Source organism: Nuphar pumila, chromosome 11 (genome assembly GCF_984573655.1).
Source record: "Nuphar pumila chromosome 11, dmNupPumi1.hap1.1, whole genome shotgun sequence".
NCBI classification, from domain to species: Eukaryota; Viridiplantae; Streptophyta; class Magnoliopsida; order Nymphaeales; family Nymphaeaceae; genus Nuphar; species Nuphar pumila.
This window is the reverse complement of record NC_143259.1, coordinates 1,680,380-1,968,737: the sequence shown is the minus strand read 5'-3', so window position 1 is coordinate 1,968,737 and position 288,358 is coordinate 1,680,380. Positions and strand designations below refer to the sequence as shown.

The window sequence follows — 288,358 nt, the reverse complement described above, 5'->3', positions numbered from 1 at the left end:
TGGTTCGTGGAGGTTATAGTGGTCGCTCATCCAGTAGTAGTCAGGCTCAGCCTTCATCTTCACGGGCTTCTATGATAGGTATATCATATAACTAATTGGATGCTTGATTAGTTCAAATGCGCATTCTGAGAATTTCTAATGTATTTTTTTACAGATGATGTTGCGCCTGTACACGACCCACCTACACCAGTTGATCGCACAAGTCAACAGCCAACACAGGAAACAGGGTCTTCTCAGGCTGGCACAAGAAGACTCATTCGAATAGTGTATATCGATAATCGACCGTAAGTATTTTGTTTTCAATTATTGCATATCTTTTAAATATTTTATATTGATATTTACTGTGTAACAATTCATGTGCAGCACGAGGTTTGAGCCACAAGAAGTAGTACGGGAGATTAGGAATTCACTTCTTCAACATCTACCAGGACCAGTTGCTAAATGGAAAGAGTACCCAAAGGAGGTGTTAGACAGATTGTGGTCCTCATTCATGGTATACAGTTGTTCCTCATAGTTAATGTGTTTTATATTTAATTTATTTAAGCAATGTCTACTAACTTTCTGAAAATATTTGTAGGCTTCGAATCGCTTCGCAACTACGGTGGAAGAAAATGATGCAAGGAAGGTGTGGCAGAAGGTGGCTGCCAATCGATTTGCAGACATGCTGCACACTATGAAGACTGCAGCAAAAAAAGCATCTGGCGTAGTAGATGATCCATTACTGTGGAAGGGCCATGGTCCTATTACTATCAGGAGAGATTACTGGGATGAAATGTGCGATAAGTGGGCGGGAGATGCATTTAGAAATCGCTCTGCGAAGGCTGCACAAAATCAATCGAAGATGCCCGAAGCCCATATACACACAGGTGGATCTAAGACATTTGGGAGTCACCTAAAGAAAATGGTAACTCATCAATATATAATATTAATTTTATAAGTATTGTTGCAAACTTGTGTACTAAATCTTTTGTCATTTAACTTCGCAGGAAGCAGAAAAAGGAGGCAGTGTACCATATAAGGATGTGTTTGTAGAAACACATAAACGGAAGACCAGGGGAGTCTTCGTATCAGAGAAGGCGAGAACGACAACGGTATGTATTAATTCTATTAATAATCATTGCAATATATATGAAAGTTATCATAATATTATCATTAATTATTAATGAATACTTTAAACATTATTTTGTAGGAGGCATATGAGCAACAGATGGTAGAGCGATATGGCGATGACGCTACTCAGCATCCATCATTTGATCCTACAGCATGGGTGACTGCAGCAGGTGAACCCAAAAAAGGTCGCGTGTTCGGGTTTGGGAGTAATATGAACACTTCACCAGTTATTGGTTCTTCCAGTTACGGCTCACCGACTTCTTGCGCCGACATAAGCTCCAAGCAGCCGACTATTCTTTCCGGTGATGATGTACGCCAGATCATTAATGAATCACTGAATAATTACTTTCAATACACCGTCGCCCCCTTTCTCCGAAATGAGATCAAGGCCGTTGTTCAGGATAGGGGATCTTCGATTCCAGGTCCCTCTCAGGTATAATCACATATTCAGTTTTTTGTCTGCCTTAGAACACATATGAGCATAATCGAATCACATATATAACTTTTTGCCTGCCTAAGAACACATATGAGCATGTTATAATCACATATTCAGTTTTTTGACTGCCTTAGAGCACATATGAGCATGCTATAATAACATATAGAGTTTTTTTATTGCATTAGAGCACATATGAGCATGCTATAATCACATATAAAGTTTTTTTGCCTGCCTAAGAACACATATGAGCATTATAGAATCACATATAAAGTTTTTTTGACTGCATTAGAACACATATGAGCATGCTATAATCACATATTCAATTTTTTGACTGCCTAAGAACACATATGAGCATATTATAATCACATATTCAGTTTTTTGACTGCCTTAGCACACATATGAGCATGCTATAATAACATATAGAGTTTTTTTACTGCCTTAGAACACATATGAACATGCTATATATCATTTATGATAGAATCACATATAAATTTTTTTGCTTTGCCTGCCTTAGAGCACATATGAGCATGCTATAATCACATATTCAATTTTTTGACTGCCTTAGCACACATACAAGCATGATCGAATCACATATATAGTTTTTTGCCTGCCTTAAAGCACATCTGAGCATGGTAGAATCACATATAGAGTTTTTCTAGATGCCTTAGAACACATACGAACATGCTATAATCACATATTCAATTTTTTGACTGCCTTAGCACACATATGAGCATGATAGAATCACATATATATATATATATATATATATATATATATATATATATATATATATATATATATAACTTTTTGTCTGCCTTAGAGCACATATGAGTATGATAGAATCACATATAAAGTTTTTTTGACTGCATTAGAACACATATGAGCATGCTATAATCACATATTCAGTTTTTTGACTGCCTAAGAACACATATGAGCATGTTATAATCACATATTCAGTTTTTTGACTGCCTTAGAGCACATATGAGCATGCTATAATAACATATAGAGTTTTTTTATTGCATTAGAGCACATATGAGCATGCTATATTCACATATAAAGTTTTTTTGCCTGCCTAAGAACACATATGAGCATGATAGAATCACATATAAAGTTTTTTTGACTGCATTAGAACACATATAAGCATGCTATAATCACATATTCAGTTTTTTGACTGCCTAAGAACACATATGAGCATATTATAATCACATATTCAGTTTTTTGACTGCCTTAGCACACATATGAGCATGCTATAATAACATATAGAGTTTTTTTACTGCCTTAGAACACATATGAACATGCTATATATCATTTATGATAGAATCACATATAATTTTTTTTGTTTTGCCTGCCTTAGAGCACATATGAGCATGCTATATTCACATATTCAATTTTTTGACTGCCTTAGCACACATACGAGCATGATCGAATCACATATATAGTTTTTTGCCTGCCTTAAAGCACATCTGAGCATGGTAGAATCACATATAGAGTTTTTCTAGATGCCTTAGAACACATATGAACATGCTATAATCACATATTCAATTTTTTGACTGCCTTAGCACACATATGAGAATGATAGAATTATATATATATATATATATATATATATATATATATATATATATATATATATATATATATATATATATATATAACTTTTTGTCTGCCTTAGAGCACATATGAGCATGATAGAATCACATATAGAGTTTTTTTATTGCCTTAGATCACACATGAGCACATGATAGAATCACATATAGTGTGTAATTTATTTCATTATATTTTGTTTATCAATACTGACTGTTCTTTTCTTGTGTAGGCTGCTAGCGATAATCAGCGTAGTGGAGCTGAAGGGACAGATAAAGACAATGAACAAGAAGACGCACAAAATCTTGGCGATGATTAAAGGACTGTGTTGAAGAAGTTCTATTTTTTTTATGTTTTCTAATTGTAATTGTTGAATTGTAAATAATTAAACTTCTTAATTTTAAGGTGGAACGATTAATTGTTGTAGATTCTTGTTATATGAAATTTTTTGTGTGGTTTGTTTTTTATTTACAGGAAATATAAATTGTACAGGAAATAGAAATTGCTCGGTATTTAATTTTTAAATAAATTTTTTTTCGTGTTTGTGACGGAACCATCCGTCGCTATTCATATTAATCTAGCGACGGCATAGCGACGGAAGTAAATCCATCGCCAAGCCGTGGTCGCCGTTTAGTACCGGCGGATTGGCGACGAAAGATAGCACTCGTTATTCCGTCGCAATTAGCGACGGACCTGACGACGAAATAATTCCGTCGCCAGTTAGCGTCGAAATATTCGCGACGTAAGCATACTGTCGCCTCGTTGTCGCTAATCCGTCGCTAACCATGTTAGCGACGAATTAGAGACAGAATGTGGTCGTCGCTAATCTACTGCTTTGTTGTAGTGTTAGGGTTAGGCAGACCACCTACCAGTTATACAACTATATCATTGAGATTCGAACTTGCAACGTCTCAACACAAGGTGACGTAGACTAACTGCTCCTGCCAGACAAGCGGAGCCCCCGTTGGTACAAATAAGTTGATCATGGGACGAAGAGCAATGGGTGAAATTCCATTTTCTTGATCAAGCATAACCCGAACCTGAGGAAAGCAGATCAGGTCATGCTGAAAATGAGCGTTTTTACTCATGCTGACATCGTGGCCATCCGATTTGCATTTTAAAAAGCTCAAAAGTCAACAAAACCACGTGGCATTCATCCAAAATGCAAACAGACGGCCACGATGTCCGCATGAGCAAAAACGCTCATTTTCAGCATGACCTGATCTGCTTCCGAACCTGAGTGCTGTTAATTATTGGAGTGTGTTTGGATGCACTATGTTGGGTCAATACCTGACCCGTTGAGAGATCTTTGTGTGCATTCATCCATAGTTTGCATATATGAATAATGATTTCCGTAGATGTATCTTCTCATATTAGGTGATTGTGGATTTGGACCAACTCCAACCATAATTTATATTGACCCTAATATTTGTAGGGCTTTCCTTCTTTTTAGATTAAACTGAAGGCTTTTACCGTTCGCGGGGATTCTTATGGTTGGAGCTTAGGGAACCAAATCTAACTCAGTCAGACCCGAGTAGCATGAGCTGAAATATGGGTCAGATCCAGATCGAAGATGGCCAGGTCATTTTAGATCAGAGTTGTGGAGACGTGCAAGTATGACGATGCCCGATATCTATTTTTCAGCAGTCATTTCACAAACCATTAAAATAATTAAAAAATATTTGGTGTCAATTAGAACGTGACACGTGTTAAAACCATTAAAATAATATTAAAATATATAAAAATTAAAATTTAAGCATTTTTTACATTTATTAAAAAATAACCGATTCAGGTTAGTATCGTATCAATTTCTCTCTGCCGAATTCAGGCCGATACTGACAACATCCGATAGAATGGACAGCCAAGGAGGAGGCGTACTCTTTGACATCCTTGCATTCCTTTCAGCCCTTTTCTCTTGAGCCGGAACGCCACAAGCAAACATGTTTTGAGACCTAGTCGTGCTGGCTCTGCCTGTTGGACTTATGGTTACTGTCTTGGCAGGATAAAACTCCGTGTATCAATTCACATGAAAATATGATTGGATCCACGTCAACTGAAGTCTAACCTGAACCATTTTATGCATCGAAAGAATAATCGATGTGTTTAACCCGTTTTCCGTCGGATCTAGCGCCATAGAAGCGCGGGTACTATCCGAATTAGGAATTTCACTTTGAGATACAAGTTTAGTTTACATCCAGATTCAGGTCCACTACTTAAAATGGATACAGTTTTGAGTCGTCTAACCCGTTCCATATCCGGCTTGCTGCAATCCAGCCTGTTTGTAGCGGTAGATGTCAAATAGGTCTCAGGTGACATGGCTGTACAACAACAGTTGGAGGATGATTAGGTGAAGTGGCAGATTGGATTTGTGCAATCTGATTGCACCTGATCCGGCCTTGTAGACATCAGTTCGGTTCTTCAAACGGTAGCCAAGTACGTGATCCGAGATAGTGACCTTGTGCAACTTGGGGCGTGTTTGACTGCGCATCCTGCATTGTTGCAGTCAAATGCAGGTCGGGCAGATCTTTTGTTCCGTGCATCCCGCGGAACATTTTTTTTCATTCCGATCCCTCACAGGTAGGGCTGGTAAACGAGCTGAACAAACCGAACAGGGCATGTTCGGGCTCAGCTCGTTTACTATTGGATTGAGCTTGTGGCTCAGCTTGTGTTCGTGTTTAGCTGAGCTCGAGCTTGGGCTCGTCCCTGAATGAGATGAGCCGAACGCAAGCTGGTTTGTCTTAAAAACATTTCATGTTATTTATACATTGTATATACATTTTTATATATTATACTTGAAAATATATATATATATAACTTTTTATAAATTACACTTAATAGTCCATATTTTATGTATATATATATATATATATATTATCTATAAAAATATGTTTATTTTATCTATACATCGAGCCAAGCTGAACACCTTGTGTTAGGGCTCGACTCATTTAAATTAAACAAGCTGCTTTAGGCTCAGCTCGCCAATTGGTTTACCAGCCCTACCCACAGGGGGGGGGGAGAACGGCATTAAAAAAAAATCAGGACAATGTGTCCTGGACAAGAACAATGTCATGTCTATGCTGAACAATGTGTTCTGTCTAAGCTTAGGCAAGCAGTCAAACACCCCCTCAAGGCCGATAAAGAGTCGAGAGCTTTGGGTCTCACCTAGCCCAATTAATAAACGAGCTGGGTCCAAGTAAGAATAAAGCGGTACCTAAATGGATCCTGGCCCAGCCCAGTCCAATAATGAGTCGTGTTGAAAGGTTTCGATCTGAACTTGGCCCGAAACCACAAGAGTCGGGTCAGGCTTTCAGCAGTCGCGGGTTTAGTTCGAGCTTATTGGGTCTGGCCCGATGTCCACGTCGGGACACGTACTTTAGCAGGCTCTGGGTTGGCCTTTGTAATAGGTTAAACGTCAGGCCGGCCATTTCTTAGCACAAAAGAAATCGGCGACGAGCGAAATTCTAAAATCCAGGAGAGAGAGGCCTCGTCTCTGGGGTTCCGAAGTGCATCCTCTCATCTTCCTCTGAATCCGTTGCCAATCATCAATTCACAATCAATCTCCCCGTTGGAATCTAACGGTTGATTTTTCTCACCGACTATTTTGACATCAATTTTATGCCCCACTTCTCTCCGTCTTCAATTCGGTATGGTATGCGTATCTTCTCTTCCAGAATCCCTTTACCCTTCTGATGTTTGGTTTAAAATCTCAACTTTTAATCGGTTTTAGATGTGTTTGGAGGTGGATCCACGGTTACTTGCCCAACAAGTTTCTGCTACAACCATATCGAACTGGATTTACATTATAAGACCACAATAACAGCACCCTATGATTGGACCGGAAGCTCCTCTGCAATTATCGATTCAATCTTAATGTGATTGTTTGTAGAAATAGCTACAACCAATATGCATTCCAATTAGAATTCAACTTGTAATGGGTTTTCTGTGTCTATGAGGAGAATCCATGTTTACTGGCCAACAAGTTTCTGCTCATGTTCCAACTGTCCCTTATAAATCCTATAACTCCGGAGAAAAATCACCTCGCTCGCCGAGTTCATTGGCGTAAACGCGTTTAGATAGTGACGGAAAATCCTCGCTCACCGTGCTCATTGATGCCAAAGAGTAGTCTAAGAATGTTCAATCATGTGAACTGAGTGGACTTCGTTGCTACCTGACACAAGAAATATTCATTTGGATCCCAGGAAACAGTAATTAGCGTGTTGCTGTGTTTTTTGGCATTCGATTTGGGAACCAATGTCCATGGAAACCTGAGTTTGCTATGGTGCATTACATGAGAGTTCATACGCGAGTTGTTCTGTAAGTTCGAATGGGTGTTCCATTTCGTATTTGAATGTTTTACATGTCTAAGGTGGATGAGGCGTTGAAAATTAGTGTGCGTGTACCACAGGTTCTATGAAAATTTTCTGAGTGTTGTATTTGGATGTTCATTTATCTTGCTGTAGTATAAGGAAAGCTGCATTGTGTGATTTCCCCTCTACAAGCTAGAATAGGTTTGTTCTCTTTTTTGTTCTAGAGCGAGACTGATGGACATAAATATCAGTATATGAATTTATTTTTTGTTCGTGTAACATGAGCATGCCAGTCTCCCATTTCTGAGTTCAAATTCAGTTTACTTATTATTCTAAATGGGACATTATTGCATTAAATGGAAGAAAAGACAAGTTTCCTTTCTTCCATGGGAACCAATAGTTAATTTTGTGCCTGTCATTCATGAACGCCATTGTAATGAAGCTGTATCTCGGTTTTATAGGCGGGTGAATGATCACATTGTGCCCCTATAAATAAGATGACTGGAGGAGATATGGAGGAGCAGGAGGAGGAGGAAGATCAACTTCTATTAGACAGTTTGGGCGTGACATCTGCAAATCCTGAAGAGATTGAGCGCCGCATATTGAAAGAGGTTTGAGTAGACTTCATCTTGTATGGGTTCTTTTCACTTGTGCTTCTTGAATGTAGCCTAGGTTTTGAGAATCTCATCTATACCTGCATCAAAAGTATATACTTGCTTAGAAGGCTTATAACTAGTTAGAAGGCAAGAAATTTGTATCTTTGAGACAGTTTGTCACAGAATTCCTTTTTTTTTAGCTTTGTCCATTTGATGGCCTGAATTCTGTATCCTGTAGCTACGTTTTCAGTTAGATCTGGTAAATTACCCATAGTATCATTTCTGCATTTGTGTGTTTGTTTTTACATTTGCAGATGTTGAAATTTAAACATTAGTTGAACTTTGTGTGATCCTTATGATTAGTATTTAAAAATTTAGTTGAAATTTATGTGATATCGTATGAAAAAGAAAGTAAGAGAATGAGGTTAAGATGCATCTATTCAGTTCTATGAGAGCTTAAATCAGTTTGCTTCCACACCAGGAAACCAAAAACTAGAAGTTTTGCATTAATTTCTGCTGCATTGATGATCTGAAATAAGGTAATTGTCAACTCTGAGGAAAATTAAGAAATGAGAAGAAAGGAAAGATGAGAGCCAATCCTATACTAGAACATCTGAAATTCAATTTTTTGGATCTTTAGGATTCCTATTATCCCAACAATTGCTTATGACATATTTCATACAAAATAGATGTACTAATTCAGCTTCTATGGAGTATGGCGCTAAAAACTGTTTGAAAAGTTGGTCGCTTTGCAAAATTGCCATGATGCCAGTTTGAAAAGTTTTTTTTAGCTTGCAGTATTGCAAAGCAGTGTTGTGAGAGGCGTACGCCTCAGTACCTGAAGCGTACGCCTCAGAGGCGAAGCGCATGCTCAAGGTACTGAGGCGTTGCAGTGATGCGCCTAAGGTAAATATAAAAAAAGAAATCTGATTATGAGCATTAAACAAAGGTCGTTCTGAACTTCTGATGCAGTCGAATACGCATTAAATTCAATCCATTAACATCCCTACAAAAATGCCACATATTTTTACGATATTTTAGATATACCACGGATACTTGAGAGTCTCACGTTGTGAGAGGCGTACGCCTCAGTACCTGAGGCGTACGCCTCAGAGGCGAAGCGCAGGCTCAATGCCTCGCTTCGCCTCATCGCATTTAACAACCTTGTTGCAAAGTATTTAAGTTAGAATATGCAAGGATGGTGAAAGAATGAGTTGATTGATGCCATCTTGATTTAGTTCTGCTTCATCTCTTTTTTGTATTTTCTTTTCAACATTAGGACTTTAGGCTGTTTTCTCTTGTCTTGTCACAAACAGCCAGTAACCTTTTCTGGAAATCATTTTAGCTTTGTTTATCTATAGATCTTTTGTTCTTTTCTTTCTCATGCTTTGTAAAACTTAGTTTTTAATTTTTTATATTGATTTAAAATGCGTGGTGCTTTTTCTTTGTGATGGGATAATGGAAAGCTTGTTTGCTGCCTCAATTCACAATCTGTGTGACTTTCTGCCAGGCAACAGCTGATGCAGTAGAAGAGGAAAGTGAAACAGAGGAGAGCATAGAGGGACAGAATAAAGGCAATGTGCAGGCTGTGGAAGCTTCATTTGCCAGCCTAACAAAACTTCGAAACAAACTGAGGGTGGTAGAAATTGAGATAGATGCTGTTGCAGCTAGCCTTAAAAAGGCTAAGAGCATTATAAAAAATGAAGTGGTTAACTCAACTGATATGGAAAATTCTCTGCAAAGAGCGGCAGGCGATGGTAAAGATATTACTGGGGCTAGGGTTTCTGTTAGTGGATTATCTCTCCAAAGGGCTCTAGCATCTGATAGGCTAAGAAGTCTGAGGAAAACAAGAGATCAGCTAAAAAATGAACTTACTGTTTTAGACAATGATATTTCCAATAACTGTCTTGATGATGACAGGATGCTTCATAATCTGGTCAAGGAAAATGAGCATAAAAAAAAACATAGCATTTCTCAATCTCATAACTCAATTAGAGAAACTGGAAAGGGGAAGAAAATAGTTTCATACAATGAAGATGTTGATTTTGATGCAGTACTGGATGCCGTTTCAGCAGGATTTGTTGAAACAGTAAGATGTCTTTCTTAGTCTCTTTTGCATCCAGATGTTTTGAGATTGTGGACAATATCTTTTAAATATATTTAATGTGTAACTTTATCAAAGCTCTGATTTCTAAGTAGTCAACTCTCATTCTGTATAGCATGGTGGATTATTGCGGTTGGTCTCGTATTCCTACAATGTCTTTGTTTCTTTCAGTCCGACCATCAATAATTTGTGTCGCAGGAACGAGACAAGTTGATTCGCAAGGGTGTTCTTACTCCTTTTTCTAAACTTGTGGGTTTTGAGCGCCGTCTTCAACAACCAGGACGATCTGACAGAACTAGTGTTTCGGAGGAGGTTATGGATAATGTTCATGCATCAAGTACTATTGCTAAGTTTGCATCTTCAGTTTCAACAATTGCTCAGGCTCGCCCTGCAACTAAATTGGTTGATGCAGAATGTTTACCAAAACTTGATCCGCCTACTCATCCTTTCCACAGGTTGCAAAAAAGAATCAATCTAAGTGGGAAATCTGATGATGAGAAGCACGAGAAGCCTCTAAAAGATGGGCTAAGGAAAAGAAAGAGACCCTTACCTGATAAGAAGTGGAGAAAAGTTATTTCACGTGAGGAAAGGCCCTCAGAAGCAATTGGTGTGTGTTTAGACTGTTTTTTTAGTTTGAAATTTGAATCACAGTCTTAAATATTGACTCTATTTATGAAAAACTTGTGATTTTATCATGATATTTCTCGGAATTAATAAAATCATGAAATAATCACGATGTTTTCAATTTGTTGCTTATTTTTAAAATATTCTATCACAATATTAATTCTTTCATTTTTACGTGTTGTATCTTTCTTTGCTTTCTATTATATGTTTAGACATCCCAATATATTCCCAGGATTTTTCAAAAAAAAAATTGATTCATCGTGATATTTTCGATCATCAAGAAAATTCCAATATTTGATATTTGTGACATTGGTTCAAATGTTTTTTCTTTTCTTTTTTCTTTAACCTTCACTAATGTTATATCATTAAGACTTCCAAACTGAAAATATTGGAATATGAGTAGAGATATATCCATATAGGCTACCTCTTCTTTTGAGATGTTGGATATGTTTTTCCAGCTCACCATGCAGTTCTCTTGAAACAAGCATATTTGTTGATTGCATGTATTAAAAATCTTATCTGGTAAATATCCAACGTTAACTTTATAAAGTACACTTTCTAAACTGCACACATGGCGTATCTATTGTTACAGCATCATGTTGATACCATATATGAGCTTGCATTCATGCAAGGATGAATGGAGATTCTTGACATGTGCAACAGGGCTAATTGGGTTTGTGCAGTTGATAACATTGAACATCATGACTCTCTTTGTGTGCCTAAACAAGTACGGGCATCTGCACTATGTTTAAACTTTATTGGAGTGCGCCAACTTTATTTTTGCTAAGAAGATACTTCCAAGCTTAGGCTTTGTTATCCAAATTATAAGAGTGAGATATTGGCATATTGCTATGTTCCTACTTCTAGAAAATTTCTGTTTTATTGCTATAGTCCTGATTGAGAACTATCTATTGATCAAGTAATCTGAGGTTCTTTGTGATTTTTCTTCATTGTTGGTGATTTTTATTCTTAGTTGAATGAGAAGTTTTATTTGTCAAAGAAGCAGATTCTGTACTTTTGTACTCACATTGTTATTGCCTTAGATAAAGAAATGAAGGAAAAGGCAACTTCTGGTGACTCTGGTAGTTTGAATAATGAATCTGAGTATCCAGAAGAACTTGAAGATGCAACAGAAACTGAACATGCTGCTGTTGCTCTTGAAGGAGGTCTAAGAATTCCAGAATCAATTTTTAGCAGACTCTTTGACTATCAAAAAGTTGGAGTGCAATGGCTATGGGAATTACATTGTCAAAGAGCAGGTGGCATTATTGGGGATGAAATGGGTTTGGGCAAGACCATTCAAGTAACTGCTTTCTTGGCAGCTTTACACTTCAGTAAGATGTATAAACCCAGTATTGTTATATGCCCATTAACTCTTTTGCGCCAGTGGAGAAGAGAAATAAGAACCTGGTATCCATACTTTGATGTTGAGATACTTCATGATTCTGCTCAAGATTCTGCATGTAGACAAAAGAAGACTTACTCTAGTGAAAGCGATGATGACAATGAGGCTTTGTCTGACAACGACAGCAGAATATCCCCTAAAAATAGCAGGTGGGATCTTCTGATAGATCGAGTTGTGCAATCACAGTCTGGATTGCTGATTACTACATATGAGCAACTGCGACTTCTGGGAGATAAGTTGCTTGACGTAGAGTGGGGCTATGTTGTCTTGGATGAAGGCCACCGAATTAGAAACCCAAATTCTGAAATTACCCTAGTCTGCAAGCAGCTGCAAACTGTGCACCGCATCATAATGACAGGTGCCCCAATTCAGAACAAGCTGACCGAGCTCTGGTCACTGTTTGACTTTGTATTTCCAGGAAAATTGGGAGTATTACCAGTTTTTGAGGCTCAATTTTCTGTTCCAATCTCTATTGGTGGCTATGCAAATGCTACACCCTTACAAGTCTCTACTGCTTACAGGTGTGCAGTGGTTCTTCGTGACCTAATTATGCCGTATCTTCTAAGGCGCATGAAAGCTGATGTTAATGCTCAGCTTCCAAAGAAAACAGAGCATGTTCTATTCTGTAGTCTAACTGCTGATCAGCGAGCAGTATATCGTGCATTTTTGGCTAGCTCAGAAGTAGAGCAAATTTTGGATGGAAGTAGAAATTCACTTTATGGAATAGATGTCATGCGCAAGATATGTAATCATCCTGATCTGCTGGAAAGAGATCACTCTGCTGGTCATCCTGACTATGGAAATCCAGACCGTAGTGGGAAAATGAAAGTGATCTCTCAAGTGCTGAAGGTGTGGAGGGATCAAGGTCATCGTGTTCTCCTTTTTGCACAAACCCAACAAATGTTGGACATTCTTGAGAGTTTCCTGGTTGCAGAAGGTTACGCTTACCGCCGGATGGATGGACTTACTCCTGTGAAGCACAGGATGGCACTGATAGATGAGTTTAATAATTCAACTGATGTATTCATTTTCATCCTCACTACCAAAGTGGGTGGCTTGGGAACAAATTTAACTGGTGCAAACAGAGTCATCATATTTGATCCTGATTGGAATCCTTCTACTGACATGCAGGTATGTTAATTTGGCACGATAAACTTGTTGCAAATGTGTAAAGTCCTGATGACCTGCATTGGGACCTGGCCATCTCAATTTGACTCCAAATTTCAAGTTGTGATGGCTAGGACATTTCAATCTCAAGATGGTCAGGTAATATGGTTCAATATGAGATGGAGCTAAACCAAACCAGTGCTTACTGCTATGAGTGCTATCCATGTATCAGGTGCCGGGTGTTTCAAGTTTGGGACTATTGACTGCTTTTTAATGCTTGCATGCTACACTGCTATCAGTCTTTTTCTGCTTCATCTGTTTGTGCATGATAAGACTGAATGAGTGATTTGATAACTCAGGCAAGAGAGCGTGCTTGGCGAATTGGGCAGACACGGGATGTTACAGTGTATAGATTTATCACTCGTGGAACCATTGAGGAGAAAATTTACCACAGACAAATATATAAACATTTTCTAACCAATAAGATATTGAAGAACCCTCAGCAGCGAAGGTTCTTCAAAGCTAGAGACATGAAAGATCTTTTCACTTTGAAGGATGATGAAGAAAGTGCATGCACTGAAACATCAAATATTTTCAGTCAGTTGTCTGGTAATGTAAATGTGGAAGTCAGAAAAGATAATACAGGTGAACTGGAACCACCAACAGCAATGGGTGATTCTGATCGTGTCACTGGGAAAAGAGAAAATGCAGGTAAGGACAGAAGATCCAAAACTAGAGGAAAATCAAAAGTTTATGCTGAGGATGGCCAACCAGATGAGTCAAACATGTTGAAAAGTCTTTTGGATGTTCATGGCCTTCATGTAAGTCTGTTTTCTGCTGGTGTTTTGAGAAATGGACTTGATTTTATACATGGAATTGCAAGTTTGAATAGAAACATGGGCGTGATCAACCAACTTGTTTGAAAATTGCTACTTGGGAGTTTTCATGATATTGACAATGCGAGTGAGATTTTCATCTTGAATTTTCACGATCTTTTAGATACTGACTTTAATGTTTGTGTTATTGCACTTATAAATATATTTCAAAAAAATCAAGTGATTTATTGTCTATTTCAATGAATTCTCATGATATTTGAACATTTTGTCTGTATTATAAACATCTCTTATTTTCTTGCTCATGCATGTTTATCTTTCCTTAGTTTTCATTTATTTGAGGATTTGTTTTTCGTAAACTGCTTGGGATGAGTTTTTAAGCCCCAACTGCCTAATTGTACCACATACATACCTCTTCCAAGTCCATGATAGAATGGAGCAGCTCAAATTGAGTTCTAGCCTCTAGGTGTTTCTTAATCTTAACTGTTGAAGACGTTTTTGGCAAAGTTGGTAGGCTAATCCAAGTTCTGAAGTTATTGGATCATATTTTCAGGTTGTTTGATGAACCACACTTTTCGTCTACTAATCTAATGTATTTTCCCTCAGAGTGCTGTCAATCATGATGTGATTATGAATGCAAATGACGAAGAGAAGCTGAGGCTTGAAGAAGAAGCATCTCAGGTTGCACAAAGGGCAGCAGAAGCTCTGCGGCAATCACGAATTCTCAGGAGCCAAGACAGTATTTCGGTTCCTACCTGGACTGGAAGATCTGGCACAGCTGGTGCTCCATCTTCAGTCCGAAAGAAGTTTGGATCGACTGTTGACTCTAAACTGGTTAATGCTCCAAAACCCCCACAGGGGTCCTTTGGTGCTAGGGCATCTGTTGGTAAAGCCATGTCCTCGGGTGAATTATTGGCTAGGATTCGGGGTGTACAAGCAAATGCAATTGGTGCTGGGCTTGAACACCAACTAAGATCAATTGATATATCAAGCAACGGTCCAAGTGACGGATGGCAAATTGCATCAAGTAGTGTTGCTTCCCGTTCGTCTCATAATAATGGAATGGTTCAGCCAGAGGTGTTGATTCAGCAATTGTGTGCATTCATTCAGCAGTTGGGAGGAAGCACTAGCTCAGCAACTATTGTGGAACATTTTAAAGACAAGGTCCCTTCTAAAGATCTACCCTTGTTCAAGAACCTTCTCAAGCAAATAGCAACACTAGAAAAGGGATCGGCTGGATCTAAATGGGTTCTGAAACCAGAGTATGAACAGTAGCTATCCCACTTTATGCTCACGGAACACCATCTTATTTATCCTTATTCAGCTTGGCACATCCATGATGGCTATTCAACATTCGGGCATTTTTTTTCCATTCATTTCCTTTTGAGCCTTTTTGTTACAGGAGATTTCTGCTGCTGCTCTTGGTAGTTAAAACCCTGTTATTGAGAGTGACCTGCCAATGCTTTTAGCTCATTCAATTAGGGATACCAGAGGTGTGTAATCCTCGTGGAGCATGCTTTCAGATCCCTGCCATTTTGTTTGGGGTTGAGATATTCTTTCAATGGACAAAGACCGAACTCTTGGGGAAATGGATGTTGAAATACAAATGGTGGCAATGACGAAGCTCTGGTAATGCACAAGAAGAGGAAGTACTGCATATGCAAAAGTTCATCAAGGCCATATGGATATCATCTGTGCTCTCTGTTTGTTGCGACTAAAAGCTTTCTATGAATGTTGCCTGGAAGTCGGCATCCTTTTGACAAAGGGAAATGTGAAGCTTGACCAGGATGGACTTATAGCGGTTGCGGATGCTTATGTAGAGGGGACTAACCTGGCAGAAAGTTCAGCTGAGATTTTCGGCTCTTGCCTATTGAGACTCTTGTGCTGCAATAAAGGAATTTTCACCAACTAATTAAACAGGGAGCCTACCTTTTTTTTTATCCGGCTGCGTTCCGTTTCTCCAATTGGTATAAATCTTCTGCATCACCATAATCTTTAAAGACTAAAGAATGCTAATTTGTTACCTGTAAATACTCAAATATCACCATTTTTTTCTGGTGCAATATTTTCCCGTGCATCTTGTTTTCCATCCTGCATGATTTTTGATGCGGGAACTACATCACATGGGGATCAAATACGATTCTTGAAACGTGCCATTGCGGTCGGGTTTACCCGGACCCAACCCGTACCAAACCCTATAGGGTCCGGGTGTGGTGATAAATAAGAAGACAGGATTAAGACCTGGGTCCGGACTTAAAGGTCCGATTAATACATGGATCTGGGTATAGTTTGTGAAATTTTATAGCAGACCTGGGCCCAACTCGAGTTTCGATTAAGACCTGCAATTTTTCAATGTAAAAATGATAAAAAATATTATTTTACCGGGTATGTCCCGAGCCTGTTTCATGTTAGGGATGTTGACAGGTTGGATTTATCTGGACCCTACCCAAACCAAACCTTATAGGGTCTGGGTATGGTGATAAATAAGAAGGCCCGATTAAGACCTGGGTCCAGACCTGAAAAGGTCTGATTAATACATGGATCCGGGTATAGTTTGTGAAATTTTATACCAGACCCAGATTTGACTTGAGTTCCGATTAAGACTCACAATTTTTCAATGTAAAACTGATAAAAAATATCAGGTCTGGTTCATTTTATTCTTATCGGATCTGGGTATGATTTCTCTTATGGTGGGTCTGATTAGACCTGGGTCTGGACCCTGATACCATACCCAAAAATTGGGGTCAGGTCTAATTCCACTAGGTCCGAAACAAACCAGACACGTTGACACCCCTACATATATCACTTATAGGGACACCAAGCTTGCACCCAATGTGTTGAGCTTACAGTAAGGCAGCTGATGGCATTTTGATGGAATAGTTAAAGAGTGAATGGACACATTTATCTAAGATCTTGGACATCTTTTTGGACAGGAAAGGGACCCTGCCTAAAGAAAGAGATGTGTTGCCTTTTCCATGGCTTATATTGAATGGGTGAATCTAGTGGTGGGCAAAGGGTCGGGCGGCCCGATGGGCCAAGCCGACCAGGCTAGGGGTGTCAACGGGCCTGGTTTACCCAGACCCGACCTGAACCAAACCCTATAGTCCGGGTATGGTGATAAATAAGAAGACCCGATTAAGACCTGGGTCCAAACCTGAAGGTATGAGTAATACATGGACCCGGGTATAGTTTGTGAAATTTTATACTAGACTCAGACCCGAGCTGAGTTCTGATTAAGACTCGCAATTTTTCAATATAAAAATGATAAAAAAATATGGTTTTACATTATATGGTCCAGGTTTGGTTCATGTGGTTCTTATCGGGTCCGGGTATAGTTTTTCTTATAGTGGACCTGATTAGATTTGGGTCTGGACCCGATACTATACCCAAAAATCCAATCCAAGTTTGGTTCCACCTCAGTCCGAACCAAACCCGACCTGTTGACACCCCTAGATCCAGCCCATCATGGTTGGGTATGGGTCATTGTTTTAGGCCCGGGCCTGTTAGCTACCGGGATGAAACCCGTCCTGTTATATACATGGGTTAGGTCTGGGTCGGCCCGATGGGCCTAAGCTATTTATTAATTTTCAATAATATAAAAAATAAAAAATAATTAATTGCATAGTAACTTGGTAACTATTATTATTCACTTAATTAATTGCATTAATTTATGAAAACTAGAAAGATAATTAGTTTGGTACATGAGAACTTGTTAATTATTTATTATTTACCTAATTAATTGGGTTTGGGACAGGCTGAACCCAACCGGCATCACATTGGCCCTTTGGGCCAATGGGCTGGGTCATGGGTTGCTCTTCAAACCTGAGCCTGTTAAGAACCGGGCCATCTCTGAGCCAGGCCGGGATGCCTACACTAGGTGAATCTCTCACTCTGAGAAAAACTAGAACCCTCTGTTTAAGGAAACTGGAACCATGACTCATACCATTATGGGACAGATCACTGACCTAAAAAGAGATACAGACTATGAACTTCCTGATTTGCTTTTTAGATAAGTTATATATTCGCATTCAGAAATGAGGGAGACATGGGACGTAGGCCACTAGACGCTTTGTCTGAGATGCAAGAGTCGTCCTGACTCCTGTTGGACCCCAGTCCGGATTTGGGGTTATATGATTGCACAAAAAATGTGCCGCGACCCCTTAAGAGATGACGTGTAGCTGGGGAGTAACGGATGGAGACGGATGCCTTCTATCCGTTACTTTGAGTCGGACGTGAAAATTTTGTTTTATAGGTTTGTCAAGTCCGAAGACAAATTTGGGACAAGGAGGAGTTGCAAACACAAGACAAGCTGCTCATAGGGATAGTGATGTCCTTGGCAGGTTTTGTCCCGCGTTTCAAACGCCCCTTTATCGTGTGTCCTGCATAGGAAGCTTGCACTATGATATGAACTTCCAAACTAGGGGAGGAGTCAAATTTTCCCCGGTGTGCCCACCCTGATTGTATGTATGGTCGGGTTAGGGTGGACATACCTAGATATGATCCACGCCCCTCCCTCTCTCACGCGGACAGGTTACATGTTTCCCTAGGAACATGCACTGTAGCTACAGTGCATGTTCTGGGTTCTCATTGAGCGCCGTGTGGCGCTCAGTGGTGTGTACGGGAGAGCCATACACCACCGTATATCTTGCAGACTGATGTACGGCTCCCCCCTACACCCTACTGAGCACCACGCGGCGCTCAGTGGGGACCGGGGGTGCACAAGCAACACCCTCTCCTCTCTCACATCTCTCTCTCTCTCTCTCTCAAGCTTTGTCTTCTACTCTGGCAGCTCGATCACCATCTTGCAGCACCAGCAGGCTGACACTCCTTGGGTTTCCAGATTATGTTTGGTTGTTCGTCATCAAGCGGCCTTTTTGGTGCATGAGCCTAGCCTTGATGGCTGAGACGTCTCTTTCTTTCCATTTTTTTTTAAAAGGCTTGATGGAGTTTTGATTTAAGTTTTTTCTTTCATGTATCGTTAGGGTTTAGGTTTTTGATGTAATATTTTTTTTAAATATTATGAATGTTTAGTTAGGGTTTCTTGTGTTTTATTTTTCAATTAGCATTAAGCAATCGTAATTAGCTTAAATCTATGAGTTTTTTTTGTTAGAGTTTTTCAAATGACTTGAATATGTACATAATTAGAGTATTTTTGTGCTATTTGTTTCAATTATCATTAAGAGAAGACTTAGCCTTAATGGCTAGGGCTGGTAAACGAGCTGATCGGACAGAACAAGGTATGTTAAGGCTAGGCTTGTTTTTCAGTGGATTAAGCTCGTGGCTCGATTCATGTTTATTTTTAGCCGGGCAAAGCTTGAGGTCAGCTTATCCCTGAATGAAACGAGCGGAACACAAACTGGCTCGTGTAAAAACATTTCATGTTAATTATACATGCAATATATATTTATATATTATATTTATATATATTATATATTATACTTAATAGTTTGTATTTTATGCATAGATTTTTTATTCACCTTTTTCGTTTTATGTATTTTTATATATTACACTTAAAATATATATTTTGCATAAAAAATATACTTTTTTTTTTATCTATACAAGCTCTCAGTCGTTGAGCCAACACTAAGGCTGCACAACAAAGACCCGAGCTTGGCTCTGTTAAGCTCGATCCATAGTTTCGTTCAAGCTTTTAAATGAGCTGAGCTTGTACATGGCAGGCTCGGACGAGCAAACTAACCGAGCCTGATCAGCTTACTGAGTTCGATGAGCTCGAGGCTTACACGAATTTTGGACCAGCCCCGCCCTCTTCACCACTTCTCGAGTAGGGTTTTTCAGTTTTTCTGATCTCCCCTTCCCATTGCCCCTTCGACCTTCGTCCCCTGTGCCTCACGGCGCCGTCGCCCACCACCACAGTCCCGCCGCACCTTCGGTTCGTTGTGCATAAGTGCATTCGTCTCCTGTGCCTCCCGGCGGTCTCCCACGACCACAGTCCCGGCGGTCTGTCAGCGGTACACTGTGCCTCCCGGCAGTCCCACCACCACCACCTGTGCCTCCCGGCGGTCCCCTGTGCCTCCTGGCAGTCCCACCACCACCACCTGTGACTCCCGGCGGTACAGTTTGTTTTCCCATCAGACACTGTTTGGGCTTTTTCTTCTGTTCCCATTTAAGAAAACAAGTTTGTGAGGTAGATAAGATGCAGCCTTGCAAGTTTCTTTCTATAATTGTGTCTATTTTTGCAAGCATGAATTGAATGTTAAAACATTTGAGGTTTATCATGGATCTGACCAATGTTTAATATGCTGTTTTTCATGTATAAATATTGAAATCCTCTTTCATTATGACAAAGTCTGAAATTGAAGAGTGTATGGCTGAATTACATCTCGAGTCTCCTACACGCCTAGTCACCTACTAGGTTCATTTGCTGTTTCAGTTGATGCACTCATTTTCAACACATCGACTAAAGCTCATGCTTTATTCATTCTTTCATATGGTATTGAAACTCTGCTTTTGGTGCCTGTAATCTCCGCAGGAATTCCTCGTAGGTTTGCGTTGCTCGTCTCTGTTGTGATTTTTCATTGATGTGCATGTATTTTGTCTTGTCTCATCCCGATTTACTTGTATGTTGAATAATTGATTGTTTGTATTGGCTGGAGTTCACTGTGGGGTGGAGAGTGGGGACATGCTGGGGATGGTTTCTCTGTTCCTCATTGAAAAACAATAATTGATTGTTTATGTATGTTTGCATCTCGTGTGATTTCTGTGTATGGTTAGTGGTGTATTGATGTTTGCAAATTGTAATCTGTCTAAGTGCCATAAAAATTTTAGTGTGGTGTTCTTCTTATATATAGTTTTTTGAGTGAGTGCTTAGTGTTTGTTCTTTTATGTGATCAGGATGATACCAGGTTGGTTTTCTAGTTTTTGTTTTTTTTAATGAATGATTTGATGCTTTGTTTCATGGTGGTGGTGTAATAAAGTCTTTTTAGTGTTTGTTCATGGTGGTGTTTGTTTTTTTCTTATGATGCTTTGTTGCATGAATCATTTGTACGTGTTTATGCATCATATTATATGATATGTTATATTTTACAGAAAATTAGAAAATATCATCACAAGAAGAAAGATATGTTGCAAAAGGAAACAACCAATGGGGCAAGAAAAGAATTGTGGCACATCTTCAAGGTAGAATCCTTCAGATGTGCCTATTATTTCAACTCAGATGTCTACATGTGATTATAGGGTCCAACAACCTAGTTTTCCAAAAGATGGGAGAAATGAAAGAGCCCAAGCACAAGTAGAGCAAGACAAGTATTTAGAGATTGAAGATGATGCATAAGTAGAAGCTTCTGCGAAAAGGAAGAGAATAAAAACTTTATCTGTATGGGATCGCTTCATGGAGTTTACAGATATTAAGGGTGTGAGGAAGGTGAAGTGTAAGCATTGCCCTACTGTTTTATTGTTTTTTAAAAATGAGTGTACGACAACTATGCTGAGGCATAATAAGAGGAGATGTAGAGGATGTATTGCCAAGCAAAAACAACAAGTATTAACTTTTGGTGGACACAGATCAGAAATTTCTTGTGATTTGGTTGTTGCAAGTGGAAAGCTTGAGATAAACATAGAAACGAAACTCATAGCATCGATGGTCGTGAAATATGAATATCTTTTTCGAATGGTAGAGCATGATGAGTTCAATACAATATTAAAGTATTACAATCCAAAACATCAACCAATATCGTGTACTACCAATAAAAAGGACATTATAAAATTATTTAAGGAGGAGAAGACAAAGTTGAAAAAAAAATTTAGTGGTATGGATAGAATATGCCTCACTACAGATATGTAGACTTCTTGTCAGATTCTCCTATTTGTGTTTGACAACTCACTTAATTGATAAAGATTGGAGGTTACAAAATCATATAATTTTCAATGAAGTAGAACTTCACTCCAGAAAATCTCTAGCCACCATTATTCTTAAGAGTTTTAATGAGTGAGACATTAAGAATTTATTTTTTTTACAATGATAGTAGACAATGCATCTAATAATGATGTGCTTGTGAGGACAATCAAGGAGAATATGGAGAAAAGTGGTTCAAATTCTTTTTATGGTGGCATGTTATTTAATGTGAGATGTGTGTACATATTGAATTTGATAGCGCATGACGGACTTGAAGAAATGAAGGAGAAAATCTATTTTGTTAGATAGAGCATCAAGTATATGAAGATTTCTCCTTCAAAACTTCATGATTTTTGAATTGTTGCAAATGAATTAGATGCTTTTTTATCAAAAAAGTAATTTTTGGATGCTCCCACTCGATGAAACTCCACATACCTTATGTTGGAATATGCCTTGATATACAAGGATGTCTTTGCCCATTATAAGGCGCATGATCCAAATTTTCGTTAGGTGATTGAAGAAGAAGATTGAAATAAGGTATCAGTCATATGTAGTTTTTTTGAAGTATTCTATAATGTTACTTGCATTTTCTCGAGGGTGCATTACCCAACTTTAAACTTATTTTTTCTTGAGATTGCAAAGGTCAAAGCAATCTTAGATGATCGTGTTAATAATCATTTTGGGGTTTTGAGATCTATGGCAAAAAAATGAAAGATAAGTTTGAAAAGTATTTGCAAAGTTTATAAAAACACTCATGCTGGTGCCAAACTTTAGAGGACAATATCCACATATATGCACACAAGATATATATATATATATATATATATATATACCGAGTCCCCTTGTCCAAAATTTTTAAAATTGCGCTGCACCCGTGTCACACCTGCACCCGCACCCGCACCCATGTGACATAGATATGAACATATATTTGGAAGAAGGATTGGTTAAGCAAAAACCCGAAACTTCTAGACAGTTTGACATTTTGGAAGGACATATAATTGGAAGAGTAGCGTTTACGAGCTATTGCACACGAGCTGGGCTCAAGCCCAAGCTCAGCTCACCCAATAAATTCGATGTACAGGCTCGGCTTGAGCCTAAACCCACTGGTGTTCAGGCTCGGCTCGTGCCGAGTATCATGACTTGGTGGTGAATCTCTGTCAGTCTCTCTGTCTATGACGACCGAAAAAGGGGAGGTGGGTTGGATCTTTGAGAATGAACTCTGGTTCATGTTTAGATGGGGATTATTTTTGGGGTTTTAGTTTTCTAGTGTAGAGGCTATTTGGGGTTATAAAATACGTTTATTTGGGGTTCTGATTTTTAGAGTTCCTATTTTGGGCATGGATGAATGATGGGTAAATTTGTTTAATTTTCTTGTGAATTAATTTGTTTAATTTTCTTGTAAATCAATGTGTTTAATTTGTTCATACTTGTTAGTTGTTGCTTGTTAATGATTAACTGAATGATAATTTAGAATTTAGAATTTTTTGCACTGTTTGTCCTTCATATTTTTTCTGTTCCAACAATTTTTTACTCCACCAATGCCGGTCCCCAACCCGGATGCAAAAGGAGGGGAAAACATTGTTGTACACCACATGATATAATGTTGCCTATGAGTCACCACACAAATTTCCATCCTCTATGTGCAGCATTGAAATAAGTGGAAATGACAGTCAATCTATCTCTCATATGTGCTATGAAGCCAGAATCAATTGTTGATGCTCAAGAAGAATTCAACAATAGAAAATGTGCTGCTTGTAAAAGCAACTCTTACAATGTAACTTGGATCATTAAGTTTTAACTTTCATTCATAATAATGTGAATGATGTGAAATTTTCATGTTTCTGTTAAGCTTAGTTGTTGATATAGCTTCTTTTTATTTGATTTCTTGATGGAATTTAGATATTATGCACAGGTGACAGTTTTGCTTTTGGTATTTTGTAGAAGCCATAAATATATGTATGTTTTTTTTATTTTTTGAATTCTTGAAATATAGATGCTAAAAGAATATGCTTGGGACTTTCATACATGGTTTCTGTTCAGCTTACTTGTTGATATATTTTCTTTTTATTAAGTTGCTGGATGGAATTTAGATGTTATGCAGATGTGAAAATTTTGCTTCTTGTTATTTGGTAGAAGCCATAAATGTATATATGGTTTTTCGTCTTTCTGATTTCTTGAAATGGTGGCTAAAGAATATGCTTGCTTGGGATTTTTATTCATGTCATTGTAACAGATTCTTTTGTTCTGTAGAAGGATTTTTTTTTGGGGTGGGGTGGGGGGGGGTTGTTTGATTTGAGCATGTGAACTGTGAAGATGTGTGATGTTTGTGGTTGGTTGACTAGGGTTTGTGTGTGTGTGTGTGTATTGAATGTTCTGTTATAACTTATGACCTGTCTATAGCATATAAGAAGGTATCGGTTTCAAATTCGGATGATGGTTGTCCATTGCCTGATTCGGATTTGAATTTGAATTCGGGTGATAGTTGTCCATTGTCGGATTTGGATATGACTGAATCCGTGCCTTTATGTGGATTTTTGTTTGAATTTGGGTATGATTATAGTTGTCGGATTTGGTATTAGCCACATCTGATCTGAATCCGATCCGTTTGCATCCCTAAATACACCTCTCTCTATTTCAAGAAAGAAGAAACAATGAAAGAAAAGATGGACAACAAACCCATAGTTTTGATTTCTTCCGTGTGATTGGTTCCATCCCTATCCTTTATTTCTCATTCTTCTCTTAACAAAATTTCCCCACCGGAAAACCATTTTCCAATCTTTCTGCTGCCGAAAAACCATCCTCCAGTTGCCTCTCGGATTGCTCTGGCTCTATTTTGAGATGGTTTTACTCTTGAATGTAGTTTCCCTTCTTATATTAAGTAAATCACCAGTGTTTTTTTTCCTTTCTTGATGGAACAGTTTGGTACCTCAAAAGTATGCACTCTCTCCAGAGAAACTTGTTGGTCGCTGGAAAACGTCTGTGTGGCCGATGCCCGAGAATTTGCAACCCTGCTTCAGATCCCTTGAACCCTTGCGCTTTTCTGTGTAATGATGGGGCTGCCTCAGGTTTTTGTCGATGGATCGCTAGTGCTTCAAACGGTAGTGCATTCCCGTTCAACGATCTTTCAACGAGGATTGGGATTTCGGTATGTTTTATTTCACTTGTATTTTTTGCTTTGTTGTAATACGGTGGTACACTTCTTCAATTGTTTCATTGTTGTTCTGAAGTATTGTTCATGTGGGAAAATCATCATCAGTTGTTCATGTAATTAATCTTTGAATAGTTATGTGTTCTAGCTTCAGTGATACTTGAGAATCATATTTTGTGTGATTTATTGGGTTTTAACTTTTAATAGTTATTGATTTGAAGTATTCTTTTTTCTTGATGCTTTGATTTTTCCTTTTCTATTTTGGGGTTACAAGTGATTTGTTCACCACTTAGTTGTGAACCCTATGATTGATCCTGGATTATTATTGTGTCAGTTCCTAATGGTTTTTCAATCGTCAGTTTCTTGCATAAATGGGGGATGACCACCATACCATAGGCAAACTGGACCTTCTGCCTAAATATGGTTGTGAGTAGCAACCACATGCCCATTATCTTTTTTTCTTTTTCCCATGCTCATGCCAATGCAGTCAACAGGATGCTGAATCTCAGTAGCCAATCCGTTCAGCATCGTGACTGAGTTAGGTACACCATCATTCTTTTTTGCCCATGAAATGTTCATTGATTCATGTATAAGTGCTTTATCCTATCCTCTTTTCCTTAAACTAACTTCCCAAAAGATAGCATTCTTAGATATGGCTTGGAAAAGAGCATATTGTAACAGCTTGGGTTCAGTTTTCACAGCAAACAAACTAAATTGAATAGCTACCAAGCTGAACTTTGGATCCACTACTCATCTGAAGAATCGTCTACCATGAATGTATATTCCCCCACTGGAAATTTTCTCGAATACTCTGCATCATGATGTAAATCAGTAAATGGTGCTTAAGCCCTCCCGCAGCATGTACAGGCATAGTTGCCAGTTTGTGTGACAGAATCTCGTCCATCATGGATTATCCATTTTGTGCTGCCAGACAACATTTAAATATCTGTATATACAAAAACAAAAAGATTCAGAGCTAAGTTACTTGCCTTCTGTTCGATTCGGATTCCATATTTTTAACCTTTATCCTGCCCTAACCAACATGGCAATGATCTCAGCAGAGAAAGTGGGTCGAGGCACCTACTTCTGGTCTGGAGTCTGGAGTCTGGACAGGGTTTTATGTGCAATCCTGCTATAGTGGTGGTGCATGGTTTAGAGTCTTTAGACTTTTTTTCTTTCCAAGTTTCAGCACTTACATTATTGCAGGGGTTAAAGTTTTTCCTTGAATATTCTGATTGCAGTCCATCAACTGGAAATGATGTGCAAATATTGGGTGTCAATAGCCAGTTGTGTTTGCAATAACACTTTACTGTGTGATCATCTTATTGGTTCATAGGGATATTTTTCTAATTAGTGATTGTTGTTATCACCTGGTTTATCCTTGGATCATCTTAGGATATATGACTTCTTGGGTTTCCTGGCCTTGCACTTCGTTTTTCATTTTATTATTTTATTATTTTGCTTTTGACTTCAGTAAAAAAGGTTGATCTTGTTAGAATCTAGATGCATCACGACTGTGCTATAGAACTTAATTAAGTTTAATTGTTTGGGTGAATAGTGAGTATCTGACAACATGGAAATTTAGATGCATGATCAACACATGACTAGTTTCCCAAATTCTGGAGTTATGACACTGAAAGCAGTGATAAACAAAAGAAATGAAATTAAACCTGGTTGTAAACAAAAATACAGCACTGTGAGCTAGACTTTACTTTTGCAGTTCCATGCTTGGTGAAGTTAGGGTGTTTACATTCACAAATATGCTTTAAATCTCCCTAATTATAGAAGGGGCATACTCTATGTTGAGCTTTACCTAACCTTCCCCAGCATCTCAATGTAGGTCATTCTATTTGTGGAATTGAATGATCCATGGCCAACCTCGTGCAGTTGGAAGAGGCTTAATGATGATGTTGGACAGTCCATGTTATTTCTGATTCACTGTAATAGATAGGTACATGTTAGGAGAGGGATGGCTTAATCATCTTAAATAGTAACTTACAAGTATGTAGAAATTGTCAGGAAGCGAGAGCATGAATACTGAAAAAGCAACATAGAAATGCCTAAAAGGTGTGTTAGGAGCTTGCTCTGTTAAGAGTTTGGTATACCTAGTTTATGTCCATTTGCATGTTTAGCTTATGAATCAAGTACTGACCTCTATGGTTGGTAAGGCCTTCTTTAATACTTGGTTGTGCATGGGGAATGTCACTCCTTACGAGTGTCTCATGATCTCATCATTTATTGCATAAGGGTCTAGCTTAACCCTCACTGTCATGTCTTCAAGCTTCATGATGAAGTCATGGGTGCTAGTTCTCCACTATACTATTCGGGTTGCTGCGTAATTCATCTTCAGCGTATTTGCATAAGTTTTCATGAGTCTGTATCATACCCCAAGATCACTTAAGATGTCTAATAGTTAAGAATAATAATAAATAAATATCTATACCTAGTTTCTCATAAGAGAGGGCCTTATTTTCATTCTGGCAACTTGCTAGTTAAAGAAATTTGGTCCTAGACTGGCTTACCTAGTAAGGCATATTCCTTCTCCAAAAAATTACATAGGGCCATAGGGGATGATTTTGATGAAGGCCACAACGATGTTCAAGTCCTGTGACTGAAAACCATGTTCATTTTATTGTTTCCTTTTTAGTGTCCTTCACCTTGATGTATGTTCATTTTGTTCCAAGCACTCTTATTCTAATGTTGTACTTGTTCAGGATATGAGTTTTAGTGCTCACACACAGTCATTGATGCCTCAAGCTGGTAGAAGATTGCTATCTTCCTGTGGGGTTCCACATCTGGAATTATTCAGGTCAGGCATTCTGGGGCTTGCTGAGAACAGTAGATTATTCTCAGCAGCTACACAGCCTGAAGAATCTACTGAGAGTGATGAGCCTACCGTTATCCCAGATTTAGCTCCACGTGTCAAATTTAAGAGGCTTAATAAAACAGCAAAACACATAATGCAGGTATATTTCTGTTGCATATTTAACTCGTCAAGTACCAATGTTTTAGCTCCCTGCATGATAGACAAGGTTGTAATTTCTGTTTCAGATTTTGGATAAGGAGGCAGTGGAAGAAGTGAAAGGGCAAAGAGATATACCTGATATAAGACCTGGCTATATAGTGCAACTTAAAGTGGTAGGAATGTGGTGCTTATAGTGGTGTGAATTTGACATTCTCTTTCTAGTTCTAACCTTTGATATGAACAGGAAGTACCTGAAAACAAGCGCCGTGCTTCAGTGTTAAAAGGCATTGTTATTGCAAGGAGAAATTCAGGATTGAATTCAACTTTCAGAATACGAAGATTGGTAGCTGGTGTTGGTGTGGAATCTGTTTATCCTCTGTAAGTAACAAGTCTTTCATTTTATGTTTGTCTATCAATCAGTTACTACTGAAACTATGCATTGCTGTAAGCTTGTTTTCATTGCAAATCTTTTTTTTCCACTTCTCCATATATTCTGTGTCTGAAGACTTGGTGCCTTGGTATAGGGGCTCTGCTAACCAGCTCTAATTGGCACCAAATTCCAGTTTTGATTGTACTGAATTGGAGATTCGCTGCTTTGGAATGACTTTGATTCCCTCGATGCATTTCAGAACCAATTTGGCAATAAAACTCTATTATCTTGAGTTGTTTACAAATTGAACTGCAAACTTGCTCATAGATTTCATATGCTGGATTATCCAATTTGTTTTTGATGAATCATAGCTCAGCGTGTTGCTATGTGTTAATCTTTGTTTGAATCATTATTTTCATGCAGCTACTCCCCAAATATAAAGGAAATCAAAGTTTTGGACAAGAAGAAAGTAAGAAGAGCTAAGCTGTATTATTTGAGGGACAAAATGAATGCACTCAAGAAATAGAGAATTCTGTAGCAAAGAAACCATCCTGTGAAAGTTTGAATTTTAACATGTTAACAAATGCTAGGCCGCCTGCCTCGGCTCTGTTTTACCAACAGATCTCCTGGAACAGCCTGTCCATGCCAGCTCAGCTCAAGCACATAGTGAGGAAACACCAAGGCTCCAAACCCTCTTTACATTTATGAATCATCAGTTAAGGTGATGTAGAGACCGGATGTGAATAATTATTGTGATTGGAAGAAATTTTGTTTGAGTGTTGTTATTGAACAAGTCTTTATGTGCTCAAACCGAGCAATCTCTTTTCTTGATTTCATGCAAAGGATGTCCTTTTTCTTACGTGTTAAATGGTTTTCCAGCATTGGTGGCACTGTGGGTTCACGTTGGTTGTATCGGAGCATGATTAAGCTTGAACCATCATTTCAATCTTCTAGATCTATTTCATGCATCATGTGAGGAAAATGGTTTGATGGTACTGTTTACAAGTTCGATGTATGGATCTGCGTTGGTAGAATGCTTCTCTTGCATGTTAAGCCTTTCATTCTAGAGCTATTAGCTAAATATGCCATTTTGAGGTTCTGCTCTGGAAAACGATTGCACCTCTGTAAACCATGTACCTTGTTTTTTAGTACCTCCAGGGGTAGTGACATAGGGTATTCATTTTAGCTCAATGAAACAATGCTTGATGTGCTTTGGAATAAGACTTCATTCAAGGAACTGGGATTCTGGAGGCATGTTTGTGTTCCTTTTATAATTTAGTCAGTGTCCCTTTATCTTAAGATCATTTGTTTAATTGCTCAAGTTGCCCTTTGAATTGTTGTAGTTAACAGGCACTGCAAGTAGGCCTAGAGATATCCTCTTTGGAAGCCATAAAACCTGTGTTTCATTACTTCATTTTCTTGAGTAGATTTTATTTTTGTGATTCAGCCCCTATTTTCCAAGAATGACAGCCTGAGTTGGTGATGGTGCGATGCTAGCCTCTTGATGCTCGTGCCACATTTTGATGTAGCCATCAATTGCTTGATTTACTGCAAAGCATTGCTGTTCTTTTACTTCTGTTTTATCATCTTGCTCACTTTATTTATAAGGTGCACCTGCTCTGAGATGAAGATGCATGAGATTTTGAGATGATAAAAGTGAACAACTTTGTAATCTACTGAAGTTTCGTTTTCCCATTGAAGCAAAATTTTATTTTTTCTGTAAAGGCTTTAGAGTTTTTTTTTCACAAGGTAACAGAACCTTACAAGGTGTTTGAGAGCCTCGGATTTCAGATCCAAGGATCTGAGGTGGTGTGGGGCATGCGGTATGCGAAGATCCGAGGTGCCTCAAATGTTTGATCTCATGTCACGGATCTAAGATCTCAGATATAAATGGTGTGAGACTTCTGACCTCAGATCCTTGTAGCCTTCTTCAAGTCTGATGCATTTCATAGCAAATCAGTTCACGAATACAAGTAACCAAGTCATAAATCGTTTGTCCAAGTATGTATATGAAAATAAATCCACGTTCATTGTGTGTGTGTGTGTGTGTGTGCTTTTTTTACTCATGGCTAAGCTGATGTATTTAGAACCCTAAATGAACAGGGAAACCTGCCATTATTTTGTTACTTTTATCTTATAATTTTGCTATAGCAGTGATGGCTAATTTGTAAAGTATCATTTTTTCATATTGATGCATAATTCGCTTCTAATTCTGCTTGGCCTTGAAGGGGTTCAAGTGTAATGATATTGTTGCTATTTTTTTGTTTTCTATTATTTTACTTCTTTTTGCATTTTTTATTGTAATTTATTTTAATTTTAAAAGTCGTGGTCTTTCTGATCCTTTTCAAACTAAAAAACCTGAAGTGAGAATTAGAAACCTTAGTTCTCCATAACTATTACATTCATTTAGTTCCTCTTCAAATTCTATTTTTCAAATAATCCCTTGAAGGAGTGCCACAAAACTCACTATTCAGTTTTTTCTTAGGCTAAAAAAAGAACAACTGTGCAATTCATTTAATATTTCCTCTTCAAATTCTGTTTTTCAATAGTTCCTTTAAGCAGTCTCACAAAACTTGCTGTTCAGTTTTCTCTTGGCCCAAAAAATAAACCCTGTTATTACCAGCTTAGGCATCCAGTGGGTATTTTGATTATCGAAGTTGGGATGGGGGGATATGGGATACACATATTAGGTGAAACCAATAAGACTTGAGGGCATAAATCAAGTTGGGCTGAAACCTTGATTAAAAGAAAGTTCAATATGTCCTGATCTAACCTGACCTGAGCCTATTTAGGTTCAATATGATAGACTCAACCTAACCCTTCAATAAGAAATACCCAAGAGACTGATTGCAAATGTTAATTTTTTGTTTCTTTTAAAGATGCAAATTAGCGCTTATGAGTCGTCATTCATGATTCTGTAACTTCTTAATTGCATACTTATTTTGCAAATGCCTCAGGTACATAACCAGAGTAATATGAAATCTAACTTCACAACTTATACATATTTCTGTTTATGGACGATGCAATCAATTATGATGGATTTAGGTGCTATTTTTGAAAATCACAATACTAAAGTCCAGGTGCCTGTTTATTTTTAAGTTCGGGTGAGTAGGGCCGACCAACCCATCAGGGTATACCTGAACCCACCAAAATATCACATTGCTGGGTTCAGGTTTTGTCGGGTCACAAAAATGTAATCTCAGACCCAGATCTGCAAATTTTTAGAAATTTATTTTTACTGAAAATACATATAAAACACTCAGGTATCCGGTAAAAAAGCTGGGTCAGGTCGACCCATCAAAAATCATATCCCAATCCTGACCCGCATATTGGTTGGGTTGGGGTCGGGCCTACCCAAATATTATTCTGGTTGGCACTTTTCATGCTCATACCTAGGGGTGTCAATGGGTCTGGTTTACCCGAACCCAACCCAAACAAAACCCTATAGGGTCCAGGTATGGTGACAAATAAGAAGACCCGGGTCCGGACCCAAAGGTCTGATTTACATGGACCCGGGTATATATAGTTTGTGAAAATTTATACCAGACCCTGGCCCACCACGAGTTTCGATTAATACCCACAATTTTTTAATTTAAAAATGACTAAATATATCCTTCTCTGGTTCATGTAGCTCTTACTAGGTCCGGGTATGGTTTCTCTTATAGTAGACCTGATTAGACCCTAGTCTGGACCTGATACCATACCCAAAAATCTAGTCTAAGTCTGGTTCCACCTAGGTTCGAACCAAACCCAACCCGTTGACACCCCTACTTAAGGATGGCATGCATTGGCCCGGGGGAGAACGTGGCCCCGTTGTGTCTCACCCCGTTTGGACCAGGGATGGAGGACATGAAACGAGGAATGGACCAGGGATGGATGTTAAAATAAAAACCCGTGCAAGGATGGACTTACTCTTGCCTCCGCCCCATCTCACCCTGTCGTTAAAGAAATTATTATTATACCCTTTTATATATATAACCCTAACATAAAACCCTTTCTCAAATCTCTCATCTCTCCTTCCTCTAACGAGTCATGTGAGCTCCCATTTTTCTCCTCTCTTTCCTCTGACAGAGGAAGGCGGCAACGTCCAAAGGACCGGGGAAATGGGACCCTGTCCTACCCTGTTTGGACTGAAGATGGGGGTCATGAAACGAAGAATGGATCAAGGATGAAGGTTAAAATCAAAACCCGTGTAGAAATGAAGGCAAAGATGGAGGGCAAAATTTTGAGACGGGGGCACGGGTGGAGACGTTGTCCCCCTCTCCTACCCCGGTCCACTGCCATCCCTACCCCTACTCATACGTAGGGGTGCCAAAGGGTTTGGTTTGGTTCTGACCAAAGTGAAACCAAACCCAGGCCTGTTTTGAGATGATGGTACCAGATTTGGATCTGAGTCCAATCAGATCCACCATAAGAGAAACCATACCGGGATCTTATAAGAATTACATGAACCAAACCCGAACCATATTGGATAAAATAGTATTTTTTTATATCTTTTTTACATTGAAAATTTGTGAATCTTAGTCGGGTTGGGCCCGGGTTTGGTATGAAATTTCACAAACCATACCTGTCTCCATACATTAATCAGCCCGGATTCTAATAGGACCTTCTCATTTATTATCAAACCCTGACCTTATAGGGTTTGGTTTGGGCTGGGTTCGGGTCAAAACCCCGCCCATTGACACCCCTACTCATACCCAATAAGGTACCCGGTACAAACTTGACACGTTGACAGCCCTAGGTGTTAGGTGCCAATTGATTGTGACACATCTGTTGCGTTGTTTGCATCCTTAATGGCTTAACAGATTTACATTGGCAAGCCTCTAATAAACAGATTTGAAGCCGTGTGTCCATACCTTTCAGAGGTGGGGCACATACGTAAGACCCCACCTGAGGTTTTCCTCGCTTGGACAAGGGTTCCTCATCATAAAAAACAATAAACAGATTTGAAGCCAGCCTTCCTGAATGCCCATAGGTTGGACATGATAATATGAGTCATCTGGAGGTTATATCCTACTTTGGTGCTTGAGCTAACATGATAGTGAACACGACTGACTCCACTCATCTTCAATTAAACAACTGAGTCAAGTGAATTTGCTTTAGATTGTAAAATAAGTGGTTCCCCTATGAACCTAACCACGAGCTAGTCCCTTAAGAATTTTACATTAGACTCGTATTAGGTAGTTTCTTACGTAGTTGTATCTTGGTTAGACTTTGGCTATGAGTGATAATGCGTATAACAATATGTAAACACAAAAAATTTACAAAATCTTTAAGGATGACAAGCCCTCATGCTAGGGGAATAAAATCCTTTCAAAAAGAATAAAAAAGCCCCATTTTGGTCATGGGATGACAAACCCAATTTGCGATACCGCACCGAATGTCAAATCCAATTTGCGGTCCCGATAGGATGGCAAACCGGCTTTGTCGCTCGGTCTTATTTGACACATGCGCCATTAGGGGCGTAGATAAACCTCCTAGAAAAGGTATAGCCCAATTGGCCTCAACCTTATCATGTGCATTTTGTATGAGATTCTTTATGAATGAGTCTCTTATATCTTCACGAGAATAAGCACATATTCATTTGGGTGGTATTAAAATTTAAAAAACTTTGGATGAGAGAAATCAAGATCTAGAAATCCTTTGTAGTTGTGTTGGCTATAGAGAAAGAGCCTTACTTTGTACTTTGATCTTCTCTTGGCCTGGGCTCTAAACTAACATACTTAGTGAAGGTGTTGCCAAAGTTATTGCAAGAACCCTCAAACCTACCTGTAGGTGCTGCTGAGCCGAGAAGAAAGAGCCTAAAAAAACTAAATAGACCCCAAAGTTCGAAAATTGTATTTTTTAGATCGATTTGTCTATTCTTTTTTATTTAATATCATTTGTCAATCGATGCTCGTACACATTTTCCCCTCAAAATTTGTTTATCAACACAATCAAATATTTATTTGGCCCTTAAAAGTAGGAAATCAATACTAGCATTCACATTACAATTTTGATCATTGTTAGTCTAAGCAAAAAGTCAACCAATTAAAAAACAAATAACTCAATGTAAATTTCTTTTAACAAAAAGTAGAAGACATTTTGGCAGTGATTCTATGATCCTATTTTTGGTGCAGGACGTGGGACCCGCATAGGTCAGGAAGCAATTGTTTTGTTGTGATGGACGATTGTATCCCACTAATCAAACGGGCCTTCAAAGATTTTGTGGATAATCCAAGGGAAAAAACTGGCCTTTGGTTGGTAAAACCCTTGAGCACCTGCCTATCAATGAGTACACCCAGCTTAGACCTTGCAGCAAATCGCCCATACCAGATGAGCAGACACCTTAGAAGTTTTCATTGCCGTCTTTCAATTTTTTAATACAAACCCATCTTTTCCAATCATTTTTTATCATTAGCCTACAAATTATGCAAATCTGGTTCATAAAGACATGGTTTGGTTTCTCAATATCTATATTTGGTTAACCCCAGGGGATTTCTAAATAGGAGTAGACATCAGGCGGGGCCTACTTCGGGTTGGGCCGGGCCCTTTAAGCCCGACCCAATTAATGGGTCAGGCTTGTCCGGCCCTATTTATTTTGCATATTTCCAATGTTTTTTTTTTCAAATCCGACCATGTAGATGCATTCAGCATTTGCTAGGAATCTACTGTTGGATCATGTTCTTTCAATGCAAAAACACAATTTTTGGATGCTTAAATATTTACAAACAAAATCTCAGTCGATTTTCAAGGCTTAATAAAACTTATTTATGCATTGCAAATTGAATAATTCAAGAGCCGGTCCCTTTAAAACTAAGCATGCAGATCACATCCATGCACTGACTTTTACAAAAAAACAACAATAAGTCATCTTTGATGAGACATGTTTTTCATTTCAAAGTCACTCTGAAGCTAATAATAGCTCTCATGTGCTCACAATTTCACCGGTCATGATGATATCGCAGATCAAGACATGATCCAACACATTGACCAGACTATTGAACATATGGTTGATGTATTAGAACCACATGGTTCGCCACTAGGTACGGTTCATGGTAATGCTACTCATGCAGCCAACGGTGCATGATCACTCGTGCTAAACATGGGGCTGTTAAACCTAATCACAAATATTTTTTAGCTAAAATTATTGTCCCAATTAAACCAAAAAACGTTAAAACAACTTTAGCTCACAAAGTTGAGATGTTGGCTTTATCTCAAACTAATACTTGAAAACTTGTCCCAAAGCGGCCTGACATGAATGTCGTGGGTTGTAAGTGGGTCTTCAAAAACAGTTGGAATGACTGAAGGCAAGACTAGTTGTCAAAGGTTTTATTCAATTCTCAGGCGTGGACTTCATAGAAACTTTGTCACCAATCATAAAACCCACTAGTATATGCATTGTTTTGTCTGTTACTTTAGCCATTGATTGACCCATTCGACAGCTTGACATTAAAAATATTTTTTTACATGGCTTCTTAGATGAACCTATTTATATGAATCAACCTCAAGGTTTTTTAGACCTAAATAAACTCGATTACATTTTCAAACTCCAACGTGCGTTCTATGGGCTACAGCAGTCCTCTCGAATTTAGTTGGATCGGTTCAGCATTTTTTTTGCTTGCCATGGGATTTTGTTGGTGGTGGTGTTGATTTCTTTTTATTTATTTGCTGCAACTCTCGTGGGTGTATATTTCTTTTTCTTTGTGTAGATTATATTATTATCACGAGCACGTTCGACCCAAACTCGACATATGAAATCGATAGTAATATCAACTGTACCAAATCCACTGATCCTAGAGGAGTCCCAAGTCCAGCCGATCCAAGAATCTCAAGATGGGAACCTTCCTCGTAACCCTATGGTAACCTATCTAATGTGGGACTTCTTCACTCTGGCAATCCCAAACAAGAAGGCAACTCCTCGTCACACGTCCAGCCTTATGGAGATCTACTTAGCAAGGAAACACAAGAGCCGATCTACAGCTAACTGAGCCCAAAGTGGGCCAGTTGATCACATTCACCCAGACCCTGATCTTCATCGTCTGCATCAGTGATCAGAAGGCTGACTTCAACCGGATCCTAAACTGCTGTCCAGCCACCTTCACTGTGGAGTTTGTGTCTGCAGACACTCGTCTGAGAGGTGCATCCAGCTCACCACTCGCCACCCAGAGCACACGAGCAGGTCTGTTGCAGTCATCACCTGAAATAGGCCAACTAATCACAATCAACCTGACTGTCCTGCCTCCCTGCACCAAGCCAACTGGGTGCAGCCTCCGTAGGTTGAAATTTACCCACTCATCACCCGCAACCCTGTGGGAGTTGAACCTAGGACGATTGTTGAATTCAAAATTAATTTTGTATGATATTACTTGCATAGCACATAAATCATTAACTACATATTAAGCCTATGCCAACAATGGCCTAGCACATGAAAAAATTACAAAGAAAAACCAACGACCTTAGTCTGACTCTGCTATTCAGTGTAACACAAGCTACTGGATATGTAACACTTTGTAATGGTAGTTGTTCAAGATCATGATTGGATCGATCAGATACCACGGCCAAACTTTAGTTTTTAACGTATTGCAGATAGAATTTAGAAAGTTCAAGCAAGATTACCGTTGCTCGCCTATCGGAGGCAGAGCACATCCACTCTTAACATTTAGCCCTTACCAAACCACCGAATAGCTTCATATGAAGCATTTCCATTATGTGCACATTGTTGTAGTAAGTGCTGTCAAGTAGTTTTGATCCATCTTATTTGCTATTCATCCCTAATCTACATATGACTAACCATCATAAAGAGGCGGGTATAAGCCCTTGATCATTGTCTACAAATTGGTAAGCATTTGAAAAACCTATGGATTTAGGATGACAGACTGCCTTTACGCAAGTTGGACCAAAATTAAGCAGTGGCACTTTCTACAGTGCTCACATAGACAACTCCGGCAAAGAGGAAGTGCACGCTAGCACACTCCTGCTTGAGAGCCTCGCTTGGAGCAAGCCTACAACTGCTAGGACGCATACAACATTCAGATCCCATGTTTAAGAGGTGAAATATCAAATCATACCAATCATTCGTACATGCGTGCACACCAAAAATACATAATTAGCAGTAACAAACACAAAAGAAAAGAGAAAACAGTATGGGTAGTACCAGAATTACATGTATACCAACAGTCAAGAGTATTTCTCAACAGAAGAAATAGAGAAATTTGTGTATACTTAGATATTGAAATGGGCACATCGTTGGTGAATAAACTTTTATTGATAAACCACAAAAAAAAGGTTTCACCTATCTGTAAAATGTCGAGCACCAAGTATGTGTTACTGGCCAGAGAGAGGAGGGGAAGAGTGTGTCTCCGCTTCCCTTTTCATGGCCATTTTCTCTGTTCAATTTGATCTTGCATGTGCTAACAATCTTAGAAGGCCGCCCATCCAGATGCAGTGCCCTTGGCTGATCCTGAGCCAGTCACCTGAGGAAGGCTTCTCTGCAATCCCACATAAATCAAAATAAATCATTAGATTATCCCATTGTTAATCTCAAGCACGCACAAAGGTGACCATGTCTGCGTGTATGAGAGAGAGAGAGAGAGAGAGATTTCCCCTTGAGAATGGAAGAACAGACCTCAATCTTGGAGAAATCTAACAAAGGATCAGTACTATGCCTTGCACTTTCATTTGAGACATGGAGATGCCCAGCATCATGGGTCATCCGAGCAGCAAAAGAATCATTGGGTGGTGGTGGAAGAGGTGACCTGATCTTCGGTGCATCACTTGGTGGAGGTGCAAGGCATCCGCTAGCATTCCGTGTGCCGGACGCTCCATGTATTCCAGCAGCTGATAACATGCCAGTTCCAGTGGATGGTTTGTTCTTCACATTGATCCTGATTGTTTCGCCTTCCTGATAAAGCAACAATTGTTAATCCAAATAAAAACAAAGGGACTTGCTTACAACTTGAGGAGACACAAACCAAGATCAATTACCAATAAGGGATTCATAGGCCAACAGAGAATTCAATATGGATTTGCAGGCTCATACTGGCAGGCCAATACAAACTTTAAAAAGTTCCTGTCAGAATGCAAACTGGCTATTTTAAATCAGCAGCTCACAGAAGAGGTGCAGTTCCCTTTCTATGTCCTATATCTCAAGCTGATTCTTCAGCAACAGTAACATGTTTAATTGTCTTCTACAGTTCCCAAAACCTAAAGTTTTTTATCCATACCCATATGGATGAAATCTCGTTTTTTCCCTTTGTTCTGAGATTTTCCACATTGATGCAGTTGAGAGTACGAGAATTTAGTTATAGAAAGATCAGGCTCACTAATGTAAAGTTTAAATGTAGTGTTAGTACAGATATGCTTTTTTAATTTCCATTGGAATGCTACATTGATATGATGCATGAGATATCCCGAACTATAATACACTGAGGCTGTGCTCTCAAGGATGGTTCATGATAAACATGGCATATCCATCCACTTTGACAAGAGAACACCATTTAACACATACAGTCTCCTGGTATTTCCTGATAACTCAAGATTTTCCTGCATAGTTCCAAGTTCTAACACATCAAAGTTCATGCACGATAATTGTAGGACATTCACCCCAAATTACAGTGCTAAGCATCCAAAAGCCGATGTTTGCTAGCAGTAAGGCCACATCAGCAACACCACAGTTTCCAATACCAAGACAAGCACGAGCTCTTGAGCTAGATTCTACCTCTATATAGAGATTATCCGTTGCATGCTTCCAGGTTCCCATGGACACTTTTCTGTTTCCCAGTTAAAAGCTAGACTAGACTGCGGTTACCACTTCACAGGAAGGTCGATAAGGAAAGGTGAACCAGGGAGAAGGTGGTGGTGTTACTCTTCCCCAGATAGGAAGTTGTTCCAGAACTTGCAACAGAATGATCACAATGATTGTTCAGAGAAATTATGAGGTGCAAAACAACCAAATTTATTTAAAGAAGAAATACTTCTGAGTTATTCTGCCAACATATTCACTTTGGATCAATACCAACTCAAATCATTTAACAATGAACTATTTTAGCCACAGTAGCACTAGACACATCATAAATACAATATTGTGATATTATTGCAAAAATATAATTAGTTTATTAGAAATTTCCTTTTATTTTTGAAAAAAAATGCATAAGAAAAGTGGTCACTAAATATCATATTTGGTTGCCAACTTGGGAACTTACTAATGAAGCATCTTGGAATGCCCCTAATCTAGGCATATCAAGGGCAGCTGATGCAGTGGAGATGTTGGCAGCGAGACACCAGTCAACTGATTTCAATGATCAGATTTTGTATGGTCGAATGATGCTCAGAAAAGGAGAGAAATGCCCACTGGAAATCAGTGGGCCTGCTTCTTTTATTTGAAAATAATGGATTCAATAGATAAAAGACATTAGACTGAATGATAAACTACGTGAACAAATGCAATAAAAAAAATAAAACACTGGTAAAGGCAAAGAAAAGGAACTGCTAAAGAATAAGGCTGCTGCCAGAGAAAACTGTGATCTGTCCTTCGTAAAACCCTAAGAGAGGGTTTTAACTATTCAGCTGGCGGATTCGGGTCTCGGGTCCAGTCATGGACCCGAGACAAGATCCAGGTCTTCTTCTCGATGGATCTGGATCCGGGTCACGGGTCTTGGAGTAGGGTCTGGGTCCATCCTGCCCTGCATCATTCTCCCCTGGTGAGAAAGAAGTCGGCTCTGACGACTTGTTGTCTCCACAGTAAGCATATAGATCAGACACCTTAGATGTAGGAGAAAAGTGCCAAGTTTCGGGCAGCCCAAGGAGGGAAGATCGGTCAACTAGGCCTGCTAGCCGGGGCAACCCGGTCTCCTTGGTGGGAAGGAGAACTATCCTATGACCCTGAAAGACAAATGTGTACGTATTCCTACGGCCATCATGGATGGTCTTACGGTCAAACTGCCAGGGACGTCCCAATAGGATGTGACACGCACTCATAGGCGCCACGTCACACCACACTTCATCGTGGTAATGCTCTCCCATAGAGAAACGAACTAGACAACGCAGAGTGATGGGCACCTCGTTGCCTTTCTTGAACCATGCCATTTTATAAGGTTGGGACAATTTTTCTGTTTTTAGGTTCAAGATGGACACGACACTCTCGGACACCATATTCTCGCATGCTCCAATATCAATGATAACATCACATGCACGCCCCTCACAGTTACACCGGGTTCTAAAAATATTAGTTCGTAACCATTTTGTGGGGGTCGACTCTCGGGATGTGGTCAACACATGACGAATGGTTAACAAATTTTCGATGCTGCCATCGAACTCTATGACTTTCACCTCGTCATTACCCTCAACAAGCGACTCACCCTCGCTCTCACTATCGGACGCAGACTCAACAATGCCCTCTGCTAGATGAGTGTTCTTATTCATGGTGGGACACTTGGATGCAATATGACCTAACTCTTGACACCTAAAACAACGAACAATTGACTCATTGGGCTTACCCTTGGATCTGGTGTGGTACGCGGGTCCAGACTGATCGGGTTTGCTATGGTCGACTCCTTGGGTGGACTTTGAATCTTCTTTCCTAGGGGAGCTCGCTCCCCTGATTGGGAAACTCGACTTGGGTTGACTGGCCTGATCACTACGGGATGACATATGTTCCTGCCTCCTTTTCAGTTTCTCCTCTACATTCATAGCATAACTACTTGCCTGATCCAGTGACTCGACTGTGATACAACTGAAGTCGTCAGAAATAGCAGGACAGAGACCAGAAATATACCTCGTGACCTGCTGGCGGGCGGTCTCCTCGATCTGCACTCGTAGGGAAAGGTGATGGAACTCTGCAGTGTAATCTGCCACGGTATTGGTGCCTTGACGCAGGGTCAGGTACACCTTGTAGGCTCTCTCGGCATGATATGACGGCACGAACTTAGACTGCATCAACCGCTGCATCTCTTCCCAAGTTTGTACACGCTCTAATCCCTGTCGCTCCCTTGACCGCTGCATCTCAACCCACCATGTCTGCGCTAGGCCTCTCAATCGAGTAGAGGCTAGGGAGACACGACGGTGCTCGGTGACATCGTGGTAGTCGAAGAAGAATTGGATGGCATATGGCCAATCAAAGAACTGCTCTGCATCGAACCGGCCCGCGAACTCTGGAAGCTCTAACTTCACCCCATACGTGGAGGGGCGCTCTGGTGCTCTCTGCTGACGGGCTTCCACCATGCTTGCAGGGTATTCATCCCAAAAAGTATCATCCCACACTGCTCTATCATCGCGGTTCTGCTCGCCTGGCTGCTGGTGTTGTGCTACTCCAATGACGTGTGGACGACGCTCAGGTCGCGCCGGTCCCTGCTGAATCTGCCTCGGTCTGGCTGGCCCATGGGCGGGAGCCATCTGTGCCCGACGTTGGGGGACCGGTATGACAGGTGGTCCTGCGATAGGTGGAAGGGTTGGTCGGGTCTCGGGCCCTAGGTGGGTAGAAATTGGATAGTATGGGTTTGGGTTATAGGTCGGGTTAGGATAATGGTATTGGGTAGGGTATGGTATTGGGTTTTGGATCTGGGGTGGGTTACCGGGTTGGTTCTGATTCGGGTATCTGGTTGGGTTGGTATTGGACTGAGATGATTCGCCCGACTGGATATGGATCGGGCCTAATCCTAGACTATTCGTCGGACCCAGATTTGGATAGGTTGGATCAGGAATTGAGTTGTGGGGGTAAGAGGCGTGGTTTGAACTCAATCCACGATCCATACGATTATGGGTCTGGTTTTGACCCGACTCAAAATCAAGCTAGAGCTCCGCCCGGGTCCGATACAAGTTTGGGTCGGTATAGGATCCATTTTGGGGTTCAAAAGTAACGGGTTGGGTCGGATTTGTAGGAAACTGCGAACCGAACCCAACTGGGTAGGCTAGATAGGAGGGTGTGAGACCCGGACCCGCTCCCGAGAACCCAAAGGGTGGTCCTCGATAACCGGGTCCGGACCCAATTAACATAGGATCCAGACCGGGCCCTGAGAGGTCAGGCCCAGTCCAAGCAAAATCAGCCCCCCGAACCTGCGGTTGGGTTGCGACATTTCCCCCGCGCACAGGTGCTGGGAAAGTCGACAGACCCTCCCCCGCCCGGGGTACGTCTGGTGCGAAGGCTGCCTGACTGGGTAGCACAGCCGGGCCACGCGGGCCGTGCCCGCCCTGCAACCCCTGCTGCGTGGGTCGGTGCCAGGAAGGCGCACCCAAACTGCGGTTGGGGAGCCCCTCTTCAGTCTGGTCTGGCATCATGCTCGGGCCACGCGTGCCGTGCCCGACCTGCAGCCCCTGCTGCGTGGGTCGGTGCCAGGCAGGCGCACCCAAATGGCCACTGGGACCCCCTTCTCCCCCCAACCAAGTGGTTACCCCACCACAGGGCATCAGCGGTACCTCGGGGTGGGGCGACGTGAGGTCGGCGTACCTGCGCAGCCCCCTTCCTGCATTTTCTGGTGGTGCGGCGGCCTGAACAGTTGGTTGGGTTGGATCGTCAGCCACCGCTTCCACGAGGACAACCGTGCTGCCACCCCTAACCAGATCCATTTGCTGTGTAGAAGGCGTGGGAGTCGCTGCCGGTGATTCGATCCTCGCAACCCTATCTTCGACCCCATCAAGTCGGCGTGATATTCCGGCCACGTCACGGCTGATACGCAACACGTTCTCTTGCATCTTCGTCATCACTTCCATCATCCGCAGCATCGGATCTGCGTTGCCGGCATCTTCCTGCTTGATCGTCGTCGCCGGATCGCCCCTCACCTCCGAAGCCATCTTGCGTATGAGGGGAAAGGTGCTGGCTCTGATACCAACTGATGCAGTGGAGATGTTGGCAGCGAGACACCAGTCGACTGATTTCAATGATCAGATTTTGTATGGTCGAATGATGCTCAGAAAAGGAGAGAAATGCCCACTGGAAATCAGTGGGCCTGCTTCTTTTATTTGAAAATAATGGATTCAATAGATAAAAGACATTAGACTGAATGATAAACTACGTGAACAAATGCAATAAAAAAAAATAAAACACTGGTAAAGGCAAAGAAAAGGAACTGCTAAAGAATAAGGCTGCTGCCAAAGAAAAATGTGATCTGTCCTTCGTAAAACCCTAAGAGAGGGTTTTAACTATTCAGCTGGCGGATCCGGGTCTCGGGTCCAGTCATGGACCCGAGACAAGATCCAGGTCTTCTTCTCGATGGATCTGGATCCGGGTCACGGGTCTTGGAGTAGGGTCTGGGTCCATCCTGCCCTGCATCAGCAGCACACATTGGTTGGCATAGAAGATAGGGTCTACACGAAGCTAAGATCATAGTATGTAAACTACCTTTGGATGGCTGGTCATGTCGTACTCGTTAAACACGTTCTCTCTAGTGTTCCTTCATATGATTAATTCTCTCGTCTCCACAAGATTCCAAAGAAAGTTGCAAGCAGGCTGGAGAAAGCTCTGGCAAGATTCCTTTGGAAAAGTCAAACAGAGCAATGTTTCCATTTGGCCTCATGGGGACTTTTAACTCAGCTTGATATAAGGAGGATGGAATTCATGATTATGTCCTAGCTTTTAAAGTGGCGATAATTGTTAGGGAGAGAGAATGGACAGTAGGGCTGGTAAACGAACAGAGCAGCTCATGACTCGGCTCGGTTTGTCACGAACTCGTTCGTGATCGGTTCATATAGTTGGCAAGCCGAGCCACAAGCAGCTCGTTTAGCTTAAACGAGTCGAGCCCAAACACAAGGTGTTCCGCTCGGCTTGGCTCGATAGTGCTCATATATATATATATATATAAGGAAGAATGCATAAAATATATATAAAAAAGAAGGATGAATGAAAAATATATAGATTAAATATGGACTATTAAGTGTAATTTATAAAAAGTTATATATATTTTCAACTATAATATATAAAATGTATATACTATGTATAAATAACATGGAATGTTTTTACACGAGCAAGCACGTGTTCGGCTCGTCTTATTCAGGGACGAGCCGAGCTCAAACTCAGATCGGCTAAATATGAACACGAGCCGAGCCATGAGCTCAATCCACTAATAAACGAGCCGAGCCCGAACATGCCCTGCTTGTTTGTTCAGCTTGTTTACCAGCCCTAATGGATGGTGTTCATCTCGCATTAGGAACAAATATGGGGCCAAGCATCTGTTCCATCACTAGTCAAAAACACTCATCAAGGTTATATGGCTTTTCAGTCCAAGTTAGGCCTATCTACACAAAGCCTGAAAGTGATAAAACCAGGTTTCTTTTCTCAGAAAGATAGCAGGAAAAATAGAAACTGATGATGAGGAGTATGATTGTCCTTTCAACCTTCCAGGCCCTGCAGACCAGGACTTTCTTCATTTAGATGTTTCAAGTGCCTCCAGCCTTGAACATATGGTGTTTAAGATGTTATTTATAAAAACAACAGCATTCAAAATACTTTTATAAGGTTTGACAACATGCATGATTCGATGGAGAGCCTAATTCTTGGGCTCTTCTATGTTGTTTCAATACAAAGGATGGAGGAATGCTAAACATTAACCAGGAAAGCTGCCAAATTGGACAGAATTTAGTTGTTATTCTTCTTCTGCGGCTTAGATTTTTTCAACAGCAGGATTCTGTTAGATTAACTATTGGCTGGAGAGGAAAAATTATATAATCCAAAATAAAGTGCACACAGTTAACCAACAACAGCAATATAATATATCAAACTAGGGGGTAAGGATGCATCTGATGTTTTAAAAGAGTGTTTCAATCAGTTTATGGACCAGACAGACTCCAAATCCAAGTTTTTGCTTTGCAATTATTTGAATGTATAGATGCACTTTTGGCAAAAATAAGGCTCTGTTTGGGAGCCTTTGTTGGAAAATGGAAGCAGTGATGAAATCAGTGGATTTGGCAATAACATCCTCATGAGGACATTTTTGAAATCCACCCATTTATAACACCATCTCCCCTCCCAATACCGCTCCCCTCCCAAAACGGTGACTCCAATCAATGGAGATGCTTGGGATATCGTGAATCCCCCTTCACCGTTCCCAACTACGGCTCCCAAATAGAACCTAATTGCAGTTAGGCCATTTTCCTATACATATACTCCAGGAATCTGAATCTTCAAGGGAGTGCATGTTTGGCAGAATAGATTAGTTTGACACCTCTTAGTGTCCGCTTAATGAACTTGGTAAGCCATTAGAACCCTAACCTCCTGAAAACTGTAACTAATAGTTTGTTATCTCACCATATAGCAGATCAACAGTATATGGTTGATAATATCTACATATCAACCAAGCACCTCCTTTGGTGTTTGCCATTCATTCCAATGGTTGTTCAGGAAAGCTTGGCCTGACCTTTCTTTTTCCCTAACGACTTCCTCACGCATTCGTTTACTGCTGTTGGGATAGTTCAAGTTACGCCCTAGCAAGAGGTGGAGATTCATATGGAAATGGTGGCTCATATCAGCTAGGTGGTTTACCTGGCTTGAGAGGAATGGGCAGCTGTTCAACAGGAAGATATTTTCACTTTTATCTATTCATCACTCCATTTGGAAGGAAATTCATGCTTCTGATGTTCTCAAATGGCCTGACTGCGTCTTATCATGGATTCGGCATGAAAGTTTTGGGTTCTAACTGTTTTATGTTAAGCTTTCAATGTCTGTCTATCTTGGTGATCGCTCATCACCCAGTTTCTGAAATAAAATTTTACTTTCCCTCCAAAAATATCTACATATGAGCATGGTATTCAACACTAACCTGAAATATCAACTTGATGATAGGAGGTATATCTTGACTGAAATGGAAATTATTCCAGCAAAGTTCTTTAAATTAATACAGCTTGTAGAACAATACATATTATCTATTTTCCAGAAAAAAATTGTATCATATTTAGCATTTGAGTCAATTACATAATTCAGACCTTAAACAGTTACCAAATGGGCACATAAAAGAGAATGTGTCAGTGAAATATTTATTGTACATAAGATCAGGTAGATGTATGCTTAAACACCAACCACAACAAGATATGCCAGATTATCAAGAAGATTGATCTTTTGAGAAAACCAAATGTCCTCAATATCTACCAAAAACAGAACAAATATTACATGACGAATACATATCAAAGTGCAGTGACATCATATGTAGCCACTCTATGGAACAAACTTTCTCACCAGAACCCGCAGGTTATAGGAATCGAAAGTGGAAAAATCCAGACGCACAGAAGCTTTAGGATGAACAGATCAACTTCTTTTCTAGAGCAAACCCAAAAGGTACCAACAAATTGCATGTCCAGACATAATGAAGGCATGCACTTTACAAGATAGAGTTCCTGTATGATTTCTTCCTCGCATTGAGGAACAGAGATTCCAAAAATAATCAATCTATTACACTACATGTGATTACAACAGCTTAACCAGGATATAGTCCAATGAAATCTAATCCCAGTCAAATATAAAATGAAACCAATAAATTAAAGCTGTAGACAACAAAATCAATGAATTAATCAACAACAGGCTCAAGGAAATAAACAATCAAACAACAGGACTGAACTTTGGATGAACCAAAAGAGGGGAAAAGAAAATAAAAAAGGACATTCAACCAGGAAAATAAAACCAGAGAAAAATAAGCATATAACCTGAAGCCTCTTAAAACCTCAAAAGATCGCTAGGGAACCTGAAACTAACATGCTTCTTTCACACTTCTACAGCTTTATGGGAAATTTGCTTAAAATGAAAAGCTTGCTTCTCCCGATGTGAAAATGAACTTCTTTCATATTGGAAATGCCGTTTTTCATAATTCTCAACATTAACGTTCTTATTATAAAACTTACATATATAATGATTTTTTTTTGTAATAAGACTTAAATTTCATTTTAAGTGAAAAAGACTGATTTTAACTTTTAACTAATCCTTGTTTCATTTCCTACGCGTTTCTATTGGTCTTTGTTATACTCTTCTCCTTATCTTCATAAGCGCTTCAAACTTCATGCATCCAGGATTCCAGGCACTTCTTGAACACACACTTCTTGCTTCAAACTTCACGCATCCAGGAACTTCTTGAACATAGGCATCACGCATCACTTCTCACAACCGCTTCTTACTCTGATAACTATGGAGAAGACTGGTAAATTTGTAAGCAATAGAACTTAAATCAATTATCAAACTTAAAGAAGAAACCAAGAAACATGATTCCCATTAAATTCTCTAAACAAGCCTCGAAAGAAATCATAAGGATATCATCAATCATTCCGTTACCCTCAATCTGTGATTCACTGCAGGATGAATGTCAATGTGGCTATCATCGTTCTCTTCCCCTGAATCCCTCTCGTGCTCCCTCTTGACATACTTCTCATGATCCGAGAGGGCGACGTTGAAATCGAACGCCTCGTTCCTCTCGGTGAAGCCCAAGCCGACGAACGCATGCTTGCCGCTACCGTCCTCGATCTTCAGCACAAAGTAGCGCGACGAATCAAGAACAGTTTCCACGGAATTCTCCCGCTGGCCAGGAAGGACGAAGCAGGCGGCGAAGAGCTCGCCGGAGTTCGGATCCTCGAGCCGAATCTCGCACCTTTCTTTGCAAGAGACGACCCTCAATCTCCCCGACCAAATCTTATCCGATTGAAGCCACTCTCCGCATTTGTAGCCACCACTAGAGCTTCTAGGTGGAATTTTGTACACGGAGACTTCCCGGACGACAAGGAGAGTGTTCTCGAATGCTTCTTCTTCCTCAAATGACATTGTTTTCAAAGAATGCAGTGCTTTCCTCGATATGGGTATCGAATAATCGAAGCAAAAGTAGCGGATTTGAGGAGATTTTGATGGTAGAAGTGACCAAATTATCGCAGTTTTTTGTGGGGTTGATGTTATTCGACTAGGTTCGAAGCAGAAATAGGGGGTTCTATTCGGAGATCAAGAAATTGGGGTGTGGGATCGAATTCTAGAAATTCTTTTAAGCTCTTGATGTTCAAGCACAAAGTGTGTCTCGAATCTAGGTAAAGATGGTAACGGATTTTCCCGGAGGAATTAGAAGGAGAATTAGGAAATTCTCCGTGTTTCAACAGGGTGAATGAAGAAGGGATCGAAAATGGATTGATTCAGAAAACGGAGAGAGAGAGAGAGAGAGAGACCTTTGCTTCACCAAATATCATGTTTTTCTTTATTTCTAACTGAACATCAAGATTGCATTTGGAGTTCCGCTTATCTCCTGATCAAGAAACTTTAATTACCAGAATGCCTCCTTAGCCAGGTTTATGTCACTCCTGCCAGTTAAGGGTGTTGCCAAGTTATCTTGGTTTGAGCCGAGCCAAGTCAACTGGCCTCCTTCCAAGACATACTTGTGCAGAGGTAGCATCTATTGGTGGCTTGGATAGAATTTGCATCGCTCGCTAAGGACTTACTTGAGCTCCATGTCCAATCCGTAGAGCAAATTTCACTTTCTTATAGTTCAGTTCCATATCCAGTCCATGCAGCAAATTGCACTTTTACTTGACACTCTAACCCAGTTCAAATTGGTTATAGTTTTAAGATGAAATTAGATAAAGACATACACAGGATTTTTTTTAGTGTTTTTGAATAAAAAAAATGATATTTCGATCCTCAAAAAATTGTAAAGATTTTGGACCATTAATTATTCAAACCTTATAAAAATATATGCATGTGTTACAATTGAACTCTCCAAGACATGATCCTCATAAAATGAAGGATAAAGATTACATTTGTACATTCAACATTTAAGAATAAAACAAAAAAACACATTTGACATGTTTTTATCACTATATACAGAGAGAGAATAATGGGGAGGTGCCTGATGCTTTTTATGCCTATAGCGTGTTTATCGAGCTTTGGAAAGATTGTTTTTATTTTTTTTTAAATTACTCGTACAGAATCTACATTTGATGGGAATTGACTTTTGGATCACCAATTTCGATACCAAGTTAGGTTTTTATAAGATTCAAAAATCAACGTTCTATAATTTAAAAAAATATTTAATGCTTAAATTTTTTTTTTCTCAAAAAACATGATCCAAGTGTGATTTCCTATCTAATCCATGATGTCAGATTTTTGAAAAACAACCTGAATGCTCTTATCCACTGATGGTAAGCACAAAAAGCGTCTGGTCTATATATATATTAAAAATTATGTTATGTAAACTTTCATATGGATGGGTATCACACCGATGTGTTCAACAAAGTTAATATGTTAAGAGTTTGATTGTTTGATTATGCTTATTTATGAGAAAATACGACTTTTTGATACTTGAATGATATTATGAAAATTTGTAAAATGTTGAACTCGAAAAAAATGGTAGAATCTATTTAGTGTTGAATTTTTTTGTAAGAGTAAGGGCAGTTTTGTCCTTTAATTATGTGATATAAATAAATATATTTCTTATATAGAGCAGCACGTATTCCCGATGAAAATGAAAGTCATAAAGAATCCGTACGGCTGATATTTAAATATTAAAATATATTTTCCCTACCATTGGTCAAAAGATATGAGATAAAACTCTCTCTCTCCGAGAAATTATTGTTTATACTGAATTACCATTTTGTCCTTTACATCACTTTTATATCGATAATGGCCCTTTTCTCAACTTGACAAACGACGGTTGCTTTTACTTTTTTTTTTTCAAATCAAAGTGAAAGCCGGAGGAAAAAACAAAAAGAAATTGGATGTTCGGCTTCGTGTTTCTCTAGTTTGACTGCCTACGGGACAATAATAATGAATTTCTACTTTTCTGATAACTGCCAAACAAAACCTTTATCAAATCTATTAAATAAGGTCAAATTATAGGTCAATTTACAATAATAACTTTTATAATTAAATGTTTAATATATTTACTCTTTCTTATGAGGATGGATTTAGATTTTTAAGTTAAAAAAACAATATAGGAACGCCTTTCGAATGATGGATGTTAACCTGAGGTCCATATTTCACAGTTTTTGGGAAGAAATTTAAAAATACGGGGCCCCATTATTGAGATTGGGGGTAAAAGATTGGCCACTTAATGAAAATGGCTCTTTTATTTTTTCCAATAAGCAATTGTAATAGTTGTTGAAATCCTGCCAAATTTGTTTCTTCCATCGGTTTGAGATACGAGAAGGGGTGGGCAAATGGCCGGGCGGCCCAGCGGGATAAGCCGACTCAGCCTACCATGGGCCCAGTTTTGGTCAAGGTTTTAGGCCTTGACTCATGGCTGCTGGGTCTAAATTAGGTCTGATATATACATGGACTGGGCTTGGGTCGGTCCATGGGTTACCGAGTTGACCCAATGAGTCTAAGCTACCTAATTAAATTTTTAGTAATATTAAAAATAAAAAAATTCACTAGTTGCATAGTAGCTTGGTAACTATTACCATTACCTAATTAGTTACATTTATTTTATAAAAACTAAAAACATAATTAGTTGGTTAGATGGGAAGTTATTGATTATTATTATTATTTACTTAATTAGTTTGCATTAATTTTGTAAATTGCAATAGAGGAGCAGTGACGTCCACTCTTTTATTGGATTAGGCCACCAAACTTAAAAGACTTAAAATCGAGCGCTTTGCTCTTTAACTTTAAGTCAGCTTTGCTTGCTCGCTAAGTGCATTACTTTTGTTATCGGTCGCTTTGCTCCTTTTTGGCAAGAAAAAAATACTAACTTGTTAGTCCAAGAAAGAAAATCAACATTCTTTCAATGAAAAATCCTGAGAACCAGGATATGCAAACTAAGGGTGGCAAAATCTAACCCAACCCGTCAACCCGCTTCTTAGTTGGGTTAGGGTTTGGCTTAAATGGGTTCGTGTCATAAACAGGTTGACCCACCTAACCCGTTTATTAAACGAGTCATGTTCGTGTTAGGGGTATGCCAAGCCATTTGACCCATTTAATAAATGGGTTAGGCGGACGGGTCAACACGTTTAATTATTTATGTTTATCTTGATGATTGTAAGACAACGTGGTGGATATGTTTGTAGTATGGTTGTAACTTGTAAGACAATTATGTTGATGTTGTCTTTATGTTGAAGTTTTATGTTAATGTTGGTAGTACAATTCCATATTGAGATTTGGAGAAAAAAAAGTATAATATGTATTTTTTTTTCTAATTGTGTTATTCAGGTTAGACAGGTTATTCGGGTTACTCGGGTCGGTTATCGTGTCTATGTTATCGGGTTGACCCGTTTAATAAACGGGTTGCCGTGTCGTGTCAACCTGACCCATTTATTAAACGGGTTAACTCTGTCGTGTCGGGTTACCCGTTTAATAAATGGGTCATGTTCATGTTTGCCACATCCGACCCGTTTAATAAATGGTTCTTGTTGAGGTATTCTGACCTGCCAATCCGTTAATCCGACCCAATTGCCACCCCTAGTGCAAACTACAAGTATGACTCACTCATGTAACCACAAAGACATACAAAGGTGCATCGAAAGGCAACTGTGCCTGACTTTAGAAAACTGTTGGGATGCCTAGCTCATGAGAAGTATAGTTGGCCTTGTACGGTGGGTGTATCCACTACATGGCCATGCTTTATTAATCGATAAGTGCAACCGACGTCAGCTCCATGCTCTGTCTATGAATTATGGGAGTTTTCATTTGCATTTCATGAGGAAACCCGAAATAATGTAGGGGGAGGAAAACATGAAGAACGGAGGGCTTTTTTGGGGGCATTCCTTTTAAGAATTCCCCCAAAAGTGATGGGTAAGGGCTCTTTTTAAGGAATTCTTGAAATAAAAAGATAATTAGCTGGGTGCGTGAGACTAATGGTTTATTCAAGAATTAGAGTTGCTGACATTAGAAAATAATGTACAAATGAGTTTGGACCGGGCTGAACTGATGTACTGAACATTGGACCATTTGGTCAATGGGCTGGGTCATATGGGCTGCTCTTCAAACCCAAGCCCATTAGGAATCAGGCCATCTCCTAGCCGGGCCACACTTGAAACCCAATGAGTCGAGCTATAAATGGGTTTGGGCCGAGCCCGATGCCCACCCTTACTTGTGACTCATCTCATCTCATTCAAACTTATAATATATATTTGTCCAGCTGAACATGAACAAAGAGTGTTTTGACTAAGATCAACTCCCATTAACTGTAATAAATATATTTTACATGTATTTTATATCATAATATGGTTGAAGTGTTTGGCTTGCTAGGAACAAGTAATTCAAATACTATTTGTTTATGGCATGTTCTCAGTTCAATTGTTTATTATTTTATAATTTATTGCATTTTTTTGTTAATGAACCAGTTGAAACTGAGGTTGCCATTAGCTGAAGCTTGGCTCGGCTCACCACAAGAATGAGTTTAGCTTGACACTTCGGTTAGTTTAGATTGTTTACCAACACTAGTCATCGTCTTGATTCCCCACCTGCCAATTCCCTCTATGAGTAGGGGTGGTAAACGAACCCAGCAACTCGTGACTCGACTCTGTATAAACTAGTTCATGATTTGTTTTTATTATTGGTTGGCCGAGCCATGAGCAAATGTTCAAATACACGAAGACATGTCTCTTGAAAATAAAGGGATTTCTCATAAGGATGTGTTTCAAAACTTGAACTCCTTAAAGTTTATAAATACAGTGAAAGGGTATGAAAAACATACAGATATATAAAACAGTAACAGTTCCAGTTACAAGAAAAGCATTCAAATTGTAAAAGAGTTGAGAGTGTGGACCTTCCAGGCGATTTCGAGCGTAACCGTGTGTTCTTCACCCCACAACAATTTTGCATTCAAGCATCCAAGGACTAACATTGGTATCAGTGTGGGTTCAATAGATCCCTGACAGTTTTGAAAGCAACTTGTGTGTGCGGGTGTATTGATGCATGAATCAAACGCTGATGACGCCATACTGGAATAGCCCTTTCACGACAATGACTCATTCTGGAAAAGAGGCACATAAAAAAATTGAAAAGAGCAAAAACATCAGATTTATTTTCTATTTTAGACAAATCGGTGAACTAAGGGTTTTTGATTTACGAAAACTAAAAAAAAATAGTAAAGGAAGAGGGTTCGACCCTCTTCAGTTTTTGGATAGAAAAGAAGAAATCACCATCGGTGGTGATCGAACATCGGTGGTGTCCCGATTGTTCTCTCTCTCTCTCTCTCTCTCTCTCTCTCTCTCTCTCTCTCTCTCTCTCTCTCTTTGTGTGTGTATGTGTGCGTAGGTCGGCAGGATTCTTCCTGGCCTGGACCGCCTAATTTCATTGCAAGGGTCGCAGTGCCAAGAAAAAAAAAGGGACGAGGAAGAGGGTTTGGTTGTTACTCTCTTCTCTCCTTTTTGGCATCTGCCCTCTCACCGGAGAGCGACTACAACAACAAAGCGAAGGGACTGAAAAAAAAGAGAAAAATCATTGCTCGCAGGGCAAACGATCCCGTCGGAGAACGAAAAAACATGCCTAAAATCCATTTCGCACGAGGTTTTCTGTCAGTTCGACGGTAAAAAACAAACAAACTCGGCTTCTACTTTACCAGACTAATCATCGCCTGCAGCGACACACAAACGAGAAAAAGAAAAAAGAGCGGGGAAAGGGGATTTTACCTTTGTTGGTGCCTGGGCATTACCTGACAGGCCGGAGAAGGTAGCAAAACCTCCTCATCCCTGTCACTGCCATCAGCCATTGAAAGGGGAGGACGATGACTCACCGAAAAATGTCATGTGTCGACGCTCCTCCGAGCAGGTCCTTCTCTCTCAAAAAAAAAGAACAAAGAAAAAAATTGGAAAGGGAACCCTAATCGGGTTTCCCTTCGTTTTTACGTATAAGCCTTTCTTTATAAAAAAAAACAGTTTGAAATAAAATTTTCTTTAAAATTTTGAAAAATGGTCTCTATAAAAGGTTGTTATTTTGGTTTTTCTGAAAAATAAAAAATCAGTATATCAACTTTTTTGAAATTACAAAAAAGTGGTTCTCGTCTTTTCTGTTAAACTTAGGAAATTTCAAATATATATATATATATATATATATATATATATATATATATATAGCTTGCTGGATAATTACAGAAAGGCTACTGATATTTTCTAAAATTATAGAAAGAGTGTTGAATCTATCTGTTTAACTCAGAAAATTTTAAGTTTTAAGTTTCTGTTTTCATTTTTGCTTAGAAAGACTTCTGTTTTCTGAAAATTGTAGAAAGGTGATTTATCTTTTCTGATAAACTCAAAAAATTTAGAAAGTGTTCTGCTTTATTAAATTTTTGTAGGACTTAGCATTTAATCTTTTCTAATATTAGAAAAAGAGGGTTAAAAACTTTTTGAAAGAGGTTTATGTGCTTTTGCTTACATAAAGCCTCTTCTTTTGTTTTTTAAAATTACAGAAAAGTGGTCTTAAGTTTCTGAAAACCACCCAATACTTGTTCTTATTAAAAAGTATTTAGCATTTATGTGCATTTTTTTCACGTTTAAGTATCTTATTATATGTTAACTTTGTTTAGAAAGATCAAAACTAGATATGTATAAATATTAGTTGAAATAAGATTTATTAATTCTAATATTTGTTTATAATTAGAAATATGGCAAATCGAATAGTCATGGCTAAGTTGTCCAAAATTGAAAAACTCAATGAGATAAATTTTATAATATAGAGAAGGAAAATGAAATAACTATTAACACATGACAAGACCCTATATGTATTGAATAATGCAAAATCTTTATTAACTCATAAATCGAGTGAAGAAGAGAATAAACCTCATAATAAGTTTATCGAATACGATTAACTTGCTCGAGCAACTCTTCTAACATTTATGCAAGATGACCTCATCCGAGTATTTGATGACTTTGACACTGCAAAGATAATGATACAAGAAATTAGAAAAAAATATGATATGACTTCAGAAACCCACATTCGTCTTCTTCTGGAGTAATACAATTCATGCGAGATGAAAGAGTTAGACAATGTAGTTGATCATGTGAATCGAATGCTGGTAATGGCTAAAGATTTAGCCATAGCTAGAAATGATATTCTTGAGCGAATGCAAATCTTCGTCATACTGAATAACCTTCCTCCAACTTTAAAGATGGTGTCAATTGCCATGAGATTAAATAAAAAAAACCTTACTCTAATTCAGCTCCCTCTGCAATTAGCTATTAAGCAAGAGCACATGTCAAAAGACATGAAGGGAGAAGTTATGAATACCTATGAATCCTTCTCAACAACCTCTCACAAGGTCAATCCTAAAGGTAGATTCTTTAAGAAATTTAAGAGGAATAATTTCAACAAGAAGCGTTCAGTGCAAACCAATAACTCCAAGACTATAACAAGGGAAACATATTTTTCTTGTGGAAAAGTTGAGCATTTCAAGAATAATTGTGAAAATAGAACCAAGAAAGCAAGTAAATGGAGAACGAGAAATAATATGCACTGTGTCTGAATCATTAGTCGCAGATAATGATCTCTCAGAGTGGTGGATTGATTCAGGAGCGATGCGACAGGTGTCTAAGTCAAATGAAGGACTTATAGAGATTAAGGAGTTGAAGCCTAGATATCATAAGGTGTATATGAGAAATAATACCTATAGTGATGTGGTCGGGATAGGGACCTACAACTTTCAAGTAGAAGGAACCAGTCTCCTACTAACAAATGTACTTTTTATATGTTTCATGAGAAAGAATCTTTTAGCAGTAAGAGATTTTGCTAAAAAGGGATTAAAAATTTGCTTTTGGGGTGATAAGGTCACTATTAAAAAAGATGAAAAAGTGAAGCTTAGGGGTCGCTATGTTGCTGACCATGGTATCTTCCATTTAAATGTAACACCTTATATAAATTATACAATGAATATTTCTGGTTATATTGATTGTGTATTTAATGTTGATGCATATTTATGGCATTTAAGGTTAGGACATGTAAATGTCAATAAAATAAAAAGAACGAGAGATTATTACCTTCTCTTAAAATTATAGAATTAAAAAAATGTGAATCATGCATATCAGGTGAAATGACTAGAAAATATTTTTCTAAGAAAAGTAGATCAAGTGACTTACTAGTTTTAGTACACACAGATATATGTGATCCCTTAAAAATATAAAAACATGAAAAGAAATCATATTTCATCATATTTATAGATGACTACTCAAGGTATAAATATATATACCTAATCTCTAAAAAATCTGAAGCTCTAGAAAAGTTTAAGGCATATAATTATGAAGTTAAATGATTACTAGGAAGAAAAATCTAAGTTATTAGACATAATAGAGGAGGTGAATATAACTCTAATGAATTTAAGACTTTTTGCAATGATAATAATATAACTCCTCATACAACTATGCCTTATACAACACAATAGAATGGTATAGCAGAATGAAAGAATCGAACCTTAATGGATATGACAAGATCCTTGTTGGTACATGCAAAACTTTTAAAAAAAAATTAAGGAGAAGCAATTTGTACTATAATGTATGTCCTAAATAAGGTTGTAGAGCTTACACCCCATGAATTATGGACTAGTAAGAAGCCATATTTGAGTCATTTGCGAAAGTGGTGATCCCATACTCATGTGTTAATTTTTAGTCAAATAAGAGACAAGTTATATAATAAAACCATCAAATGCATCTCCATGAGATACCTAAAAGGATCAAATGGATATCGTCTATATAATCCTTAAAAGAGATTTATAGAGAGTAGAGAGGTAGAATTCCTAAAAATAAAAGAAAGCAATTTTAATCATGAAGATAATGGTGTCTTTATAGATATCATAAATGATCTTGGGGTACCAAATCAAGAGTTAGAGCATAATGATCCAATTGATAATAATGAGCAAAATTTATAACTAGTAATGGGACGAAAAAGAACAAGAACACCTCCATCATATCTTAATGATTATTATACATTCTTGAGTAGGGAATTATGTTATTTTATGAATTTGAATGAAACTCTTGGCAACTTTATTTTTGAATATGCGGTTGCTTTCAATGAGTCTGAACCATGAAAATAAGCAATGAAAGATGAGTTAGACTCCATAAAAAAGAATGGAGTTTGAGAACTAACCACTTTGCCTAATGGATATAGGGCAATTGGTAGTAAGTGGATTCTCAAGAAAAGACTCAAGTCAGATGAATCTATTAATAAATTAAAACCAAGATTAATAGCAGAACGCTATTCTAAACAAGAAGGGATTGATTATGAAAAAACTTATTATCCTGTAGCCAATCTGACATTTATTCATATCATTTTGGCATTGATAGCTTTTTTTTATCTTGACCTATATCAAATGGATATGAAAATGACATTATTAAATGGTGAACTAAATAAAGTTATTTTCATGCAGCAACCATAAGGTTTTAAAATTGAAGGTCAAGAGGATAAAGTATACGAGTTAAATAAATCATTGTATGGACTTAAGCAATCACCAAGACAGTGGTATTTGACTTTTCATAATGCTATAACCAAATTGGGTTATGAGACAAATAGTCTGAACCACTGTGTATATGCCAAGAATAGGTGAAGTAAGTTTACTGTGTTATCCCTCTATGATGATGATATATTAATTGCTAAAAATAACACGGACATGATAAATATGACTAAATCATGGGTAAGTTCTCGATTTGAAATGAAAGATATTGGTGAAGCTTCATATATACTTGGAATTAAGATACAGAAAGATAAAGAATTGAGATTACTATATCTATGTCAAGAAAAATATCTTGACCACATTTCAAAAAAATTTAGAATGAAAAGTAACAAGGCAAAGGGTACTCACGTAGTAAAAGGCCAACAACTAAGTAAGAATGACTGTCCAAAAGTTGTACAAGAAAAGTTAAATGTTCCCTATGCTTAGGCAATTGGAAGCCTGATGTATGCAATGTTTTGTACTAGACCTGATTTAAGTTTTGTTGTAAGTCTAGTAAGTAGATATCAAACTTATTCTGGTCTCTCTCATTGGGAAGCAGTTAAGCAAATTTTTTGATATCTAAGGGAAACTAAGAAACTCAAGCTATGCTATCAGTCAGATAGTTTAAAACTTATAGGTTATTCAGATGCTGACTTTGCTAGTGATAGAGATGAAGCAAAGTCCACCTCTCGTTATGTATTTATGTTAGGTGGTGTGGCAATTGCATGGTCATGCAAGAAACAAGAGTGTGTGGCACAACATACCCAGGAAGCTGAGTATATTGCCTGTAACATGGCAGCTACATTTGGTATGTAGATAAATCATTTCCTTAATTAGTTGAAATTGAACATTCCAAAGGATCCAGTTCAACTTTATTGTGATAATAAAACTGCTACATGAATAACACAAACAAGAGTTGATAGCTCTAAAAGTAAGCATATTGAAGTTGAATATCAATATATTCATGATATGCTTATGAAAAATGAAATAGCAATAAACTATATTCATATGGTAGCAGATCCGTTAACCAAGGCTGTCACTGAGGATGTTTTCACTAGACATGTGAGTCAGATGGGACTCATATATGTCTAAGTGGTGAATGAGTAAATATCACTCAGAAAGTGTGTATGCAAAGTTTTGGTTGAGAACAAACATATAAATACAGAAAATCCCTTATGACCAAGATAGAGATGTAAGGTTATATGGCCATAAGGTGATTGTTGGGGGTTATTCCAACAGTCACAATGTTTAAATACAAAGAGACGTGTCTCTTGGAGATGAAGAGATTTCTCCTAGGGATGTGTCCCAAAACTTGAACTCCTTATAAGTTTATAAATGTGGTGAAAGGGTATGAAAAACATATAGATATACAAAACAGTAACAATTACAATTACAATTACAATTACAAGAAAAATATTCAAATTGTAAAGAGTTGAGAGTGTGGACCTCCCTCACGATTTTGATCATAACCTCGTGTTCTTTACCCCACAGTAATTCTACATTCGAGCATCCAAGGACTAACAGTAAGCCCTTGGAGTTTTATGCTGATAGGATAACGATCGTAAAAATGGGATGAACTAGTGCGGCTAGGTCCTTGCGCCTGTGGTGGTTTCTTCGAGTAAAAATAAAACGCAAGGGAACATTTTGTACCTTGAGCCTCATGAATCCTACTGTTGTGCATGTTTAAACTTGGTTTTTTATTAAAGTCATGATTTTTGTTCTCTAAAAGAGGAAATTGGAGTGAGACAACTTCAAGGAGATGAAATTCGACACATTTTGTGTTACGGGATATGGGTAGATCAACGACTAGGATGTAGGTGAAGCCATGAAAACTAGATAAGCAAAATCACCTCGATAGCTTTGATACCATAAATAAAAAAAAGTAAACAAAAGTGAAAGAACAAGATACGGGAAGTACATGGTTCAGATATGAGAATCCTATGTCCACGGCTAAGAAAAGCACACTTGTTATTCATTAGGTCGGGTACACGATGGCCTTTTCCATTATTTTATCAGTTTTGGTATCTCTTATAGCGCTAAAACAATACCACTCTGCCCCAACAACAAAATGAGCTAAGCTGGTGTTAGAAAAAAATAGAGAAAATCAGCAGGGGTCAATCTAAATCAACAGCTCAACCAAAGATATACTGGGGTTTCATATGGTTTGAGCCTTTCAGGGTGTTTGCTTCACTTCTAAAACTATATATATGGAGAGAGTAACTCGTATCTTCAAACATATAAAGTGTTTGAAGATATGTTGGACGAAGCATTGACTTTTTTTTGCATGAGCTTGGGAGATTTAGAGGCAGTACAAAATTGCAGCTAAATATTGTTTAAAAAAAATGTGTGGTGTTACACTGTGCATTCAAACAAGTTTGAAGGAAAACCCGTTCGAAGATACGGGTTTTTTGAGAGAGAGATACCCCAATTTTAACCAATCATAATTTTATAGATTTTGTTCAAATATTTGTTTTCTTAAAATGCTAATGCCTTTTGTCTAAAACTATTGTATCTATTTCAAATATCTTTTTAGTCTCAAAAAATGATATTTTCAAGCTTTCCATCCAAAAAAAAAGAATTAAAGAGGACATCATAAACTTTCTAACCCCGCCTGTGTATAACTGTTTAGTTATACACTGCCAGTCCCAAGCCCGGATAAAGGAGAAGGATTGTGGTAGGCCAGTGACAGCCAACATAAAAACTTAGTTACACCCTATGAATATGAACCAATATGAGAATTTCGTTGGGGCGTTCCCTACTGAGCGACACGCTGTACTCTATAAACGGGCAAGGGTTGCTAGGTTGTCGCCCAGAAGCGACGCGTTACACCGACGCCCGTGTGTGGTGTCAAATAGGCAAGGGTTCCCTCACTTTGTTGGACGGGTGGGGGTAAAGAAGATAGTTCAAGACCCTAAAATTAGGTTAGCCACTTGGAACATAGGGTCTTTAACTGATAAGTTGGTAGAGTTAGTAGATGTTATGTGTAGGAGAAATATTGATATTTTATGTCTATAAGAGACCGAATGGGTAGGTGAGAAAGCAAAACTGATAAAACCTTGGGGATATAAGATTTGGTGTACAGGAATAAATAAGAATAGGAATGGAGTAGGGATTGTTATGAATCGTGAGTTTATAGATAATGTAGTTGAGGTCCGTAGGAAGGGTGATAGGATTTTACTTATTAAATTAGTAATATGTACATATATTATTAATATTATTAGTATTTATGCACCTCAAGTAGGTTTAGATGATTCCATTAAGCTTCAATTTTGAGAAGATTTAGATGGAGTAGTACAAGGCATATCTTATGGAGAAAGGCTTTTCGTCGGCGGTGACCTTAATGGGCATGTAGGCATTAGTAGGGATGGATTTGAGAGTATTCATGGATGCTATGGTATAGGAGAAAGAAATGAAAGAGGAGAACGGATTTTAGATTCTGGTTTGTCCTATGATATGATCTTAGCAAACACTTGGTTTAGGGCAGTTAGCCCAGATGACATCGTGACTTCATGCGCAAGATTCAAAAGAAATAAATTGCAGATGCTTTGAAGAAAATGAAATCAAGAAGGGCAGTTGGCCCAGATGGCATACCTATCGAGGCTTGGAAATGCTTGGGTGAGAAAGGTTTAGAATGGTTGACAAATCTTTTTAACAAGATTCGGCAGACAAATAAGATGCCTAATGAGTGGAGGAAGAGTACTTTGGTGCCTCTATATAAGAATAAGGGTGATATACAAGATTGCACAAACTATCGTGGTATAAAACTCATGAGTCATACTATAAAACTTTGACAGAGGGTGATTGAATATAGGTTGAGGTAGATTGTCATGATATCGGAAAATCAATTTGGTTTTATGCCTGGAAGATTAACTATGGAAGCTATACATCTTCTTAGACAACTTATTGAGAGATATAGAGAGATGATCAAAGATTTGCATATGGTTTTTATTGATTTGGAGAAGGCATACGATAAAGTACCTAGGGATGTTCTCTGGTGGACAATGATGAAGAAAGATGTTTCTCTCAAGTACATTAGTATAATTAAAGATATGTACGAAAGAGCAGTAACCAATGTCCGCACTTGTGGAGGGGTGACAACCAATTTTCCTACAACGGTTGGGTTACATCAAGGATCTGCTTTAAGCCCTTTTCTATTTGCTATAGTGATGGATGACCTTACAAGGTCAATTTAAGAAAATGTGTCATGGTGTATGTTGTTTGCTGATGATATTGTCTTGATTGATGAGTCTAGAGTTGGGGTTAATGCTAAGTTAGAATTATGGAGACAGACATTGGAAGCAAGGGGTTTTAAGTTGAGTAAGAGTATGACAGAATATATGGAATGTCGGTTTAATAAGCAACGAAGTATTGATAGGAGTGTAGTGAAGCTTGGTGAGCAAGAAATAGCGGTGGATGACTGTTTCAAATATTTGGGATCTATCATTCAAAAGTATGGAGAAATTGATGAATATGTAAATCATAGGATAAAGGTTGGGTAGATGAAATGAAAAAGTGCAACTAGAGTGTTGTGCGATCGTAGAATGTCATGGAGGCTGAAGAGAAAGTTTTATAGGATGACTATTAGGCCCGCTTTACTATATGGTACGGAATGTTGGCCTACCAAAAGAGATCATATTCAAAAAATAAGTGTAGCTGAGATGCGTATGCTTAGATGGATGTGTAGAAATACAATAAAAGATAGGATTCGGAACAAGGAGATACGTAAGAAGGTAGGCGTTGCATCTATTAAAAATAAGATGAGAGAGAATTGTTTACGGTGGTTTGGACATATACGACGAAGGCCTAATGATGCTCCAGTTAGAAAGATGGAGAAATGAGAAAATATATTAGTTAAAAGAGGTCGGGGTAGGCCTAAGAAGACTTGGATGAAGATGATAGGAAAGGATATGAATGCTTTGAACCTCGCGGAAAACATGGCATTGGATAGAAATGATTGAAGGAGAAGGATTCATGTAGAAGACCCATAATGATTTTCTTTTTTTGGTTCATATCGCCGACCCCAATTGTTTTGGGATGAAGGCGTAGTTGTTGTATCATAAACTTTCTAATACACCAAAAACCACCTAAAACGTACATCAAGATCGAAAGTTATGATCAAAACAAGTTTTTTATTCTGTTTGGATAGATTTCTATACTTAAATCCATTTCAGCTTGTCTTCCAAACTTGTTTTTTTATCACGAGGAACCCTTATCGAAGCAAGATAACCCCGGGTGGAGCCCCTCGACCACCCTGCCTTACGTGGCCCACCTCTAAAAGCTATGGACAGACCCATGCACCATTGGGGTTTGATCCAGTGCCTTCATCTCAACACCTTCACAACCACCCCACCAGCGACCCCTGCGGTGGTTTGTCCAAACTCACTTGTTGTTTTTACATTAAGATCAAGTCCCACATGTTGTTCTAACTATTTGGATATGGATCCTACTTGTCATTCTAAGTTTGGATATAAACTCATCCTGTCATTTGAACTGAAAGATTTGCATCAAATTTAGTTCAATTGTCACCCTTACTATTTGGATCTATATTAGGACCAAGCTCACTTGTGGTCCAAGCTGAATTATCACTCTTATTGTTTGGATCTGGATGAAATCCAGTTTAAGTTGGCACTTGTACAAGTTGAGTTAGCATGCCAGAAAATAAATCCAGACTCATTTTGTTCATACGGAAACCTAAGTTGTTACTCAAACAACTGGGGTGGCACCCAAGCTAAAACTTGATATTTTGGGTTTGGTTCACACTTAGGAAGTGTTTTGGACCCTAGACCTTCTAAAACCCTAACATCAGCCCCCTCAACCTATCAAACCAGAAAACTTAACTCTTAAGCTAAAATCTTGTCCAATCAAATTGTACTAAAACCCTAACATCAGCCCCCTCAACCTATCAAATCAGAAAACTTAACTCTTAAGCTAAAATCTTGTCCAATCAAATTGTACTACCTTTGAACTTTGGCCAAACTGAGAAAAGCACCTGCATGGTACCTAAATATGGTTTTTGTAGCCCTGAATCTACTAGACCTAAGTCCATAACCCAATCTTAAACTTATAAGACCTTCTAAAACCCTAACATCAGCCCCCTCAACCTATCAAATCAGAAAACTTAACTCTTAAGCTAAAATCTTGTCCAATCAAATTGTACTACCTTTGAACTTTGGCCAAACTGAGAAAAGCACCTGCATGGTACCTAAATATGGTTTTTGTAGCCCTGAATCTACTAGACCTAAGTCCATAACCCAATCTTAAACTTATAAATAAGAGTCTTGTCCCCCATTTCAAGCCATTTAGATTTATGATCTATGTCTCCTGGTTCCTTCCTTACTAGTGTTCTCAGCAACCCTACATCCAGACTCTACCAAACTCACTCTAGCCTAGTGCACACATACCCATACATGCTAGAGCCCAGACTCTTATAGTCTAGATCTAAATTATTGTCTTACCAGTCTTAGAGCCTCTGTTAAGCCGAAGCTCTATATGTCGTTGTGTTTGTTGTCATCGTCGTATAAATGGCTACGTAAGCCCGAGGTGAAACTTGATTTTTCACATTTCTTCTACTTTTATTTGCTGCTTTTACTTAATTAAGTGTGAATTTGTCTAACAGTTTGCAGACTTTACTGAGCGGTGTTTCTACACCGTCAAACTCATTTTTTATTATATGCTTGTGAGGCAGGTGGTGCTGCACGCTAAAGCTCAAAGGAAGGAGGAGTTGGAACTCCTGGTGAGCGTGATCCATTCTCCGTAAAGAAAGAAAGACACTCAACTTGCAAGCAGGGATCCCACTTCTCCATCAATAAATTTTATATCCATTTCAAAACCAGCTCTTGTCAAAACCTCATCGGATTCACTGTTCGGAATATCATATCTATCTATCTATCTATATATATATTGTTTTTTCTTTAAATATTACAATATCGTTATCTTTCATCATTGGTCTAGGCAAAATTTGTCACAAGAAATATCAAGCACAGTCTGTAAATTATTTGTACCAACCAATTCCCACCCGCAGATGTTTTGAAAATATTTTGAATGTAATGTGATATTTTTATTAGTTATTTTGTTGCAAAAAACATGATGTCTCAAAAAATCTCTTATTTTGAAAACATCATGTTTTAATGCATTAAAACCATGTTAAATAATTTTTTGCATATTTTTTAATATTGTTTGTATGTTTGCTATGTAGTTTTATGTACCAATATTTTTCCTTACAACCCCCCGTTTTGTAAAACATCACAAGGTTTCTCTCACCAACCTGATTGGCAACTATGCTATCGACTGCCTACACTGGGCCCCATGCGGCTGTCACTCTTGTAGAGGCATCTTGACCCTCTTGTTACGCCTCTTTCCATAAAGCAAAAGCTATGCCACAGGGATTCTCGGACTTGCCTTCGTGTCGTGTCCCTTTGTATATTATCCTTAATAGAAAATTGCAAAAAAATGACGTGTCTCGTGTTCTTATGACACACAGCAAAAGTTTTATTGTCCTCTCATTTGTATTTAGGGGTGGCAAAATCTGACACGACCCGCCAACCCGCTTCTTAGCCGGGTTCGGGTTTGGCTTAAATGGGTTCGTGTCGTAAACGGGTCGACCCACTTAACCTGTTTATTAAATGGGTCGGGTTTGTGTTAGGGGTATGCCAACCCGCCAACCTGGCTGACCCGTTTAATAAACGGGTTAGGCGGGCGGGTCAACTTGTTTACTCGAACCCGAACCAACAACCTGCCCACCAACCCGTTTACCCGAACCCGACCCGACCCATTTTATTAAACGGGTTAACCGTGTCGTGTCGGGTTACCTGTTTAATAAACAGGTCAGGTTCGTGTTGAGGTATGCTGATCGGCTAACCCGCCAACCCGACCCAATTGCCACCCCTATTTGTATTGAGAGGCAACTGCCTCCTCAACTCAAACCCATCACAAAAATTAACGGCTTCACCCACACACACACTCTCTCTCTATCTCAAATTCATTTAATAGATAAATAAATGGAAACGTTATCATTCTATCAAGTGCAATCGTGCATTAGAGTAACTTATTTTTGAAAGGACAAAAAGCCTAAAATAGTCAAAGTGTTTGGCTTGCAAGCCATGAGTTTAATGTCCAAATCCTATTGTTTGATTAGGACTACGAAACAATGTTTTTATTTTGTAAATCAGTTTGTTTGATCTTGGTTCACTGGGTTTAGATAGGTGTGTGGTTCGAACACAGTGAAACTAGACTTGGACCAGATTTTTGGGTATGATATCGGGTTTGAACCTAAGTCTAATCGGGTCCACTATAAGAGAAACTATACCTGAACTTGATAAGAACTACACGAACCATACTCAAACCATACCCGGTAAAACCATGTTTTTTATCATTATTACATTGACAAATTGTGGGTCTTAATCAAAACTCAGGTCAGGTCCGGGTCGGGTTAAAATTTCAAAAACTATATCCGAGTCCATGTGCTAATTGGATATTTGGGTTCAGATCCGAATCTTAATTGGGTCTTCTTATTTATCACCATACCCGCACCTAGAGTTTGGTTCGAGTGGGGTCCAAACTAAGCCCATTGACAACCCTAGGTTTAGAGTTTAAGTTTTATTACTTTTAATTAAAAAAATACGTTTTCTTTTATTAGCATGTCTTCTTTTGCTTACCTCGTTTAACTCAAGTTTGCCATAAGCTTGAGATTGGCTCAGATAACTACGAGAATGAGCTGAGCTTGAACACCCTCTGTTGGGTTCGATCACTTGTTTACGAATACTACTTAACTAAGGGTCCTGTTTGGTTAGTTAGACCCTAATATCTAGATGAATGAGATATTGAAAAGAAAATAATTGAGATAATAATTTTTTGCCTAAATATCTAAATTCAAATCTAAATCCGAATCCAAATCCAAATCCAAATCCAAATCCAAATCCAAATTCAATTTTTTTTTTCAAAAACCCTGAAAATAAGTTCTCCCTTTCCTGCTGATTGCTGCGATGGATGGTAATGGACGGTAGTGATGCCTTGTCACTGCACACGTGCACACACATAATGCCATTAATCTCTCTCCGTTAAGGAACTACCGATCCGTCAATTCGACTTTTTCACCCAATCACGTCGCAAGAAACATCATCCGACGGTTAGAATGAGCTGAGGGCGTTGGACACGGATCAAAGCTCCATCCAACGGCCAGAATCTCACTAAACCGGTATAAAAGCGTCTCCGCCCGCCACTTTCTTCGTATCGCGATTTCTCCCCGTTTACCAGCGACGATCTGAGAGAGAGAGAGAGGGTCGTTTGTAGCGGAGATGTCTGGGCGAGGGAAAGGAGGGAAGGGGCTGGGGAAGGGCGGTGCGAAGAGGCATCGGAAGGTGCTGAGGGACAATATCCAGGGGATCACGAAGCCGGCCATTCGCCGGCTAGCCCGCCGTGGGGGCGTGAAGCGCATCAGCGGTCTCATCTACGAGGAGACGAGGGGCGTTCTCAAGATCTTCCTGGAGAACGTCATCCGCGACGCCGTCACCTACACCGAGCACGCCCGCCGAAAGACGGTCACCGCCATGGACGTCGTATACGCCCTCAAGAGGCAGGGCCGTACCCTCTATGGTTTCGGCGGTTGAGTCGATCGTTTCTCTTCCCCCATTCGCTCGTCTTCTTTTTTTGGTGTGGGTCTTGTTGTTCGTTTTGCGTTGGTGCTTGTGTTCGGTGGGGTTTTTGGGGTCCTGGAGGTGTTCCTGTGAATATGATCGTGAAATGGAATGTTGGTGTGTCTAACCCCCTTCTCTGTTCGTATTTGCTCGTGGTGTATACAGTCTCAAATCCTGATTGGTAATTATGGTTTTCTCAAGGAATGAATTGTGCTACTTCTTTTGGGTCTTCATTCTGGTGCTTTTTTTCTTTTTTCTGCAGACATTGATTTAGATACCTCATGGGCTGTTCTTATGAGAAGCAACCTCTTTACTTGACAATTTGCAATTTCCTATCATCTGCTGGAAAAGATTTTATGTTTTTCTGGTTTTTTATTGAATTTGTAACGCTTCTAGTAAAGCGAGCGACTCGGTTCTCTAGTCTGGCTGTGTTTTGTCGGTGGCCGTGATTTTAACCGAATGATTGTAGTAGCAGAAGCAAGTCGAGCGAACGCCGTTTGGATGATCGGATTAGCCTTTGGAATCTATAGTTCCGCCCGATTTTGTGTTGGTTACAATGTGTACTGGGCAACTCCTAAAAATACGCGCCTCATATACTTGGCTCTTATAATCACCTCTAGTTTGAAATTCAATGCCTTTTAATTTCATTTAGTCCTGCAAGATCGAGTGAAACAAAAGTGACTTCAAACGAAAAAAGGTTCATCTTTGCAAGATTGAGTGAAACAAATGTTCCCGAATTTTCATATGAATGCCACGTTTGATTATCCTTTCGTGGTGAGAGTGATTTATTTGACTCAAACATGAGAAACCGAGTCAGTGGGCATTTGGGGCCGATTTATTCGCCACGATTGTTTGGCCCCAAGTAGATTTCGTTGTCCACTTTATGATTTGGAATCCGAATCACATGGATTGCAAGTGAACGGCCCATGCCTTCGTATGTGATCCCTTTATTAACACAGTCAAATAAGCAGTTTTTTTTTTTTTTGCAAGTTCAACAATGTTGTGAAAATCGAACCGAAATCAAATCGATTTGATCTTTGAGTCAGCCCTTTCTACCATCAGATGTCACGTTATTAAAACGATGAAATATGTTAAATTTTGTTGATTTAATTTGCAGTTCCTTTTGAATCGTCTTTGAGCTGGTTCTAAGGCTCAAATCTCATGGGCGTCATTCTTTGTGCCAACTTAAGACAGGGTGTAAGGTCATGAAGTTTTACGATGTCAAGAGGGTGATCATAAATATGTCAGGCGCAGCGAGCGTGGTTGGGTCTCTGATCCAGGTCTCGAGGGAGCGGTTCTTTGTGTAAATATTAAAAAAAATTTTGCATGGGCTGATTCAGGCTGACTTTGACGTTGGGCTTTACTACACTAGCCTTCCTGCCCATCTAAAACAGGCCTTCAGTAAAAATGGAGCTTTGACTGGTACACAAGTCGAATGAGTGGAGCTTGGGCAGCTAAGGCTCAACTCATTAAGGGCATGGCCCTGCTCGGGCTTGGTTCATGAGCTTGTCACAAGGTGAGCTGAGTTCAAGCTTTAACATGTTTTGAATTTTGGACACTATGAGTTCAAATACTTATGTTTTTGGACCACCTGTACCCGACCTGCTCACGTAGTCACAGTCTCACAGGCATGACTCATGAGCGCCACGCTGCTTCAAAAACTTCGATGCTGTGCTCACGTGGTTAGGTTAGCGTCCGGGGAGCCCCAAAACGACCTAAGTAGTCACGCCCTGCGTCGGTTCCATCGCCAAATACCCCCACATGAAACGCCACTCCTCAGCTTCATTCCATTCGTTCCGGCGAGAGGCGGAGGTAGAAGCTATAATCATAGTAGGGAATTTTTAACTCTTGCTTCCTAGCGTTGTTCATTCAGGTGCAGTGACAGAAAAAACGTAGAGCAACAAACTAGTGTATGTTGAGTTTGGTACCACGGTTGGTTTCTGGTTGAGAAACTTCATGTTCTCTGAAGATTCAATGGTGGGTGTTTCCCTTTTATTTGTTTAGAAGCCTTATTAGTTGGAAGGGAACGAGGTGGATGTGGGTTTTCTTTCAGGTTAGTGGGTAGATTTGAATCTGTTGTACGATAAAGAAGAGATGGCGTGCATCCTTTACTCGCAGATATCTGTAGCTTGTGCTCCATTCGATTACCCGAGTCGCAGTTTCGATTCGGAGTCCGGGCGTTCTTGTGGCGGGATTGATGGTGTGACAAAGATGGATGTAGCAGAAAAGGGGAGCAACACTACTTGGGGAAGAAGGGTTTTGTTGTTACGGCATCGTCGAGACCTGCAAAGGAGAGTCTGTCTTGATCGGGTTAATCCCGGTACTGTGAACGTGAACGGTTTTGCTGTTACTGTAACGGGCACCCGGAAAAAATCACGGGAATCGCTTCCCTCATCTTCTGATGGACCTTACATCGAGAACGATCAGGTGTCGAATAGTGAGTTCCTGTGGATGTTGTGCAGGAGTGGGAAAATGGTCGAGGCGGCGAATCTCGTCGATATAATGGCGAGGCTTAGCCAGGTTCCTGATTTCTCGACCTGCATATTGCTCATTCGTGGCTTGATCAAGGGCGATAGGATCGACAAAGCCAAGAGGGTTTTGAATATCATGGTTTTGTCGGGTGGGATTCCTGATGCTATTACTTATAACATGTTGATTGGTGGTCTGTGTCGGAAAGGGCAGTTGAATTATGCAATTGGTGTTCTAGATAGCATGAGCGCTAGTGGGTGCCCTCCAGATCTTAACTCGTATAATGCCATCCTAAGGAGCATGTTTGGTATGGGGAGAATTGATCAGGCTGTCAGGTTTTGGAAGGACCAATTGAGGAAAGGTTGCCCTCCTTATATAATCACATACACAGTGTTCGTAGAGTTAGTGTACAAGCATCGCGGGGTTGAATATGCCGTCGAGATCTTAGAAGACATGGCAACTGAAGGTTGCTATCCTGACACTATGACATACAATTCTTTGATCAATATAGCGTGTAAACAAGGCAAGTATGATGATGTGAACATGATGCTTTCGGACATGTTGGCTCAGGGGCTGGCGCCCAATTCCGTGACATACAATACTTTACTCAATGGTCTTTCCAGAATTGGGAGAAGGACACAGGCAGAGGAGATTCTCTCAATCATGAACCGGAGTTCTAATCCTCCTACTGTTGTTTCTTACAATATCTTGATCAACTGTCTGTGTAAATCTGGATTCTTGGATCAGGCAATTAATTTTTTAGATCAGATGGTTTCTGGGGGTTGTTCTCCTGATATCATCACGTATAATACTCTCCTATATGCAATCTGCAAGGAGGGCATGACAGATGAAGCGTTTGCCATACTTCATTTCTTGGGGGATAATGGTTATACTCTTGTTCAGTCTAGTTATAACACTGTAATTGATGGTTTGTCAAAGAAAGGTGATATGGGCAAAGCAATGGAGTTGCTGAGGGAGATGATCAGCCGAAGGGTTTTTCCCGATGACATCACTTACAATTCATTGATTGCTGGGCTTTGTAGGGCAAACATGGTGGAGTCTGCACTTAAGATGCTGAAGGAAATGAATAGAAAGGTTAAACCGAAGATTGTGACCTTTAATGTTGTTATCCAAGGCTTATGCAGGATAAATAAAGTGGATGTTGCAATTGACATCCTGAATATGATGATTTCGAAACAGTGCAAGCCCAATGAGGACACATATGCCACATTGATCAAGGGAGTGGACGCTGCTGGGAAAAGGAAAGAGGCCATTGAACTGCGTAATAAGTTGATCGAGCACAAGGTTCTTAGAAAACAAGTAGGGGGAAGATTAATACCTGAAAGTTCATCATTATGACAGCTTCTTGTCCCACATATTTTTGGTAAGCCATAAACTGATGGAGCATGAAAGGCCTACTATTGACATATTTGCGATGCAGCATTCGGTTTTAGAAAGATATCCTTTTTTACTAACTAACCTGAAGATTCGGTGAATGCGCATTCAAGGGGGCCAATTGAAGCATCTTTTGTTGCACCTTCTCTGATGGTTTCAATTTGAGAAAATTTAATGAGCGGAATGAATCGAATCTCCATGCGGCAGTATCATTAGCTCCACCTTGTTTTTCTTTTCTGTTTATCCAGGTAAGTCACAATTTTGCAGTCCTAGATCTGAGAGTTTCTTTTGTACATGTTCTTAAAGGGATTGAATGAGAGGTGCTTTCTTCTTTAAAGGCTGAATTTTTTTCTCTTTGATTGAAATGATTTGTACATATGAATCAAATTGGTTTGGGGTGTAGCCTGTTTCAGAATCGTGTTTATCGTAGCTGTTGGTGTTAGTATTGTAATTCCTAAAGAAAGATGTGTGCTATCAATGCATTGCCGGTTGTAAGTAATTTCATCAAAATCTTGCACATGTATGTGCACACATGCTTGCACACACACACACACACACACGAAAGATGCATGCCCACATTCTGATATGGAAATATGCATAGGTGTTGGGCGTACATCTTACAGATGCTTATCTTCATACATGGACAGTCCATGTTATATTGCAAACATGTTCCTTTTGCAGGCTTGATCCTTTGTCACAAGGCAGAATGTATGCATGAACCGTTACTCAGGTTAAGTTTAGAATCTGCATTGTAGAGAAGATTTATCTCAGACTTATTTTAGTATTTGGATGCCATCACTTGTTTTGTTTTATAAAGTAGTGGTGTTTCTTATTCGACTTCACTCAGATTGTATATCTTAAAACAATGACCATGTTATTTGCAATTTCTGGTAAACCAGTATTGCTGACTTCAGGATTTTGAATCATTTCTACCACAAGTTTGTAATTGCAGAAAGCTTCAGTTGGTAAAGTACCTGAGTTGGTTTATATCCTTATAAACCATTTTCCCCAAAACTCCAAATATTTCTCTTATATTTGTTGTTTCTCCTAGGCATTAATTCTGTTTTTCGAATCTACCAATCAAGAGATAATCCTTTGTTGATGAGATGAGTACTCCATTCAAAGTTCAGTGTTTGAGATATTGTTGGTGAAGTGAATACATTTTTAGTTTCTTCAGGGAATTCTACAAGTCCTTAATCTCTTAGATACAGCATAATCAATACCAAAATTAGTTTCACCGATTAAAAGAAGGCTGTGTGTTCTAGAAGTGAAAGATGTAATGTTAGAAAACTAGGATTGGTCCATGTTAAGATAAAGACAAATTACCATTAATGTTAGGAAGCAGGTGTAGGTCCAAGTTAAATTAGAGCCAAATGACTAATCAGTAATCACTACTATCGTTCTAAAAAGCTCTCATAAAACTGGTGTTTGGCAAATTTAGATTCTGTCAAACTATAGAAAAATGAACAAGCTAGTGAAAGCTGTTTATGCAAAAGCTTATTGGACGGATTCATTTTGAGTTGTTTTGTCTTCTGACTTGTTTAGTGTGATAAGATGATGTGCACGAGAATTTATATAAATTTTAGTTTTTTTTGCAAAATAGTCCCCACCCTATTGGCGATTTGCAAAATAGCCCCTGCCTTATCAGTTTTTGCAAATTGGTCCCCGGCTTTTGCACTGTTAGTGCAAAATAGTCATTTCGTTAGGTTGATGTCAAGCTAACCACGGTTAAGCATTGACCATGATTATATATTAATAAAAATGATCATTATGCCCTCTGAAATGTGTTTTCTTTGTTGTTGCAAATCAATGCCTGCTTTATTTATTTTTTGCAAAATGATCCTCAATGGGGGCTGAACAGTTATTTTTACTTACTTTTTGCAAATTAGTCCGTCGTGTTCGTTTTTTTGCAAAATGGTCCTCCCGTGAGAGCATAACTGTCAATTTGCCTATCCTTAAACGGTTGTTAACCTCAAGGTCTAGTTTGTAAGGGTTAATGAAATGGCGGAGACCCATTTGTAAAATCTCATAAGTCACATACTATTTTGCAAATAGTCAATAAGGCACATACTATTTTGCAAAAAACCCTAAATTATGTTTTGTACCCAAAACTTTTGGTTTGGGACTACGGAGAAAGCAAGGGGGTGGTATATTGTATATCTAGCCATATACCTAGAAGGGCTGACCCTCTAAGGGGCCTAAGGGTTAAATCAATTGCAATCTTATTTACATTTGTTTCGGCTCAAGCCCTAGGCAGACCCACCCTGTTCAATTGGTTGGCTGGCTTGGTCTTGGTATATGTTTGCCATACCAAATTGACTTATCTCTTTTGTCTTAAACTAAAACATTGCCTATTAACAGAGATGCTATTGCTTTTTAGTAAAACGATCACAAAATGAACAAATTATGTCTATTTTGACAAGTTTTCAGTCATTTATAGATACAAGTGTCATCATTTTTTGTGTTGGATTCTTTCTTTTTCTTTATATGGTCTTTTTTTTTTAAACCAGATGCCAATTAAAATGCCCACAAGGAATCGGTCTTTCTGGTCAGGGACAGCCATGGTTTATCATCTGACATGGGATGACCACCGTTCGAAACTGATGGGGGCATCCCTTGCCGCAAGATCGGTGGGCAAAGGGACCTCAAGAGTTTTACCAATGCTAGGTCTGCCAAAGCATATTCAGTGATAGAAAGTTTGAAAAATGTATAAACATCAAGGCATTACATTATGGATTAGCCACGTGTATACCCAAAAGAGGACCCACAATTCCCCTATTTAGAGACCTAACTTTTTTTTACCAAAATTTCCAAAAAGGATCCTCCAGCTTTCGGAAATCTGTGATACATTACCCGCCATTTGACCAAAACCATAAACAAGGGTCCTGCCATTATCCTCTTTCCGTCTTTCTGTTTTTTTTATACTTGGCTGTCAATGGATCCGATTTGTTTTGAGTACTCGACCTAAACCGAACCTGAATTGCAGGTATGAGCATAGAAAGTGCAGTCCGACCCGAACTTGACCCTAGCAATATGCAGGCCAGGTAGGGGCCATGATTTTTGCCGAGTATCTGACCTGGTTCGTTTTTTTGTCTTCTTCAAGTACGTGACTGGTGTCGAGTATTTTATATGTAATTTTAATAAAAATAAAAATTTAAAATTATGCAGGTCCAGGTTTGAGATTTTATTTCATGACCCGACAATATGTTATTTTGGCGGATTAGATTAGACCTGATAGGTCGGGTACTCGATTCCCTTGACAGCTCTAACTCAAGGTAAACCGAAGTCAAGTGACACAAGTGCAATGAAAGCTATTTTTGTGCGGGTCCGGGTTTGAGAATGTCTGTTTTCCGATTTTTTTAAAAGAGTTGGGTCCTGAAATAGTAATCTAACTTTACGCGTGTCATCGAGGAGTTGCGGGCTTTTTTTTGAAAGAGATTTAAATTGTCACTCCATATCCTTTTTTTGTTCACCAAAGGCGGTAATCTTTGGGCGGAGCACTTTACAAATCCGAACATCGACTCCAGCTGGCGTACAACATACGCTCCCGTCTTTTCTTTTCTGATATATTTATACTTTATACTCTCTCCTCTACGTCGCCCCTTCTTCTCACTGCCCACTAGGGAGGCGGATTCGTCGTCTCTCGATCCTCTCTTTGGAGAAGTAGTAAGAAGAAGAAGAAGAAGAAGAGGATGCAGGGGCTTCCGGAAGGAGGAGGAGATCTGGCTCACCTCCACGCCACCATGCAAGCCTTCGAGGAAGCTTGCAATTCCATCCAGGTCCGATTTCCCTCTTAAATTTTTCTTTACTCTCTTCTTCCCCCTTTTTGCTCCCAATCCGTCTTCGAATTTCTCCGGATTAAGGTTTGGGATCGAAACTCGATGCATCAAACGCGATTTGCTCTCGCTGTTTGCTTGCATTGTTCCTGATCGTTTTGTCTCTGTTTTCTTAATGTATTTGATGCTGTTTTCGGGTTCTGTTTTTGGTATCATCGTGTGGTTTCTTGTGAGAGTTCGCCTTCTAAACTTTAGGTTTGGAAAGTTTGCGTATCGGCTGATGCCTAAACTACTGAATAACTGCGAGGGAATTTTTTGTTCATGAGGTTTCTTGTAAGAGTTCGTCTTCTAAATTTTAGGTTTGGAAAGTTTGCGCATCGTCTGATGCCCAAACTACTGAATGATTGATTGTATGAAAGAGTTTATTTTTTTGTTTTGTTTTGTTACTATTTCGGAGGAGGATGCAGTTTGTTTCAGTGTCTGAGGATGCATAGCGATTAGGTTCGGTGCCAGTCGCTGGTTTTCTGGGGTGGGCATGGCATTCAGGTACTCAAGGGGTTGCGTCGTTATCGGTTTTTGTGGTGTTCAACTTGCACGTACATAGGCATGTTTTGGCGGGAGAAGAAGTAAGATATAAGATGTAACCAATTGGAACTCGGATATTCATAAGCATTGATTGAACAAATTAACAATGACAAAATTAATCTTAAGGTTTCAGAAATCTTGTAGAGGTAATTCGATTATGGAAAAGAAAGGGACAAACATGTTTGAAATCATGACTTTGAATGCCATTTCTGCTGATTCACATGTTTTAATTTTAATGTGTGGCTGTTTATGGCATGTGCGAAAGCAACTTGCCATGGCTAAAGTGTTGCTTTTTGTGTGAGATAAAGCATCTTGGTTATGATTAGCATAGTGATGGCGTGATTAATGAAAATTTATGCCATCTGCTGGGAGCAGTTGCCTAATCATGGTCATAAATATTGGCAAGAACTTGCAATTGTCATGATCTTATCACAATAAGCTCAAAAAATATCATAATCCCAACAATGTGATATGTTCAATTTATCACATTTTTCAATATATCATGATTATATTATATTTTTATTTTCTATATATTTTAGAATATGATTATTTATGTATGCACCAAAGTTTTTGACATTTATTTGAGAAAAAAATTAATAATCTTGAAGGGTTTTCTTGCTGAGAAAATCCCGAAAATGACACTTGTCACCATGCTTCTAACTAGCACTATTGCTGACCCTTACAACAGAAGCCATGTTGTGCCTGTTTTAAGGATTCTTGCCATTGGGAACTATCACCCCTCCATGCATAGATGTGTACCTGTTACATATATATGACAATATCAAACTTTCACATGGGCAGGGACACGTTATTCTGGCATGGTATCTGTTATTCTTTTTTGTTTAGCCAGCTCTGATCTTCTTCTCTTTCAACTTTGGAGTACAAAATGCAGACTCATTTCCTTTTGTTTTTGTATTATTGGATGGGAATTCTGCCTATGTTTTCTCATAAGTATTTGCTATTTATTGTTTATCCCCAACTTCTTCCTTTTTTCTCTCTATTTGAGCAGATGCATTTGAACCCATCAGCAGCTGAGGCAACTATTTTATCTCTCCGTCAATCTTCCAAGCCATATCAAACATGTCGCTACATCCTTGGTAAATTAAATGATAAAGAATACAAATATTGTTGTAGCTATTCATTGTGTCATTGAAGCATGCATTGCTCTTTTACACCAAATGTCTTCAATTTCATATGATGAGTTTTGTGTTCTTGCATTGCTGATTAAGCATAATCGTGTTACTGAACTAGATGTTGCTTGTGAACTATGTTCCTCTTGTTGCACAAATTGTTTAATGTACCTCAATCTTGATGGTATCGCTCTTAGGATTTTCTTCTTTCATTTTTAATGTGCATTTTCATAAACATGTGGTTTTTAAGCAATAACAAATGTTTGAATTTTTTAGACTTCATTTCTTTTTCTTTTTCTCTTTTGCTTCCCTCTTCTCTGACAAAGAAAGTCTTTTATCTTGTGATATATGTTGTGCACTAGGCATCCAAGAAAACTTAAAAGGAGTCATTTCTTTTAAAAATTTTTCAGGAGATAAAGAAAAGTTTTGTTAGCTGAATTATGAAAGTGAGGAGTCACTAGTATACATCAGTCAGATACAAAAATGGAACCACTTCTTGATTGCCTGGTCCATGATAAATCAGATTGGGGTGGCTTGTCCCTCTCACACAAATATTATATATTGAAATGACAATGAATAGTGTGAAATTGAGAAGTGTGTTAAAAACCTATGGTTTTCTCTAGCCATATGTACCACCAGGCCAATAAAAGTCCTCACTTTCAAATCAACCTACATTTTTTACCCCTAATGAATAACAAAGGGCTCAACAGAAATGGAGATGGATACTGTCATGAAATGGCACAGATCCCAATGCACTCCGAAATGAATACCAAGAACCAAAATATAATGTATTTGAATAAAATACAAATGAAATACAAGTATTATGGATGAATAATTTCATTAAGAATGAAATTCAAAAATACAAAGAACCTCACTACAAAACACTCGTAACACTCACAAAGAATCTCAATCTACCCATCACTTTCTCACTTTCACACATACACACAACCACAATTTATAGAGGAAAAGAAGAGAGAAGAAAGAGTAAAGGAGGAGACCTACCCTCTGTTGGAGAGGGTCCAACGACTATTGGACTAGCCTCCAACAGCTAGTCAAAGTCAACTTAAGTTGCCTTAAGTATATTATATATATAATATATTATATATATACATAAAATGGATACATTAATCTTAACACCCCTCCTCAAACTTACGGTGACTCACCGTAAGTTTGCAATTACAAAGAAAAGAACCCATTACATAAAATGTCTTTATTGACTTCATCAATTCCTTCCATTCGTTGCTTCTTTAAAGGGTGCTCTTGATCTTCAAACATATGCTTTATTATACAAAGAGTCTTTAGGATCTTCAATATCATCAATACTTAGAACCTGTAAATAGAGCTTAACAACATATCCCAACTATGCACATATATATCATAAAACGTAAAAGAAGATTTCAAAAATAAACTATATTAGTTATATATTATGGAGAGAGGATGGCCAAACATACAAAAATCTAATATATAGAAAATATTTAATAAGATAATTTAACATTTTTTAAAATCATTTAGATTTAGAAAGACCGACATTAATTTTGAAAAATCATTAATTTTCAAACACAATAGTCATTAAGAGACTCATCTCAATAAATAATTTTCAAGAAATCATAGTTTTTAATTTATAAGAGAACATAATTGATATTATCAAAGGAGAGATGCATGCATAAAGTATCTCAAATATAAGCTCATGAATCATTAATCACTTTAAACATTCATGAAAACATGCATTGTTCAACGTCAATACACATATATATCTATCACAAAAAATACATTAATGCATAAAAGGCATGAAATCTGGATTTTTAAACAACATCAATACCATGCATAAATAACTCACAAAGGAGTTTAAATCATAAAATCCCACAAAAGAGAGTAAATTACTCAGATAAATTTCCTTTTAAGAACAAATCATTTTTACACATCAAAAAATACAAGAAATGATTCAAATCATTCAATAAAGATTAAAAAAAGATAAATATGACAAACATGGATCAATCAACTATTACATTTTAGAAGCAATATTAACCATACAATTAATGCATATATGAATGAACCATGCAATGATTTGGAATCAATGAAAAAGTCACTTATTGCCAATTACAAGAAAACCTTTCAAGAAAAAACAACTTACAAAAATTATGAAGAGATTTAAAAATTCACAAATATCAAGAAATAATATTTTGCAAACTTCAACAATAGTTCGACCACCACAAGCAATCACCTCACTAAACCTCCAAAACTCAAAATTCAAGTGTATCAATACAAATGTCAACCATTACTAAATCAATGATCATGCACCAACAAACTGGTAATGGAAACTGAATACACCAGCTACAACCATAAGAGTAAAACTGATTGTAAAACTGCAAATAACACCTCACCTCACAAATGATTGTAAAACTGCAAATAACACCAATGGGTGCAAATAACTAACCATATTGAAAAACATTTTTTGTCTACATAAAATGACACTTAAATAAGATGCATAATAAGAGGAAACATACTATGTAAGACAACTTGTAATGAAAACAAACTAATTTCACCAAAAAGAATAGGTAAAGATTTATAAATCAAGGCAGAGATATTAAATTTTACAAAATTTTGAAATGATTTCAAAAAATAGATAGTCATCACAGATAAACTTAATTATAAGCATCCATAATAATAATGACCAAATATACAAATGAGTGATATAACACACTCACGAAACCAGAGATCAAACAACCGTCAGTTAGAGTCAAACTATAAGTCGACAATCTAAACTGACAAAACTGAGGTGCACACAACTCACCCTAACAAAAAACTCTGGTTCAACAAAAGCAACATGGATCCTGAGGCCAATCGACTATCAATCAGATTCAAGATAAGTATCAACACGACACTCATAAACTTTGATAATTACATACTGATAAGATGATTTGAGGTGCACACATAACTCACCTGAACGGCTAACTCTGACCCAACAACAAGTAAAAAAAGAAATGATGCATCATATAAAAATCTGGCCATATTACGACAATGACAAACTCACAAAAAAATTAATTTCAAATAAGGTGGGTTCAAATACATAAATCGATTTGAAAAGCACAATTTCAAATCAAGTTCAATAAAAAATTTAGAAATAAGTGCAATCATATGCAACACAAGATGTCTCATGACAATTTTTACAAACTTGAACAAGAAAATGACCGACAAAGATCATGCCCGATATAAGTAATCTACATAGAGGAGATGAAATCATGAAATTTGAGTATCCTTCAAAAGATAATGAAATCATAAATTCACCAATCAAGGGACAAGTGCACTAAGGTACATCACATACAAAAGATCCAATAAATCTCAATAAAGAGACAAAAATATATGATTTTATTAAAGAATAGCTTCTAAGAAGTTAGATCTAAATCATAAGTCTACTGTGAGACAATTGATGGCAAACATATAGAGATTCACAAAGAGCTATATAGAAGTTCAATAACATACATAACTATCACCAACCATGAACCCACATGTGATACAGATTTTTTTATCACAATGTAACAAATATAAAATCTCTAAGAAGCAAGCGATATTAATGCACAAGAAAGAAAACCACTAAGGGTTACAAAAGTGCACAAGCATTCAAATCAATAAGCCACCAATGGGCAAAAATACATAAAGCTACTAAGTGCTCAACAAAATACATACAAGAGTCTAAAAAAATATAAGTTTTATTCATAAAATGCTCATGAAGAAGTATAAACACAAGTCATTAACCTTGAAAATAATTTTACTTAATATGATATTTTAAATTAGGGCAATGTCACTCAAACATACATGGAATAACACATTCACACGATGATAGAAGGACCTTGTGAGAGCATAGAAAACATTTATGTTATAACCAATGACAATACCATATAATTTTTTTTTAAGATTCTCAATCTTAATAATTGGAGTTTACATAATATATCTTAAAATTCATGTTTGGTCACATAATTAAAAACACCAAAGAAACATAATGATATATTAATTTTTTCAAAGATAATTCATGTATACACATACGTTAAGAGGCATACAAAAAATACAACATGAAATTTAGTATTTTGCAAACACGAAACACGTATAAGACTTTAAGAAACCACATATTTTTGCAAAATATAAATTTTCAATATATATATTCATAATCTAAAACATATATTTCATATATTAAAAGATAACAATTTCTACATATTCTAATTTTAAAACGACATTTATTTTTAATATAACCATTTTAAAACACCTACCATACATATGAAAATAGAAAAGCCAAAGACACATACCGGAATGTGAAATCCTTGAATCCATATCTTTTATTAATACAAATCTTTTCCAAGACCACGATGCCTTGCTCTGATACCATATCATGGGATGACACGGATCTCAATGCACTCTGAAATGAATACCAAGAACCGAAATATAATGGTTTTGAATAAAATAAAAATGGAACACAAGTATTATGAATGAATGATTTCATTAAAAATAAAATTAAAAAATACAAAGAAGAAATTCAAAATACAAAGAACCTCACTATAAAACACTCATAACACTCGCAAAAAATCTAAACCTACCAATCACTCTCTCACTTTCACACATACACAAACCCACAATTTATGGTGAAAAAGAGGAGAAAAGAGAGAGTAAAGGAGGAGACCTATTAGCCGTTGGACAAGCCTCCAATGGCTAGTTAATGTCAACTTAAGTATATTATATAAAATATATATATATATATTATAAATATATATATATATATTATAAATATATATACAACAACAACAACAACAACAACAACAACAACTACGCCTTCATCCCAAAACAATTGGGGTCAGCGATATGAACCAAAAAAGAAATTCATTTTGGGTCTTCCACATGAATCCTTTTCCTCCAATCATTTCTATCCAACGCCATGTCCTCGGTGAGGTTCAAAGCATTCATATCCTTTCCTATCATCTCCATCCAAGTCTTCCTACGCCTACCCCGACCTCTTTTAACTAATATATTTTCCCATTTCTCCAACCTTCTAACTGGAGCATCATTAGGCCTTCGCCGAATATGTCCAAACCACCGTAAACGATTCTCTCGCATCTTATTTTCAATGGGTGCAACACCTATCTTCTTACGTATCTCTTCGTTCCGAATCTTATCTTTTATTGTATTTCTACACATCCATCTAAGCATCCGCATCTCAGCTACACTCATTTTTTGAATATGATGTCTCTTGGCAGCCCAACATTCCGTACCATATAGTAAAGCGGGTCTAATAGTCGTCCTATAAAACTTTCCCTTCAACCGCAATGGCATTCTACGATCGCACAACACTCCAGTAGCACTTTTCCATTTCATCCACCCAACCTTTATCCTATGATTTACATCTCCATCAATTTCTCCATACTTTTGAATGATGGATCCCAAATATTTGAAATAATCATTCACCGGTATATCTTGCTCACCAAGCTTCACTACACTCCCATCACTACTTCGTTGCTTACTAAACCGACATTCCATATATTCAGTCTTACTCTTACTCAACTTAAAACCTCTAGCTTCCAATGTCTGTCTCCATAATTCTAACTTAGCATTAACCCCAGCTCTAGACTCATCAATCAAGACAATATCATCAGCAAACAACATACACCACGGTACATTTTCTTGAATTGATCTCGTAAGCTCATCCATCACTATCGCAAATAGGAAAGGGCTTAAAGCAGATCCTTGATGTAACCCAACCGTTATCGGAAAATTGGTTGTCACCCCTCCACAAGTGCGGACATTGGTTACTACTCCTTCATACATATCTTTAATTATACTAATGTACTTGAGAGAAACACCTTTCTTCATCATTGTCCACCAGAGAACGTCCCTAGGTACTCTATCGTATGCCTTCTCTAAATCAATAAAAACCATATGCAAATCTTTGTTCCTCTCTCTATATCTTTCAATAAGTTGTCTAAGAAGATGTATAGCTTCCATAGTTGATCTTCCAGGCATAAAACCAAATTGATTCTCCGATATCATGACAACCTTCCTCAACCTAGACTCAATCACCCTCTCCCAAAGTTTCATAGTATGACTCATGAGTTTTATACCACGATAGTTTGTGCAATCTTGTATATCACCCTTATTCTTATATAAAGGCACCAAAGTACTCTTCCTCCACTCATTAGGCATCTTATTTGTTCGCCAAATCAAGTTAAAAAGATTTGTCAACCATTCTAAACCTTTCTCTCCCAAGCATTTCCAAGCCTCGATAGGTATACCATCTGGGCCAACTGCCCTTCTTGATTTCATTTTCTTCAAAGCCTCTGCAATTTCTTTCTTTTGAATCTTGCGCATGAAGTCACGATTTATCTCATGAAAAGGAATGGAGAAGTCTCCAAGATTTTGAGCATGACTATCATTAAATAGCTTATCAAAATAATCTTTCCATCTCTCCTTAATCTCCTCATCTTTGACTAAAACCCTTTGCGTTTCATCTTTGATACATCTAACCATACCCAAATCCTTCGATTTCCTATCTCTCATCTTTGCAAGCCTATAAATATCCTTCTCGCCTTCTTTGGTATCCAACTTGTCATAAACCTTCTTATATACCTTAGCCCTCGCGTTTCGAACAACTTTTTTAGCTTTCTTCTTTGCTATCATATACTTCTCCAAATTCTCATTATCACGACTCTTACTTAGATTTCTATAACACTCTCTTTTAACCTTAATAGCTAATTTGACATCCTCGTTCCACCATGATGTATCCTTACCTAGTGGTGCACCGCCTTTAGACTCACCCAATACCTCCTTAGCTACTTTTCTCATACCACCCGCTATCTTATTCCACATTGATTCTGAATTCTCCTCGAGACACCAATCAACTTCCTTAACTACCTGCTCTACAAACATTCCTTGTTTAGCTCCTTTCAGTGCCCACCACTTAATTCTAGGTTCTATCCTATGTCTATCCCTTTTGCGGCATTGTCTAATTCTAAGATCTAAAATTAAGACTCTATGTTGTGTAGCTACACTTTCTCCTGGTATAACCTTACAATCGATGCAACAACCCCTATCTCTCTTTCTAAGTAGGAAAAAATCTATCTGACTCGTATTAACCCCACTTTTAAATGTTACTAGGTGAGACTCTTTCTTCCTAAACCAAGTGTTTGCTAAGATCATATCATAGGACAAACAAAAATCTAAAATCCTTTCTCCACTTTCATTTCTTTCTCCTATACCATAGCCTCCATGGATATTCTCAAATCCATCCCTACTAATGCCTACATGTCCATTAAGGTCACCGCCGATGAAAAGCTTTTCTCCATAAGATGTCTCTTGTACTACTCCATCTAAATCTTCCCAAAATTGATGCTTAATGGAATCATCTAAACCTACTTGAGGCGCATAAACACTAATAATATTAATAATATCCGTACCTAATACTAATTTAATAGGTAAAATTCTATCACCCTTCCTACGGACCTCAACTACATTATCTATAAACTGACGACTCATAACAATCCCTACTCCATTCCTATTCCTATTTATTCCTGTATACCAAATCTTATATCCCCAAGGTTCTATCACTTTAGCTTTCTCACCTACCCATTTGGTCTCTTGAAGACATAAAATATCAATCTTTCTCCTACACATAACATATACTAACTCTACCAACTTACCAGTTAAAGACCCTATGTTCCAAGTGGCTAACCTAATTTTATGGTCTTGGACTAACTTCTTTACCCCCACCCGTCCAACAAAGTGAGGGAACCCTTGCCTATTTGACACCACACCCGGGCGCCGGTGTGACGCGTCGCTTCTGGGCGACGACCTAGCAACCCTTGCACATTTATCACTGCCTCCGGGCCTAGAGAGTACAGCGCGTCGCTCAGTAGGGAACGCCCCAACGAAATTCTCATATTGGTTCATTTTCATAGGATATGACAAAGTTTTTATGCTGGCTGTCACAGGCCTACCGCAACCCTCCTCCTTTATCCGGGCTTGGGACCGGCAGTGTATATACATATATATATATTATATATATAAATATTATATATATACATATTATATATATACATATATATGTACACATATATAATATATTATATATACATGAAAAGGATACATTAATCTTAACTGATACGTCTACCCAATCTAATCCTGATAACTTTTTATAAGTTACAGAATGCCATGATAGGTTCTGGTGGATTTTTCTCCCTGTGGCACATGATGCATCTCTGTAGAACACATACCAAGCGGATCACAAGATGCTTAAAATGTGTCAAGTTACACCAAGTAGATCATAAGATGTTTAAAATGTGTCAAGTTCAGTTTGAAACCCAGTTTACTGTACCGAGATACCTAGTACCACTGTGGGTAGGGCACTGGTCTGGAGGCCTTGTAGAAGTACCCATGTTACATAGCTTTCAATAAATTGTGTGCCAGATTTTTTTTTGTTGATGAATTACTTACATAAAGAATCCCCATTGGTGAAAGACAATAAATCACTAAAATAGTAATGTAAAACTGCGATTAATAAATGCAAGTTCTCTTAGAGATTAATTTTGGACTAATAGTGATAATTCCTTTTCAGAAAATTCTAATGTGCCAAATGCAAAGTTTCAAGCTGCTTCTGCAATTCGAGATGCAGCAATACGGGAATGGGGATTTCTTACTCTTGAGGAGAAGCACAGCCTGATCACGTATGTTTTATTTTCTCTGTACTGGTGAATGACTTGTTTGGCTCGTCTTTGTTTGCTTTGGTCATCATTATGCTAGGATTCATGAGCGTTGTGTATTTCCCCATGGGCTTTATGTTGCTTGCAGGTTGTTAGTTTTCATCATTATGAAAATTACTGACATGAATTAAGTCATCTGATGTGCTGAAAATTCTCGTCTCAGAATGCCTGTCTATTGGACTCATGTTCATGGTTTTCCTCTGTTGCAGTTATTGCCTATGTTATGTTATGAAGAGTGGAGATTCAGCAGAGGCCTATGTCCAAGCAAAGGTTTCTGCTGTTGGGGCTCAATTGGTGAAGCGAGGCTGGTAGGATGTACAGATTAACTTGAGCCCGATGAAGTGAAAATAAAAAATGCAATAGAAAAAATAGAAATTCATAAAATTTAAATGTCACTATGTCCATGTATGTAATTTATTCAGAATTTAGGGCTTTTATAATATTGTGTTAACAAAATATATTAATTCCAGCTATTATGATCGTATGTGTTTTGACTATTTCTTTCGCTTACTAGAGTTAGAAACTCTGTATATTAGATGTCTCTTTTCTTTAATACATCTGTACTTTCTTGCATTCTAAAAAGTGCCTTTCTCATGTAGGCTTGAGTTTGCTGATGCTGATAAAGAGGTATTTTTTGTCGAGGTAAGAGAGCTTACATGGGCCTTTTTCTGCACCTCCATGTGACTTGTATCCAGTATATGCTGTTTCAAAGAAATGATATGTGAGAAGCTTTTGATGTTAATAAAAAAGTGCTCCATGATGGGTCTCTAGGCTAACAATGGGATTTGAAATCTGCAGTTTGCATCTTATAGCGTAAATTAGATAATATGCCTATACTTGGAGATCATAACTAGCTGTCATATTTATGCACATATATTGGAAAATGCTTTTGAAATGAAGTAATCCACTGAAAGAATGTTCAATGATGTCAAACCTCCATTTACTCCGCATCATCACTGCCTCTTCGGCCTCCGCATATGAGAGTAATTGTTCCATGTTGCAAGAAGAAAGAGCTCTGTATGCATGAAGAGCTGTGCTTTTGAGATGAAGTAATCCACTGTGCAGAACTTTAGTTGGATGGACGATAATCATTTATGTTTTGTCACATTAAATGTTTTCTTTCAGTATGGGCCAAAGAATCTAAGTCACTCAAACAAGTTGTTATGCACAATTTTGGTACCATGCTTGGTGAACTTTAGCACATCACACACTTTTCCCTTATTCCGCATCCTCTTTGAACTGGTACCATTATGTACTCACTTGTTCTGCATAGATGTTCTTGGACTATTAATTTTTGTAGAATATGATAGCCTCTCTCTCTCTCTCTCGTGTGTGTGTGTGTGTATCATAGTCACATGTATCGTTAAAGGTAATTTCTTGGCAAGGGTATTTCTCGGATAGATTTTCAAAAGTTGACAAATCTCGGGAATATATAAAAAATTAAATAAAAGTCTAAAAAATAAGTAAAAATACAGAAAATAAAAAAATGAAAGAAACAATCCCTTCTTCCCCTCCCTTCCTTCCTTTCTTCTCTTCCTTCTTTCCTTTCCTTCATCCCGTTCTTCCCTTTCTTCTTTTCCTTTCCCTTCCTTCCTTCCCTTCTTCCTTTTCTTCTTTCTTTCCTTTCCTTTTATTCTTGCCCTTCCTTCCTTTTTTCTCTTCTTTCCTTCCCTTTTTGTAGCGATATTTATTGTGATAATATCATGATATTATCGCAAGAAATATAATTTGCCGATATATTGAAAATACCATGATATATTCCTGGTATTATCAGCTACCTTGAAATAGCCTATGATATCACGGCATTTTCAATATATCGCCGATATCGGTGACTCCGCTGCATACTTGTGTTGTGTCAACAAATATCCACGCTTGGAACACGCAACTTCAAAACCTAGGAAATATTTCAATTTTACCAAATCTTTCATCTCAAAGTTTTGGGCCAGTTGTGTCTTTACCTTGACAATCATTGCCCTGTCATCTCATGTTTGATATATGATCATTATCAACACTAAATTAAATATAGGATTTTTTACCACCAAATGTGTATATTTTACTTAAGACTCATATGAAGCTTGACAGACTGGAACAAAATGATCAAGTTAATATATAACTAAGCTTTAAAAATGCATTTTCACTTTCAACAACTCTTAAATGCCATTTACACATGCAACATTAAGACACTCATGTCACCCTCTCGGGAGAAGATGGGTCACGATGATGTTTTTAAGATATTAAAAGGGAAAAACCATATCCACTAAATCCTTATAAAATGAAAGCCTCCATATCATATATATATATATATATATATATACATACATACATAGAAAAAACCCCAAATATGCACTTACTTGGCAATCCTTCTCAATAAAATGGTAAACTAACTGCCAAATGCACAAATCCAAATAATTGTGCACCACATACCAAAGTGCAAGAAAAAGAAACAGTATTGATTGAGCACAAAAATAACAACTCAAGTGTTTATGTGAAATGCTTACTAGAAAATAAAAAATAAAAAATCCCATGCTTGTATTTATATGCTAAGAAACAAAGCCTAGTATAGATTGACCTAATTACTTGTATTAAAAATAACAGCTTGTAAATGGCTTGTTAAGATGATGAGCATAAATGAGTCGAGCTGAGATGAACATACACTGTTCGTGCTTGTCTCGGTAAGGTATGCCGAGCCAGCTCGTGATCGTCTCGTGAGCTAAATGATCCAAGCACAAACGAGCTTTGGACGAGCCAAACCACGAGTGGCTCTGTTTGTTTACCAGCCCTACTTGCGGTGCACTTCAGAAGCACTGCCTTTTTGCACTGGAAGCACGCTTCTGTATAGGCAACTTTTCAGTAGCCCTGTTATGCAAATATTCTGTCCTCCAGCAATCTTGTAATGTGATTGATGGAGTTTGCTAAGGAATAAATAAGAACGTGGGAGGAGAATGATTTGTGTGGAAACCTGCATGTTGATTTTTTCAATCTGTGTCTGGTGGATACATTACTTGGTGAATCCTAAACACAAGGAAAACATACCCATGTTAGAAACAGTGTTTGCCAAGGACGAACAATCAGAGATATTACACTTTGTTTGAATGGTTTCTTGCCTCTTTTTTTAATCATCCTATGTTTCCTCTGTATAATCTTCCAGCCATGTAGGGCTAAGTGCACTTGCTAAGTACGGTTCATCCAGCAAATTGATGAACAAAAATCATCATTTCTTTTCTGTCATCTTTTCCTTCTGCGTATATCTCATGATATGTTATTGGAAACTAATGACATATGGTATGGAATCTGTGCATATTATAACGAGATTATGTTTGGTTTACTTGTGCAATTGTTTGTAGCATGGAGGATGATAATCTTGATGATATTTATGGTGTCTAGACTGCCAATCTTGTAAAAAGAAGTTTTGTTTCTCTCAAAGTTCTTGTATGACTGGGTCACCAATTTGCTCTGAGCTTTATTTTTCTTGGAAATTTAGTCAGAGATTGTAGACCTTCCAGAAGTTGCTAAAACTAAATTTGTAATGCAGATCAAACAAGCTGTTCTTGGTGTTCATGGTTTAGGTGTCCAGTACGCTGGGATAAATTTTTTGGAATCACTGGTACTTATTTTTATATCCAGTTAATGTGAAAATCCAGTTTGCTTCATATCTTCATCTCCATCTCCCTTCTTGCTTTTAATCAGAAAGTCTGAAGTTGTATTTATAGGTGTCTGAATTTACACCATCAACATCAACAGCCATGCGGCTTCCTGCAGAGTTTCATGTGAAGTGCCGTGGTTCTCTAGAGCTTGGCTATTTGAAGGCTCTCTCTCTCTCTCTCTGTGATTCACAAATAGAGCTCATAGACAAACATGGTGCACACAAATTTTTTTTCTGTTTTCTTATTATGCCTTCTATTTTCTGTTGCAGAATTTTTACAGTTGGGCACAAGATGCTGCATTGAGTGTCGCTAAAACAATAATAGAATGTGTTTCACTTGGATCAGAACTTAAAGTTTGTGCTGCTGCATTTCGCCTCATGTTCCAAATTTTGAACTGGGATTTTCAACCTACTATTAATGGTGAGATAGGAACTGTTCCAAACAGAATGAACGCCTTTACAACTGGAGATGGGCGTCCATTACTTAAGAAGTGTGAACAGGTCATACTGCAGGTATCAGTTATATGTCTTTCTTAATTGTTCAATTACTTGCCTATATGCACTAACATATGATTATCTCCCTTCACCTTCTGATGATGTATAGCCAGGACCTACATGGCATGGAATTCTGTTTTCCCAGGGACACATTGGTTGGCTTTTAGAATTCTATAAGACGATGCAGCAACAATTTTTGCAGGATGGAGGTTGGATTGATTCTCCAGTAGCTGTATCCACTAGGCAACTAATTGTTCAACTCTGCTCATTGAGTGGAACAATATTTCCATCTGGTACTTCATTCTACATGAGTAATTCCAGTTGTATTTTGTTGTATGTTAGGTGTGTGCAGCATTTTAAAGCACAAACAATCATTTTGTGCTAGTATGGGGTAATGTAAAGTCTGAGAGTCCGACTCCATAATTGTCATGTAAATGAAATTGAAATAACTTAAGAAATTTTAGTACCCTGCAGAAATCCTTGGCTCAAAGTGTTATGTTTACGTGATTTGAGTGGCTTAAATAATTCAAAATTGATGAATACAATTAAAATTCAGTGAAAAAAATGGAAATTTATGGAAGAGAAAGAAAGTGTCAATCTCTTTCTAAAGAAACAAGAATCTTCCAAGGACACAAAATGCGTCCTTCAAGGATCTAAGGGAAGAATAAGAACAAGTGTCCACAAAAGAGTACACTGCCAAAACCCACACAAGGGGTATTCACAAGAACACTTACAACAACAACAACAACTATGCCTTCATCCCAAAACAATTGGGGTCAGCGATATGAACCAAAAAAAGAAATTCATTTTGGGTCTTCCACATGAATCCTTTTCCTCCAATCATTTCTATCCAATGCCATGTCCTCGGTGAGGTTCAAAACATTCATATCCTTTCCTATCATCTCCATCCAAGTCTTCCTAGGCCTACCCCGACCTCTTTTAACTAATATATTTTCCCATTTCTCCAACCTTCTAACTGGAGCATCATTAGGCCTTCGCCGAATATGTCCAAACCACCGTAAACGATTCTCTCGCATCTTATTTTCAATGGGTGCAACACCTATCTTCTTACGTATCTTCTCATTCCGAATCTTATCTTTTATTGTATTCCCACACATCCATCTAAGCATCCGCATCTCAGTTACACTCATTTTTTGAATATGATGTCTCTTGGCAGCCCAACATTCCGTACCATATAGTAAAGCGGGTCTAATAGTCGTCCTATAAAACTTTCCCTTCAACCGCAATGCCATTCTACGATCGCACAACACTCCAGTTGCACTTTTCCATTTCATCCACCCAACCTTTATCCTATGATTTACATCTCCATCAATTTCTCCATACTTTTGAATGATGGATCCCAAATATTTGAAATAATCATTCACCGGTATTTCTTGCTCACCAAGCTTCACTACACTCCCATCACTACTTCGTTGCTTACTAAACCGACATTCCATATATTCAGTCTTACTCTTACTCAACTTAAAACCTCTAGCTTCCAATGTCTGTCTCCATAATTCTAACTTAGCATTAACCTCAGCTCTAGACTCATCAATCAAAACAATATCATCAGCAAACAACATACACCACAGTACATTTTCTTGAATTGATCTCGTAAGCTCATCCATCACTATCACAAATAGGAAAGGGCTTAAAGCAGATCCTTGATGTAACCTAACCGTTATCGGAAAATTGGTTGTTACCCCTCCACAAGTTCGGACATTGGTTACTACTCCTTCATACATATCTTTAATTATACTAATGTACTTGAGAGAAACACCTTTCTTCATCATTGTCCACCAGAGAACGTCCCTAGGTACTCTATCGTATGCCTTCTCTAAATCAATAAAAACCATATGCAAATCTTTGTTCCTCTCTCTATATCTTTCAATAAGTTGTCTAAGAAGATGTATAACTTCCATAGTTGATCTTCTAGGCATAAAACCAAATTGATTCTCCGATATCATGACAACCTTCCTCAACCTAGACTCAATCACCCTCTCCCAAAGTTTCATAGTATGACTCATGAGTTTTATACCACGATAGTTTGTGCAATCTTGTATATCACCCTTATTCTTATATAAAGGCACCAAAGTACTCTTCCTCCACTCATTAGGCATCTTATTTGTTCGCTAAATCTTGTTAAAAAGATTTGTCAACCATTCTAAACCTTTCTCTCCCAAGCATTTCCAAGCCTCGATAGGTATACCATCTGGGCCAACTGCCCTTCTTGATTTCATTTTCTTCAAAGCCTCTGCAATTTCTTTCTTTTGGATCTTGCGCATGAAGTCACGATTTATCTCATGAAAAAGAATGAAGAAGTCTCTAAGATCTTGAGCATGACTATCATTAAATAGCTTATCAAAATAATATTTCCATCTCTCCTTAATCTCCTCATCTTTGACTAAAACCCTTTGCGTTTCATCTTTGATACATCTAACCATACCCAAATCCCTCGATTTCCTATCTCTCATCTTTGCAAGCCTATAAATATCCTTCTCGCCTTCTTTGGTATCCAACTTGTCATAAACCTCCTTATATACCTTAGCCCTCGCGTTTCGAACTACTTTTTTAGCTTCCTTCTTTGCTATCATATACTTCTCCAAATTCTCATTATCACGACTCTTACTTAGATTTCTATAACACTCTCTTTTAACCTTAATAGCTAATTTGACATCCTCGTTCCACCATGATGTATCCTTACCTAGTTTTGCACCGCCTTTAGACTCACCCAATACCTCCTTAGCCACTTTTCTCATGTCACCCGCTATCTTATTCCACATTGATTCTGAATCCTTCTCGAGACGCCAATCAGCTTCCTTAACTACCTGCTCTACAAACATTCCTTGTTTAGCTCCTTTCAGTGCCCACCACTTAATTCTAGGATCTATCCTATGTCTATCCCTTTTACGACATTGTCTAATTCTAAGATCTAAAATTAAGACTCTATGTTGTGTAGCTACACTTTCTCCCGGTATCACAAGAACACTTAAAAAAATATTTTATTCATCCACGAAAATACAAGAAGCATACATTTGAAGAGGGGGGTGACCCCTATTTATATACATGAGACGAGGGGGAAAAGGAGACTCAAATATAGTCGTTGGACTATTTGTAGCCATTGGACTAACTCTAACGGCTCCAAGACTAGTCAACTTTTAGTTGACTAGTCGGCCTATCTAGTTCAAACAGAACTATATACAAAAAAAGGAAATGGAGAAATATATATATATATATATTATTATATACATATTTAAATATGTATATTTTAACACTTTCCCTCAAACTTACAGTATAATAACCAAAAGTTTGTCTAAAAGAAAGTGATATCTGGAAGCAACGTGAGGTTTGGTTAAGAAATCTGCTAACTGATATTCAGATGTCACATAAGGTAGATCTATAGTCTCAAGAAGATACTCATCTCGAACATAGTGACAATCCATTTCAATATGTTTAGTTCATTAATGAAATGTGCGATTGCTGGCAATATAGATCACACTTTTGTTGTCATAACACTGTAATGAAATGGTGGTCTTCAACAAATGCACGAATAACTCACAAACAAGTGTCTATTGGAGACACTACAAACATGACCCTTAAAAGGGTATAAATGAAAGAATATTTGAAAAATAAATAATACTTTATTCACTCAAAATGCTTAAGAAGCATTGTTATTTACATTGAAGGGGTTCACCCCTATATATACAAAAAAGTGGAAGAGAGAGGAGAGCTCATTTGAGCTCTCCAAAAGAGACGTTGGACTCTAGTCCAACGACTCTTACAACTGTTGGACTAGAGTCCAACAACTATTTGCACAGTCAAGTTCCAACATCAAATATCTAGTTCCTATTGAACTATATGTTAAAAAAGAAAATAAAGGAAAATAGAAAAAGAAAATAATAAAAGAAAAAATATAATAATAATATTAAATAATATATATATATATATGTATGTATTACAATTCACATTTTAACACTCCTCTTCAAACTTACAGTACATTGAGCGAAAGTTTGTCTAAGAAGTAAAATCTGGGAGCAACGAGAGGCTTGGTGAAGAAGTCTGTTAATTGATATTCGAATGTAACATATGGCAAATCAATGGTTCCATGTAAGTATTCCAGTCTCACATAGTGACAGTCCATCTCAATGTGTTTAGTGCGCTCATGGAATGTGCGATTGCTTGCAATGTAGATCACACTTTTATTGTTACAGTACATCTTTGAAGCTTGCGTTGCTTCAGCTCCTATATCCGCTAGCAATCGTTTGAGTCAAACAACCTCCATAGTCGTGGTTGCCATGACTCTGTATTCAACTTCGGTGGAGGAAAGAGAGACCTTCTGCTGCTTCTTGCACCTCCACGAAATTAAGGCTTTACCTAGGAACACACAAAAACCAACAACTGAGTGCCTATTATTGGGATCACCTCCCCAATCAACATCAATATATGCAATTAAATTTAATGAAGAGTCCTCGTGAAAGAGAGGATTTTAAGTATCTAATAATACGCAAAACAGCTCCTATATGCACAGAGGTGGGAGCATGCTGAAACTGACTGGCTGTATGAACCGCATGAGCTATATCTGGCCTAGTAATAGAAAAATAAGAAAACGCTTCAATAAGTTGTCTGTAAGACGTAGGATCATCAAGAAGTTCTCCATCATCAATTTTCATTTTAACATTGACAATTTCTGGAGTGTCCACTTTCTTATTATCTGTAATTCCAGACCTGGAAACAATATCAAAAGCAAATTTAGATTGAGATATCAAATACCCCCGAGGGGAATAAGCGACTTCAATGCCTAAAAAATATCTTAATAAACCTAAGTCAGTCATTTCAAAGTGAGTTTTAAGAAGAGATTTGATATTTGCAACTCGCTGTTTGTCGCCTTCGGTGATGATCATATCATCCACGTAGAGAAGAAGAATAATGATGCCTTCGTCAGATTTCTTAACAACCAAAGTAGTGTCAGTTAAACAAGGTTGAAAACCAATATCAAGCATAACATGACTAAATCGGTCATACCAGGCTTTTGGAGCATGTTTAAGACCATAAAGAGCTTTTTCTAGACGAAGAGCTTTACCCTTAGGGATACTAATACCAGGCGGGGCTTCCATGTATACTTCTTCAACGAGATTCCCATTCAAGAAAACATTTTTGACATCCAATTGAAAGATAGGCCATTTTCTAATGGAGGCCAAGGCTATTAAAGTTCTAACAGTGTTCATATGGGCCACAGAAGCAAATGTTTCTTCATAATCGATGCCATACTCTTGGGCATATCCTTTTGCCACTAAACGGGCTTATACCTTTCTAGGGTCCCATCACTTTTGGTTTAGACTTTGTATAGCCACCTAACCTATAGGTTTCTTACCTAGAGGGATATCTTGGATCGTGCAAGCGTTGGCCTTTTCTAGTGCATTAAATTCTATTTTCATGACTTCTATCAATTCTATATGATTTTTGGCTCGAGAATAGGACGATGGTTCACCATATGATTGTATTAATGTAATGGCTGCCCTATATTTAGGTGAAAAAGATTTGTAAGACAAATTTTGCACGAGGTCTAGAGATTCTAGACGTTCTTCTGGGTGGAACTTCAGAGTATTTTTGTAATACACATTGAAATATTTTGCTCTCTATGTCTTGAATATTGTAGACTAACATCCCTGTGGATTTGGTCTTCATTATCATTATTTTCAACAACAATGGGATTTTGATCATTGTCAAAAAATCACATTCATTGGATTTTGAAGTTAGATCAATTAAAAATGAGTATTCAGTGACATCCTTGGATTTTTGAAATTCAAAGAAGCTTTCTTTTTCCAAAAAGAATACATTTCTTGACACATATAATTTGTCATTTTGAAAATCGAAACATCTGTAGCCTTTTTGATTATCAACATATCTTAAAAAGGCACATAAGATTGCACGAGGAGAGAGTTTGTCATTTTTGTTGGTGAAAACAAAACATTTGCATCCAAAGACTTAATCTAGAATAATCTGGAGTTAAATTAACAAGTTTTTCTATTGGAGTTGTATTCTTTAATGAGGAAGATGACATCCTATTGATGAGGTAGGTGGCAGTTAGGACCGCCTCAGCCTAAAAACTTTTTGGAACCAGCTTTGCAATTAGCAAGGTCCTAGTAGTTTCCATAATATATGTTTGCGTTCAGCTAGACCATTCTGTTGTGGAGTGTGTGTAGATGATCTTAAAAACTATGTAAATTGAGATAGTCTTTGAATTCTTTGGACATAAACTCTCCTCCTGAATCAGTGTGAAAAATGGAAATATCATTTTGAAACTTATTTTTAACCATTTTATGAAAAATTTGGAAGTTAGCAAAGACTTTAGATTTATGTTTAAGAAAATAAATCCAAGTATGTCTAGAAAAGTCATCAACAAAAATGACATAATATGTATAACCACCTTTGGAAATAACTGGTGCGGGGCCCCAAACATTCAAATGTATTAACTCAAGTGGTCGTGAGGAAAAAAAGTTCTAATAAAAAATGGTAACCTTTTCATTTTGCCAAAAATGCCGTCTTTACAAGAAAAATTTTCAGAATTAAATTTTTTTCTCAAACTTGAAAAATATTAAATTTTAGACATATGAGGATGGCAAAGTCTTTTGTGCCATAAATCCAATTGTAATTTCTGAACATTATAATAAAATGCATTTTTGGGTAATTCCAAAAAGTCTATGTAATAGAGTCCTTCTCTATGCCCTTCCCAATCAGCTTCCCTAACTGATGATTCTGTACACATCAACCATGAGAAGAGAATGAGATAGTACGTCCATAGTCAGATATTTGCGAGACAGATAAGAGATTCAAATTAAGTTTAGGGATATATCTAACTTCCGGGATAATTTGTTTTTAGATTTTTGAAGATTTTCAAAATATCCTATTCCTTTTACTTCAAGAGATGTGCCATCGGCTGTAAAAACCTTTGACACACTTGAGTTATTTTTAAGACATTTGGATAAACTATTAACATTTGGGATCATGTGAAAAGAAGCACATTATAATATTCTCGAATAGTTTTATCTTTTTGAGTCATTGTCCGATCTTTGTCTTGTAAATTGCACACATGTGCAATATCTTTAAGGGAATACATGTTTTTGAGGTATTCTCAAGCCTTGTCGGCATGCTCAAACTTAGCTAGACTAGAGCATTTTTTAATGTCTATGCTATTGATGAACTATGACATAATTTTTGAATGCCCTGTCCTCCACTCTTTCCATTTCTTTTCATAAGTGGCTAATGCCTTACTCTTCTCTTCCTCCGTTAGAGGAACCTCTTTATCACCCTCTTTCTTGGTAAGAAATAGTTTAGGTTTCGAATCGAAACCATCCACTATACCCATAAACCTTTTCCCCAAATGTGGTGCTTCATAATCGAAGCCCACATTACATAGTTAGTATCATTTAGCTTCATAAGAATGATGGTGATCTTATCATTGTCATCCATCTTTTACAAGGGTAAGAGAGGAATAGATAGGAGGAGAGAGAAAAAGAAAAGAAAAGAAAAAGAGTAACAAGGGAATAAGAGAGGATACAAAACCAAATTTTTTGTAGCTCAAGTCTGCCTTTCTTTAAACAAATCTTCTTGAGCCAAGAACAATGTGATGAAACACCTTTTGTAAATGTGGCACAAAAATCGAGGCGAAAACACTTTAAGATCTAAGGATTCCGTAGCTTTGATACCATGTAATAAAATGGTGGTCTTCAACAAATGCACACATAACTCACAAACAAGTGTCTATTGGAGACACTACAAGCATGACCCTTGAAAGGGTATAAAAGGAAGAACACTTGAAAAATAAATAATACTTTATTCATGCACAAAATGCTTAAGAAGCATTGTTATTTACATTGAAGGGGTTCACCCCTATATATACAAAAAAGTGGAAGAGAGAGGAGAGCTCATTTTGAGCTCTCCAAAAGAGACGTTGGACTCTAGTCTAACGACTCTTATTATAGCTGTTGGACTAGAGTCCAACAACTCTTACTATTGCTGTTGGACTAGAGTCCAACAACTATTTGCACAGTCAAGTTCCAATCAAATATAACTAGATGTTAAAAAAGAAAATAAAGGAAAATAGAAAAAGAAATTAATAAAAGAAAAAATATAATAATAATATTAAATAATATATATGTATTACAATTTACATTTTAACAAACACATGCATGAAACATCAATTATTTGAACTCCCATATCAGCCAACAACCTTCTGAGCCATACTACCTTCATTGTTGTAGTTGTCATTGCTCGATATTCAACTTCGGTTGATGAAAGCGAAACCTTCTGTTGCTTCTTATATCGCCACAAAATTAACAATTCACCTAAAAACACATAAGAACCCGTTGTTATTGGGATCACCTCCCCAGTCAGCATCATTATAAGCGATTAAATTTAGTGAAAATGAAGTAGACAGAAAAAGTCCTCGAGTCAGTGAATTTTTAATATATCTAATAATACGCAAAACTGTTCTTATGTGAACATAAGTAGGAGCATGTTGAAATTGACTAAATGTGATTGGATCACCACAAAATCAATGATTCACCTAAAAACACACAAAAACCCATTGTTGAGTGTTTGTTATTGGGGATCACCTCCTCAATCAACATCAATGTAAGCAATTAAATCTAGTAAAAATGAAGCAGACAAAAAAAATTCTCGAGTAAGTGAATTTTGAATATATCTAATAATACGCAGAACTACTCACATGTGAATAGAATTGAGATCGCGTTGAAATTGACTAGCTGTGTGTACAACGTGCACTATATCAGGTCTAGTAATTGAAAGATAATAGAGTGCTCCAAGGAGTTGTCTGTAAAGAGTAGGATCTTCAAGCGGTTCATCATCAATTTACATTTTTGTGTTGGCAATCTCAAGAGTATCAACTTTCTTATCATCTGTGATTTCGGACCTGGAAACAATATAAAAAACAAACTTAGATTGAGATAACTAGTACCCTCTAGGAGAGTAAGCAACTTCAATTTCTAGAAAATATTTCAAGAGTCTTAAATCAGTCATTTCAAAATGCTTTTTGAGAATTCTTTTAATATTTTCAACTCCTTGTTTGTCTTCGGTGATCATTATATCGTCCACATAGCGAAGTAAGATAATAATATCTGCATAAAAATCTTAATAAACAAGTCAATATCAGTCAAACAAGATCTGAATCCAAAATCAATCATAACATGACTAAACCTGTCATACCAAGCTTTTGGTGCTTGCTTAAGGCCATAAAAAGCCGTTTTTAGATGAAGAACTTTACCCTTATGAACATTATTATCATGAGGTGCTTTCATATAGAATTCTTCAACTAAGTTTTCATTAAGAAAAGCATTTTTGACATCCATTTGAAATATAGGCCATTTTCTAACCGAAGCTAAGGCTACTAGAGTCTTAACAATGGTCATTGGCAAATGGTGCAAAAATTTTCTCGTAGTTTATGCCATATTCCTGAGAATAACCTTTAGCAACCAATCTGACTTTATATCTTTCAAGAGTTCCATCACTCTTGGTTTTGATTTTATGTACCCACCTGCAACCTATAGGTTTCTTCTCTTGTGGTACATCTTGGACGATCCAAGTATTAGCGTTTTCTAAAGCTTCTAACTCTATTCTTATAGCCTCGATCCACTCCTAATGTTTGGCTTGAGCATAGGTTGAAGGTTCTACATATGAGTGAATTAATGCAATGAATGCTTTATACTTCAGATTATTTAGCATACTTTTCTAGTGCTCATGGGTGATTAGGATCCTTGCATCTAGAATCTTGCAAATAGTTTTGGTTCCTATGGGAATGCTCTTCGTTAATTATAGAACCATTATCAAGATTACACTCATCCATTATATCAATACAATCATCAAGATCACATTCATAATCATGTTTTTCATAATTCGGAATCAAATCAAATAAAAATGAATATTTAGTTACTTCCTTAACCTTCTTAGAATAAAAAAACTTTCTTTTCTAAAAAGGACATATTTTTTGAAACATACAACTTTCTACTTTTGGGATCAAAGCACCGATAACCTTTTTGGTTATCCGCATAACCTAAAAAGGCGCAAGGAATAGCCCGAGGGGAGAGTTTATCATTTATGTTAGTAAAAACAAAACATTTGCATCCAAGATTTCTCAATCTAAAGTAATCAAAAGTTAATTTATTTTTTTTTCATTTGGTGTTATGTTTTTCAGAGAAGAAGATGACATTCTATTAGTAAGATATGTGGCAGTTAAGGCTTCTTCAGCCCAAAAATCCTTTGGTACTTAATTTGCTATTAATAAAGTTCGTAATGTGTTTGTTTTTGTTCAACCAATCCATTTTGTTGTGGCGTGTGAGGACAAGATTTTTGATATGTGAGGCTATGTAGGTTTAGATAATTTTTAAATTCTTTTGATATGAACTCCCCGCCCCCTTAATTAGTGCAAAAAATAGAAATGTCATTTTGAAACTTATTTTTGACCAAGTTGTGAAATATTTGAAAGTGTAAAAAGACTTCAGATTTATGCTTGAGGAAGTAAATCCAAGTATATCTAGAGAAATCATCAACAAAAATAACATAGTAAGCATATCCACCTTTGGACATCTGAATGTATTAACTCAAGTGGTCTAGAGGAAATAAAAGTTCATTTATAGAATGATAATCTCTTCATTTTACTAGAAATATAGTCTTTACATTTGAAATTTTCAGAGTTATAAAATTTTTTCAAATTTGAAAAGCATTGAATTTTGGATATATTAGGATGGTCAAGTCGTTTGTGCCATAAATCCAAATCAATTTCATTGTAGCAAAAGTTATCCTTAGGTATTTCCAAAAAATTCATGTAGTAGAGGCCTCATTTTCTATGGCCTTCCCCAATCAGCTTCTCTGACCGGCGATTCTGCACCCAACAACCATCAGAAGAGAAAGAGACATTACATCCATGGTCAAATATTTTGGAAACAGACAAAAGATTTAAATTTAATTTAGGAATACACCTTACTTTTGGAATAATAAACCTTTTAAAATCTTGCAAAGTATTTTTAAAATTTTCAATTTCTTTTATTTTAAGAGATATACCATCGGTTGTAAAAATGTTTGATATGCTTGAATTAATATGACATTCGGATAAAATGTTGTGATTGGGGGTCATATGAAAAGAAGCACCAAAGTCAAGAAGCCAAGGAGTGTTATCAAGATCGAAAAAGGAAGAAACTGCAGCTCCGATTGATGCTCCACTTGAAGACGATACACCTTTAAGTAAAGGTTGGAGAATCTCCATAAGTTGTGACATAGATACAGTTGCATAATGAGCTTTGTTAGTTTCATTTGATTCTTGAGCCGAAGCCACCTTCTTTTCTTTCTTCTTTCTAAATATAGGACATTAAGGTTTAGTGTGTCCCGACTCATGACAATTATAACAAATAATCTTTTTCTTGTCATATTCATTGCCTTGTTTCAAATAAAGCTTGTTATCATATTCATTTTCTTGCTTCCAATGAGGTGGCTTGTAAGGGCGCATGTAATTTTCAGGTCTAGAGACAACAAAAATGGAGTCGTCTTTAATTTTTAAAGAATGCCTTTTTTGCCTATTCTCTTCCATACTCAACTCTTCAATAATGTCAGCAATAGAAGGGATTTTTTCTCTATGGAGAAGAGCCGATTTGGTACTGTCAAACTCCCGTCTCAAACCATTTATAAATTGATAGAAGTGTTTCGAATCAAGTGTTTTTGCTGGAATTCTATATCTTCCGAGCAATGCTATTTGGGGTCAAGAATGAATAATTCTTTCCAAAGTTCGGACAATTGATTGTAGTATTCCCTAATACTTTTTTCTTTTTGTGTCATTGTCCGAACTTTGTTTTGTAAGTTGTATACATGTGCAATGTCTTTAAGAGAATACACATTTTTGAGATATTCTCATGCTTTATTGGCATGTTCAAATTTAATGAGACTAGGGCACTTTTTAATATCCACGTTATTGATGAGTCAAGACATAATCTTAGCATGCCTCATTCTCCGCTCTTTCCACTTTTTCTCGTAAGTAGCTAGTGCCTTAGTCTTCTCACCATCCGTAAGAGGCACTTTTTTTTCATTTTCGACTTTTGGTTATGATTAGTTTAGGCTTCAGATCAGAATCATAAACTAAACCCTACAATCCCTTTCCTCATGTGTGGTGCTTCATTATTGATGACCATATTACAAAGTTAGTATCATTGAGTTTCATGGGTATGATGATGACTTTCTCATTGTCATCCATTCTTACAAAAGCAGAGAAAAAAAAGAGAAGAGAGATGAGAAAGAATAGAGAAATATCATCAGCACACCACCACGATCACACAAGCCAACGAGCTATGCTTGCACAATTACACGAACATTTTGAATCACCAAAAGGTTCTTTCTTTCTTCCGTGAGCACGAAAAACGAGGCAGCATGCAATCCTCAAGAGTCAAGAGCAACCTTACTCTGATACCATGTAAAGAAACAAGAATCTTCCAAGCACACAAAATACGTCATTCAAGGATCCAAGAGAAGAAGAAGAACAAGTGTCCACAAAAAGGCACACTACCAAAACCTACACAAGGGGTATTCACAAGAACACTTAAAAAATAAATATTTTATTCATCAACTAAAATGCAAGAAGCATACATTTGAAGAGGGGGTGACCCCTATTTATATATATGAGATGAGGGGGAAAAGGCGACTCAAATAGAGTCGTTGGAGGCTCTATTTGTAGCCGTTGGACTATAGCTCCAACGGCTCCAAGACTAGTCAACTTTTAGTTGACTAGTCAGCGTATCTAGTTCAAATTGAACTAGATACAAAAAATAATAAAATAAAAATAAAAATGGAAAAAAAAAATATATATATATATATATATAAAATATATATATTATATACATATTTACATATGTATTGTTGAAATAGGCGTGATGATCCTGGTCGCTAGACCAGATGACACCCACACACACACGGCAGCAGGAAACCCTAGAAAAGAAAAGAAGAAAACAAAAGGCGAGAGGAGAGAGAAGAAAGAGAAGAGAGAGAAGAGGGAAACTCATTAACTGTCATTAGACCCTAATCCCTCCTTAAAAAGGAATTAGTAAATAATGGGTTACAAAAAGAGTCAATATACTTTTCACTAATTACATATGACTACCACAACTAAAAGCATATTTCATTTTTAACACTCCCCCTCAAGCTGAAGCATATATGTCTATCATGCTCAGCTTGTCACAACATTTGAGAAAGCCTACACTAGCAAGCGGTTTTGTAAACACATCAGCAACTTGATCCTCTGAAGTAACATGACAGGTAGAGATTTGTCCTGCCTGTACTAGATCTCTTATGTAGTGACAATCGACTTCAATGTGTTTCGTCATCTCGTGAAGCACTGGATTATTTGCAATATAGGTGGCTGCTCTGTTGTCACACTTCATTACCATTGGCATTGAGGTCTGTACATGTAGATCTCTTAGAATCGATCTAACCCATATCATTTCGGGTGCAGTTTGAGCCATGACTCTATAGTCTATATTCTGACTCAACACTCGATCGGGCCACTACTGTCTGCTTTTTACTTCTCTAGCTTATTAAATTTCCACTTATAAACACACAAAACCCTGTAGTGGACTTTCTATCACTAATGTCTCCTGCATAATCTGTGTCAGAATAAACCACTATGTCAAGAGATGAGCTTGGTTTGTATAGTAGTCCTTTACCTGGAGAATACTTCATGTATAATATCATCCACGTACACAACCATAACCACAACACCCGTGGGAGTCTTCTTAACAAACAATGAGTGGTCTGATGCTGACCTGTTAAAACCAAAAGCTGACATGCTCTCGAACAACTTCTGAAACCACGCACGTGGACTTTGCTTTAGACCATATATTGCTTTCTTTAACTTGCATACCTTGTAGCACTCCCCCTGAACCTTGAACCCTAGAGGTTGCTGCATATACACCGTCTCAGACAAATCACCATACAAAAATGCGTTCTTCACATCCAACTGACATAAGCTCCATCCATTATGTACAACCACTGATATTACTAGCCGAATAGTACCAAGGTGTGCCACAGGAGAAAACGTTTCGAAGAAGTCTATTCCATACCTCTGGGTGTACCCTTTTGCCACCAACCTGGCCTTGTACCGTTTAATTGAGCCATTTGACTTGTACTTAATGGTATAGACCCACTTACACCCAACAATATCAGCGTCAACTGGAGGAGTGACCAACTCCCAAGTGTTCCGTGTAATTAAGGCCTCAATCTCATCTTGCATAGCAACTTTCCATTTGGGGTCTACGACCTCTTGATGGTGACTAAGAGGTAGAGATTCAACAGATAGAGCTATGATGAACTGCTTCATGTGACTCCCAAGTCTCTCATCTGTAACAAACTTAGAAATGGGATGTAAGGTGCATTGCCTTTTACCTTTCCTGATAGCGATGGGCAAATTATCATCCACAATAGATGATTCAGTCATGGTAGCTGGAGGACTTACTTCTGAGGAAGAAGGTAGTGTAGGTTCTGATTCCGGAGGAGATCTACGAGAGTATACCAGAGGAGGATCATGATACCGTGATTGAGTGTGAGATGTAGGAAAGCTCATAGGAATTGACTCCAAAGAGGGGGGATAGGTAATGGCATAGCATCACCCTGATCACATAGTAATCTGGAGGCAGTACTTGAAAAGAAAGGAATGGACTCAAAGAAAGAGACATCCGCACTGACATACTCTCTACGAGCAATGGGATCATAACACTTGTACCCCTTTTGATTTTTTGGATAGCCCACAAAGATACATTTTATGGCTTGAGCCGATAGTTTGTCTCATTGAGGCCCTAGTTTATGAACAAAACACACACACCCAAACATCTTGGGAGAGATCGAGAAAAGAGGTGCATTGGGATATAGGATTTTCACAGGAATTTGTTCTCCCAACGAGGATGAAGGCATGTGATTGATAAGGTAGCAGGCTATAAGAATGACATCTCCCCAATATGAAGGAGGCATACATGATTGTAGCATAAGGCTGCGAGCAACATCTAGAAGATGTCTATGCTTCCTTTCGGCTACCCCATTTTGTTGGGAGGTATGGGCACAAGTAGTTTGAGGTCGAATGTCACAATTATTATAAAACAGTAGTAACTCATTGGTTTTAAATTCGAGAGCATTGTCAGTGCGAATGATCTTGACAAGAGAATCAAACTGAGTTTTTATTTCAATAATGAGAGACATAAGGATTTAATGAACTTTCGATCTGTCTTTTATTAATACCCATGACAATCTGGAAAAATCATCGACAATGACCAAATAAGAACGACACTGGGACCTACTAGGAACTCTACTAGGTCCCCATACATCAACGTGAAGAAGCTCAAATAATCTTTGGTTCGATGGACTCTGACTTGAAGGAAAAAAACTTCTGTGGTGTTTACCCAACTGACAGGCTTCACATTGGAATGAGGTAGAAGGAGAAATTTGAGGAAGAATTCGACGAAGTTTTGGCAATGGAACATGACCAAGACGAAGGTGCCATTGATAAGAACTGGAGGATGTCTCAGACACGGCATGCACGACTCCTAGTGGTTGATGAAGATAGTAGACTCCTCCTTCATAGCCTCCACCAATCCTCTTCCTCGTCAGTAAATCCTGAAACATACAACACAAAGGATAAAAAATCACTCTACAATTGTGCTCTTTTGCAATACGACTAACCGACAATAAATTTTGAGGAAAGAAAGGTGCATGAAGGACATCTGTCAACTGAAGAGAAGGAGAGATGAAAACATTTCCTTGTCCCACAATGGGAGATGAACTCCCATCGGCAAGGACAACTTTGTGATGTTCACCCATGGGGTCTAGCTTGGAATTTTTTTTTGAAGACCCACACAGGTGTCTAGAGGCCCTGAATCAATAATCCATCTACTACCTTGGTGATTTAATCCTTCACCTGCGGAGCAAGCAATATCAACAATAGGAGTAACTGCGTCCGAACTAGAAGGGCAGTGAGACACAAATTTTTCATACTCTGCACGACTAAGAGTGACTGAGTCATTGGAGGGACTAGAGGGAATCTCTATGTTAAGCTTCACAATTTGGGCCTTGGACACACTTGATGTCTGAGAAGAAGCAGGGAGTCTACCATTTTTATCCCAACACCGGTCCTCAAGATGCCCTAATTTGCCACAGAGGGTACACTGAAATCTATCTCTTCCTCTGCCTCTACCACGTGTATTGAAGAAATTTCCCCTTCCCTGACCTGGGGTGACTACAAGAGCAAATGTTTGTGAGTCAAAATGAGTCTGCGGAAGGGTGATAGCTAGTCTGCTCAGGCGATTGTAGGCTTCAACAAGAGTTGGGACATCTGATCCTGTCAACATCTGAACCTTTGCAACTGCGAAATCAGATGATAGTCCAGTCAGGAATCTTGTAACCATGGTTTGCTCCTGATGGGACTTCTGTATAGTACAACAAAGAGGACTATGTGCATTCAACCTTTCAAACGCAGATTTTACAGATGCATAATATTGGGCTAGCGACTGATCTCCTTGTTGCAGTTGGTAAATTTCTTGCTCGACTTGTAAGATGCGGCTCACATTGGTCTCGTGAGAATACGTATCTCGAAGGTTGTCCCATATTTCTTTCGCAGTGTTGTAGTAAATAAGACCATCTGCGATATGGGGCAATGCGCCTTTCATCATCCACGACATAACGATGTCGTTATCTTCATCCCATGTGCTGTATTTTTCAGTTTTATCGGGTGGTTCCGGTTCTAACATAACATGTTTTTTTCGATGACCAGAAACGGACATCATAAACGTCTGGGACCACCTCTCGTAGTTCGAGTCATCTAGCTTGACAGAGGACCCATACGAGAAGGGGTTCGCAAATGCTTTATACTCTCCAACCAGTTCCCTTTCTTGATCACCATCTTTTGACAACCGAGATGTCATCTTGGCTGAATCACAAACAGTTACCATACCTGACTAATCAAATCTGCAATAGCAAGAAAAAAAACACGTCAGATCGACTTTTAGACTCGTCAGATCTGATATAGGCCTGGCTCCACCAACACCAACACACAGATTCTGACGTCAGATCTGATTCCAGATCAACGTTTGACACACACAGAACAAATCCCTTACGTCCTTCACTGGATCAGATCTCTGCTTGATCTGATTTCACGACTTCTCTGCATCAGATCTTCACTCGATCTGAACTTCTCCACCATCCACACGTCAAAGATCATTTGTTTTGAGGCCCGCAACATCCAATCAATTTACACCGATCAGATTCCCACCAGATCTGATCATCGACAAAGATCAAAATTTTTTATCATGTAAAAATCTGTGCCGACAACACAGAGAATCGAATCAGATCAGCAACATCACACGACCCACGATCTGAGTGCTTCCACGTTTCACGACACTTGCTGCAGTTTTCCACAATCAGTCACAACAACATCACACGACCCACGATCATAAACTGTATCCCAGGAGGGGATGCGGCTCTGATACCATGTTGAAATAGGCGTGACAAGATCTAGCGACCAGATGACACCCCCACACACACGGCATCAGGAAGCCCTAGAAAAGAAAAGAAGAAAACAAAAAGAGAGAGGAGAGAGAAGAGAGAGAAGAGAGAGAAGAGGGAAACTTGTTAACTGTCATTAGACCCTAATCCCTCCTTAAAAAGGAATTAGTAAATAATGGGTTACAAAAAGAGTCCCTCTATTTTTCACTAATTACATATGACTACCACAACTAAAAGCATATTTCCTTTTTAACATGTATATTTTAACATTCTCAAGAGGCATTTTAAGACTAACATAGTTTGGTAGCCTTCTTTTTTCTTTTTTTCTTAGGCATATTGGTTGTCTTGTTCACAATTTCAAAGTATATGGCAGTAAAATGCTAGCAGCGTTTCTTTATCTACAAATTTCACACTTTGTAAGTCTCCCAAAGTATTAGCTACTGAGAATAGCATTGCCATAAGATGGCACTGTGATGTGTCAGCTACCAAGAATGATGTTGAATGGAAAGTAACCTCCTTCGTTGTCAATCTCTCATTCAACAACAGTGTTTTGGATGGAAAATTTTCATGCAATGTGGCATTTTCAATCATAATATGGGCTTGGTATCTAAATATAAGTTCGGTATTTTTTCATGTCAATGGCGAGGTCATTTTAGTAGTTTTTTTGGATTAAAATATATATATTTTTCTTCTGGTTACTTAAGAACTTTTCCTCAAAAGATTTTTTATCCAAAAATTTTGTTATGTTGTTAATGTTGAAGCGTTGTTTTTACCTGTTGATATCAAAAGATTTTCACTAATCCTGTCATGAATATTTTATGTGATTTAGAGCCTGAAACTGAAATTTGCAATGTGTGAAAGTATCTATTTTATAACTAGATACCAATGATCTAATTCCATTGTCATGGTCATGTTCTCTGATAGTAGAGAACACGATATTTAATAAAGCATTGGTTCAACTCATCTATCCATCCTTTATAGCTGTGCTACCGCAAGACCACCCAAGGTTCCATCTTTCTTAATGTATTTTCTGTCTTGGGGAGCACTGAAAAATTACTGTTTTTTTTTTAATTTGTCTCTGACAAATGCACGCACAGCTTGTTTCTTGCTTAAGTGTTGTGAGTTTCCCGCTTTAGTCATGGGAATGATCTGGATATTAGACATTTATAGCTGGAAATGGACCAGGAAAGGATTTTCTTGGACATTGCTATGGGAACATATGTAATGGGGAGATCTAGCTTTTTATATAGCAAATAACCTGTCAAACATTGGAAAGTTTTTTAACAAGAATACAAAATTTCAGTGTTTCACTTTTCTGATGAGAGTAAGATGCATGATAGATGCTTTCCTTTGTGTATAAACGGTTCATGTTAAATCTGTTTACATATTGAAAAGTAAATGGTCTGATACTTTTCATTTGTGATGTTTGTTGCTTGCATTTAATAAGTTGGTATGACTAGCATGCTTCCGTGGCTCCCCCTATTACTTCAATTTTGCAGATTGTTAATTAACCAAACCCTGGAGACAATGTTGATATTACATAGTCCATTTGACGCGAGTTTTATTTCTTGTTACATATCCTAAGAGAATACCTTTAATGTCTATATGAAGGGCTATGTTTGTTTTTAAAGATTAATTTAGGGTGTCATTTCACTTCATCTTTTGGTGACCACTTTAATTGGAAATGAACAACACTGGTACCATCATTATTTTGTTCTTTTCTCTGCATAGAAATTCAAATTTAGAAGTGTTATATTTTTTCAATGGAAAGCATTATTTCATTCATATGGATTATGATGTTCAGCCTTAGCATCATGTGCTTCAGGCTTAACCATTTCTAGAGGTTTTGATAGTTAATGTATTATATTTTTAGCCGAAATCTTGTAAAGCACTTACATTTCACCTTAATATTTTAGATGATGGACAAATGCAAGAAAGGCACATGCTACAAATGCTCTCTGGAATCATCCAGTGGATTGATCCTCCAAACGTCATTGCAGCAGCAGTCAGACATGGAAAAAGTGAAAGGTTTGCTGCTATTTAGTTCTCCATATAAATGAAAGTCATACTATATCCACATAATGGCTTCCATCTGCATGTGTTGATTTTTTATTTCAGTGAACTGCTTGATGGTTGTCGTGCACTACTCTCCTTGGCAACAATTACATCTCGCATGGTGTTTGACAAACTCCTTAAGTCAATTCGGTTAGTAAAATTGCACAATTTATTATTAGTTACTCAGCATGGTATCTTTTCTGGTACTTGTAGTGGTGCAGTGCCAACGAGCACAGGCATCTTGGCCGTGAAGTTCTAATTGTTTATGGATCTGTTCATTTTCAGACCTTATGGCACCCTTGCTCTATTATCTGGATTAACTTGTGAAGCCATTAAAGCACAGGCATCTGCTGGTGATGAGGAGGAGACTTGGAGCATGGAGGCTCTGGATATTTTAATGGACATATGGGCTGTCCTTTTGGAGGTACTTGTAAGAATCAGTTCTGGTTAGAATTTCTTTAATAAATTGTCCATGGGATGAATAGATCATTGATGCTCAGTACCTCTTATAACTGATTCATGTTTGTTATTGTTATTTATTATAATTTTTTTAATGCTCCTATCTCTCTATGCAAAGGAATGTTGATTATGTTTAAGCTTTTTTCTATGTTGTGGAATTACAAGGTATCAATATTTTCTGCTCTTCTGTTCACAGCCTACAGAGCTAAATAAGAACACCCCTTTGCCTATAGGAATAACTGAAGCTGCTGCTGTTTTTGGCACCATTTTGGAATTTGAACTTAAGGGTATTTTCTGATTTGTGACATTTAGATTACTGCTATTCTTCCCTGCAGTTTTTGCTCTATAGGGTCATTATTCTTGTTCATGCTAGAAGGTGTTTGAATAATGTGAGATTGTGTTTATTCTATATTGTAGCTGCCGCTGATTCTGCTTATGAAGAAGACAATGGCCATGAGCAGTTTCAGGCTTATATTTCAGGTATTTGCTTGAACATTCATTTCTTGCTTTATGCATTTAAAATCCTATTTTTTGTGTTATGATCTGCATACCTTGGTGAGTTTTTTTGGAGGACTAACTGTCTAAAAAAGTCATAAAGGAGCTCAACTAGCTTGGATTTGTTTTGTATTTTCAGCAAGAGATGAAACATTATGCTCCTATGCTCTTATTGGACGTGCAGCAGCTGACATCACCATCCCTCTGCTTCTGAAGGCATTTTCTGAGAGGGTTACCTTGCTCAATCAGGTCTGTATAGTGATGTCAATGAATCAGATTTTATCTGATATCTGACCGAATTTGATTTCGTTTAGTTGCATTTGGTAAGCCAAAACCGTATCTGATTATAATCTGATGTGGATATGGTTTTGGTTTTTTGCTACCGAATTTGATAAATAACCAAATTTGACGGATGTTCAAATCCGTTTAAATGTAAAAAAGCAGATCTGGTATGAACTATTCACCATCCAAATCTGAATTTGAATCCATTTAGCCAACATCAAATTAGTCTGATATGGTATTGGCCACATCCGATCCGAATTTGAACCGTTTACCTCCCTAGGTCTGTATGGTACTGTAGCTAGGTAAATTTTCTGTCTTTCACCAAATCTTGATCTTAAGGTAAGGATCAGGCTGATCAGCTTATTTATGGAGTTCCCACTTAAACTTCCATCTTTTGTATTATCTGCTGAGTTTGAAGTTGCTAGATATTTAGTAATGCCTTTCTATTGAACATCTAAAGTATGTTTCTGTGCTTCTTGTTTCTAGTCAAATTTCTAATATATTATATAACTCAGGGTCGGGGAAGAACTGATCCCACCCGCATGTTGGAGGAAATTTACTGGCTTTTGCTGATGTCTGGACATGTTCTTGCCGATTCTGGAGAGGGAGAAACACCGCTGGTAGGGTCATAGTATTTTTTAACCAAATAGTGTGGTTGAATTATCTAAAATTGTCTTCATAATGTGTTGTGACAATGTGTATGCATATACATGAGTACATGTGTTTGTGTGCGTGTATGCTTGTGTCAGGTTGTGCATGTCAGTTTTATTTTCCCCTAACATTCACTAAAGACAGAAATGTTTGGCTTTTCATATTGCCTTCGTTTGCAACCTTTTCAACTAATTCCACTTGATGACAGCTGCTTTAGACTTTTTTTTTTCTTTCATCTGTATTGAACCTCCCATGGTGGGAGGATCTAATTCTGGGTTTGTGTATTACAGAAGCATAGTGGAAATGACCAGTCCATTTACTTTCTTCATGAGGGCATTTTACCCACATACACCGTTGTTTATTGTTGTATTCATTTCTTTGAGAGAATGGTGTTATGTAGCACTTGTATACTAAAGAAATTGTTACTAATGCTTCAGCATACACGACACAGGTTCCAGAGGCACTTCAAGTACAGTTTTCAGATGTTGTTAATGCAGCACAGCATCCAGTAGTTTTACTTTCTAGGTGGGTTGCCGAGCCAAATCCTTATTTTATTAATTCATGATGCTATTGTATGCAGTTTATGATTTTATATACATGCAAACTGTACCATTGGAAGGTTTTTCTTTCATATGCACTACATTCACCAGTATCTAGGCTGTTTAATGTTTCATAGATCCAATAATTGGCAAAAGGTTCTAGGCCATTCCGGGAACTTTTGTTAACTCTCGTTTGTTATGCTTTTTGCTTTGTCCCCCTTCTTTTGAAGTAAAAAATGTGAACATGCTTTCAGAAAGTGTTGGAAGTGACAAGATGTTTGTCCAAACATTCAGCATAATAATATATGATTATAGACAACAATTCATAGCTATTGATGAGAGGAGCACTAGCGCAAAAGTTTCATTCGATAAATGGATGGAGAGAGAGGCAGTGCTCAGATGTGCATCGAGAAGGACTTTTTGTTTGCCTCCTGATGATACCTCCATGAGGTGAGGAGCCATCAACTCCAAATCAAGGATGATGTCTCCTCCCTCATTTAATCTAGCTACACCATATTAATTTGTGGCGGTATGCAGGATTAAAAACTATGTCTTAGCCATGCAACCATGCTAGTTCATTATTCCCAAAGGATGGGCAATCATTGAGCATGTATAGCATTAACATGTAGGGCTCGAGGAAAGTACATAAAAATGGGTATATGGCTCCCATTTGCTTTCATGATGTTTGTTGAGGCTTGTGGCAGGAGACTAATCAAGCAAAGGTGATAGACCTTGGAAAGGGTCCTCCATTCCAAAGGACATTGGGGCCCAATTAAATTGTAGTATGATCAAACTAATCTCTCCAATCCTTTCCTAATGTTTGTAGTGTTATCTTTAGAGTGTGGCTTAACTTGGTGACCCTCCAAGCTCTTCATGGGCTTCTACATTCTCCTGGCTGCCATTCATTGACCCCATGGTGAAGGTGATCTGCCATAGGCCCATTGCTTATTTGAAAATGCAATCTGACCACACAATTAGCATCTATGGTGCATCTGGTCCATTCCATATAACTCAGAGTGGAATTTTGAAAAGGCATTTCGTTTTTTAAGGTTACGTCGCCTGTATTTTTTTTACCTCAATATTTTTTTAATTGTTGCCTTTTTGTTTCTTTTTTTATTTAATCTAAACTCGCACCTTTTTCAGTTTTCTTCTTGTTCTCTCTTTTTTGATCTATTAAGAAAAGTTTCAGCTCCACAAAAAATTCTTTAGGAGTATGTTTCTAAAATTGGAAGGGAAACTGTTTTAGGAGAAGGCAAAGTAGTCTTACAAGGGAGAAAAAGCAAGAGACCGAGTCTCTATAGACAACTGCTAACCTATGTCATAAAGACGTAACCCTCAAGGGGTGAATCGCGTGTCGATATGACACGACATGGATCTGTGTAATGAAATATGCAGAAAAACAAATACAAAGTACACACACTATTACAAGTCGAATAAAGAACAAAATCAAAAGCACTAAGGCACTACACAAGCACAAAGTGCACATACAAGACTTCAAAGATTCAAAACAATAACACAAGAACATAAAAATATTATCTTTATTGAGTAGAATGCTTAGGAAAAACATTAGAAATAAATGGGGTTTTTACCCCTATTTATACGTAAGAGGTAGTGTCAATACAGCTGTTGGAACAGTCCAACAACTAGAAATAGAGCTGTTGAACACTGACTAGTAAACTCTATGTTGACTAGTCTAAAAAGAGCCTAACTAAAGGAGCCCCTCAAAACCAAGGCAATTAAAAAATATATAAAAAACAAAAATAAATAAAAAATTATCCCTATAGGACAGAACTATATACAAAAGGTAAAAAGACTGAACTTATTACAACAAAATTATATATCTATATATATATTTATTATATTACAAATATATATATATATATGTATATATTCGTAATATATATAATTTTGTATAAAAAGAGCCTAACTAAAGGAGCCCCTCAAAACCAAGGCAATTAAAAAATATATAAAAAACAAAAATAAATAAAAAATTATCCCTATAGGACAGACCTATATACAAAAGGTAAAAAGACTGAACTTATTACAACAAAATTATATATATATATATTTATTATATTACAAATATATATATATATATATTCGTAATATAATAAAATTATATATATAAGTATATATTTTTTATCACCCTCTTTCAAACTTATGGTGCAAACACTAAAAGTTTGAAAATACAAAAAGAAAACAAAGGAAAGGATCCAAGTCTTCAATGATAATCTTCTCTATCTCCATCTTCATGATGCATCAAAGATATAATTTTTGTCTTAACCCATAACATCTTTAAGAACCTGCAGACAATACAAAACAAAACAAATGTTCCAACCATACAAAGAAAGATATTCTTACCAAATAGTTATTAAACAAAAAACGTTTTAACCCAACGGTGTAAGAAATAGATATAAAATACATGTATTTAGATTCAAAACAAATATATATATTTTGAACAAGAATAACTATGATTAATTCATATATATGAAGCGAGGATGGTTAAGTTCCTCAACAAAACATAGCGATACTATAAACTTAAACAATTTTAAAAATAAATCAGATATGCACCTTAATCTATAATTTTAAGATTTTAGAAACATTAGTAATAATTCAAGCAAGGTACAATAGCCATTAAGGATAAACACAAGGAATGTACTTCAAAATCAATTCTTAAGAATTTTACAATTAGACAACTATAATCATAATACCAACATATTTTTCAAGAAAACATAAATTCTGAACATATATTAGACATAAAATATCAATAAGATATAAAAAAATTATCTATAAAGTCCTAAAGGCTTGAGTATGTCAAATAATATACAACTCATATGACAACAAATATATTAAATATAAGAACTCAAAGGAGAAGGATTCATGTGGAAGACCCAGAGTGATTTTCTTTTTTGGTTCATATCGCCGACCCCAATTGTTTTGGGATGAAGGCGTAGTTGTTGTTGTTGTATAAGAACTCAAAGGAGCTCACAAAAAAGAAGAATTAATTAAATTTATCAAAAAAATGCAAGATAACCAACATAAAATAAATCTAAATATCTTCAACATATATATCCAATTCAACATATATATCCAACATGCAATTACAGCATATTCAATGCACATGATAATGCATGAAATTTTTTCAATGGATAAACATTTTCCATACAGGAAAAGTGGGCAACGAAAAAGATTAGAAAGTTCTTGGAGAGATTTTAAAAATTCCGCATTCAACAAATTATAACAAAATGAATTATATTTGCAAATCTCAACTCCAATTTTCTCACCACAAGCAACTACCTCTTTGACCTCCTACCTAAAAAACCTCAGAATTCAAGTGTATTAGCACATAGAACAAGAGATCAAACACAAATGTCAACAATAACCATACCAGTGACCATGCACCAATAATATTGTTTATTTGACAATACAAATCAGTTACAACCACAAGAGGTGCACATCCCTCACCTCAAATGATTGTAAAACTGCAAACAATAACATCGGCTATAGCTCACTACAACCATGGTTGTAAAACTGATAAACAAAAATCTCTTATCCAAAAGAAATCACTCAAATAAAAGGAAAAAGTGGAGAAAGCAAGATAGACAAATATACTGTAATGAAGACTGATGTCAGTAAGCAAGAATATTTGAAAACAATATTCAAATCAAAGCAATACATTTTGCAATAAAATGGTCACAAACAAATAACAATAGAGCCACCACTAACAAAAATTGATATGAGCATCTAATAAACAATAAAGGCCAAATAAACAATTAAGTGATACAACTCACTTGTAGAACTAGAGGTCAATCAACTGTTAGTCAAAGCCAAGACAAGTTCCAATACAACATTCATAAACTTGACAATCTATACTGACAAAAAGTTAGAGGTGCACACATAACTCACCTCAACAATTAACTCTGGTTCCACAACATCGAGGTGCACAAAAATAATTGTATTGACAATCTATACTAACAAGAAGACAAAGGTGCACACATGGCCCACCTCAACAACTAACTCTGGTTCCACAACACCGAGGTGCCAAAAAAACAATTAAGTGATACAACACACTCATAGAACCAGAGGTCAATCAACTATCAGTCAGAGAAAAAAATATTGACAATTTGTACTTACAAGAAGACAAAAGTGTACACATAACTCACCACAACAAGTATCTCTAGTTACACAACACAAAAGTGTATACAATTCAGCTCGATAACGCCAAACAAATAATAATAGATGTATTGAAAGGCGAGTGATGAACTAACAAAGTTATATAAAGAGGAAAATAGAAAATTCTTGAAAGACACATTCCAAAGAACAAGAACCGATTGGACAAAATTTTCAAGTCAAGTGAAATCCTCAAATAAGTTTAGCAAAAGCATGCAATCATATGACAAGATAAAATGTCCACCAATGAGAGTCTTTAACAAGAATGCCCATTAATAAATATAAAATGAACACAGACAAAAGTGACCCACAAAGGGTACACTTTTAAAACCCACAAATAGCAAATGCAGAAAAGGTTCTCAAAAAATACAAATTTTATTAATACCAAGTATGCTAAATGCATAATATTTAAAACTCATATGAGCTAACATAATGTAAAGAACATGTAAGATAACGTTCCTTAAGGAGCCATGGATCTAAGAAACATCACAACCACAAGGCACAAACCATTCAAGTGCAATAAAACTACCTCCCAAATGGGCACAATCACAAAGGGTCAACAAGAGAACACACAATAACATAAATATTTTTAATAATTTTAAAAAGCACACTTAAAAATCTTTCATAAACCTCATAGAGGAGTTCAACATAAATTGCACATGAATGAGTGCATAATTCCCATAAAAGAATTTTTTTTGTACAAAGAAACCATGCTCAATTCCTTATGCACAAATAGACAAACTCATTTATTAATGTGTATTTAAGACAATCACTGTAATGAAATAAGCGGAAGAAACCAAGAATGCTAAAGCATTCACTATGTCCCACACGGACAAATGCAACAAGCACAAGAGAGAAAATCCACTAAGGGATATACAAAGGGCCTTATAAAAAGGCTACACACATGAAAAATAATATCACTATTATTGAAGAGAAGCTCTCAAGAGCAATACCATATACATGGGGGGTTCCCCCTATTTATAAGAAGAGGAGACCAAAGGGGCTCCCAATAGAGTCGTTGGGAGCCCCCAACGGTCACATATGTGACCGTTGGGGGCCCCAACGACTCCATTGTGGGGCCCCTTTTCGGTATCCAAAAAATACAAAAATAAAAATAAAAAGAAAAATAAAAAATAGTGAAATACGAGAAACAAAATAAGTACCCCTATGGGGTACTTTGTGAAATGACCATAATACCCCTATCGGGTATTATGGTATTATTACATATGTTTTAACACCCCCCCTCAAACTTTACGGGGGAATGACCGAAAGTTTGCCAAGGAGGAACAAGAAGCGAGGAGCAGGCAGGGCTTTGGTGAAGAAATCAGCAAGTTGATATTCTGAAGTGACATATGGCAGTGTTACTGTCCCACGAAGATATTCATCACGTACATAATGACAATCCATTTCAATATGTTTCGTCCTCTCATGGAAAGTGTGGTTGCTGGCAATGTAGATAGCACTTTTGTTGTCGCAACAAAGCTTCGAAGCCCCGGTAATTTCGACTCCCATATCTTGAAGAAGACTTCGAAGCCACACCAGCTCCATTGTAGTGGTTGCCATAGCCCTGTATTCTGCTTCAGTAGAAGACAATGAGACTTTCTGCTGTTTCTTGCACCTCCAAGCAATTAGCGAATCTCCTAGGAATACACAAAAGCCAGTAGTTGAGATTCGATCATTTGGGTTTCCTCCCCAGTCAGCATCAGTATAAGCTAGTAAATCTAAGGAAGAGATTGAGGATAGGAATAGCCCTTTAGTCAAAGTATTTTTAATATATCGAATGATCCGGAGCACAGCACTCATATGCACAGATGTAGGAGCATGCTGAAATTGGCTTGCAGAGTGCACAGCATGAGCAATATCGGGCCTGGTGATAGTCAGATAGGTGAGGGAGCCTATGAGTTGCCTGTAGGGCGTAGGATCGTCCAGCAGAACTCCATCCTCCAGTCGTAGTTTAGCATTGATAACCTCGGGAGTCTCCACCTTTTTATCATCTGAAATCCCAGATTTGGAACATATGTCTGCAGCAAGCTTCATCTGTGACAGTATATACCCTCGAGGAGAGTATGCAACTTCTATGCCAAGAAAGTACCTGAGAAAACCCAGATCAGACATATCAAAATTATGTTTTAACATATTTTTAACTTTAAGAATACCGCTTTCATCATTGCCAGTGATGATCATATCATCAACATAAAGCAGAAGGATGATGATACTATTACCTGCATTTTTAACAAAAAGAGCAGTGTCAGTATAACATGAGCGAAATCCCAATTGTAACATGATAGCACTAAATCTATCATACCAAGCCTTAGGGGCTTGTTTAAGACCATATAAGGCTTTTAATAACCGAAGGGTTTGACCTTGGTTAACACTGATTCCCGACGGAGGATCCATATATACTTCTTCATTCAACTGACCATTAAGAAAGGCATTTTTAACATCTAATTGGAATATAGGCCATTTCTTAGATGATGCTACCGCAATTAAAGTTCTAACGCTTGTCATGCGAGCCACGGGAGCAAAAGTCTCCTCATAATCGATGCCATATTCTTGTGAGTATCCCTTAGCAACTAATCTAGCTTTATAGCGCTTTAGGGAACCATCACTTTTTGTTTTGACTTTGTAGACCCATCGACATCCTATAGCTTTCTTATTTGGAGGAAGGTGAACTATTTCCCAAGTTTTAGCTTTATTTAAAGCATCTAGTTCAACTTTCATTGCTTCAACCCAATGAGGTATACTTTTTGCTTGATTATAATGGGAGGGTTCATAGTAAGAATGCAAGGCTATTAGACAAGCTCTATATTTAAGTGAAAGAGTTTCATATGAGACAAACCTATTAGGTGGAATTGATTCTCTAGAAGAACGCCTAAGGGAGGTTTCTTCTAGGGGTTCATTAAGCCGCAAGAATTTTTCTAAAGCACTAATAGGTTGGGCTTCCTCACGCCGAGTGTATACTTGGAGATTGTCACCATTAGTTGGTGATACATCATCATCATGAGAATCATGAGTATTTTCTAAAATTTCCGGATGACTCAAAGAGTCATCATTTGAATCTTCTAAAAGATCATTGATAAACATATAATCAATTTCATTTGATTTTTCCAATATGTCAAATCCATTTTCATCTTCTAAAAAGGTTACATCTTTGGAGACAAATAACTTATTGTTTTTATGATCAAAGCATCTATAGCCTTTTTGATTTTCACCATATCCTAAAAATACACATTCTATTGCTTTAGGTGACAATTTATCTCTTTTATGTAAAAGAACAAAGCATTTACACCCAAAAATCCGAAGACGATTGTAGTCGGGTGTCATATTAAAAAGTTTTTCATAAGGAGAGATATTATTCAATTTTGAAGATGGCATCCTATTGATTAAATAGGTGGAGGTTAACACGGCTTCGGCCCAAAAATTTTTAGGAATATTTTTAGAAATGAGTAAGGATCTAGTGGTTTCCAGAATATGCCTATGTTTTCTTTCCGCTAGACCGTTTTGTTGAGGAGTTCTTGGGCAAGATTTTTGATGACAAATGCCATGTTGTTTTAGATATGCTTGAAAATCATTTGATAAGTATTCTCCACCCGAATCGGATCTAAGAATGGATATTTGACTTTGAAATTGATTTTGGATTTTTGCATGGAATTCTTTAAAGAAGTTAAAAACTTCCGATTTAAAGTTAAGAAAATAAATCCATACATATCTAGTATAATCATCAATAAAAGTAACATAATATGAATAACCACCTTTAGATAGAACCGGAGATGGCCCCCAAACATCGGAATGCACCAATTCAAAAGGTCTTGTTGTCACAAAGGATCTAATAGGAAAAGAAGTAGACTTCATTTTGCCAAAAATGCAATCTTTGCAATTGATATCTTTTTCTTTACAAAACTTGTGTCCAAAAGGAAAAAGATACATTTTAGAGTAACTTGGATGTCCAAGCCTTTTATGCCAAGTTTCAATATTTTTGTCTTGGACATAAGTACAAAATGAGGTATTTGGAAGCATTAAATTATCCATAAAATAAAGGTCTCCCTTCCTATGGCCTTGCCCAATCCGCTTCCCGGACCGGAGATCCTGCACAAAGCACCCTTGGGGTGAGAAAGATATTTCACATCCATGGTCGGCTATTTGAGAAACGGAAAAGAGGTTAAGATTTAATTTTGGAACTATTCTAACTTTTGGAACAAGAAAATTTTGAACATTTTTAGAATCAAGAGTTCCAACACCATTTATTTTGAGAAAAGTTCCATCGGCCGTAGAGACATAAGACATTTTTGAATTGGTGTGCACATTGGTTAATGCATTTTCATGAGGGGTCATGTGAAAAGAAGCTCCGGAATCTAAAATCCAAGAGTACGTACCGGGAGGTGATGATGAGGCAATGGCGGCACCGGAGGTGGAAGAAGTGACCTTTAAGATTTGTTGAAGAGCCAAGGAGATTTGTCCAAGAGTGTCTTTGAGATCCCCGTTCTTGCCGTCATCTTCTTTGGTGGTGGATTCTTCAACGGAAGCCACCTTTGGCTTGAATGCCCCATTTAGCTTTGGGCAAACGGGTTTAATATGTCCCGGCTCATAACAATGGTGACATATAATCATTTTTCTTCCACCACTCCCTTGCTTACCAAAATGAGGTGGTTTGTATGTTTTAACATGATTGCCGGGTTTAGATACGGCAAAAACTTCCTCTATGCTTTTACCCATGCTATGCCTAGTCTCTTCTTGAGTAATCTCGGCAATAGCTTCTTCTAAGGGAGGAAACGTGGATCTATGGAGAAGTGAGGATCTCACTTGTTCAAATTCGGGACGAAGCCCAAATAAAAATTGAAACAATCTATCTTGTTCCATTTGTTTTTGTCTTAGAACCACATCCTCCATAGATACCCATTTAGGCTCTAAAAGAGCCAATTCATCCCACAAAGGATTTAGAGCACTATAGTAATCTTGTATGCTCATGTCGCCTTGTTTTGTGGTTCTTACTTTTTCTTGCAAGAAATAAGCTCTTGCAAGATCCTTTTGGGTAAACATACCCTTCATAAAAAACCAAGCTTCATTTGCCCGGCGGAATTTTGCAATATTTGCACATACCTTAAGTTCGACATTATTCATAAACCATGCAAGGATTTTTGCATGGTTGCTCTCCCAATCTTCCATTTGATGATTATAATCTTCAATGGCCTTGAGACGAGCATCGCCTTCAAGTGCTTTCTCTTGATCTCCTTCCATCTTTGTGAGCTTAAGTTGGGGTTCCGGAACGGTTCCCATTACATAACCCCAAAGCTTCTTGCCTTTGAGATTATTCTCCATTGCGGATGCCCACATCATGTAATTTTTTCCATTGAGTTTGAATGATAGATCGATCTTGACTTCCATTGCTACACAAGGAAGATGTGAGAAAGAAAGGAAGTAGAGAGAGACAAGATTTTACCTTTAGAAGATCTTATGGCTCTGATACCATGTAATGAAATAAGCGGAAGAAACCAAGAATGCTAAAGCATTCACTATGTCCCACACGGACAAATGCAACAAGCACAAGAGAGAAAATCCACTAAGGGATATACAAAGGGCCTTATAAAAAGGCTACACACATGAAAAATAATATCACTATTATTGAAGAGAAGCTCTCAAGAGCAATACCATATACATGGGGGGTTCCCCCTATTTATAAGAAGAGGAGACCAAAGGGGCTCCCAATAGAGTCGTTGGGAGCCCCCAACGGTCACATATGTGACCGTTGGGGGCCCCAGCGGTCACATATGTGACCGTTGGGGGCCCCAACGACTCCATTGTGGGGCCCCTTTTCGGTATCCAAAAAATACAAAAATAAAAATAAAAAGAAAAATAAAAAATAGTGAAATACGAGAAACAAAATAAGTACCCCTATGGGGTACTTTGTGAAATGACCATAATACCCCTATCGGGTATTATGGTATTATTACATATGTTTTAACAATCACAAGTTCACAAGGATCATATGTTAATATGAAAAAACATTTTTTCAAATTTCAAATAACAAGATATCTATGATCACTAAGACCTTAACCACATAAAATCTTTAATACTACATAAAATATTCTATGTTTCACATATGAATACATTAAAGAAAAAAGAAAGAAATTCAAACACAAGTTAAGCAAAATCTCATAAAATCATACTCACTAATGACATAAAAAGTCATTTTAAAATAAATATTTCAAATCATTTAAAAATATTTAACAATATTAGAAAAACAAAACAAAGTCCAATATAACAAAAAACACAATAAATTTGAAGTCATACATAAGAACATGTTTTGACATTTATAACCATGAAGTGCTCGAATAAAACATCTAAGTGCCAAAAACACATGCTCGAGAATTGTAACGACCCCAACTGACCCTCATAAAAATAGTGGACTCCAACTAACTCCAAGTCATGCATGGGGTAGTTCTTCTCGTGCACCTTCAGCTGCCGAGCAGCGTACGCGATGACCTTCCCGTGCTGTATCAAGACACAGCCCAGTCCGGTATCCGAAGCATACCTTTGTCGTACACAACTGGTCAAACAAGTCATTAATCCTGGGCAAAGGGTATTTGTTCTTCACGATTACCTGGTTCAGCATGCGGTAGTCTATGCAGTCACTGTAACGCCGTAAAATTTTAACTTGTAATTTTGAAAACATTTAGAGAAAACCTTTCAAAGTTCAGGATTTTGATCTTTCAAAGCGTAAGCAGAAGCAATTTTATTTTAGACAGAAAAACAAGTTGACAATTATGGGCACGTTAGCTTACAAACCAACCTTATGCACAAAGAATAGTCAGGATACCAACAAAAAGAGGGTGATCTCGAGCCATGTTGTATCGCGCCATCAACCGTTAGTAAAGTCCTACTTGCCACCTCCCCATGAAATGGTAGGTGTATAAATAGACAATGTAGAATAAATAAAGCAGGACATTCATAAGATAAACAATTTATTTCATTAAAGACAGTGGTAACATGTATAATTGAATTGCGAGAAATTACATCTATTCTAGCATAAGCAACATAAGCAAAGAACAACTAAACTGAAGAGAATGTACAACACAAGGTGTAAGCATCATTATAAGCAGTTAGCTAGCCCGGGTAGCTAATTATTATAAGTAAAGAACGACGTTAGTAGTTTAACTAACAAGTATAATGCCACAACAGGCTTAAACAGTTCGACTAACAATGAAAATAAATTAATTTATGTTTCGATATTAGCTGGCCTTGCGGGTACGCACAAGGCACGAATCGTAGAAACAACTAAGACTAGTTCGGGGGTCTATTATGCCATGTGTTTTTCATACCCCGAATAGCTAGTTGAATCTACTCCTAAGGGGACAGTCGATGACCGATAGATAATCCTCTAAAGGCCACTTGTTCTAAAGGATGCATCCAATTTCTGCAGAAGTGTCTAAAGCTACCTTTTGTAGCCCCTTTTCTCTAACTCCGATGACTGGGGAATTCGAGTCTTTTGCCCGTAACTGCCACTAAAGGACCTGCCACTAAAGGACCTGTCCATCGAAGTTTTGTACCTTCTCGTCCTCTCTTTTGACAGGAGTCAGCGGTTTGAATAGGTGCATGAGGTGTTAGTTAACTGAAGACCCATTCTGCTTGCTCTGGTCTTTCAACCAACTCGAACATCTTGCCTGTGAAGGCGAATAATCACCATTTATGTGATCTCAACATTGTGTTATTTGCACTTTTCGAGGTTGCCACAACCCCATCATCCAATCATCGTAACACAAACCAGACATACCTGTTTAAAGGTATGGTCATATCTGTCCAAAGGTGCGACTACAATGAAAGGGTAACATTCGATATATTGCAATTCATTTGGTTAAATCTTGACATACATAGCTCTTTGAGCATTTGGCCCGTAGAGGCATACATCATTATCTTTATTTATTTCAAAAGAGTGCTTATTGCACAGCTCGAGGTGCCCAACGACCTGTCATACTACTCATTGTAGTGAACATACCGTACCTGTCAAAAAGGTCCGACGTTGACAGTAGATCATGGGTTTCACGAAGGATAACCCCAACATTGTGTTTCGTATGGCATAAAATCAATAATATAACTTGGCATAAACAATCACTACGAAACATGAAAATCTCAAACAAGTCTTGTGATCGTCATGGATCCAATCATTCCTTTTTGAGTAATCGACTCGAGGTACAATTAGTTGTATCTGACAACGCATAAATGGAACACAAGCTTTATAAAGATGGATCTTGTTCTCGAGAAGTCGGCCTTGCACAAGGAAGCACCTCCTCTCGAGCCTTTAACACCTGTACACAATTTGGTACCTTTCCAAAAGGCGCAAAATATGGTACGTGCACCTGCACACCCTGCGAGGCTTGCCTGAGGGCGACAACAAGAACAGAATGTGATAGCCAATCTAAACATATGCAATATGACGACAACAAGAAGCAAGTAAAGAAGATTACTGGCAGTAACTAACTGCAGAACTCATATTATGCATACAAGACGTGGCGGCTACAAGAAACACATAATTTCTGATAAATAAAGTCAAGTAAAGAGAGGCCATTACAAGTCATATTCATCCATATTTACGCATGCATGAAAATATATCAATTATTCTTATCTCAGGATTCAACTACTATATTTAATTCATCCAAAGTCCTCGTGCAACTTTTCCCTACCTCGAAAGGTTGCGTCACTGCCTGCGCCTACGAGTGTAGGTGATGTGGAGCTCGGGCCGTAGAGCATGAGTGAGATCCGTCGTGCGAGCTGTAAACAAATAAAGTGATTATTAAAATACATAAAGTATTTACAGAGTCGGGGTTGACCCATGAATTGGAAATAGGGGGCGACATGTGTGGGCTCGACAACCCGAAGGCCGACTGACCCTAACCCGAAATACAACATACCTTAGGGTTTTAAACTTGCAACGTCCCAACACACGCTGACGTGCACTAACAACTCCTACCAACAAGCGAAGACCCATTTGGTCCTACCGAAAAGGGAAATCAGGCAGGGCATCGCCCCTGCCTGCCGACCGGAAAAGGGAGGCGGCAGGGGTGAACCCCTGCCTGCCGAAATTACAGAAGTGACAGGGGACGATCCCCTGCCTGCCGACAACAGAGGGGCAAACCCCTGCATGCCTAGAACAGAGAATTGACAGGGGCGTCCCCTGCCTACCCAGAATAGAGAGGCGGCAGGGGACGAGTCCCTACCTACCGAAATCGGAGAGGCGGCAGGGGGCAAGCCCCTGTCTGCCGAGAACATAGAGGTGGCAGGGGCATCGCCCCTGCCTGTCGGAATCAGAGGTGGCAGGGGGCGAGCCCCTGCCTACCAAAAATCAAGGCGGCAGGGGACGAACCCCTGCTTGCAGGCAACAGAAAGGGAAAGAGGGGTGGAAGGCGCGGCAGGGAGCCGTCGACCTCCTGTCGGCTCTCCACCGAGCACAGAGAGAGAGGGAGAAGGCATGAAAGGGGGCCGCCGGCCTCCTGCAGACCTTCCGGCAACCAGAGAGAGGGGGGCACAACAGGGGACTGCCGGCCCTCTGGCGACACAGGGAGGGTGCGGCAGGGGTCGCCGACCTCTTGCCGACCCTCTGACAGACAGAGGAAGGATGGAAGAAGACGAAGAAACAAAAGAAGAGAAGAAAAGAGAGGGTAAGGGGGTTACCTGAGAGTCGGCGAGTGTCGGCGTCAGGCTCCCCTGAGAGGCGTCAGACGCGAGGTTGTCGACGCCGGGGTGCAGTCGCACGTCGGGAGTGAGAGAGAGAGAGAGGAGGAGGGAAGCACATGCAATGGAAGCCCTCCCTCCCCTCGACATGCCTTTAACGGGGATCAGGGAGCCGAAAAGGGAAACCCTGATGGGGTTTCCTGTTTTCGCAAGGGGGGAAAGGGGGACGTGCGGCGCAGGCGGGGAAGAAGGGTTTAACGAAACCCTCACCCCCGATAACCCTAGCGGGTCCGGGTCGGATCCGAGTCCGACCCAACTCCGATTTTTTTTTATTTATTTAGTTTTTTTTTCGAAAAATGTGAGTATTACAATCACATGGACCCATCATTCTTTTTGACAAAAAGAACTTGTGCACCCCAAGGTGACACACTCGGCCTGATGAAACCCTTGTCAAGAAGTTCCTGCAGCTGCTTCTTTAACTCAACCAGCTCTACAAGTGCCATGCGATACAGCGCGTGCGACATTGGTGTCGTGTCAGACACTAGCTCGATCGAGAACTCGATCTCCCTGTGAGGTGCCAAACCCGATAAATCCTTTGTGAAGACATTCGGAAACTCATGAACCACGTCCAACTGCGCTAAAGATGTCTCCTGACTCTTCGTAGCGGATACACTGGCCAAGAACACCATATAACGCTGCTTGTGGCACTTGAAAATCTTCATTGCTGAAACAACCTTTACTTCACTCAGGCTCAGTAGCATGAAACACCAGTACAGACAAATCGGGGCACTCTAACAAAACTTTTTTCTCTCGACACTATAGAGTGGCATTATGTCTGAACAACCAGTCCATACCCAGAATGACATCATAGACAGTCATGTCTAATATGACCAGGTCGATAGACAACTCATGCCCCTTGATAATTACTCGAATTGTAGGAAGGTACTTCCCACATCGAGTAGACACGCCCATCAGAGACATCATGTCGAGAGTCTTCTCTAAGCTTGACGGAACAAGGTTAAGCAATCCCGCAAAAGATGACGAAGTAAATGAATGGGTAGCCCCCGAATCAAATATAACACGAGCAAGATGGTCAACGACTACGAATATACCTTTGATCAGGTTGGCCTGATCGCCCTACTCGGTGGTCATAGCAGCATAAACTCTCCCGTTCGTCTTTTGCTGTGCCTGTTGCCGCTGACCGCCCTGAACAACCAACTTGTTCGGGTAATATGTAGCAATATGTCTGGGCTGCTGGCACTCGTAGCAGACCCACTTGAAGGCCAAGAGCCCTGATGATGGCTCTTATTGCACCTTCGACACACAGACTGAGCCTTCCCTTGCTGCTGCCTCTGCTGGGGTCGACTCTGCTTGGTCCCCTGTTGGTGAAAAGAAGTCGTTATTGGGTCTTGGACCCAAGTTGGGTCTGGGCAGGACCAGACCCGACATCTGTACCGGATCGGATCAGGATCCAAATGTAAAAATGTTGTAATTTTGTTTCTTATTAGCGGGTAATTTTGTACCCTAAAATTCTGTATTAGCTCAATACTTATAACCTAATACAATGAAAAACACGCTGACACATTCAGACGTGATTTCCTGCAGCCCCTTTTCTTCCTATATCGTGCTTCTTCTTCCTTGCACATGTGAACGTTCAAAGCAGTGTTAAAATTTGGCCTGAGATTGTTTTTTCAGAAGGAATATCCAAGGAATGTCTAAGGAGATGATCTGAGTTTTCAAGTCAAGAAAATACGTCCTTCAAATCTTGATTTTTGCGTTTTCTTCTTTCTTTTCTGATTTTTGTTCTAGTGAGGACGTCAACATCCCTTCCTTTTCTTTTCTTCTTCAGATTTGATCCCCTCCTTTAGGATCAAATTTCTTTTCTCCTCTCTACAAGTTCAGAATCGGTTGATCGATTCTAAAAAGGCTGCCATTAATCTAAAACCCCTTTTTTGTTAACCTAAAAAGATTCTCATTTTTTTTTTTGGGTTCCTCGATGTGAAGAGACATCAATCTCTCCTCTACTGTCGATCTGAATATTCTGCTCTCTAGAATTAATACTTGTGCTGTCTCAATTTGCAAAATCGTTTCTCTCGAAATATTCATATTCTTGTTTCGCGTTTTTACTTAATTTTGAACGAATTCTGCATTGATATTTAGTTTTTGATTAGATTTTTTTAATGTTTTCTGATAACACTGGAATATAATATATTTGTCATATTTTTCTGCAAAAAAAAGGACAGAATATTCGAGTGACTGATTTCTTCGTGAGCTAAAAAAAAATTTGGTCCAAAAATTTTCTTTCTTTTCTTCCTACAATCCTTTCAAATGGATTCATCTTTTCCACGGTCAGGCTTTTCCTCTAATTTCCTTAGTTAATTGGTCTCCGAAAAGCTAAATAATTTCAACTTCTTGACCTGAAAAAGACAGATTGTTCCTTTTATAAGGAGCCAAGATCTCTTTGGTCATTTGGATGAATGAATCTCACCCCCTCCAAAGTTCATTTTGCAGGAAAAGAAGGACGATGAAGGGGCACCATCTACTGTTCTTCTCAAAAATCCAGATTATGTTGCTTGGGTGAAAAGAGATCAAGCATTAGTGACATACATCACCTCTACACTCTCACAAGAAGTTCTTGTGGCCATTTTCGATGATTGTTCAGCCAAAGAGCTGTGGGACAAGCTAGTTCAAACATATTCACAGATCTCTGAGGCGAGGATCGTGTTTCTCAAACGAGAATTTCAAATGTTGAAGAAAGATTCGATGTCCATTACGGAGTACTTGAATAAAATGAAAGGCATCACAGATCAGTTGACTATTGTGGGATATCTCGTCAATGATAAAGACAAGGTACAACAGACCTTGAGTGGATTGGGGTCGGATTATCATGTTCTGGCAAATGTTTTTGTTGTGTCTTTCAGAACTTTCAAAATTCAAAGATCTTCGTGCAAAGCTACTGCAGTATGGGATGACCCTGAAAGGGTTTTCTGAGGACACCTATGTGCATTCAGGGACTCAAGATGTGCTGAGCACGGAGTTGACTTATGGTATAGAGGAAGATGAGGGAATTATTTTCGAGGAAGGGGAGGACAAGGGAGAAATGTTTTTTGGGGTCGTGGGCTACTTCCAACGTCGAATATACAGGGTCAAAAGCCCATCCCTACTTGTTTCCTATGCAATAAAAGAGGGCATATTAAAGCAAATTATTGATACAATCCTCAAAATAAGGGAAAACTCTCACAAACAGAGGTTAAGAGGGATGGATGAGAAGTAAAGGAGTTGCTATTAGCAGCCCTGACAAGGCTGAATATGAAGCAAAATGATAAAGGCATCTGGTACGTCGACTCCGGAGCAGCGACCCACGTCATGGGTGATGCGGGCAAGCTCTTGAATTTTACTCCTTATGCTGGTAGAAATAGCATAATCACAGGAGATGGTTCTCATCACTCCATCTCAGACATTGGAAATGTCATTATACCCATGTCCAAGTCTCCTCTTAATCTTTCAAATGTTCTTCATGCTCTTAATATTCGGAAGAACATTGTATGTCTCAAAACTTGTTGATGATATTAATGCCTCAGTTGAATTTACTCCCATCTTCTGTTTATATCACAGATCTTCGTACGTGGGAGACATTTGTTGAGGGAAAGAGATGAGACATGTACATCTTCTAAGAAGATCCCTCCTCCTCTGTTCATTCTGCCTGTTCATCCTTGAAGCCTCATCAGTATCCATCATTGGTCTCTTCCGGATGTGTGTTTGTTGTTTTTGAATGTAATAAGCCAACTCTTTGGCACAGTCGTTTGGGTCATTGTGGCCGTCATTTTATTGAAAAACTTGTCTTGAATAATTTCATTCTTAAGTCCAGTCTGAGTTCAGAACCAAGTGATATAAAGTGTCTTAATTGTCATTTATGTAAAAGTCGCGCTTTGCCTTTCAATTCATTTCATAAGAGAGCTTCACGGCCCTTTGAGGTCATATGTTCTGATGTCTGGGGCTCTGCCCCAATTGCTTTTGTTTCTGGTAGTAGATATTACCTTATTTTCATTAATAGTTATTCACGCTATACTTAGATATTTTCATGAAACACAAATCAGAAGTTTTTTGATTGTTTCAAAAATTTCATTTTTTTGTCAAAAACCATTTCTCTACAAACATTCTCAATTTCCAATGTGATGGAGGAGGAGAATTCTCTTCTAGTAATCACATAATGGAATAAAGAGAAGAGTGTCTTGCCCACGTACACCTCAACAAAATGGGATTGCTGAGAGGAAGCATCAACATATTGTTGAGAGTGCAATGAACATGATGCACGACAGTAATCTTCCTATCCTATGGACAAAAGCTTTTCACTCCACAGTCCATGTGATAAATCGACTGCCCATGACCATTTTAGAAAACAGGTGACCACATTTCTCTCTATTTGGCATACAACTCAATTATCATGAATTGCGTGTGTTTAGATCTGTTTGCTATGTTCACATTGACAACTCATTGAGACATAAGTTTCAGGACAAAGCCTTGAAGTGTAGGTTTGTGGGATATGCTGAAAACTACAAGGGGTACAAGTGCTATGATCCATTGAGCAAACACGTCAAAATATCTGGAAATGTTTTTGACGAGATGAATTTTGATAACGGGCTTGCTAATCCAAGTTCCAATGTTGAGGTGTACTATCCATGGTTAAATTCAGAACTCTTCTCCAATACTAGCTATGGTTGTCCTACAGATTGCAGTCAGAAAGGGACATGTGAGGAATCACCAGCTGCACCCCAACTAGAGGAGGTTGCTACACAAAATTTGGAGCCAGGAAGGTATAAGGGTGTTGTCTACACTCGATGAGAGGAGCCTCCATCCATCCCTTGCACATATATTGGTTCTCTTACCTCTGCTCCAGAGACGTTGGACATATCCTACAACAACAACAACAACAACAACAACTACGCCTTCATCCTAAAACAATTGGGGTCGGCGATATGAACCAAAAAGGAAAATCATTTTGGGTCTTCCACATGAATCCTTCTTCTCCAATCATTTCTATCCAATGCCATGTCCTTGGTGAGGTTTAAAGCATCCATATCCTTTCCTATCATCTCCATCCATGTCTTCCTAGGCCTACCCTGACCTCTTTTAACTAATATATTTTTCCATTTCTCCATCCTTCTAACTAGAGCATCATTAGGCCTTCGCCGAATATGTCCAAACCACCGTAAACGATTCTCTCTCATCTTATTTTCAATGGGTGCAATGCCTACCTTACATATCTCCTCGTTTCGAATCTTATCTTTTATTGTATTTCCACACATCCATCTAAGCATACACATCTCAGCTACACTCATTTTTTGAATATGATGTCTCTTAACAACCCAACATTCCGTACCATATAGTAAAGTGAGCCTAATAGTCGTCCTATAAAACTTTTCCTTCAACTGCAATGGCATTCTACGATCGCACAACACTCCAGTTGCACTTTTCCATTTCATCCACCCAACCTTTATTCTATGATTTACATCTCCATCAATTTTTCCATACTTTTGAATGATAGATCCCAAATATTTGAAACAATCATCCATCGGTATTTCTTGCTCACCAAGCTTCACTACACTCCCATCACTACTTCATTGCTTACTAAACTGACATTTTATATATTCTGTCTTATTCTTAGTCAACTTAAAACCTCTTGCTTCCAATGTCTGTCTCCATAATTCTAACTTAGCATTAACCCCAGCTCTAGACTCATCAATCAAAACAATATCATCAGCAAATAACATACACCACATCACATTTTCTTGAATTGATCTTGTAAGCTCATCCATCACTATAGCAAATAGGAAAGGGCTTAAAGCAGATCCTTGATGTAACCCAACCATTATAGGAAAATTGGCTGTCACCCCTCCACAAGTGGGAACATTGGTTACTACTCCTTCATACATATCTTTAATTATACTAATGTACTTGAGAGAAACACCTTTCTTCATCATTGTCCACCAGAGAACGTTCCTGGGTACTCTATCGTATGCCTTCTTCAAATCAATAAAAACCATATGCAAATCTTTTTTTCCTCTCTCTATTTTTCTCAATAAGTTGTCTAAGAAGATGTATAGCTTCCATAGCTGATCTTCTAGGCATAAAACCAAATTGATTCTCCGATATCATGACAACCTTCCTCAACCTAGACTCAATCACTCTCTCCTAAAGTTTCATAGTATGACTCATGAGTTTTATACCACGATAGTTTGTGCAATCTTGTATATCACCCTTATTCTTATATAGAGGCACCAAAGTACTCTTCCTCCACTCATTAGGCATCTTATTTGTCCGCTAAATCTTGTTAAAAAGATTTGTCAATCATTCTAAACCTTTCTCTCCCAAGCATTTCCAAGCCTCGATAGCTATACCATCTGGGCCAACTGCCCTTCTGGATTTCATTTTCTTCAAAGCCTCTACAATTTCTTTCTTTTGAATCTTGCGCATGAAGTCACGATTTATCTCATGAAAAGGAATGGAGAAGTCTCCAAGATCCTGAGCATGACTTCCATTAAATATCTTATCAATCATATTGGTTCATATTCATAAGGTATGACTAAGTTTTTATGCTGGCTGTCACTGGCCTACCGCACCCCTCCTCCTTTATCCGGGCTTGGGACCGACAGTGTATAACTAAACAGTTTTACACAGGCGGAGTTACGTTGGACATATCCTAACGTCCATAAATAAAGAGGATGAGCCTCTCACATTTTATCAAGATACAAGTTCTAGAAAATGGATTGATGCGATGAATGAGAAAATGGAAGCCTTAGATGAATCTAATCACACTAACTCAACAACCTATACTTCGGTCATCATGCTAATGGCATAAAACTTTAGGCTAGGATCCCTGCCCTTGAGGCCTATGCTAGGCATCTGCTTCCACAGAGGTGATGCCCATGGGATCGAACATTGACTGCCTGTCAAGCAGCCAAGGCCCCACCCCACTAAGCCAACCCACTTCGGGGTGGCAAGAGACAAGTCCTTGCTTAGCCGAAGCTTCGTGACTCCCTGGGGGCAACGGGTGCGCTACGGGTTTACACCATCGAGGCAGCATCCTTAAGTACGGTAGGCATTGTCAGGGCGACCAGGACTCTAATCCTGAGGGTGGTTTCCCATCTTTCATGGAAAAAAAAACCCTTAGCTATTATCATCATTATTATTGATTTTCAAGAGAACCCCAATGGAAATTTGATTCAGAAACAAACAAATAAACATGTAGCCATATATTCTATAGATAACAACCACACATCAATCCGGCGGTCGGTGGTTGATAATTTCACTAGCCTAAGTAAAACACACAATAGATAAACTCATACATTTTATCACTTACAGAAGAGATTACAGATATTATCATTCCAACCTCTACGGAAATGAATTTGCAATTTCCCACTAAGCTGAACAGTAATTAGAATTGAGCCTTCCACTAACAATAACTATGATTTTCGGCTTCGGTGGCAGGGTGACATAAGACTGGACCTGACACAAAGCCAAGTCATGAGCATGATCGTGTCAAAGCCTCTTTTGAAGATGCAAACAAATCAAAGGAACTCAGTCGAGCACGTCCTGCTGTTCTAGCTGCCTCAGTCCATGTCAATTCTCTAACGTAGTGATTATCGAATCACCATAGAACAACAGAGTCGAAAGATCAGTCCTCCATTTCAGTATCATCATTTGAACCGCTCTCAGGCTGCATGCCATCCTCACAATTTTCAACTGACATACCATTATCACTGTGTTGGTGCACAGAAGACAAATCCTGATTTGCAACACCATTAATATCCCCAGGATCACTTCTACCATGAGGTATTGGTTCTGTGTATGTGTAGTATGGATTAGCAGGATGGTTCATGGCGTGTGCCTGTGTAAACAACACACATTGTACATCAAGAGATGAAGGCTGTAACATGCTAACAGATATTCTGAGAAGTTCAACCAGGCATTATTTTGCACAGGACAAAGTTCCATCATTCCTAGGCCAATGTGAATATCAATAGAACAAATATAAACATAGGAGGGTAGAAGCTAGAAGGTTAATGGTACACATGCATCTAAAGGATACGTTCAAGTAACAGCAACAATCACAAGATTAACTTGAAAAGTACCTTGTATAGATGGTGCATTTTGAAATTCACTATGCTATCCATTTCTTGAATGCCACTAACCAGGTGAACCCTGCCAGTATCTCCAACATGACGGTCTGTGAAATTGGTTGCCTCATCTAGGGTAAGAGCGAGTTAATCGGGCCTCTGAAGTAATAAATGGAAAGTTGGCTGTAGTTCATAGCACTGTGGTTGGGTTAAAGTGGGTGTACAAGATAAAATATAAACCAGATGGGAGCATTGAAAGGTATAAAGCAAAGTTACCGGAAGCACCTAGGCAAAAGGGGAAGCGCGCTTCGGAAGCGCAAAACGTCGCGCTTCCGAAGCGTGAGGGGAAGCGTCCCCCTTTTTTGGGAAGCGCGCTTCCCTTTTATGGGAAACACACTTCCCATTTATGGGAAACGCACTTTCCCCACGCTCCCCCCTCACTTCCCCATTTTTTTTTCATTTTTTTTCGCTTTCCTCTCGCTTTCGGTTTGCTTTCTAGGTCGCTTCCGAGACGGTTCAGAATTTTCTTCTAAGTGGTCCCCCGCTTCCCCGCTTCCTAAATTTTTGAAAGTGCCTCGCTTCCCGCTCCCGCTTCCTCGACTGGTAACTCTGGTATAAAGCTAGACTTGTAGCCAGAGGGTTCACACAAGAACAAGGACATGACTTTGATGAAACCTTCAGCCTTGTTATTAAGATGGGAACCATTCGTATTGTATTGAGTCTAGCCATTGAACACGGATGGACATTAAGCCAACTAGATGCCAAAAATGCATTTATGCATGGGAACCTAAAAGAGGAAGTTTATATGGAACAACCTACTGGATATGCAGAACAAGACGCCAATCAGTATATATGCAAGTTGAAAAGAGCATTCTATGGATTGAAGCAGGCTTCTCGGTTTTGGTTCGAGAGTTTTTTGCTGGAGATACATGAGCATGATTTCTGTCGGTCTCTTCTAGATCACTCATTATTCATCTACAAGGAACGAGATGTCACCACTTTTCTATTGATATACGTAGATGATATTATTATCACAGGGAACTGTAGCGACCATATTGAGGAAGTAAAGAAGTTATTAAATCAAAGATTCAAAATGAAAGATCTGCGGTATTTTCTTATTGTGGAACTTGATAAGACCTGTGATGCACTTACTCTTACTCAACACAAATACACGATGGATATTCTTAGTAGGGCAGGCATGAAAGATTGTAAGCCATTGGCAACTCCAAGCATCATCCATCAGAAACTGAGTTCTAAAGAAGGGGACTTATATGGGGATCCCACTAGGTACCGTAGCATAGTTGGCATGCTGTAATACCTGACCTTTACTAGACTTGATATAGTGTATTCGATCAACCAGGTATCCCAATTTATGCATGAACCTCATATACCGCACATGGAGGTAGATAAGCGGATACTACGATATCTAAAGGGTACGGTTGGTGTACAAGAAAAGTGAATCAAATCAAGGTGCACATGAAATCATTATTTACATTGATGTTGATTGGGCGAGTGACCCAGATGAACGACGATCAATATCTGGTTATTGTGGTTTCATTGGATCGAACATGATCTCTTGGAATAGTAAAAACCAAAAGGCCGTTGCTAGGTCGAGTACAAAGGCTGAATATAAGTCGATGGCTGCTGCCACTGCTGAGGCTACATGGATAAGACATCTCCTAACGGAGATGGGAGAACCGATTGCACGATCACGTCTGTTGTGTGACAATCAAAGTGCCATCAACATGTCTTTTAATCCCATTTATCATAGCCAAGCAAAGCATATTGAGATAGATTAACATTTTGTCAGGAAAAAGGTTAAAGAAAAGGAGATTGAGTCTATCTTTGTGCGAACTGAAGAGCAAGCTGCGGATGTATTCACCAAAAGGCTGACAAAAGACAGATTCTGGATGCTGAAGGGCAAGTTGTTCATGATCCAAGACCATGTACAACTTGAGGGAGGCTGAAAAGAAGTCGTTATTGGGTCTTGGACCCAAGTCGGGTCTGGGTAAGACCAGACTCGACTTCTGTACCGGATTGGATAAGGATCCAAATATAAAAATGTTGTAATTCTGTTTCTTATTAGAGGGTATTCTTGTACCCTAAAATTCTGTATTAGCTCAATACTTATAACCTAATACAATGAAAAACACGCACATTCAGACGTGATTTACTGCAGCCCCTTTTCTTCCTATATCGTGCTTCTTCCTTGCACAGGTGAACGTGAAGATCATCGTATTTTAACAGTTGGTTCTCCTGCTGGGTCGTCTGCTTCTTCACCTTACCCCCCTGCACCTTGCCGCCCGCAAGTGGGTTCTTCTTCGCGCCGTCGCTCCCGCTCCCATTGCCTCCCTTCTTCTGCGATCCACCCTTGAACCGCTCTCACTCTTCGTTCAGGATGGATGCAAACTCTATCGCATCACTGAACGTCGTAGGACAATTCGTCATCACGCGCACCCGGAGACCGTCCTTCAGACCGCAAACGTACTTCGCTACCCTTGCTTTATCATCAACGAACAAGTTCGGGCAATAGTGCTCCAAAACTACAAAATTTGGTGGTATAGTTCACCAAACTCATGTTCCCCTGAATTAACTCGAAGAACTGTTGTTGTATGCGCTTTCGGGCATAGGATGAGAAATATGCATCTAGGAACTCTCTTCTTAACGTCTCTTAGGAGAATATCCTCCACACCAACATACTTCACCCGTCGCAGGGTGCCCTACCACTTCTTGGCATCGCCCTTCAGTCGGTAAGTGCCAAAGTCTGTATACCTGTCTTCGAGCACATGCAGGACATGGAATACTCGCTCTATCTCCTCGATCCAACTCTCAGTTATATCTCGGTCGACCTTTTCTGAAAAAGTTGGCGGATCCAACTTTAGGAATTTCTCATAAGTCAACGCCCTGGTGTTCGGAGTGACCTCGGCGGGATGGACACACGTCGTCTGTTGCGCTGCCTGCGCCTGAATATATGTGGTCACTGTCACTGTTAAGGTATTGAGGGCATTCGTGAAAAAATCCCTTTGTTCCTGCCAGTCAACTGGAGCGCTAGAAGACGAAGCGCGAACACGGGTATACATCTATAACATAAGGATTTATTAGTAAATTCGTACTCTGATCAAACCTACCCCTTAGAATTGATTCAAAACAACAAGCACAATCATACAAGCAAAAAAAAATAATTCACACATAGAATTAAATAAAATTTTCCCTACTATCAAAATTTAGAAATTCAACAATTTTACGACAGTAAGGAAAAATTTACAAGATAGCTCTTACGAGTGATGTAAACTGCTTCTGGACTACGAGTTTATGACTTTTTTGGTAATGGTTCTGACAGATCTAACTGAGCTCAAATACCAACTCTGTCTTGTACTAAGACATATTGGTATCCCAGACAGTCCAATGCATGGTTTTGCGGTCTGGCTCTAATACCAACTCTGTAACGACCCCAACTGACCCTCGTAAAAATAATGATTTTTTTTAAACAATTGCAGAAACAAACCCAAGGATCTAGGGCCTCACAAATTTAATATTTCAAACCACAAACGAAATTGTGCATTGAAACAAAAGAAGAATCTTCAATTTTATTTATTTAATAATGACAAAGTAAACTAAGACAAAAAATCGCTTGTCACATAAAAGTCATCATGTTAGAACCCAGAAATCAGTCACAGGACTCGCAGTCTCCGGTCAGCAGGTCAGAACATCACTAAGCATCCGAACCTGTAAAACAGTATTATGAAAACGGTTAAGAACCAAAGTCCTTTATACGAATTCCTCTAAAAATTTAAAAAGTAAAGGAAATAGCATCAACCAAATTCATGCTTAAATTTCAGAAGAATATCACAATGACGATCTACCATAACTAACTTACCATTCAAGCATTTAACAAAATATCATGCAAAACAAAATAAACAGTAAATATGCATGATTTAATGCACATGCTTGAATAACTTATTAAGTTATTTATTAGAGTTGCTTTTGCATGCATGTCCCTATTAAATGCACACAATTTTAATTTTCACTTTTCCTTAAATCTGCGGATACTCAAAATAGGCACAAATTCTTGAAGTCTAAGTTAGGTTTCTAGTTGTAGCTTAACACATAATTTGTATTTTATTACTGAGTTCCATACTTGTTCCTCGACCAATATCAAGAATCAACACCATTAATCGAAACATTAAAAATCAACATCTAATGCCGGGACATCAGGGAAATCAACGTCCACTGACGCCATTTTTTTGGTATACCAATAACTACAACTGAGTCAACAACACCAACATTAGGCAAAGTGGTTGAAGTGGTCGGGAGGTGAACCACTATATCGGGTTCAGAGGCACAATCACATAGAGTTTTAGTATCCTCACAGTTCTCTAAAACCGCCATTCAAGATTCCTACACTGTGGAAGGGACATCAAGGAAGAAATTAATTACACTGTTTGGTCTTTTTTACCTTTTCAAATAATTTCAAGTTCTTTACACAAGAACCGTTTTGCAAATCAATATGCAAAACAGATTTCAGGCCCTGGCCTGCACAATTTAACAATGCAATTAATTTTGGAAAACCATTAACTTCTCATAAATAAATTTTGCAATGCATAAATAAAATAAAAAAGTGGAGCAATACCTTCTTCCGATCACTCACACATCTTAAAAGTGATTTATGCATATTTTACAAAATTTTAGTGAACATGCAATACACACCTTGTTTCAAAATATGTCCATAATGCACATTCAAACACACAAATGAATGCACATGAAACCAAACGTATACGCATGCTTGCAAAACACATTAACATGATCAATTCCATGCATAAATAATCCAACATGCATATGAGCATATTTATGCAACATCAATTAAAATTCAAGATTCATGCGTATGATATGCACAATTGCAACATGGTATTCGAATGCATAAACATGCATAACCAATCAACCATATAATCAAATACATAAGCTTGCAACCAAAATGAATGTGAACCTGAACAGGGCAAATCTATTCAGATTTACATAGCATGAAACTATGCAATACCTAATTCAGGTTGCCTACTATGAAAGTCGGCAAGCTTGATCAGATTTGCACACAAGTCAAATTTAGCCAGTCTGATAAGATTTGCTTATTAATAAAGTCGGCAAACCAGTTTAGATTTGCATATCATAACACTGGGCAGATCTGATCAGATTTGCACTCACACCGAAACAGGCAGGTCTGATCAGATTTGCACCCAAAGCGGGTTGACAAGTCTGATCAGATTTGCTGACTACTTAACTCAGCAAGTCTGATTAGATTTGCATACCTGGCAAATCTGCACATAATAGAATATATATATATATATATATATATATATATATATATATATATATATATATATATATATATATATATCGACAAGTTTGATCAGATTTGCACAACATAATATAGGGCATATATGATCAGATTGCACAAACATGGCATGTCGACAAGTCTTATAAGATTGCACATGCATAACATATCGGTAGTCTGATCAAATTGCACATACACAGTATATCGACAATCTGATCAGATTGCACACACAACATATTGGCAGTCTGATTAGATTGTACACACAACATATCGACAGATCTGATTAGGTTTGCTACGTGCTGAGATCGGCAGAGCTGATCATATTGCACATGCAAGAACATCGGCAAGTGTGATCAGATTTTTTTATATTCAGAAATCGGCAAATCTGATCAGATTGCACAAAAACCAAATCTGATCCAATAAATATATTTCCAGAACATCAAAAAAATTAATAAATAGCAAGGTTGACCAGGGCAATATATATATATATATATATATATATATATATATATATATATATATATATTCAACATATATGGCAAAAAAAAGGAAGTCGTTAAGCATGTAAATTTAGCTATATGAAGATCAACAAAATCAATAGTCTAAAATTTCATGCATGTCTCAAATACATCAATAGAATTAACTGAATCTATGGCATAACATACTATTGATGCATGAATCATGAACATGGTAATATGCATGTACAAAAATAGTTAAAATCAATGAGTCTGAATATGTATTTGCATATATACGTGAATAATGATTAATCTACCAAAATCGACAATACATATATATAAAGATATGTTATTTCGAATCAGATTTCCCTTTTTCCTCAAACGTATACATGAATCGAATCTTTACCTATTTCTTCCCATAAAAACTTAAAGAGAATCCGATACTTTAATCGTAGCGTAGAAAAAGACCGGAAAATTGACGGATGTACGAAGACAACAACTTTTTCTTGTCTTTTTCCTTTCTTTCCTCTCTTCTCTCTTCTCTTTTCTCTCTTTCTCTTTTTTTTTCTTTTCCTTTTCTCTCTCACACAATTTTTGGTTCTCTTTTTTTCTAGCTCACCCTCTCTCTAACTCTCTCCCTCTCTCTCTAGAACACGATTTTCTAGAGAGAGAGGAAACCAACCCCTTTTATAATGTGTTATATCCTTATTTTATTTTTCTTTTTATTTTTTTAATTTAGATAAATCTAGAGGGTGACGTCCCCTCTAGAGATGACTTTATTAAGTAGAGTTCTACTTCATGTAAAACTCTACATTATCGTTATAATTAATTATGTTATTTTATTTAATTATTAAATATTTTATTTAATATAATATTCTGAGAATATTTCAGAGGGTGTCGCCCCCCTCTGGAAGTCTCCATAGAGTAGAGTTCTACCCCAAGCAGAACTTTACCTACTCAATTTAAATTTTAAATTGATTTTAAAGTTTTAAATTGGCCATATATGGATTTTGGATCCAAGATCCAAATCCATATAGATCCTACCTGGGCCTGATCCTAGTTAATATGGGTCCTGAATTAGGTCCAGATCCATATTAACTTGGATCAAACAGAGCGGATTCAGTCTGATCAAATCCAGGAAAAAAGCAAAAATAGAGGCAGGTCATTTTTGAAAAATACGATTTTCAGGCCAACCGTAACTCGATTTCAGAAAAACAGGTCACCAACGTGCTCAGAATTATGAGGCACATCTAACGGTATACATACTTGATTTTCGCCTCCGAATTTTAATTGAATTTAACCTGAATTTTGTTTGATTTTCGCTCGAATTTAAAGGTTAAAAACAAAAAATTCTCAAAGTATAATCGGCTGATATAGGTCGTGTCAGTGGGCTCTGGGCCACGCCCAGACCTAGTTGATGTCACCTATATTTTAATATATTTTTCATGATTTTTTTATCATTTTAATTAAATATCTAGTTTAAAATTCATATTTTTTGAATTTAAAAATTATGAAAAAATACACTTACAAGAATACTAGATCATATACATACATATTAAATAAAGAGAGTTCAAAAACCTAAGATTCAAACTAGATGTCATATAGAATACACATATATAAATATCATTTCACAAGACCAAATAAATATTATAAACTATTTAAAAAAATAAATCCAAAAATAAATTTGAAAAGTATTTAAAGATTTTAGTTTTAACACAAATAATAAATAATTTTTCAAAAATAAGAAAAATGAGTGTTTTCTCATGCATAATGCATGAGATAGACAACTCGAATAAAAATAAAGATTTAAGATACATACCGGGTCAAGATCTCCCTTGAATCCAAGCCATACATCGATCACGATTCCTTCACGAAGCACGAACTTGAACCAAAGAATCCCAATACCCCAAAAAGGAAAAAAATACCAAGAAAAAATTCTTGGCTCTAATACCATGTAATGAAATATGCAGAAAAACAAATACAAAGTGCAAAAACACTATTACAAGTCCAATAAAGAACAAAATCAAAAGCACTAAGTCACTACACAAGCACAAAGTGCACTTACAAGATTTCAAAGAGTCAAAACAATAACACAAGAACATAAAAAGATATCATCTTTATTGAGTACAATGCTTAGGAAAAACATTAGAAAGAAATGGGTTTTTTTACCCTTATTTATAGACGAGGTAGTCTCAATGGAGTTGTTGGAATAGTCCAACAACTAGAAATAGAGTTGTTGGACTGTTCCAACAACTCTATTGACTGGTAAACTCTATGTTTACTAGTCCAAAAAGAACCTAACTAAAAGAGCCCCACAAATCAAGGCAATTATAAAAAACTAAAAAATAAATAAATAAATACAAATTTGTCCCTATAGGGTAGACCTATATACAAAAAGTAAAAAGACTTAAATGCTCCTGATGGGCATTACTTATTACAACAAAATTATATATATACACATATTTTAGCAGTTCTGGACATGGGATTCCATTCGATTTGTGTCCGACATGTTGACACTATGTATGCAGTTATGCACACATCTGTCATGTTGACACATGTGTGACACATAACATAGTGTCAGACAGACACGACCTGATGTTTGACACACATGACAAGGTGTCCGATGCGCTTAATATGGTGTCCTGCAATCATGACAATGTCTGACATGGTAAAAATATGCTTATATATCTTTTAAATTTTAATGCATAATATATATAATATGTACGGCCGTGTCCCTGAATCCTAATTTTTGAAAAATGTTGTATCCTACCAAGCGAATCCACATTATATCCCGTACCTGCATCCATATCCATGTTCCATAGCTACTAACTAATAGGCAAGCTACTAATATAGAATAATGTGTTGTATGTACTCAATTGCATGTAAACACATTATATATATATATATGCTCTTTTAGACATGATACATGCATAGGTTGCCTGGGCTGGAAAAATCCTTCAAATTTAGAAAACCTATTGTGACACTTTCTTTTAACGTCACTGTTTTGGCAACATTTTATTAGTTTAAGAGTTTATTAGCATTCAACATTTTATATTTGCAAGTAAACAACTATATTTTGTGGTTTTTAGGATATTAGATATCTTTCCTTTTCTTATCTCTTCCTTTTTCTTTATTTCTTAGCTCAATTCTAAGGTTTGCTGAACAGAGTTTAGATCCAGAAATGAGAGCTTCATTTTTCAGCCCACGAGTGATGGAGGTAATTTATTCCACTTTCTGATGATGGTCCTTATTCAGTTGCATGACCTCAATGAATGATACAATGGTCACACTTTGAGCTGTCATTGTCATTATCCATAAATGAAATACCCCCAAAAAACATTCATTGGACCTCATTTGAAGTTTTTTTACGTGATTGTCCATCATGTATTTAAATACATGTGATTTCTACTTCTAACAAACTCACTTTCAAATAACTTGGTGTCTACTGTAACGTGACACTGATATGAGTGTCAGTATTGGACATGTCAAAATTTGTTACATTAAATACATAGAAACAACTACACACACTCATTTTATAGTCAAAAGGAGAGAAAAGAGAGAAAAAGTGTGGCATGAGAGGAGAAAGAATTGAGATAAGAGAGAATGCCAACACTTCTCCACAGGAGGATTATGCAACCCCTTTGTCGTGACACAAAGTAATATATGAGAGAGAGAGAGAGAGGCTAAAACCCAAGAAAATGAAAAACTGCATGATACAAAAAAAATTTATTTTGTAAAATCCTTGAAGTTTAGATATATAATTTCTAGGTTCTTTTAGAAATGAAACTCTGAAAAGTAATTTGGTACAAGAGGCCGATGCTGTTCACCATATAGTCAATATTTGAGTAAACAAGAAGTTTATATATATATATATATATCAACCACAACTTTATTTTTAAAGTATCTGTACCATTGTTGCTAGAACGGAAATAAAAACGAGAAGTGGTACAGGAATTCGAATCGGGAAGCGGTCAATCCAAATTTTGGGGGGACTCGGGAAGCGGGAAGCAAATAGGAGGCTGTTAAAATGTAACATATGTATGTAACATATATATAATATAATATATTATTATTATATATAATATTTGTTAAAATGTACTTCATATATATATATATATATATATATATACTCGATAGGAGTATTTTTGTAATTTCACATAGTTGTTTTAGAAAACAACTATTTTTAATTTTTGTTGAAATGTAATTTCTTTTTTTGTATTTTTTAGGAACCAAAAGGGGCTCCAACCATTGAGTCATTGGAGCCCCCAACGGTCACAAATGTGACCGTTGGGGGCTCCCAACGACTCCATGGGAGCCCCCTTTTGGGCTCTCCTTTTATGGCCCTTGGCCCTCTTTTTCCCTCCTCTCCCTCTTGTATAAATAGGGGTGAACCCCTTGTATATTATCATCCTTGAGAGCTCTCTCTCTTTTCAATAAGAGGCTTTTTATATTGTTGCCTTCTTAAAGGCTTGTGCTTGCATTGTCCCTTAGTGGACTTGTGATATTGTCTGTTTTATTCATTGTTGTAAGTGCTTATAAGCACTCTTTATACTTTCGCAATATCTCATTACATGGTTTCAGAGCCACTCGATTCTTGAAGGAAAAGTGTGGTTCGTGTATTTCATATTTTGTGTATCTCTTCTCACTTCTTGGAAACATCATGGAGGCAAAGATCGACCTATCCTTCAAGCTCAATGGAAAGAATTACATGATGTGGGCATCGACAATGGAAAACAATCTCAAAGGAAAGAAACTTTGAGGTTTTTGTCATGGGTACCGTTTCGAAACCTAAGCTTATGCTCACGAAGAACGAAGGAGGCCAAGAAAAGGCTCTTGAAGGAGATGCTCGCCTCAAGGCCATTGAAAATCATAAAAAAGAAGTGGAAGATTGGGAAAACAATCACGCGAAAATCCTTGCGTGGTTTATGAACAATGTTGAGCTTAAGGTATGTGCTAATATATCTAAATTTCGTCGAGCCAATGAGGCTTGGTTCTTGATGAAGGGTATGTATACCCAAAAGGATCTTGCAAGAGCATATTTTTTGTAAGAAAAGATTAGAACCACCAAACAAGGTGATTCTAGCATTCAAGACTATTATAGTGCCCTAAACCCGCTATGTGATGAATTGGCTCTTTTAGAGCCAAAATGGGTTTCTATGGAAGATATTGAATTAAGACAAAAACAAATGGAACAAAAACGATTGTTTCAATTTCTTTTGGGGCTACGTCCCGAATTTGAGCAAGTGAGATCCTCAGTTATCCATAGATCTATTTTTCCTCCTATTGAGGATGCCATTGTCGAAATCACTCAAGAGGAGACAAGGCTTGGCATGAGTAAACATATTGATGAAGTGCTTGCCGTATCCAAACCCGGTAACAATGTAAGAACCTATAAACCTCCTCATTTTGGGAAACAAGGAAACTATAATGGAGGAAGAAAAATGATTGTTTGTCATCATTGCTATTAGCCGGGTCACATCAAACCCGCTTGCCCAAAGCTTAATCGAACTTTCAAGCCTAAGGTGGCCTCTCTTGAAGAAACTACCACCAAAGAAGATGAAGGCAAGAATAATGACCTTAAAGAGACTCTTGGGCAAATATCTATGGCTCTCCAACAAATTCTAAAAGCTTCTTCCTCCACATCGGGTGCGACTATTGCTTCTACATCATCACCCGGTACGTATTCTTGGATCCTTGACTCCGAAGCCTCTTTTCATATGACCCCCCATGAAAATGCACTTATTGATGTTTGCACCAATTCAAAGGATTCTTGTGCCTCTACGGCCGATGGAACCTTTTTAAAAATTTCAAGTATTGGCTCTTTTAAAGATTCTCAAAATTTTTGTGTTCCAAAAGTAAGAGTTGTTCCCAAACTAAATTTAAACCTTTTTCCGGTCTCCCAAATTGCCGACCATGGATGTGAGATATCTTTCTCATCTAATGGTTGCTTTGTGCAGGATCTCCGGTCCGGAAAGCGGATTGGATAAGGCCATAGAAAGGGAGACCTCTATTATATGGACCATCTCGATCTCCCTACAAATTATTTTTGTTCTTATGTCCAAGAAAAAAATATGGAAACTTGGCATAAAAGACTTGGTCATCCAAGTTATTCCAAAATGTATCTTTTTGCCTTTGGAAACAAATTTTGTAAGGAAAAAAAATTAGTTGCAAAGATTGTATTTTTGAAAAAATGAAGTCTATTCCATTTCCAACTAAAATTTTTGTTTCATCAAGACCTTTTAAATTGGTGCATTCGGATGTTTGGGGGCCTTCTCCGGTTATGTCTAAAGGGGGCTATTCTTATTATGTTACTTTTATTGATGACTTTACTCGGTATGTTTGGATTTATTTTCTTAGTCATAAGTCGGAAGTATTTACCTTCTTTAAAGATTTTCATAGAAAATTCAAAATCAATTCCAAAATAACATATCTATTTTAAGAACCGATTCCGGTGGTGAATATTTATCTCACGAATTTCAAAACTATTTAACCCAAAATGAAATTTGTTATAAAAAATCATGTCCTAGGACCCTTCAACAAAATGGCCTAGCGGAAAGGAAAATAGGCACATTGTAGAAATCACTAGAACATTACTTGTTTCTAGAAATATTCCAAAGAAGTTTTGGGCCGAAGCCGTTCTAACCGCAACTTATCTAATTAATAGAATGCCCTCTTCTAAATTAAAAAATGCTTCTCCCTATGAAAAGCTCTTTAAACTTTCACCCGATTTCAATCGTCTTCATATTTTTGGTTGCAAATGTTTTGTCCTATTACATAAGAGAGATAAGTTGTCTCCAAAAGCAATTGAATGTGTTTTTCTAGGATATGGTGAAAATAAAAAGGGGTATAGATGTTATGATTTTAAGAATGATAAACTATATGTTTCGAAAGATGTAACATTTCTAGAAGAAGAGAATGGTTTTGATAAAATAGAAGAAACAAATGAAATTGATTACATATTTTTATATGATCTTATTGATGACATACAAGAAGATTTCCTTGAAAACATAGAAGATACATGTGAGGCGGCCCATCTTGATATAATACCCTCAAATGATAATAATACAAATATGAATGTTTACTCAAGAAGAAATCAAGAAAACCCTATTAGTGCCCTCAAAAAATACTCTCAAATTTTTGAGTCTACTGAGGAACCACAAGTTAGACATTCTTCTAGAATATCAATACCCCCAAATAGGTTTGTATCCTATGATTCCTTAACACCCAACTATCGGGCATGTTTAATAACCCTACATTCTTATTTTGAACCCGCTCACTATAATCAAGCTAAATCTATACCACATTGGGTTGAAGCAATGCAAGTTGAACTAAATGCATTAAAAAAGGCTAATACTTGAGAAATAGTTAATTTACCCCCCACACAAAAAACCTATTGGGTCTTCAAAGTCAAAACTAAAAGTGATGGCTCTTTGGAACGATATAAAGCTAGGTTAGTCGCTAAGGGATACTCACAAGAATATGGCATTGATTATGAAGAAACATTCTCTCCCGTAGCTTGAATGACCAATGTCAGGACTTTAATAGCTGTCGCATCAACCAAAAAATGACCTATTTATCAACTTGATGTAAAAAATGCCTTTTAAATGGAAGTTTAAGTGAAGAAGTTTACATGGATCCACCACCCGGAATTAATATTAAGGTCAAACACTTTGGCTTTTAAAAGCATTGTATGGCCTTAAACAAGCCCCTAAGGCTTGGTATGATCGTTTCAGTGATATCATGATAAAATTAGGATTTCACTCTTGTTATACTGACAATGCTCTTTTTGTTAAAAATGCAAGTACTAGTATCGTAATATTGTTACTTTATGTTGATGATATGATTATCACTGGGAATGATCAAAATAGTATTATTGATGTTAAAAATATGTTAAAAAATAATTTTGATATGTCTGATTTAGGTTTTTCTTAGATACTTTCTTGGAATTGAAGTTGCATACTCTTCTTTTGGATATATTTTGTCACAGATGAAGCTTGCTGCAGATATATATTCTAAGTCTGGGATTTCTGATGACAAAAAAGTAGAGACTCCTGAGGTTATTAATGCCAAATTACAGTTGGAGGATGGGGTTCTTCTGGAAGATCCCACACCCTACAGACAACTCATTGGGTCTCTCACCTATTTAACTATCACCAGACCGGATATCATCCATGCGGTTCATTCAGTTAGTCAATTTCAGCATGCTCCTACAACTGTGCATATGAGTGTTGTTCTCCGGATCATCCGTTACATTCAGAACACCATCAATAAAGGGCTATTTCTATCATCCTCTTCTTCCTTGAATCTTCTTGCTTATACTGATGCAGATTGGGAGGTAATCATAATGATCAAGTCTCAACTACTGGTTTTTGTGTCTTTTTAGGGGACTCTTTGATTGCCTGGCGATGCAAGAAGCAGCAGAAAGTTTCACTATCATCTACTGGAGCTGAGTATCGGGCTATGACAACCACGACAATGGAACTTGTATGACTTTGCAGTCTGCTTAAAGACATGGGGGTTGATATTACCGAAGCTTCAAAATTATGTTGCGACAACAAGAGTGTCATCTATATTGCAAGCAATCATACCTTCCATGAGCGTACCAAACATATCGAAATGGATTGCCACCTATGTCACATGGGTGCGGGTGCGGGTGCGGGTGCGGGTGCGGGCGCGGGTGCGGGTGCGGGTGCGGGGATTCGGCACTTCCAAAAAAACCGGGTGCGGGGGTGCGGCAGGGGCAAAAATGTAATAAGTAATATATATATATATATATATATATATATATATATATATATATATATATATATATATATATATATAAAGGGGGTTGGGGAATAGGCGGGGTTTTTTTTTAAAAAGGGGGTTGGGGAATAGGCGGGTTTTTTTTTAAACTTTGCAACTGTCAGGCAGCTGCTGTCAGCAGCTGACAGACAGCTGCTGCAGCTGTGCTGACAGCTGCTGTCAGCAGCTGTGCGTGAAAACTGAAAAACTTACTTTATGCTAGTCTGTCAGCAGCTGACAGACTAGCATAAAGTTTTTTAAAAAAAAATTCGAAGCCCATTTGGGCAATTTTTTTTTTTTTTAAAATGGACATTAATGATCCTGGGTGCGGTCAACGCACCCAGGATCGAGTTGACCGCACCCGGTGCGGCACCCTCCTAGCCGAATCCCTGTGACATAGATTGCCACTATGTTCGTGACGAATACTTACAGGGAACAATTGCTCTCCCGTATGTCACTTCAGAATATCAGTTGGCGGAGTTCTTTACTAAAGCTCTTACGTCTCTCCGCTTCATGTTTCTTCTTGACAAACTTTTCGTCATTTCCCCGTAAAGTTTGAGGGGGGTGTTAAAATGTACTTTATATATATATACATACATATACACATATATATATATATATTACATCAATACCCGATAGGGGTATTTTTGTAATTTCACATAGTTGTTTTAGAAAACAACTATTTTTAATTTTTGTTGAAATGTAATTTCTTTTTTTATTTTTTATTTTCCTTTTTTTGTATTTTTTAGGAACCAAAAGGAGCTCCAACCATTGAGTCGTTGGAGCCCCCAACGGTCACAAATGTGACAGTTGGGGGCTCCCAACGACTCCATGGAAGCCCCCTTTTGGGCTCTCCTTTTGAGGCCCTTGGCTCTCCTTTTCTCTCCTCTCCCTCTTGTATAAATAGGGGCGAACCCCTTGTATATTATCATCTTTGAGAGCTCTCTCTCTTTTCAATAAGAGGCTTTTTATATTGTTGCCTTCTTAAAGGCTTGTGCTTGCATTGTCCCTTAGTGGACTTGTGATATTGTCTCTTTTATTCATTGTTGTAAGTGCTTATAAGCACTCTTTATATTTCCGCAATATCTCATTACAATATTTTCTTTTATTATTTTCTTTTTCTTTATTTCTTCTTTTTCGTATCTAATTCATTTTGAACTAGATTAATAAACTAGTCAAGTTCCTAGTTGGAACTTGACCTAGTTATAGTCGTTGGACCGTAGTCCAACGACTATAATTAGAGTCATTGGACTAGGGTCCTACGACTCTATGGGAGAACTCAAAATGAGCTCTCCCTCCTCTCTTCCATTCTTTATAAATAGGGGTGATCCCCTTCAAAAAATGTACTCAATGCTTCTTAAGCATTTTATAATTAATAAAGATTTATTATTTCATTATTGTGTTCTTCCTTTTATACCCTTTTATGGGTTTTCTTAAAGTGTCTTTATACTCTCTTTGGGTGGATTCAAGTGTGTTTGTGGAAGACCACCATTTCATTACAAGGTATTAGAGCCGTGGAGATCTTAGATCTCGAAGATTTTTTGCCTTGTTTTTCGTGCCTCACTTGCAAAAGTTGTTTCATCACCTTGTTCTTGGCTCAAGAAGATTCGTTTGAAGAAAGGAGGCTATTGAAAAAACTTTTTGCTACAAAAAATTGTATTTCATTGTCTCTCTTATACTCTTTTCTCCTCTTTTCTCTTTCTCTTCTCTCATCTATTCCTTTCTCACCCATGTAAAAGACAAATGATAATGATAAGATCACTATCATACCCATGGAGCTAAATGATACTAATTATGTAATGTGGGCTTCGATTATGAAGCACCACATTTGGGTAAAAGGGCTATGGGGTATAGTGGATAGTTCCGATTTGGAACCTAAACCATCTCTCACCAAAATAGAGGGTGATAAAGAAGTTCCTCTAATTGAAGAGGAGAAGAGAAATGCATTAGCTACTTATGAAAAGAAATTGAAAGAATGGAGGATAGGGCATGCAAAAATTATGTTATAGCTAATTAATAACGTAGACATTAAAAAATGCTCTATTCTTGCTAAGTTCGAGCATGCCGATAAGGCTTGGGAATATCTTAAAAATATCTATTCCCTTAAAGATATTGCACATGTGTGCAGTTTACAAGACAAAGTTCGGAAAATGACTCAAAAAGATAAAACCATTCGAGAATATTACAAAGAGTTGTCCAAACTTTGGGAGGAATTAGCTCTTTTAGAGTCAAAATGGCATTGTCCCGAAGACATTGAGATCCATAAAAAACAACTTGATATGAATCATTTTGATCGATTTATAAACTGTTTAAGATGGGAATTTGAGTCGACTAAATCGACTCTTCTTTATCGAGGAAAATTTTCTCTATCGATACTATAGAGGAACTAATTATAGAGGAAAACAAAATAAAAAAGAATACTACAAAACCAAAAGATAATTCCGTTCTAGCTGTGTCTAGATCGGGTAATCATGTACGCTCTTATAAGCCACCTCATTTCAATAGACAAAATGGTGACTTTGATAAGAGAAAAGACATTTGTCACCATTGTCATGAACCGGGGCACTATAGGCCTCACTGTCCTAAACTTAAACAACTAAGAGAAAAGAGAGCCGCGACTGTTGGATCAGAATCCAAAGATCAAGATGCACCGGTTTCTATAGCTCAATTAATGAAGATTCTCCAACCCCTTATCAAAGGAGCTTCCTCCTCATTTAAAGCCTCAACTAGAGCAGGAGCAGTTGTTTGATCCTTTTTCGATCAAGGTAACTTTCCTTGGCTTCTTGACTATGGTGCTTCTTTTCATATGACCCCAAACGACAGTAGCTTATCTGAATGTTTTAAAAATAAGTCAAGTGTGTCAAAAGGTTTTACAGCTGATGGAACCTCTCTTGAAATAGAAGGAATAAGAAATTTTAAAAAGGTCCATAAAATTAAGATTTTTTTTATTTCAGAAGTTTGATATATTCCTAAACTAAATTTAAATCTTTTATCTGTTTTTCAAATAACTAATTATGGATGTAATGTCTCATTTTCTTCTCATTAATAGCAAATCATGTTCCAAAGGAATTTTGGGCAGAAGGTGTCCTAACTGCTACTTATCTTATTAATCGAATGTCATCTTCTTCTTTGAAAAATATAAATCCAATTGAAAAACTTGTGAATCTTTCTTCGGATTACTTTAGATTGAGAGAGTTTGGATGCAAGTGCTTTGTTTTCACTAACAAAAATGGCAAACTCTTTCCCTGTGCGATTCCCTGTACCTTTTTAGGATATGCCGATAATAAAAAAGGCTATAGGTGTTTTGATTTTCAAAATGAAAATGAACAATTATATGTATCATGAAATGTATATTTCCTTGAAAAAGAAAGCTTCTTTGATTTTGAAAAACCTAAGGAAGTCACTGAATATTCTTTCCTAATAGATTTGACCTCAAAGCCTATTGAATGTGACTTTGGCAATGATCAATGTACTATTGATCTCAAACACAATGATGACAATGAAGAGCAAATCCACAAGGATGTTGGTTTACAATATTCTAGACGAAGAGAGTCAAATCTTCCATGTGCACTAGAAAAATATTTTGAAGTATCCACCAAAAGGTCATCTCGAGTTTGGATGCAAGTGCTTTGTTTCCACTAACAAAAATGACAAACTCTCTCCCTGTGTGATTTTCTATGTTTTTTTTAGGATATGCTGATAATAAAAAAGGCTATAGGTGTTTTTACTTTCAAAATGAACAACTATGTGTATCAAGAAATGTATCTTTCCTTAAAAAAAAACTTTTTTGATTTTGAAAAACCTAAGTTACTGAATATTCTTTCCTAATAGATTTGACCTCAAAGCCTATTGAATGTGATATTGAATGTGACTTTGGCAATGATCAAAGTACTATTGATCTCGAACACAATGATGACAATGAAGAGCAAATCCATATAAGTGTAAAAATACACGATAATTGCCTATAAAAAAAAGAAAAGATATCCTCACCCATGCACCCAAGTGTTTTGAAATTTCTGTGTCACCTATGTGAGATAGATCAAACTCATTTCTTTTTGTGCATATTACTTTGTTTATTTGATGCTTAGATTAAAAAGTAGGCATGCAAACGGTTCGGATCAGGAATAGCTAAATACATGGGAGAGTAAAATTCCAAAACCTCCATCCTGGATCTGACCCATTTGCATCCCTAATAAAAAATGGAGAGCGAAAATGTGTTGCTCCAAATTTATGGCCTGACTGAGTTGTCTTGACTTTGTTTGATGATAGTAGGTATTTCTTGCTTGTTTAATTTTTGTTGGAAGATGCAAGGTGAATTCACATGTATACTCTTACTGTGATTGACTGTTAATAATGGTGTAAAATAACTAGTTTTGATAATCATCTGCAGAAGCTATCAAGGACTCTTGATCTCTGTCAAGAGAAGAATTCTGCTGTTTGAATTTTCAAAAATATGCAAGTGTGCTTTCCATCAAACTTCAATAGTTTCATCTAGCTTTGCAAATTTTTTTCCTGTGATAAGCGCAGATCTCTATTACGCAGACTCCGAGCAAACTAGCTCTTTTTACTTTTTGGTGATTCCTGATGTATCTTAGTACAGGCAGTGATATGGTTTCTTTCAAGATGGATGGCTACATATTTAATGCCGCTAGACAGTGGCAAAGGTCATACCTCCATGCTCGGGCTGGAAGGTCAAAAGTTGCATTCGGGCCTTCCTTCCAGAGAGATTCTAATGAGCTTTTGTGGAGAGAAAAATGAAGCAAGATCAGTCCTTGATAATATAGTTTGCATCTCTACGGCAACACTTGTTTACTGGAGTGGAGAAAAGAATCTTCAGGTATATTTATGGATAATTATGAAGAATGAATGTCTTTGGTTGTTTTCTGTCTCTGATCTATGTGCTTTGCATTGCACGTGACTCGAGTCTGTAATTGACTTATATTCCTTTAGATTCTTAGTCTACATCATGTTGCACATATGAATCTGTGTATGCATGGTTAGGATAGGCGTGGACTAACATTCCCTGCCACTTGTTTCATTGTTCTTCTCTTTTGTTTATGTGTATGGATCATGAAATCCTGAAATTGTTTTTGATGTTGGCTTCTCTCGGTGACTGGATTTCGTCATCATAATTATACATTGTTTTTGTGTGTTCATTTTTGTTGTTGTTGCTGCTATTTTTATTCAGTTGGTGGTGGTGGTGGCAATAGTGGTGGCAGTGGTGTTTATTTCTTTACCACTCATCTTAGTCTTATTATTGTCTCTGAAAACTTAAAGATAACAGGTTCTTGTGGGTGATTATGATTCATGGATGTTGGAATTGTATTAGTTGAGGATGTATTTGTCACAAAATGGTGTGGATTCCAATGCACTCCATGATAATCTCCAAAACTCAAAACATTATACATTTGAACAACAAACTTGAGAATTAAAGGATACACATCAAAATGTAAATAAATGATTTTATTCATAATGAACATGAAAAGAAATACAAAATAAAATTACATTCAAGCCTCACTACAATACTTCAAAGAATAATAATACACAACCCTAATACTACCCATCACTCTAAGTCAACTTGTGTGACTTAGTCCCCAATATATACATATATACATATGTATACACATACATACAAAAGGTTACATTTAATCTTAACACCCCCCTTCATAAAATATTTTTTGTCTTCATCAATTTCTTTCATTCATTGCTTCCTTCGTGAGGTGCTCTATCATATGCTCCATTACACAAGGTTTTTTTAATTATGATCAATCCTTGAAAACCTGTAAATAGACCTAACAAAACACCCAACTATACAAAAATATATCTTAAGAAGATCTCAAAGGATAGTTATATTAGCTATATATTATGGAGAGAGGATGGCCAATCACACAATATAAAACTATTTAATTTAACATCATTTAAAGAAAACAAAACATTAATTTCAAATAAAATAAACTTTTATCATTTTAATCATACATGAAAACATGCATTATTTAAAGTGAATACACATATATTTATCACATAAAAGACATGATTATTATAGAAAGAACTCACAAAAGAGTTAAAATCACAACACAATTTTACACAACAGAAGACATAAATGACAAGAGTGTTAAAGAAACATTAATTTTTCAAAAGATAAATACCAAGTGTCAAATAAAAACAATAGCCACTATGGGCATACACATAAGAGATTTTACTAATGAAATGCTTAGAAAAACATGTAATGAAATATGCAAAATTACAAAAAACAAAGTGCAAAAACGCATACAAGTCTAAGCATGAACAACACAAAAATACGAAGGCACAATACAAGCATAAAAATGCATAAGTACAAATCCACTATGGGACAATACAAAGAGCCAACAAAGGGCAACACAAGAAAAAAATATATATATTTGTTTATTGAATATATGCTTGAAAAAACATAACCTTATGCAAGACAATTAATCATGAGATAACTCATGCAACTAAAGCATATACAATGCAAAATGCATGAAAATATTTCAACAACCATTTCTCATAAAAGAAAAAATGAGTTTAGAAAAATTGATTATAGATTTTAAAAATTTCATACATCATAATGAATGAATCAAATTAAAACACTAGTTTAACTACAACAATCAATCACCTCCTAGGCCTCTAAACCTCAAACATCAAGTGTATCAGCGACTAGAACATGAGCATAATCATCATGCCACTAAAGGGCCAAAGACACACGAAGGTGTGTATAAACATTTCTTGTCCACATATAATGACACTTAAATACAAGTGTATCAACGACTAGAACACGAGCATAATGCCAACAAAGGGCTAAAATCATACACGAAGGTGTGAATAGACATTTCTTGTCTACCTATAATGACACTAAAAAATCGAGTGTATAATGCCAACAATGAGCTAAAAACACACATGAAGGTGTGAATAAATATCTTTTGTCTACGTATAATGACACTAAAAAATTAAGTGTATCAATGACTAAATTAAGAGTATAATCTCAATGCCAACAAAGGGCTAAAAACACATATGAAGGTGTGAACAAACATCGCTTGTCTAAATATAATGACGCTTAGATAAGAGGCATAAAAAGAAAAGACACTCGAGATAAGAAAGCTTGTAATGGAAACATACTAATGTTATCAATAAGAATATCAATTTTAACCATCTTTCGAAACACCATGGTTTCAAAAATAAATAGCCATCACAGATAAACAGAGTTATAAGCATCCATAGTAATAATAGTCTTACAACAAATGAGTGAAACACCACACTCAAATCCAGAGATCAAACAATTGTCAGTTAGAGTCAAACTATAAGTTGACAATCTAAACTGACATAAAACGTGGTGCACACAACTCACCCCAACAAATATCTTTGAACCAACAAAAGGATATATAGATTCATAGGCGAATCAACTATCAATCAAATCTAAGACTGGTGTCAACACGACACACATAAACTTTGATAATTGTAGATCTATGTCTCAAGGATTCGGCCAACAAGGTGGCGCACTCGGGTCGACGCGACGCGACACGATGCGGGTGCGGCACCCGGTGCGGTCAACCCGCCACATTTAGGGTCATAAATGTCCAAATTTTGGACTTAAGAAAAAAGGGCTCGATGAAATGGGCTGAGAGGAGGATTAGGGCAAAAGATTTTTTTTCTCTTCTCTCGACCCCGACGCCGGTGATGACTACGAGCTACCACCGTTCGGCGATGCCTCCTCTCCATCTCCAACCTAGGTACGCATTCTCTCTCTCTCTCCTTCAATCTCTCTCTCCTCTTGTCTCTCAATCTCTCTTCTCGGCTAACTCTCTCTCTGTCTCTCTCAATCTCTTTCTAGTTTCCCTATTCTTCCTCTGTAACTGCGTACTTCTCTCTCTAATATATATATATATATATATATATATATATATATATATATATATATATATATATACCCTCCCGCACCCCCGCACCCAAAGTTTTTTTAAAGTGCCGCATCGCTGCACCCGCACCCATGTGACATAGTTGTAGATTGATAAGATGATTTGAGGTGTACACATAATTCTGCAAAGAGTCTCACAAATAATCAAGTTTGTAAAAAAATTGATAAGAACATTCACTCATTAAATGCACTGAGATGAAAACAACACAATGTGCTCTAAGGCACAAATATCAAGAAGTGCACTAATGCACAATAATGGTGAGTATTATTGAGAGAAAAGCTCTCACAAAAAAGATAATATTACAATGGGCACAACTGCCCTTATTTATAAGTTACAATGGGGCTGAAATAGCTGTTGGGCTACTCCCAACGGTTCTAACTAGAGCCGTTGGGAACAGCCCAATGGCTTGGTCAAATAGTCAACATTTGACTATTGACAGTACAGAAGACAAAAAGAAAAAGTCTGACTACTGACTGTACAAAAAAAGGCAAACAGAAAAAGTAAAAGAAGAAAAGAAGAAAAGAAGAAAAGAAGAGAGATAAAAATACATATTACAAAAGCGTATACGTATATATACTTTAAATATATATTTATATATACGCATACTCTTGTATCACGAAGAGTATATATATAAGATAAAAATATATATTACAAAAGCATATATGTATATACTTTAAACATATATTCTTAACAGTCTCCCTCAAACTTATGGTGTAATCTTCAAAAGTTTGTCAAGTAAAAAGTTGAATCTTGGTGAGTATAGTGCCTTGGTAAAGAAATCAGCAAGTTGATATTCTGATGTCACGTAGGGAAGATCAATAGTCTTTTTTAAGTATTCTTCACTAACAAAGTGACAGTCTTTCTCTATATGCTTAGTTCTTTCATGAAACATATGATTTCAAGCAATGTATATAGAGCTCTTGTTGTCACAGCACAATCTTGTAGGATTCTGAAGGTGAATTCCCATATCTGAAATTAGTTGTTAGAGCCACACGATTTTCATGGTAGTAGTCGCCATTGCTCTATATTCAGCTTCCGTAGATTACATTTGATACCTTTTGTTGTTTCTTGCACTTCCATGAAATCAAGGATTCACCTAGAAACACACAAAAGCCAGTTGTTGAGCGCCAGTTATTTGGATCCCCTCTCTAATCAGCATCTGAATATGCATTAAGATTTAATGAGGAAGAAGAGGATAGGAAAACTCCCTTATTTATTGTGCCTCCGATGTATTCGATGATTCTCATGGTTGCACTCATATGAGCTGATGTTGGAGCATGTTAAAATTGACTGGCTATATATACAACATGAGCTATGTCGGGTCTTGTAATACTTAAATACATGAGAGATTCCATAAGTTGTCTGAAAGGAGTTGGATTGTCCAACTAAACTCCATCATCAACTCATATCTTCATTCCGGCAATCTTTGGAGTGTCAACAACTTTGTCATCTGATAATCTTGACCGGTCAATGATATCTAAAGCAAATTTTGTTTGTAACAATATATACCCTTTGTTAGAATACGATACTTCTATACCAAGAAAGAATGTTAGGAATCTAAGATCAGTCATTTCAAAAGAAATTTTCAAAAATTGTTTTACTTTCTTGATTCCTTCTTTGTCACTACCTATAATCAACATGTCATCAACATATAAAAGTAAAATTATAATTCTTGTAGAAGAATTCTTGATAAATAAGGTTGTGTCAGTATAGCATGGTATAAAACCATATCTTGTAATAACATTGTTGAAAGTGTCAAACCAAGCTTTAGGTGCTTGTTTGAGGTCATACAATGCCTTTTTTAATTTAAGCACTTTACCTAAATGAACTATCAATCCAGGCAGTGTTTTAAAACTCGCTGAGTCAACTCGTTGACTTGGCTGACTCGGCTCGGCTCGCCCCTCCAGCGAGTCAACCCGGCAAGGCAAACTCGGTTTGCCAAAACTCAGGCTTGACTCGGCCTGACTCGGGCGAGTTTTGGGATGTTTTAAATTTGTTTTTTGAGTTTCAAATTACAGTTTCGAAATATATAAGTACATATATTTTAACAAGGGTTACCCCCAGATTTTGTATAAAAAAGAAAATAAAAATCATTTAAAGATAAAAAAGCATTTAAATCCATAGAATAAAATCGCCATGTTGTTCGAACTACTGTTCACCGTGTGTTATCAACTTATTCTAGCAAAATATTTTAAAGAAATGATTCTCACTATATATGGCGGGTCAACTGTGCCTATGGGAAGTCACATTTAGGTTTCATCATCCATTTGTTATGTGAACAAGCATTGTACATATTCAAATATTAGTAGTCTTTTTATAGTTGTGCCATTAATATATTTCCTGCATAGTTTTATACATGAGAAAATTGCTTATTTATGTTGATATTGGGCATTCTGTAAACTTTCAATATGCACATATATCCCTGTTTTACATTTATGGATTTGTTAGAGAGGGAATTAAAACTTTTAAAACAAGCTATCATATATGATTGGCCATTTTAGGAACCTTAGGTAGTAGCAGACTGAACTCATGGTGACCAAATCCTCTAATTCAAGTCATGAATTAGTCAAAGTGCTTGTATAGATATCAAATTCAATTATTCAAGCAAACCTCTATAGCTCTTAGCAGTTGTTTTTATATTCTTACAGACATTTGGAGACTATGTTTACTCAAAAACATGGTTTTAGACAAATTATATATTGTTTTTCTTTTAAAATCAAAAGTTAACAAAACCCGGTCCGAGTCACCGAGTTGACTCGTCGAGTCACGAGTCATTAAAGAACGAGTCGAGTTTCGAGTCACGGGTTTTAAAACCTTGAATCCAGGTGGAACGTCCATGTATATTTCGTCATTGAGATTATCATTTAAAAACACATTTTTAACATCCATTTGAAATATTTTTCAATTTTTAATAGTTGCAATAGCTACAAGAATTCGAACAGTAGTCGCTCTGGCAACAAGAGCAAAGGTTTCTTCGTAGTCTATTCTGTATTCTTGAGAATAACCTTTGGCAACTAGTCTAACTTTATGTCTTTCCAAGGATCCATTACTCTTCGTCTTGACTTTAAAAACCCATCTACAACCTTTGGTTTTCTTTTCGATGGGTAGATTTAGAATTTCCCAAGTATTGGCTTCTTCAAGAGCATCTAATTTTATATGAATAGCTTTTACCCATTCGGGTAAAATTTTTCCTTCATTGTAACATGAGGGTTCAAAACATGAGTGAATAGCTATAAGATATGCTCTATGTTTAGGAGAAAATGAGTCATAAGACAAATTTATTTGGAATTCCCTTTTTTGTGTTTTAGAATAACCAATGAACGCACAAGAAATGGCTTTAGAAGATAGTTTATCTCCTTTATAATTTAAAACATAACATTTGCAACAAACGATTCTCGGTCTTTGAGAGTCATGTTGGTATTTGAATAATTTTTCAAAAGGAATTTTATTTGACAAGGTTTTTGACGGCATCCTATTTATGAGATATACTGAGGTTAAAACAACTTCAACCCAAAGATTCTTAGGAACATTCTTAACAATAAGTAGTGTCCTTGTAGTTTTCATAATATGCATATGTTTTCTTTCTGAAATCTCATTTTGTTGTGGAGTTCTAGGACACAATCTTTGATGTAAAATTCCTTTATTTTCTAAAAATTGTTTAAATTCATTTGACAAATATTCTCCCCCAGAATTAGTTCTGAGGATTTTGATGTTACTCTCAAATTGATTTTTGATCATGTTATGAAAGTTTTTAAAAGTTCCAAATACATCAGACTTGAACTTAAGGAAATAAATCCAACAATATCTAGTGAAATCATCAACAAACATAACATAGTAGGAGAATCCTCCTTTAGAAACTATAGGAGCAGGACCCCACATCCGAATGAACCAAGTCAAAAGGTTCTTTGTCCATAAGGCAAGGATGTCATTTTTTCAAGTAAACATTCTTTAAATTCAAAATTATCTTTGTAAAGATTCTTAGTAATTGGTACAAAATTTAACTTGCTTATATTTGGATGCCCAAGTCTATGCTGTCAAGTTTTTATATCTTTTGTTTGGGCAATATTACAAAATATTTCATTTTGAATACAAAGAAAATTCATATAATAAAGATCTCCTTGCCTAGAACCTTCCTCAATCAATTTTTTGGATTGACGATCCTGCACCCAACATTTATTTAATGAGAATATGACATCACATCCATGATCCAAGATTTGAGAAACAAAATGTAAATTAAGGTGAGGTTTTGGGATAAGTCTCACTTTTGGAATATAAAACTTGTGTTTTGACAAATCGTTTTAAAAAATTTCAACACCCTCTATTTTCACGGAAGTGCTATCAGCAGTGAAAACAAAGGATGCATTTGAGTTAGATTTATACTCGGATAAAATAGACTTGTGTGGGGTCATATGAAATGAAGCTCCTGAATCAGCAAACCAAGAGCACTTACCAGGAGTAGAAGAAGATGCAATGGCCGTAGATCTTTTAAGCAGTGGTTGCAATACCTATCAATTGGGATAATGATTTGGTGAGATCTTTGAGATTCAGAGTATCCTCGTCTTGTTTTGACGGTACGGCGGCAACTCGTTTTTCTTGAGGTCTATATTTGAATTTAGGACATTGAGGCCTAATATGACCGGGTTCATGACAATTATGATAAATTATTTTTGACTTTCCTCTATTCTTATTAAAATGAGGAGGTCTATATGGCTTGATATAGTGTCCCGGTTTGGAGGCAACAAGTGTGCAATCTTCTTCTTGACCATTCTTCTCCACTAAGTTTAGTGAAAATCTCATGAATTAGTTATTCTTAAGCCAAAATGGCATTGTTCTGAAGATATCGAGCTTCGCCAAAAGCAACTCGATATGGAATATTTTTATCAATATGTCACATAGGTGCGGGTGCAGATGCAAGTGCGGGTGCGGATGTGGCGATGCAGCACTTTAAAAAAACTTGGGTGCGGGGAGGATATATATAATTTATAACAGTTTTAAGTTAACACTATGTGTATTTGTGTGCATTTATGTATTTATATATATAATATAGATAAAAATGGACTTGATTAGGGTTAATTGAACCCACTTTTGAATAGAAATAGACCTCAGTGTGGTTGACTTCACCCAACACAAAGGAAGTTGTGTCCAAGTGTCGCACATGCCTGGGTGCGGGTGCGGTGCCATGTTAGAAGAGTCTGTGTGACATAGTTATCAATTTATAAACGGTTTAAGACCGGAATTTGAGTCGACCAAATCGGCTCTTTTACATTGACGAAAGGTTCCCTCTATCATTGATATTATAGAGGAACTGACTATGGAGCATAACAGACTTAGGAATAATATTCTAAAATCTAAAGATGATTTTGTTCTAGCTGTGTCTAGACCGGGTAACTATGTGCACACTTATAGGCCACCTCATTCATTTTGGAAGACAAAGTGGTGATTTTGACAAAAGAAAAGTCATTTGCCATCAATGTCATGAGTTAGAACACTATAAGCCTCAATGTCCTAAGCTAAAAAAAAACGCTAAAAAGAATAGATGACAAAAAAGTTGCATCTGTCGGATCAGAATCAAATGATCAAGGTACACTGGTATCTATGGCTCAATTAATGGATATTCTTTAACCCCTTCTCAAAGGAACATCCTCCTCAACTGGAGCAGTTGTTTCATCATTCTCCAATCCCGGTAACTTTCCTTGTCTCCTTGACTCTGGTGCTTCTTTTCATATGACCCCAAATGTCAATAGCCTATCCGAATGTCTTAAAAATAACTCAAGTATGTCAAAAGTTTTCACAGCTGAAGGTACCTCTCTTGAAATAGAAGGAATAGAAAATTTTAAAAATTTTCATAAAACAAATTTTTTTATTCCAGAAGTTAGATATATTCCTAAACTAAATTTAAACCTCTTGTCTATTTCTCAAATATTTGATTATAGGTGTAATATCTCATTCTCTTCTTATGGTTGTTGGGTACAGGATCGTCAGTCAGGAAAGCTGATTGGGGAAGGCCATAGAGAAAGATGACTCTATTATATGGATTTTTTGCAATTGCCTAAGAATGCTTTCTGTTATAATGTTCAAAAACTAGAGTTGGAGTTGTGACACAAAAGACTTGGTCATCCTCATATGTCTAAAATCCAACAATTTTTAAGTTAAGGAAAATTTTGTAATTTAGAAGGTTTTACTTGTAAAGATTGTATTCCTGGCAAAATGAAAAGATTACCATTTCATGATATAACTTTTGTTTCCTCTAGGTCACTTGAATTAATACATTCGGATGTTTGGGGTGCTGCATCAGTTATTTCAAAAGGTCCATTCATATTATGTAATTTTTGTCGATGATTTTTCTAGGTATAAATATGAGGTTTTTTTACACTTTCAAACATTTCATAAAATGGTTAAAAATAAATTTCAAAATGACATTTCCATTTTTTGCACTGATTCAGGGGGAGAATTTATGTCCAAAGAATTCAAGGACTATCTCAACTTACATGGCATCACACATCAAAGATCTAGTCCACACACAACATAAAAAAATGGCTTGGCCGAATGTAAACATCGATACATCATGGAAACCACTAGGACTTTATTAATAACAAACCAAGTTCCAAAAGAATTTTGCGTAGAAGCTGCCCTAACTGCTACTTATCTTATTAATTGAATGTCATATTTTTCTTTGAAAAATATAACTTCAATTGAAAAACTTGTCAACTTATCTCCTGATTATTCTAGATTAAGAGTCTTTGGATGCAAGTGCTTTGTTTTCACCAACAAGAATGACAAACTCTCTCTTCGTGTGATTCCTTGTGCCTTCTTAGGATACGCCGATAATAAAAAAGGCTATAGGTGTTTTGATTTCCAAAATGAAAAATTATATGTATCAAGAAATGTATCTTTCCTAGAGAAAGAAAGTTTTTTTGAATTTGAAAAACCCAAGAAAATCACTAAATATTCATTTTTAATAGATTTGACTTCAAAATCTAATAAATGTCATCTTGAATGTGATTTTGACAATGATCAAAGTACTATTGACTTTGAACATAATGTTGATAATGAAGAGTAAACCCATAGGGACGTTAGTCTACAATATTCTAGACGTAGAGAGTTAAATCTTCCATGTGCATTAGAAAAATATTTCGAAATACCAACCCGAAAGTTATCCAGAATTTCTAGACCTCCTGAAAAATTTGTGTTATATGAATCTTTTTCACCCACATACAGGGCAGTCATTGCATTAATATAATCATATGTAGAACAGTCATCATATTCTCAAGCCAAAAACCATATAAAATGGGTAGATGCCATAAAGGCAGAATTGGACGCATTAGAAAAGGCTAACACTTGGACTATTTAAGATATTCCTCTAGATAAGAAACCTATAGGCTATCTATGAGTTTACAAAGTCAAAATCAAGAGTGATGAAACTCTTGAAAGGTATAAAGCCTGATTAGTGGCCAAAGGATATGCCCATGAGTATGACATCAATTATGAAGAAACTTTTATCCTAGTTGCTCGTATGACCATTGTAAGAGCATTAATAGCTTTGGCCTCCATTAGAAAATGATTCATATTTCGAATGGATGTCAAAAATGTTTTTCTTAATGAAAATCTAGTTGAAGAAGTGTACATGGAAGCCCCATCTGGTATTAGTATCCCTAAGGGTAAAACACTTTATGGTCTTAAACAAGCACCGAAAGCCTGGTACGACAGATTTAGTCATATGATTGATATTGATTTTCGATCTTTTTTGACTGACACTGCTTTGTTTATTAAGAATTCTAATGCAGGGATTATTATTATTATTCTCTATATTAATGACATGATCATCACCGGAGGCGACAAATGGGAAGTTGAAAACATTAAAAAGCTTCTTAAAACTCATTTTGAAAGGATTGGTTTAGGTTTATTGTGATATATTTTAGGAATTGAAGTTGCTTATTTCCCTGGGAGTATTTGATATCTCAATCTAAATTTGCTTTTTATATTATTTTTAGGTCTGGACTTACAGATGATAAGAAAGTGAACACTCCAAAAGTTATCAATGTTAAACTGCGAATTGATGATAGAGAACCTCTTGATTATCCCACTTCTTAGAGACAGCTTATCGAAGCAATTTATTATCTTTCCATTATTAGACTAGACATAGCACACGCTGTACACACAGCTAATCAGTTTCAACATGCTCCCACCTCTGTTCACATGTGTGCAGTTTTACGTATTATTAGATACATAAAGTCTTCTCTTTCACGAGGCCTCTTCTTTTCAGTTTCATCTTCATTAGATTTAATTGCTTATATTGATGCTGACTGGGGAGGTGATCCCAATAATCGACACTCAACCACTGGTTTTTGTGTTTTCTTAGGTAAATCCTTAATTTTGTTGAGGTGCAAAAAGCAGCAGAAGGTCTCTCTCTCGTCTACTAAAGCTGAATACCGAGTCATGTCAACCATGACAATAGAAGTAGTTTGGCTCAGATGTCCATTTACTGACATGGGAGTTGAAGCAACACAAGCTTCACAAATGTGTTGTGACAACAAGAGTGTGATCTATATTGTAAACAACCGAACATTTTATGAATACACCAAACATATTAAGATGGACTGTCACTATGTTAGAGAGGAATATCTACATGAGGCCATTGATCTGCTATATGTTACATCGGAGTATCAATTAGCGGACTTCTTCACCAAACCTCTCGTTGCTCCCAGATTTCACTTCCTCTTAGACATGCTTTCGCTCATTGTACCGCAAGTTTGAAGGGGGAGTGTTAAAATGTAACATGTAATATATATATATATATAAAATAATAATATAATATATATTTATATTTTTTCATTTCTTTTATTTTTCTTTCTTTTATTTTTTAGTTCATTTTGAACTAGTTAGTCAAGATCTAGTTAGATCTTGACCAACTATAGTCATTGGACCTAGACCAATGGCTATAAATGGAGCCGTTGGACTAGGTCCAACGACTCTTAGGAAGAGCTCTTCCCACCTCACTCTCCTCTTGTATATATATGGGTGACCCTCTCCTTTGTATCTCAATGCTTTTTAAGCATCTCTTGTGAAGAAATAAATATTTATTATTTTAGTGTTCTTCCATTTTTACCCTTTTATGGGTTGTGCTTGAGGTGTCTCCAATAGACACTCTTTTGAAGGTTTCTCGTGCTTTTGTGGAAGACCACATATATATATATATATATATACACGTATATACTATACTATATACGTATGTATATATACATACAACAGGATACATTTATTAGTTGAGGATCATATGAATATTTGAATCTGAATAAAGTTTAGTATGATACTATGATCCCATGTATATACACTTTCAAAGGGTTATTTGTGTGGAAATCACCCTTTATTACCAATTCTAAAGATCTAGGACTATTGCCATATAATGAGATCTGATCTATTCAGATCTTGCATAATCAGACCTGTGTTGAACTCAAACTGGCGGATCCATTCCCATTCCCAAATCCTATCAGACTCCTGTGCTTTGTGGTTCTGGAATCGATGTAAAATGACCTAATCTGCTCGGGTCTTTAATGAAGTTGTATATTTTTGTGCTTTGTCAGATTTGGATTTCAAAACTAATGCAAACCCTTCTGTTGATCTAATTTCATAGGGGAAAGTCCTACCAATTTAGTTTAGTGTACTCAGATTGGTCATATATCTTGTCTGAACCTATACCTGGCATGGATCATTGGAATCTATCGGTGAGGTACTGGAAATGTATGATCATGTTGATTGCTTGAAATAATTGCTGAAATTCTTGGTGCACATAGAGTTATGTGTGATGCCAGCTAGAACTACCTTTTGCGATCTTTGATGCAAGCTCGCAATCAAACCAGGCAGTTTCCAGTGCGGCATTTGTACGCTATTGTGCAGTTCTTATCCCTGCTATAAAAGGAGAAAGTTGTCTCTACTTCTAATTTGAAACTATATAAATAAGCAATAAGCTGCAAGATGTGGAGGGGAAAGTAAATAAATAGGACTTGAGTTGATGGGCTTTGGTAACAGACAATGTGGATGGTAACAGCAATGTAGACTGAAATATTAACTGATGACTAAGCTAGAAAGTACCCATCTTTTAGACCTTTCAATTCAGGCATCACTATTAGCTGCATGCATTTTTTTTCTTTTATCTTCTCTTTCCTCCTTTTTGGCCCATTATCCCTTCTAGGCAAGAATTTTTTCCATGATTTAAGAGCATACTTCTTCCATTAAATTAGCCCTTTTTGCTGCATCATGCAACTTCAGTGCACTGCCTGACACACATGGGACTGTCTCCTGTGCATAGGAGGTTTTGGATTTATGTCAAGTTTAGGAGTTGATGGTATGATTAGATTCTTATTTAATATGATTCATGTTGTCAGTAGGCTCGCAAAATATAAATATTAGACTTCAGTTAGAAGAAACTTTCTAAATACTTCCATATTTAGAAAATGTACAATTCGGAATTTTAACAGGTTTACTATCTATAAATTTGAAAGGCGCATGCATTTGTTACGAATTACGACTACTATTAAATATTTTATGCTTACAGGAGCTCACTTGTTTCCAACTTCTACCCACTCTTGTCAGTCGAAGAAGTATCTGTGCTCACCTTGTTACATTGGTAAGATAGTGTTGAGGCACCTGCATGTATTTTAGGCATAGGCTTACTACTACAGGGTAGTTGAAATTCATCATAGCTTATGTTGTTTTTTGTACAGGACTCATGGCGTGAACTGGCAAATTCTTTTGCATCAGATAGAGTGCTGTTCTCAATGGCCGCTCCTCTCCAAGTGAGTATCATCCTGTTTCTGCCTTGGAGACCCTTTTCTATGAAATTTATTATTTATGACTATTATGCAGCGGTCACTTGCAGATGCATTATGCCGGTCTGCTTGTGGGATGAATACCACAGAGGCAGCTAACCAGTGAGTTCATATATTTGGTTATTTTTCGGTGTTTACAAACCTGAAACCTGACGATTGGTACTTCTAGGTATGTGAGGGATCTCATGGGGCCTGTTACGTCATATCTAATAGATATATCTAGAAAGAATGATCTCAAAGATGTTGCACAACAAGCAGATGCTATTTTCATGGTAAGGAGGAATGCGGATTCCTGATGACTGTACATTGGCCTCGATAGCTGGATAACCATTTTACTGACAGCATGATTCTTTGTAGGTTAGTTGTTTATTGGAGCGCTTGAGAGGAGCAGCTAGAGCAACTCAGCCTCGCACTCAAAAGGCTATATTTGACATGGGTGTCACTGTCATGAACCCTCTCCTGACTCTTTTAGAAATTTACAAAAATCAGGTACTAATCTCTCCAATCTGTCATTCGTTTTTTCTCCTTTGAGCTATGAGGCTATTCAGATCTTTAAGAATTGACTTGTTTTTTCCAGTCTGCAGTGATTTACATCTTGCTTAAGTTTGTGGTGGACTTGGTTGATGGACAGCTGGTCTTCCTAGAGCCTAATGATACAGCAGTGCTTTTTAGCTTTTGTGTGCAATTACTTCAAATATACTCTGCTCACAACATTGGGAAAGTAAATTTTGCATCTTTATCTTCATCTTTCCATTTAGCAGTTTTACAGTTCATTAGTGAAGGAAGTCACCCCTAGAGAAATCCTCAAAGTTGATTGATTTTTTTCTTCTCAATCATGCATATTTTATTCGTGATACAATGTTTTATACGTTACTCTCATCTAAGTTTGATAATTTACATTTACTGTCTACTCTGTGGACTTGTGTAACTTGTGCAGAGAAAACATGTTCAAGAACTCTCTAGCTAGGATTGAGTCATCTGCATGAAGTCATCAAGTTGGAAATCATAGTATCTTGAAATTGCTCTACTTCAAAAGTTACATCTATAATCTTGTCCTAGAAAGCCTTGATTCCTAAGTTAACCAGCTCTTGCTCATTAGAAACCATGTTGAAATCTTTAACCACGACCAGTCAAAAGTTTTCTGAAACACGTGGGCATTATAAGATGAAAAGTGTGCCGCCCTGGTTTGCCTAATAAATCCCAACCACCAAAATTTTTACCTGCTTTGTCTTTCCTTTTCTCATCATTTAATGTTCTTTCCCTTACATCTTACTCTCTTGCCTTTATGAAACAATTAACTGTGTTCCTTTTTATCCATCTCTTGTTGAAAGTCTGTTTTCTGAGAATCTCTCATTAGTTGTCAACGTCCCCAACTTTTTATGGTTTGTTAATCACAGAGGTGCTTTGTGAGACATGTTTCTTATGATCTCACAGAAAACACTATTCTACTCGTGCATCCAGTTTTATGCACGAGTGAATACAACTGTGTGGCTGGATATATGTTCCCCTGCTATAGACAATTTTGTTTTTTACATGAAAAGTAGTTGCCTGACTTGTGTAATCACATAGTAATGATGTTAGGCTGCAGAAGTTTTTAAAAGGACTCTCATCTGTATTATAGGCCCCACTAAGATTTGTGCCTTCCCCTTGACTTGCTCAAGGCTTTGTGATTATAATAGCTGGTCACATTCTGGTCGTACTGTCAAATTTTATTGTTGTATAAAGTGTATTTCAACTTTAAAATGACTTCAGAATGCAATCATTTGGCCATTACTTCTGAGATGTCAAGATTGTATTGCTAATTGTAAGTCACAAAAACATACTGGCTTTTTCAGATATCATTGAGTTCTTCGAGCAGTTTGCTTGGGGAGGCAAAGACTCAGAAGTACAAGGACTTGCGTGCTCTGCTTCAGCTTTTAACAAACTTATGTTCTAAGGACCTGGTATTTCTCATTAAGGACTACATCTCTTCAAAGTCAATATACTGATTGGTGAGTGCAATAAAGATAACTATTTGTATGCAGGTTGATTTTTCTTCATCCAGTGAAGTGGAAAGCCCAGATGTTGCTCAGGTAACCCTGACGCACATTGCATTAGATGCTTTTTTATATTGAAGTAACTCAACTACATTGCAATACAGGTTGTTTACTTGGGCCTGCATATTGTCACCCCTCTCATATCTATGGACCTTCTGAAATATCCCAAACTCTGTCGCCAGGTACTGTAGCATATTGCTGTATCTATTCTCATGTATAAATGAGTACTTGACTTGATTCTTGCTTTGCAGTATTTTGTGCTTCTGTCACATATGTTAGAGGTGTATCCAGAAAAGGTTGCCCAGTTGAATCCAGATGCCTTTGGGCATATTGTTGGGTCTCTCGACTTTGGTATTCACCAACAGGTATCTTATTCTGCAAGGAATTTCCTCCAGTTTATTGATATGTAGTGTGTTGGATATACTGTCAACAACGGGAAATATAATGTGCCATGGGCTAGCTTACACTTTGTCTGCATTAATATTTGAAAGTGTGAATCTGTAACTATATTATATTGCATGCACGTTATTGTTCACAACACCCATGTGGCAGGCATGTTGGTTGTTTAAACAGAAGTCACAAGCATTTGCTCTTTTATGTGTTTGTAGGATACCGAAGTTGTAAACATGAGTTTAACAGCGCTTAGTGCACTCGCTTCTTTCCACTACAAGGAGAGATGTTTGGGAAAAGAGGGTCTGGGCATGCATGCTGCAAGTATTGAGGATCCAAATGGAAAATTGAAAGAAGGCATTTTGGCAAGCTTTCTTCGCTCTTTGCTGCAATTACTCCTTTTTGAGGATTACAAGTCAGTATGATGCTACTCTTCAACAATTTGGTGAAGTTTGTCCATGTATTTATTTAATAACAATATCTTTCTGCTTTCAGTGTTGAACTTGTCGGCTCTGCAGCAGATGCTCTTCTTCCATTGATCATCTGTGACCCTGCTCTGTACCAGGTGATTTTCTTTCCTTTTATAAATCTGAATTCTGAACCTAGCTGGCTAGGATTTGTATGTCCTCACTTTTTTATTAAGCAAACAGCAAGTTATTGGTGGCTGAGGCACTGCCACTAGTGATACAGTGCATCTTATAGTTTCAGGACGTCATCGTGTGATGTCTTGGCATTATACAAATGCTCAAATTGATCAATTTTGGGGAAATATTGATACTCCCCTGATTAGTCCTATTTGTTTTTCTAGGATCCAATATGCTTATTTGCTGCATGATGTCATTAAATTTGAGTACTCGTGGAGTTTACACTGTGGGCACCATCTTAGGTCCATGGTCGATGTGACACCTCTCAACCCATAACGGCATGTTCAAACCATAGCAGTGGTTTCTCCATGCTAAATCAGAAAAACAAAAGAATTGTGTAATTGGTTGGAAATTTCAAACTTAATATAAATTACTGTCATTCCAAACTTTATATAAATAACTGTCAGAGAAACTACAGAACTTTTTCTTTTTCTTTTCTAATCCTGCAATTTTTCATAGACGCTAACTTAAAAGCGAGAGTAGATTGAATTTAATAGATACCACCCCAGGATCCTTCTATTTATTTGTCAAAATCTTTTTGTGTCAAATCCCAGAGAGCTCAGACTTAGAATGCAGGCTTCCTGTTATTGCTTCATTTTTCATGTTCAGAGCACGTCAGTGACCCTGGCATGACTTGTCTGTGACAGGCCGAGCCCTGAACGTCTAATCAAATCTAAACATAGGGCAAGTTATGCTGTCTCGTTTAAGTTTTGGCTGGTTCACGCATAAGATATTACTCATTTGATTACTAGAACACATTATCTGATTGTACTTTTATCAGAGACTGGGCCATGAACTTATAGAAAGCCAAGGAGATGCAATGCTCAGGTCAAGGCTTGTAGCAGCTTTGCAGAATCTTACAAGTTCGAATCAGCTTGTTTTATCACTTGACCGCGTCAACCGCCAGAAATTCAGAAAAAATCTTCATAATTTCTTAACGAAAGTTCGTGGAATTTTGCGTACTGTCTGAAGGTACCCCTGTCTTGTATTTCTTCTGTTGCATTTTGTAAGTTATCTAGGCTTGTGAATAGAATGAGAAGATACCATGAAGTATTTAGGCTTGGTTGTTATATGGAAATTACAATTTTATTCTCCCAGATATCTTCAATTTTTTCATTTTTTGTGGAGGTTGATGGGGCTATGTATGAGATTAAAAAGAAAAAAATATTGGATAAGTTTGGAAGCATCTCTCTTGTGTAGCATTGGAGATTATCCATACTTTAAGGGATGTAGCAAGAGTTTTGATGGGTTGACGAGATTGTTCAATTTTAGATTTTTGTTGAATCAGTATATAAAGAAAAGAGGAAAATGATTATTTTTTCCCTTGCATCTTGAGTCATGCAGGATTTTTTCCCTAAAACCTTGATCATTCTGTTCATCCGCAAAACACCCTTGTTTATAGGACATATTCCGAGGCTCATAGCTGCTAGCCATAGTGACAGTTTTAAATGGCAAAAAAGTGTCAGTCAATGTCTCCTAAGAAATTGAAAATTCTTATATATTTTGTGTTTTATCATCAACAAATCAGCAGAGATATATTTTGTGTATGGATGGACTCGTCAGGCAAAATGCTATGCGGTGGATACAGCATTTGCCTTCACAATGCAAATATCCCAGCTTATCTTGTTTACCTGGATACCTGGGTTTGTCTGTGTCCAAAACAGCCTAATTTGTTTCAGAAATCATATGAACTAGGAGGCTCTCCTGAGTTATCGTAGGAGTCTTCTATGGGCTATCTTTAACAGGTAATCTAAAGGGTAAGATATTTCGGTCGCCGTTTCAACATAAGCGCCTTATATAGCAAGAGATAGCAATGCCCGCCTGTATCCAAACAGATGCATGTATCAATATAGATTTGCCCTAGGCAACTTTATATCGTGGCATTTTGTCATGGTAAGGAGAAAACCGAAGGATCCACTAGATTTAGTTACCCTATCCTTTTTCCTCACTGAAACCATAGTCCTAACAACATAAGCAGCAATAGGTAATCCAGTCAGTAGGCACTCCAAGCATTCATAACTAATGAGAATTATTAGCTAATGCATGATTATTCAGAACGTTCTTGATTGCCTCAAAGAAAGAGGAGGCCCAAAAAGTGCCCTTAGTCCAAATCATCTCTTTAACAAGAGAGCATCAATACTGAAAACGGTTCGTTCAATAAAAAGATCAAACATAAGCAAAAGCCCAACCAGCAGTATTGTCACCAAACTTCAGGACGAAGTTGGCCACTAGCAGGTGGCATCCATTTCCCAGAGTGGTAGACACTCTCGCCCACCTTCCATCCAGGAACGTCCTTCATTATTCTACCCTCTTCTTCCAGGTATTTCTTCCATTCTTTCACAAACCTGTGGAAGACCAGACATGCATCAAAATCAAGTGGCAGGAAAATGAAGTATAGGAAAAACGATAAACCACTTTCCACTTAATACCTTTCGTCCTCTTCTGCTTGAAGCACAGGAACTAGAGCTCTGCGTGCAGCATATTTTTCTTCCTTCAGCTCCCTGGTTATTTGAACACTCTGATATTCAGAATTATTTGATGTATGATATATAAGTCAACAAATAGGATAACCATTCATGGAAAACTGACGATATCATACGTTTTTTCGGAATACCCTTTATAGCAGCAAACAGATCAATTTTAAGCCTTGCTTGACCTAGAAAAATCCCCATCCCATTGGCTGAAATACCAGCCATGATGGTGGGTTCCACCCAACAAGCTTCTGGCCAACACAACACAGAAGTGATGCCGGAAAAGAGTACCATGGCTGTGACACACTCGAGCGATCGAGCATGCCTGCGTGCAATATAGATGATTGGATACACCTATGCCCACCTAGCTGGAAAGCATGGGTGTAAGCAGCATCTGCTCAATCTGACTCCATAGTTGTAGTCCACAAAGTTATCTATCAGATATCACACGTTAAATTGTGTTTTTAGAGGGAAAAAAACAAAATTTCAAGTCATGAAATTTGTGTACATTATGAGCCGTTGGTTTTGAAGTGCAAGATAAACCTGCAGGCATGTGACAAACACATATTCCAAAACGCATTTTCCATTAAAGAATGCATGTACACCATAATAGATACAAGGTTAATCAACAAAAGAACTCAAAAAATATGAAAGAATTATGGTCTCACACTCCAGTCTCTACTAGATGGGCATAGGTGCACCGTATCGGTACTTAAGAATTCCATCTCTAAAGTAACACCAATCCAATGTTTAAAGAGCATGTACCAAGGAACTTATGGCCTATGTCACAGGGACGTTTATTAGTCTCCTATGTCTAGGTACCAACAGATAGTCATGCCATGTGTCACATCACAACATGTCTTACATTATTTTAATCTTTAATAAATATATTTTTATATATTAAACATCAATATATATATATATACAATTTTATGAAAATAAATTGTGTCCTAGCTTCCAAAAAATTTGTGTATTCGTGTCCTGTATCTAAAACTACCAAGACAATTAAAGCACTGTTTGGAAACTAGTAGCTGGGATGGGAGTTAGTGCAATTGGTAAAAACTTGGTCAAACTACCTTGGAGGTAGACGTTTCGAAACTGGTAGCTGGGATGGATGTTTATGCATTTGGGATGGGAAGTGAGGTCCTCTCTCCTTTGTACTTACACTAAAGAATGGAATTGATAGCTACCACTTTTTCAAATGCATAATCTCCATCTGACTACCAGTTTCCCAATGAAGCCTAAGAAGGTTTTAGAACAATGGAAGTACTGTTAAGTGTTAAGAAACCAACACCTATCGGTAAATCCAGGCCGAGTGGTTGATCATGTAACAAGAAAAAGAGATAGTTCATAAGCATCAAAAGACTACGATGTGGCACGGATGTCTTCACCTATATCCAGCCTCAGAAAAGATCAAAGTGCCCCACTATGCATCCAGGAAATTTGTGTCTGAGGCCATTTTGAAACAAAATGGCTTTGCAGAAACAAACACATCAAGCTCTCCTAACACAGCCTTTGGAAACTTGAACCGCCCATGTACTTTGTAGAATGTTTAACAAACAAAACATGGTTGCTCATGCAACAACAACAACAACTACGCCTTCATCCCAAAACAATTGGGGTCGGCGATATGAACCAAAAAAGAAAATCATTCTGGGTCTTCCACATGAATCATTCTCCTCCAATCATTTCTATCCAATGCCATGTCCTCGGTGAGGTTCAAAGCATTCATATTCTTTCCTATCATCTCCATCCAAGTCTTCTTAGGCCTACCCCGACCTCTTTTAACTAATATATTTTCCCATTTCTCCATCCTTCTAACTGGAGCATCATTAGGCCTTCGCCGAATATGTTCAAACCACCGTAAATGATTCTCTCTCATCTTATTTTCAATGGATGCAACGCCTACCTTTTTACGTATCTCCTCGTTTCGAATCTTATCTTTTATTGTATTTCCACACATCCATCTAAGCATACACATCTCAGCTACACTCATTTTTTGAATATGATGTCTCTTGGCAGCCCAACATTCCATACCATATAGTAAAGCGGGCCTAATTGTCGTCCTATAAAACTTTCCCTTCAACCGCAATGGCATTCTACGATCGCACAACACTCCAGTTGCACTTTTCCATTTCATCCACCCAGCCTTTATCCTATAATTTACATCTCCATCAATTTCTCCATACTTTTGAATGATAGATCCCAAATATTTGAAACAGTTATCCACTGGTATTTCTTGCTCACCAAGCTTAACTACACTCTCATCACTACTTCATTGCTTACTAAACCGGCATTCCATATATTCTGTCTTACTCTTACTCAACTTAAAACCTCTTGCTTCCAATGTCTGTCTCCATAATTCTAACAAACAAAACATGGTTTCTCATGAAAGGCACAAATAATGATTGCAACCATTGAAGAGAGCACCCAAATCACTTTGATCACTATTTCTGGAAGCTCAACAGCCAAAATAAACTTATCTATATGTTCAATGAACCGACTCAATGTGCTGGTTCCATTGGAATTTCCTGTTCGAATTTTAGTTGGATAATCTACAATGACTAACGACAGATTTTAGCTCCATCATATCTAAATACTGTCAGTTAACTGAATTTCACAAGGCACTGAATTAAAATTTTCAAGGAAAAAGAAAGGGCCAGCTACATTGGTGACAAAGAAATGTTAGAGGGTAACATCCCAGAACATCATTCTATAATGTCATAAGCACAAACACCAAAAACTCAAGATTCAAACCCTGCGAAGAATCACACAATTTTTCAGCTTTGTTTTCTTTTGAACTACATCCCACAAAAAAGCAATGAGGTTATAGATCCTTTCAAACACCTAAAACCATTGAGATGGCTTACTTCAGAATTCATCAACCAATTGGGATATCGTCACGATTTTTAGAATTTACAATGGAAAGTAAAACGATGGTCACAGTCACTGTGCATCTGTAACCTTGGGCAAACCGATCAAAGCAGGAAGATGTAACAATTACACTATATCAAAAAATTTCCCAATTTTTTCCAGCAATGAGAACGAAACTAAAACAGGAGGAAAATTAGACATAGAAACCTAACCTTAGAATCAATACTCAAGGAAAAACAAACTGAATCAACCTAAAAAGCAGCATCATATGTACAACTAAAATCTCACTCACGAACAACACAGCTTCACCGATGAGACTGGTAAATCAAATCCATGACTAAACTAAGAAACGTTATCCACGGAAACCGAATGCCGTCTAGAACACCCTAAGCCAGCCGTGAAAATCGAATGCCTTCTAAAAAAAACTTAATCGGAGAAATCCGGTGTTTGATGTGGAAAGAAACCCCAAAATGCCTGACTAAACTAAGAAACCATAGCCGTCCAGATCGAACGCCTTCTAGGAAACCATAATCGGGAAAAATCCGGTGTTTGATGTGCCAAGAAAAGCTGGAATTCTCATGGGTGCATTCAGAAATGAAGAGATCGTGAGAAGGAAAGGAAACGAATCTCACCTCCGGATCTTGTTGCCCTTGCCGACCTGGTACATTCCCCAGGAGAACGCCCCGAGGGCAGTGAGGAAGATCGCCACCGCGCTCGGCCCCTTGCTCGGAATCCGGCGAGCGTACCGTACCGGAGGGAACCCTCCCGGAGGGGGCCCGTCCTGCAGAACCGGCATCTCCTTCACGCTCACCATCCCGGGCTTCTTCCTTATCATCGCCTCCGTCATCTTTTCCGGCGAACAGAAAACCTCCCGGAGCTTCGGCACGAGAACGATCACCGGTGGCCGGAAAACCAAAAGGAAACCCTAGCTCCGATTCCTGGGAGAAACCCTAACCTTAAACTTTTCCCCTTTCTTCTTTGCCTTCAGGAATGAAGAATCCGCAGTTCTTCGACCGAAGAAGATCGTGAAATATTTCCTGAATTTACTCCAGAAGGTCCCGATTTGTTGGGTTGGATGTAAACGGGTCGGATTCGATTTGGATGTGGGAACTAGGAAAGTACTGATTCAGATCTGATCGAATTTGGAGTCCGCTGTTAGGCGGTTATTATCGAACCCGGATCTGATTAGCTAAAATACCTAATCGGATATGAGTTTTATATGTACATGGATTTGGATATTAATTAGATTCAGATTTAGATCCGATGTAAAACTCTTAATCCAGTTAGTTTTTTGGAATCACATGCCATTTGGACATGTTTGCAATGCTTTGTGACCATCACAATCAAAATACTTTCTCTCACAAGATTGACATTGTGACCAACAATCACAGCTTCTATTTTCTTAGTTGTGATTGTTCATCTCCACCTATGACCAAAGCAAACATGCTCATGTGATTTAGAATCATGAGATTGAATCACATATTCTACCAAGAATCACTTTAAATTACATCACATTTTTGTTTCTAATTTGTATGAGATTTCAAATTACATGTTTGGTTAACTGTGCAAATGAGCATTCTCCCATTTACATAAGGTTCTAAATCACATTTGAATACAAACAACCATACCTTAGTCTGATTTATATCTCAAATTCTTATGACATCCGTGTCTGTGTGTCCGTGTCCGCATCAATGTGATATAGTTAATGGGTTACTGGGTTGTGTCCATGTCATGCTAGAAGATGAATGAGAAGTCATGTAATAGCAATGATATGGAATCTGTGTTATTTGTATGCGTGTAAGTGATGAACTTTGGCAAATTCAAGAAATTGCTGTATTGTTATACTAAAATTGCTGATTTTTTGTGTTGAGATAAATTTGCAAGGAATGAAAAAAAGGAAGAAAACACAATCTAGGGATGGCAGTGGACCGGAGTGGGGGTGGCCATCTCAAAATCCTGCCCTCCATCCCCGCCTTCATCCCAGTTTCATGTTCTTCATCCTCGGTCCAAACGGGGTGAGGCGGGGTGGGGGGGGCGTTTTCCCTCTGACCACTGTCATCTTTAAAGAAGGATCGGGGACGGGATGGCGCAGGACAAGGCGGGGATTGGAGATGGGGACAGAGCGAGACCGGGAAAAGCGTAAGTCCATCCCCGCATGGGTTTTGATTTTAACTTCCATCCCCATTTCATGTTCATCTCCGGTTCAAATGGGGCGAGGCGGGGCCCCATTTTCCCCCGGTCCATTGCCATCCCTAACCCAATGTTGTTAATAACGGTTTCAGACCTGAATCTATTTTCAAAATGATTTAGAGCAATGTTGTCAGTATGGAAATCGGAGGCCAACGATTCAGGTGAATTGGCTGATTCCAACTCTCAAGTAAAACATAAAAAATATTACTTATCAATCAGAATGTGACACGTGTTAAAACTATTAAAATAGTATTAAAAATTAATTTTAAGCTTTTTTACATTTATTACAAATTAGCCAATTGAGGTTAGTATCGCATAGATTTTCTGCAGATACGTTACAAATCGACCCATTCATGCTGATACTGACAACATTGATTTAGAGAATTCGCCAAATCATAAACAAATCAATCGTGCTGAATCAGCTACTTTTACTTTTTAATATATAAAAGATCAACAAAATATAAAAAGAATATTAATAGTTAAAATATTTTTAAAAATATTACAATATTTTTAAAAAATTGCAATATTAAAAATCGGCTGGTGCTGAATCCGCCCATATCAAATTGATTTTGGGCGGATCCAATACGAATCCGCAGATTTAGGCCAATTAGCTTCCATGCTAACAACTAGGGGTAACCCATCAATGGGTCTGGTTTGCCTGGACCTGACCTGAACCAAACCCTATAAGGTCTGGTGATACATAATAAGACTCAGGTCCAGACCTGAATATCCCATTAATACATGAACCCAGGTATAGTTTGTAAAGATTTCTACCCGACTCAAGTTCTGATTAAGACCCGCAAATTTTCAATGTAAAAATGACAAAAAAATATGGTTTTACCGGGTATGATCCGGGTCTGATTCATATAGTTCTTATCTGGTCCTGGTATGGTTTTCTTATAGTCGACCCGATTAGACCCGGGTCTGGACATAATACCATACCCAAAAATTGGGTCCAAGTCTGGTTCCAATTGGATCCGAACCAAACCCACCCCGTTAACACCCCTAATGACAACACATAGAAAAACTATAGAGATATGATCAGGTCTGAGGTATTGGATAGTTTACCGGTCAGAGGGTCAATTTTTTTTTTTTTACAGCCATTCATCTTGTAGATGCACGATATCTAAAGCACATTAGCTGAAAAACAAGGGTAAATGGTGGTGTAATTTTGTTTTTTTTGTAATATATCGTGATATTATGGAGTTTTAAATTCAAAATCTAGGGAAAGCCATCTTGTCGTCTGACATCATGAAGACTTTGGGAGAAAACTTTATTCGTTTTCTTCTTCTTCTTTTTTTAATGCGTATACTGGCCAGTCGCTATTGACAAATAGTGAAATGTCTTGACTTTTTTTCCTTTCAAACGTATTAAATATGGACTGGATCATGCAGGTCTGAATCCAAATCCAAATTGAAAACAGTAAAACTAGATCCGATTCTCCGAATCATATGCAAGTAGGTGGTGTTGAATCAGGATCCAACACACACACACACACACACACACACACACACACACACATATATATATATATATATATATATATATATATATATATATATATATATATATATATATATGGCAATAATGGATCCAGTGAAAAAAGATAACAAACTCATTGCATGTAAACGATGTAGTAATTGGATTGGAATTTGATATGAATCTAAAATAGCTCCAACCTAAAAATGACATAGCAAATCTGAATTGAGTCCAACTGCACATTCCATTCCTACTTTAGAGGGTGCACTTGAATACCATAGTTGGTAGTCAAATAGAAGCATACTCCAAAAGCTAAGGTTTTCAAATAATGACTCTCTGGTCCGATCCTCTTGGACTGGCTAGAAAACCGTGATTTTGAAGTTCAAATGGAGATCTCATATCAGTCCCCCATTTGAGTGGACCTTATATCTGATGTGGGCCCATACCTGATCCAACATTGAGAAATCTGACTGGGGCTTTCAAATTCGCGTTATGGATTCAAACCGAAAATAACATGTCAGAATCGGATAAGATATCCAATTATATCCGATTCGTTTGGGCCCCTAATATAGACATTAGTCAAGTTCTGTCCGGTTCACCATGCCATAGTTGTCATCTTGTGGCATACCACTTGATCAACAACAACTCACAAGATTGTACCCATCACATCTTGCCATATAGTAAAAAATGTGAAGCTATTAAGTTTATTTTGAGTAGTTTTATTTTTTGAGTTGTTGAACTAATACTTCTTTAAGGTACTCGAGTGGAGGCAGGGGACAAGGTCTCCACCTCCTGTCCGTCGCAAAATTTTGCCCTTCATCCCTGCATGGGTTTTGATTTTAACCTCCATCCCCGTTTCATGTCCTCCATTCCGAATCCAAAAGGGGTGAGGTGAGATGGGTCTCATTTCTTCCCGATCCACTACCATCCCTAAAGGTATTCTAGTTATTTTACTAACATGGATCGAGGACGGGGGTAGGAGAAAGCATAAGTCCATCCCCACACGGGTTTTGATTTTAACCTCTATCCTCGGTTCAAACGTGGTGAGGCAGAGCGGGGCTCATTTTCCCTCGATCCACTGCCATCCCTACTCACAAGATTGAAGCTGGGTGTACTTCCCAGTGGGCAAAGAGAATCTCAAAGGTTTACCGGCAGTAGGCCAGCCAATGTGTGGTCGATTATGGAGGGAGTTTTTCCCTGCGTACCAGCGGATACCCGGCAGAAAATCACCCTGAACCGGCTATTTTTAAAATAAATGCAAAAAAATAGTAAAAAATAAATTTTAAAAATTTTAATAGTTTTAACATGTGTCACATTATGTTTGACACCTAATATTTTTTATTATTTTTCTGACCAATAGAGAACGATTCACTTGAGTATCAGTATCACCCAATACAGCTGAATCGGTGGCCCAACGATTCAGGGCCGATACCGATACTGACATTGGTTTTTCCCTTGAACTATCCAAAAAAAAAAATTAGCACTCACATGCCTTAATTCACGAACACCCATTGTTCACTTGGCTAATGTCACATTCACTTGCAATATTTAAAATGGTTAACAAATGACATAAAAACATTCAAAACCATTTTATTATTGCAGTAGATCGTGATTTCTGAAAACAAACTATATCTTGAAATATTGCAATTTATCAAAATTGAATCATTTTTTTTCTTTTATGATATTTTAACGCTGAAATTAATGACTGGCTGTAATTGAAAGTAGTCAGGTGGGGATGAACAATCATAGTTAGGGATGACAGTCGATGTAAACGCTGAAATTAATGACTGGCTGTAATTGAAAGTAGTCAGGTGGGGATGAACAATCATAGTTAGGAATGACAGTCGATGTGGTGTGTGTGTGTGGTGGTGGTGTGTGGGGGGGGGGGGGGGGTGTGGGGGGGGGGGGGGGAACGCGGCTCACGCCGCCTCGCCCCATTTGGACCGGGGATGAAGGACATAAAAGGGGGATGGAGGTTAAAATCAAAACCCGTGTAGGGATGGAGGTTAAAATCAAAACCCGTGCAAGGATGGAGGCGGGAATGAACTTACGCTTTTCTCTGCCCCGCCCCATCTCTGTCTCCAATTCCCGCCTCCCCAAACCTTCTTTAGCGATCGCAATGGACCGAGGGAAAATGGGGCCCACCCCACCTCGGCCCGTTTGAACCGAAAATGGAGGACATGAAACGAGGATGGAGGTGAGGTGAGGATAGAGGTTAAAATCAAGACCAGTGCGGGGATAGAGAGCAGGATTTTGAGACGGGGCAGGGGTGGAGACCTTGTGCCCCACCACCACTCGTTCCACTGCCATCCCTAATCATAGTTGTAAGAGTAGAAGTTGTGAATCAGAACAATTTGTTGGATTTGGATCAGATGTCTGACTCCAATCGGAACCAGTTGCACCCTAGATCAAATGTTGAGTTTTTGATTTTCCAAGAGATCTTTGAATATATAGGCCTAAGCTCATATCAAGGTTCCGTTTGTTTCACTGGAAGTGCCTGTCTTATGAAAAACACGCCCCACCAAAACCCACCGGGCTTGCATGGGCCCCATGTTCTTTCACAAGAAAATTCTTTACCAGGGGGGGGCTATGGGTGGGTCCCCATAAGAAAAGTCTGTATCTCGCGAGAAAAATATGGGGCCCGCCTGGGGCCTATAGGGTATAGCCTGCCGCATTTGTTCCACCGCTGCTGGAAATTGTTCATTTTCCTAAGAAAATGGCTCATTTTCCTGCAGAAACAGAACCGTAGAAAAATCAAAGAAATGTGCCAATTTTGAAATTACTACGGCAACTCATAGGGAAATAAAAAAAAAAACAAGAATGCGGCAGTGGCATCCAAAGGCCCCCAATATATGTATATTTTTAAAATTTTCCTAGTCAATGATTCCTTCAAAGGGCTGGCTAAAGTGGATCACACAGAGTTCTGATCCTGTGGATCCAGATCCAAGTCCAGCATTTAGGTTCTCTTTGTCATATGCTACCAAGCAAGCACGACCAAAGTTCAGATTTTGGAACCCTTGCTTCATGGCCTTCTTGGAACCGAATGTAGCTACCTGGGTTGTTGAAGTAGAAGAGGAGTAATGCATATCTGGGTTCAATTTCCTCATCAGATCATTTGAGATTCATTTTATTTTGGTTTAGATATTTTTTACTTGGGTCAGTGTAATGGATATATTGAATTTTTATGCTTGATTCTTATCTTAATTAATATAAGTTTATCAAATTAGATAGTTTAATTGAATTGAGATTTGTGAGACATATATAAAAATGATGAAAGTCTTATCAGTTGAGAGTTGTTTTGAGATTGAATTTAGTATTTCCAGTTATTTCAATTTTCTTGAGTTTCTTGCAAATTTTTTGAGTTTCGTGTATTTTCAGATCTATTTCCTGTCATTTCTAGATAATTCGTAGATCAATCCTTTCTATTTACTTCAATTGATATTAGAGCCCTTTAAATGTACATCAATTGTTGTCCCCGGTATTTACCTAGGGACTGGATCAACCATGCATGGGATTTGGATCCAGAATGCGTGTTTGAAAAAAGTCAGATTCGCTTATCAACTTTTTGCGTATACAATGCTTCTCCTCAGCATACCACATTCAGTATTAGCCTAATAAAATTCAGATTCAGATTCAACTCCAAGTTATTGGATCTTGTTTGGATTTGGATTTTTATTAGGATATATTGCTTAAAAGTTGGACCTAGTTGCGTTTACCAACAATTACAAATCATATCCGATCTGCTTGCACCCCAGCCAGAGCTTAAAGACAGTGTCCATGTTCTTTAAATCCACATACCAAAAATAGGATAATTCGCCAAGACCCACGTGGTCCCGACCCGTTTTCTGCATTATTTGGTTACCGTAGTAACCGTACTGTCGTTGTAGATTTTACCACAAAAGGGCAGGCTGGATCCCACGTACTTACATAGCGGAAGGCTCCCTTGCTTTTTAACGTACTGGCGTTTGCCCTTTTTTGTGGAAATGATTCCCTGAATTGGCCGTACGTTTGGAAGAAAGTTTTTATCATCCGGCTTTTAGTAAATGCAGAAAAATTATATCCATATATGACCAAATTCCAAACAAAAAAATAAAAATTAAAAATACTTCACCCTTAACTATTTTGAATCTTGGGGTGTATGCAACAGGAGCGGATCCTGTCAAACGCTGGGGTGAAATTAGCAATCACACCCGGTGTTTACAACCACAAAACCCACCCTCTCTACTGTAGCTACAGTACAGACGAGTGGATCCTGTCCAACGCTGTCTGACCCTTTTGCATTTACAACCACAAAACCCACCCTTTTGCATTGTAGCTACAGTACAAGTGGGACCCACAGATTAATCTCACCCAGCGTTTGACAGGATCCGTTCTTGAATGCAACTACATCCTTCACATTGAGTGACTATTAGGATCATGTGTAAAACTCTTCTTTCTTTTAAAGAAAAAAAAACTCATTTTTAATCCGTGTCACAACCTCTATAACAAATACGGCGAGATTTATGATAATATCTCGAGGAATTGCCTGAAAGTTTAAAACGATAATTTCTTGCGAGATTTTTAAAATGTTACAAGATTTATGGAAAAAACATAAATACCATGATTTAAAAACGATATTTTATATTTTAAACAGCTATTTATCATGAAAAAACTACGTATTTTTACTTTTAAATAATTTTTATTAATATTTTCTTATAAAAACTATTTTTCATATTTTTTAATGTATTTTTTTATTGCCAAAATTTTGTCAAAAAAATGCGAGATTTATGAAAAAAATCAATTTCTCACGAGTTTTTTTGACAAACGAGATTTTGCCAAAGAAAACGTTTGTCAATATGGTCACAACTCACAAGAACACTATTATTGTTCCGTCCATGTGTTCTTTTTGGTGAGAGACATGGAATATAACGTTAATCACACTTCTCACATAATTAGTGGATGAGGTAATAATTTTTTATGCAGCAGCCAACCGCACATGCAGCCCCACTACTGCTGAGTCCCAATGTTGTATCGGTGTCGGCCCTGAATCGTTGGGCCACTGATTCAACTGTATCGGCCTTATAATGATACTCAAGTGAATCGTGTATTGGCCAAAAAATAATAAAAAATATCATGTATCAACAATAACATGACACATGTTAAAATCATTAAAATAATAATAAAAAATAAATTTTAGTATTTTTTATTTATTTGAAAATAAGCATATCAATTTTCTGGCGATACAATGTGTATTCATCGATAACATTGCTGCTGACCGTTCATCTTTACATTTTTCGAGAATGGATACCACACCCATATCGAGAAATGCCAAGATAGATGGCTGTCGACGCTGCATATAATGTGAAACTTGTGTCTGATGTCCTAAAAAGTAAAAAACTCTCTTTTTAATGTATATCTTATATTTGGTTGCTCGCTTTTGTTTTTTAAATTTGTAATATCACAACAATTCTCAACTTAAACATAAAATTAAAATTGTTATTTAAGATATTTTGTTCGCACTGAAGATATTTTTTTGTTGTTTTAAATAAAAAAAATTGAAATGTACACCATCATGTGTATATTACATGCATGTGAATGCACTACGTCATGTTAAGTGATCCTGGGGCGTATCAGATATCCGCCGTTCGTGTCCGTGTGAGGTGAGTTGTTTATGTAATACGCCAAACCATTAAGCGTATGTATTGGCGAAGAAACTTTTTAATTGAAGATTATACGGTTCGTGCGTCAATCATCCCACCCTATAAATAGCGACCGCAGAAATCCACGGCATTGATGACTCCCCAGATCTCAACTCTCTGTCATTCCTCACTCTCTCTCCTCAGACGCTCGGGGAGCTCTCTCTCTCTCTCTCTCGGTTGATCGCCATGAGAGTGGGGGTTTCGTGTATCAGTCGTAGGATCGTTTAGGTCGAAGGAGGACCGCATCTGGATCTGCTCGTAAGCATCTCTCTCTGTCCTCTACGAAGTGTGAACATCTGGTTGTGGCTAAATTTTGGTTTCATTTGGGGAATCGTGAATCCTGTGTTCGTTTTGGGTCGGATGTAGGGTTGAACTCCTCCGTTCCCCCCCTCAAAGTTTTCTGTAAATATATTAATGTATCGGTGAAATGATGGCGGTAGTGTTATTTTTTAGCTGATTTCGGTTGATCTTGATATTTTTTCCTTCTTCGATCTGCGTTTGAGTTTCGATCCATTTTTTTTTTGTTCGAAATCAAGGTGTAGATCGTGATTTCTTAGTTCTTATTGCTATATTTTCTAGTTAATTTTTTTTATCTCGAATTCCCTGCAGGATGTTGGTAGCGAATTCTCGTGCGGATTTGAGATTTCCTTTGTCCCTTCATTTTTCTGAATCCTGGATCCTGGAAGCTTTTCGGAGTGGGTCTTCGTGAATTCTAGGGTTTCTTTCGGAAATCGGGTTTTCTGATATAGTTGGAAGAATGGGTTCAGATTTTTCTTTTTTCTTTTTTTTTTCAATCGCAAACCGGAAAAGATTTCTACACTGTTCGCTTAGCTGATGGCTCTCTTGATGAGTTCGCACCGTGAAAATTTAGAGATTTTCTCTGCCGGAAAGTCATTTGGAAATTATTCTTCATACACTATTGAAAATCTAATAATTCTGAGCCGGTTCTGGTTCAAGAGATAGAATTAGTCACCGGTTGAGATTATAACGAAACGCGTGAAGTTTAGTCGTCTTCATTATTTGGGTGCTTTTAGCTGCTTATTGTTTACGTCCACTTGCTGGGTTCGCTCTTTTGTTAATCTGATTAGGTATTTTTGTGTTGTATTTGCACAGGCTCGAGCTTGATCTGGGTCTCTTTTGTCTGATATCTGCAGATCTGATATGAATTCTCTAGACAGTGTATCGGATGCATGTTTCTAAACAATGGGGTTGTAGATCTTGAAGAATAGGATATAGGGAGAGGAGTGCTGTATCTCTAATATTGGGCCTGGCTTTGAGGGTTTTGAGCTCTGTTTGTAATTGTGCCAGATTCAGCTAAGCCTATATTTACCGACCTTTGAAATAACAAAATCCTCAAAAGAAAAGAAAAAGAAAGTTGGATTTGTAAAAAATCAAAGCAAGGATGATGAGGGGTCGACCAGATGGAGCTCAAAAGAAGAGCTTGGTCACTTCATTGTGTGTCATGGCGGTTTTTCTCTGTTTCCTTTTTGTATACTATGGGTCATTCTTTGGATCTGGAGGGAACCGTGGCACATCGGCATTTGAGTATGGGAGATCACTGAGAAAGCTGGGATCATCCTACTTTGGTGGGGATGAAGAGGCTGATTTGGTCGATAGGGGGAGGACGGAAGGGGACTCCAGGCTCGTGATGGAGGATGGTGATGTTGATTTTGTTCCCAAAAGCTTTCCTGTGAGTTATTCCTGCTGCCTTCATACTGTTAAGAATGGGTTAGTTTTTCGCCATTATCAACTTAGTGGTGTAGTTTGTTTTCTGCTTGTATAGGTTTGTGACGATCGGCATTCAGAGCTCATTCCTTGCCTAGACAGAAATCTTATATACCAGTTGAGGTTGAAGCTGGATCTGAACCTGATGGAGCACTATGAGAGACATTGTCCTCCTGCTGACAGGCGTTACAATTGTTTGATCCCACCGCCACGGGGTTACCAGGTGAGGATGGGGCATTTTGTGTTGTGGTGCATGTTTTATAGGAAATCTTCAATATGCTACAGCAAATACCTGCAATCTTGTTGGTAAAGAAATAAACACTAAACAAATCCTTGTTTCAGGTTTGCATCAGCTTAAGCGTATAAAGAAATAAACAAATTCTTGTCCTGTGGTCCAGAATGTTTCTCACATATATGTTTTATTTACATTTTAGTCCTGATTGTTTTTATTTTTTGGTAAATGTGTATTGAAGATCCCGGTCAGGTGGCCCAAAAGCAGAGATGAAGTATGGAAAGCAAACATACCTAACACTCACCTTGCCCATGAGAAATCTGATCAGAACTGGATGGTCGTGAAGGGTGAGAGGATTGTATTTCCAGGCGGTGGTACTCACTTTCATTATGGAGCTGATAAGTATATTTCTTCGCTTGCAAACGTAAGAGCCATGAATGTTCAGATTTAAATAATCTATTTCTGAACCATTGATAATGTGCCATCATCCTCAAGTGTTTATGCAATTAATCTAGTCCTTGATCAAATTGGCAGATGCTCAACTTCAGTGGCGATAATCTAAATAACAATGGGAACATTAGATCGGTTCTTGATGTGGGCTGTGGAGTTGCAAGCTTTGGAGCATATCTTCTTTCCTCAGATATAATTGCAATGTCATTGGCACCCAATGATGTGCATCAGAACCAGATCCAGTTTGCATTGGAAAGAGGCATACCTGCATATCTTGGTGTATTGGGGACAAAGAGGCTCCCTTACCCAAGTAGATCATTTGAATTGGCACATTGTTCTAGATGTCGGATTGATTGGCTTCAAAGGGATGGAATACTTCTGCTGGAGTTAGACAGGTTACTGAGACCAGGTGGCTACTTTGCTTACTCATCTCCTGAAGCATATGCACAAGATGAAGAAGATCTCCGGATTTGGAGAGAAATGAGTGCTCTTGTTGAACGCATGTGTTGGAAAATTGCTGTCAAAAGAGACCAGACTGTGATTTGGATGAAGCCTCTTACAAACGAATGTTACATGAAAAGAGCACCTGGTACTAGGCCACCTATGTGCAAATCTGATGATGATCCAGATGCAGTATGGGGTGTGCGTATGGAATCTTGCATTACTCCATACTCTGAGCGTAAGTAGCATAATTTTTGAATCCTATCTCTTGATCTTTTGCTACTTATCCCTGAGAACAATAGATTATGCATAATTTTTAAAAATTTACAACAGTTGGCATGGAGCTATACAAAATACAGATTAAATATATTAGACCAAGTTGAACATTGTGTGGATTGGGATTTTGTGATGTCTGAAGTTGCTTTGGGTATATTTTAATTTTTGTTTATATTTACTTAAACATGATAATTCCAGTTTGGATGAATTTTTATTATTGTTGTTTAAGAAACATAAACGGAAAGTAAGAAAAGACCTGGGTTTTGAATATAGGCAGGAGGTCTTGAAATTTTCCTGTTTATATTATGACTTTTTGTTTGTTTTGTACTACCAGCACAAATTTAATGCATTTTGATTCAATAAAGGGTTCAAGAGTAGAAACTATCATGGGTTGACATAAGCCTTGTCGGTTCAACCTTAAACCATCACAATCCATGGGTTGAACCAGAGCTAATCATAAGTTTAATCTGAATTGTACCTTGATCCACTTAGTTCTATTGTAACCTTAATACATTTAGTTCTACATCAATTTGAATAGGATTGAACAAAACCTCATATAGGTTTGTTTTGGCCCTGGGCCAATTTGAATCCAATTAGAACAGCCATGAACACAACTATTCTTAACCTGGATTCTCATAGGTCAGGTTGAGCCCTTCTTAGTTGTGTCAATTTTGGATCCAATAAACTCATTGAACCAATTGGGTCCAACCTAGATGAAATCCATATACATCCAATCACATGTACATTTAGAATTTGTTTTAACCAATTTGTCAATCCAACTTGAACGGTCTGATATCCTGGACAGGTTTCCTCAATTCCTCATTATAAAAAAAAAATGTGCAAGTTTTTATGAACACTTTCTATTTATTATTTATAAACACTAAGTCAGTAACATAAATACATTCAAACAACATTTTTGACATTTAATAGAGTTTTCATGTGATATTAGTTTTGAATTGTCAAACTTTAAATTTGGAATATTTTTTTCACATGGTATCTTATAATTAGAGTCCAAAAACATTTTTTTCATCCTGTTGTTTATGTTTTCTGCATTTTTCATATCATAGGTGCATAGGGCTGGGCAATGGGCCAGTCCAGCCCAATCCAGACCATATTTTGGATGGGTTGACTGGCCCAATGAGTCTCCTCAAGAGTGGATTATCAACTTGATGGGCTGGGCCTATCCCAGGTTTGGGCCAGCCCATGACCCACCTATTAGGCCCATGGGCATAATTGAACTCGGTTGGGCCTGCACTATATATATATATATATATATATATATATATATATATATATATATATATATATATCTAACATCAAACTAGTTGTGATTAACATTAGATGGATTCAACCTTATAAAATGACTAAAATACCCTTAAAAGAATGATATTTTTGAAAATGCATGACTACCTTTTTGGACATTATATGTCTTTTAAACTTAGAGGGAATTGAAAAGTTAAACACCTTTTAAAAAAAGGTAACTTTATGAATCTATCAAATTTACCTTTTTTGATCTAAAAAAGTAGCCATACATCTTAAAAAAATGCCACATTTTAAGGGTATTTTAGTCATTTTAATATGATTGAATCCATCTATACCGTTGGATTATTTTCAATCCAACGTTTTAAATGAGATTGAAATTTGTATAGCTTTCCATCTTTAATGGCTTCCAAAAAGTAAATGAAAGAGGGGCTGGAGGCATTAATTTCAATGATTTTCCTTTATTAATACCTTCTGAAAGCTAAACCAAAGAGGTATGGGTAGTGGTGTGGGTAGATTCCAAAGTTATAAAGTAAATACGTGGTTGACTTATTAATTCTCTCCTTCTCTCATAGTTATCAACTTGTCATCATGCATCAATGTCCATTATTGAGAGAGGGCATGCATCTCTTCCATCATCCATTATGCATTCATGTCATGCTTCCATCCTTGTCTACAATCTGTTGATGCATTCATGCCCATGCATCCATTTATTAAACATGAAAGAGGGAGAGAGACAAAGAGAGAACATGCTTTCTAGAAATGTAAGAAAAAGTGAGTTGATCAACATGGATGCATGCCCATCATCCATCCATTTTATGCATTCATGTCATTCATCCACATGATTCATGTCTACATATTGACGAGAGAGAGAAACTCATTGATTTCATCTTTGAAAACTGCCATTAATTGATTTCGTCTTTGAAAACCGCCACTCCTAGCTCAATTACTTCTTTAAAAATCATTTATAGAGGAAAGCCCTTAAGCCCCAAGGGGGGGGGGGGGGCATAGTGGGGTGGGGCCAGAGTTACCAGTCGAGGAAGCGGGAGCGGGAAGCGGGAGCGGGAAGCGAGGCACTTTAAAAAATTTAGGAAGCGGGGAAGCGTGGGACCACTTAGAAGAAAATTCCGAACCGTCTCGGAAACGACCTAGGAAGCGAACCGGAAGCGAGGGGAAGCGAAAAAATGAAAAAAATGGGGAAGCGAGGGGGAAGCGAGGGGGAAGCATGGGGGAAGCGTGGGGGAAACGTGGGGGAAGCGTGGGGGAAGCGCGCTTCCCATTTATGGGAAGCGCGTTTCCCATAAAAGGGGGACACGCTTCCCATAAAAGGGAAGCGCGCTTCCCATAAAAGGGGGACGCTTCCCCTCACGCTTCGGAAGCGCGACGTTTCGCGCTTCCGAAGCGCGCTTCCCCTTTTGCCTAGGCGCTTCCGGTAACTCTGGGTGGGGCCTTGGCTGCTAGACGGGCAGTCAAGGTTCAATTCCCATGGGCGTCGCCCCTTTGCTCAAGCCAACACGTAACATAGGTCCTGGGGGCAAGGGTCCTAGCCTCAGAGTTTTACGCTGCCGGCACGATGACTATAGGTATGACAGGTTGAGCCAGCGACCAGGTCTTCATGCTGGGTGCAGTTTCTTTGGGCTATAAATCCAAACAAAAAAGGAAAGCCCTCAAAATTTAAACCTTATCTGATTCTAAACCGTTGGATTAAAATTAATCGTATATGGTAAAGACAAGGGAATAGGTGCTCCAGGAGCACCGTATCATATATATATATATATATATATATATATATATATATATATATATATATATATATATATATATATATATATATATATAAAGAGAGAGAGAGAGAGAACTCAGGCAGTCATCCCACCAAAGCTGGGCTGGACCAGGTTCCAAATGCCTGGCCGAAGCCCAGCCAAACTGGTCAGGCTGCACATTGCCTGGGGCTACCCGATCTGTTCCCCACCCCTATAGGTGCATACAATAGTACCTTGAATTATCTTGCAAGAACTTCTATACATATATACATACATGCACATATATACTTGATATATTTATATCATAGGACAAAAGTTAATTTCAGCAAAAACTAAAATCCAAATGAAGTCTTATGGGTGGCGAGTTCTTATTTGGGACTAGATGACAATATTTTTGTCAACATTCAAATGATGCACTTCAATTTTTACATTTTCGTTGTTGGTGTTACCTGAGATATGGTAGCCAGTATATGATGCTTAAGTGCTTAACATACCAACGTTCTATTTTCACATTTTAATTTCTCTCTGGCTTATCAAATGGACAATTCGTAAAACATTTGCAGAACTGTTGCTGTCATTACTTAATTCCTTATTCTTTTCTTCATCAGGTTTTTCTTGTTCTCTTTCTGGTGTTTCTTTTCTAACCTTCTAGGAGTTTAGACTCTAATTGTTCTCATGGCTTAAAGAAAAAATCTTCTAAAATGAGTAAAATGTATTAATGAGTCAAGGTTTGAGTCAAGAAAAACTTGTACATTGATCATGTAAATGTTAGCAATGCTTAAAGAATGCTCATGTATATTCTTTCAATGAAATATTTCATAACATCTTGCATGTTCCTAATTCTCTCACTTGTCAAAGATGCATAATTAACTTACGTGCATACATGGCACCAACACTTACAGATGACCACAGTGCCATGGGAAGTGGTCTAGCTCCTTGGCCAGCTCGATTGACTGCTGCTCCTCCTCGACTTGCTGATCTCCACATCACCCCAAGCGTTTTTGAAAAGGACACGGTAACTAATCTTGACCTAATAACTTCGATACACACTGGGTCTGTGCATACTTGCACGTTGCCATGTGTTTACCATGAAGGGGTTGGTTGTCTATTTGTGCAGGAACTTTGGCAGCGTAGGGTTGAGCATTACTGGAACTTGTTGAGTCCCAAGCTTAAAGAGGACACTCTAAGAAACTTGATGGACATGAATGCAAACTTGGGTTCTTTTGCAGCTGCGCTCAGGGAAAAGCCTGTTTGGGTGATGAATGTTGTGCCTGAAGATGCACCAAGCACACTAAGAATAGTATACGACCGAGGCTTGATTGGAACCACGCATGACTGGTAAGAACTCATAAAAGTTAGAAGCTGTGACACATAGATGTTGCCATATAAAATGTCAGTTTGACACATGCATAAGTAACACACTGCACCGTATATCATCCTTTCATCTATTATTTTAGGTTACATTTGTATGCATCCTACAGTATAATAATAGTATAATATATTAGCACATCTGTGATTGCATTTTGTAGAGCTTGGATTTCCAATAGAAAAAGAGATGAATTCAACATTGTAACATATAGTTTGCCTGAATATTGCAACTCCAACTTTCATACCATTTATCAAACCATAAATACTATATTGCATTATATATATTTTTATGGTTTGATACATAGGAAAATTTTATCTGTTTTTTGAGCTGCAATCGGATGCACCCACTACTTAGGATATTTCTGATTGCATTGTGGAGTATTTAGCTGACCAAACTAAACAGGGCTTAAACTTTTTGTATATCAATAGTACCGTCAACATGCCTTCTAGTAGAAGGTTATGGTTCCAAGTGTTATTTAGTTGGTTAGGCCATGTAGATGTGCTTGACATGGTTTGTTTAGTAAGAAACACACTTTGGATCTGATTGTTTTGATGCAAAAACTGTTTCTTATTTTTGGTCCTGATGCATTGTGAGCTGCTGGATGGTTAGGTCCCACTGTCATAACTTGACATGGTTTGTTTAGTAAGAAACACACTTTGGATCTGATTGTTTTGATGCAAAAACTGTTTCTTATTTTTGGTTCTGATGCATTGTGAGCTGCTGGATGGTTAGGTCCCACTGTCATAACTGAGGGGTCTTGGGTCCAAACACATGGGGTTATCCCCCAGCTTGCTTATCGAAGTGTGTGTGTGTGTAATACATTGGGGCTTAGCTGCCTACGGCTCAGTTGAAAGAACTCAACAAATGTGTGGTCAAACATACCGTCTCTGTTGGTTTTATCTTTAGTGGCAGTCACCACCACCACTTAATGTCATTTCTTGCGACATTGCATGTGTGGTAGTGCACCGTCTGTTGGGGGTTTCGTCCAATTGGGGGTAGGCAGCTACCCCTCTCACTCTCTCTCTCTCTCTCTCTCTCTCTATATATATATATATATATATATATATATATATATATATATATATATATATATATATATATATATATATGGATTGGTAGAGTAATGGGTAGGTGCTAAATGAAGTATGCTAAATGATACTTGCTAAATGGGGTTTTCAGGTTTTTTACTTTTCATTTTTAAATTCTGACCGTACAGATGTGATCTATGTACTTGATTTTATAGGGATCAGCTGTTTCAGTGTTCGATTCTGACACATGGGTGGGTCTTTATAAGGTTCAAAAAAATCAACGGTCCAAAATCTTTGTAAATTTTCAAGGCTCCAAATATTATTTTCCTCGTAAACCAACCATGCCCAACACATTTATGAGGTCGGAATTGCGAAAAAACACCAAAAGAGCAGAAAAACCCATTTAGCACCTATCATTTAGCACCAACCTATTACTCTGGATTGGTAATGGTGCCACTACTTACAAACGAGTTTGAATCTTGTATGTTTAAGTTGTTTTGATCCAAACCTACCTCATGGCTGGGTTCAACATGTTAAAAATAATGGGAACCGGCTTTTGGATCATGTTTTTTCGATAAAAAAATGATTTTATGATACAGGAAAGTATCACACGTTGCATGTCATCGAGTTTTGAAGCCTTATAAAATCTTACCTATGTATTGTAATCGGATGATTCAAATGCCGATCCCCACTAAGTGAATCATGTAGATCACATCTGTAAGAGAAAAACAACCCAAAAAATAAAAAAGGGAAAAAGGGATGTTTGTAGGTCATGGCCACTGGGGATGCACATGAGCCGAGCTTGGCTCAGCTCGTGCAGAAAAATTGGTTGTTCAAGCTCAGCTTGAGCTTGAGCCAAGCTTGAACAACCTTGGCTCGGGATCACGCTCTAGCTGAAAACCTTTATTTTAAAAATGTTTTTAAACTTTTGAAAACTGTGTAAAATGCTCTTTTTGAAAGAGGAAAATGGTGAGATTTGAACCCATGCCACTTCTAAAGATGACCAATGACTTATCTATTAGGGTAAGACACTTTGTGTAAACATTATGATGAACAAAATACATATAAATAATTGTTTTTTATAACTATGTGAGCCAAGTTTAATTGGGCTTACCGAGCTTATTCGAGCTGGACTGCTTATTCAAGCTTGGCTCATTTACCTGAACCCTTGTTCAAGCTCGGCTCATTTATTTTTTCGAACAAGTTCAAGCCGAGCTTAAATGGGTTGAGCTTGAGCTAGCTCAGCTCGTTGTGCATCCTTAATGGCCACATGAACAATACATATATATATATATATATATATATATATATATATATATATATATATATATATATATAGTCTAACATTAGAAAAAAATGATAGAACTTGGAAGTGATTGTGGTACTCTTTGGTTGAAAACCAAAGTCTTGCTTTACTATCCTGTAGCTGCAATTGTAGCCATATGTTGCTACCATGTCAAACATTGTCTTCCTTCTCTCGTTATCATCAGTTTTTTATTAAGGCTGAAAACTGATATGTTTCAGAACGACGGAACACCATTCAGTAGCGAGATATAGTGATAACACAGTGTCAGAAATCTTGCCACCTTCACTGACCATCCTTTAAATCCTCATGAAATTAGAATTGCTGATGCATGATTTCTCTTTGACAGGTGCGAAGCATTTTCTACTTATCCACGAACGTATGACCTCTTACATGCTTGGACTGTGTTTTCTGATATAGAGAAGAAAGGATGCAGTATGGAGGATCTGCTCATTGAGATGGACCGTATCCTGCGTCCACACGGTTTTATCATAGTCCGTGATAAAAGGTCCACCATTGATTTCATTAAGAAGTACCTAAAGGCATTGCACTGGGAAGCAGTGGCTGAGCCCCAGCCTGAAGCAGAATCAAATGAAGATGAGGCTGTCTTCCTGATCCGGAAGAAAGTGTGGCAATCGGATGAGGCTTTCAGGGATTCAGCTTAAAAATGCTTCTGACATTCTCTTTGGTTTTTTTCTCTTATTTTCTTCCGAGCTAGTGCATGTCCCAAGTATGGCCAAAAGTGCTCATAATTTTTCCCTTTTAGTGTTTGTTTTTATTGGTCTATTTGAGCAGATACTACTATTTATGTAGGAAAAGAATTCTGATTTAGGTTTTCCCTTTTCTGTTCTACGATTTTCTTATGATAACATTATACTATTCTTTGAAGGAACGCCATATTCATATTGTGCATGTTTTCTTTTTTGGATGATGGTGGATACACGAAAAGTTATATTTTTCGCTAATTTCATTGTTCTTCCATAGAGGCTTGGAAATGCTGCTGCGAGTAGGCCTAATTAACCATATTACACAGCATTGGTGTAAATAGTTATGAGTAGGGGTGGGCATCGGGCCAGCCCGTTTAGAGCTGGGCCCATGGGTTTTAAGTGCAGCAAGGCCTGAAGATGGCCTGGCCCATTTATTAATGGGTCGGGTTTTGGCCTGATTCTTGATGGGCCTGGGTTTGAAGAGCAGCCCATGATCCAGTCCATTGGCCCAATGGACCAATGTTTAGCAAGTCTATCCAATCCAACTCAAGCCCATTTGTAAGTTATTTTCAAATGAACATCATAAATTAATTCCTATAATACCAAAATCAATGAATTAAATGAAAGACGTACCCATTTAATTATCTTTTTATTTCCCATATAATCAATGCAACTAATTCGGTAAATAGTAGTTACTATGCAACCAACTACTAAAAAATTAATTAGGTAGCTCAGGATCATCCCATCGGCCCAATAACCCGTGGGCCAACCTGACCCTGACCAATACATATAATGGACTTGGTTTTGGCCCGGTAGCTAATTGGTCAAGGACTAAAACAATGACCCAAACCCTGCCCATGGTAGGCTGGGTTGGCTTGGCCGCTCGGCCCATTGGCCACCCCTAATTACGAGTCCCTTACTAACGTTGCACCATATCAGCAGTGATATGGAAACCCAAATAGAACCCAAAGGTCAAATCATCTCATGGTGACATACAAAATTCAAGTGAATTTTGAATGAATAAAATCAATAAAAAGATTAGGATGATTGTGGAGAAAAGCTTTAATTGCGTTACATATCGTGCACATGCACGCACCATATTGAAAAAAAAAATGCGTGGTCATTAAAGGATCCAGTGGGAATCTCAGCTTTAAATTAAATGAAAACTTTATACCAATGGGGGCTCCGATTGTCTGGTAGGAGCAGCGAGTGGTATGGTTGTATAACTGGTAGGGGTCTGCCTAATCCCAGCTTGCCTATCCAAAAAAAAAATACTTTACTCAAATGATGGTCTAACATTATGGTAATTATTAACAAAATTGTAGACAGGTAACAATGTGGCAATCATAAATTGTAGACAGGTAACAATGTGGTAATTATAAATTCTAGACAGGTTATTCTGGCTAAACAGCAGCAGAGCACCTTACTTCCCTTCTTCGTCAATGCTCTCTATTCATATGCAGAGTTACGATACAACCTCAGGCTTCTGCATTCAGCTCATTTCCAAGCCTCTCCAAATATTTTAATTCACTTGTGGAGAATGCCCTTCTTTGGCAATTTTGGTTTCTTTTGGGCTTGATGCTGGAGGCAGATAAGCAGCAGTCACAAATGGAGGACCAGATAATTAAAAATGAAGGAATACTATTAAACTGTCACCTGGGTGCGGCGGATGTGGGTACAGAGGGTATGTCATGACAATTCCAAAAAATGTGGGTACAGGAACACGGCTATATATATATATATATCATATAAATACAAAATAAATTAAAAATAAACTGAATATAATCTAAATATATGCTATATCTAAAATATAATATTATATACTGAAAATATAATTATAAATTAAATACAACCTAGTATGTATGAAAGGTAAAATTGTGTGTCACGGGGATACTCGTATGGACACGGGTAAGGAGAGCAAAATGGAGTGTCCGGGTACCATAGCTATTAAAGCATCCTAAGTGACGCACACACAACATGCAACTCAGGAACACACCTTTTGCTTTTCCAAGGCTTCATAGTCTGTCCTCTCCTTCCAAGCACTCTTCCGCAGTTTGATAGGTCGATTGCCAACATATTTAGCTGCAATATTCCATGTCAAACAGTATCACATACATAGACTAGCATATTATGGTCATCACCAATCAACAACCAATACCCATGATAACAAGAGAGTTTTTATCAACCCTGAGACCCGAGGAAAAATGGCTTGCATCTTTTGATGTTTCGAAAGATCAGGGAATGCAAATATAGGGGCATTTCCATTTAAATAGATAATAATAATCTGCTTGTAAATGTGTGTGTGTGCACGTGCAGGTGCTTATTCATAGGGACAAACATCTGCATGCACAATGTCACCAACATTTACAAGTTAAATATTTTAAAATACTAGGATTTACCAATACAAAAAAGAAAAAAGTAAAAAACAAAAGGATTTGCTAAGTTGTTTGTACATAGAAATGATTGTAGCCAATATTTTCTGCGGGTTCACACACACACACACACACACACACACACATATATATATATATATATATATATATATATATATATATATGGGTGCTTCTATGGTGGTACTGTACCACACTTGATTTACTAGGATCTATACTTAAAAACCAAAATCTAACCATTGGATCATGTTAAGCATATTCTATTTATTATTTTCATATATTAAAGTTGACTCAAATATGATGTCTTATACCATTTTAAAACCACCCTTAGTTTCAGAATTGTGAGCCATTGATTTTCACCATCTCAAAAATGGAATCTTATAATGTATTAAACATGATGAAATCTTCTAATATATTAAATCAATCATGTTAAACACCTGTACCTTAGATTTACCATTTGATGACTAGATCTATGTAACTAAGTGTAGAAACACCGTATGGTATCATGGTACAAAACCACCATATATATATATATATATATATATATATATATATATATATAGAGAGAGAGAGAGAGAGAGAGAGAGAGAGAGAGAGCACCATTCATTTCTTTCATCGCTTGGGCAAGATCTGAAGGATTGGAGAAACTGACAAATCCATAACCCCGAGTCTTTCCAGTCCTCTTGTCTCTTACTACCTGCACAAAATTTTGGCATAAAACAATGTAAGACACCGAATCAGTTTTCATGAAAAGGGAACTCGGTAAAGAGGAAATGTGCCATCATGTTTCCTGTTTGGGAGAGAGAAGCCTTTCAGATATAGAACATACAAATGTTCCAGAAGCCACAAACAATGACTGGTGGGCTCTGTAGGGGCTTGTGTCAGTGATCCCACCTGGGGTTTACCTTGCAGGGGGGGTGGGCCCATTAAGTGACCCGGTTCTCGGTGAGGGTTCCTCATCATAAAAAAAAATGTTTATGGGATTGAAATCTCAACCATTTCTGCCAGTTAGGCACCACAATTTTTCAATGTTCAAGGTTTCATACATGGAAGTAGGTACTAAATTTTTATATGATATGCAATCAACTACAGACACAATATTGACAAACTCTCATAAGCAAAACCAATATGACCATCAAAATTTTCTAGATCATAATCAATACAATGAATGTGATCATCTTGAAACAATAAGGTTGAAGTTACTTTACCGTGCCCATGTCTCATTTATACCTTATGATCTTGAATAATCACACGCAGTTAGAAAAGCATAAGCTATCTATAGGTATACATAACAAGCAGGCTATGATTCTTCACCAAGGGTTAGAATTCTCCTTACATATGTGAAGAATCTCACAAATAATCAGGTTTACAAAAAAACTTGACAATAACATTCATTCATCAAATGTGCTAAGGCGAACATAACACAAAGTGCTCTAAGGCACAAATATCAAAACGTGCACCAAGACACAAGAATATCAAATATTATTGAGAGAGAAACCTCACTAAAAAGATACATTACAATGGGGTAATGAGTCATGACCCCTTATTTATAAACTTCAAAACAGGCTGTAGCTGTTGGGCTACTTCCAACGACTAAAAAGACAAAAAAGCTAAAAATAAAAAAGACCAAAAAGAATGATTACAAAATGTATTTCTTTTATAGAAGTACATACTTTATATATATATATATATACCATGTGACGTTCTAACAGTCCCCCTCAAACTTATGGTGAAATAACCGAAAGTTTGTCAAGTAGAAAATTGAATCTTGGTGAGCACAGTGCAGTGTTGTTAAAAGCGTTGAGGCATAGCGAGGCGCTCCACCAAAATCTGAGGCGCTCGAGGGGCAAAGCGTAAGCCTCAAAAAAAAAAATTTAACTTAAAAAAAATTATAAAAATTATCTAAAATTATAAATAAATAAGAAATGCTTTATTGATGAAGCACCAACCAACACTGATATCGCCATTCCTGTCATTAGGACCTCATTGATGCAAGTTGTTTTCATCAAATTGGACCCTGTGTATGTGATCTACATCATCCATTTAGTGAAGATCGGCATTTGAATAGACAAAATCCGACTTATGTGCAAGACTTTTTGCTGATTCAAAAATCAATAACCATTAATAAAAACATGGTTTTTTTGTTAAAGAACACAGTCAAAATAAATTGAAAATCATGTTTTTTTTGTTAAAGAACACTATCAAAAGATTGATTTCTATTAAATCAACCGTGCTGAACCCATCGATAGGGCCAAATTGATCAAAACAACTTAGTACCAATGAGAGCCCAGAGGGAGTTATGACCACAGAGGATGATATAGGGATGAGTGGAGCCGGGTTCCCCATAAACGTAGGTTACACGGTTTCACAAAGAACAAATGACAAAAGAAGAAGCTGGGGAAAAACACACAGATCTTCGTCGACCCATCACGGAGAAGAAGAAGCAAAGAAGTTTACCTGTCACCGGAAAACGCAGAGGTCGCCGAAATGGACGGCGGTGGCGGTGAGTCGCTGGCCGATGGCGAGTGGTGGTCGGCGGGTCACTGATGCCTTCTCAGCAGAGGAAAGAAGAAGGTGGAAGAGGCGATGACCGACGACGGGTGGTGGCCAGCGGCGAGTGGTGGCCGACGGCGAGTGGTGGCCGGCGACAGTAGTGGCGGGGGACGAGAGGGGACGGAGTGGAGAGAGAAGGGGCGAGGGCTTTCCCTCGCCCCGAAGCGCCTGTGTCTTTTTTAAAGACACAGGTTCTCGATCTTTCGAGAATACGGGCCCGGATCCGGGTCGAACTCGGGTCCGGGCCATCCGATTTCTTAATGCGCGCCTCACTTTGAGGCGCGCCTCGCCTCAAGGCGCATGAGGCGTACGCTTTTACGATTTTGCGCTTTTTAAGTGCGCCTCAAGGCGAAAAGGCCCTCGCCTCGAGGCGAGGCGCGCTTTTTGCGCCTTGAGGCGCGTTTTTAACAACATTGACACAGTGCCTTGGTGAAAAAATCAGCAAGTTGATATTCTGATGTCACATAGGGAAGATCAATGGTCTTCTTTTAAGTATTCTTCACGAACGAAGTGACAGTCCATCTTTATATGCTTAGTCCTTTTATGAAACGTATGATTTCGAGCAATGTATATAGAGCTCTTGTTGTCACAGCATAATCTTGTAGGATTCTAAAGATGAATTCCAATATCTGAAATTAGTTGTTTGAGCCACACGATTTTCATGGTAATAGTCGCCATTGCTCTATATTCAGTTTCCGTAAATGATAGTGACATCTTTTGTTGTTTCTTGCACTTCCACGAAATCAAGGATTCACCAAAAAACACACAAAATCCAGTTGTTTAGAGACTATTATTTGGATCCCCTCCCCAATCAGCATATGAGTGTGCAATAAGATCTAATGTGGAGGAAGATGATAGAAAAACTCCCTTATTTATTGTGCCTCTAATGTATTTGATAATTCTCATGACTGCACCCATACGAGCTGATGTTGAAGCATGTTGAAATTGACTGGCTATATGTATAGCATGAGCTATGTCCGGTCTTGTAATACTCAAATACACGAGCTGTCTGAAGGGAGTTGGATTGTCCAACGGGACTCCATCATCAGCTCACATCTTCATTCCAACAATCTCTAGAGTGTCAACAACTTTGTCATCGGATAATCCTGACCTGTCAATGATATCTAAAGCAAATTTTGTTTATGACAATATATACCCTCTATTAGAATATGATACTTCTATACCAAGAAAGTATGTTAGGAACCCAAGATCAGTCATTTCAAAAGAAGTTTTCAAAGACTATTTTACTTTCTTGATTCATTTTTTATCACTTCCTGTAATCAACATATAAAAGCAAAATTATAATACCTGCAGAAGAATTCTTAATAAATAAAGCTACGTCAGTATAACATGGTTTAAAACCATATCTTGTGATAACATTGTTGAATGTATCAAACCAAGCTTTAGGTGCTTGTTTGAGACCATACAATGCCTTTTTTAATTTAAGCACTTTACCTAAAAGAACTATTAATCCAAGTGGAGCATCCATGTATACTTTTTCATTGAGATTCTCATTTAAAAAGTATTTTTAACATCCATTTGGAATATATTCAAATTTTAATAGTTGTAATAGCTACAAGAATTCGAACAGTGGTCATCTTGTCAACAAGAGCAAAGTTTTTTTCGTAATCTACTCCGTATTCTTGTGAATAACCTTTGGCAACTAACCTAGCTTTGTCTTTCTAAGGATCCATCGCTTTTTGTCTTGACTTTGAAAACCCATCTTCAGCCTATAGTTTTCTTTCTGATGGGTAGGTTTAGAATTTTCTAAGTATTGGCTCCTTCAAGAGCGTCTAATTCTATATGCATAGCTTTTACCCATTCGGGTAAATTTTTTGCTTCATTGTAAAAGGATGGTTCAAAATATGAATGAATAGCTATAAGACATGCTCTATGTTTAGGAGAAAATGAGTCACAAGAAACAAATCTATTTAGAATCCTTGAGGTTTATTCAGATCTACGAATAGTGATTTGTTCAGATGGAATCTCTAATGCTTCATGGTTACCTTGATTTACACTTTCATCGGATATGTTTCTATTTCTTCTAGTGTATACTATGGGTAGATCTAGTGTATATACAAGTATCTTCATCATTAGACAATAGTTTAAATAAGTAGTCAAAATTTACGTCTTGAGATATATTTCCTTCAAATCCACTTTCTTTTTCAACAAAGTTAACATTCCTCGAGACAAGGAGTTTATCATTTTTTATATCATAGCATTTAAACCAAGGTTGCCAAACTAGGAAGCGGAAGCAGGAAACGATACGGGAAGCAGAAGCGAGGCATTTTAAAATTTATAGGAAGCAGGAAGCAAAGTATCAATTTAAAAGCGAAATATTAAAAAAATGAAGCAATATGGTAATTGAATAGGAATTGAACAAGAAACAAATAAAAACTAAAATAAAATTGATCATTCTTATATTTCATGATTTTTCAGTAAAAGAGTTAAATTTTTGTTAAAATCTAACAATGATGGTTACTAATTTAACGAAAGTACATGAAAAGTGAGTGAAAGCGTGAGAAAAAATACATGAAAAACTTGAAAAGAAACACAAGAAAAACATATAGGAAGCATAGACCATGTGTGTGGGAAGCATAGAAGAAGCATGGGGGAATCGAGATTCCTATAAAGTTTCGGAAGCGAGGAGTATCGCGCTTCCAAAGAGAGTTTCCGGGAAGTGAGCTTCCCACCTACCGAAGAAGCTTCTGGTAACTCTGATTTAAACCCTTTTTGTATTTCAGAATAACCAATAAACGCACATGGGATGGCCTTAGAAGATAATTTGTCTCCTTTATCATTTAAGACATAACATTTGCAGCCAAAGATTCTCAGTCTTTGATAGTCAGGTTGGTATTTGAATAATTTTTCAAAAGGAATTTCATTGGACAGTTTTTGACGCATCCTATTTATGAGGTAAACTGAGGTTAAGGCAGCCTACACCCAAAGATTTTTAGGAACATTCTTAGCAATAAGTAGTGTTTCTGTAGTTTCCATAATATGTCTATATTTTCTTTCTGAAATCTTGTTTTGTTGTGGAGTTCTAGGACACGATCTTTGATGCAAAATTCTTTCGTTTTTTAAAAATTGTTTAAAATCGTTTGACAAATATTCTCCCCCAAAGTCAGTTATGAGAATTTTGATCTTACTTTCAAATTAATTTTTAATCATGTTATGGAAAGGTTTAAAGGTTGCAAATACATCAGACTTAAACTTAAGAAAATAAATTCAACAATATCTAATGAAATCATCAACAAACACAACATAGTAGGAGAATCCTCCTTTAGAAATCACCAGAGTAGGACCCCACATATCCGAATGAACCAACTCAAACGACATTGAAGAGAAAAAGGTTCTTTGTTCATATGACAAGGATGTCATTTTTCCAAGTAAATATTCTTTACATTCAAAATTATCGTTGCAAAGATCCTTAGTAATAGGTACAAAATTCAATTTCCTTATATTTGGATGCCCAAGTCTATGATGCCAAATTTTTATATCTTTTGTTTGGGCAATATTACAAAATGATTCCTTTAGAATACAAAGAAAGTTCATATAATAAAGATCTTCTTGCCTAAAACCTTCTCCAATCAATTTTCCAGACTAGCCATCCTGCACCCAACATTTATTTGATGAGAAAATGACATCACATCCATGATCTGAGATTTGAGAAACGAAAAGTAAATTAAGATGAAGTTTTGGTATAAGTCTTTACTTTTGAAATATAAAACTTGTGTTTTGCCAAATCATTTTTAAAAATTCCAACACTCTCTATTTCCAAGGAAGTTCTATCGACAGTGGAAACAAATGATGCATTTGAGTTAGATTGACACTCGGCTAAAATAACCTTGTGTGAGGTGATATGAAATGAAGCTCCTGAATCAAGAAGCCAAGAGCATATATCAAGAGTAGAAGAGGATGCAATGGCCGCTCCTGAAGTAGATCCTTGCAATGCCTCCGTCAATTGAGATAATGATTTGGTGAGATCTTTGATATTCAGAGTATCTTCATCTTGTTTTGACGGGGCCGCAGCAACTCGTTTTTCTTGACGTCTATAGTCCTTCTTGAATCTAGGACATTGAGGCCTAATATGGCCGGGCTCGTGACAATTATAACAAATTATTTTTTACTCTCCTCTATTCTTATTAAAATAAGGAGGTCTATATGGCTTGATATAATGTCCTAGTTTGGAGGCGACAAGTGTGCAATCCTCTTCTTGACCATTGCTAGAAGTAGCAAGAACACTATTATTCTTACTTATGTTTAAGCTAGTCTCTTCTCCACTAAGTTTATTGAGAATTTCATGAATAGGAGGAGGCGATGAGGATGATAGCAAGGAAACCCTAGTTTGTTCAAACTCAGGTCTCAATCTATAAAGAAAACAAAGAGTCTATCTTCTTCAACTTGAACTCTCCGCATCTCAATACACTTACCTTCTCATTTGAGTCAAATTGAGCAAGTTGAGTCCAAATGGATGACAACTCCATAAAATAATTTATAACATTTTTATCTCCTTGTTTAATATTTCTAGCTTTTTTTTTAAGATAACACTTATGAGCCATATCTTTTTCGGTAAACATACCTCTAAGATATTCTCATGCTTCATTTGCCTTTTTGTAATACAAAAGATTTGAGACCATTTTTGTCTCAAACTCCACTTAGCATCCATGAAAGAATCTTGACATTTTTCATGTCTCATTCATCTAATTTTTTGTAATATTCTTTCATTGCATTGTCCTTTTCTTCGAGACTTGTCTCAACACCATTTTCACATATTGTAATTTTAGGAGTGGGTTCAAGAATAGTATCTCTCACGTATCCCCACAAACCTTGACCTTTATGAATGTTTTCAAATGTCCCTCCCAAATGATGTAATTGCTTCCATCAAGCTTAAATGGCGGAATAAAGTTGGAGTTGTTTGTATTGTGCGGGAACAATTCACCCATGATTAACAAAAAGAAGAAGAGGACTACCACCAAGGAAGAACTACGAACACGCTCGATGAGGCAGCCCACCAATGCACACTTTACGAGTGATTATAAACCAAGCTCTAATACCATGTGAAGAATCTCACAAATAATCAAGTTTACAAAAAAACTTGACAATAACATTCATTCATCAAATGTGCTAAGTCGAAAATAACACAAAGTGCTCTAAGGCACAAATATCAAAACATGAACTAAGACACAAGAATATCAAATATTATTGAGAGAGAAACCACACTAGAAAGATACATTACAATGGGGTAATGACCCCTTATTTATAAACTTCAAAACACATTGTAGCCGTTGGGCAACTTCCCAACGGCTCTAATTAGAGCCGCCCAACAACTATTCAAACAGTCAATTATGTTGACTTTGACTTGACTAAAATGACAAAAAAGCTAAAAATAAAAAAGACCAAAAAGGAGTATTACAACATTTATTTCTTTTATATACTCATGTACTTTAAATATATATATATATATATATATATATATATATATATATATATATATATATATATATATATAACATGTGACGTTCTAACAACATAGGCACCTACTTGTCTAACATATGTCCAAATTGCTTTTTTTGTCTTTTGGTTTTCTCTTGACGAGGCAGTTAGCTGGGTAAAGATTCAAGCCTGAGACACATTAACGGCTAGAGATATTTGAATGCGAAGACAAGTTCCAATGAAACTCACCCTTGCCATGTTGAATGAAGGAAATCTTGAAAATGCTTTTGAAAGAACATCATCATTGACCTCATTTCCAAGATCACCACAAAATAACCGAAAATCATCTGCAATAACATTGAGATAAATTAACACAAATGTGAATCATAGAAATCGGTGACAAGTATAACTACAGACAAAGATTCACCTTTTCTAAATCTTCATGGATTCTGTAGCTTTTTTAAGATAATCATGGATTTCGTTTTTCTGATAGGAAGATGAAACCAATTTATTAAAATGTAAAAACAGGATACGTCAAAGACATGCATGTTTTAAAGCCAACTAAACTAGTAGCATATAAACCAAAAATTAAACAAACCCCATACCTATCAGTGTTGAAGACCACATACAACCTAACTGTACAGTCATCTAGAGTATGTATGAGCATCGAAAATGCTCAAGAATTTTTATAAGCTTGTTCAAAATGTGCCCAGAAATTCTCCTTACACATTTTCCTTTTCTTCAAGGTCGTTGCAAGGAGAAAAAAGGTGACCTTCATAACGAACACCATATATATATAAAAAAATTCCCTTCACAGTCCCCTGTAATTAGGGAAGTTACTGTGTCAAAATGCATTCATAAGAAAGCAGAATGCATGCGCAGGGACAACAGGAAGACTACTTTCCTGAAAATGAGTTTTTTCACTGAGGGCCGGCATCCCTTGTCCTAGAAAGCAAATATTTTCCCTTCCCAGGATTAGTATTTGTTGTTGCACAAGTGCCCTTGATAGTTCCACATATTCCAATTGTTTTCCAGAGACTGATAAAAACTATAACCTGTAGGTTGTCACCCATGAACCATCATGAGAATTTAAAGAACCTGATTTACTATAAATCCAGACCACTGAGTACAAGTTCTTGGATTTGCAGCAGAAACGTCAGATATAAATAAAGTAAACACCATTATAGGCTAGAGATATGAAACTGCGGCTGGATGTGCCGCTGGGTTAGTAGAATAGAATTATCTTAACTGAGTATTCATGTTTCAAACTTCTCCAACATTGACTGCAGAAACAAACAAACAAACGAATGGATGTGAATTCGAACAAAATATGGCCAAAAAGATATGAAATCACAGATCGAACATAACAAAAAGATAACTAGAGCCTTACAATCGGTCTGCTTCTGCCCTATGGGGGCTGTCTTCAGCTTGCTATGTGGTAGAAAACGAAGAAATGTACCTACAAAAACAAACTTAAAAACGGAAAAGTGCATACTTTCCGGCCAATCGGCAAGCGTCGGATCCTCCCATGTCTGCCCAGCTGCCTTCCGAGGAATGGCCTTCTTCTTCTTCTCCGCATTGTTCTCGACCTCGCTGCTCGCCAACGCCGCTTTCACGTTCTCAAGCGCTTCCGGAGTGATCGTTTGCGCGTCTCTCTGAAATAGCTGCTGAGCCTTTTGCCACGAAACCACGGGGAATAAGTATGCTGCGAGACTAACCGGGCCGATGCATGGTTTCAAGCAATGAAAAGGAATGTTTTTCGGATACCTGCTGATACTGAGGGAGAGAATACACTCCGGCCACCGGCACGGGCGCAGGTGCTGGACCGACATAAACAGAGGGATATAACTGTTGCGGTGCCTGAATCTTTGCCGGCGGAGGGATTCGGGGCAAAGGATAGGTTTGCGGGTAGAGATATTCGGCCGATTGCTGGACCGACGGACTGGCTTTCTGAAGATGGAAAGGGACCGGGAAATAGGACGCAGGCGTCGCTGCGAGAGAAGAACCGGAGGCGGAGGAAGGATCGGTGAAGGGTGCGCTCGAGTACGTGAAATGCAATGGGTCGGAGGCGCCGGTGGACGATGCCGCCATGAGGGAAGATTCCGGCGATAGAGCGGGCGAGAGATGCGAGGAAGGACGATTTTCCGGCGACCTGGGGCCCTGAAAGACAGGAATTACGGCGGAACAGTTTGGTGAGAGAGCCGGAGAACCGAAATCTTATTGGAGAGGGAGAAGGTGCGTGGGAATAACGGTAGAACTCTAGAAGGATCGAGAAAATGTTGACTACGCTAAACTAACGGCTAGGATTAATCCACGTTGGATTCCCATCACACGTCAGTTGATGGGAGTCGTTCACATTACTGAAACCAAACTTAGGGACGTTTTTAACAATATTGAAAACTTAGGTGTGTTTTTCAAAATTTTCTGAGAAAAAAAATATATAAAAGGGCGGTCGAAGCCGTTTATCGAGATCCTTCGTGCCCCCCACCGACTCGGTCGATCCCTTCCCGCCGCGACCTATCTGCGCACGCGCGCGCGCGCGCGAGAGAGAGAGTTCGTCCGTTTTCCTGTAGAAATTGCAGTGAATTCATCGACAATTTGATCGCTTCGACAATGGAGAACGATCGCCCGTGCGGTAGAAAAAGGGATCGAGACGAAGACGGAGAGGAACAACCAGACGATACCCTCTCACTCGGTCGGTTCTCGCTATACACCGTCTGTTTCAAAAATTTTTATTTCATGCATACAATTGATAGGGCTTCGTTGATCAAGAAGCCGCGATACTACGAAGCAACCACGACACATTCGCTGTTGTAGCTTCACGGAAGAAAAAATACGTCGATTTCTATTTTCTGAATTGTTTGGTTAAATCGTCGATCTTTAGGTCGCTGTTCTTTCAATCGTTCCATCGAATTTCGCCTTTTGATCACGCGGCGCCATTGTTAAAGTGTGAATGCTTTCATCAATTTAGGTAGAGAAGGTAGGATGGAATCGGATAACTTCGAGTTATAATCAGAACAAAAGAATCATGCTTCATGTTTGCATTTATCAATCCTGGTTTCATGATCGGTTACTTGTTGGAGAACGAGGACATAAATGTTTTGTTAAGACAAAGATCAGTTTCAAGTTTCGACAGTCTTTCCTCAGATAATCCATCTAGGAAATCTCCAGCTTTAAGCCCAGATCCAATCCATTTACTTGAATGTTTTCCCTCTACATGCCTCTTCTGAGGAGTATTCGTCTCCTTGTATTGTCCAGTTAGAGATATGCTGCTTGAGGCTTTCTTTTTTGGGGGTTCCAGTCACCGGCCGAGCAACACTATCCGTCTCATTTCTTGAATTCGAATGCATTTCAATTAGGCGCATGACTCAGGACTAAAATTTCCTTGTTCTATGCAGAGAACAACCTTACATTTAGCGATACGATGATTGCTCTTAGAATCATGCGCGCTCAGTTTCCAAAAATTGAAAAGGTTAGCACCACGATGCAGAGATGAATTCTCACAATGGAAGCGGATCTTTGACAATGGTTTTCTTTCATCGTTGCTTATTTTGTGCTCCTTTTTCTTAGTATAGCGCGGACTAAGCTAACTTGTTGTCTATAGCCAATTCTCTTTCTTTGATAGTGGTCATAGGGGTGTTCAGAAAGGATCTGATCTACGATAGAGATGGAAACCTGTGCGGGGGCAGGGGCGGAGCGGGTTCAATCCCCGTCATTTGCCCATCAATAAATGGACCATTTGCTTGGGCCGGAGACATAATCTAACATTTCCCAACTAGAAATAATTTCTTCTTCTTTGGTTTCAAAACTATCACTTTGCACTTAAGGCTTCTTTTTTGAGTTTGAGCTGGACAGCTTCTCGGGGCTTTTAAACTCATCCAAGCTATTGGTAACCGATTGAAACATAAAAACCTGTTATTCACGCCTCCTACTTGGATTCCGCCCCTGTTCACTTTTTCAACAGAAAGAGTTACCAAAGTAACCAGTGATGGATCACTTTTTCAACGAGATGCTTTCGTTGTTTATGGATGAAGAAGTCAGCCTCACGACTGGAAGGAAGGACTTTCACTGACTTGGTTGCTTGCTTGAGTAGTGTTTCCAAAGGTTTTCACTGAAGGTTTCCCGCGGATCAATGTTCGGAGGTTGTTTCCCTGAGTTCCTATAAAGAGAACCTTCCTGTATTGGATTGGCCTTTTATCCTTTTAAAGCAAATGCAAAAACCCTACTTTGTATTGCTAAGCTGGCTTCTGATCTAAATCTAAGGCGCGTCGCCAGAAGCTTTCGGTAGCTTGCTTCCAAGCAGGCCAACGAGCTTTGCCCTTTGGTGAGCAGAGCAGAACGAGCATGCCTTGCTTTGCTATACAAGCAAACTAACCTTAACTATAGCTTCATTTCTCGAGGAAAGTTACTTTGCTCGTTCCTAGCTACAGGCTTTGCGAGGCCACTACATGATGCTTTGCTAGTGCTTTCACCTTTTTGATAAATAGGCCACGAGGGAGAAAGAGATCTTTGCCGGTGCTGACTTGGATCTCGAGTGACGGAATAAGGCAGCCAGGCGCTCTGCGTGGCTGTGAATCAAGTACGGAGCAGCAATGCTTGGTCAATCGCAAGGCAAGCCTTACCTAATCATTGTTGTGCCGCAACCCTTGTAGCCTATAAGTGGAGAGTGAGAGTAAGCGTAAGCTAACCAAGGAGGCCAATAGCATGATCTCTGATCGGTCTGTGTGGCAGAATTTCGTGTGTACTCACTCGGTAACTCATCGACTTGAATAATCAAGCAGTGAGTACTGATGTGCCTCAGACTTGATGCGAAAGCACAATGTCCACCATTCTTCCAACTAGTACCTGTAGTGCATTTTTTTAGACCGGACTCTGCTTAAAATAGTCCATGTCTATTTGTTATCCGACTTTTCTCTCTAGTTCCCTGTTATGCATCGTTGGTTGCTCTGGGGGACCTTGATGACTTGGTTGAATCTCTTCTCACAGTCGGGCATGTATTCTATACTTTCTATAAGAAAGAAATCTATTATGTAAATCGTGCTGTCACTGGTCTTGTCATTACTGATTCCCATTTCTGCTTCTTTTCTCCAGTTAGAGATATGCTGCTTGAGGTTTTCTTTTTTTGGGGTTCCAGTCACGGCCTAGCAACACTATCCGTCTTATTTCTTGAATTCGAATGTATTTCAATTTGGCACATGACTTGGGACTAACATTTTCTTGTTCTATGCAGAGAACGACCTTACATTTAGTGATACGATGATTGCTCTTAGAATCATGAGCGCTCAGTTTCCAAAAATTGAAAAGGTTAGCACCACAATGCAGAGATGAATTCTCACAATGGAAGCGGATCTTTGACAATGGTTTTCTTTCATCCTTGCGTATTTTGTGATAATCATTGACTCCACAATCTTTTTAACTTGGGAAAATATTTTCTTGTTTCAATTTCTTGATTTACATGTTATTTTAAATTATGGGTTTGATGCACGGATCACACTCTTTTATCTTACAAGCATTTCAGGTTTCAGTTCAGCCTTTCATTCTGCGTTCACAGCTATACAGCAGTGTGAAGGATAGGACACAAGTTGACAGGGAATTAGAGGTTTGCTTTCCTGGCTTCCTGAGATGTTTGTGGTTATTGAACTTGAACTGTTAATGGTGTTTGCTTGACTACAGAAAGTCCAATCAATTCAGATTTTTTCTTTTATGTTGTATGTTTACACAAGGAACTTTTGTAAAACTTAAGCAAAACTGTGTTACATGATTTGTTTGTTGAGCTAAAGGGTTGATGACTTATTGATGGTGCCTTTTGAGCAATTTATTTGAAATGAAGATGGACATGCTGTTTATTCTTTTAAGAGGTTTAATGCTTTTTTTATGAGAGTTTTGTTTTCTCTTAGATGCAACATGTTGCTTAGCCTTATTGTCACAAGGATTTGACTGTGCTAAAGGGTTTCTTTTGCACATCGATTGTATCCTTTCTTGATTGGTCGCTTTGTGTGATGCTGAAAATAGTATTCTTTTGGTCATTTTAGCATACATCGTTTCTCTTTTCATTTATGATTGCTATGAGCTTTGTCTTTAGCACTAGAACCGAGAATGGGATTCATTGTTGCTGAATGATCATGTACCTTTCTGCTTACTGATTTAGATGTGGTTTTCTGCTTTTTGCAGTCCTTGAGAAGGGTTAAAATTTTGCGGATATTCAAGTTAAACACAGGAAAAGATGATCAAGCTATCATGTTTATGGATGACTATCTAAACCAGGTTCTTATTGTTATTTAACTTGATGGCATTCACCTTTGCTTGTTCTTAGTTTTAGGCATGCCCTTGAGTTACTTATTTTTCGTTGCCTATTGAACTTCCAATGTTTGAGAGCTTTTCTTAGCATGTTTTACATATTCTCTTTGTTTCTTCTCTACATGTAGGCCGCATTCATTGTAAATTTGCTGTATTTCATAGTTTGTGGGCATCTGCGTGTACCATAAAGAATCCATATGAATGAACTCACATGAGATTAGAGGTTCAGGAAGATAAGACAATCTTATTTTCTGATGTCATATTGGTGGGGGAAATTTTCTTGTTGCTGAAGTTTCTGCTTCAAGCTATCTATCTCACATAGGTGTGGATGCAAATGACACAATACAACAATTTCGGAAAACTTGGGTTATATATAATATATATACGATACAGTGTATTGTCGGATGCCCCAGGCGTCAGATGAGCTTGAACACACATCATGTGTCAATTTTTTTTCAAAAAATCATTCTTTAGCGGCGGTCTTCCACCACTGCTAAAAACTGTTTGAACACAAAAATTTTTGCACTGCTGATCACACACAATCAGCGGTACAATTTCGTCTGATTTGCATTGGACTTTTTGGGTGTTTGATGATACACCCTACTCTCTCTCTCTCTCTCTCTCTCTCTCTCTCTAGAGAGAGAGAGAGAGAGAGAGTCGATGCCTACACTAATCCATGGCTACTGCTGCCTACGGGGCTTTTGAAGGGTTCTTTTTCATGTTTTTCTCAAATCTGACCATACAGATGTTCTACGTGTTTGATTTTATAGGAATGGACTCTTGCATCATTCGATTCCGACTCGCAGCCAGGTTTTTATAAGGTTTGAAAATCGATGGTGTAAGATTTTTATAAATATCATAAATATTCAAGGTTTTATAAATATCATAAACCATGGATAGGTTTTTATAAGGTTTGAAAATCTACGGTCTACAATTTTCATAATTTTTCAAGATGAAAAATTCAGATTTTTTCATAAAGAAAACATGAATTAAGTGTCATTTTCTAGCAAATCGACCATGCCGAACGCATCTGCACAGTCAGATTTGGGTAAAACAATTCGGAAACACCTCCTTCGCTTGCAGTTGGCTGCTGTAGGCAGTTACTCCCTTCTCTCTCTATATATATAGTGGGGAGTGGGTGCCTACCAAAGTTTGGAGCCTACTGAGAGCAAACAAAGGTTTTTTGGGGGTGTTTTTCACAAGTCTGACCCAGTAAATGTGTTCATCATGGTCGAATTACTAGAAAATGACACTTGGATCACATTTTTTCTATGAAAAATGTGAATTTTTCATCTTGAATAATTATGAAAATTGTAGACCATGGATTTTCAAACTTTATAAAAACCTATCCACATTCGGAATCAGATGATTCAAGAGTCCATTCTTATAAAATCAAGTATGTAGAACACATCTGTACCATCAGGTTTGAGAAAAACATGAAAAAAAACTTTAGAAGCCTGGTAGGCAGCTACCCCCTACTCTCTCTCTCTCTATATATATTATATTTCATGAAATGCATTTAAAATCATATGATAAAAAATTTCCTTAGAATTTGAAGTTTTTGATTTGGACAATTTTGGACTGGTAAGAGTTGACCAAGTCCAAAACTGGACCAAAATGGTTGGTGCGGGTTGACGTTACACCATGTCAACTGATTCTTTGGGGGTGGAGAAGTCCACATGTTGCATAGACCTCAAGTTATTGGAAATTTTTAGCTTATGGGTTTAGGGATCCGATGACATGTTAATTATAGTCACAGGATATGTGTTCATTGATTAACCATAAGGCCAGACCATAGTTATACATTGGGTAGCAATACATTGCATGGCATACGAGAGCACAGAAAACCCTATATAGTTTAATGATCATATCCAAGCCTATAAAGGTCTTTGGACACTTATTACTCCATCCTAGTACTGATGACTATGCCTTCCAATTCTGTTTGCTTTCATATTTCCTTGGTAACGTTAACTAATTAAATGTAGCACCATCAGGAACTACAACAATTCGGCACATATAGGAAAAAATGTAGGTTCATCTAGTGCTGCCATTAATATTGTTTTGGATTTAAGTAGTGTTCCCTCCCAGCCTCTCCTTGATTTAGAATTTGGAATCTAATGCCTACTCAGTTGTTGACCACTTGTTGGCCATTGCTATTCAATACCATGCTCATATTCTATCTACAAAAAGAGCAATTATTACCACTTATTTGTATAATCTCACAAAATATCTCTTGATTTTTGTTTCTCGTATTTTTCCTCCTATTGTAGTTTTAATTCGATTTCTGCAGTTCCTTTTTTTTTCCTCAATTTTTTTGTGGATCATAGTTTTGCTTCTTCGATCTCATTATTTTATTAGTGGATTGATTTTCTTTTGTTATATGTTTTTCTGTAACGACCCCAATTCATACCCTTTAAAAATGCGGAATATTTTTTTTTCTAAGAGTTGCGGAAACCTTCCCAGAGATCTGGGTCCTCACAGTTCCACTTTCTATTGGATAGCCCAACCACCACAAACGAAGTTGCAATCATCATCCATATCAACCAACTAAAACTCTTTTATTAATGAGTAAGAAAATTTCAAAGACAAGGTTTTATTCAACTGAAAATAAAGCGACAACTGGAAATAAGCAAGAAGAATTTAAGAAAGAGTCACTTTGTCCTCTGTTGAAGCTGATAAGCCCAAGTATGACTCTCATCCATCCCCAGTAGTCAGTCCAGCCTCTCTGTTCACCATGTTCTGTGAAAAACCAACAAAGTAGGGTGTCAGAACCGAAATTCTGAGCACAACTACTTCTAAAGAAACCAGGTGAGAGAAAGAACATGCATAAGATTTCATGCAGTGATTTAAGTGAGTGCAGATATAAAATTTGCAACGTTCAAATATCCATAACTACCAATAATTGCATATACTCACCAGTCAAGAACAGTAAAGCAGTGTCATATATCAAGAACTAAATAATCAAACCTTGCAGCATGATTTCACAAAGTAAATCATATGCTACCACCAAATTATGTCATGATATCAAGAATGATTCACACATGTATGATCTAATGCATAACAGAAAAATGCATGACTATGTGCAATGCATGATTTCTTCTGTTATCTTTCATTTAAGTTCCATCTTTCCATATGCATGCCCTATTAGATGCACACATCCTTAAGTTCCTCTTTTTAATTACAATTGCCCGCGGATACACCAAACGGGTATAATCCCCGAGATCAAGTAGGTTCTCAGGGTAGCTTAACACACAATTTGTATTTTATTACTGGGTTCCAACTTAGCCCTCGACCGATATTAGGAAACAACACCATCCATCGGAACATTAGACCTCCACATCTAATGTCGGGGACAACATGGACACCCCACGCCCACAAGTGCCACTTCATTGGTACCATAACAACAGTTGTGTCAAACACACCACTCCCGGGTAAAGTGGCGGACTCTCCCTAAAACCGTGGCCAGGAAAAAGAATCTCAATATCGGGTTCAGGGGACCAGATTACAGCACACGGAGTTTTTGTATCCTCACAGTCTCCCAAAGACCGAATATCCAAGATTCTCATACTCCAGATGAGATATCCCAGAATGTACATTACATTGTTCTTATTTATTATATTTTTATTTAAGTCCATTCTTTAAGTTTGCAACACCATATGCAAAAGTAAAGTGAAAAGCTCGCATCCTCTCTTGCGGGGACCCATTCGGGACTCCAGCCCGTATAAACCACTAGAACAGTGTAGTAACGTGTCAAACCATCTTATGTGGTTTAAGTGATGCAGTTAAAACATATGTGAAAGAAAACCAAACCCACGGCTCTCCAGGTCGATGACGTCCATTTAGGCCATCAATGCACCACATAATAAAGCCAAATTAGTGTTTCATTCATAACACTAGGCCAAAGTGCCAAAAGCATGTGCACTTATGCAATCATACACCCAAACATATGCATGTCATAATTCATTCATATGCATTTTCAATATGTGTGTGTTACCTACATCACATACGGGTATTAACCAAATCCATGGTTTCTTTAAGTGTGTGAGTGTACATGTACCATTTCACATATAAATCAAGCATTCATGCCCAAGAAGAATTATCAATAACCAAATCATACTCACCTTCCAGATTTCACAACTAGTATGATGGAAAGCAATACAACATTTACATAATTACTAGGCAAAAGTGTAAGTTTTGTCATATGCTAGGGAAGTTAGTCGGGCTTACCAATCCCAGACCCGCCAACCTCCTAGCTAGAAGTTTAGTCAATTCAGTCCAGCAAGTAATACTCTCAATGTCACTTTATATTGAACTTCATATTATAAAGCATATAACCCCATCGGCTATTCATATGATAACCAAATGAATGTACCTTAGTCAAATCATAAGTGAAAGGAAAACAAGCCCACACAGATGCAGTTTCATGATATGATTATCAATTTTAGTTCAACATGAAACAACCCTCACATATGCAGTTTTAAATAACAATTGGATTCCTTCTTACATCGAAATGATTCTTTTATATGAAATTTACACTTACACATTCTGAAATTTACACTTACAGCTAAAATTTATAAATCTAGCAATGACAATAATAACCAAGACATTATTTATATATACATACATAGTCAGTTGGAACAAATACTGACTTTAATTCTAATCCAAAACATTGCATAGTCCTTTTTTCTTTGTTCACTATAGGCCAGCAAAAGCAAGTCATTCTTCAATTGTATGCATCCTTTAGGAAGTGAAGTGCATCATGTGATATGGATCCTTTATAACTAATTATGAAAGCAAAACAGGGCATTTTTCTTCATATAAACTAAACACCTAAAATACCAAAACAAAAGAGATCCAAATGAAAATGAGAATTTCAACCAATCAAAACCCAACATTAGCAGCATGTACAACCCAGCAAACTACTCAACACAAACCCCTATAGATGTGACTATATATTCTTTAGCAGCAGTCACAACCCTTCAAACTTTTCAGTGCCCATTCTGGCTTAATCCATACTGTTGGGCTAAACTATATAGATGCATATTCAGGTTTAACATCAAGGCAAAAAAAGAAAACAACTCAAGCACAATCAAATATTTGTTATTCAGATGATTACCGATAGGAATAAGCATGACTTAAGAACAGGAAAACAGAAAAAAAATCAAAAATAGACTAACAGTGGACATTCACACCCGAGTTAATATACTTAGCAAATAATCAGTTTTAGGAGCAGAGTGGCACAGTGACAAACTTGCAGTAATGTCTTACAGTGATTCTGGGTTTGGGATTCCACCCAAACGAGATCCCCAAACAGAATTTAACATGCATCATACCTTAATTCCCAATCAAGAAAACCCAAATCGGCTGAATTGGGGTTTTCGTCAATCATCCCCAAATCCCTCCTTCGTGACAACCGAAACCCCAAATCAAAGATTTTGGGGTTTCCATTGTGGGATTTACCAAAACTTTTCCCCCTTAAAAATCGAAAACTGAGAACCCCACATTAGGAACCCTTAAGGAAAAATTTTAGACCTAAAATCGTTCAATAGGTTTACTAGATGAGGTCTACAACGAAAACCCCCAAATTCCCCATTCATTGTTAGCAAACACTTTTTTCCTAAATCGGAACCCCCCCTTTTTTTATCGATTTAGGGCCTCACCGAAACCCCATCACCGCTTGAATACAACAAAAGAAAAGAAACTGAAATCCCTACCGAAAACCCCAAATTTCTCAAAATTTTTCGGGCGTTACGAACCCCACCTCCCAAATCACTACCCAAAATCGAACTCAGGTTCGATTCCTCACCCAAATCCAAGAAGAGCCGTACCTTATCCGGCGATCCTTCCGGTGATCGGAGGCTGCAATCGCGTGGGTAGGGCCGGCTGGGATTGCTCCTTGCTGCTGCCGTGACAGGGAGCTCGCTGGAGGTCGGCGATGGTGGATGTGGGTTGCCGCAACTTTTTCCGGCGATCTTCTACCCTCCGGCGCACGCACACACACACACACAGAGAGAGAGAGAGAGAGAGAGAGAGACGAGTGAAGAGGGGCACCTCTCCACTCCCTTTTATCGACCAAGACCCCCCCTCCATGCCGAGATGGGGGGAGATGGGTTACGCCCTGCGTAACCCCCCTGCCCCCCTTTCTGTTTTCAGATTCTTGAAACAAGAATCGTGCGGCACGATTCTGTTTAAAGCTTTTCTTTAAAAGCTGGACTCGGGTCCGGGTCCGAGCCTGTGACCCGCGATACCAAATCCAGTCTACAACTGGATCCGGGTCGCCAAACGCTAGCGGATCTTCAGTTGGATCCTTGCGGGTCCAACAGTTGTTTATTTATTTTTTTCTTATAATTAATATTAATTATTTATTTAATTTGAATTTAACATTATACATATAATTTAACCCCCATCAATATGGATCCGCAAGTTGGATCCAAGTGGATCCAACTGTGGATCCTCGAATTCGCTCTCTCTATATATATATTTATGTATATTTCTATTTTATTACTAATATTAATATTATTTTAATATAACGCAAATATTTAAGCATAAATACCCCTTTATGGGTCTTGGATCCGAAACTGGATCCCAGGCCCAAATCACCCATATGTCATAATATATTTAAATAAATGCTTAAAACTATGGTTATTACATTTTCAATGTTGGATGGTGAAATGAAATGGTGGTCTTCTACAAATGCACTTGAATCCACAAAGGAAATGTCTATAAAGACACTTCAAGCAAACCCATAAAAGGGTATAAAAGGAAGAACACAACAATAAATAAACAAATCTTTATTGATAATAAAAATGCTTCAGAAGGATTCAAGTGTTCTACAATAGAGGGGTTCACCCTTATTTATACAAAAGGATTGGAATGGGGAGAGCTCTCCCAAAAAGAGTTGTTGGACTCTAGTCCAACGACTCTTATTGTATTATATATATGTTATAATTTTTACATTTTAACACTCCCCCTCAAACTTACAGTACAATGAGCGAAAGTTTGTTTAAGAGAAAGTGAAATTTGGGAGCAACGAGAGGCTTGGTGAAGAACTCTGCTAATTGACACTCTGATGTAACATATGACAAATTAATGGTTCCATGTAGATATTTGTCTCTGACGTAGTGGCAGTCCATTTCAATATGTTTAGTGCGTCCGTGAAATGTTCGGTTGCTTGCAGTGTAGATCGCACTCTTGTTGTCACAACATATACATGAAGTTGTGTTCAACTTTCATGTCGACAAGCAGACGTTTAAGCCAAACTACTTCCATAGTTGTGGTTGTCATGGCTCAATATTCACCTTTTGTAGACGAGAGAGAGACCTTTTATTGCTTTTTGCATCTCCACGAGATTAATGATTCACCTAGAAAGACAGAAAAAACAGTGGTTGAGTGTCTGTTATTGGGATTACCTCCCTAATTCACATCAGTATATGCAATTAGATCTAGTGAGGAGGTAGAAGACAAGAAAAGTCCTCGTGAAAGAGAGGACTTAATATATCTAATAATATGCAGAACGACTCCCATGTGAACAGTGGTAAGAGCATGTTAGAACTGGCTGGATATGTGTACAACGTGTGTTATATCTGGTTTGGTAATGGAAAGATAGGAAAGTGTTCCAATAAGCTGTCTGGAAGGAGTAGGATCTTCAAGAGATTCTCCATCATCAATTATCATCTTAACATTGACAACTTTTAGAGTGTCTACTTTCTTATCATCTGTAATTACAGACTTGAAAACAATATCAAAAACAAATTTAGATTGAGACATTAAATACCCATGAGGGGAATAAACAACTTCAATTCCTAAAAAATATCTTAATAAACCTAAATCAGTCATTTCAAAATGAGTTTTAAGTTTTTTTATGTTTTTAACTCTCTGTTTATTTCCTTCGGTGATGTTCATGTCATCCACATAGAGAAGAAGTACTATAATCCCTGCATCAGAATTTTTAATAAACAAAGTAATGTCAGTCAAACAAGATTGAAAACCAATATTAAGCATAACCTGCTTAAACCTATCATACCAAGCTTTTGGTGCTTGTTTAAGACCATAAAGAGTTTTTTCTAAAGTAATAGCTTTACCCTTGGTAATACTAATACCAGGTGGGGCTTTCATGTACACTTCTTCAACTAGGTTTCCATTTAAAAATGCATTTTTGACATTCATATGAAATATGAGTCATTTTCTAACAGTGGTCATACGAGCAACTGGGGCAAAGGTTTCTTTATAATTGATGCCATATTCTTAGGCATATCCTTTGACTACTAATTGGGTTTTATATCTCTCAAGAGTTCTGTCACTCTTGGTTTTAACTTTGTACACCCATCTATATCCTATAGGTTTCTTACCTAGAGGAAGATCTTGAATAGTCCAAGTAGAAGCCTTTTCAAGTGCATCTAACTTAGTTTTCATAGTTTATACCCTTTTTACATGATTTTTGGCTTCATAGTACGATGATGGTTCCTCATATGAGTGTATTAATGTAATAACTGCCCTATATGTGGGTGAAAAGGATTTGTATGATACAAATTTTTCAGGAGGCCTCGAAACTTGAGATGACCTTTTGGTGGATACTTTGGAATATTTTTCTAGTGCACATGAATTTGACTCTCTTCGTCTGGATATTTATAAACTAACATCCCTATAGATTTGCTCTTTATTATCGTCATTGTGTTCGAGATCAATCGTACTTTGATCATTGTCAAAGTCACATTCAAGATCATATTCAATAGGTATTGAGGTCAAATCTATTAGGAAAGAATATTCAGTGACTTCCTTAGGTTTTTCAAAATCAAAGAAAATTTTTTTTATGGAAAGATACATTTCTTGATACATATAGTTGTTAATTTTGAAAGTAAAAACACCTATAGCTTTTTTTATTATCATCATATCCTAAAAAGGCATAAGGAATCACACATGGAGAGGGTTTGTCATTTTTGTTAGTGAAAACAAAGCACTTGCATCCAAACCCTCTCAATCTAGAGTAATCTGGAGAAAGATTCACAAGTTTTTTAATTGGAGTTATATTTTTCAAAGTGGAAGATGGCATTCGATTAATAAGATAAGTAGCAGTTAGGACAACTTCTGCCCAAAATTCCTTTGGAACATGATTTGCTATTAATAAAGTCCTAGTTGTTTTCATGATGTGTCGATGTTTATGTTTGGCCAGTCCATTTTGTTATGGTGTGTATGGACAAGAACTTTGATGCGTAATGTCATGTAAACTAAGATAGTTTTTGAATTCTTTTGACATAAATTCTCTCCCTGAATCTGTGTAAAAAATGGATATATCATTTTAAAATTTGTTTTTAACCATGTTATGAAACGTTTGAAAGTATGAAAAGACTTTCGATTTATATTTAAGGAAGTAAATCCAAGTATGCCTAAAAAAATTATCAAAAAAAATGACATAATATGCAAATCCACCTTTTGAAACAATTGGTGCAGGACCCTAAACATTCAAGTGGTTTGGAATAAACAAAGGTTCTATCACGAAATGACAATCTTTTCATTTTGCCAAGAATATAATCTTTACAAGTAAAATTTTCAGAATTACAAAAATTTTCAAGACTAAGAAAATGTTGGATTTTGGCCATATGAGGATGATCAAGTCTTTTGTGTCACAAATTCAACTCTATTTTCTGAATATTATAACAGAAAGCATTCTTAGACAATTCCAAAAATCTATGTAATAGAGTCCTCCTTCTCTATGGCCTTCCCCAATCAGCTTTCTTGACTGACAATCCTGTACCCAACAACCATGAGAAGAAAAGAAGACATTACATCTATAATCAATTATTTGAGAAATAGATAAAAGATTTAAATTTAGTTTAAGAATATATCCAACTTCTAGAATAAAAGATTTCTTAGATTTATGATTTTTTAAAAAAAAATTTATTCCTTCTATTTCAAGAGAGGTTCCATCAAGTGTAAAAACTTTTGACACACTTAACTTATTTTTAAAATATCTCGATAAGCTATTGTTATTGGGGTCATATGAAAAAAAAAAAACACCAGAGTCAAGAAGCCAAGGAAAGTTACCTAGATCGGAAAAGGATGAAACAACTGCTCCAGTTAGGCTTCAGATGAGGAGGAAGCTCCTTTGATAAGAGGTTGGAGAATCTCCATTAATTGAGTCATAGAAACCGGTGCATCTTGATCTTTGGGTTCCAATCCAACAGTTGTGACTCTCTTTTCTCTTAGCTCTTTAAGTTTAGGACATTGAGGCCTATAGTGCCCTGGTTCATGACAGCGGTGACAAATGACTTTTCTTTTGTCAAAGTCATCATTTTGTCTATTGAAATGTGGTGGCCTACAAGAGCGTACATGGTTACTCAGTCTAGACACTGCTAGAACGAAATCATCTTCTAGTTTTGGAGTATTCTTTTTAATTTTATTTTCCTCTATAGTTAGTATCTCTATAGTATCAACGATAGAGGGAATATTTTCTCGATGAAGAAGAGCTGATTTAGTCGACTCAAATTCCGGTTTTAAACTGTTTATAAATTGATAAAAATGCTCCATATCAAGTTTTTTATGGAGCTCAATATCTTCATGACAATGCCATTTTGGCTCTAAAAGATCCAATTCCTCCCAAAGTTCGGACAACTCATTATAATATTCTTGAATGGTTTTATCTATTTGAGTCATTGTCTGAACTTTGTATTGTAAATTGCACATATGTGTAATATCTTTGAGGGAATACATATTTTTAAGATATTCTCAAGCCTTATCAGCATGTTCGAACTTAGCGAGACTAGAACATTTTTTAATGTCTACTCTATTAATTAGCTATGACGTAATTTTTGCATGCCCTATCCTCCATTCTTTTCATTTCTTTTCATAGGTGGTTAACGCCTTGCTTTTCTCCTCTTCCGTTGGAGGAACTTATTTATCGCCTTCTATTTTAGTGAGAGATAGTTTAGGTTTCGAATCAGAGCCATCCACTATACCCCATAGCTCTTTTCCCCAAATCTGGTGCTTCGTAATCGAAGACCACATTATATAATTAGTATCATTTAGCTTCATGGGTATGATGGTAATCTTATCATTGTCATCCATCTTTTACAAGGGTGAAAAATAATTAGATGAGAGAAGAAAAAGAGAAAAGAGGAGAAAAGAGAATAAGAGAGGATGAAATACAAACTTTTGTAGTAAAAGAGGCTCTTCAATAGCCTCATTTCTTCAACGAATCTTCTTGAGCCAAGAACAAGGTGATGAAACACCTTTTGCAAGTGAGGCACGAAAAACGAGGTGGAAACTCTTCAAGATCTATGATCTCCCTTGCTCTGATACCATGAAATGAAATGATGGTCTTCCACAAATGCACTTGAATCCACCAAGAGAATGTCTATAAAGACACTTCAAGCAAACTCATAAAAGGATATAAAAGGAAGAACACAACAATAAATAAATAAATCTTTATTGATAATAAAAATGCTTAAGAAGCATTCAAGTGTTTTACACTGGAGGGGTTCACCCCTATTTATACAAAAGGATTGGAATGGGGAGAGCTCACTTTGAGCTCTCCCAAAAAGAGTCATTGGACTCTAGTCCAACGACTCTTATTTAAGCCGCAACAGCTACAACCTAGTCAAGTTCTTGTTAGAACTTGACTAGATTATATATCTAGTTCACATTGAACTAGATATATAAAAAGAATAAAATAACGAAAGTAAAAACTATAATAAAATATATATATATATATATATTAATAATATAATATAATAATATTATTATATATATGTTACAATTTTTACATTTTAACAGATGGTACCTGCTATTTTAATTATGTTTCACCATGAATCTTGACTTATCTGGTGTAATGTTTTGTTCTATTTCTAGGTAGATGCTGCTGTTAAAAGGGTAAATGTAAAAAAGTCAGTGGATGGTGCTGTTTTTGAGTGGTTCAAGATGTATGTCCTTGCTTCCAACCTTGATGTCAATATTGGACATCATGAACTGGTAAGCCCTTTGGTTTTGTCATCAAGTAGGTTGTCTTTATCATAATTGTTATGTTTATATGCTTGTGTTCTTATTTTTCTTCTTTCTCTTTGTGGTCTTTGAAGTATCTAAACTGGGAAGACTGTATTGGGCATTTAGACATGCATATTATTTCTTAATGTAGTATCACAGTCATTGATCACTGACATGTTGAAAATGTTATGTCACTATAAAATAAATGAAGGAAAAATGCCATGATACTTTCAAGATATCACTCTACTTACTATAATATCAATTAAATCTTCTGAGATATTGTAAGTTCTTGGGAATATTTCATGCTCTTTATAGGCGCCCCTCTGATCATAGAAGTGTGGATATATATATATATATATATATATATATATATATATATATATATATATATATATATATTTAGTTAGTTATTTATTTATATCTTTTCTTATATTATTCAATTTGGATAAAACCTTTTCAATATGTTACATATTTTCTCTGTGTTATCAATAGCTTTCAACTTCTTAATATTGTTTTGACAAAAAAAAAAAAGAAATGATTTACTTGATTTTTCCAAGATTTTCATTTTCACTGAGGTTTTCCCAAGACTTTCCCTTGATTTGTTGGAAAATGACAATATCCCCAAAAACTGCCATCTCAAGATATTGCTGAAACTCGTATCGGTGATTATGGCAAGCATTCATGCATGTTTTTTGCAACTTCTGACATCATAAATAATTAGTGCATGAAAATACTCAAATGATTGCATGAAAATCCAGAAGCATGCATGGATTGATGGTTTGATGCATCAATTAGTTCACTTGTGGATGGTCAGTTGGCTGGGCCTTACGGAGTTCCTACTTCCTATATAAGAGAAATTTTAAAATAAAGAAAAGCAAACAATATCAAATTGAAATATTATGTCCAGAAAAGATTGAGGGGATATGTTGGTGTTTCAAACAAAAAACTAAGACATGCATAAAAAGGAAAACATTCACAGAACTGCCAAAGCTATTAGCTTGGGCGTACTGGACTTCTTGAAATTCATGATAATATATCAGGATTTTTTGCATTGTAGTCGTACATGAGCTTATCCCGTTTTGCCACAGTTGGCTGTAATCAAATACTTTTTGTTAAAATATGTACACTTATATATATATATATATACATACATATATATATATATATAAGTTCATTATATACCGAAATACCCATCAAGGGTATTTCAGTCTTTTCACTGTAATAGGCCCATTAGGGGCTGTCAACCTGATTTTTTCTTTTTGTTTTTTTGTAATTTTTATTTTCTTGTTTTTTGTATTTTTTGGAGCAGCTCCAAAGTGACTGTTGGAGCTGCTCCCAATGGAAATATGACCGTTGGGAGCAGCCCAACAGCCACTTTGGGCTGCTCCCTTTGAGGTTCTTGTATTATAAATAGGCCACAAGAGGCCTTGTATTTCTTAACTCATTTTATGAGTGTCTCTATGCAATAACAAATTTATTTGACCCTTGTGTGGGTGATTTGATGATTCAATCAAGTATTTTACTTGATTGAAAGTGTGTTCTTGCATGTTTTGGATTTGATCTATTTCATTACATGGTATCAAAACTTTGGTGGTCCGAAAGCAATTCTTTAGAATATAGATCGTGATAGTATCAAGAGGAGGATCGTGAGCTTGACAGATACAACGAATTGTGGATTGTTGCATCGGAAAGCATGTCATCTTTCAAGCAAGTCTTCTATTACGTTTTTTTTTTCTTCCACTTTCTCTTCTCTTTATTCTCTCTTTCTTTACCTTTTCTCTTCACATTGTAAAGAAATGAAGAATGAAAGGAAAGTAATAGTCTCTATTTCTGTACGCCTAAATGATACAAACTATGTGATGTGGGCATCCATAGTGAAACACAAAATATGGAAAAAAGAACTTTGGGGTTCGGTGGACGGTATCGAAAAAGCGCCTAAACTCATTCTTACAAAATTTGAGAATGGGAAGAAAGTGGCTCTTTAAGGAGAGGAAATGGGTAAAGCCGTTTCCGACTATGAAAAAAGATGGAAAGAATGGAGGATGAGTCATTCCAAGATAATTGAATCACTCATCAATAGTGTGGACATCTACAAGTGTTCTAGTTTGGCGAAATTTGATTTCGCTAGTGATGCGTGAAAATATCTTAAAGACATTATAGTCTTAAATATATTGCACACATATGTATTGTTCAAAACAAGGTAAGAACCATAACTCAAGGAGAGATGAACATTAGGGAATACTACAATACACTCTATTCTTTGGGATGAATTGGCTCTTCTTGAGCTAAAATGACATTGCCTATAAGATGTAGAACTCTGTGAAAACCAAATTAAAACGGATCATTTCTACCAATTTATTAATGAGCTTAGACTCAAATTTGAAGAACCAAGTCGGCTCTTCTTCATAGAGGAGGTATACCATTCATAGTGGAAACTCTTGAAGAATTGATTATGGAGGAAAATAGATTGAAAAAGCCTTCCGTTTCAAAAGATGAAGAATCTGTGCTTGCCATGTCAAAGCCCAGTAATCATCATAGAAGCTATAAAAATGAGAGGAATAAAAAGAGGGGTGATCATGAATACAAAAAAGGTGGAAAGATAATTTATTATCATTATTACGAACTGGGACATATCAATCCTTTTTGTCGCAAAAGAAAGAAGATGGTCATAAAAAAAGAGTTGCTTCGGTTGAAAGGAGTGATATAGATGACTTCAAGTGCATTGACTCGCTCTCTTTGGCTCAACTAATGGAGGCGCTACAACCCATGCTTAATGCTCAAGCTCTCTCTTTTTCGGGAGCAGTCATATCTACAAGTGGTGACATTGGTAAGATCTCTTGAATCCTTGACTCTGGTGCTTCTTTTCATATGATACCGAATAAGTCCATATTGTTCGAATGTAAGCTTGACCCAAATGACTCTTATGTTTCAACCGTCGATGGAACATTCTTGAAAATCAAAAGTTTTAGGATTTTTTTAAAAGCATCCAATCTTTCATATACCAAATATTGTAGTAGTACCAAAATTAAATTTAAATCTTTTATCAGTTTCTTAAATTATGGGTTATGGTTGCAAAGTACTATTTTCATCTAATAATTGTCTAATACAGGATCTCTAGTCTGGGAAGCCGATTGGGCGAGACCAGAGTTACCAGTCGAGGAAGCGGGAGCGGGAAGCGATACGGGAAGCGGGAGCGGGAAGCGAGGCAACAAACAACAACAACAACAACTACGCCTTCATCCCAAAACAATTGGGGTCAGCGATATGAACCAAAAAAGAAATTCATTTTGGGTCTTCCACATGAATCCTTTTCCTCCAATCATTTCTATCCAACGCCATGTCCTCGGTGAGGTTCAAAGCATTCATATCCTTTCCTATCATCTCCATCCAAGTCTTCCTAGGCCTACCCCGACCTCTTTTAACTAATATATTTTCCCATTTCTCCAACCTTCTAAATGGAGCATCATTAGGCCTTCGCCGAATATGTCCAAACCACCGTAAACGATTCTCTCGCATCTTATTTTCAATGGGTGCAACACCTACCTTCTTACGTATCTCTTCGTTCCGAATCTTATCTTTTATTGTATTTCCACACATCCATCTAAGCATCCGCATCTCAGCGGGAAGCGAGGCACTTTCAAAAATTTAGGAAGCGGGGAAGCGTGGGACCACTTAGAAGAAAATTCCGAACCGTCTCGGAAACGACCTAGGAAGCGAACCGGAAGCGAGGGGAAGCGAAAAAATGAAAAAAATGGGGAAGCGAGGGGGAAGCGTGGGGGAAGCGCGCTTCCCATTTATGGGAAGCGCGTTTCCCATAAAAGGGGGACGCGCTTCCCATAAAAGGGAAGCGCGCTTCCCAAAAAAGGGGGACGCTTCCCCTCACGCTTCGGAAGCGCGACGTTTCGCGCTTCCGAAGCGCGCTTCGGGGAAGCGCGCTTCCCCTTTTGCCTAGGCGCTTCCGGTAACTCTGGGCGAGACCATAGAAGAGAAGATCTCTATGTCGTGAATGATCTTGAGTTACCAAAATAACCATTTTGTAATTTTGTGAAAAAAAAATATAGAAATTTGGCACAAAAGACTAGGACATCCTAGCGTGACCAAATTACACTTGTTTCAATTTCTTTCAAATTATAAAGAAAGAGATTTTGTGCATGAAGATTGCATTCTTGGAAAAATGAAGTCTTTGCCCTTTGGACCAAAACATTTTATAACTAAGAACCCATTTGAGTTAGTACATTCGGATGTATGGGGACCGACTCCAGTCGTATCCAAATGAGGGGTATCTTATTATATTGTGTTTGTAGATGACTATAATAGACATTCTTGGATATTTTTTCTAAAAAAAAATCGGAAGTATTTGATTATTTTAAAAAAATTTATTGTTATATTAAGAATTAATTAAAAACTAATATTCAAATTTTTAGAACCGATAATTGGGGAAAATTTATGTCAAAAGAATTTAAAAATTATCTTGACCTAAATGGGATTATTCACTAAAAATCGTGTCCATACACTCCTCAACAAAATGGACTAACCGGGAGGAAACATAGTCACATTATTGAAACCATTAGAACACTTCTTGTGTCTAGAAATCTTTCAAAAGATTTTTGGGCCGAAGCCACCCTTACAGCAGTCTATTTGATAAATAGAATGCCTTTCAAAAACATTGAAAATATCTTTCCTATTGAAAAACTTTTTAAAACATCTCCCGATTATAAAAGGTTAAGGGTCTTTGAATGCAAATGTTTTGTCCTTACCAATAGGAATGACAATTTTTTTCCAAAAGCAATCCCTTGTGGTTTTTTAGGCTATGACGAAAGCAAAAAGGATATAGATGTTATAACATTGAAAAAAACAAATTGTATGTTTCTCGAAATGTCACTTTTCTTGAAAATGAAATTGGTTTTTACAAGTAAAAAATCCAAGAGAGTTGTGATTATTCATTTCTTTTTGACCTTGTCAATGAACATGAACGGCATGAAATTATTTATGACACACATGAGAGTAGAAACGAAGACACACATAATGCAAGTGAGAATGTGAATGGGGGTCTTAATGATATAGACCCATCTCACAATGATATACAAACCTATGCTCGACGTACTGAAGATCATTCACCATGTGCTTTAGAAAGATATTCTCAAAATCAAGAAGTAGATTCTTCTAGTCTTAGAAAATCCATAAAAATTTCAAAAGCTCTTAGTAGATTTGTATTCTATGATTCCTTTGAACCAAGGTATAGATCATGCCTAATGGCCATACACTTATATTCCGAACCACAATCTTATCATGAGGCTAAACATCATCTAGAATGGATTAAAGCCATGAATGATGAATTAGAAGCCTTGAAAAAAGCAAAAACTTGAGAAATCTAAACATTAGATAAAGAAAGGAAAACTATAGGATGTAGATGGGTGTATAAGATAAAAACCAAATGCGATGAAATATTAGAACGATACAAAGATAGGTTAGTAGTCAAGGGATACAATCAAGAATATGAAATTGACTACGGTGAGACATTTGCCCTAGTTGCTCGAATGACAATTGTTAGAACTCTCATTGTTATAACCTCGATTAAAAAATGACCTATATTTCAAATGGACGTAAAGAATGTGTTTTTGAATGGTAATCTGGATGAGGAGGTTTACATGGATCCCCCACCAAGCTTGAACTTAGCACATGGGAAAACTCTTCGGTTACTCAAGCCTTGTATGGATTAAAACAAGCTCCCAAAGCTTGGTATGATAGGTTCAGTAATGTAATGACACTTCATTTTAAATCTTGTTTTACTGACACTGCGTTGTTTGTTAAGTCTTCCAATGCAAGGATGATGATCTTACTACTTTATGTAGATGACATGATAATCACATGAGGTAATATGTATGGAGTTAACCATATCAAAGATGTGCTTAAAGCCAACTTTTATATGACAGATCTTGGCTTTTTGCGGTATTTTCTTGGAATAAAAGTTGTTTACTCACTTCGTGGTTATTTTTTGTCACAGATTAAGTATACAACAGAAATCATTAAACGATCAGGACTATCAGATGAAAAATAAGTTGATACTCCGGAGGTCATAAATGCCAAAATGAAGAAAGATGATGACGAACTTCTACAAGATTAAACTCCCTACAGACAAATGATTTGAGCTTTGTTTTATCTTTTCATTACCCGTCCTTATATCTCTCATGCTTTTCATTTTGTTAAACATGCTCCCACTACGGTACATATGAATGTTGTAATGAGAATTGTTAGATATATTAAGAATTTCATTAATCATGGATTGTTTTTATCATTCTCTTGTTAGAAATCGTTGCATATTCTGATTCTGACTGAGGAGGCGATGTAAATGATAGACGCTCAACCACTGGTTTATGTGTATTTGTAGGTGATTCCTTAATCTCATGGCGATGTAAGAAGCAGCAGAAGATGTCGGTTTTCTATACTAAAGCTGAGTATTGTGCCATGGCAACAACCACATCTGAGTTAGTATGGTTGCGGCAACTACTAGAAGACCTGAGAATTCACATTGCAGAACCCTCCAGACTATGCTGTGAAAACAAGAGCGCCGTCTACATTGCAATCAATCATACATTTCATGAGAGGACAAAACATATTGAAATGGATTGCCATTATGTTCGTGAAGAATTTCTGAAGAAAACCATCGCATTGTCATACGTTCCTTCAGAATACCAACTAGCGAACTTCTTTACTAAAGCGCTTCCATCACGTAGATTCCATTTTCTACTCGGCAAACTCTCGGTTGTCTCACCATGAGTTTGAGGAGGTGTGTTAAAATATGAACACTATATATATATATATATATACCGAAATACCCATCAAGGGTATTTCGGTCTTTTTATTGTAATAGGCGTCAGCCAATTAGAGGCTGACAACCTGCTTTTTTCTTTTTGTTTTTTTTGTAATTTTTATTTTTTATTTTTGTTTTTTGTACTTTTTGAAGCAGCTCCGAAGTGACTGTTGGAGCTGCTCCCAACTGTTATAAATATGACCGTTGAGAGCAGCCCAACAGCCACTTTGGGCTGCTCCCTTTGAGGTTCTTGTATTATAAATAGGCCACAAGAGGCCTTGTATTTCTTAACTCATTTTACGAGTGTCTCTATGCAATAACAAATTTATTTGATCCTTGTGTGGGTGATTTGATGATTCAATCAAATATTCTACTTGATTGAAAATGTGTTCTTGCATGTTTATTGGATTGGATCCATTTCATTACACTTTTAATACCTGTTTGTTATAACACTCATCTGTTATTTCACCTCTTTGTTCAATTGCTTGTTGTTTGAATACAATATATTTGTTTATTTTGTGGTTGCTTCTTCTTATTCTTAAATTGACACTCACAAGACTACCTTGAGCGTGCTCAATCCTTTCATTGTTCAAGTTATACTTTCTGATAGTTCATAAAATTTGGTCTCTCTTTTAAATACAAGAAAAATTTCCAGTCTTTTTGCATAGTGCGATGTATTCATTTATAATTCATGTTTCTGTTTTCTTTTTACAGTATTGGTACTCTTTGCTGCATTGCAGTGTTCTCTCCTATCATCTGGAGGCAACGTGAAGGATGATCATATATCTCTCCTGATTAATGCTGGTCTTTTGGTAAGTAGAATATATCCAAGTATCATCTGCTTTAGGGGTAGATATGCTGTTATTCCATTAGTACTTTTTGGTGCCTATTTGCAAGTAGAACTGGCTGGAAGTGTTTCGTCAAAATTTATGCATTAAATATTTGTAAAACTGTTCCTTTTCCTATCTGGTTTCAGTTCATCTGTCTGTAATCCTGTGCACATCATATGGAACTGAATGAAACAAGTCATCATTCAAAGTGAGACATAATTGCAGTGTTATCTCTTTGACCTGCGGATTATTTATGAAATTTAAAGTATGGGATATATCTTTTGGTATCTTTTACACAATTTTAATGTAACAAGAGATTTTTTTCCTGTTATATTTGATGTTGATGCTTTATTTAAGCAGTACTATATGTAGTGTGGTTTATTAAAGATTTTTGCTTGTATGCTAAATGGTGGAAGCTATAGTTTCCATTATTTTGTGCTGCCTTTTCAACTTTTCTCTAATTTTTGTTCTTTCACCATTTTTTACCCACTTTTAGCTTTAGGTTTTTCGGCTTTACTGGTTCATGTGAATAATGCTATCTTAGTTGTGTACTACTTGTAGTGGCCATCTGGGCTGTAAACTTCTGAATTCTAGTTCCATTTGATGGAAATTAGTGAATCATGCAGTTATTTTGGTTTTCAAGTGGTGGACTTGATCTCCATAGTGATTTTTTGGTTTGTCTAAGAATTCTGCCATTATTGCAGACACGCCAACTGGCTGACTCAGACATGTACTGGTTTGCAATTCCATATATTGGAACTTTGCTCAAGGGCCTGTCTCAGGTATCTATAGAGTAACGACTTCATATGATGCTTCTTTATTACTGCATAACACATTTTGCATAATGTGGAGATAACAGATTTTGTTGATATGAGTGTCAGCTATCTTGTGCTTTATAGGTGTGTCATTTGCATACAGAAACATATTAGCAGTTTGTGAAGGGTAACCATGGAAGATGTTTTAGACTTTTTCTTTGAATTTTTTTCACATATAGCATATGTGTGTGTGTGTGAGAGAGAGAGAGGCTGCCATGGGTTGCATGGAAGATACCAGAAACGTGTGCTTCATGTGTGTGTGTGTCTGTGCGTGGTGCTGGACTCGGACTTGGTATTGGGAGAATTTGCAGTCTCACCCCCATTAGGGCTGTACAAGAACTGAGCCTGGCTGTTCAAGCTTGACTCATATTTTAATTAAGGTATATCCTTAATTATTCTAATATTTCTAAATTGTTAGCATGTAGGAGTTGAACGTCACCACTTGTTAGGCAGATAGGATTCTAATACCCCAACATCCTTTTTATGATACAATACTATGGATTTGATGAACATCTAACCAAGCTTATTATGCGCTTGACAAGCCTGTGCCCAATGGTATCTCTATGACTGGTGTATACTGTATAGGGAGGCATAATGGGGGGCTAAAATGGAGTATCCATGTGGCATAGCCCAACGCTTTAGCTTGATTTGTTTGTTAAAGGAGTGGGCTCAATTTAGGCTCTTAGACGAGACTCGAGAGGCTCAGCTTGTTGCTGGTCCATGTCCTCCATTTTTAGCATTGTTTTGACACTAGCTTGGCAGGAGGTGTCACCTGTCCGATGGTACTACCATGCCATGTTCTGACTTACATTTTCACAGTTGTGCTGAAAGATGGGAATGAAACAGATTAAGGAAAAACATATGTATGTGTGTGTGTGTGTGAGAGAGAGAGAGAGAGGGAGAGACTATTACTTTTTGCTGTGAAATGTAGTCGCTTTTGTATGTCATGTTGTGGTTATTTTTGTTTGTTGAACCAAATCACGTGTATGCTTGCATTTAGCTTGTAGCAAACTTGAGTGCTAGAGGGTTGAAGTACTCATTTTGTCACTTTTCATCATCGACTCCCGCTGAGTTCATTAGCAACAGGAAAATGACCAAATTGATGACTAGGGTTTGTGGTTTATACTCTTGAATTCCTTCACTGCAAAGCCAATTGTTATGATTGGTTTCCATAGGCTCGCTGTTCTCTTCTGCATGTGTTCGTAGCTGAGTTGGGTGACTTCTGATTCCGTGGCTTCTTTGAACCTGGTTGCGATACTATTTTGATTGTTTTGTGTAGGGAAGGAAGGAGCTCATCTCTTTCCTTAATCGCCGGAAATACAAGGAGATGCTGCTATCCCTTCTTGAGAAGAAGCGACTCCGATTTTCACAGCTGGGTATAAGGTTTCATCTGAGGGATTTGATTGGCTCTGGTCACCTTAAAACAGTTGAAACTCCAGCTGGTTTGCTTGTTCGAGTAGCTAAAGATTGACACAGGTAATGCTTCACTTTCACAACTGTCTTTTGGGTTTTTTCATTATCAAATAGTGTAAATTGGTTAAGAAAAATTTACTTTGTTATTGCACGAGCAGGAGTGGTGCTTGCATTAAAAAAACATGGGATGCATTCCATCCGATAGCTTGGGAGGGTATGGTGGACAATATCAGCAAAATATCATGGGGTCTTGGAAGGATGTATTCTTTCTTTCTTTAGTTTATTCCTTCTTCCTCGTTTTCTTTTTCGTCCATAACAGAGGACAGTATAATTTCTATCAGAGAAATTATTAAGGTGGTATTTTCATGGCGAATCTGATAAATCATGTTGACGGTGAGGATGCCTAATGTAACCCAAGAAAACTCAGCTATTAGATCAATGATTTGTTTACCCACCTTTAGGTTTACAAAAATAACTATTGACAGCTGAGTGCTGACTTCTGCAACGTGAGCATACATGCATAATTATAAAAAGAATTACTAGTTTACAGTAGCTGAAACGGTTAATGTTGTACTATTCTAACCAAGGGATGTGGGGTTATGGATCTTATTGCGTGCAACCTTGATTAAAAAAGAAGAAACTTTATTTAGATCATATTAGATGCCGTCCCTAACATGTTTTGTGAAAGTGGCACTCAACATCCCATTTGGGCTTTGGGCTCATTAATTAGGTGGCTCACAATCTGCTTGCCTTGATGTCTAACTGAATCAACAGTACTAGTTCGGTCCTGCAAGTTTTGTTTTTTGCTTCTTTTTTATTTTAACGAAGGAAGCCACCTATACAGTTCCGTTGGTGATGGATTTACGGCTTCAACCGTCCCTTAACCAATAGCCTTTATGGATGTAAAACCTCTAGATACCCTCCATACCAAAGGCGCCCGAAACAGTTAATTTTTTTTTTTTAAAGCCCAGTCCTAGCCCAGCCCTGATTCCATATGAAATAGATCCCCCGACAATCGCACAAATAAATTTTTTTTTTCTACGGCCCTGTTTGCCCCCCCCCCCCCCCCTCACATGAATCCTAGCTACGCCCCTGCTCCATACCCATCGGTAAGGTCTCTCTCCATCGTTTCGGCCTTGTGTCTGGAGATGTGTAACCTGGGTATTAAGACAACCCACCTAACAAGGGTTGTTCCGAACCCTTGTGCATGTATTAATGACTTACCATGCTTCTTGCAAATTTGCAATGCATGCACGCTTGCATATAGGCGTGCATTTGTCTGGTGTCATGGGATTACCGGGGTATACACGTCTAATTGTCTAAACTGTGCAGCCCCACTAGCTACTACGGCAAACTAGCTTACCACGTGTGAAATTTTTTAGAATGTACAGAATGTCTTCTCATTTTGCCCTTAAACATTAAACAAACTAGAGATTTCAATAACATTTTCTCTCTTCCCGTGACCACTGGAGAATGATGGAGATGGCCCGAATCAGGTGGCCACCCGAGGATGCTGAGCCAGTGCAGGCTCGAGTCCCGGCGGTCCCAGACCTGCTCTCCGATGATTGGTCTGTTGCGGCTGACTCGTGGTCGGTAAAGAGCGACTACGAGAGCATGCTCAATGACAAGCAGTGGCATGTTGATACCCTCTCCTCCGGCGGCAACTTTTCGGCAGCTTCTGACTACAGGTGAATGATGGATTCCTTCTCGGCATTCATTTATTTCTCTTTCCTCTCTGCCTCCCTCTTTCTCTTGGACGAAGAACTCGTATTTCTTCCTGTTTGCATGATTCTTTTTTATTCCTTGTTGGTTGGATTGATTGATTCAGCTCAACTAGTCTGGCCGGTTGCTACCGGCCAGCAAGGAACTAGTCTGGCCGGTTGAACTGAATCATAGAGAAAAAAAATGTTTTCTTGAAATCTCGTTTTTAAATGTGGAAGGGCAAAATGGGGAGGCAGTCTTTCCATTTTTCTCATTCTCAAATACTTTACCGGTGGCAAGTTGGTATATGCCATAGGAGCCTTCGACTCGGATGCTTTTCATTGACCTGTTTGGAGAGAGAGCCCAAAGAAGATCAACATTACCACTCATGAAGATCAACAAAATGTAACTACAGCTAACAACAAAGCCAAGCTCAACCAGGATTCGTTGGATTAGAATAAACCACCGATGAGTGAACGTTGTTCAGACGGAAGGAGAGGTCTCTAAGATCCATACGCAGAATCACATATACATCAACCAGGATTTTATGGACAAGATTATTAAGGATGATCGGAATTTGACGGAAAGTAGCATCATTGTGTGTCATCCAACCAACCACCAAGTAGTAAGCAACCATGTCTTCCATATCAGTCTTCATCGCTTGCATTGTCTAATTTCAATAGGGTCCAGGAGTAGATCAAGCGCAAAAGACTCCTCTTTGACAATTACGTCCAAAAATCTTCATGTCTTATTGAATAGGGCCACAAAGATTGTGCAGGATCAAAATAAATTAAAAGTAGTTTCTTCAGCAGCTTGACAAAGCACGCACCAACTTGGAAACTGAAAGTCCAACTTCTTTAAATAACTGTAAGTCTGAACCTTATCATGCAAAATTAACCAAGCCAATTCTCGAGATCTTGAGGAAGGGCTCTTATCCCATAACACACACTCAGGGAACCAATCTGCCCTCGAAGGGAGCAACGATCTATACACTTTGTGGGTGTGGAACACACCATTTGGTGCAATCGCCTATTGCAACCACTGATCATAATTTCTCGCATCCTCAATTTGATCTCTGAAGAACGAAAAGACTCTCAGCCACATGCTTCGTAAGTGCGAGATCGGCTCCAAGTTGGTGAAGTGGAAGAGAAGTGACAGTGATGGGTGCGTGAGAGATTGAGATATAGTAAGAGATAGAGAGAGGGTGAGAGAGTTTAGTGTGGGGGTGTGAGAGGTGAAGAGAAAGCTTAGGGAAAAGGTAAAAGAGATAGGAGGGCGTGAATGTGATGAGAGAGAGAGAGAGAGGCGGGGGTGAATAGAGAAAGCAGGTGAGAGGGATTGGGATTAAGGGTAGGGGAGTGCTCATTTTAGGTAAGTGGGGAATCAAGGTAATTTCTTTGAAAATATTCTAAGGAGCCAATTGTCTTTTTAAGGGAGAGTCACTCCCACTAAGATGAGTAGGATAAAATTGAGAAAGTATCAATTGTATTTCAATCACATGTCTAAGCCTTCTAGACATTTCCTTATGAGTTTTATTGCATAATAAAAAGTAATGGGTAGGTGGTTAACTTTTTTGTGCCCACCCCGTGCCTACTACCAGTGGATAGGGGGTTTTTAGGTTGTTTTTAAAAAATCTGACCTATGTGGTCTGTATAATCGATTTGCTAGGAAATGACACTTGGATCATGTTTTTTTGAGGAAAAAAAATTAAGCATTGAATATTTTTTAAAATTGTAAACGGTTAATTTTTTAATCTTATAAAAATCTAATTGAAATCTGACAATCCAAAAGTCTATTCTCATACAATCGTAGACCTCATATGTATGGTCAGATTTTAGAAAAATTAGAAACAATATTTCCAAAGGTTGATAGGCACGCACGCGGTAAGCACAAAAAGCATCAGGCACCTACCCATTACGCCATAATAAAATATTAAATGAAAGATCTTACCAAGAAATAACATTTTTTATTCTACTGGGATTTCCGACCAAACCTGATCCATTTGTACCCCAGGCCGGAGAGCAAGATTGGTAGAACGTGCTTGAGATCTAATTGTTTGAGTGACTGTCCTAAGGGACTGGCTTGGTAGACCCAGCATGAATCAGTTTTGCCTAGACTATGCACCAGTTAGGCCTATGAGATATGGATTCGTGTCAAACGGTCTGGGTTGATGGTAAATTTTATGCCCAACCATAGTTGGATCCGAACCAATTGTTTAAGCCAGCCAAGTCCAATGCTTGACTTATCCAAACAGGATCCATCCAACTGAGGCCATTGTATACCACAGACTAAATAACCTGCATTATTTCATGTAATTGGGACCTTACTGTACCCAACGCAACTGCGAGACATGACTCCTTTTAATTCCATACCATACAGATTGTACTCTGGACCAACCTGCATGAGTCCCAACATGCAAATTATTTTTTTTTTAAGATAAGGAACCCTCGTTGAGAATCGGGCCACTTAATGGGCCTGCCCCTACCAGGTAAACCCCGGGTGGGGTCACCGATACCCAATCCCTTAAAAAGCCCAACAGTTAATCAAAGGCACCCGCACACCCTGTGGGAGTTGAACCTGGGACGAAGGGTTCAGCACCTTCTCCCCGGACCTCCGCCACTTGGGCGGGTGCAGTCCCAACATGCAATTTAGAACCGGATCTGGAATTGGACTTATTCAAAACTAAATTAGTTCTGGAACTGGGTAATCTTCAGCAAATAGTGACAAAACATTTTTCGGGTAAATATTGGCAGCCAAATTCTCGCGATAAATCATTTTTTTTAATTTTCTTGTTTTTTGGGAAGAAAATGGAAAAACATTTACATTAAAAAATTAATTATTTTTACAAAGAAAAAATAAAAATAAATTCTGACATTTTTATGGGAAATATTCGTCAATATTTGTTTGCAACCCTACTGAGACAGCTCCGCAAGACTCTTGTTGAGATATTGATCTCTAGTCCCAAATAAAGGTCCATTAGTGAAGTAAACCTTGCCTATTGACACCATGGATATCCATATGAAGAGGAAGTTCTTTGCTGACTAAACTCTCAACTGACGAATATTGGTTTCAAGAGTCCATATTACATAAAACTTGTGCAATCCTCCTTTTGACCATCTCTGGTTGACAAGGATGGAAGAGTTGGCTATCTTCTCGGATTGTTTCTCCATCTAGCCTACTCCTTGACCCAACGCTAAGTCCAGTTATTTGCCTGGGCTCAGTGTCCTGGTAGGGCTGTCAATGTGTTGGACCTGCATCCGAACCGGATGGGTCTGGACCCTGATCTGACTTTGAGATGCTGGCACCCGGTCCAGGTCCAACTGCTTTTGGCTTAGGCAGATCCGTGCGTATCCAGGTCCGGGTTCAGATATCAAAAAGCAGACCCCGTAAAATCTCCATTTTTAAGTTATTTATTATGTAAAATTCAGGATCATAAGCAGATCTAGTGCCTGATTGTAAACTTCTAAACCAGCCCCCAGGTCCATCTACTACTTGGCTCTTGTGGATCCAAGGAGTTGCCGGTCCCGATGAGTTAAGCACAAACTTGAGTCATATCGTATCGGGTCCATGTTGGTGTTGGTTCTTATCCGGACCCCTTGGTAAAGTGACTCATGAATTGGACGAGTTGCTGGATGCCTCTATGAGTCCTATCAACACTTGAATACAGTAACACCCCCAAAATCAAGGTCCATCATGTGACTGCCGGTTTTATAAAACTTCTTGGGTTTTAAAATAACATAAAGGAGATTTTTGTGTAAAAACTTTTCATGGATTTACAGGTGGCAGCATACATTCAAGAACTTAATTTTGAAACTCACCATCGGAGGAAGATTTTTTTTTTGAAAGAACCACGGTTGAAGATTTCAGTTTCCATGAACATAATTACGTATATAAACACACCACAACAAAAACCACACTTCAACTACAACACTAAATATGCGTGGGCACCCAAGGCCAAAGCATACTACAAATAGACAATTGCTCGCTACATATAACGATCATCTAACTCCTCTTGCATGCTCTCTCTCTCTCTCTCCATGTCTTCTTCTTCTTCTAGTTCAGGAGAAATGGTGTTTACTCTTCTGACTGTTTTGGCAGTCTGCATATGTTCTTTGTTCCTGCAGCTGCATCACATTCAGATTGCTACACCTCCATCTTTAGGTTAGGGGACTCGCTCGCCGACACCGGAAACCTGCTACACTCCGGTCCTAGTGGGTTATCGGTCATAGCAACCTCCCCTATGGAGAAACCTTCTTTGGGCACCCCACAGGCCGATGCTCCAATGGAAGATTGATCGTGGACTTCATAGGTATTGTCTTTGTGCTTCTCTACTTCCATAGGCTTTCTTGCTTTTAAAAGAATATGGTGAGGTTTGCTTTCCTTTGTTGCCAAGGTTGTTCTCAGAGTCATGGTAATATACTACTGGTCTTGGACGTGATATCAGTGACATCTACTCTGAGTCTTTAGCCTGAATTTGCTTACAAATCTAAGTTGAATCCAAGAACCAAGTAGGATCAGGTTGGCTGCCATTGGATTCGGGTCGTGCTTTGCCGATTCTCGGGATGAACTATCGATTCATTTATTAATTTAGGCATGCCATGACCCGTGATCAATTCTATTCACTATGGCTGGATGAGTTTGCTGTCTGAGTTACTAGTGTGAAGGCCAAAGTAGGGAAATAGAACTACTCAGTAGAATATTTGAATCAGGGTGGACTTCATGAATAAGGCTCTGAACTCTGTGATTTTAGTGTGATTGTGGGGTTATATGATTGTTGGGAAAAATTGGTTTTCCCACAAGTGTGAATCGATTGAGGCAATACAACGATGACAGTGGAAGAAAGGTAAACCAACAGCGGAAACAAAAAAATAGCACACAAAGATTTACGTGATTTCCTCTCAAACTGAGGTACGTCCACGACGACCAATAGGTCAGCACCTTCCACTATTTTCAAACAGAGATTACAAAGTGGCCAAAAGGCATAAGTCATACAAACACACACGGTGTAACGAAGAATAAACAAAAGAGGATATACCTCACTGAAGAACAAAGAACGAATGCTTTGAAGAACCGGCCTCACGAAGTTGTCCTAAAAGAAGTGTAACAACATTTTTTACCTTTGTTCACAACACACCCTTTCAGTGCCCTAAAAGTGTTTCTCACACTTTTTTCATGCTTTTTTTCAGCTCTTACTTTCTTTCTCTCATCCATCCCTTAAATAGAGGACGAGACCCGCATTTAATGAGGAAGACTAAACGTCTTACACAACTTACAATGCTCCTGAATTGTCTTATCACAAATCGTTATCCAGCGAGTACTACAAATCGCTATCCAGTAAGTACTGAAACAAATAACCATCCAGCGAATACTACAAATCATTATTCAACTTAAAGCACTAACCACAAATCACCATTGACAAATCGTTGATCCTCAAAACTCTGAACAACTGAATCGTCATTCAGCTGTGAGGACTTCTACAAATCGCTATCTAGAGAATACTTCAAAAACATCCTCGAGAAGATCAAGCATCGTGCTTGGGAATTCTACCGCGATAATAAATATGCATCGAACTACTAATAATGCCATAAATGATCAGTTATGTGACGATCTATTTTCAAGATAGATGGGTCTCATAAGGAGGGAAACCCACCAATGATTGCCATGTTCAACAATCTTATGACTAATTTCTAATACCTTTTCATGATCCTGATAAGAATATGAAGTAGCTATGTTATGGTTTGCCTTGTTCAACAATCTTATGACTAATTTCTAATACCTTTTCAGCTGAGGTATTCGGTCTTCCTCTTCTTCCTCCATATCTGGCTGATCCAAAGAATACACCAATGGAATCGATTTTGCTGTAGCAGGAGCTACAGCACGCACTTGATGTTTCATACTTTGAGAGCAAGAACATCAATCAACTATGGACCAACAACTCACTAAACGTCCAAGTTGGCTGGTTGGACAGGCTTCTACCTTCACTGTGCTCTTTAAAAGCCGGTTAGCTAAATAAAACTTATAAAATCTTGTTTTCTATTCTTCCCACAACAGATGGAATAATATATATATATATATATATATATATATATATATATATATATATATATATAGCCCACAAGAGCTCCGCTCATCTGGTAGGACTGATTCGTGAACTTCACCGAGTTAACATGTCTCGAGTTCGAAACCTACAGGGGGCATCTCTTGCTGCAAGGTCGGAACTGGGTGTACTCCCTAGTGGGCAGGGGACCTCAAGGGTTTTACCAGAGGCCTGCCATTGTGGATCCAAACTGAAAAAAAAAACTTATATATGTCCTATATCAATGGATTGGATTAGACATGGTGGTTATGATTGAATGCCTCAAAATTAAACTAAAAACTACTTTGTTTCTCAAAATAGAGTGCCACCACTATCTCAAGTCATCACTAATTCTCATTGGAGAGATTGGAGGGAACGACTACAATTACGCCTTAAACTAATGTGCATGATGTAGTGAACACTATTGCAGATGCTGTGAATGTGAGTTTTTTACATTTTCACACTTTGCTGCTTTTTTGACCTTTTTTAATTTCTTATCTTCATTTAGCAATTTTGAAGGATTTATAAGAGTTTACTTTTTCATTACCACCAACATTCCGAATTTCACGGATTTTGGTATTTCCTAAGAGCCTTCATGAACTAGGAAGTTCTTGATTTAGGGAAATGAACATCAATAACCGACTAGAATTGTTTTTATGACTCTGGCTAAGGCCTATACCACAACGGGGGTCGTTCACGTGGTCAGTGAGGTGGTTGTGAGGGTGCTGAGATGAAGGCACCATATCAAACCCCGCTGACGGATTGGTGGGTCCATAGCTTTCAGAGGTGGGCTACTTAAGACAGGGTGGTCATGAGGCCCCACGGGAGATTTTCCTCACTTAGGCGAGGGTTACTTATCATTAAAAAGACTGGCTAAGGCCTATGCAACTGACTGGAACTGACCCAACTTGGTTCGAACCTTTCAAACCTTTGACTACTGAATTAACTGAAAATTGCACCAACCAACCTAATGAAATGCAGAGACTGATAAAACATGGAGCAGTGGAGCTGATAGTTCCAGGGAACATTCCCATCGGCTGTTTGATGAGCTACCTGACGACCTACAGGTCGTGAAACACGTCGGATTATGACCCTCAGATTGGTTACCTCAAGAACTACAACGACTTTGCAGTTTACCACAATTCCCATCTGCAAGATGCCCTCCAAAGGCTAAGGGAGCAACACCCACATGCAAATATCATTTATGCTGCTATGGGATTTTTCAGAAACCCCAGCCAGTTCAGTACGCTAATGACTCAATTAAATTTACCTGTTGATTTATTAGTTTCTGACAAGAACAAAAAATGGATATATATATATATATATATATATAGAGAGAGAGAGAGAGACGAATCAAAGATATCAACATTACGACAGGTTCAACAGCCGTTGAAACCGACAAACAAGACAAAGAACACATAAGCCAAAAATAGACACAAAATACCGATAAAATCCGAGGCGATCAGTCCGGATCCGGGGGATTTCTAGTGTTTTTTTTTCAAACTTTTGACCGTACAGATTTGATTCTCATGCATTGATAGGTTTTTATAAAGTTTCAAAAATTGACATATAATTTACATAAATTTTAAAAGCTCTAAATACCACTTTATTCATCCAAAATGCATGATCCAAGTGTCTATTTCTAGAAAATCAGTCATATTGAACACATCTATGGGGTTGAAATTTTGAAAAAACGCCGAAAATCGAATAGCATGTTTCATTTAGCACCGTGCCCATGTAGCACATATTTTCTTGCATTGGTAGCCAATGTTTGCAAAGAATCTGTTTGAGTCTGAGGTCAACACAAGTCTTGGTCAGACCTAGAACCCGTATTCAAGGTGGTGACTTGGCCAACCCAATCAAGTTGTAAGTTGTTGTGTAGTTGCATTGTCTTTGACGATAAGAACCTCCCTGTTTTACTTGGTCCAATTTCTGATCCAAGAGTGATTTGACTATATCTACCATAGACGTCCAACTAATTAATGTTGTCAAAATTGGTTTTTGAATCGAACAGATTTTCCAAAAAAAGAGGCCAAATTGGTCTGAATAGAATCAAAGCAAACTGTTTTGAATCAGTCTATTAAAAAAATAATGTTTTAAAAAATTCAGAAGTTTTCAACTTATAGGCCAATTCAGGCCTCTGCATCGAATTAAAAAAGAGCAGATTTGATTCGATTCTATTTGATTCGGATTTGTTAACATCGTATCCAATGATCCAACATCCATTTTTTTTTCTAAACCAAAATAAATTGGTAACCATTGTTGGTGTTTGCTTTTCTTCATGTATAATTGCCAGGATTTGAGAATGAAGTCACTTTGTGGAAACTTTCTCAATTTCTTGCCCTCAAAGTAACCTAAGAATAAGATGAGCATGGAAGGTTAAATAGCAAAAGACCTTTTTTTATGTGCTTTACACCAGTTGACTTTAATTTCCACACCAAGGCTCTAATGAAAATGACAAATGGAATTTGAATTTAACCCGAACCATTTGGACAAATGATGTTACTTTCCAATGATTGGGTCTAATTAAGCGATCAAGTACTGATATTTTCTGAAAAAAAAAATAAAATTTTAATTTATCGCAAGAATTCTTTTTTTACCGATAAAATCCCTGATAACGAGGTTTGTGACTACGAGTTTTTAGCCAAAATGGGACAGAGTGAACGACCATGCCAGCATGGTTCTAACAATGGTGTGGTAAACTTTGGGGAGCAACACAATTGCACTTGCCTTTTAGCCCAAGTTACTGGCAAAGATGATGAAAGCTTTTTATTTTATCTTTTTTACTGTGCAGTGGGTAAGCCTGTCATACTTACGATCACTGTCCTGTCAGAGTAAAAGTCCGAGGGCTAACCCCTCGACCCCAAGGAGTCGCTAAGCTTTGGCTTACGCAGGGGGGGTGACAACCATGGGATTTGAACCTAGGCTGCCCATCAAATGGCCTAGGTCCCTTCCCGCTATGCCAAACCCCTTGGGTCTCAAAGATGATAAAAGATTTGAGTTCTTTGAAGTCATGAAATTTTAGTGAAATAAAGAAGTTTGATAACCATCTCAAAACTTACAAGCTCAAGACTCTTTAGTTATATATATATATGTTTGATGAAACGTTGGTTGTGATGAATATGTGTCGATTGATGTATGCATGTAGAGAGTTCATCTCACAGATATAGGGTTGGTAAATTAGCTGAACAAACCGAACATAGATTGTTAATTTAGGCTTGGTTTATTTACTATGGACTCGTGCTCCTAGTCATGTTTAGTCGAGCATGACACGAGTTAGACGAGCCAAGCCAAGCCAAGCTGCGAGCTGGCTTGTGTAAAATGGTTGATATGAATTTTGAAGTTGTGCACAATAGGATTTGAACACCAGACCTCTCACTTACATGCTATGTACTCTAATCAATTGTGAAAGCTACTTCTTTTGCTACATGTTAAACACTATATGTTATATCCTCACAAAGCTTAAGCCAGCCAAGCCGAACCAATGCACTCAATTTGTGCACGACTCGTTTATGTTTAATGTGCTGCTCGTGGCTTGGCTTGCCAGCTATATGAACCTAACACTGAAAAATTCATGGCAAGCTGAACAAAGCCAAACCATGAGCCATCTTAGTTTGTTTCCCAACCGTCAACTTTCATAGGAATCATATTGTAACTTGTTTATTTAATCAGTACAAGAAAACTTGGATTAGTATTACAACTTCATTTATTCGATCTAAATTATTGACAAAATTCCTTGGGATTTGTGGAGAATCATTCTCTAGGTTGGGAGAGTAATACTTTTTAAGATACACTAAATCTATTTTTTTTTTTACAGAGAAAGCTGGGGTTAGGAGGTGTTAGACAGATTGTGGTCCTCATTCATGGTATACAGTTGTTCCTCATAGTTAATGTGTTTCATATTTAATTTATTTAAGCAATGTCTACTAACTTTCTGAAAATATTTGTAGGCTTCGAATCGCTTCGCAACTACGGTGGAAGAAAATGATGCAAGGAAGGTGTGGCAGAAGGTGGCTGCCAATCGATTTGCAGACATGTTGCACACTATGAAGACTGCAGCAAAAAAAACATCTGGCGTAGTAGATGATCCATTACTGTGGAAGGGTCATGGTCCTATTACTATCAGGAGAGATTACTGTGATGAAATGTGCGATAAGTGGGCGGGAGATGCATTTAGAAATCGCTCTGCGAAGGCTGCACAAAATCGATCGAAGATGCCCGAAGCCCATCTACACACAGGTGGATCTAAGACATTTGGGAGCCACCTAAAGAAAATGGTAATTCATCAATATATAATATTAATTTTATAAGTATTGTTGCAAACTTGTGTACTAAATCTTTTGTCATTTAACTTCGCAGGAAGCAGAAAAAGGAGGCAGTGTACCATATAAGGATGTGTTTGTAGAAACACATAAATGGAAGACCACGGGAGTCTTCGTATCAGAGAAGGCGAGAACGACAACGGTATGTATTAATTCTATTAATAATCATTGCAATATATATGCAAGTTATCATAATGTTATCATTAATTATTAATGAATACTTTAAACATTATTTTGTAGGAGGCATATGAGCAACAGATGGTAGAGCGATATGGCGATGACGCTACTCAGCATTCATCATTTGATCCTACAGCATGGGTGACTGCAGCAAGTGAACCCAAAAAAGGTCGCGTGTTCGCGTTTGGGAGTAATATAAACACTTCACCAGTTATTGGTTTTTCCAGTTACGGCTCACCGACTTCTTGCGCCGACATAAGCTCCAAGCAGCCGACTATTCTTTCCGGTGATGATGTACGCCAGATCATTAATGAATCACTGAATAACTACTTTCAATACACCGTCGCCCCCTTTCTCCGAAATGAGATCAAGGCCGCTGTTCAGGATAGGGGATCTTCGATTCCAGGTCCCTCTCAGGTATAATCACATATTCAGTTTTTTGACTGCCTTAGAGCACATATGAGCATGCTATAATAACATATAGAGTTTTTTTATTGCATTAGAGCACATATGAGCATGCTATAATAACATATAGAGTTTTTTTACTGTCTTAGAACACATATGAACATGCTATATATCATTTATGATAGAATCACATATAAAATTTTTTGCTTTGCATGCCTTAGAGCACATATGAGCATGCTATATTCACATATTCAATTTTTTGACTGCCTTAGCACACATACGAGCATGATCGAATCACATATATAGTTTTTTGCCTGCCTTAAAGCACATCTGAGCATGGTAGAATCACATATAGAGTTTTTCTAGATGCCTTAAAACACATATGAACATGTTATAATCACATATTCAATTTTTTGACTGCCTTAGCACACATATGAGCATGATAGAATCACATATATATATATATATAAAACTTTTTGTCTGCCTTAGAGCACATATGAGCATGATAAAATCACATATAAAGTTTTTTTGACTGCATTAGAACACATATGAGCATGCTATAATCACATATTCAGTTTTTTGACTGCCTAAGAACACATATGAGCATATTATAATCACATATTCAGTTTTTTGACTGCCTTAGCACACATATGAGCATGCTATAATAACATATAGAGTTTTTTTACTGCCTTAGAACACATATGAACATGCTATATATCATTTATGATAGAATCACATATAATTTTTTTTGCTTTGCCTGCCTTAGAGCACATATGAGCATGCTATAATCACATATTCAATTTTTTGACTGCCTTAGCACACATACGAGCATGATCGAATCACATATATAGTTTTTTGTCTGCCTTAAAGCACATCTGAGCATGGTAGAATCACATATAGAGTTTTTTTAGATGCCTTAGAACACATATGAACATGCTATAATCACATATTCAATTTTTTGACTGTCTTAGCACACATATGAGCATGATAGAATCATATATATATATATATATATATATATATATATATAACTTTTTGTCTGCCTTAGAACACATATGAGCATGATAGAATCACATATAGAGTTTTTTTATTGCCTTAGATCACACATGAGCACATGATAGAATCACATATAGTCTGTAATTTATTTCATTATATTTTGTTTATCAATACTGACTGTTCTTTTCTTGTGTAAGCTGCTAGCGATAATCAGGGTAGTGGAGCTGAAGGGACAGATAAAGACAATGAACAAGAAGACGCACAAAATCTTGGTGATGATTAGAGGACTGTGTTAAAGAAGTTCTATTTTTTTATTTTTCCTAAATGTAATTGTTGAATTATAAATAATTAAACTTCTTAATTTTAAGGTGGAACGATTAATTGTTGTAGATTCTTGTTATATGAATTTTTTTGTGTGGTTTGTTTTTTATTTACAGGAAATATAAATTGTACAGGAAATAGAAATTGTACAGTTCTCGGTATTTAATTTTCAAATAAATTTTTTTAAATTTTTTTTCGTGTTTGCGATGGATTAGCGACGGAACCATCCGTCGCTATTCATATTAATCTAGCGACGGCATAGCGACGAAAGTAAATCCGTCGCCAAGCCGTGGTCGCCGTTTAGTACCGGCGGATTGACGACGGAATATAGCGCTCATTATTCCGTCGCAATTAGCGACGAAATAATTCCGTCGCCAGTTAGCGTCGAAATATTCGCGATGTAAGCATACTGTCGCCTCGTTGTCGCTAATCCGTCGCTAACCATGTTAGCGACGGATTAGCGACGGAATGTGGTCGTCGCTAATCTACTGCTTTGTTGTAGTGAGTTATACAACCATATACCATTAGGATTCGAACCTGCAACGTCCCAACACAAGGTGGCATGCACTAACTGCTCCTGCCAGACAAGCAGAGCTCCCGTTGGTAAGAAAAACTAAATCTCATGTGATTGTAATCGTGAGATTTTAGTTCTTCCTTTTATATGAGAGAAAAGTTTTGCTTTGGTCACAAGTGGGATGAACAATCACAACTGAGAATCCAAAAGCTGTAATTTCTGGTTATGAGGTCGGTCTTGCAACCAATTTTCACAAGATTTAAGGGAGAAAAAATCGCAAATAAGGACCAGTCGCAAGTTGTGCTTTCTCATGATTCATTAAACTCGTGAAAGTGTTGTAATTATGATTTGCAATCACAAAAACCTGAGAAAATTCAAAAATCATAAGACAATGCAAACGTGATTTTAAAGCCGAAAATGATTCCTCACGTCTGAGAGAAGGGATTGAGTCACCCATTGACTTAAAATCATATAATGAAAAAAAATATTCCCTTATGAGAGAAGGGATTGAGTCCCTCACTCGTCTCTCTCTCTCTCTCTCTCTCTCTCTCTCTCTCTCTCTCTCTCTCTCTCTCTCTCTCTCGATCGACTTTCTGTGTGCCCTCCTTTCCCTTTCCTGACAGCCAAATCTCACAGTGGCACAAGCGTAGGTTCATCGTCATCAGCCTCTGAAGGCATTGAGGTTGCCTTTGGCCTTTTGATGAATCGAGCACGCTGCTGCTACAGTGCACATAGGACGATGTCCCTCTCTCTTGTATTTATGGCATAAATACATAATTGATGACTTAAGAATTAGGTTTTTCGATTAGAATTTTGGTTTATGGTTTTTTTTTGTTTTTTTTCTAATTAGTATTTAGGTTTTTAATAAAATAAATATTAATTAGTTATGTATGTATTTTTTTAATCAACATTATACATGATTCACATGTTAGAAACTTGAGGGTTTTGTTATTTTTGTTTCAATTTGGTTATGTATGAAAGCTATGAATGATGTTTGTTTGGATTGCGGTTTTCATTTAGTTTTTTTTTAAATAGCATGAACATTTAATTAGATTTTAGAGTTTTTTATGTTTTTAAATAGTATTTAAATTTTTATTTTATTTTTAAATAATATAAATATTTAATTCATGTATTTTTATATCTTTTAATTAACATTAAACATGATTCTACATGTTTGAATATCATAAAAGCATTATGGATGATGTAAGAATTAGGGTTTCTATTTTGTATTTGTTTAAATGACATCAATTTTGGATTATGCTTTTAGAGTGTAATGCATTTTTACTTTTTAAGACTTGACTTTGGTTAGAACTTAGAAATTTAAGTTTTTTTTTTCAATTAACATATATGAGAATTTTATGTTTTTTTTCAATTAATTTTAGTTCTTATTTACTTATTAAATATTTTTCACTTGTTAGTGATCATTAATATATAATGTTTTAGAAGTTATTTGAAAAACATTGGTTGGTTAGTGATTTGATTAGCAAAATAATTAAATAGCTTTATTTAATAATGTTAATATAAAAAATACATATTAAAGTTTTTTTTATCAAAAAGTGAGTGTGAAATTGATGATAAATATTAAATATGTTTGATGTTCTTCGTTTTGAATGGCTTGTATTTTTTTAATTATTTATAAAATATTTATGATGTTTTTATAGTTTTTTAAACTAATTAATTAGCTATTTATTTGTAGGATATTTGTGTGTTTTTTGACATATTTTTAAATACATTTCAAGATCGAAACTTGCACTTAGTCACAATGCATTATTTATAAAAGGTACTTTCTTTGATATTTATATCAACAAAGCTATACAAACATGTTATTATGGTACTTTGCGATTCTTAAATAATTTTTTTTATTGAAAACATGTTTAGTTTCAAATATGGTTCTTAATTATATTTTATAGTTTCTTAATTTGTTTTTTTTTTACTAATATAGTTTATTGTGATAGAAATTATTTTTTCTTTTTGCTTTGCAATAGTGCACAACCTAACTCAAACTATTGAAGTACCTTCAGTGGTGGGGCAAACCGTGTAAATTGCCAGCAAACGTGCCCTTGACTCTTCATCTTTTTCTTTTCTTCCTTGAAGTACTTTCGGTTGTGGGTGATGGGACATAAGATGGGGATAGGGGGTTGGGTTGGGCAAAAGGTTAATCGAGTTGCGTGGTCATCTTACCTAAGGTGGGGCCCATGTCAGCCATGGAGCGTGGAACCTGATCAACTTGGTCAAAACGTAAACAAGCAACCGAGTTGATGAACGCGGACAAGTTCCACACGGTGTCATTAGGTCACCATCTTGGCCAGGTTTTACGTGTTGCCAAACGCTAACTCGTTTTTTATTTTTTCTTTCGTGACAATCTTTTTGAATTTTAGCCTCTGTTTTGGAAGCTTTGCATTGGCATGAAAACATTGTTTCCTGTCAATGGGGCTCCGCTTGTCTGATAGGAACAGCTAGTGCACGACACCTTGTGTTGGGACGTTGCAAGTTCAAAACCCAATGGTATCGTTGGTAGGGGTTTGACTAACCCTAGCTTGCATTTCAAAAAAAAAAAACATTGTTTCCTTGCATCACCAAAATATATTTTTGCTAAGATGCATGTCATGTTCGGCATTAGCCAAAAAAAAATATCCCCTTGTAAATGGTGTTAAAATGTGGCCTTGGGTTACCAACATTGCTGTCAAACAACTAGGGATGTCAAAGGATCAGATATATCCAATATCTGAACCTATTGTGAATCAGATTAGGTGGATTTGGTAAAGAAACTGAATCCAATTAGCAATCGGATTCAGATTTGATTTGGGATTTTATAACTAAAACTGATTTCATAACTGAAGATGATTACATGTAGATTCTGTTTGGGAACCCGTGTTGGAGGGAGTTGCAAGAGTGGAGGGAAGTAGAACTACTAGAATTCAAGAGAAATGAATTTGAGAAGAGTTGTGGATTTTTTCTTTTGTTTAAAAGCATAAACGACTCCTTGATTCCTCACCATGTTTGTGAACCTATTTGAGCCGGGCTAAGGCCTATAAATTAGGCATAAGCTTTGTTCAAAACGGGTTGGGCTGCCGCCCGGCTTGGCCCATATGTATATATTTTCTATATATATATATATATATATATATATATATATATATATATAGATATAATGTGTATATGTATGTATATAATATGTATTTTAGAGGAGAATCTCGCCTCCCTTCAACTCATCCCATTCATCAAACAATTACCCACATTCAGTGCCATGTCATATAATTGTCTCAATTTATATTCCAATTCCTCCAACAACAATCTTCCAAACTCTCCATCCTAATCCAAGTCTGATTAGCCAATATCTAATTAGTTAGATTTAGTATTTTCTACATCCGACCCCAAACCCAACCGTTTACATCCCTACAAACAATAGAAGGTGTTGGAAAAAACGGCAATACACTGATCCCAAACAGGGGTGGGTGTTAGGGAAACTGCAATTTGCTTCTAATTCAAAGCTCCCAAACAGAACATTAAAATTTGTAATGCCGTATTTGTTATTGGGTACAGCTATATGTCCTTGCTTCCATGGAAAGGGATGTCATATGATATAGAAACTAATTTCCATGCTTGTTTTGTTCTTGCATCTGGACACTAAAATCAAGGATTTTGGTCGTCTTTTATATATGTTCGTTAGGTCTAGTAGGTAGGGGTGTCAATGGGTCGGGTTTACCCGGACCCAACCCAAACCCTATATGGTCCGGATATGGTGATAAATAATAAGACCCGATTAAGACCCAAGTTCGACCTGGAGGTCCAATTAATACATGGACCTGGGTATAGTTTGTGAATTTTTATACTAGAGTTCCCATTAAGACCCATAAATTTTCAATGTAAAAATGATTAAAAATATGGTTTTACCCGGTATGGTTCAGGTCTGCTTCATGTAGTTTTTATCGGGTTGAGGTATGATTTTTCTTATAGTGGACTCAATTAGACCTGGGTTCGGACCCAATACCACACCCAAAAATTGAGTCCAAGTCTGGTTCTACCTGGGTCCAAACCAAACCCGACCCGACCCATTGACACCCCTAGTCATAGGTGGTTGGCTTCCATTGCTGGGGTTTACATTGCCAAATTGCCATATGAATCTCTATTATCAAACATAGTTATAAATCTCGTTATTGGATTTTCTAGGCAAAGGTAAATCTCAGAATAAATTAAAATTTTATTTTTTGCAAAAATAACAAAAAAATATCAGTATATTTAAAATTTAAAATGCATAAAAATATATAAGAACATTAAAAGCATTGAAAACTAAAAATAAAAGCATAAATTTATAAAATAAATAATATTTTGAAAATATTCTCATGATTATGTTAGGCTTTTGAAAATCTCATAATAAAATTGAAAGATTTTAAACAAAATATTGATATTTGTGACTATGTTATCAACCATGGGCTACCATGGAAACTGACACCATGATCCAAACTAAGAGTAGACTCGTAGTCAACCACATCTCTATGTGGATAGGTCAATAGGTTGGATACCCACCCTCCTTGAGATATGGTCAGGTTTGGGTTCGGTTACTTTGAGTCAAAAAAATTGAAACCAAAATGCCAAATATATGGTGTCGCTTAAATATTCATACATATACTTGGAGTTAGACCTTTGGCAAAAGCGTAGCTTAAACTCAGCCACATGTTACTGTTGATTATGGTTTGAATGTGTTTGTATTGAACAAGGACTCACCTTGCCATATAGAGAAATTTCTTTTGGACACTTGTTTAGAATCACATATAATATAAAAAATAGAAACCATATAAGGTTAATTGATGGACAAAGAATGTATCTTTGAGAATTATAAATAGTGGATGTGTTCTTTTTCTTTTCTGAAAAATGTGGAGAGGTACTTCTTAGCTTAAGGAAAAAAATAATAAAAGGTATCTTTTTTGGTGTTCTCACTAAGGGATGTAAGAGAAAAATATGGTGGTTTTGCTCTCTTAGGTGATTTTCTGATTATTAGAGCTTTTCTTGGGTTTTGAGACGAGTGTGTAAGATAAAACAATCGCTTCTTTTTTGTAGCAAAGAAGAAGATATTGGGTTGCACACATCGATCTTCTTGGTAGGTCAAATGACAGGTGCAGTTGTTCCCGTTTGTGGTTTTATTTATTCTCTCTTGTATCAGTTATTGATTATATTAATAAAAACTCTTGGTACTCTCCTTGTGGATGTAGGATGTTTTGTCAAACTATATAAAATTTGCGTGTCTTGTGGTTATTTAATTCTTTATTAGCTTTATTATGATTGTCAGTGTTTCTTAATCACATCAATATCATAGCCGACCTAATGTGATCTTAGCCACGAACCCCAAAATCACAACAAGTGGTATCATAGCTATTGAGTATAGAAAAGATCAAATAAAACTTTAAAGGTGATGAGTATTAAGTTTGAGATGGAGAAATTTGATGGCAAATGAAACTTTGCATTATGAAAAAAAATAATTAAAAATCTGTTGATTCAACATGGTATTTACAAGGCAAAGAAAATAAAGAAAACTTTGTTACAAGTAGAGTAAAAAGTTGAGAAGCGATGATTCTTCACCAAAATCTTTCCAAGTTCAGTTACATAATAACTTACTGTAGATGGTAGTTTAATTTCAGAGCAAGATTATTCAGACCTATGGGCAATGTACATGAGATGATTATGTGATAGCGTATATTTTGTTAGTTGAATATGTAGGTTCATGATGAGAAATATGACTTCTTCATGTGAAAAAAGCAAAACAATGAATATTGTAGACTTCAAAGTTGTCCTGAACTTGGTTGTTTTTATGAGCTAGATTACGTTGGTTCAATGAAAGAAAATGTTTAAAGAGAGTTGATTGAAAAAACATTGAAGACAATGTGAAGAATGTTGATTGTGGTTTGAATGAGTTTTTATTGGACTAGGACTCACTTGGATACATAAAAAAGTCTTTTTTGAATTCTTGTTTAGAATCTCATATGACACAGAAAATAAGAATAATATGAGGTACCTTGATGAATAAAGACTTTATCTTTGATAATTATAAATAAAGGGTATATTATATTTCGAAAAGGTGGAGGTACTTCTTGGCTTGAAGGAGAAAGAAAATAAAGGGTATTTTTCTTTTGGTGTTCTCACCAGAGGATGTAAGAGAAAAATATGATAGTTTTGCTCTCTTGTGTGGTTTTATAATTCTTAGAGCTTCTCGTAGGTTTTGAGAGTAGTGTTAGAGACAATGTAACTTTTTTTTTGTGATGAAAAGAAAGATATTGGGCTACACACATCGATCTTCTTGGTGGGTCGAACGCCATATACAATTATCCTCGTTTGTGGTTTTATTTATTCTCTCTTGTATCGATGATTGATTATATTAATTTTGTCGAACCATGTAAAATCTTATTGTTTTGTGATTATTTATTTTTTTGTTGGTTTTATTGTGATTGTTAGGTGAATAAGTTCAGATGTCTGATTCAAAACCGACCGAACAACAACCTTATATGGGAAACACAATTCACTTGGACAATAGATCATTGATCCAAGCCAACTTGGCCAATTCTTGTCGTCTTGCCTAATGAAACTTAATACTCTGCTAAGATACCACCTAGGTCAAGAACTTAAGTTCGAATCAGGCTTGATTGGGTCAAACCCCAAGTTTTCCCTGACCTTGTGATTGATTTTCTCTCTTTCTGTTAGCCAACCTGAGGAGTACCCTTTGGTGGACCCTAACCCAAAGTCCCTTGGGCAAGATGATGCGGTTCTACTCAGTCCATCTATCAAAGGGATGGCTCAATATAGTCACAAATACCAACAATGTTTCTAAAATATCATGAAAACATTACAATCATGTTCGAAACGAGGTGTTTTCAAAATACCAACCTATTTTAAAAATTTCATACATTATCAAGCTTTTGGTTTATATATATATATATATATATATATATATATATATATATATATATATATATATTATTTTTAAAATTTAAATTTGTAAAGATCTTATGTATGCCAATTTTTTACCAAGATCTTCCTTAAGCCAAAACTTTTTTTAGTTTCCTTTTTATGGGTTCTTTCCTAGTCATAGAGAATCTCAGCACCCAAATTTGTGACTTAGGGTAAGACTGATTATATGGATCAAGTGTGTTAGAATTAGGTGATTGAGTGATATCTCTTATGACATGTTTCAAAGCCTTAATATACATCACAAGAATGTAGTGCCATTTCTGAAATTCGAAGAAATGATAAGAGTGAGATCGTCATTGTACATAATCAAAGCATAAAAAATAGATAAAAGCATGTAGAAGGACAAAGTGGCAAAAAAAAAAAATCAATTTAGAAGATGAGTAATGGGTGCCCTCCCCAACAATAAAACTGTATTTTCTTGTGAAAGGTGGTCCTTCCACTCCCCAATAATAAGAGAGCTTAGGGGCTGCCTTAAACTTTTAGTCACCCTAAAGAAGTAGCTAAACTTTTTTTTTTCCTTAAAGATATCCAAGAAAAAAAACCTTTTGCGCTGGCATAAAACCCTAAGTCTCTCTTTCTCATCCGAAAATACATCAGCTATAACTGAGGATTGATAAGATGCAATCTCATTGCACATTTTTAATGTGCTTCTGCACTTGATCAACCCACCAGCATATGGTGAATGATGACATACAACATCACGTCTGCGATGACATTGCACCTGATCTCAATTTATTACAATCTCACGGCAAAAATAAATAAATTCCACTCTCGTCTTTAAAGTTGTCAGATTCCCATCAATTTCTGATGTTCACGAGTGGCTCCTGTTCTAGAGGTGTCAACCTGTCCGACGCTAAAAATGAGTGGTTTTAAACCCAAATTCGACTAAGTGATCTAGGTATTGGATTCAGATTCGCATCTCATAAGATTTTTCACAAAAAAAAACCATACTTGGTTCTTATAAGAATTACATAAATCAGGATTGATCCATACTCAGTAAAATAAGTTTTTTTCAAGTATTACATTGAAAATTTGAGGATCTTAATACGAACTCTGGTCGAACCTGAGTTGGGTATAAAATTTCATAAACCTTACCCTAGCCATTTAGTAATTGAAACCTCATAGGTTCAACACAGATAGTTAATCGGACCCTTTTCTTTGTAACCAAACCCTGACCTATAACATCCTATACGAGTCAGGATCGGGTCATACCTGATCCGTTGACACCCTACTCATACCATAAGAGCAAAACCTTTACAGGCTGGAATTAAACTCTTTTTTTTCTCTCTCTAAAGAGTTGCTTTTGGGGCGATCACCCGGTCACCTATTCAACTAATATTGTGTGATTGGCGGATTGCTTCAACCACCAGCTTTAAAGCCTTAATGGACTTTCACATGAATCCATCAGCACTTTTGAAATCCAACGCAGAAGGTAAGGGTAAGATCGTCATTGCAGGTAATTAAATCATATGAATAGAGCAAACTCTGAAAAGGCAACGTGGCGAAATAAAAAATTGCAATCACAGGGGTGTGGGTGGTGGGGGTGTCCTCCCCAATGTTGTCAGTACTGGTGTTTATCGCCTCGTATCGGCAGAAAATTGATACGATACTGACTTGAATCGGTTATTTTTTTATAAATATTAAAATAACTTAAAATTAATTTTTATATTATTTTAACAGTTTTAACATGTATCACGTTCTGATTGACACGTAATAATTTTTAATTATATTTTTGCTGTCAAAACGCTATATTTATAAGGGTACCTTAATCGTTGGCCAAAACGATACAGGTCCGATCCCGATACTCACAACATTGGTCCTCCCTAACCTAGCCTCAGAAACCGTTTGCCTTGTCCCCACACCAAGTTAGCGTGAGAAAGTGGTCCTTCAACTGCCCAATGGTAAGAGAGCCCTAGCCCGCCCCCAACCTTAGGGCATCCTACCCAGTTAGGTAAACCCTCTCTCTCTCCAATTGCCTTGTTTTTTTTATTGAATATATATTCTAAGGTTCACCAAACTTTTGGGTTCTTTTACACATGGTTGATGGATGGGAATGCCAAAGGTTAATTTTAGTTATGAGCGCATGAAAGGCATCACACACACACATGCATGAAGAGCACCTTGATGTATGGTTGTCATTATTTTTCTTAAATAATATATATCTATGTTTTTTGTCACTTTTATTTTTTCTCTCTTTTGTGTTACTTTTTTATTATATATAATGACAATTAGGGTTTAATAACTGATTTCCATGATACCTAGGGCATGCATTTACTGTCAGAAGAAGGGTTGTTTCCTAAACCACGGGTAATATATGTCAAACCACCATGTCATGAAACCAGCAGCTTTTTAATACAAAATTTTCCCCTTTATTTGCTTATAGTTTATGCATATTTTGGGGTGTTTACCTGATGGAGAAATTTAGGGTTAGATCTGCTCAAATTATTGTTTCCGTTGTTCTTCAATAATAATGAAATTGACTTTTTGAGAATTCCCATGTTTTGGTTTTGACATGATTTTTGGAACTTTGGGCGTGTTTGAAGCAAACCATCATCGTCAATAGAATTAGGAATATAATTGTTAACTTTTTTTATCTTTCCAAATTTTTGAAGGTACCCAACAATTGAAAACAACGGTTGAACGATTTGGAGTAGTGGACTGCGCGAAAATAGGTGAGTTGCAATGATTAATGCGAGAGATTTGACTGTGATCCTTAGTTTTTGGTATTCTTCAGATGCTTATTTTTTGCCTCTCTTTTACTGATTTTAATTATATACACGCGTGTCTCGTATTGCATGATATGTTATTCACTATGAGGAACCACAATTGGAAAATGAAATTGCCCCGGTTGGTGTTAAACGATCGGTGAATAGATGCCCTTGTATGCATAAACTGATGCTTTGATTTTTTGTGTTTAGTAGATCTACGCCAAAGGATGTGCTGTTGAGTATTTGGTGGTGGTGTTATGTTGGATTGTATGGTTTTGGTGGTCTACAATGATTTGATGTTTGGGTTTCTTATTAGCTTTCAAGTTTCTGTAAGAGAGATGAGATTCATGAATAACGACTAATTATGTGATTTTAGTTGAAATAGAAACATCCCTAACAAAATGGAGATAATTCTGCTTATGAGAACTTTAGGGGTACCCCGTAAGGGAACTGCCATATTCTTTTAATTTTTATTCTGTTTCCTATTTTTCCTCGTTTTCTATATGTATTCTGATGAATGTTTGAGATCACTTTTGTTAAATTAATGGCCAAAGCTTACTGCTGCAAAGTAGGTGGTGGTTTCATGAAGACTTTTGTTCCATATATTGCTAGAATCCTTAGTTTTGGTGATGTCATTAGGCTTTTATAGGACTTTTAGAATCCTTTGAGAGTAAAAATGACGGTACTAGTTATTCCATCTGATGGTGTTTAAGGAAAGGGTTCAATATCATGGCAATTTGAAAAATTATTAGGTTTACGGTCTTCCAGTTGAAGTATCATTCATGTTTCAGACGTTAATTAGCTAGATACCACGTAGCCAAATAACTTGCAAGTTATGGTAGTCACATAATCTCTATTCCGTTAGGTTGAATGTAATTGAGTTGGGCTTGCATTGTTATAATTTCTCCAATGTCTTGGTCGTTCTTGTCATGGTTAATCCATACTTCCGCATTAACGTGTTATACGTGTACATGAAATTGTTGATTCTTAGCTCTGTGATAGACAATTTTCGATGTCATCCAATACATCCAAAAATGCAAAAGCTTTTTGTGAGGTAGCTGCCTTTCTTTTAAATTGAACCCCATATGACAGGTAGCAGAGGTAAGATCAATGAGAGGGATTCCTGCCTATATATTGCACATAAGGGTCTTCTATGCAGGCAACTCATGTATGAGATGCATGGTTGGCTATTCATAGATTGAAAAGGCTAGACAAATGCTCCATGTATGTCTAGCCCTAGGCAGGTGCCTAGATGACATAAGTATAATTGTTCTTTGTTTTGTTGCCCATCTGGCTTCGGAATACTTTTTTTGCCCATAGGTTTTTAGGCTGTTTCATTTTCCATCTGTCATGAGAACATCAAATGTAATCACATAGATCATGCAATGTCCACTGTGGGGGTTTATGGGTCTTACGATTCTTTCTTTTACATCTTTTAATTGTATTTGGTTTCATTATTTGTTTGACTTTGGTTGAGTTGAGCATAGATCTATCTAGATCCATTAGGGTTTCTAAGTGTCCAAGTCGGAAGAAGTCTCTAAATACTTATTGTGGTGGAATTCATAATTAGTAAATTGAAGTTTCACTTGGGCCAAGCAATTGGTTGTGGAGGTTAGGATTCTATTGAAGCAATCCTAAATCGTTCTGCTCTCACTCTTACTCTCTTTGATGATCTCTGAGAAGTATCAATTGGAATCAGAGAGTTGATCCTCAACAAAAAGATGATGAATGGGGAACTCGAGTTGCAGACTTTAGTGCAATAAGCCTTTGCAACATTGGAAGTTATAAGGTCTGGTCTAAACTATGATAAAGGCATGCCGAATGTTTGATGAAACACTTCTTCGTTGTGGGGACTGTTTAATATTAGAGACACTAAGTGCTCGATGGAACACCCCACATGATTTCAGGGGTGCATGAAGTGAGTTTGATCTTGTTCCATACCAGCTGGAGTAGCATGGAGAGGGTGACCAGCAACTTGGGCGTGAACCCCCACTATATCTAGTGGAGGACCAGCCAGTTAGTTGTGTGAAACCTGAGTGCTCTCCCTTTCATGTTCTTGCTTGCAATAGGCCAACTGGATGAGACAACAATGTTAGGCCGTGAAGGTTCGTGTCTGCATACAGTCACCAGTTGTTTGCAGCTATAATGTGTGTGGAAGACAGTTTCTATCTGGGGATGTTTAAGTCTTGGCCTAGGAGTTTGGGTGCCACAATTGGTTAGATTGCAGACACCATTAAAAAGGGCTGGGGTTCTTGCATGGAGGGAACCATGGAAGACTTCTATTTGCCCCTAATCCTTACTTGGACACCAAGCAACTGTAATGGATCTATATGGATCCGTACTCAGCTCAACCAAACTCAAACAAATAATTGGCCCAAATACAATCAAAAGACCTATACTCATACCCAAAATGCAAAACAAATCCCCTTAAGACAGGCAAGAACCATAAACACCTAAAGTGGATGTGCTGTCATTCCACCATGATTGTGTGCATGCCTTGCTCTCAAGCTGTGGTTCTTCAGTTTGGTGTCTCTTCTTTTGGGTATCTAATCGCCCACAGTGTCTTCATGCATGATCCAGTTGGTCAGTTCATCCGTGGGAGCACAATCCATATTGTAGTGAGATTTAGAATTAATGAAAGAAGATTCTTTTGGCCAAGCAATTGCTTTTGGATACTATGGTTCCCTTGAAGCAACCTTAAATTGTTCTTATTTCCTGCGTTTTCTCTTGGATAATATCTGAGATAATAGAATGCGGATTTGTTTTTCTTTCCTTCATTTTGGTGGTTTTTTTAAGAACTACAAGAAAAAGTCACAGGAAGACATCCGATGACATACATACATTGATCATGAAAGCAAATCTTGACATGGAGGTTAGAATTGTTATTCTATTGGCAAAGATTTGGCATTAGATTTTGAGGTCGATTCCAAGTCTGAAGGTATATTGTTAACTTAATGCCTAAACATGTTGCTTCAGATTTAGGAAGAGCTGGCATTGGACTCAGACTATGATAGTTAAACTTTTATCAATCTGTATACCATAATTGACCGGACTAAATTTGAAACCCATTCGGCAATAATCCAACTTCCCTAGTATACAGAACTGAGAAAAAGCAAGCCTATGGGAAATAGGTAGATTCATCTCGGATCCATCGTTGATTTGGTTAACTGTCTGCATTGTTTTCTGATTCTAACACTACTATAACCATGTGCGCATACATACATTTTCAGCATCTAGTTTTTAGCTTTGTTCATACAACATTTTTTTTAAGTCTATAGCCAACCATGATACATTTATCCGTGTCTGGTTAACATAACTTTCCATTCTTGTTGTTTAGATATCCAAAGCTTGAATCCACTCTTAAGTGTAATCAAGGAAATTGATTATAAATGAGGAAAGAAAAAAAGTGGAAAAAGAATAACTAATCTGGCTTGGATGTGTTGTCATTGTAGCTGGTAGATGTTTTATGACTTTTGAGCCAAATAGAAGATGTGAAAATTTCAGCTTTGCCTGTTGGCAACTTTCCTTTAAAAAAACACGACATATTTTAAGTTTTCTTGTTAGCACTTTAGTATGAATGCTTAATGATGCATTAAATCTTTTTATAGCTGCAAACCTAATTTTCATGTTGTCTTTGGTTGACATTGTGACACTTCTTAACAGAAATTCTTCTTGGTTCAATCCAATGTACCTGGTATCAGGAAATATGCATTGATGACACATTTTTCTGAAATAGTGGATGTATCATTGTCTTTTCGAGAGCACTAGCATCGAGGACTTTTTATGGATATCAAACTGATTTTGTTGCTGCATGCTTGGCCTTTGGTAAGATGTGTACAGTAATAAATGTTATTCTACCGAAATGCAAGTCTCTAAGACAGTTTGTGGCTGTCTTTGGATACTGATCTGTACTCTTTGTCTAATAATCATGTTTTCCTTGTTGGACTTGTCAGTTATGATGGGTACACAATGTATTGAACCTCACACTGGTGAAGGAGAATCTGGGAGGCCTTTTTCTCCACATGGCTTTTTATCACTTTCATCATTCACCTTGAAGAAGATTCATAATGATGCTGAAATGAGTTCTGTATCTCCACTAGTTGCAGCTCTTGTAGATCAGTTTGATATGGATACTGAATGCAGCACCAGTGATGATGTGAAGTTCACCAGGTGTCTTAGGCGAAGGTCTTCGATAAATTATGGGATGTTTGATGTAAACTCAGATGAGGAATGTGACATGGAACCATTGAACCTGGTAAGCATCTCGTATCTTGTTATGTCTTGCTATGGAAGTTTTATTTATGTTCAGTGGAGATTATAAGATTTTTTCAGTAAGCAGGGGTATAAGATTTTAGAGTACATAGTTTCTTTATTCTTGTAACATGTGTCTTGTTACATAGTTTCTTTATTCCTGTAACAAGTGTTTTGTTACATAGTTTCTTTATTCTTGTAACAAGTGTTTTGTTTTCTTCCTTTTTTCATTTATCTTTTCTTTTCCCCTTCTCCAGGACAACTCTTCAAAGCCTCCTCTACCAAAGGGTGTTATTCGTGGTTGTGCAAACTGTAGCAACTGCCAAAAGGTTGAGTTGTTGACAATGAATGTGATATCTAGTGTCCTCCCCCCCCCCCCCCTTGTTTTAGTTGCTTGTCTTTGTTCAGTTTCTTGATTGAGTTCACTTTTAAACAGGTAGTAGCAAGATGGCATCCGGAAGATGCACACAGGCCTGTCATAAATGAAGCTCCTGTATTCTACCCCAACGAAGAGGTTTGTTGGCACTTCTGATTTTTTTAGCTTGTGTTTCTGCATGTTCAAAATGAAAACCAATTTTCTTATGAATGTTATGAATTTTGTTTCTGAAGAGATGTTTATAATCACTATCCAGGAGTTTAAAGATACTCTGAAGTATATTGCAAGTATACGACCGATGGTGGAACCATATGGAATTTGCCGAATTGTCCCACCTCCTTCATGGAAACCGCCATGTCCTCTTAAGGAAAAGTGTGTATGGAAAAATGCTAAATTTGTGACACGAATTCAACAACTCGACAAACTTCAAAATCGAGAACCTATGAGCAAAAAATCCAGAATTGTGCATATAAGGAAAAAAAGGAGGAGGTGCTTGAGAACAGAGACATCCTGCAGCCATAATGATGCAGGAATCACAGATGTACGTGAGGGCCTTAATGAGGATGAGAGGTTTGGATTTCTACCTGGCCCAGGGTTCACTCTAGAATCTTTTGAGAGGTATGCAGATGATTTTATTGAGCAGTACTTTGGCATGAAGGATACAGATCCACTTTCAAGCTCAAGCCAGAGTCAGGCTAAACATCGACAAGAACCATCTGTGGAAGATATTGAGGGTGAATACTGGCGGATGGTTGAGAAGCCAACGGAAGAGATTGAGGTAACAGAGATGGTTTATTGCTTTCTTGCCTCTAAACATTCTTTGGATGTAAGCTATAATGTCTATCCTTCCTTTTTTAGGTACTTTATGGGGCCGATCTGGAAACTGGAGCATTTGCCAGTGGGTTTCCTAAAGCATACTCTGGTTCAGGGAACAATGAGTCAGATGCATACGCGAATTCTGGTTGGAATTTAAATAACTTCCCCAGGCTAGCAGGATCTGTGCTCTCTTTCGAGAAAAGTGATATTTCTGGCGTCCTAGTGCCATGGCTGTATATAGGCATGTGCTTTTCATCATTTTGTTGGGTGAGTTCTGTTCCATTAGGCCCTTTACATGATACAGCAAGTAGGTTATCCAGTTCCGTACACATTGAAAATATTGCACTCATTTCCTATGTGCATGATGTGGCATTTGCATATTAGGTTTCTCTTAGTCTGACCCTGGAGACGGAGTACAAGATTTTGGATGCAAATGCATTCACCTTTTAATGTGGAAAGAGCCTTACCTTTTCTTTTTCTTCTGTCACAGCATGTTGAGGACCATCATCTTTACTCACTGAACTACATGCACTGGGGTGCTCCAAAGTTGTGGTATGGCGTCCCAGGAAGTCATGCCTTGAAACTGGAGGCAGCCATGAAGAAGCATCTACCTGATCTGTTTGAGGAACAGCCTGACCTGCTTCATAAGCTTGTGCGTAGTAAATTGTTCATACAATAATTATGCAATTTCAAATTCAGCAAGATTTGCATAATAGGATGAGCATGTTATTCTTCCTTGAGGTTGAATCTTAGCATGGCATAGGAATGTTTATTTTGCATTAAGGGAGAACATTCTGGAATGGTAATTTTGACTGTTGTGCATGAATAAAGGCTTCATACTCTTTCATTTTAGTAACATTGTGATGGTTGGTTTCTATCGCATTGGAATTCATAAACAAATGTCTTTGTTCCAACTGCCACCCCTTACGGACAAGAGGATACACTGGTCCTCTTGAGTCTTGAGGCAAACCATTGAGATTGGTGTTGCATATTATTACTTAGATTAGAGATGGATATTACAAACAACAAATTGAAATGATTAAACTTTTCTCATTTGAAATTGTGTTGGGCCTATTTCCTATTAATGCATGTATAAAACTTTTGATAACAACAAACAATATCTAGTTCTGCCTATGTATCGACTTTACAAAATTAATAAGTAAGCTTTTCTATTATGAACATGAGACAAACTTGGCATAACTTGAGCTTCTAATGATATAAGCTTGAACAATCTGATCTGTATCAGGGATTGAGACTTAAAAAGCAGAGCTGAAAGAGGGGAAGTTTGGCTTTTACTGGCCTTAAAAATAATTCACTTTTAGTTTTTTTTCCCACTATTTCTTTCATGTTCTTTCTAGTTCAGCTGTGTATAGTTATGATGTCAAATGCTGAGAAAGTTTTAGGTGGTTGGTCTCTACTAACAAATGTTTCATTCATGATTATTCACAAAGGGTGGGCTGATACTTTACATAGCTACTTTCCTTGTGAGGCTGATGTTAATGTGTTAGATGCCTAACTAATACATTGAAAGGCCCTAGGGTGATTAAGGTGTGTAAAGTCAACCAAGATTCTAACCTACCACTAAGCTCTACATCGGACGTTCTTGGCAGCCCACTCTAGGATGACTGTCACTCTAGCCTTAACTTCAGGTAACCCTTTCTATCTTTTTTCTGCTCTCACTCTAGTCCAGATAGGACTTTTCTTGGGTCAACCTTTCTGGAATCGTACTTGAGATGTGGAGGTTGCTCTGATACCAAATGTTAGATGCCTAACCAATACACCAAAAAGCCCTAGGGTGATTAAGGTGCGTAAAAGTCAAGCCCTTAAACCACAAAGTTCTAATGTAATATGTTCATGGGGCACAGTCTTTCAAAATAGTTGCATAGCTCAAGGACTCCTGTAGTCACCGCAGTGAGTGGGGATGTAAGACCTAAGATTAGGCAGCTGGATCGATGTATAAGCATATAGGCGTTCTATGTGTGGAAATTGCGGCTGTTCTTGGCACGGTGTTCTCATGGATTAAGTTTCTTAATGACTTTAGGATCTATAAGCTGTCATCTATATGAATATAAAGAAAAAAATTCAGCTATGTGCCAAAATCGTGCCCTGGCATTGACATTACTTGGATGGACGAGTTTTATCTATATAGTGGTGAAGCATACACTGCATATAGATTACTTGAAGCATTTTCTTGCACTTGTTTGTTAATCATTGGCCTTCTCTTTTTGGGATTCCACTATAATAACTTTTGAATTATGAATTTTCTTTTTGAACTATGTAAAAGAAAAGGCCATCTAGTTGATAGAGATAAAGAACTTGGATTGAACTGAATGTAATTATGTAAGGCTGACTCAAGTGGACACCTGTCTAATTCCTTCTTCAGTCCAAATTATGGCACTGTTGTCATGGGCATGGTAGCCTTCAAGAATCCTAAAAATGAATGCTAGAAGATAATCCATTAAGCTTTTAGAATGAGTATAAATCATTGTGGTTTCAATCATGTCATGACTGATATATTACCGGAGATGCACACTTGGGTTGCTATGTGGTTGACATATTTTCTGATGTTCTTTTGCAGTTATTGTATTATAAATCATTATGGTTTGAATCATGTCATGTCTCCTGGAGGCACACACTTGGGTTTTGCTATGTGCTCAATCTATTTTTCTAATGCCTTCTTGACCTCAGAATTTATTGTGCTTTTTTATTTCATTGAACAGGTCACTCAACTGTCACCAACAATTTTGAAGTCAGAAGGTGTACCTGTCTATCGATGTGTTCAGCGGTCTGGGGAGTTTGTTCTCACCTTCCCTCGGGCTTATCATTCTGGTTTTAACTGTGGGTTCAATTGTGCTGAGGCAGTGAATGTTGCTCCTATCGACTGGTTGCCACATGGACAGAGTGCTGTTGAACTTTATTCTCAGCAACACCGTAGAACATCCCTGTCCCATGACAAGTTGTTACTAGGGGCAGCACGGGAAGCTGTTAGAGCTCTCTGGGAGCTCCACCTTCTGAGAAAAGAGACTCCTGGCAACTTAAGTTGGCAAGCTGTTTGTGGAAAGGATGGAATTTTGACAATGGCATTCAAGGTAAACATTTAAGAACATTAGTGTTACTTCATAGTGGGATTTAACTGTCCTGTAAAATGTGCTTTTGTGATAAACTGACTTGAGGATTATTCTTTGATCTTCTTTTCTTGCATAGACCCGTGTTGACATAGAGCGTGCCAGAAGGCAGTTTTTCTGCAACCCTACACAGTTTAGGAAAATGGATGTGAACTTTGATGCTACCAATGAGAGGGAGTGTGTCGTATGCTTTTATGATTTGCATCTCTCTGCAGCTGGTTGTGAATGTTCTCCAGATACATTTGCATGCTTAAATCATGCAAAACAATTATGCTCATGTGCTTGGAGTACAAGATTTTTCCTCTTCCGTTATGAATTAACTGACCTAGACATATGTATTGAAGCATTGGGAGGGAAATTGAGTGCAATACACAGATGGGCAAATTTGGATCTAGGACTTTCTTTGAGTTCACATGTCACAAAGAAGGAGAAATCCCAGGAGTCTGAGAACAAAAGTGCATTAGTTGGCAATCCCTGCTTTGAAGAGACAAAGCCAAAAGAACAAAAGCCAGTAGATGATGTTTCATTGAGAAATACTGCTAATGTTCATGCCCAGCAGTTAGAAACAAACAAGCCCCTCGTGCAGCCAACCTCTTTTGGCAAAACCAAAATAAAATATCATACAGTACAGACCACAGCAGAACTGGTTGGTGCCAAAGATTGTGATTTTCCATTACATCAAGAACTAAAAGCTTCTACAACTGAGTTGGCTTCTATTGCTCAAGTTTCTGTTTTCAAACAGGATAGAGGAAAAGTGTCTGATTTGAATGAACCATGTCAAGTAAGGTGTGAAGATGGTGTAGCTTTTTCTGATCATGATGTTCGTGAACTAAGTTCTCCTAGCCATTACAAATTAAGCAGCCATAAGTTGCAGATTAGTGATGGGCACTCAGTTCCAAAGATACCAATGGAATCCTTCCCTGTTTGCCAGCTTTCAGAAGAGGACACGTCCTATACTAAGCTCCCTGATAACTCTATTAAAGTGCACAAAAGAACATTTTCTGCTTTAACTACTGTCAGTAAATTGAGTAACTCAGAAAGTAGCAAGTCTATATCAAGCACATCTCACAGAAATATTATTTGTCTTAGTGATGACGATGATGAGGATCAAGCTGAAAAGGGATGTGGTTCACTTATCCAGGTGAAAGTGGAAGAGTCCACTACAAAAGATGTAAAAGTTTTAGAAAGGTTTATGACAGTTGAGAATAAAACTGCTGGCAGTAATTCTCAGAAAGACCAAGTTTCTGGTATCCTGGAGACTGATGAATCAGCTGTGGTCAATGGGAAAGCTAAACAGCCTGGTGTGCCAACTAAGAATGTGGCTAACCATCCATTTAGAGAGGCTGTAAGTTCCCATAGAAAAGATGAAAGCTGCAATAATAATTTGAGTTCTTCAAGTAACCTTCAAGATTTATCATCAGAAAAAGGCCTTAACAAACAGCAGCTTGCAAATGAATGTAGCAATGGGAAGCATTTGCAGTTGAATTCTTGTGGTAACTTAAACAATGTGCAGAAAGGTGAAAATGTATCTGATCCCACCACCATTCAAATAAAAAATGGATCCTGCATGCAGTCTCCAGTCTCATCAAGTCGATCTATTGTTGTAAAACATCTGAATAGAAACTGCCAAAAGGGTCCTCGCATTGCAAAAGTGGTAAGGAGGTTCAACTGTACTGTAGAGCTGCTGGATTTTGGACTTGTGGTCCCTGGAAAGGCATGGTGTAACAGGCAGATGATATTTCCCAAGGGTATGCTGTGTTATGTTTGGAGTTTTATACAATTATATTGATAAGAATGTACTTTAGGCAGTTCTATTCCTTTTCAACCTTTTCTTGTTATTTCCTTAACAGGGTTCAAAAGCCGGGTTAGATACCTTAGTGTTCTTGATCCAACACAAATGTGTTACTATGTCTCAGAAATCCTTGACTCGGGAAATTCTTTACCACTCTTCAGGGTAACTTGCTTTTCTGCTCCATGTTTCTGTTTTAAAGATGTAAAGTATGAGCTAGTGCTCTTGTTGCTTTTGGTTTCTTACATATTTGACTTTGTTGTTTTCACACGACTGTTATTTTAGTTTTAAATCTTTCAATTTCTTACTATACCATGCTTGTGTATGCGAGTGTCTCTATAAATCATTTCTAAGGCGTTTCATAAATCTGTCGCTATGGGATTTGGATTTGGCTTTCTCAAATCACACCCATGTTAATCTAAAAGTATTTGAAATCCAAGGACGAAGAATTATATGCTACCCAGAGGCAACTCTCTCTATTTACAACTTTGTCATGTGATCTTTTGTATTCTAGTCATGCTTGAATAAAGGATCATTCAGACTTTTCGCAGGCACTTTTCTATTTACAAACTCATTTAATTCTCTTGGTAGTCAGAGCTGAATGAATGTTCATTGGCAGGTCATTGGTCATTATTAGCTAGTCATTTTGGGGAGTTTATTTAAATAGTTCAGAATCTCTCTCTCTCTCCCTCTCTTTCTCTCTCTCTCTCTCTCTCTCTCTATATATATATATATATATATATATATATATATATATATATATATATATATATATATATATATATATATATATATATATATATATAGGCCGGCCACAAATCACGAACAGGGCTGAGACTTGCTGCTTCTGGTTTAGATTGAGTCTGTTAAGTTAGAGCAGAGTTGGGCTGGGTTCAGATGATTTGCTTTTTCTTTCATACCAACTTGGTCGGCTACTGTCTTGGTAGCTTGGATCATTGATGAACATGGTCTGCAGTCCTTGGTGGCATTTCTCTAGTATCTACTAATCCTTGTTAGTAAGGGGTATATGTGTAGGATTCACTACACTTTTTTGGTAACATCAATGCATCAACTGCAAGTTAAGAAATTGATTTTGAATCTATGCAATTAGGTTTTCAAAGTTCCACAGAGTCCTTCAACATTGACTTGGAAGAAAACTCATGTTTAATCTACTAAGATTAAAAAAGGCCTGCTCTACAGCCATGGATCAGAACTTTCACATTCATCCCTAATAGGCAAAGATAGACCCATTTAGATGACTTTGAGGTGATGAATGATAAGAAAGTTTTTTCTTCTACCTTTTTAGCAAGCAAATCTTCCTTCAGTATCTTGCAATATGGAGAATTGTGTCTCAGTGAAGCCAACTTCAGCAGCATAATCTCCTAGATGTGTAAAGTTAGTAATGATGGATGTGCTGTTTGATAAAGGTAAGGATAAGATTTCTGTTTGATAAAAAGTGAATACACACACACAGTGTGTGTGTGTGTGTGTGTGTGTGTGGAATGTTGAGCAGCATCAGATTCTTACCCATGCTTTATACAGCTTGTATTTGGAGACTGGAGAGTAGAGGCATACTGGCATAGAACTGCATCTAGTTACAAACTGTGAAATGTGCCACATTGTTGACATGAAGATCTTGACTGATATCCAGGAAATCACAGTTCAAACTTTTCAGCAGCTAATATGTAATTTCAAAGTTTTTTAATGCTGGGATCCATGATGTTTCACTTCTCTATGCCACCTAATGTTGTACTCAGGACTGATGAGTGGATGATGTAAAATTATGAATTTATGGAGGTCTAGCATTGTTATGTGGCTAATTTTCTTATTCTGAAAATCAGGTTATGGTAGAGGATTGTCCCACTGAGGTCTTCATACATGTTTCTGCCAGTAAATGTTGGGACATGGTACGTGAGAAGGTGAATCAAGAGATTGCTAGGCAACATAGCCAGGCGAAACAAAACCTGTGTGCCCTACAACCTCCTGGATCGGTTGATGGATTTGAAATGTTTGGGCTCTCATCGCCATCCTTTGTTGAGGTAGATCTGCTTAACTTTTCTTTTATTCCAGTTCAAAGAGCATGGCTGTAAATCAACTATGTTTCTTTTGTCGTTAGAATTTCTTTTTCACCGTAAGTGAAGGAGCTGCTGTTGTTTTAGTAGTAGCAGCTCATTGATCTATTTCATGTACCAAATGTGCATTAGAATTTTCCTTAGGAAACCATATCGACACATCCTCCTGTGGTTGAAAAAGAAAAAAGATGCATCCATGTATATGAAATATTGTTGTATGAGCATTCCTGCACATTACAACTGAAAATAAACATGCAAAGTGGATGTTTTTTCTATTCTTCTGAGGCACTGATTGTTCAACAGGTTATGATCTCTCTCTCTCTCTCTCTCACACACACACACAACTAAAAATATGCATTCTGTGCTGTGAGGACCAGTTATTAAATTGAATATTTTCTATGATATCCTCTGTGACATCGGCATTTTTCTACTAACAGTATACACAAATATCATGCCAACTTGAACATCCTTTTGGTAGGGTAGCCTTTGTTCTTAAGTTGCATGTAGATCTCCTGTTATTGCAGCTACGTTATTATTTTGAGTCCTATGCTGGGGGATATGTGTATATATGCATGTTACCTTATTTTTTAACAGGATTTTCTAGTTTTTGGAGTTTTGAAAATATTGTGAATATGCACTTGCTAGTGATATCCAAAACAAAATGTTGGCGTGGTTTCAGTATTTGTCCAGGGTGACAAGTGTTGGTGAACTTGTTATTGTTCACTATAAACCATGGGCATCATATGCATGCATCCTCACGTGCATGTAACATGGAGAGAGAGAGAGAGAGAGAGAGAGAGAGAGAGAGAGAGAGAGAGAGAGAGAGAGAGAGAGAGAGATGATCATTTGAAGGGGAAAAAATGAAGGCACAAAGAATCATGTGTAATGAAACACTAGTGCAAAGAACAATGTCACAAAGTGACTATAATGAATGCAAAGCACATAAACAAGAAGCCACTAACGGGCAAAATACAGTAAGTCATAAAGGGCTAGGCACCAAACACACACAATGTGAGAGGGAGAGAGCTTGCAATATAAAAATGATATATTGAAATGCTATGAAAAAGCATTGTGGAGTGGTGGGGGCAAAATCCCCTTTTATACACTTTATGTAACGCTCCCAAAATCTCGGACTTTGTAACTTTTTACAAAAAGTTTGAAAGCTTTGTAATCGATCATTTTTCAAAGTTTAAAATGGTAGTTCAACGAAAAATGGCGTTTGAAATAACAAGTCAACGGACCTTGGGTGCATTACGGGCGAACTTTCCTTTACACAATAGATTTGTATCTCCGTATAAGCATTTAAAACCACATGGATCCAAAATAAGGTTTTTGATAATTTAAAATTTATGGAAAAGAGGAATTTCCAAAGGAAACCTTGATGTAAAATTACAAAACGTACTCAGGAACGAAACGTCAGAGAAAGAGTGAGATCTTGATATCATCGCATCATCTCGTCATCGCCTGCCGTTCCAACCTAGTCGTCACCTGTACCCCATAAAATGGGTTAGACTTATAAAAATCTGGTAGGTGCATAGATAACAAAATTCAGAACAAGACTAACACCTGCGTTGTTCCTTTCGTGATGTGCAATTCAGAATAAGTAAAATATGCATGATAACCTTGTTTTGTTATTAACTGTCCTGAGGGTAAGCACAGGAGAAATGTAGAAACAACTGAGACTGCCCGAGGGTTTGTTATGCTATGTATTTTGATACCCTAAACAACTAGCTGAGTCTGCTCCTAAGGGGATGGCTAGTGACCGAGAGATAATTCCTTAGAGGCATTCGTGGCAAGGGATGCATCCAGCTTTTGCAGAAGTCCATGGGATCTACCACCTAGGATAATTTTTGGTAGTCCCGTCCCCAAACTCCGATGACCGGGGACACTAAGTCGATTGCTACTCGAGGAGCATAGTTGTTAACAACCTGTCCATCAAAGTTTTTGTATCATCCCATCATCTCTTTTGATAGAACCAAATAACCGAATCGGTATGTCAGGTTCTATTTTAACTGATGACCCATTCTACATGATCTAGTCTTTCAAATCAACTCGAGCATCTTGCCTGTGAAGGCGATCATCACCATTTATGTGATTTTCTTTTCATCATTGTGCATTTGCACGTTATGAGGTTACCATAAACTTCTCATCCAATCATCGTAGTACTAACATGCCGTGCATGTCTGATAGTACCGTTACGATGAGAGGGATATCAGTTTCTCAGGAAGAAACTCTAACATTATTTAGAAATCTCAAAGTCCATGCTTTAGGCCGAGAATATCTGAGTCATTTTGGATACCAAAACCAAGGACCAAACGTACGTACCACCTAGGGCTACGTAGTCGAAGCCTTTCCGTTACGCAGGTTTTGAGGGAAAGACTCGATTGCGAATACACAAACACTGAAATACTTGTTTTGCTTTTCGAAACAATGAATAATACAAGCTTTGAAATCTCGCATGTGAAATCCCTTTTTAAAAATAAAGACTTGGCAAATATGCGCAAATCTGCGTCTTTAAATACAAGCGTAATGCAAAGTGGGCAGGAGTATGCAAAACTATGTATTTTATAAAGTTATATATATATATATATATAATACATATATATCAAAGCATAACCCTTTGCACATTAATGCGCGGTGGCTAAGTAAATGACATAAAGCAAGACTCGATGTGCGAAACCACACATCGAGCTGCATAAGCTGCATAAGCTATGCACGATGTACAAAATCGTACATCGGCTAAATAAATTGCGCAAGCAGTGTACGATGTACGAAATCATACATCGGCTAAATAAATTGCGTAAGCAGTGCATGATGTACAAAACCATACATCGGCCAAATAAATTGTATAAGCAATAGCCTATCCAAATAACAGCACAACGACAAAGTAAATGATATAAATTTTAAATAGATGTATAAATTCTAAATAAATTTTAAATACGTAAAACTACATCATTGAGTTAAAAGCATATATATATATATATATATAAGTTAGAAGTATTCTGTCATTTGTCATCATATGCAACTTTCTTCTACCTCAGAGATGGTCAGACTCGCTGATGATTTTGAGCGTAGGTTTTTAAGACCTTGTGCCTTGGTGAACGTGTCACATCCGTTGTGCCAACGTGTAGCGCTAAAAGATTACGTTGCGCTGCGTAAAAGATGGTATTAAAAACTTATCGGGACGATGATTATGTTATAGCGGTCAAACCTGAACCTAGTTTGAGCCGACCGGATCAAGCTGGGCTCGGTACAAGAGGCGGGTAGTAAAGCTCGACTGAGTTAGGCTCAACTTGCTAACTGAGCCAACTCGGTTTGAAAGCGGAGACCGAGCTTAGCTCGAGGGGCTACGCGACCAATGGGAGGGGTGGGCTCGACAGTCAGACCGAGCCCGACCTGGTCCCTATGTTGCGACAGGAATGGGGGTTGACAGGGCTGCATTCCTAGACAACCCGACTCGTTGACAGCACCTCGCGGTGCGACAAGGGCGGCTGGCCCTATCGAGGCTCAGCTTGGTTGAGGGTGGTGCAACATGGGGTGCCTGCCTACTTCCGGCCTGCCAGAAAATGCACAGAGAAAAGAGAGGGAGCAACAACTGTTAGGTTGCTGCCCCTTTAGGGAACAAGGGGCTGAGAGAGGGTAGGAGGGCCGCCCCTCCTGCTTGATCTTAACTGAGGGTCACGAGAGGGAAGGAGGGCCGCCCCTTCTGCTTGATCTTAACTGAGGGTCGAGAGAGGGCAGGAGGACCGCCCTTCCTGCCTGAGCTAACAGAGAGATGAGAGAGCGTAGGATGTGCGGTGCCCTCCTGCCGTAAGCTAACAGAGCAATAAGAGAGGGCAGGAGGGGTGACGCCCTCCTGCCATGAGCTTACAGAGAGACGAGAGAGGGTAGAAGGGGTGGTGCCCTCCTGCCATGAGCTAACAAAGAGACGAGAGAGGGCAGGAGGGGTGGCACCCTCATGCTTGGGATCATCAGGGAGACGAGAGAGAGGGCAGGAGGGGCGATGCCCTCCTGCCTGGGATCAATAGGGAGATGAGAGAGAGAGCAGGAGGGTGGCACCCTCTTGCCTAGGATCAACAGGGAGACGAGAGAGAGGGCAGGAGGGGCGGCTCCCTCCTACATAGGATCAATAGGGAGATGAGAGAGAGGGCAGGAGGGCATCGGGGGTTCTCCGGTGAGTGTGGGTTGAGGAGGGAGGGGGATCTCGGCGGGGATCGGGGTTTAGTAGAGAGGGAGATGGGAGACAGTAAGGGGGTTTTCCGATTTTGTAAAGAGAACCCCCCTGCGGGGGTTTAAATAGGCTACGTCATTCGTGGTTGGGAACCGGGTTCGGGTTGGATCCAACCTGGATCCAATTTGTTTTTTTTGTTCGAATCTTACATTCTACCCCTATTAAATTAATTTTGTCCTTAAAATTTTGCAGAAGTTAAAACTTAAGGAAACAAGTCAGGGTATTTCTCCCTAATGTTGGCTTCAGGTTCCCATGTGCATTTCTTGATTTTATGATGCTACTAACGAACCTTGACTAGAGAGATAGTTTTTTATCTTAGCACCTGGTCTTGTCTATCTACGATCTCCACTGGTCTTTCTTCAAAGGTTAAGTCTTCTAGAATGTGTACGTCATCATAATGAATGATGTGTGATGGGTCGTAAACGTACTTCCTTAGCATGTATGGATTTGCGCATACTGAGGAGGTAGTGCTACACGATATGCTACATTGCCAATCCAATCCAAGATTTCGAATGATCTGAAATATCGAGGACTTAGCTTACCTTTTTTCTTGAATCAAAAAACACTTTTGGTCGGGGATACCTTGACAAAAACCCTATCCCCAATCGAAAAAGTGAGTTCTCAACGTCGTTGATCATCGTAACTCTTTTGCCGACTTTGAGCAGTCTGAAGCCTTTCTCGAATCAACAGGACTTGTTGAGTATAATGTTGTAGAACGATTGGTGAATCCATCATCCGCTTGCCAACCTTATCCCAATAGATCGACGATCGACAAGGCCTTCCATACAATGCTTCGTATGGGGTCATCCCGATGCTAGCTTGGTAATTGTTATTGTATGTGAATTTCGCAAGACTTGTGTGCGAATCCCAATCCCCTTTCTAATCCATCATGCATGCCCGAAGCATGTCTTCTAGAGTCTGTATTGTTCGTTCTGATTTTTCATCGGTTTGGGAATGGAAGACTGTATTGAATTCTAACTTCGTACCGAAGGCTAGTTGTTACTGTCCTCAGAACCTCGAAGTGAACCGTGGGTCACGATCAGAGATAATCGAGACCGACACTCTATGTAATCTCACAATTTCTCTGACGTAGAGGTTCGTCAGACTATCTAATGATTGGTTGATGCGGATTGGCAGAAAATGAGCAGACTTGGTGAGTCTATCAACGATCACCCAAATCGCATCATGTTATTTCCGAGTTCTTGGTAGGCCAACAATAAAATCCATAGTGATGTCTTTCCACTTCTATTGCGGAATCTCCATTTGCTGCATCACTCCGCGATGAATGGTGTACCTAGATTTGTGAGCCTCTGCTAAAATTTCGTCTCTCAACTTAGGGTCATTTGGAACCCATAAACGACCCGAGCTTTCAACTTCTCATAAAGTGCATCGTTCTTTTGCCTAGCAATAATCCTGACCAGTGTCTTGGGTTTAACAGTGAGATTTGACAATATGATTGATCCTTTTGTGCTTGCAAATGGTTTCCATGCGACTAAGTCTTCTACTAGCTTCCATCTTGTGCACAAAAGGTTGGTCAAATCTCCTGAAGTCTTTCGGCTGAGGGCGTTAGCTACAATGTTCGCCTTTCTCGAATGGTAGGAGAGGGTGAAGTCATAGTCTTTGAGGACTTCCAGTCAGCACCGTTATATCATATTCAATTCTTTTTTAGAGAACAGGTACTTGAGGCTCTTGTGATCGGTAAAAGCTTCAAATTTTTCTCCGTACAAATAGTGTCACCAAATTTTTAATGCGAACACTATCGCAGCTAACTATAAATCATGAGCGGATAATTCTTTTTATGAGCTTTAAGTTGGCGCGAGACATAGGCGATTACCTTCCCGCTCTGCATCAGAATACAACTTAAGCCCGTCCTAGAGGCATCAGTGTAAATAACAAACCCACCCTGACCAGAGGGTAAGGCTAAAATAGATGCAGTCGTGAGTCTTCTCTTCAACATCTGAAAGCTATCCTCACACTTATCATTCCATTCGAACTTAGTTTCCTTTTTTAAGAGTTTAGTCATCGATAGCGCGATCTTGAAAAAGTCTCGGATAAACCTTCAATAGTATCCCGCTAATCCAAGAAAGCTCCTGATATCACGCACATTCTTCGGTTGCTGCCAACTCAACACGGCTTTTACCTTGGCAACATCCACGAACACTCCATCTATAAAAATAACATGCCCCAAAAACATAACTTCATTGAGCCAAAACTCACATTTGGAAATCTTGGAGAACAAGTGTTGCTTTTGCAAGGCCTCTAAGACAATGCTCAAGTGTTCACGATATTGTTCCCGACTTTCAGAATATACTAGGATATCACCGATGAACATGATCACAGAGGTGTCCAAATATGACTTGAACACCCTATTCATCAAATCCATAAAAGTTGCAGGCACATTGGTGAGTCTGAAAGGCATAACGGTAAACTCATAGTGCCCATATTTGGTTTGAAAGACCGTCTTCAAAATGTCATCACCCTTAATTCTGAGTTGATGATACCTAGATCTAAGGTCAATTTTTGAAAAAACTTTAGCTCTTTGCAGCTGATCGAACAAATCCTCGATACGAGATAGCGGGTACTTATTCTTTATTGTGGCCTGAATGAGCATCCGGTAGTCTATACACAACTGCAACAATTCGTCTTTCTTTTTCACGAACAATACTGGTGCTCCTTAGGGCGATACGCTTGACTGAATGAATCCTTGGTCCATCAGTTCTTGCAACTGCTTCTTGAGCTCCTCGAGCTCGACTGACGCCATCCGATATGGTGCTTTAGAGATTGGCGTGGTGCCCGATAACAACTCAATTTTGAATTCTATTTCACGATGCGGAGAAAAGCCTGGCAGCTCTTCCGGGAATACAACAGGAAACTCTCAGACTACTTCAATATCTTTGATTAGAATAAGCATTGGTTCTGAAAAGATGATACTGACTAATAAGGCAGTGCATCCACTCCGCAAGTACTTTTGCGCTTTCATTGATGATATCATTCGACCCGCAAGGACAGGCTTTGAAAATTTAAATTCCACCTTAGGAACACCTGACTGAGACAACACAACCCTCCTATCACAGTAAAAAACCTTGGCATGATACTTATGTAACCAATCCATACCTAATATGACGTCAAACTTAGTCATATCAAGTAGAATCGCACAAGCAGGCAGATATTTTGTTAAGACTACGCCCAGATTCGGTACGTCGGTTGCACAGACTGTGTTCTTCCTTATCGGGTTGTACATATCCGAAGGGTTGTTAAGAAGTTTTATAGGTATTTACAATTGCTTAACAAATTTAACAGAAATGAAGGAATCTGTGGCACCATAATAAAATATACTAAAGCTGCTTGGTCAGCGACCAGAATGGTACCTTGCACGAGTTCTCCTTTGGTCAGCTGTTCGACCATGGTGGCATATACATGTCCTATCACTCTCTTCTAATTATTCATTTGTTGTTGAAAAGGTCGAGGGGGCTGGTGTACTCTGCCATTTCTCTTAAGGTCATCTGCTTTCTTTTCAAGGCATTATTGTATGTAATGTCCCATCTTGTCGCAGTATAAACATTCTCTTGTCTCACGAGGGCAAGCTTGCCCGTTATGCATCCTTCTGCATTTCGGGCAAACATCAATGGACCCCTCTCGGGGTTGAGGGCCACCCCGTGGTCTTTGCCTCTTGGTCTCAGGAAAGTGCTTTTTTCTTCCGTGTTCTGCCCTTGGAAAGGTGGCCACTTAACTTGGCCACCCGAGGGAACCCTCTTTTGATTGCCACCTGCGGCAGGTGATTTCTTGTTCAAGACATTCTTAGAACATTCCCAATCGTCACTCAAGAGAGTGATTGCCGCAACAGCCGCAGAGAAAGTCGAAGGCATACTGGTAAGGACCTGATGTCGGAGCCCTTCCTTCAAGCCTCAAATGAATTTTTCAGCCTGTTCCCGATCGTCTTCGAATAGGTTGGAACAATAATGCTCTAAGTTCTGAAATTTTGTGGTGTAGTCCCCCAGACTTGCGCTGCCCTGGCATAACTCCAGGAATTTAACCTTTTTTTTGTCCCGCGCATGAGGGAGAAAGTAGTTTGCTAGGAAGGCACCCTGAAAAGCTTTCCAAGGAATAACCGTTGCTCCTGAAAAATGGATGCCCTGAATTGCATCCCACCATTTGCGAGCGTTATCCTTGAGTCGATATGTCCCAAAGACTGTCTTTTTCTCCTCTGTTACAGACAGTACTTGAAACGCCCACTCGGTCTCCTTGACCCAATTCTCAGCTAGTTCAGGATCGGCCTTGCCAGTGAAGGTCGGGGGATCGAGTTTCAAGATTTTTTCATAGGTGATGGAATTATGGTTGTTCACGTGTGAAGACACAACCTGATCCCTTTGTACGCGAACTTGACTTTGGATAGCATTGGCCAGGGTACTGAGGCAATCCATGACAAATCCCCGTTGCTCCGACCATTCGTCCATCAAATCGCCATTCGTGCTTCGCGTGATCCTTTATTTATAACAAAGGATGCTCAAGTTAGTGTTTAAAGAACTCAAAGAAACAAGGACAAGATTCATATATATATATATATATATATATATATATATAACGAGAACAATATACAAAAACCCAACACTGCTGGTTGATAAAACAGAAAGAAAAAAAACTTGTCGCAACAACAAAAAGAGTTCGCAGACTCTGAAATAAAACCACAAGTACCAAGTTCTAACATAGTTCCTCGTGTTGCCGATGCGCCTAACTCTGTGCGGAGGAGAGGTGTGTAAAGTTTCGTTGAGGGCTCTTGGCCTGTAGGGGGTGCTGTTGGTGTATAATGTGGCGAGTCTGGTGAATAGAGGGGCGAAGCCGAAGTGTAGATTGGGGAGTCTTGCGAGTCGTTGGGCGTGTAGTTGCCTTGCGTGCCCGTTGAGTTTGGTGGTACCTCAACATACCCGGGTATTCTCAGAGCACCCTGGACTGAGGAAGTTGCGTCCTCAAGTCCCTGCACTGTCAACTGTCTTTTGTCATTACCTTTCTTAAGGTGACAAAACTAGATGGAATGCCCTGACTCTCCACAGTAAAGACACTCGTTTTGGGTGTCCGGGGGACTTTCGACCTCTTGTGTGCCAGATGTAATCTGCTGATCAACCAATACTTGTGACGAAACATGACCGCCACCACAACCCATGCAGTGGCTAACAGTGCTTGGTAGAGAAAAGGGAGTACGAGTCCCCAAGGATCTGTAAAGGTGGGTGTGGGTGGTCTCTTTATCCAATAATTCGACCAGGTCATTGGGCGCCCATTATTTCCCCTACTCCTCACTGAGCGGCTGCGTTCGAACCTCATGGGCTCTTCCTGCGTTGGCTGGCGAATTCATGTCTTGCATGGGTGTCATGTGTTCATTTCCAACTCCGTCTTCGAACATGAGCTTTAAAAGAACGAAAATTCTCTTTTAGTCTTATAGAAGCATATAATGTATCATAACGGAACTTATACTCACAGCGCCATGCAGATATTGAATGATGAAGAATCACTGTTTTCCTTATGGCTTTGATACCAAGTTGTAACGCCCCTAAAATCTCGGACTTGTAACTTTTTACAAAAAGTTTGAAAGCTTTGTAATCGATCCTTTTTCAGAGTTTAAAACGGTAGTTCAACGGAAAATGGTATTTGAAATAACAAGTCAACGAACATTGGGCGCATTACAGGCGAACTTTCCTTTACACAATAGATTTGTATCTCCGTATAAGCATTTAAAATCACATAGATCCAAAATAAGGTTGATAATTTAAAGTTTATGCAAAAGAGGAATTTTCAAAGGAAACCTTTATGCAAATTTACAAAACGTGCTCAGGAACAAAACATCAGAGAGAGTGGGATCTTGATAACATCGTCACATTGCCTGCCGTTCATAACTAATCGTCACCTGTACCCCATAAAACAGGTCAGACTTATAAAAATCTGGTAGGTGCATAGATAACAAAATTCAGAACAAGACTAACACATGCGTTGTTCCTTTCGTTATATACAATTCAGAATAAGTAAAATGAGCATGATAACTTTGTTTCGATATTAACTGTCTTGAAGGTACGCGCAGGAGAAACATAGAAACAATTGAGACTGCCCGAAGGTTTGTTATGCTATGTATTTTGATACCCCGGATAACTAGCTAAGTTTGCTCCTAAGGGGACGGCCAGTGACCGAGAGAGAATTTTTCAGAGACATTCGTGGTAAGGGATGCATCCAACTTCTGCAGAAGTCTATGGGATCTACAACCTAAGATAAATTTTGGTAGCCCCGTCCCCTAACTTCGATGACGGGGACACCGAGTCAATTGCTATTCGAGGAGCGTAGTTGTTAACAACCTATCTATCAGAGTTTTTGTACCATCCCATCCTCTTTCTTGACGAAATCAAAGAGACGAATGAGTATGTCAGGTTCTATTTTAACTGACGCCCCATTCTGCATGCTCTGTTCTTTTAAACCAACTTGAGTATCTTGCCTGTGAAGGTAATCATCACCATTTATATAATTTTCTTTTTATTATTGTGCATTTGCACGTTGCGAGGTTATTATAAACCTCTTATCCAATCATCGTATTTTTAACATGTCGTGCATGTCTGATAGTACCGTTACGATGAGAGGGATATCAGTTTCTCAGGAAGAAACCCCAACATTTTTTATAAATCTTAAAGTCTTGTGCTTTAGGCCGGGAATATCCGAGTCATTTTGGATACTAAAATCAAGAATTGAACATACGTACCACTTAGGGCTACGTAGTCGAAGCCTTTCCGTTACGCAGGTTTTGAGGCAAAAACTATGTTGCAAATACACAAATGCTGAAATACTTGTTTTGCTTTTCGAAACAACGAATAATACGAACTTTGAAATCTCGCATGTAAAATTCTTTTTTAAAAAGAAAGATTTGGCGAGTATGTGCAAATCTGCATCTTTAAATGCAAGCGTAATAAAAAGTGGGTAGGAGTATGCAAAACTGTGTACTTTATATATATATAATACATATATATATATAATACATATATATCAAAGCATGCACATTACAGCACGGCGGCAAAGTAAATGACATAAAGCAAGACTCAATGTGCGAAACCACACATCGAGCTAAATAAACTGTGCAATGTATGCACGATGTACGAAATCGTACATTGTCTAAATAAATTACGTAAGCAGTGCACGATGTACGAAACTGTACATCGACTAAATAAATTGTGTAAGCAGTAGCCTGTGCATATAACAACGCAACGACAAAGTAAATGATATAAATTTTAAATGGACAAGAATACGCAAAACTGTGTCCTTGAGTTAAAAGCATATATATGTATATATATGTATATATATATATTTACATACACATATAAGTTAGAAGTATTCTGTCATTTGTCCTCGTATGCAACTTTACCCTATCTCGGAGATGGTCGGACTCGTTGATGATTCTGAGCGTTGGTTTTTAAGGGATCATGCCTTGGTGAGCGTGTCACGTTCGTTGTGCCGACGTGGAGCGCTAAAAGATTACGTTGCGCTGCATAAAGGATGGTATTAAAAACTTATCGGGACGATGATTGCATCATAAGGGTCAAACTTGAACCCAGTTTGAGCCGACCGGACCAAGCTGGGCTCAGTGCAAGTGGCGGATAGTAAAGCTCGACTGAGCCAGGCTCAACTTGCTAATTGAGCCAACTCGGTCTGAAAGCGGAGACCGAGCTGAGCTCGGTTCTAATCGAGCTTAGCTCGACGGGCTACACGACCAATGGGAGGGGGTGGGCTCAGTGGTTATGCCGAGCCCGGCCTGGTCCCCATGCTGCGACAGGAAGGGGATTTGATAGGGCTGCATTCTCAAACAAACCGACTCGTTGACAGCAACTGGCCCGGTCGAGGCTCAGCTCGATTGAGGATGGTGCGACAGGGGGTGCCTGCCCACTTCCGACCTGTCGAAAAATGTACAGAGAAGAGAGAGGGAGCAACAACCATTAGGTTGCTGCCCCCTTTAGGGAACAGGGGGCTGAGAGAGGACAGGAGGGCCGTCCCTCCTGCTTGAACTAACAGAGAGACGAGAGAGGGCAAGAGGGGTGGCACCCTTTAGTCGTGAGCTAACAAAGAGATGAGAGGGGGCAGGAGGGGTGGCACCCTCCTGCTTGGGATCATCAGGGAGATGAGAGAGAGGGCAAGAAGGGCGGCACCCTCCTGCCTAGGATCAGCAGGGAGACGAGAGAGAGGCCCTCTTGCTTGGGATCAACAGGGAGACGAGAGAGAGGCCCTCTTGCTTGGGATCAACAGGGAGACGAGAGAGAGGGCAGGAGGGCATCAGGGGTTCTTCGGTGAGGGTGGGTCGAGGGGAGAAGAGTCGAGGAGGGAGGGGGATCCCGGCGGGGATCGGCGTTCAGCAGAGAGACGAAAACGGGAGACGGGAGGGTTTTTTTTCGATTTTGTAAAGAGACCCCCCCCCCGTGGGGGTTTAAATTGGCCACGCCATGTGTGGCTGGGAACCGGGTCTGGGTTGGATCCAACCTGGATCTGTTTTTTTTTTCTCAAATCTTACACTTTATGAGACCAAGGAGGGCTGCCATAGAGTCGTTGGGAGCTCCCCCAATGGTCACATGACTCACATTTGTGACCGTAGGGGACCCAACGACTCTATGGGTTGGACCCTCTTGGCCATTCACAAATGAAAAATAACAAAAGAAAGAGAAAAATAAAAAAATGCAAAAATGTCCTTAGTTAACATGTCTATTTACATAATAAGAAAAAGACTAAATTGCCCCTAGTGGGCATTACAAAAGATAACAGAGGAATAATATATATATATATATATATATATATATATATATATATATATATATATATATATATATATTAACAGCATGCTGCGAGCTGGTTGGAGTTTTTTTGTGAAAATCAATTCTATTGGACCAGCAGCATGGTGACAACATTGTGTTTCTCATCATGATGCTGTATTCAACTGGCAAAAGAAGATGGACAGTAATATGAAAAATGTGCATTCTTCTGCATAATGATGATTACTTGGTGTCTTGAGCAGAAATTAAATTTTCATTTTTCTTGTTATCTGATTGTGACAGAAAATAGTGTCTCTCGACCCTGATCATTTATGTTTAGAATATTGGAGCAGTCAACCAAGTGATCAAAATCCAGAGAAAGCTCTTACAAAAAGTTCATCTGAAGATAACAGAAACAACATACACTCTGAGCAGAAGAAGGCCTCGGAAGCAGTAGGATGTATCCTCAAAGGCCTATTCAAGAAGGCCAACCCTGAAGAACTTCATGGTCTACATCATGCTCTGAGCAACAAAAATTCATCCTTTGATGAGTGCATGGTAATTCAGGCTCTCAAGGAAGAGATTCAGGAACGCCAAAGGCGGGTCTAGTGATGTTCACATTCTTCCACTTGAAGGATATCTGGATCAGTAATTTTACTCTCTCTCTCTCTCTCTCTCTCTCTCTCTCTCTCTCTCTCTCTTTCTGTTTAACCATAATTTTGTTCTCCAAAATGTTCTGAGAAATAGTTGCACCATATTGACTCTACGAGAAACTGCAAAGGACATTGTCCAAATGTACAGATTGTCATAATTGAGTAAATGTATGAATGCAATGGAACTCTCTCTCTCTCTCTGTGTGTGTGTGTGTGTGTAGTTTTCGGTGCATCAAATATCTGCCTTCTCAGCTGTTAGGCTCTGTTGGGAACCTTGCATTGAGCTGGAAACACCATTTTTCATGTGTTATCAAAATATGGTTTTGCCAAAATGTGGTGAGGATGGAATTGCCAAAAACATTCTCTTGCTAATGGTGTTCAAATGTATTGTTGGGGCTGCCAACTCCATTTTCAATGTGGTGTTTTGGCAGCATCACTGCTCCCAAACAGCAGAGGGCATCTAGACATGAGATCTGGGAGAAGCTGGAATCGCAACAGACCTCCGATTCAAGGCTCCAAACAGAGCTTTAGTGTCGATAGTGCTGGTACTTGGCTTGGCATTCCTAAGTTGTAATTGATGTGCAAACATTCTTGCTTGTGGCATAGTCGATCTTTCAGTCCACTCAGTCAATTTCATACGAACATCAACATATAATTGATCAACCGATCGTTGAACTATTTTTTACAGAATATGAGCCACAACTTGCAATTATAAAATATGTTTGCAACTCGTTTGAATGTTCATTTGTTTGAATGTTCATTTATGAAGAACATTAAATGTAAAAACAATAAAATAATATGGTTTTTAGGTGCATTAGATGGAGCAACCAGGGTTTTTATTGAACTCTTCCTTTTTTAGTGGACATTTTAGTTTTTTCTCACAATTTTTAAACCAAGGTTATGACACCTGCGTCAAAGGGCATCATTGAGGCAGAAGCAACACTAGAAATGATGACTAGCAATTGATTTAAACAAAATCTGTTCAAAAAAATATGTGGATGATTTGTTGAAGTGTTGAAAGAAAGACAAATGCCACATAGGAACGTTAGTGGCCTTGTCGGTAAGAGGAACAATAGGGATTTAGGAAATCAACCTCGGTAATAAAACTTGGGATTGAGATTACAAACTCACCACACAACAAAACCCTAAGCAACACGATCCAATGAATCTGTTAATCTCATATTAAATACAATCACATATGTGACTAATAAATGCATCTTTTCAGCTATACACTTAATAGTTGTCGACTTCCAAAATGATCTAATGAATTCATTAACTTCTTATTAAATACATCACATCCGAGACTAATAGATGCATATCTCCTCAACTATGAGTTTAATAAATGTCAACCTCCTATGAACAAGCGAGTGAATTTAGAACGATCTAATGAATCCACTAATGTCCTATTAAATACCATCATATCTTAGACTAATAGATGTACATTTTCTCCAACTACACGTTTAATAGTTGTTGACCTTCAATCAGCAAGTGAGTGAATTTATAATGATCCAATAAATTCGCTAACCTTCTATTAAACACTATTACATCTGATACTAATAGATGCATATCTCTTTAACTATGCATTTAATAGTTGATAACATTATATGAACGAGTGAATTTAGAATATGCTAACCTCTTATTAAATATCATTACATTTGAGACTAATATATATATATATATATATATATATATATATTTAAGCTACATGTTTAATAGTTGCTAACCTCTTACGAATGAGTGAGTGAATTCAGAATTATCTAATAACTATGATAATTTCATAGTAAATAATAGATGCAAATCTCCTCAAGTATGCCTGTGAATCTCACACGAGAGATGTGTACTAAAGATACACTAACTTTCAGACATTTTCTGGTATTCTTTTTAAAAGTAAAAATCCACTTTGGATAGAAGATTCACGTCAGCCTGGTGCGAATGTCGTAAAAAACACCTACAAAGGGTAAAATGGTCTAAGAAAAGTTAGGAATCAACATTTTTTGATAGGCGAATAACTTCAACTTTGGTCGTAGGTATTTGCACGAACACGCTAAATTGTGTGGATATCACAGTCATTTTTTGTTTAAAAAATGAGTTTTCTTTGAAATATTGATGTTTTTGAAAAGTTATTTTTGAAAATACGTGTCCATTTTGGAAATAAAAGTAAAGTATAGGCCCTTGTTTGAAAAAATTCCAGAATCTTAAAAATGGAGGGAAAAGACGCGCTTCCTCCGTATAGGGTTGGATGGAGCTCTCTTCCAGACTTCCCTCATCTGCTCTACGACGATCACTGATCTTTCGTCGGCAGGGTACGTAGATTCGGAAACCCTAATCCTAGTTCCTCGTTTTCCCTTACATTCTTCTTCTTGCATTGCGATCCACGTAAGGAGTACCACGGAATGCCGCGCCTGTTTTAGGTCAGGAATCGCACTGACGAATGGTTTTCGTGATGATCCATTTCTTTTTTTCGTTTGAAAGATGGGAAAATTGGGTCTTCCTGTGAATTTACTGGAAAGGACGCCGTAATTCGGAAGAATCCCGAGGTCATTGACATAAAAATCTCATCGAAATTGGAATTCTTGGTTTGTTCTTATGGGATTTTGAGTTCCCAAATCGTAATGGTGTGCTAAGGGGGCGTTTGTGTAGCGCTGAATCTGGAGGTTTGCACAGAAAGATGAGGAAGATGATGCCGTTTACGTTGGCTTCATCGGACAAACCAAAGATGATGGCCGCTTTCCTCCCGGAGAGCGGCTCTCAGAATCTCCGGGACTTTTATAACATTTTAGAAAGTATGATGGGAAAGTTGTGAATTCCGGTAGTAATCGATAGAAACAAGAATGTCGAGGTTGGGATTTCTGAGGATGGTTCGGTGATGGATGTATCATTGTGGAATTGGTTGATGAAAGAATGTACAGAGAAGGGGTTGTATGGCGGTGGAGTTAGGGCTGTCATAGCGATTGGTGAAATTTCGGTATTCTGCCTGATGAATTAAGGTGAATTGTGATTCTTGTATGCTAGGAATTTGGTTTCTTGTATCACAGGAATCTCAATTCCCCAAAACAGGAATTGAAAATTACCATGTAGTGGAACAAAATTCCTTCTCCAAGAATCGCGATTCTTGTACTCAGGGTTTCAGATTATTGTGTGCCGAGGATTGCAATCTCCGAGAATAGGAATCATGATTCGAAATCAATTTCTCTTCAAGCAATTCTTGTTGTTGCTCGGCTTTTACTGTATCTAGTTCATTCTTCTTCCTTATTACACAAAACACAACCGCTAGTCCTTTATGCTTCTGATTTGGCTGACCAAAAGGAAAAGATGTAATGAAGAAATCAACCCAAGTGAAATGGAAAATGGTCCATGTTACCTATATGTCACATCCATTTCTCACTACTTTGAAAGTAATCTTTTTCAGCATCTCCTTTTTCCTTTTCTCAATTCTTACAAGTACATGAGGAGTTGCTTGCGAGGTTAACAGGATCTATATGTTATAATTGTCAAGCCTATCTCTAGAAACAGTTTCACATGAGACGTTTTTACCTTTTTCAGAAATTCCATGTTTCATTGCTTTTGTATTTTGTCAAGATTTCTTATTATTATTGTACTCAAATATCAATCTTCCTTCCATCATCCAAATTTGCTTTTTGAAGGCAAGATTTTTCAAGATATGCTGGTTTTCACCCCTACATGAACTTGTAAAACACAAAATGAGATCTCTTAAGGTAGTGACAATCTTCTAATCTCGTGACTAGTAATTTTTGGTGCAATAAATACGAATACTACTGAAATGCATGTCTATAGCCTTGATGAGCTAAATTGTGCTGACGATGGAAGTCTCTTAGCAATTAAAGGAAGAAATTCAGTGAACTTGCACACAGAAATAGATGGCTAGCACACATATAAGCCAGCTTGTAAGTGGTTTATAAGCCAGGTTGTGGTTCTGAATTTTATCCGAATGCTTCCAAGTTGATACAAATTGAATTGATGGAACCAAAGAACTAAAAGACTCGACTGATGCGTGAAACCTGAATTCATGTCTACAATGTTGATCTATGCACAGTCACACACAAGGGAGAATAGAAGAAACACAAGAAGGCAATAGTTTTACATGGTTCGGTCAGAATGACCTACGTCCACGACCATTGGTATTTCTCAACTTTAGAGATAACGTGAGCCAAGGATAAACCACTATATATAGAGTTGATTACATGCAGGTAATTAGCCTATTTCCTTTCTTAGAGGGATCTCGATAACAGGCCTTGTCTCTATCAACAAAGAGTTGTTTCTCATCGGGAAACTTTCCTTTTACAGAGGAGTCTTTGGTGGGCAGGTCTCTTTTATTTTCATTGTTAGGGTCCTTGTTAAACTTTCTTTCTTTGGACGTTAAGTCCTTCAGGGAAT

General features: G+C 37.8%; 11 protein-coding genes and 1 pseudogene across 18 annotated transcripts; 9 read left to right on the top strand and 3 right to left on the bottom strand.

Moving 5' to 3' along the window:
- Positions 1 to 6,538: 6,538 nt before the first annotated feature.
- Positions 6,539 to 16,160, top strand: LOC149821591 (protein CHROMATIN REMODELING 8-like). 2 transcript variants are annotated; one of them, XM_089981115.1, is made up of 8 exons: positions 6,539 to 6,774; positions 7,899 to 8,048; positions 9,544 to 10,122; positions 10,336 to 10,744; positions 11,805 to 13,297; positions 13,633 to 14,094; positions 14,713 to 15,377; positions 15,589 to 16,160. In XM_089981115.1, exons 2-8 carry the CDS (start codon positions 7,935 to 7,937, stop codon positions 15,605 to 15,607), a joined length of 3,741 nt encoding a protein of 1,246 aa, XP_089837241.1. In that variant the 5' UTR covers positions 6,539 to 6,774; positions 7,899 to 7,934; the 3' UTR covers positions 15,608 to 16,160. The 2 variants fall into 2 exon arrangements, with proteins under 2 accessions (XP_089837241.1, XP_089837240.1); XM_089981114.1 differs by having other exon boundaries at positions 6,539 to 6,779.
- Positions 16,161 to 19,788: 3,628 nt separating this feature from the next.
- Positions 19,789 to 29,251, top strand: LOC149821590 (uncharacterized). The gene is made up of 6 exons (XM_089980763.1): positions 19,789 to 20,177; positions 24,877 to 25,103; positions 27,821 to 28,072; positions 28,158 to 28,244; positions 28,316 to 28,449; positions 28,865 to 29,251. The coding sequence occupies exons 2-6, from the start codon at positions 24,894 to 24,896 to the stop codon at positions 28,965 to 28,967; spliced, it is 786 nt and encodes a 261-aa protein (XP_089836889.1). The 5' UTR covers positions 19,789 to 20,177; positions 24,877 to 24,893; the 3' UTR covers positions 28,968 to 29,251.
- An 8,299-nt stretch (positions 29,252 to 37,550) lies between these two features.
- On the bottom strand, positions 37,551 to 48,550 carry LOC149821589 (uncharacterized protein At1g03900-like). The gene is made up of 3 exons (XM_089980663.1): positions 47,664 to 48,550; positions 38,049 to 38,324; positions 37,551 to 37,911 (listed from the first exon to the last, which is right to left on the bottom strand). Exons 1-3 carry the CDS (start codon positions 48,144 to 48,146, stop codon positions 37,843 to 37,845), a joined length of 828 nt encoding a protein of 275 aa, XP_089836789.1. The 5' UTR covers positions 48,147 to 48,550; the 3' UTR covers positions 37,551 to 37,842.
- Positions 48,551 to 66,951: 18,401 nt separating this feature from the next.
- On the top strand, positions 66,952 to 67,583 carry LOC149821588 (histone H4). Its single transcript, XM_089980982.1, has one exon. The coding sequence runs from the start codon at positions 67,014 to 67,016 to the stop codon at positions 67,323 to 67,325; it is 312 nt and encodes a 103-aa protein (XP_089837108.1). The 5' UTR covers positions 66,952 to 67,013; the 3' UTR covers positions 67,326 to 67,583.
- Positions 67,584 to 69,446: 1,863 nt separating this feature from the next.
- On the top strand, positions 69,447 to 71,180 carry LOC149821587 (uncharacterized). The gene has a single exon (XM_089981364.1). The coding sequence runs from the start codon at positions 69,447 to 69,449 to the stop codon at positions 71,178 to 71,180; it is 1,734 nt and encodes a 577-aa protein (XP_089837490.1).
- Positions 71,181 to 74,814: 3,634 nt separating this feature from the next.
- LOC149821586 (exportin-4 protein) lies at positions 74,815 to 171,127 on the top strand. Its single transcript, XM_089981174.1, has 32 exons — positions 74,815 to 74,995; positions 76,587 to 76,674; positions 85,298 to 85,406; positions 85,652 to 85,750; positions 86,042 to 86,084; positions 88,975 to 89,046; positions 89,153 to 89,248; positions 89,356 to 89,598; positions 89,690 to 89,873; positions 109,038 to 109,149; positions 109,240 to 109,326; positions 109,462 to 109,600; positions 109,832 to 109,922; positions 110,053 to 110,115; positions 110,270 to 110,379; positions 110,928 to 111,032; positions 111,515 to 111,588; positions 142,475 to 142,550; positions 152,718 to 152,954; positions 166,598 to 166,669; positions 166,767 to 166,838; positions 166,909 to 166,973; positions 167,041 to 167,143; positions 167,229 to 167,360; positions 167,449 to 167,592; positions 168,707 to 168,814; positions 168,896 to 168,943; positions 169,012 to 169,089; positions 169,159 to 169,272; positions 169,516 to 169,712; positions 169,793 to 169,862; positions 170,723 to 171,127. The coding sequence occupies exons 1-32, from the start codon at positions 74,909 to 74,911 to the stop codon at positions 170,909 to 170,911; spliced, it is 3,507 nt and encodes a 1,168-aa protein (XP_089837300.1). The 5' UTR covers positions 74,815 to 74,908; the 3' UTR covers positions 170,912 to 171,127.
- An 832-nt stretch (positions 171,128 to 171,959) lies between these two features.
- LOC149821585 (NADH dehydrogenase [ubiquinone] 1 alpha subcomplex subunit 13-B-like) lies at positions 171,960 to 176,326 on the bottom strand. Its single transcript, XM_089981170.1, has 3 exons — positions 175,919 to 176,326; positions 172,371 to 172,442; positions 171,960 to 172,286 (listed from the first exon to the last, which is right to left on the bottom strand). The coding sequence occupies exons 1-3, from the start codon at positions 176,131 to 176,133 to the stop codon at positions 172,142 to 172,144; spliced, it is 432 nt and encodes a 143-aa protein (XP_089837296.1). The 5' UTR covers positions 176,134 to 176,326; the 3' UTR covers positions 171,960 to 172,141.
- An 8,397-nt stretch (positions 176,327 to 184,723) lies between these two features.
- On the top strand, positions 184,724 to 195,392 carry LOC149821584 (putative methyltransferase PMT8). Of its 2 annotated transcripts, none has more exons than XM_089981657.1 (8): positions 184,724 to 184,891; positions 185,747 to 186,323; positions 186,417 to 186,581; positions 186,832 to 187,014; positions 187,125 to 187,719; positions 191,683 to 191,795; positions 191,898 to 192,118; positions 194,830 to 195,392. In XM_089981657.1, exons 2-8 carry the CDS (start codon positions 186,036 to 186,038, stop codon positions 195,143 to 195,145), a joined length of 1,881 nt encoding a protein of 626 aa, XP_089837783.1. In that variant the 5' UTR covers positions 184,724 to 184,891; positions 185,747 to 186,035; the 3' UTR covers positions 195,146 to 195,392. The 2 variants fall into 2 exon arrangements, with proteins under 2 accessions (XP_089837783.1, XP_089837784.1); XM_089981658.1 differs by having other exon boundaries at positions 184,727 to 184,891; positions 185,788 to 186,323.
- Positions 195,393 to 196,475: 1,083 nt separating this feature from the next.
- Positions 196,476 to 207,745, bottom strand: LOC149821583 (uncharacterized). Of its 2 annotated transcripts, none has more exons than XM_089981655.1 (6): positions 207,334 to 207,745; positions 206,957 to 207,239; positions 205,816 to 205,913; positions 198,178 to 198,274; positions 197,184 to 197,269; positions 196,476 to 196,768 (listed from the first exon to the last, which is right to left on the bottom strand). In XM_089981655.1, the coding sequence occupies exons 1-6, from the start codon at positions 207,655 to 207,657 to the stop codon at positions 196,715 to 196,717; spliced, it is 942 nt and encodes a 313-aa protein (XP_089837781.1). In that variant the 5' UTR covers positions 207,658 to 207,745; the 3' UTR covers positions 196,476 to 196,714. The 2 variants fall into 2 exon arrangements, with proteins under 2 accessions (XP_089837781.1, XP_089837782.1); XM_089981656.1 differs by having other exon boundaries at positions 207,062 to 207,239; positions 207,334 to 207,743.
- A 297-nt stretch (positions 207,746 to 208,042) lies between these two features.
- LOC149821582 (Serine/Threonine-kinase) lies at positions 208,043 to 234,253 on the top strand. 3 transcript variants are annotated; one of them, XM_089980802.1, is made up of 9 exons: positions 208,043 to 208,261; positions 210,797 to 210,870; positions 211,085 to 211,165; positions 211,738 to 211,830; positions 223,708 to 223,827; positions 231,391 to 231,462; positions 232,185 to 232,262; positions 233,575 to 233,771; positions 233,867 to 234,253. In XM_089980802.1, exons 1-8 carry the CDS (start codon positions 208,180 to 208,182, stop codon positions 233,764 to 233,766), a joined length of 792 nt encoding a protein of 263 aa, XP_089836928.1. In that variant the 5' UTR covers positions 208,043 to 208,179; the 3' UTR covers positions 233,767 to 233,771; positions 233,867 to 234,253. The 3 variants fall into 3 exon arrangements, with proteins under 3 accessions (XP_089836928.1, XP_089836930.1, XP_089836929.1); XM_089980804.1 differs by lacking the exon at positions 211,085 to 211,165; XM_089980803.1 differs by lacking the exon at positions 232,185 to 232,262.
- Positions 234,254 to 235,184: 931 nt separating this feature from the next.
- Positions 235,185 to 241,886, top strand: LOC149821581 (GDSL esterase/lipase At5g45910-like; annotated as a pseudogene).
- A 15,343-nt stretch (positions 241,887 to 257,229) lies between these two features.
- LOC149821580 (putative lysine-specific demethylase JMJ16) lies at positions 257,230 to 284,145 on the top strand. Of its 3 annotated transcripts, XM_089980932.1 has the most exons (14): positions 257,230 to 257,306; positions 257,793 to 257,852; positions 261,552 to 261,713; positions 261,842 to 262,143; positions 262,397 to 262,468; positions 262,576 to 262,653; positions 262,772 to 263,293; positions 263,374 to 263,598; positions 263,822 to 263,983; positions 266,052 to 266,420; positions 266,536 to 268,204; positions 268,307 to 268,410; positions 270,087 to 270,284; positions 283,614 to 284,145. In XM_089980932.1, the coding sequence occupies exons 4-14, from the start codon at positions 261,844 to 261,846 to the stop codon at positions 283,917 to 283,919; spliced, it is 4,005 nt and encodes a 1,334-aa protein (XP_089837058.1). In that variant the 5' UTR covers positions 257,230 to 257,306; positions 257,793 to 257,852; positions 261,552 to 261,713; positions 261,842 to 261,843; the 3' UTR covers positions 283,920 to 284,145. The 3 variants fall into 3 exon arrangements, with proteins under 3 accessions (XP_089837058.1, XP_089837059.1, XP_089837057.1); XM_089980933.1 differs by lacking the exon at positions 257,230 to 257,306 and having other exon boundaries at positions 257,508 to 257,852; positions 283,651 to 283,919; XM_089980931.1 differs by lacking the exon at positions 257,230 to 257,306 and having other exon boundaries at positions 257,512 to 257,852.
- The last annotated feature ends 4,213 nt before the right edge of the window (positions 284,146 to 288,358 follow it).

Excerpts from the sequence above, each read along its gene's own strand:
- LOC149821582 (XM_089980802.1), top strand. The coding sequence starts at position 208,180 with ATGGAGAACGATCGCCCGTGCGGTAGAAAAAGGGATCGAGACGAAGAC. Across the intron at positions 210,871-211,084 it reads AGTTTCCAAAAATTGAAAAG|GTTTCAGTTCAGCCTTTCAT; the intron begins GTTAGCACCACA and ends CAAGCATTTCAG. Across the intron at positions 223,828-231,390 it reads ATATTGGACATCATGAACTG|TGTTCTCTCCTATCATCTGG; the intron begins GTAAGCCCTTTG and ends GCTGCATTGCAG.
- LOC149821590 (XM_089980763.1), top strand. The coding sequence starts at position 24,894 with ATGCACTCTCTCCAGAGAAACTTGTTGGTCGCTGGAAAACGTCTGTGT. Across the intron at positions 25,104-27,820 it reads CAACGAGGATTGGGATTTCG|GATATGAGTTTTAGTGCTCA; the intron begins GTATGTTTTATT and ends GTACTTGTTCAG. Across the intron at positions 28,450-28,864 it reads GTGGAATCTGTTTATCCTCT|CTACTCCCCAAATATAAAGG; the intron begins GTAAGTAACAAG and ends ATTTTCATGCAG.
- LOC149821589 (XM_089980663.1), bottom strand. The coding sequence starts at position 48,146 with ATGTCATTTGAGGAAGAAGAAGCATTCGAGAACACTCTCCTTGTCGTC. Across the intron at positions 38,325-47,663 it reads CAGTGAATCACAGATTGAGG|GAAGGCGAAACAATCAGGAT; the intron begins GTAACGGAATGA and ends TTGCTTTATCAG. Across the intron at positions 37,912-38,048 it reads TAGATTTCTCCAAGATTGAG|AGAAGCCTTCCTCAGGTGAC; the intron begins GTCTGTTCTTCC and ends GTGGGATTGCAG.
- LOC149821580 (XM_089980932.1), top strand. The coding sequence starts at position 261,844 with ATGATGGGTACACAATGTATTGAACCTCACACTGGTGAAGGAGAATCT. Across the intron at positions 262,469-262,575 it reads ACTGTAGCAACTGCCAAAAG|GTAGTAGCAAGATGGCATCC; the intron begins GTTGAGTTGTTG and ends ACTTTTAAACAG. Across the intron at positions 262,654-262,771 it reads TATTCTACCCCAACGAAGAG|GAGTTTAAAGATACTCTGAA; the intron begins GTTTGTTGGCAC and ends ATCACTATCCAG.
- LOC149821585 (XM_089981170.1), bottom strand. The coding sequence starts at position 176,133 with ATGACGGAGGCGATGATAAGGAAGAAGCCCGGGATGGTGAGCGTGAAG. Across the intron at positions 172,443-175,918 it reads AAGGGCAACAAGATCCGGAG|GGAGCTGAAGGAAGAAAAAT; the intron begins GTGAGATTCGTT and ends TCAAATAACCAG. Across the intron at positions 172,287-172,370 it reads CAAGCAGAAGAGGACGAAAG|GTTTGTGAAAGAATGGAAGA; the intron begins GTATTAAGTGGA and ends GGTCTTCCACAG.
- LOC149821588 (XM_089980982.1), top strand. The coding sequence starts at position 67,014 with ATGTCTGGGCGAGGGAAAGGAGGGAAGGGGCTGGGGAAGGGCGGTGCG.
- LOC149821583 (XM_089981655.1), bottom strand. The coding sequence starts at position 207,657 with ATGGCGGCATCGTCCACCGGCGCCTCCGACCCATTGCATTTCACGTAC. Across the intron at positions 197,270-198,177 it reads AGCGATGAAAGAAATGAATG|CTAAATATGTTGGCAATCGA; the intron begins GTGCTCTCTCTC and ends GGAATATTGCAG. Across the intron at positions 196,769-197,183 it reads AAGCCTTGGAAAAGCAAAAG|CATCAAGCCCAAAAGAAACC; the intron begins GTGTGTTCCTGA and ends ATCTGCCTCCAG.
- LOC149821584 (XM_089981657.1), top strand. The coding sequence starts at position 186,036 with ATGATGAGGGGTCGACCAGATGGAGCTCAAAAGAAGAGCTTGGTCACT. Across the intron at positions 187,015-187,124 it reads ATATTTCTTCGCTTGCAAAC|ATGCTCAACTTCAGTGGCGA; the intron begins GTAAGAGCCATG and ends TCAAATTGGCAG. Across the intron at positions 191,796-191,897 it reads GCGTTTTTGAAAAGGACACG|GAACTTTGGCAGCGTAGGGT; the intron begins GTAACTAATCTT and ends CTATTTGTGCAG.
- LOC149821591 (XM_089981115.1), top strand. The coding sequence starts at position 7,935 with ATGACTGGAGGAGATATGGAGGAGCAGGAGGAGGAGGAAGATCAACTT. Across the intron at positions 10,745-11,804 it reads AAGGCCCTCAGAAGCAATTG|ATAAAGAAATGAAGGAAAAG; the intron begins GTGTGTGTTTAG and ends TTATTGCCTTAG. Across the intron at positions 14,095-14,712 it reads TGGATGTTCATGGCCTTCAT|AGTGCTGTCAATCATGATGT; the intron begins GTAAGTCTGTTT and ends ATTTTCCCTCAG.
- LOC149821586 (XM_089981174.1), top strand. The coding sequence starts at position 74,909 with ATGCAGGGGCTTCCGGAAGGAGGAGGAGATCTGGCTCACCTCCACGCC. Across the intron at positions 109,923-110,052 it reads TTTGGAATTTGAACTTAAGG|CTGCCGCTGATTCTGCTTAT; the intron begins GTATTTTCTGAT and ends TCTATATTGTAG. Across the intron at positions 166,670-166,766 it reads GTGCTCACCTTGTTACATTG|GACTCATGGCGTGAACTGGC; the intron begins GTAAGATAGTGT and ends TTTTTTGTACAG.
- LOC149821587 (XM_089981364.1), top strand. The coding sequence starts at position 69,447 with ATGGCGTGCATCCTTTACTCGCAGATATCTGTAGCTTGTGCTCCATTC.